The sequence below is a fragment of the Zeus faber genome, assembly GCF_960531495.2.
Source record: "Zeus faber genome assembly, chromosome: 7".
NCBI lineage: Eukaryota > Metazoa > Chordata > Actinopteri > Zeiformes > Zeidae > Zeus > Zeus faber.
This window is the reverse complement of record NC_137203.1, coordinates 22,774,026-23,027,605: the sequence shown is the minus strand read 5'-3', so window position 1 is coordinate 23,027,605 and position 253,580 is coordinate 22,774,026. Positions and strand designations below refer to the sequence as shown.

Sequence of the window (253,580 nt, the reverse complement as noted above, 5' to 3'; positions counted from 1 at the left end):
ATGAGATCCCTGCCTGCTGTGTTTGTATAAGCCCCCTAAACACCGAGCGTGATTCAGACCAAGTCTCCCACACACTCCGTGCACAGTTTTGGTTCATTGAGGATTTTATTAATTTGAATAGTCAGGCCGAGCAATGAGTGCAGTAGCGTCGATCTTAGTAAGAACACAGGCGACACGAGCGAGGCAAGGAGAGCGCCGCAAAACCTTCGACGTGGGAGTCAAAGGCCCCACGGTTTCCCCCCCAGGTTTCAAAAGAAACAACAAACTTTTTAATCACTTGGAGAAACTCTCGCGCGCACAGTAGGAGTTGTCTCTCAGAAAGTCACGGTGAAATCTGAAAAGTTCCTCCCCTGGAAAGAGGAGCCATGACGCTCTGGCCTGCAGCGTGATCTCTCCGGCTTTGCTGGGGGATCTGTTCTGATCACTTTTCCACTAGCGTCGGTTCAACCGGAACTCGAACCAAATAGAGAGTCGAGGGGGGGGGGGCGGGGGGGCGGGGCGTGGCCGGATGTCCGCCTTATTTGGAGTTTCCACTTGAGCGCCGGTTGGGCGTTCGGAGTCGGAGCAAAGCCTTTGGGGTTGACGCAGCGCCTGCAATATTTACAAGCGATTAACTCCGTCAATTATGCCCTTTGTAAACCAGCGTGGCCGCACAAGAGGGGTTTAGAACAAGGTGCTGGAGTTCACCGTTGCTCTTCCTCCGTGAAGAATAGTGCCGTTGAACTTGACACGGAACAACGATCTCGCCCGCGCGCACGCGCACACACACGCACACACACACACACACACACACACACGCACACAGATTATTCTGATTATGGATGGAGAAAAGAAAGTTGGGTGTGAACTGAAACGCTGAACCAGATGGAGACGGGCGCACGCACACGCACACAACTTGCGTGACTTAAACGCCACACCAGGCTCCCCCCCCCCCCCCTTTAACATTCCCTAGGATATGTCACGTTTTCACACATTACATTTTCATTTCAAAACGCGGTTTCCAAATCGACTTCACAAATATATATTCAACCTCTAACCTGAATGAGTGAGTCTTATTTGGTTACCCACCCCCACCCCCCCACACACACACACACACACACACCCCCCCCCCCCCCCCCCCCCCACACACACACACACACACACGCTATTGCATAATCACAAAAACAAAAAGTCCCAACTATATATACATCGAAGCGGATCATCTACGGGGACACTTGAGCCAGATGCGTGTCTCGGTAGTAAATACGCGACGTAATTAACTTCCACATTTTAATTCCTCCGCTGCTGGTTTTCCACGGGCTGTGCTGCGCGCCGTGGAGCCTATCCATATATGGTCATCTACGTCACGCACAGGTTCCGTCCCCCTATTTAACGCTGGAGGACTGGAGTCCCCCTGCCGAGCTCCAATACTCACTCAAAGACTTCACATTCCCCACAAAGCAGACCACCGCCACTCCCCACTGTCACCAGATTATTATTATTATTTTTGTTTTTATTTTATTTTTTTTAATTTATTTTTTTAACAATAGCCGTCTTTTTTTTTTTTTCCCTTTTTCAATATACGGGCGGGGAGGAGGAGAGACACCAGCCTCGGATACAGAAAAACAAAAACCCCCACACACAGCTAGGACTCCTTCATCTCATCTCTTCTTATGTGTCACCTGCGCTCCTCGGGTTTTTTTGGAGATCAGCGCGAAGCCGTCAGGACCCTATCCCGCCGGGTCGTCACTAATGCCCCACTGAGTAACTGCTATGACAGGTAAACTGGCGGACAAGCTCCCTCTTACCATGAGCAGTCTAATAAACACCATCCCCGACAGTCTCTACCCAGAAGAGGAGATCCCGACGCCGATGAATATTTTCACAAGTACGGATTCTATTAACCACTACTCGCAGATGAACACGGGTAAGAAGTTTGGGCTGTTTTCTTTTTGTTCGGAGAGTCGTGTCATTGAATAGTATATATATATATATATTTTTTTTTGAATTTCAAAAAGTCATTCAAACTCCGCTCCGCGACGCTCGGCGCTCGCTCGGCGCGTCTCCGGCAACAGTTGTCCGCGCGGGCACCTGTTTGCGCGCCGGTGGTGCGCAAACAGAAACGGAAAAACAGAAGGGAAAAATATGCCTTAAAATATATTATTTTGCTTGTATTTCTCTCATACCGTTCATTTAATTAAGTGTAAATTTTAAAAATATATATATATTATTTATCCCCCACGCATCCATAATACACAGAATACACACCGTGACGCTCAACAACTTTTAAAAATCGGTCTCTAATGGTAAATTATGATTACTTTCTATTATTATTGTGATCAGTATCACCGTGTTAAACATTTGAGGGGGGAGGGTGTGATTTAACCCGTGTGCCAAAATGACTGTACACGTTAGAAGGAGATTGTTATTTATTATAAATTGAGCAAATTGAGATGTTGGGGTTAAAATGATTAAAAAAAGAAATGCGAGACGAGCCTTCATCTGTGTTAATGAGAAAAACGCTGTAATGCTGTAAGTGTTTAATGTGCTGATGTCCGTGTGTGAGGACAGAGGGCAGAGCCTGCTCTGTACAATGACTTTCATTCACAATCACAACTACTCACATGTCAGTGAGCCGTGCACACAAGTGGCGCGTCTGTTTCGCACTTGGGTTGCTGTGAATCGCTGTGAAAAGCCAGGCCCAGATGCACCCTTCTTGGAAATGAGGGGGACCCTTACTGAAATATATGATGTTATTACTTAGAGTAGATTACAATTTAAGTGACTTCAATCGCAATTGCAATGTGTTGCTTTTTATCCAAAATCCAGCTCACCTTTGGAGGTGATGGGTCAACTCTGAATGCACTGACAGTTTGTTTGTTTGTTTGTTTGTTTGTTTGTTTTTCTAGACTAATAAAGGAGACAGCTTGTGATTCTGTGATATTCCACATTTATCTAAATTCCCTTTGCTGGACGTTTGCGCACACATTTTATTGCGCACGTTTAAAGGAATTCAAACACTTTTTGTATATTTCCATCCCATAATTTATAGTTTCCCGCAAATCAAGTAATACAAATAACACAAATATTACACTGAAGCATATCTTTTTTTATGTAATGTCTCATGTAATAAATGGTCTTCACCATTCAATACAACACACACACACACACGCGCGCACACACATACACGCACGCACACACACACACACACACACACACACACACACACACACACACACACACACACACACACACACACACACACACACAACAACACGGGTAACCTCCCTGTAGAGCGCAACATGACTGAACTGGCTGAAAGACATTTGTTATGTCTAAAGTCACTTTCATATTGTTACAAAAAAACGATGCAGCATTGACTATTGAGATTGAATTTTGAAATACCTTTTTTTATGTTTTTATATTTAAAATATGAATTAGAAACTTGTTGAATTAAGAAGCTGATGGTGCATGTGCAGAAAATATTTCCTGTGAATTTAATTCCTCACAAGGAAATTAAATTCACAGGAAATATTATGAATTAATTAATGCATTTTATTCTATTGAAATATCCCCCAATTGACTTTACCAGCAGCATCATATAACCTAAATATTATAATAATTATTTTTATGTTATTACTTATTTTTCTTTCACTGATGTATCCATAGCAAAATATTGTCACCAGCGTTAGTGTGTGTCTGCTGTCTGTGTTAAGTGGGTGTGTGTAAGGTGTGCAACTTACATTTGATTCTTTTTTTTTTCAAAGTGATTTGTCTAAATAAAGTCAAATTCTGGTATGATATTGATGGCAATGAATGTAAAAGCTCCACTTATATTTTCTTCATCCATGTTTTATGTAAGAATTGCATTTGGTCGTCTTTTTATGAGCTCGGAAAAATATAAAGGATGTTCACATATAGGGTTTATTTTGTCATGGCATCAAAAAGCTTTTCTTGTTCTGCCTCAGAAAAACGTAAAAACAAACCTAGACCAAAAACAAACAAAAATAACAACAACATTTTATGCAAATGTTATCACAGAGGCTCCAAAGTGTCACAATTTGCCATATTGATTTGGAGTTCCAATGGCAAACACTTGGCGCTTAAATTACACTGATTTTGGGCACACATTCCTGACTGCATTTTTTCTCCCCCCACCCTTGAGCGTGAAAGCCATGGCTTCTGCCTCATAATCTTCTCCGCTGTAAAGAAATCAGATCTTGCCATTGAGTTTGGCTGTCATCCCATGGGACACAATGACTGGATCAAGGGGGGGGTGTTAAGGTCTTGATTTATGAGCTTTGAGCTCTGAGACCAGTGTCTCAGAGGCAGCAGTCAGTAGCTGAACTTGCACAACGGGACTGACAGCGCTCACATTTACTTTACGAACCACACTTGGACTTCTCTTATTTTTTGTACCTTTTTTTGGGACACAATATATTAAACACAGAGATGCTGAATGTTGGACTAACCAAGGACGATCACTGAACTCAAACAGGTTCTAGTTAACTTTAGATGAATAGAGTTTATTCTTCCTTTTTTTGGATTTTTCTTCCTGGGTACTGAAACAACATCCAGCCTCAGCTGGATTCCTGCTTGTTCCTATATGATATTATTGCTTGAGTATATGTGCTAATTCTTAATTCGCTGTTTCTCTTTCCCTTCAATCCAGAAAATATTATGGATCTGGGCATGGGAAGTGAGAAAGGGACTGCAGAGATCCAGTACGGCTCCAGTTTCCAGTCAAACCGCAGTGGACAGACTGTCACCTATCTGGGGAAGTTTGCCTTTGACACCCCTCCATCGGGTGGTATCGGTGGCTCTGGCTGGTGCTCTGATAACAACATCATCAGCCTAGTCAGCGCTGGAATTCTGGGTGTTTCTCCCTCGCCAGGCACCGTCACCACACAGACATCATCATCCACGAACATGGGTGGCCAGACATCAGATATGGAGCAGGTTTATGGTCCACCACTGCCTGCTTACTCCACTTGCAGCGACCTGTACCAGGAGCAGGTGTCCTTCCACCACAGCCCTGCCACAAGTACCGCCCTAGCCTACCCAGGCAATGACTACCACTCTAACTCCAAACCCTCCATGGATGGGAGCCTTTTTTCCATGATTCCCGATTATAACCTTTTCCATCACCAGGGCGAGGTTGGGGTGATGGAGCACAAACCATTTCAGACCATGGACCCCATAAGAGTCAACCCCCCGCCCATCACGCCCCTGGAGACCATCCGGGCGTTCAAAGACAAGCAGCAGATTCATCCAGGTTTTATTGGCGGCCAGCAGCACGCTCCCCAGCACCACCCGCCGCCGCAGACTCTGACCCTCAAACCCATCCGGCCACGGAAGTACCCCAACCGGCCCAGCAAAACCCCCGTGCACGAACGACCGCACGCCTGTCCAGCAGAGAACTGTGACAGACGCTTCTCGCGTTCAGATGAGCTAACGCGTCACCTCCGCATCCACACGGGTCACAAACCCTTCCAGTGCCGAATATGCATGCGCTCCTTCAGCCGAAGTGACCACCTGACCACACACATCCGCACACACACGGGCGAGAAGCCCTTCTCTTGTGAGTTCTGTGGACGCAAGTTTGCCAGAAGTGACGAGCGTAAGAGACACGCTAAGGTTCATCTGAAACAAAAGGACAAGAAGCCAGCTGACAAGGGCAGTGGGGCGGCTGGCAGCCATAACTCTCCCCCCAGTTCTTGTGGCAGTGGGGGGGCCAATAGTGGGAACATCATGACCGTTACTACCTGTGCGTAGACTGGACACTGACCTTTCCCCCAAAAAAGACACTGCGAAAAAAAAAGGATCCTGTTCACAATGAAATAAATAGGTGAATCTCTCTCTCTTTTTTTAAATCCCCTTTTTTTTTTTCTTTTGACTTGTCCTGCCTCTATTTTGAGGTGGATGCCCTGAGTAGAAGACGGAGGGGAGAGGCAACCATCCTCTTCCCATTTAAGCAATGCCTCAGCTACTGTAACACCGTGCCAACAAACACGGGCACTGGGCACATTGTGTCTTAAAGGCCTCCACATACCTGTGTGTTTTGAGGCTGATGTACTTTAGGTAAGCTTAAGTGATATTTTCAAACTTGGAGGGTTGGCAGAATCCATCATAGCGATTTAAATAGACACAATTCTGAGCTTGGAAGATGGTGAGTTTTTTGGGGTATATGCATTAATTTTATTGGGTTGTTTTGAAGTGCAATTTGTTATATTTGTGTACTGTCATGGGTACCTTATTAGTGGCACTTGACTTGTCTTTCTGTTGTTTTGTTTGAGTGTAGTATTTTTTATATTTGAATGTTATTTTTTCAAACGAATGTGCCAAATGTATTGTGATAATACAGCCAACCTTGTTTTCGTTACTGTGCCTGACATTTGCCAAACAGTCAAGATATCAATCTAGCACACAGTTGACTTCGAGGAAGAACCAGTCAGAATTCACTGATTTAAAAAAAAAAAAAAAAAAAAAAAAATCTTCTGAGATTTAGGTCTATCTGCCAAATTTTGCTTTAGATTACATTCAAGTTGAAAGGGTCACAATGTTTTGGGAGATCTACATTTCAAGCCGATGTCCTGTCACATTGAAACAAACTCACCTGCATCTATCACTGATTTTGCAAAGCGTTGTTAATATTGTTTTTAGGTTATGTTGCCATGTTGCCTCTTTATACGGTGGCTTTACGTAGTGTTGCCAGATTTAGCTCAAATGCACCTACAGTATATCGCTACATTTATTTTTTATTTTTGCTGTTTGTTTGTTTTTGTTTTTTTCCATCTGTTGTTCTTTTTTTGTTTTTTGTTTGGCAGCTAGAGAGGGCACAGCGTATTCAGCACACATACCACCAACCTCTAAGTTACTGAGTGAGAGCTAAAAGATAAAAAAAAAAAAAATTTAAGTAGGAAGGAATTATCTGTCCCTGCATTGCAAACCAGCAAATCTATGAGAGCGGAGATACAAAAAGCAAGAAAAGCAGAGACATGTAAAGCCTTTTTGATGTTCTTTATATTACTAAGCAAGTACTCAGACACAATGTAAAAGGACTAAAACTACATAATCAGTTGCTAAAACATAAACAGCACACAGTGGGATTGGTTTTAAAAATCAAAAAGTCCATGTTTACATCGTTTTACAATATGGACAGATGGAGTTGTATAAAAGGTTGCTATTTTTGTACAGTATACAAATTTGTATGCAGGTAGCTTTCAATAGAACTTTTGTAGGCCTACTCATACTGTACAATGCACCAAAATTCAATATTAAATAGTGCATTGACGTGCATGCCTACGTGCACACTTTGTAAATACCAATGTCTGCATAAATAACAATTTTCAAATTGACTCATGCTTGTGCAAAACGTGTCTTAGAGATTTTAGTAATGTAGTTATAATACAGAATACATTGTGGTCCTATGTCATTGCAGCATTGAGACAGTGCCAAATAAGGTGTGTTATTTTCCGTAAAAACAAAATCAAAAAAACAACAACAATAATGATAATATAATTTGTACCCTCTGTTGAAATTAATGTAGTCAGTGGTTTTAAGGAAGCACTGATGTGTTCTCTGAATAAACAGAAAAGGTTTTTTTTAACATCTTGTGTATTTCCATTTGGGTTGTATTCCTTTTTTTTTTTTTTTTTTTTTTTTTACCTAAATGCATCTTCCCCAAATAATCATAGACTTCAAAACCATTAACATTTACCCAAATTTCCTCAAACTTTGAAGACGTGAATGACGCCATGGACCAATATGGAACATGTTTTATGAGATTACATTAACGGAAGTTCTTTTGAACATGCTCATTTTGTCCTTGGGCCATCTTTTGTCGTCATCCTTTGATTATTTGATCCTATTTTGTCCTGAGTTCTACATTTCTAGAAACAATGCGGATCAACCACCCGCATGGCAGTGGTTTCGCCTATTGGGGGGGATTCTGTTTTGTTCTGGCTCACTGCAGCCTGTAACGAAAAGGTAGGAAAAGCCTTTGTCTCGTTGGTAAACCATTTGAGAAAACCACAAATGTGAAAACAAGGACATTTCATGGAAACCTTATCCATTTGGTACATTTGAAACACGTGGCCCTGGATTGCGACGCCATTTCGAATATTAATTATGACTGTGTCAAAACAAGTCAAACAACATTTCAAGATGTTTCCTGCTTTCAACTTAAGAGCCCAAATGTCAAAACTGGTAGTGCAACAATTAAATCATACGTAGGTTTTAACCACAGTTATGCTGCTGCTCACTGTATTTACAGCAACATTAATTTTATTGTTGCCATCATCCACGCTTTTACTTTAGTCTAAACGATCAACCTGCCTTTTACTTTTTATTTGAGAGCAATTCATCACTCCATCTGTTGAATGGACACGAGAAAACGAAACCACACACACATCAGAACGTAAACTGTACTGTTTTGTTGAGTTTGCATGGCCGTCAACCTAAAATATGATATTGATCGCTAAATGCGAAGGCCAGAAGAGTGTTTCAGTTATAGGCCACGCCGCTGAACTACATTCTGAAACGAGCTCCCCCCTCTCCTGCATCAACCACTTTTCAGTGTTCAGCTTTCTGGCAAGTGTCCACTTAGTTTCCAATTAATTTGGCCTCAGAGTCTCTTTTTCCCGGCTTATCTACATGGCTAAATGGACAGACCTCCCTGCACTTTTGGATACTGTCGAAGGAAGAGGTCACATGTGTAGTTAGTTATCTCCAACTGTTTTACAGTTGGAGATAAACAGTTTTGGACAGAAAAATGCAAAAACCTTTTGACCCTTTTCCAGTGCCATCGCCGCGAGAAAAAAAAATCTAAAAAAACTAAACAAACAGTGTCTACGGATGCTGATGAAATTATAGCCACGACTTCAAAGGTTCTCGGTAATGAGACACTATTGGATTAAAACACCATTCACCCGTTATTCACGTCATGGTTGTCAATTTAATTATGCATTGTTTGCATTTTGTTTACACATTCATTTTAGATTTGGCCGGGGTGTTTTCTTTTTGTTTTGTTTTCTTGGGTAATAGAGTTTAATGTATACATTTTGTGGCTGTTCTCCCATAACCAGGCCTATATCCTAAGATCTGTGATAGGATATCATCCATCGGAGAACATTTTTAAACGTGTTAGAGCATTAAGAGGGTTGGACTTAAGCGAGGGAACCTGGGTTTGAAACACAGACTCACTTATTACTGGATCATTGAAAGAAATAGTCTCTGTTGTGTTTATTTGACACGTGCACCATCTCATTTTGTGTTATCTTGAGGAGGCTGCAGAGCAGGATGAGGGGGTACCCCAACACATAATCCACACTTCTCCCAGTCATGAAGCCATTGAACCCATCGTGCTGTATCTCTCACTCAGATTTTTTTTTTTTTTTACTTTTTTTTTTTAAATTGAACGATCCCTCCATACCCCTTCCCTAAAAAACAAACCACAAAAAAAAAAAAGAACACCCACACACCCTCTGCCATCACCCACGCACCTCTAAGATCCCCGCCCGTAAATATAGGTTACCTGTTGTTGAGTTAAAGCTGTGGCTGCACCGTATTATTGACAATGTAATGCGAGCGATTAACGGCGGTACGTGGATGCGGTCACGTCAAAAACCTAAACACCCAACGGCCCCAACCTAAAAACCGCCCCTTTCTGATACCAGCCTAATTACGCACGTACTATTGTTCTACTCTTTGTGCCCAAAACGAGTTAACTAAATGCTTTCTAATAGGAGCTGGCCTCACCCTTGTTCTCCGCTGCAATGCTGGACCCACGCCAAACCGAGCGGCCATCTTTGTGCCAAATTGGGTTGCAGGGTCGGATGATCAGGAACAAAATGCGCCTCGAACTCCCGAGAAGCAAGAAATAATAAATGTGGCCTCAGTCAGCACACAGCGGAAGGCCGACTTGTGCAAATGTTTGTGTTTACTCGTTTTCACCTCGTCTCCACGGAGCCGGGAGAGCGATCCGAGACATTCGGGAGCATTATTATTATTATTATTTTTTTTGAATCACGTGTAGATATGTCCGAGCTGCTCGTGCGATTTTCGTGGAACCGCGGTGGCATCAGGGATTGTGTGTTTTGGTATCGACACCACGGTGGCACTTAAGACAGGGGCTTGATATTCTTTGTTTTCCGTTGTGTTTCCTTTCATTGCGGTATATCCTCATGTTTGCATGTGCACGGATATGTTCCAAAACTGCCACAGGTTTAAATTACTTTATTGTTATGCATGAAAATAGAAGAAACATTGACCGAAATGGAATACCGAAATGATAGTAAGAGTAAGACAATTGGAGATACACACTTTCTGAGTTCTGTTGGCTTGAAAAAAAAACAAAACATGGGGTCTTGTTTGAAAATGTTGTGAATGTCTTTTGCCTATTTCCTGTTTTTATTTTTTTTCCTATACCTTATAATAAGGTCCTTTTATGAATATTGTAATAAACATAACTATATAGGCTACTTGTAATTGGGAGATGTGCTCCCCTCTTACCTGGCACTTCAGTTTGTTGTAATGCAGCTGTTTTGTTATTTCTATGTAAGTACTTGAATAAAGAAAAAATAACCAATAAGCAAACAACCATTTGAAATACATGTGATTTTATTGCACAACCCCCTAATTTGTAAGTACTTGAATAAATGAAAATATCCAATGAGCGAACAATCATTTCAAATACTGTACATATGGACTTAGTGGAGAGTTAGGAACCCCCTAAAGAATAAACTCCTTTATTTAAGAACCCCTTAAAGAACAAACTCCTTAATGTAATAACCCCTTAAAGAATAAACTCATTAATTTCAGAACCCCTTAAAGAACAAACTCCTTAATTTAAGAACCTCTTAAAGAACAAACACCTTCATTTAAGAACCCCTTAAAGAACAAAGCCCTTAATGTAAGAACCCTTTAAAGATAAACTCCTTTATTTAAGAACCCCTTAAAGAACAAACTCCTTAATGTCGGAACCCCTTAAAGAACAAACTCCTTTATTTAAGAACCCCTTAAAGAACAAACTCCTTTATTTAAGAACCCCTTAAAGAACAAACTCCTTAATGTCGGAACCCCTTAAAGAACAAACTCCTTTATTCAAGAACCCCTTAAAGAACAAACTCCTTTATTTAAGAACCCCTTAAAGAACAAACTCCTTTATTTAAGAACCCCTTAAAGAGCAAACTCCTTCATTTAAGAACCCCTTAAAGAGCAAACGCCTTTATTTAAGAACCCCTTAAAGAACAAACTCCTTTATTTAAGAACCCCTTAAAGAGGAAACTCCTTTATTTAAGAACCCCTTAAAGAACAAACTCCTTTATTTAACAACCCCTTAAAGAGCAAACTCCTCCATTTAAGAAACTCTTAAAGAACAAACTCCTTTATTTAAGAACCCCTTAAAGAACAAACTCCTCCATTTAAGAACCCCTTAAAGAGGAAACTCCTTTATTTAAGAACCCCTTAAAGAACAAACTCCTTTATTTAAGAAACTCTTAAAGAACAAACTCCTTTATTTAAGAACCCCTTAAAGAACAAACTCCTTTATTTAAGAACCCCTTAAAGAACAACTCCTCCATTTAAGAACCCCTTAAAGAACAAACTCCTTTATTTAAGAACCCCTTAAAGAACAAACTCCTTTATTTAAGAACCCCTTAAAGAACAAACTCCTTTATTTAAGAACCCCTTAAAGAACAAACTCCTCCATTTAAGAACCCCTTAAAGAACAAACTCCTTTATTTAAGAACCCCTTAAAGAACAAACTCCTTTATTTAAGAACCCCTTAAAGAACAAACTCCTTTATTTAAGAACCCCTTAAAGAGCAAACTCCTCCATTTAAGAACCCCTTAAAGAACAAACTCCTTTATTTAAGAACCCCTTAAAGAGCAAACTCCTCCATTTAAGAACCCCTTAAAGAACAAACTCCTTTATTTAAGAACCCCTTAAAGAGCAAACTCCTCCATTTAAGAACCCCTTAAAGAGGAAACTCCTTTATTTAAGAACCCCTTAAAGAGCAAACTCCTTTATTTAAGAACCCCTTAAAGAGCAAACTCCTTTATTTAAGAACCCCTTAAAGAACAAACTCCTTCATTTAAGAACCCCTTAAAGAGGAAACTCCTCAATTTAAGAACCCCTTGAAGAACAAACTCCTTTATTTAAGAACCCCTTAAAGAGCAAACTCCTTTATTTAAGAACCCCTTAAAGAACAAACTCCTCCATTTAAGAACCCCTTAAAGAGCAAACTCCTTTATTTAAGAACCCCTTAAAGAGCAAACTCCTCCATTTAAGAACCCCTTAAAGAGCAAACTCCTTTATTTAAGAACCCCTTAAAGAGCAAACTCCTCCATTTAAGAACCCCTTAAAGAGCAAACTCCTCCATTTAAGAACCCCTTACCGTCCTCTGCCTCCGCTTCCGGCTTCCTGTAGCGCTGTGCTAGCTTGTTTGGCTGGGGAAATGGCCTGAGGATCAACGGGGGAATTGAAAGAAACACCCAATGAAACTGGAATAAAACAGCGGCACAATGAGCTGGTATGTATGTCGGCTTCGCCGGTAGTTGGCTGTGCTGTTTCCAGGTGGATAGAGCGACAAACATGAGTTCCGGACCGCCGGGCTCCGTCTATTTACCGGCGCTGATCGCGTCCGCAGACGTGACACCACGAGTTAACGTCGCTTTGTAACGCCGTAGCACCGTAACTTTAGTCACATATTTATTCAAGTCGCATCGTCATATATTCGCGTTTTTTTTTTTTTGGCAGATGAGTTATAACAATACCCAGAGAAGAGGAAACGAGTTTGAGGGCAACATTAAGTTGGCTAGCTTCACTCAGCGAAACAAGCGGGTTAAACCGGCGGCCCGCGGACCAAATGTGGCCTCACATTAATGCAGACTGGACCTTTGGAATAAACGTGCGGGTTCGCGATCAACTGTGTTTACGTCCATTTCAGAGTATACCCGTCGCCGGGTTTCTCAAGCACCGCCACAACATGAAACCCCAGAGATTAGGATCTGCATCTGAATGTAGTATTTCAGTTGAAGCTGAAGATTACTCTGTGTAGTTAACTGCTGGAGTCCATGCGCTCTACACCCCTGTTTTAGGAACTGCGGGGATGTTGCCCCATTACCAAAAGTTATCAACTCAGTGGAACATGGCTCCGCATTGTGGTGTGCATGTTCGCCTGGACACATGGATGCCGTCTGTGGTTGCTGGGAAGGTTTGCTGTGATCTGTAATAGAATGACAACTTTCAAACCTGTTTTGGCTCCATGTGGTACTGTATGAGGCAGGGTATTGGGGTAGAGAGGGGTCGGGCTGGATCTGCAAGGATATAGAAATATCGCCTCCTTTTTACCCTATTTTCTCTAAATTGCATATCCATATTCCATCTATACTACGCTGCACAGACTGCCTCTGCAGATACAACTACCTGTGGGTGGAAGATGAAATCTAATGGGTGTGACCATTTGGGGCTTCACTTAAGAGTGTGTGTGTGTGTGTGTGTGTGTGTGTGTGTGTGTGTGTGTGTGTGTGTGTGTGTGTGTGTGTGTGTGTGTGTGTGTGTTCGCAATGGCATGCAAGTGCACTGAAGCTGAAAAGCGAAGCAGACGGGGCTCGTTTTTCAGTGGCTGAACGCGAGTGTATACAGCCAAAAAAAAAAAAAAAAGGTTACATGGTGAGGTTTATATAAGCTGTCTCGACAAATCCTAAAAACCTGTGATCAAGCTCAACCTAGATTACCAGGGTGATGATCAGTCGTCTACAGCTGGTTTATGTTTCCATGCCAAGCACAGAGGCCATTACCTCAAACAGCGTAAACATACCGCCTGTCGTGTCAGCGCTGCTCCGTCCTTGTAATCGGATTGGCTTGTCAATTATTGGTTGAATAATTAGGCCTATTGCTGCCGTTTCTGGTGGAATCTTCAAACTTCCCATATCATTTGTGGTTTGTTGATTTCTGCCGTCATGGGGCTGTACGGACACTAATAGTCGGAACAAACTCAGGAAATGTAAATGAAATATTGCCAGTCGTCGAGTATTTTTTTTGCGCACACCAATTTGCAGCGCCGTCTCCGGACCTGGTCTGAAAGGGACCACTCTGGAGTAATGCTTGTTAATATGTTCTTATGCCAGGCAATTTTGTTTCATAAGATGGAGGTGTGAATTATTTGGCAGGGTACAGGCAACGTGTATTAATAAAATGTCAGACTAACTACGCTTTTCTAATTCACTGGCTGCCAAGAGAGTTGTCCAAATCACGACAGTCCATAGACTTGCATGGAGTAAAAAATTGCTTTGTCTTATCTATAGTGCAACACTTTGAACACATCACAATTTATAAGCGCATCCCATGAGCTATTCTCATCAGCACAACAAATGCCGAGAACCTCCACCACCAGTCGTTCAAAAATAAATGAAAATCAATGTTTGTTTGTTTTTTTCCATCTTTTTTTTTTTTTTTTTTTTTTTGTTCTACCACCCTGCCTTTTATGAATATTCATTATTTTGGTTGGCGCAGTGCGCACACTTACGCAGTTCAACCCTAAACTGGGCCTAACTTTAATCCAGAATTTAACAATTCAACTATTATTGTGTTCATGTAAAAGGTGTGAACGCAGAGGGTATGATGTGAGGGGCATGTTATTATATTGAATATTTTTGAAAGGAGTTTAAAATGATAATATTTGCAAAGGTAGCATTGTTGCAGCTTCCATTGCTTATACATATCACCATGGTCTAGATCATCCACACTATATAGTTCTGTGAACCGTGGAGCTGACTGCCAAGAACCCTGCGGTTACAGTTTCTTTCCTCTACAACATCTGCAGAATGCGCCTGTTCTTCGCAATTGAAGCAGCACAGCTCTTGGTCCAGGCACTTGTCATCACCCATCTTGAATATTGCAACACTCTTCTGCCTCCAAAGCATATCCAGAACGCTGCAGCCTGTTTGCTATTCACCCAAACAAAACCAACCATGTCGTTCCTACAAGACAACAATTCTGCTGCGTGCAACGACAACAATTCTGCTGCGGGGGGAGAGATCCGTTGCATAAAACCGAGCACTGCTAAACTCTTTTTCGGTTACATCAACTAATGACACAACTGCATTCCACTACGTGACAAATGCGCACAGGATGAGTGGACCGAAAACGAAAATATGCGCGACCCTCGTGGTCAAGAATCAATGTTCAGCTCGCCTCCAACAAGGTGAAATGCTTCCATAACAAAATGTATTATTAAGGCACGAGTTTATGCAGTATATGCAGAGTACATTAACCAAACTATAAAACTTGTTGCTAATATAACTAAGAAGAAATTGCAGCTGTTGCAAATTGAAAATTGCAATTGTCAAATTGTGATTGCAATATTAAATCAATTAAGCATTCAGCCCCAATGTGTAGACTTAATACTTTATTTATTTGGAAATATTCATATTTTAATGATAACTGATGCAACATTAAAATGATAAATTCAACTTTGATTCAACCTTGTACAAATTACTTGTTGATTAGAAGACACTGTTTTTGCTAGAAGTAAAAAAAAATTTTCATCTGTTAAATGCAATCTTTGAAATGTTAACTTGCTTGGCAGCAAAAAAAACCCAATGTGAAGATCCACAACTTTTGCAGCCATTTAAACCATTTATCCGTTGTCAGTGAACAGTACCAACGTGGTTTGACCCGTTGATATGAACATTACCTTCCCTGGAGCAGTTAAGGTGTGCAGTATAAGTTGCCATGGTGATGTATGCTGATTAATGAGAACACAATTGTTCCAGAGGAAGCCCAGAGTAAGTTGATGCTATAGTTTAATCTCGCTAAGTGATATACTGTATCGCCCAGGGCTTGGCCTTCCCCCGCTGGTGACTGAACTGAAATGACGTGACGATGAAAAGCAATGCTATGTTGTCGTGGTTTTGGGGGTGGATTTAACTTTGAAATCACAGAACCAAGGGGATGAAGTAACCTAGGATGTAGGTCTTTACAAATTGGCTACTGTAGCCAAAACGTTGTTAAAAAAGATGGTGAGTCTTTTTAACTGGGTGAAATACAGGGGGGAGAATATTATTCTCTTGTTTTGCCGATGCGTCTCCTGAGGAAGAGTGCCTTATTGAGCGTTATTTATGATTGGCGCCTCCAACCTGAACTGTGTGCAGTTGCTCCATGAATTGTCCTTGTTTCATAGTTAAGGCAACACCACTTTTTTTCTATGCAAGAACGGTCTAACCATCTCTTGTGTTCTTCTGTGTTTTTGCATCGATAGCTTGTACAAAGGATGTAAAATGGACTGTTGATTCTTAATCTTTGGTAGATGACCTATCATCAAGGACACCAGTACTGACTGAAGACAGACACGCTGTTTCTCTCAAAGAATTCAGCAACTGAGTTCAATGTGGGCATGTAATTGGGAGATACTGGCCAAAGTATTATAAATCTTTTTAGTGTTGTCTTGTGACGTGTCTGTGCATTGACATTCTGTTGATTAACATCACCCTACCCCTCTCTGTGGTGTAGTCAGGAAGTTCCAAAGATCCTACAAGCACGATAGCGTCATTGAGTTCAGTTAAAAATCAGTGACAGTCAATAGCTGGAAAGCGACACTTCCATGAGCACGCACGGCCAATCACAAGGTCAAGAGTGGAGTGTAAGACTCGTGAAAAGAGCCCTTTATGTACTATGCTGACTGATGCATTCCAGTAAGGCATGCACAGTTGCTTCTATGACGACAGAGGTTTGACTCTGGGGTCATCATCGGAACAATTCCACTCCCCAGCTTCTTCAACTGTCCCTCTGTGCTGCATGAAATAGGCTGGTTTGGATGATGCATTATTCGTCTAATGGCATACACATTTGCAGTATTTGTAAAGGCCCATTGGTGCTTCCAGTTGATGTATAATTTGCTCGGAAGACCGTTGCTTCTTTGTTCGTGCCTACGTGCAGACTGGGCCAGAGTGACGTGTGGCCTGTCGGAGTAAACCAGTGATTGGACAACTACTTAATGGAGGCTTGCCACAGATGTGACAAAGGTTACTGTGCAACAAAAACGCTTTTTGTTACAGTTTTGCATTGTGTCAGGTAGGGGTGGGCAGATGGCCAAAAGTATTCTAATTATTATGTCATTAAACAAAGCATAGAAATATGATGGAAATATGAGCATATGTATAACAACTTCCAAAAGGAAAATGTCATGAAAATGTATTGGTAGCAAATCATGCCAATGTTATTGTTAAACATTTGGACTATACTAGCTCAGTTATTTTCTTTCTTTCTTTGCAACTACATTTCACTTATGGTAATTGGTCATCATCAATGTCAAACTCGTGGCGCGGTGCTTGCACTGCTGCCTCACAGCAAGAACGTCCTGGGTTAGATTCCTACCTGGGGCGCTGTTGTCACCCCCCGATTAGGAGCCCTTCTTTGTGGAGGTTGCTCACATAGATCTCCTTCACTATAAAAAGGACCCCAATTAAGAACATGCAGCACTTGTCCTGTCACTGACCACGACATGAATCCACCACCTGGAATTGGTCCCCGGGTGTTGAAGGCTGCCCCTGGAGGAAGCGCGCGTGCGTGTGTGTGTGTGCGGCATTAGCACCTATGAGACCCATAAAATTATGATGATAATAATGATAATAATAATGATAATTTGCTAAGCTCTCTATTCAAACAGAAAACATCAAATGCTTTGTGTTGGTGTCTGCATAAGGGAGCGCCACTATAGTGACATTTTATATTTTGAAAGGTGAAGCTATAGTTGAACCACAAACGCGTAGGGAGTAGAAGTACGACCTAGATTGTCTGCCACATTGTCTACCAAAGCAATATCAACACAGGACATGGTGCATTGATATGAAGTTATAGCCTTCACCTTCAAACACCCAACTTCATTGGCTTGATTATCAAAATGATGTAACATATTTATTTATTAATTTTATTTTAGAATCAGCATGTTATGGATAAAATTGGACGAGTAATTGATTGTAGTTTTCTTTTTGTTATGTGAAACTACCTTTTTAAGGTAGCAATTTCTGTCATTATTAGGCCTGGATTTATTCACAGTATTTGAGTTTTACTCAATGGATGTATCCCTACTGAGGGCTGCTCTATAATAAAATTCAAATTTGTATGCTTTATTATTTTGAATATCTGAATATTCCGCACAAATTTAGTCTGGGGGGGGGGCAGGTCAGAGCGATCTTTTCTTCAAACAATAAACTCTAGATGTATTAAATTTACCCAGTTTCCTGCTGCTGCTACACTGCGGAGCAGATCGTGGCAATTGCCCCGCGGCCCGGCACAGTCCTCTGCACTAGAGGACATTCCATCTGTGATGATGGGGTTTATTTCCCACTTTCATCGCCACATCTGTGGAATTACTGGACATTGTGGTCAAAGGCGCTCTCCCTTGTATAACAGTGAAACGTCGAAGGAGAGGGGAACGCGCCGGTGGACTCGTGTGTCTCTCTGCTGACGCAGACTTCGCCCACCGTTACTGGGAATATTTCTCTCTAATGTATGTTCACTGTGCAACAAACTGGATTAATTTATATTGAACTTTAATGCTCATCACGTGAATTAAATCGCTAACGCTAGCCAAGAAATTAATAATCAATTATTTATTTAATAAAAATACACAATCAAATGGCAATTTCAGCATTCAAATAGTTTCGTTTTTTTTTTTAATGTTTGAATTTCATTCCTGCAGCCCCACTACTTACAGACTTGAACATTACAACTGCCTTGTGACAGGGTGCAGAGATTTGTGCTTCAGGTTCACAGGACCAAACTTCTAAATGTTATTGCTGCTGCAGAAATAGACCTGTGTGAAGAAGCATTAGAAATGATTCTCACAGTGAACATGCCACCCGCCTGCTCTCATTCCCCGTCTCTCTCTCTCTGTCTCTCTCTCTCTCTCTCTCTCTCTCTCTCTCTCTCTCTCTCTCTCTCTCTCTCTGCCACATTGAGCTTTTTCTCTGCCTACCATACTCTCACTTAGTGTATTTGCCAAAAACAGTATTCTCAGATGGACCGAAGATCTTTGGCTCTGTTCATATTTGCCTTGTAGAAGCAGCTACAGCCACCAGCCAATCGAGTTCCGGCTTCTCCCATCCCTTGTTTTGCTGTGATGCCTTCAACAACATTGAACGGGAAACACGTTGGTACTTAGGCTTGAAGCTTTGTTAAGAATGATTCTTGTTTTGACATACTTTGTTGTGTTGATACTAGGGATGCACAGATTCTGAAATTCGGGGCTGATACCGCTGTTTAAAATAACAATTTGGCCGGTAGCCAATGCCGATACTAATGTTTGCCAAGTTCCCCTGAACGCAGCATCACTTAGTGTTCCGAGTTCCCATGAACGCATTAGCACTTCCTGCTTGGAGTGCTGCAGAGAGACATGTCTCTTCTAAAATTGATCGCTGATGATGTTGTTCACTCTGACGGATAAAAAAATATATAAAATGCTAGTAAAATGGTTTTCCAAATATAATTTGGCAGCTGTAAATATACCTGGGTAGCCCAACCAAGTTAAGTCTCTGTGGGAAACGCTGGATAAACATCAGCCACTGCCGTCGGTGAATGTCATCTTATTTGCCGATAGGCCGATGTCAGTCAACAAGGTGAATGTCGGCCGATATCGATGTACAGTGGATAAATCAGTGCATCCCTTGTTGTTTTGGGTTTTGGACAGTATCTCCCCAGAGCTCTATTGACATATCTATGCAAATAAATAAGGGCAGATCAGGTTGTTACTTATCATGAAAATCATCTCTTGGAGTGAGATGAGTCATCCAAAGATGAAGAGAAATTACCGTGGGTGAATATTCTGTGTTGGTGTTTGCTAACCGAAACTCTGACACAGGGCAGATGCGTTAGATGATGTAATTTCTCCTTTTCTTTTTTATTTTTGTCCCAATCATTTGATGACTGAAGCTTCTGTTTAAAAAAAAAAAAAAAAAAAAAAAAAAGGAAAAAGGGAGACCCGAGGCTAGGCAAATACTGCAGCGCACCGCAACTTTCACAGACTTAAACAACCACTCTTCCTCTTGTGAAAGTATATTTGTTTAAAAGATTGTTGGATTGTTTGTTTGTTTGAAGATCAGATTTTTCAGATTAACAGCACTGCTTAAATGGCCGTGTTGAGTTTTGTGATTGAGATGTCTTCAAAAGGGCCCTCTACAAAAGGGCGCCGGTTACGTCTCTCCGGTTGCACAACGAGGCCCTATCTCACACCCTCTCGTTTCCATCTCATTAGTCTACACACCTCTCTTTTGACACAGCTGCTGCCTCACCCAGCCTGTCAACAGTCACTGTCCATCATGTGCCTTAGATTTCAGGCTATTAGTGTCACATCAATGACAGCGTACCGCCACGTGCGGCGGGAAGGCAGTGTTTTCTTTCGCACGGATCCCAAAGCACTCAGATGTTTAGGCACAACTTTATTTAAGCAGATGCAAGGTTTTGTATTCAGGACAAAAGACCTGCATCGAAGGAGAAACCCCCATTTCCACAGAAAAGCTGCAAATCAAGGGTGTTTTTTTTTTTTTTTTTCCCCCTTTTCACCGTGTTCCTGTTTCGAAAGTGCAGGAAACTTTTTTTTTTTTTTTTTTTCATAAGAATTAGACGCACCAAATTCCGTAACCTATGTTAGCCATTTACCAGTTCCACTTAATTCAGTGTCACCTTTCATTGATGTTGACCTACTTTTTTTCTTCTTCATTTATTTGGATGCAAGCTTGGTCTTAGCTCGGTCACACTGTACTGAAATACTACACTGAAATATACCATTTTCTCTCGCGCTAGAAGGGTCTGTCCAGTGCCCCTGCCCTGCATTATATAGAATGTATTGGATGCGACTCTTTGCTTGCTTGTTGGTGTCGGGGGTCCACCAGGAAGCCACAAGGAGCAGAGGGGACAGTCACTTCTAATTAGTGATATCTGTCTGCAATGGGACCCAGATGTGTCCAGTGGTGACTAAATGCACAGGCCTCCAGTCGGACACTCCGGAGGAGCAGGGATTAACAGACTGTCAATCACAGTCAACTTGTTCACCAGTTCCCGGGTTACACCCAATAAAATGCCGTTAATGCCATTAAAGGCCTCTATAACACGGATGGGGACCCTCTTCCCTGTTGGGGCCAGATTGATAATTACAAATATGGTAGCGGGCCATAGACCTCTATGAATTACTAAAGAAAACAACATTACTGTCACCTATATAAGAAAGAAAGGTATACATTTTTTCCATCTTTCAATTTGGAAATCGTTGTATTAACCGCTATATAAGATCGAGGAAACACCCAGTAGGATGTGGGATGTTGACTGGAGGGTAAAAGGCCCAGAGGAGAGAGGGAGATTTGCATTAGGTATGTGCTCCTCCATATGGTGTTTATATTGTTGGTGGCGGGGGTCTGCCACCAACAAGAATGCACTATCATGTATGCGGAAGAAGTGAATGACAAATTTGATAAACCATCACCCTTGTGTGAAAATGCCTTCTGTAGGATGGCCATGGTTTTATCTGATGCCTGACAATATTTTCATGCTTTTATTTTTATTTAATTTATTTTTTATTTTTCAGGATTCCATTTAAGATTGGACAACCCAAGAAGCAGATTGTCTCCAAAACTGTAAGTGAGCTGCCTTTTTATTTTGATGTACCCAATCTAATGGTTAATCAGGTCAATTTGATAAAATCTTTAAGTAATTAAGAACTTCATTGAATTGACACAAAAAAACAACTTTATTGCAATTGTACACCTAAAAACAACTTGTTGCCTTGTCCGCAACTCGGAGACTCAGAACACAGGATGCCAATTTGTCCAGACCACGAGAGGGGGCAGCGGTGGTTACCTTGAAGTGACAACAAGTGGGAGTTTTCCTTACTGGTCTAAACCACTTCCAGTCTAATGGGTCTGTGGCCCGGTAGACGCTGTCAGACCTGACTTCCAGCTTCCTGTGCCATCCATGGCTAAAATGAGGCAGCCGGATGGAGTTCGCCCAGTCGATGACCCGCCAGTGAAAAACTGGAAGATGCCTCCTTTGTTGTTTTGACCATTTGTTTAAATCCAGAAGCCCACAGAACCACAAGACAGGGAGCCATGCTACCTCCACTACCTGTGTTTGTTTGGTTTCACAGACGGGGCTGGGGCGAGCACAGTCATTATCATTTTGGTGTATGTTGTGATTAACTGCTCATTTGAGGTTGATATTTAAATGAACACACATGTAAAATAACAAATCCATGTGAAACCAGTTGCCATGATCATTAAAACGTGTGTTCTATATTTTCAGGTTGAGAGAGACTTTGAGCGTGAATATGACAAACTTCAAAAGTAAGTAAAATATTTATTTTTAGCAATATTTATAGGAACGCTAAGAAAACAAACAGCAAAGAGTCCCGTTACCAAAAATGTACCTTAAAGCCAAAGTTGTTCATGGTATTAATATAATCTTGGCGTACCTGAGGGTCTAGACGTGTAAACATAAATAAGCCTCTTTTAATTGGAGAAACTGGATTAGCTGTGATTTCAATATGATTACTTACAATGAACTGGAAGCAAATTGTAGATTTTGTGACATTACTCAGGTTGATTCAAGCCGTGTATATAAGCACATTTTCAGGTTCAGAATTCTTGGCACAATGACGAAATAAAGCTTATTCTTGTGGAAAACGTCCAAAAAATGAAGACACCTTAAAATCATTCAAACTTTACGCATGCTGATATCTCATACGAGGTTCTGACTGTCAGCCTTGATAAGTATTAGCTGAATCAGGGTTTTGAGAGAGGTAGGAGAGCTAGGATAGAGTCAAATTAGGTCTGTTGACCTGGGGAGTTTGTTTTGCCAAGTTAATTGTGAAAATGTATAGTATTCTCCTTGACGTGAGTGAAGTTCTATCACGGGTTCCATGAAACAAAGGAAAGGTGTTTGTAATGCCGACTGCCTTGGCAGACCTTCCTGTCATGTGGCTGAGGTTGAAGATAGTCCCCGAGGGCCTTGCAGACTGAGTGGGAGCATTGTTTTACTCTCTGGTGTTTTCTGAGTAGGAGGGCCCTTTTATCAGATAGGTGTGGCACCAATAGACCTCATGGATGATTCAGAGGAGCAGGCGTGTACGGACATCTTGGTTCTCCGCCCTTGAGATCCAGTACAGCAGAGTGCCTGTCACAACCTAGCGAGCTATCTACTACAAAGACCTTGATCGCGCTGTCTGTATTTACGTTCTTTCATCATGGTGTCGTAAAAGCTATCTGCTCAGTTTTGGACGGGGGATTAGGCAAAGAGATTAAGCTGTAAGGAGATATGAATGTTTCATACACAGCAGGACATGCTCCTCATACCTGCTTAGTGTCATTCAATTGAAGCTCACTGCACACAAGGATTAAATGCTTCCTTTTTTAATAAGTAGCCTTTTCTTGTGGCTTTATTCATCTTTAAACCTAATCAAATTGAAGTAAATCACTTTGTACGAATTATGTGTTACTGTTTGGTTTTTTTTCACTCCCCAACTCTCTCAACAACATTTCTGCCCAAAACTAAGCCCATTGTCTCACTTTATTTTTCCCCCAGTGGAAAAACCTGGAGCCTTTTAGCGCGCTACATCAAACCGCCGGGCACTAGAGCATGTAGCAGCTGCTTCAGCAGGTCTCTCTATTAACACCTTTTGGAAACAGACCTGAAGCTGACCTGGTGCACAACCAGAAGCTCCCTCCTCCCCGCTTTCATTTACCGTTGGTGTAGAGTCGTCAGGCCAGGTGTAGCAGCCCTGTCTGCAAGACCAAGCATTGTCTGTATCACCCGAGCCTAATTTGATTTGCTTTTGTAAGCATTCCTGACGATTTATCGCAATGCCGAGTGGAGAAGGAGAATGTATGCATCAGGGTTCATCCGGTCACCTCTGTACGACCACGTGAAAGATGGCTCGTGCTTCATAACTCGGGAAGAGACTATAATGTTTTTGCGTCATGCATTTTGTGGCCAGAAAGGGTGTACCCGCAAGAAAAAAACACATCAGATTGCACCACTATATTCTGTGTAGCTGATACAGCCACAGTATTTATGGATTAAATGGAAACCCCTCTTTTTTTTTTTTTTTTTTTTTTTTTCTCCATCATCCCTTCAGAAGTGATGTGACAGCAGTCTCTGGGGTCTCTAAACAGCTCCTCGTTTACCTTAATTGATGTAATGAACAGCACACATTTCAGTATGTTTGGTAATTGCCATTTTTAACACCCATCACTGGGATATGGGCAGAGGGATGATTGAAGACATTAATCCTTCCGAGCGCAGATGTAGTTGACACTAACAAGTAAGCTCCTCTATGTTCTTAATTAGCTAAAGGAGGAAATAATGTGTTTTATGTGGAATGAACAAAATGTGTAATCCCAATTATTAAAAAAAAAAAAAGTTTTGTTTTTTTCCCCCTGTCCACTGCCTTTGTAGGTTTATGTATTCTATTTTTTTTCTCTTATGCACCCAGACCTATCTGTTGATGTTAACATTTCACGGCAGCATTAACCATGATTTACCAGAGCTTCAATGGATAATCATTCTTCTTTTATCCGCCAGGCTTGAGGATCAGACGAAGAAGCTTCATAAGGATATGAAGAAAAGCACCGAGGCCGACATAGGTGTGTTTCTCCAGCTACCTGTGCATTATCTCCTGGTGGATTATTGATCTCCACCGTTTCGTTACAACTGACAGCGAGCATACCGCCTGGCAAGAATATATTTTTTTTTCAAGGCTATCTTTAAAGTTTGCGGCATGGGGATTTGAGCGTGTACCATGTGCCGACGCTGCTTTTTGTAGTTATGTCATTGTTCCCGATGTTCAAAGGCAGGGCTTAATTTGTCTTCCCTACCTGTTTTCTATTGTGTATTTATCTGGCTAGAATAAATGTTTTGTTTTTGTCAAAAAAAAACAGAAGTCTTAACAGCTTAACAGTAGCGACTTTTCCTCTGTTGAAGTGGCTGCTTGGGGACGGGAGTGGAGGGGGGGGGGCTGAACAAAGTGGCTTCCTTCATCTTCATCCTTTTGTGCTGTGAAATATGGATTCCTGCCTCATCAAAGTATCGGAGCTGTCAGGTCCTCATTAGAGCTAATAGATCACATCTGTTGGACGGGTCCCGTCTCCTCCGCCTGTCGCCAAACAAAAGGGTTGAATCTGCTCAACATGTTGGCACTGCATGCTCAATGCAAAAAAAAAAAACCCATGCTTTACCACTGCAGTAGAGCTGTGCGGGGCTCTATTTAAATTCTGACGCAACTAGCTGCTGAATGGCTGCTGCTCTTCTTTTTTTTCTTTTTTTTTAAATTTCTCTTAGTCTAATACGCCTTTCCCACTGCACAAAAACCCGGTAACACCCGCTAACATCTGGCATTTGTCATTAGTGGGAAATGTTGCTTCAAGTTTCAGTCCCGGGACAAATGACCCTGCAATAGTCAGGGGTATTTATTGGCTCCAGCTCCGATCGGCAGTGACCTCAACATGACACCCCCGGGTCGACTCGCTAATTTTCGCCCCTTTACCGGCACAATGCAACGCTCGTTGAAATTCTGGATGTTGGCGCATAAATAGACAGGGACATCCATTCGTCATTCGATCATTTCATATGCGATTTAGGATCCAAAATCAGAAGTTATTGACTTTTTTTCCCCGCATTGGGGACGATGAAATGGTTGGCGTGTGGGGACTGCTCTGTGGGGACCACAGTGGAGAACCCCCACGCTCCCCGCTGGGCTCTGAGCAACTCCAGCATCGCCCCAAGCCAGTCTCCGAAAATGGAGGAGGTTCTCCGCTCCCCGCCGCCGAACGACCGATGCGCGCATAGGGTGCTGCCGGTGCGCGGGTGCGGGCATGGATTCTCCGTGCTGCTTCTACCGTAGTGTTGGGTCGTTCACAAACGAGCTGTTTTGTAGGAACGAAGGGAACAGAGTCTCGCTGGGTGATGATTTTTTTTTTGCCAAGTTTTACACTTTTATGTCATCTGTTGAAGTTGCTGTCTCCTCTACTGTTTATTTTTATTTTTTTCCAATTACACTTGAACCATGACATGCCCTTTTTCCGGCGTGTTGGTGACATTGAACTTGACACACCAGGAAAAAAAAAAAAAAAGAAAGAACTGCATACTCCTCCTGGTAATGGGAATGGCGTCAATCGCCAATTTTTTGCGCGAATGGGTATACCCACTAACTTTGGTGGGGGGGGGGAAAGTGGTATGAGTAATGAATGGAAGGAAATCTGCAGTAGTCACTGCTACTTGGCCCGTAGGATTAATGCCGTTTTTATTTTTTAAACACTAGAAATGCAGTTATTACAAGCACGCCTTTTTATTGTCATGACCATGGTATTGCCATGCCTAGTAGCATGTCAGACGTGGTCATATTGAAGTATTTGTTACCTGTCATATGGACAAAAATGCAGACACCTGGGTGTCCTGGACCACCACCTGGACATATGAGTGGTTGATTGATTGGTTGAAAATGAGTCTCGAGAGAATCCCCCCCCCCCGCCCCAAGTGTGAATGAGACAGAGTGCTAAACAGGATCCCACTGCGACCCCGGTTCCCCACATCCTCCCCTCCCAACCTGCGACTCCTCATCAGAGCCTATTTATTTTGACAGCAAAGCTATAATCTCACATGTGCTCTGCGTCTAAGACAAAGTGGCACAAGTGCAGATTAACAGTAATTGGTGCTGTCAGTGTAGAAACATTTGCACATGTTCCCCATGCTCTTGTGAATATTCATCACAGCAACTGTCGCACCGCCCCTGAGTTTCTACAATAGAGGCAGGACTGTGCCATTCAACTTCCTCTCCTCTTTATGCTGCCTTTTTCACTAAAGTTTTCCTTTGAACACCACTCACCTCCACCCTTTTCCTCAGTGTGGCGCTCCTAACTTTAGCTGTTGTCTTCTTAACTTGGTCTCATTTGTTGTCAAATGTTTCCTTCTCCATTACATTCCAAAAAAAATGTGACATGTAAAAGAAAAGATAAAGCCAGTAAGTACTAGCAAGGGAAAAAATTATATTCTATTGTTTGAATTTCCTAATAGATTTTTGAAAATGATGCTTTGTTTGGAAGTTATACATCCATTTTACACTTAAATGAAATACCACCATACTCACAAATAAATTAAAATATTTAATCTCTGTATTAAACCAAATTTGTTCCATAATCGTATTGTGAATCGTATTGACATTGCAACAATATCTGATTGAATTGTGAGACCTTGCCCAATACCATGCCACCCCCACTGCTCCATTCTTCGCCAAGGTAGAGAAACCATGTTGATCATTTAGCATTGTCATTTCCGCGTCCCTAATGTGTGTTTATATTTAATAATGCATACTGCAAACTGATTTACAGTGTACTCCTCCCTATGACATACATAATGTGTACTTTGTATATAATATATGCATCTGACTTTATATTATTATATTCAAATATGCATGTGTGTGTTTCTCAGCCATGTCTAAAGCTGCAGTGAAGATCTCTGCAGACCTGCTCAGCAACCCGCTGTGCGAGCAGGATCAGGCCTTCTTGGAGTCCATGACCGCTCTAGATACAGCGATGAGGAGGATGGACTCATTCAACCAGGAAAAGGTCAGTAACGTGTTCTCCACCTCCCTCTCGTTGTGTGTGCTCTCTCACTCTACCTTGGTTCCCTGGCTCTTCCCACAGGCGTGACATTTGCTATCTGCGAGGCAGGTTTGCCTGAGAATTCGCAAAGGGCAAAGCGCGAGGAATTTTCTGAGAAAGTTTCCATTTTCATCAATTCTGAATAACCTGCAAACCACTGCAATGCTCTTTTCTCTTTTCAGAAAACAATAACATATGTAGCATTATTTCTCTGTATGCTGGTTATCATTTGCTTGGAAGCGTGATACATTTGTGACTCACTGGTGTTTGAAATCCCTGGACGGGTTTTCAGTTCATGGGAACATGAACAAAAATATTGATTGCCGTGGCTAATCAATCATTTGAAACAACCACTTAGCTAAAAATTGAAGGCTCGGTGGATTGTTGGATTACCTTTTCAGTTGTGTGGGATACTGCAAAAAATATTTACTGGCTTTCATATTACATTCATGTTTGATGATGAAATACAAATGTGTTCATCAGAAAACAATACGGTGGATGACATTTTTTTAAAAGAACAGTCGAGAGTATCAGCAAAAGCGGTTAGCGGCCAAATAGGCAGGTATTTAAAACATACATAGTATAATACATAGTACAGGTGTGTACTATCATCCAGTATGTAAGTATAAAGTATGATCGTATATAGTATATAATAAAATATATAGGGCCTAATAAGTTTAACCCACTAGTATTTTGTGTGCTGTCAAGCGAGGGTAGCAACGTTTAATCGACTCATCGTGCACATCCCTACTAAATAGTATTCTAGTATGCCATTTCGGATGCAGGATGCTGGATTTTAAATACTAGTCTCGCTTTTGCTGATTTAGGAGAAAAGTTACCCCTGGTAACTGGTGAAATCAAGGGGTTATGGGACTTTTGTATCTTGTCTCCCAAAAAAGTTGCAGACCAGTGTGAGGTGTTGAGTGCATTTCAAAGTTGGTTGCTCAGCTGTTGATTACAAAGTTGTGAGATCTGGAGAAACGCATGTAGTGTGAAATGGACACAAATGTCTAAACAAGACAGGCAATGGCTGAATAGAGCTTAGCCCTGCATTTAAATAAATATAAACAATAATACTTTTCATGGTAAAATGTGTGATCCTGATTCCTAGTTCGTCCGAAGTTTCAATTGTATAACAAAGGACTAGAAATACATTTTGAGTGTTTTAAAATAAAAAGTCTGCAGGAGAGTAAGAGTCAATGGCAGGTGAAGTACACTTTGTTGTTTGGGATTTGTGTTGTATCCGGAAATAATAATAATGATAAAAATAATAATAATGGCAACAACAACAAAAAGTAGTCATACTGTAGGCCTCCATCAGCTTAAACTGTTAGGTCAGTCTGACTCTGAATGTAAGTATCTCACACAAATGAATGTCTTTGCATTATGGCTCATTCTTTTGAGCTGATATTATATTGTATTATATAGATATATGTTGTGGTGATTGTGTTGGCTGAGCACATGATTGTTCAAAATAAGTTTTATCATGGCATAATTTGTGATTTCAGTTATCTGAAAGAATCTGGAGAAATTATGTTGAAGTTTTGTAGATTGTTGAATTCATATTATTCATCACAACCGTATTTTATGTAGTTTTATTGCATAATATATGCTAAATGCTCAGGGTGAGGCTAAGAGTTTTCAACCAAGGGTTAGGGTTCGGGGTTAGGGTTACTTAAGCAACTTTTTTTTTTTTTTTTTTTTAACCACAGTATTCCTCTTTTACAGCTCTAACAGAACAGAATTTCAGCCTGGTTCAGCTCACATCTCATCAAATTTAAAAAGAGCCATTTTGAGTGACGAGACAGAGTAGAATGTGGGTTGGACTGAGCTTGTGGGTTTGTGACCCACGGTTGCGTCCGTTCCAAGACTCGGCTTGGTTGACTGCCCAGCAGAACACTCCTACCATTTTGACTGCTCTCAAGATTAAATAACCTCTCTCCATTCCTCGGAATGCACAGGATATCATCTTCGCACTTTCATATTCATCGTCCTAAGATCTTGAAACTCGTGTATACGGTAATCTGAACTGAAATCTTCTTCTGCATCCACTGACTACTATGGGTTTCAAAAATTTGTCAACTAGTCGACGACTATAACCACTAGTCAGCGCTGTAGATAGCAGTCGACTAGTCGTTGACAACAGATTTTGTCAATGCCACCAGATTTACAATAGTTATTGTATAATTCAAATCTTTTTTTGAAATATGTATTTACATTTGTATCTTAATTCAGCTATGTTCTCCATATTTGTTTAATTTACAAAATACAATTGTTGGGGTTCTGGTGTAGCTAGCGGATATCCGGGCCAAGACTTCCTCTTCCATGCGCCAGTCATTGTTTACAGTCCGATTGGCCACTCGAAACGCGAGAATGGAGATGGAGTTGAGATACGACATCTATGACCGGATTGTTTCAAAAGTAGTAAATGGTAAATTAACTAAGAAGCTAAATCTTCATCAGTCTGATAGACGATGGGTTTCCGAGGTTGCCTTGAACTCCTCTCTCTGCGTCTCTCTTACATAATAGGTAAAAGAAGACTAGTCGACTAATATTATGAAAAACTGGGCAACTAGTAAAAATCAGTAGTCGTGAAACCCATATTGACTACTGTATCTGATGGTGTTATTGTTGCACAATGCATGTCTCAAGCTGACATTTTAGGTCTGTAATTTGCGTGAGAATTTGAAGCTTAAGACTTGTTTTCCTCTGAGCCCCCTTCCCCCACCGGCTAAATTCATAACCTTCACCTCTGCAAAGCATGGTTGGAGAGACCTCTCTGGCCGGATGCTGCTTGAATATGCACAGTCTTACTCGCTCTCATCACTGCCTCGTCTCAGTCATTTGATACCGACCTGTTGAAATCTCAACTTGATATTGTATTTTTACATTGCGCTCGATTTTCAGGTCAGTAGCAAGAGGAGCAGCTCGTATTTGCAGCGAGTAGGAGTGGAAGCATCGGCTGGCTCACCACAGTATCATTTTCCCACTCGGTTCTGTGGCTAGGCTGCATTTGTCAGTGCTCCAGCAAGGCAGTTTGGATGTCGGTACGGTTTCTCACTCATGGAGAACAAAACAGTCAACAACTGTGTTGTTGTGGCTGCACTTATTCAACAGACTTTGATTTACAGTGCTGGTTTTTGTCAACTATGTCATACTTGATTTGAGCTCCACCATTTTCTTCTGTCCTACCTTATAAACTTCTTGACTCAAAAACACTGCCTCACAGGTTTGGGCAGGGCTGCATGGCTTGGCCTTTTGCTGAAGTGGCTAAAAGCAAACTGAGGGCAAAACAGCGATTGTGGGTACTGTTTGGTCAGACCACCATCTAGAATATCACCTTAGGTTTCCTAGGTTCTTAAAGCCCAGCTGGCCAAGCTATTCCAACTCTCCCTTCAAGCTGGCTGTGGAATCTGCCGGCACAACCACTATTCTCCGTTGCTCAAGCAAAACAGACACAAAAGCATCCACCCTTTGCTCTCCTTGGTGTTGAGACGAGATGTTGTGCCGCAGGGCCAGCGAGAGAGAGGGAGCTAGCAGATAAAACGTGCACCGATAATGAAGGCAGTAGTGGCCCAGGTCTGTGTGTTTATTTCTGGGGCTGAGTAGGGCGCACAGCCCCGCCGGCACACTGCTGCCGAAGCCGAGCCCCAGCGTAGATGGCGGCAGAGCGGTAAAGGATGCTCCGTTTGGAGGGGTATTGATTTCCTCTGCGATCTGTGTGTATTTTTGGGAGGCCTGTGTGCCGGGATGGCCTCTGCCCCGTGACTCACTGATGGAGACTGCTGCTTGAGCGCCAGCCTCGGGCTCTGTTGAGTCTCTGAGGAATAGCACTGCACCCCCCCCCCCCTCTGTGGGAAGGGGCAGAGGGCAGAGGGCACCAGCATGCTTAAGCAAATCTGCTGCTGTTGTACTCCCTGCTTACTGCATGCTCTCACCTTAGAAGAAGCACCACCGCTCAAGTGAAGGGGTGGGGAGGAGTGGTATGTGAATGTGTGTGTAAATATGTAAAACACAGCAAACGTGAATTCCCATGTACATATTAGGGGTCGAGCCCCGAAGGGACGGGAGCCCTATTGCTTTTGTTAATGAAAAACTGAAATCAGTAGTGTATGGATGTCATGGATCTGCCGCACTCACAGACAAGATAAACAAAATGTGTATTTGGGGCATTCCCGACATGCCGTCTTCCAGATCGGTCCATTATTGTGGAATAACTTAGTAAAAAAAAAAAAAAATGTTTTATCAGTGCCACAACACTCACACATGCGCAAATGGCGGCTCGCACAGGTCACATGATAGAATTACAGTCTAGTGATTGGTCAACAACCGTTCCTTACCAAGATGGCTGCACGTGCCGATGTGACTGATGCCAGACCTTTATGGATGTCATAGATCCGAGGAACCCACAGAAAATCTGAATAAGATTTTTTTCCGGGGAAGTACCAACCTGACGTAGTTTGAGTTTCATTCAGATCGGTTTATATTGTGGAAGAAGTTTGTGATCAACAACTGCAACCTCACCAAGATGGCGCCAAACACAGTGTGCATGCACAAGTTGACAGAGTACACAGATCACGTTATTGCACTTCAGTCTAGTGACGCACAGCTATAGTCGCAATTGCACTTTAACTTAAGGAATATAAGATAAGAACTCTTAACCTTACAAAGTGACAAGTATTATTTTATTCCTATTAAACTTTATGTTTAAAAAAAAATTGGTTGGGTATTTCAGACAATTGGATTAAACAAAGCACAGCGTATTACACATCATAATATATACACTTGAGGACAACTGACACGCACCAGTGTCAAGTTCTACAAAATAAAAAAACAATATCACTGTCAGAATTAATAGACATTACAGAGTTGTCAATGTAAAAATCTTCTTGAATTATAATTACTGGTTACTATAACCATAAGCAAATACATAATAGAAGGAACATGTATTTATTGTGTATGTGTTTTGAAATGTTTTCATTCTTTTTCCTCAAAGATTTGTTCCAATTACAACAAATGTGTAGCCCACTGCACACAATTTATTTCATTATATATTTTCTACAATTGAAGTCAGATAAACCACTTACCTAATTTCATTTATATATAAGTTTATAAAATACATTATTATTGTGAAGATAGTTTCTGTTGATTTACAAAATGCCATTAAAATAAGTATGTTACCCAAAATCCATTAATACTCGTGCTAAATAATTGTGCTGACAATATTGACTAAAATAATCATGGTTATCATTTTAGCCATACTCATGCAGCCCTACTTCAAAATGCTAACATCGCCTGATCATAGAATTACACTGTAACCAGGCCAGAACAAATTAACTTGTGCAGTCACAAAACACGCCGGAACCGAGAGCCAAAGCACACTTGTCCATTGAACTTTAACGAATTGCCGACTGCCCTGGACCAGTATTAGTATTACCAGTATTACTGCCTGCAGCTATATTTTGTTATTGGGTTCATTGTTTATTATTATTATTTTTTTTCGTTTTGTTTTTCTTTCCTCAAACAACAATCAACCATTTTGTACTTGGAAAGCTGCCTGCATGAAGCAGCAAGTGTCGGTGTGTGTTCTCTGAGATGATTGGGCCATTTTACAAAGCACAGCTGTGATCGTGCTTTCTTGCTTGTCTGTAATTGACCGTCCTTCCAATAGAAAGTGAACATATGATATGACAAAGCCTCTCACTGCTCCCATTCAGCTGTCAACTGTGCGTCTCGCAGTCCTTCCCCTGTTCTCTGCATCCTTCTACGCCTGAGACGTTTGCCAGTTCAACTTTGTGCTCCCCCCGTACTTGCCGATCTAAGTCATTTTGCATCTGCAATGTAAACAACACTGGAAACTTCATTAATTGTACGCCAACTTCTGTCAGTGAGACTGCCGAGGTGCCGGGGCTTGAGGCCTCGAGATGAGATTATGTTTATTTTACATCCATTTAACCCCCCAACACACACACACACACACACACACACACACACACACACACACACACACACACACACACACACACACACACCTCCCTCCCTCGCTCCCCTTGTCAGTTCTGGCAACCAGAGCGAGAATGCAGGAAAAATATAAATTGTTATTGTTAAAATGTTTGTTTGCAAAGAACTTTCATCTTGTAAGGCGGCCCACCCTCCGCAGGATTTGAAATCAGTAGGGCTTTGCTTTCATGTCCCTCCCCTGACAGTTCCATCCTTTTGTATCTCGCGCTCAATGAATATTCAGGGGTTTCTCCTCAGGGCTTGTGTACAATAAAAACAGTCAACGTCACAAAAGTTTGTATGCAAGCCCCCTCCCCTCCTCTATTTGTCTTAACTGCTCCGTTCGGAATATAAGCAAATGTTTGCTCTTGGTGCGGTGGCTTTATATAGCTGCTAATGAGTTAGAGATGCACTAACTATTTTGTTTAACCTGAATATTGATGTACTAAATGAGAGAGAACAAATATCCTATAATTACAATCTTATAACCAAATCACAAAAGGGCCTTGCGTTTTTTGAATTGTATTGCTAATTGTAATTTGCTTGCTCCATCCAAAGGTGAACCAGATCCAGAAGACAGTTATAGACCCTCTGAAAAAGTAAGTGATTATGTATCTCTCTTGAAGGCATCACAAAACCGCTTTATTGCAACACTCTACTTTGAAGCTATCACAGGAAGGCCTGTGATTAAAATATTGCAGATTGTAAAAGTGAGCTGGGAAAGGGAATGGTGCTCCTGTGGTGGCAGTGTGTCTGGAAGAAAGTTTATTTGATTCTCCTCCTTCCTCCGCCCCCATCTGAACAGCCTGTGAGTGCAATTCCATCCCTGAAGCCTCACCCTCCCCTCCTTCCTTTTTTTTTTTTTTTTTTTTTAAACACACACACACGCACGCACACCCTGGGAAAACTGAGGGAGTGGCCAGTCCATCCCACTCGTCTTCCGAAATTCTTTTTAAGGTCCTGCTTCCTCCTCGCGGCTCCTCCCCGGAGGCTCCCTTCAGGACGGGGGTGTGAATGACAGATTTAACATGTACACCGCCCAAGAGAGCGCGTGGGCATGACTGAGTTGAATTTTGCCTTCAGAAGTTGACCGAGTGCTGTATTCCCATTTTTCTGATCATCTTATCAGCATCAATGGGGCTCGGCTCTTAAGTCGAACCAAGCTGTAGACGATATGCAGAGATGCGTAGCTGGAACACGAGTGGATTTAGTTGACATGTGCTGCTCCCTTTCTTCCTCATGCGCTCTGATGGTGGAGCAGTGACAGGATGGAATGGTTCTAATTTCCCCTTCCTGGTGGGCGGCAGGCGGACGTGTGGGCAGGCTCTGAATATGGCAAAGTTCCCAGGTTCCTAGGCCACGGCCCCGGATTGGTGGAAGAGGAGAACGGGACAGTTCTTATTCTCACACACACACACACACACACACACACACTGACCGCATTGGACAAACAAATTACGGGTGGAGGGGATGCTATCTGAACAGGATGGTATTTTAAGCCATAAAGTTAGCATTCACATGATGCTCAAACAGAGCAGGGGAAGTAAGTTTATAAATGAACTTTTTAAGCCAAGCTTAACTGCCCTCTTCGCTCATCTTTTCCTTTATTCTTCCTTATAAAAACAGGCTGTATAGAGTCGTCTTTAGAAAACCTTTCCATGAAAGCCACTGTATAGTAATGCTTCCATTAAGATTCCATTAGTCTTTCACTAATGAGCATTTGTCTTTGTTTACTCTGCCTCCAAATGCTCCGTCGGCGATTCTGTCCACTCAAAGAGTGAGGAGTGTTGAAAAGGAGTTACGGTTAATGGTAATGGAGCACCCTCAATGGTGTGTGTGTGTGTGTGTGTGTGTGTGTGTGTGTGTGTTTGTATGTTCGGGCGGGGGTACGCGCCACCGTTTATACTTTTGGCACATAGCCTTTAACGCTTGCTATAGTAATGCATACAGTAAACAAATAAAGAAGGTGCAGCATCTCTTTCTCCCTCCCTCAGAAGCCCCTCACCACCCCCACTTCCAGACGTAAATTCCATCCACTCAGCGGGTCACTGAGTGACATCACTGTGTTTATGTGCACGGAGGAGCGGTGCGTGGGCCTGCAGTGTTTGTCCTATCAGGGCCTCCGAACTTAACCCCTTGCGCTCCAGTGCACTTTTGGGTGAGACAGAAGGCAGGCCTGTTAAGAGACCTCTGAACTGGCCTGAACACTGGCTGATCCAGTGAGCGCTATCTCTCTGAATCGCAGGAAGACGTAGTTCCCCCAAAGCACGTCTGTGGGCCAGGATGCGATGGACAACCTTTTGGCCCAGTAGCGGCATGACAACAAATGACTTAGCCCTCATTAATTAAAAAAAAAAAAAATGCAGAAAACGGTTTAAATCTTTTATTCATTTTGAATCTCCTTTTCAGTTTTGGACTATTCAGGCTTTGTGGCTTGTATTCACTATCAAAGCTTTCCAACCATAACTCGTGTATGGAGTGTCCGGGTTGCGTGAGTTTCGATCAACAGAGACAAAGCACAACAGAGCATGAGGCAAGTTGTGGCAGAGCAAACCCTCCTTTTACCTAGAAAAGGAGTTCTGCCAGTAGGTACATCTCACACACACACACAAGCTCATTTCATGCAACAATTATTTTATACAACTTTGATAATGGGACTTCGCCCGGTGTAATCAGCAGTGTTTGCTGTCTGAAGTCTGCGTTTTGAAGGACTCAATCTGCTCTTGGACTTGATGATAGACTGCCGCTGTTGTAATTGCGTTGTATCTGTCTCAGACAGTGCTGACTCTTGATATTATTTCAAGATTGGTTAAGTCAGTTTTTTACAGAATATAAGAAAAAAAAAATCACATTTATTTAATCAAGTCAAGTTATTTTTATTTCTTTGTTTGAATGGAAAGGCCAAGAAAATAGCAATGTACTGACTTGGTATTCAGTTTGAATGTTCTAGTGTCAGTCCTTCCTCAATTTTCAACCCTGCTGGTCTTGAGTTGGTCTAGCCACCTTAAAGACTTGGACTTGATTTCAGCTTGCATCTCAGTCCTCCCCAAGGACAAGCTCTCACCATAAGTGCTGTTTGACTACAACACTGTCTTTATTGGAGGCCATGACGCATTGGACATGAGACTTTCCACATCAACAATGCTTTTTTTTTTATACACATATCTTGGTTTTTGTGTTGTCCTTTTTCCCCCCTCACTGAGTTATGTGAATCTGATGGTCATGTGGGACAGCCAGCATCCCAGACCGAGGGTGTCTGGCCCAGACTTGGGCTTGGCTGCCAGGTCACATCGGCCCATCTGTGGATTGGCAGCGGTTCATAAATGTGCTCTTTGGGCCAGATGTTATTTCCATCCAGCCTCCTCACCACACCCCACCCAACCTGTCACATGCGCAGTGGCGTGGCCCTGACCCCCGGGCAGCCATTGCAAGGCCGGCGTAAGGCCTCGGCCAGACGATGCGCACTACAAGTACAGTCTCAGTTGGCTGACAGGGAGTTCCTCGACATCCATCTGAGGCCAGGGACGTGGAGGAAATCTCCCACGGCCGTCCAGGTTTAGACCAAGCTGTCATTATACACAGCATGTGCAATGACCCTAAACCAGGGCTTCTACCAGTCTTACTGAGTCATTATGCATACTGTGTAAGGGAACGCTGAACGTAGTGGGGGGGACGACGCTTTTCTCCTGCTGATTCTGGAGAATGCTAAACAATCTTCACCACCATAAGGAAAGTACATGGCACTGAGATGGAGATATAAGCAGGACCCAGTCCTCTAGTATTAGACTTTGTTGGAACCCCAATCCCAGGCTAAGAAAGTATCAACTGTGATACCAGAGTCTAGAGAGGTGTTGGAGAGGTGATGTGAGGTTATGTGTTAGAGAACGCACTCCGCCTTTGTGCCGTTTGTATGCTGGTTTTGCTGTGTGTTGTCATTGGCCAATTGAATCATGTTGGAGTGCACTCATGCCTCGAGGGCAGTTGCATAATCCCTTGGCACTTGAAGTATGTGTACTCTGCAGCAGGAGGCAGATAGTAGACTTGAGGATCGGGATCCACCCCTGCCACAAACTAGGCCAAAGTGGTGTTTTATAAATAGCGGGAAAGCGTGGGCCGTGGGGCTGGGCCGGGCTGGGCTGCTCTGTGATGTCACTGAAATGATACAAGACCGCTCCTTGCTCAACTTCCTCGGAAAAACAATCCCTGCTTGTCTGAGACTGATTGTTCCACGTCACTTTGCCTCCCTCACTTTCTGTGTTGGAAATGCGGGCAGACTGGTCTGGGATTTCACAACAACTACGCAGGTCCTCCTTGGTGGATTCCCCCTCACCTGCCGCAGAGAACCGGGCTGGAGTTGGCATGGAGAAGGAAGTAAATGATGATGAATCTCACACACAGCTGCGGTTAATACAGCTAAGGGAAGAAGCAGATGTAATAAACTCTCGTAGTAGCGTGCCTACACAACTGATGAAATGGCCTAAATGAGTCATTTAAACAAAATTGTAATGTTTATTGCTGTTGTTTTTACTGCTGACTCACATAGCAGACACCTTTGTGAATGACCTTATGAGCTACTCTATAACAGAGCACTGCTACTTGCCTGCGCTTGGATGTTAGATATTGAGACGATCCTCTCACGCCGTCCCAGATTGAGTGAATTTGATCACTTGGCTTGAGAATTGTCGATGAATGCTTGAGAATAGTCTTAATTCCCATGCTAGGGCTTCTTTTGGCTTTCCCCTTTAGCATGTCTTAAATTTATGAATTTGATTATTCGATAACTCATGCAAAGGTGAACCAATAACTTTCCTTAAACATTTTTTTTAAAATAATCCAACAGAATAATACAAATAAATAGAAGATATATTATACATATAATATAAATAAAAATGGTCATAACCAGAACTGGGTCATCACTTAAAGAATCATAACATTTATTTTAGGTGATATTTCTGTGGCCTAGCGCTGCCCTGCTCTGTCTACAGCACTGCCGGTTCCCAGTAAAACCAGCCATAAAAACCAGTGCAACAAGTCCCAGGATGAAGCTCGTACCCCTGTTGCTAAGTTACAGACGAGTGTTTTCCTATTTTTAGTGCTGAAGACCAGGATTCGTGTTGAAAGAATATATTTTCATTTGGAATATGATAATTGTCACCAAATGAATTGTTTCATGCCATTTTGCACTACAGTAATTAGATAATAGATTAGAAGGAGCTTAACGCACTGCTGTCCTATGGGGGTTGAGAGTGCTTCTGCAATAAGATGCCAAAGGACATGGAGTTTTTGACAGTGATTTTTATTAAGACTTGTTATGGATTTCATACCTGCACATTTTATTGATCAAGAAAAAAAAAAAAGATTTAGAATCTCATTAACCTCGATTCCTTTGAGAAAATTGTGCTTTGTGTTTTTTTTTCTTTTTTATTTCTTAGTTGAAGCGTGTGCAGGAGTGAACGCATGCAATTTATGTGTTTTGTTTATGTCTTGCACCCAGCGATTCACGTTTAATGCCCGGAGAACATTTGAGCTCCGTCCCTTCATTGTGTGTGTGTGTGTGTGTGTGTGTGTGTGTGTGTGTGTGTGTGTGTGTGTGTGTGTGTGTGTGTGTGTGTGTGTGTGTGTGTGTGTGTGTGTGTGTGTGTGTGTGTGTGTGTGTGTGTCAGGTATAGTGGCGTCTTCCCCAGCCTCAACATGGCGGTGAAGCGCCGGGAGCAGGCGCTGCAGGACTACAAGCGGCTGCAGTCCAAGGTGGAGAAGTACGAGGAGAAGGAGAAGACGGGGCCCATCATGGTGAAGCTGCACCAGGTATGTCGAAGCATGGCCCTCCATCTCGGGCTCTCTCTCCACGTGCACATCCACTCCAACGCCGGGAGCAGAGTTCAGCCACGGTTTGAATAGAGCGCACACAATGAGTGCACAAGACACAAATGCTGACTGGATATGAACAAAAATAGTTGAGCACATGCACACTGTACATGTGCGCTCCCTCACCCACGCAAGCTACGAGGCTCTCAAGTATTGCCTTTTCGAAAAGGTACCGCTTCATATCTACAGGCACGTAATTGAGAATTGTAGGTGTACACACACTCACATGCACGCACGCACGCACGCACACACTGAGGGCCACTGGGAAAAGCGCACACACATTCACAGATAGCGCGGCAGTATTGCCGGGGTTCTCACACATCCTCGCATGGCGAGCCACCCACACACATTGAGAAAAGCACCGTCAGGGGAACAAAGCCTGAAGAGGCCCCCACATCGTTGCCCTTTGAGTCTCTGTGCGCACTTAAAGGAACGATCCTGACAAAACACCCAGCACGCCATTTCAACTGGCGTGCACAAAAGGAAACCAGGCGAAGATGAGGAGAAACACGCTAATTTTGATAGCAATGGCGCTGGTTAAAAAACACTACGTTGTTCTTATTCCTTTCACCCCCCCCCCAGCTAATAAATATTCCCAGCCTTTCACACGTATTCATTGTGCATTCCATAACTCGGTGCCTACAAGTAGGCTACCCACTAATACATTCACGCACAGATCAGTGGTGTTGGAGTCCTCTCACAGCCAAGTCTGCCCACATCACCCACTCCTCCTCACTGCGGTCGTGATTACAGCATTTTCTGTTTGTTTTTTTTTTTTGTTTTGTTTTTTTGTTTTGTTTTTTCCCACTGCTTCTCCGTGGGAATTGGGCAAATCTCCTTCTCTCTTTCTTTCCTTCTTTCTTTTTTCTTCTTTTACAAACAATAAAAAGGGCAGATGCATTAAAGATGCACGAGCAGCATTCTGGATGATTATACTTGAAAGCTGGAAGTTTGTCACCCGTAATCTCACACGCTATTAATCTCTCAAACCTCCTTTTGGAGTGCAGACACCTAATTTCCAACAGGCGTTCTGTAACTCAGTGGTTATCCCTGTGCCTTACCCCCCCACAGGCCAGAGAGGAGCTCAGGCCGGTGAGGGAGGACTTTGAGGCCAAGAACAAGCAGCTGCTGGATGAGATGCCCAAGTTCTACCACAGCCGCATCGACTACTTCCAGCCCAGCTTCGAGGCTCTGATCCGGGCACAGGTCAGTGACTTCCCTGAGAGAGACACACACATCTATTTAATGTATATATATACACACACACACACACGCACATACTCCCCCCACTGTGTGTTGCCACGCCCTCTGACCATGAGTGGGGCTTGGAAAAAGGGTGAGAGGAGGAGCCGCTCTTCTCCACTCCAGGCAGCACTAATGTGATTAACCCGCGGTGGCGGCACACACCGAGAGCGCCGCAGCCCAGGACGGACTCGCCACACCGGCTCCACGCCGACCGTGCGAGCGCCCTTCTCAACCTGGAGCTCAGAGCAGCTGGGCGTCTCGACCAAGCGCCGCCCCAGACCAGACCAGCCTTGTCATTTCCTTTTGGGATGGCCGCTGGCACACTCCTAATTAGTAAATCAGATTATCCCAGACATAATGGCAATTATGAATCATGCGTTTCCCTTAAATCAGTATGTAGACGCTGCAAAGAGCGATTGACTCGAACCCGAACCTCCTTTGTCAACAGGCGCTTTCTGCAGGTCTTTAAAAAAAGTCTTAAATTCTGTTTTACAAACATTAGGCCTTAAAGTCATTAAATGGTCTTAAATCTGATTTTATAATTAATTTCAAAATTGTTCAAGTTCTTCTGCTTCATTCAACATTTCTGATGTCATAAAACCCTAATTGACTTGAGCGATCCAAGAAAATCCCATTACTTACCTGTCTAGGTCCTGTGGTAAAAATATATTTTTACTTACCCGTAAATGCTTTATTGAATTACACAGAGATGATGTGTCCAAGAATCTGTCTTACATAAAATCTAAAGTTGTCATAAAAAGCTCTGACACCCTGTTCATTTGACCCGGGGTGACTCTGTCAACTCCTATAGGACTTGCTGGGTTTAAATTAGCCGAGCGGATAATCTCCAGCATTGCTTGATCCAAGGACAGTTGTTTCTTTCCTTTGTCACAATTAAGCTGATCTGAACGGTGCGTAGCTTTTCCTTCGTCTGTGTGCGCGCACTCACACACACACACACACACACACACACACACACACACACACACACACACACACACACACACACACACACATCCACATCGGCCACACGTGGGTGGTCAGTGGACGTCGTCCCGGTGACATGTGCTCGGTTTGGATCTCCACTCCCTCTCTCCCCAGCGGCGGCAGCAGCACAATGGCTGGTTTTGTTGGAGCCTCCCGCTCGGCTGTGAGGACTCCCCTGCAGCCTCCGTCCACCTGTACGGAGGCTGATCAATCCAAGCATTGTCTCAGACACAACCCTGTTTAAATATTCTTTTTTGACGTACACACACACACACACACACACACACACCTCTCTTCAGGAGTTTTTTTTATATATTCACTATTTGTTTTCCCCCATTGTAATTACATTTCCAGATTTTTTTTATTTTCTTAAATTTTTTTCTCTTTTGTCTCCTGCGGCATCTGTCATGAAAAACCAGGTCACTGGATCAAATGTTAAAAATTTGTTACTTCTCTTGTTACATACTTTTTAATTGTTCTGACTGATTCTCCTGGCTGGAGTGCTCAGAGGTCAAATGCTCTTTTTGTTTGACTATTAAGCAGTCATGGGTTGGGGAGGGTGCTGTATAATAATGACCTGACAGAGGTCATGTAAATAAAAACTCTGGCTTCTTTTTAATGCAGTAGGTGGTCACGGCCCCGACCCGCTCCGTTTATCCACCGCGGTGACAGAATCCGTGGTAGTAATGAGGTCTCCGCGCTGAAGGGGACTGGTGTACATTATCATCACTGACATGGACGCTTCCGCTCGTCCTTTCAACAAGCTACTTTTTAAAATGAAAAATATCCGCCTTGCCCCCACAGAGAGCAGCAACCCGATACTCCCAGCCCACTCATGCGGTTTAAGTGGCAAATTTTTGCGTAAACATACAAAAGGCTCCGAGACCAGCCCCCCCTTAAATAGGAGACCTTGCGCTGCCAGCTTTGCTTTTTTTTTTTTTTTTTTTTTTTTTTTACTTTTTCATATTTCGGTAGCACAGCTGTAAATCTACCGTCAGCACAAAAGGGGGGGGGCGTTACTATTTCTAGTCCAGAACAATACTTTTTGAGCCTTTTAACAGGTTGACAACTACATCCCGGTGTCATGACTCCCGTCTTATCAAGAATATTTTTGCGGGTTGCATCAGAGCTCGTTCTGCTGCTCTGGAAGATGCGTCTAATTGTCACTGATTTCCTCCCACCACCCCGTCCCCCCCTCCACTCTTAAGAGCTGTGTGTGTGTGTGTGTGTGTGGGGTTTTTTTTTTTTCCAGGGGTTGTTTCCCAGTACTTTCATTCTCTGCCCACTCTTCTGGAGTCTTGTAATGTGATTAAAGTCTATTAATCATCAAAGCGACTCTCTGGGGAGCCTGACTCATGAACTAGGGGAGGAAGCCGGGGTGGGATGTGTCAGGGAAGCTTTCAGCGAACACCCTTCGTCTCTTGTTCAGATTTGGGGAAGAGAAAAGGCCAGGTCACTCCCCACCGAAGTGCCGGCTTTTTGGGTGGGGGGGTGGGGGTGGCTTTGTTTGATATCCGGCAGCTCCCTCTCCTTCGCTCCGAAAGGCTTCTCATTAGCGAGGTTGAAAAGGGGTGCGAGACTCGGAGCCTCAGATTGGTGTAAGTAAAACTGAGGTTAGATCGCACGTAGTTGGGTGTACGAATTTGGAGCTTTGTGGGGTTCCCCCCCCCCCCACCCCACCTTCCTACCGCTATTTACACGTTGTTCCGGGCCTCACGTCAGGTGGTGTACTTCACCGAGATGCACAACATCTTCAGCGAGCTGACGGAGCAGATCGACCAGGCCGGCCTGACCGACGAGCAGAGGGAGAGGGAGAACGAGGCCAAGCTCGCCGAGCTGCGTGCTCTGTCCATCGTCGCCGACGATTGAGGAGGGAAGGAAGGCCGGCTGAGGAAAAGGAGGAGGGGTAGGGCCAGCCTCTACGCCTCACCAACTGCAATGAACACACTCCCAGACTGCTCAGCACAGTTCAGACCACTATCTGGGCCTAAGTGACCCCCCCAACACATACATACACACACTAATCTCGCCACTCATCGCATTCTGACACTCATCCACTCAAAGCGTTTTAAAAATACTGCGTATAATAAGCCATCAGCCAAGTGCTACGTTGTAAGCCAATGTTTATTTTATTCCCATCAAACAAATAAAACTGTTCTTTTCTGGCTCATTAGCAGGATTACACTTCCTGATTTATTAACCTGTCTACGAGCATTTGTTTCCAAGTCTGTAGCGAGCTTGCTCACATCTGTTGTTGCCAGTCATGTAGATCGTCAGTAACTCAGTTCTGCGTCATAGAAATAGGATGTTTAATTTAAGGTCTAGTTTAAAAGTTTGTGCGGTGAGGGCAATCACCGATAAGCTCCGTGCCATGTACTTTTGTTTATTTTAATTTTTTTTTCTCCAGGGTCCTGAGGTTTACGGATAAACAAATTCCTGATGCATAGTAATGTCTCCACACGCGTCCTTCCGGATTGCGCAAGCGACCCTTGTGAATTCTCAGTGGCCACAAGTGTTACTGTGTCTTGAGGTCAGCAACTGAGACCCTGTGCTGGGTGAAAGGGATCGGACTCCCTGGTCTCCAAAAGCAGGAGTGTTGCACCCTCTAGTGGAGGAGAGCGTTACATGACTTCCCCACATTCATTCACAATGCGTGTTTGTTCTATTGTATGTTTTCACCGCTCCTCTCCAAAGGGAAACACATTTTACTCGCTGTTAGAACTCATTCGGGGGAAAATAAAATGTCTGCGCATTACAATTGTCATATCAGATCAACAGGCCGTTTTTTGTTTTTTTCTTCATCTGGACCAAATCGCACCATTATTCCTCAGCTTTGGTTTCACCTCAGTGTTTATATCATGGCCATGCAATGTCAGTGGACACCCTAAATGTCAAACCTTAATTATTTATTCTTTATAAAACTGTTAAGAGGATTGTATCTATTTTTTTCTTTAAAGAAAAGGTCTTCAGTGCGTGCCCTTTCTTTGTGTTTGTTGGTTTAATTGTATTCCGAGTTGAAGGGTTTTCTTCAGTTGTTGTAGTGATTGAACTGTAACACTTGAGTGGATATTTTAACATTAGTGTGTTTTGTCATTTGTAAATCGAAGCTAAAGCTGGGAAATTGTTTAGTTTGACCCAAATTTTCAGAAATGCTTTTTACATTGTCATTTTCTATGTGTGCTCAGTCTTTAAATAAATTATTTCAGAGAAAGGCATCCATTTTTGACTGATTTTCAAACTCTCTGAATCCAGCATCACAGCATTTTGTTAGATCTAGAAGGGATTGTTTCATGTAAAGAAAAAAAAAAAATCTATTTTGTGAAATGACAGTTCACAGTAACTAATCTTTTATTTGTTATTTCTGTCTTTTCAACAGGACTGTAATTGTCAAGTTAACGGCTAAACCCAACCTTTCCCACTCACACATTTAATTGTAACGAGGGCAAAGGAATGTATCCCTTTTCATCCTTTAGAGGAGGGTACGTACAAACGATTTAACTAATTTTAGGCAAATTTGATCTCTACCGTTTCAGAATAACTTACTTAAAGTTAAGTTTTCCAGAGGACGAAGGCTGTGAATTAGACGGGAGGACGGGAACGTGAACGAGAACCAAAAACCATTGAACGATCGCTTTCCCGTCTTAATCCGAGGACTAAGAGAGAGCCGACGGCACAGAGTGTTTATCGGTGAATGAACGGTAGTGGTTCTGCTCGGTTAAGACATCTTACGTATGTGCAAAAAAGGATGCATGGATGGAAGTGGAGCTCAAATGCACGTGATTGTACATTTTGAGTGAAGGCACTGATTGATCCTAAACACTTTCGCCAGATTCCTTCTGGGAATGCTAAGCCTTGCTGCTGTACATTCTGGAGATCTGCTCCTGGAAGGCCCTGCGGATGTCCGCACGGCGGCTCTTCAGCGTGGGGGTGAGGAGGCCGTTGGCGACGCTGAATATCTCCGGGTGCAAGTAAAGGTCTTTCACCTGAGAAGAGAGAGAGAGAGAGAGAGAGAGAGAGAGAGAGAGAGAGAGAGAGAGAGAGAGAAGGAAGGGGTTGGGGTAAGAATGTGCAGCTTGTGAGTCCAGATTGAGAGGAAAGCCAGGCGGGGAGTCCTCACCTGCTCAAACGACTTGAGACCGGCTTCCTTCCCCACAGCCGCCATGTCTTCCAACACTGCCTTCTTCACGTCCTGTGGAAACGACCACTCCCATTTTCAGGATAAATTCCGACTCAACTCTTACCCAATAATAACAACAATAATAACAACATACAGGATTCTGGCAGAGCTCCTCGTAGGATCCCACAAACCCCCGCTCCTTCATCCAGTCAGCAAACACCTCCGGGTCGGGCACCACGATGCCTATCAGGTGGGACTGAGGGGTGGAGTCGGGTATTTACTGTCAGCCAACTGATTAGAAACCCACGAATGGATCACGGAGTATATCACGTCCTCATCCGTACCTGTAAACTGTCCCCGTGCACAAACACCTGCAGGACTGGGACGCAGCGCGTGTAGACGTTTTCGATCTTCTCAGGCGCGATGTACTCCCCCTGGGACAGCTTGAAGATGTGCTTTTTCCTGTCGATGATGCGCAGCGTCCCGTTCTGCCAGCAGAGGGAGACACAAAAACCACTCGGATCGCCGTTCTGTTTGAGATTGCAAGTGGGCTATGTAGATATCATAGCGGGTCTGCCCCCCGGGTCTTACTGGGAGCCACTGGCCCACGTCCCCGCTGTGCAGCCAGCCATCGGCGTCCAGGGCCTCGGCCGTCCTGTCCGGGTCCTTCAGGTACCCCCGGAACACACTGGGGCCACGGATGCAGATCTGACGATGCGAGGGAAGAGAAGAAGCCGGCCGGCGTTTGGTACGCGAGCAGATGGTCTGGCGCGCCGCACGACATGCTAATTATTTTCCTCATCTCGCGAAGGTCTCACCTCTCCTTCTCCATTCTCGGCCAAGTAGCTCATCTCGGGGATGTCAACCAGCTTCACCATCGCGCAGGGCAGCGGAGCGCCAACGTGACCTGTCCCACACATATAGAAAAACATTACCTGAGCTGCTGTGGGGACTCAACCCCAATGGTCGAAAAATAAGGCGTAGGTTAAAAAAAGAGAATTCCCCAAAGTTTTTCCCTTCGCCAGCGTACCTGCGGTCCAGTCCCCCGGCATGGAGAAGGTGCAGCCCGCCGTGCACTCCGTCTGGCCGTAACCCTCAAAGATCAGGCAGCCCAGCGTGGCTCTGAGGAAGGACAGCACCGTGGGGGAGATGGGCGCCGACGCTGTCAGGATGAACCTCAAGTTGCCCCCTAAACTGGCCTGAAAACGAGAGGTTCTGCTGAAATCTCGTCTCCAACCGTACCAACGGTATCCATCCGGTTTTAGGGTGGGGTGGAGGGCGGGGACAGACCTGGATCCTGTTGAACACCAGCTTGTCCCAGAGGCTGTTGTTCCGCACGACCCCGCTGCTGAGCTCTGCCTGCTTCCTCCGCACAGCGTAGTGGAGCAAAGCCCGGCGCAGCGGGGACGTCACCGAACTCAAAATCTAGATCCGGGTCGGTAAGAGAAACAGAAGTCAGACCCCCCCCCCCGTTAAAACAAAGACTCATCACACATATGGGCTGAAGTGTGTCGCTCGTCGTGACCTTGTCGTAGATGCGGTTCAGCAGACGCGGCACGACGGGGAAGAAGGTCGGTTTGAGGGTTTTGATGTCGTCCATGAGGAGGGCGATGTCGCCTTGGTAGAACCCCACTCGGGCCCCGTGACAGAACATGGACACCTAAGGCACACAAGGAAGGATTTTAACGTGCAGCACGCACAGCACGCACAATAACTTGAAGAAGAGGCGTTAATTCTACCTGAATCATCCTCTCAAACATATGAGCAAGCGGCAGGTACGAGATCGACACGTCTTCCTTTTGGATGACAAATGAACCCTGAGAGAGAGAGAGCGAGAGAGAGAGAGAGAAAAAAGAAAGTAAACTCCAGGGAGAGGTTTAGTGTACGGTGCAGGCAATGTAGCTTAAAAAAAAAAATACATCAGTTAATAGATGCTGAAATCTTTACACAGGGGCAATTAGCTTAAGTACCTCTTGGTAACAAGGGCAATCAAACATCCAATTAATCATCCCATTAGACACAGCGGGGAGAGAGACAGTGTGAGAGAGAGAGAGGTTGAGGGGGAGACGAGCGGCAAAGGAGCAGAAACGACAGGAGCCGCGAAGCTGTTCTCAATTTGCGGCGGGGGAGGAGGCGGCGGATGTGTGTACAGACCTCCAGGATCTTAATAACAGAGGAAGTGTTGGAGGCGATGTTGCCGTGGGTGATCATGGCTCCCTTAGGTTTTCCTGGGTAAACAAACAAGAGATTATTGCGGCGCCCCGTGCTGCCACCGCCGCCCGTGTGATGGCGGCTCGCGGTCGTTAAGTGGGCGCAGACGGACGACTTGGAGAGCGACATTCGGGAGAAGATGGGGGTGTTTAGGAATGTCCCCCCCCCCCCCCCCCTCCCCTTCTCTCCGGTACCTGTGGTTCCACTGGTGAAGCAGACCACGGCCAGATCCTGGGGCTGGGGCGGCTGTTGCAGACACAGAGAGAGAGAGCGGTGACTCGAAGGCTTCCTCCATCGCTAATTTAATTGAAACACCTAACTACAGGTTTCTTACTACGTAATTTGGGGAAAGAGCGATAAAATAAATAAAAAGGCGTCTCCCAGAATTACACATCAATCGGACCTGCAGCAACACGATGGCGGCGATGAAAGCCGAAACACTCACCACGGGATCTCTCAGGTTCTGCCTTCCCAGCTCCTGAGAAGCGTTACATAAAGATTAATGTTCAATGTTCACCTTCAAAAAGGCTTCACAGAGTCCAAACGGGAGAAAATTTCGTAACCCGTCAAGTCAACCCCCCGCCCCCCGCACCCGCTCACCATAAGCTGCATCAGTTTTAAAATCTCCACGCCACATTTCTGCCCCCGCTCCGTCAGGGCCGGGGTGAAGTCGGCAAAGAGCACCAGGCAGGACAGGGCGGGCGTCACGCCTTCCTCCTTGTTCTCCAGCAGAGCCCGGGCCTTCTCCTCGCCGTCGCAGATCACCAGCGAGATTTCCGCTGTTTCAGTGCGCGACGACAAATATGTTTATAATCTTACACCAGTGAAGGCCAGGACTTATCATAACGTCACTTTTTTACACCCTCACCCAGGTTGAGTATGTGGACCATGGCCTCCAGTCCCAGTGTGTCATACAGAGGCACCACAGCCATGGAGTATGTGTAGCAGGCCAGTTCTGAAATGATCCACTACAGCCACCAGAGGGCGACAAAGCAGCAGAATTGTCGGCGTTATTACGGGGAGTCAGAATGTAGTAATAACCCTAACCTTGACCTTTTGTTGATTTCCACACGACAGCATGTTTTGTGATGAAAGAAAAGTACACTGTCCATTTCAAAATGCTCTACCATGGGGTTGAAGCTAAACTGGTGTGGAAACTGGTCCATTAATAAAAGAAACATGCTAGAACTTGAGAGGCATTCTTGCGGGGGGGGGGGGGGGGGGAGAACAATCCTCTGCTACAAAGGAAAGTCTGTGTGTACCTCTGGTCTGTTCTGTGCAAATATCCCCACAAACTGCTGTGGGTTGGGCTGGCAGCCCTTGGCGAGCAGCCCCGAGCCCAGCAGCCGAGCCTGCTCCTCCACCTGAAATGGCAGAAAAGAGTCAGAAGAAAACCCGGAAGAAAGAACAACAAGAACAAAAGGAATGACGCAGGAGCACCGTGACAAAAAGAGAGGAACTCATTCAGCCGGACCTCGTCATAGGCGATCCACTCGTAGGGCTGGCCGGGCTTCCTGAAGCCCAGACACGGGCCGCTCCCTGGGGGCGGAGAAAAAATATAAATATAGAAATTAATATGCACAGTATATAAATATATGTATGTATGTATAGTGATCCACAGGGGAATAACTATTGACTTCCCCTGTGGGTCAACATACATAATGTCAGCCACGACATTTAAACCACTTTCATGTGAAGTGAATAACCCTGATCATCTCGCCCCAATGGCTCCTGTCAAGGGGTAGGATATATTCTTCAGTTCTTATAGGTGATGTGTTGGAAGCAGGAAAAATGGGCAAATGTAAGGCTCTGACCGACTTTGACAAGGGTCAAAAACGGACGGGTAGACGACTGGGGCAGAGCATCTCCGAAACGGCAGGTCTTGTGGGGTGTTCCCCGTATGCAATGGTCATGGGCGCCCAATCGCCATTGGCTCATTGATGCACGGGGGGAGCAAAGTCTAGCCCAGCTGCGTAGCCACAGACTTATCAGAGTGCCCTTGCTGACCCCTGTACACTGCTGAAAGCGCCTGCAACGGGCACATGACCGTCAGAAATGGACAATGGAAGAAGGTGGCCTGGTTTTTAAATAAGAAAAATGTACTTATAAATAACAAATATTGTATAAAAACATAAAACATAATAAAAGAGAATGTGTAGATCATTTTTGCCTTCTCGCAGATGATACCCTACGTGACGCTATCTCCTGCGAGCTGCTTCTCCGTCAACCACACCAACAGCAGATTCTCCATCTTTTCATGGACAGCGCCCGCAGCTTAGACATTATTTTAACGCCCTTGGCTGGCGTGATACCCTTTATCGCCTCCTTCTGCTTCAGTATGGTACATATCGTAGAAGTACTACGCTCGTACTGCCTCGCCAATTCCATCAGACACACACCTCGCCCATGTTTTTCTATGATTTTGCGCTTTAAGTCAATGGACATCATCTGCTTCTTCTTCTCAGCACTTACTTTTTCGGACCCATGGTTTGAAAAAAAAAAGAATTGGCAAAATACCTGCACAAAAAGCACAAATCGCGAGCACAAAACACAAAAGAGATGCTTCCACCCTCAGGTAACTACGTGAAATGAAGGAGTGAGACGTGGCATATGGCCGCATTCCCTCGCCACACCAACCAGCGACTGTGTACCTGAAGCTCGCTCCTCGCAACTCAAATTTTTGCTCGCAAATCAATACAAAACAAAACGACAGAACGAAGGCTCCTAACTCGGAAAACTCGTATGTTAGTGCGCTCGTAACTCAAGGTACCACTGTAGTATGCAATTGAGGAAATACATTAGACAGATTTTATTGAATATATACATACAGTACATGTATGCAAGCTTGCACAATTTCCCATTTTTGGAAATTGTTGACACTGAGGTTTATTGTCAATTTTTAGGTTCATAGCATATTCCCATTCTTTCTAATTTTTGGGGGATTTATTGCACATTGCCAATTTTTTTTTCTTAGGACTTTATTATTATAGCCTATTGCTTTGAGGTGATCACCGTAATTTCCCTCCGGGGTATGAATAAAGTATCTGTGCGATATTGCCAAAATCCCGATATAGGTCATTTCATATCTCGATAATGATATACATTGCAATATAGCACATTTTCTGCATATTTAATTAAGTGTTTTTTATTAAAAAAGAAAAACACAGGTTAAAGCCTCTTTGCGACGCGGCTCGTCTTGGCTCTCAAATTCACAGGAGAGGTAAAACAAGCCACAAATACAGTATATGAAAATCTGACTTATTTGCAAAATTAAAGAGATTTGGTTGCGCAATCAAACATATATACATAGATGCCGCATTGACTGCTTCGGCCCGTCGCTGCGATACGTCAACGTCACTATAGCAATATAAGCACTATAACATTTACATTTCTCAACCGATTTCGATGAGTCGTTGGAGTGGAGTAGATGGCTCCACCATCCACCATTTCCGCTAATGGTTGCCCATTGGTTGCCGCGCTGCCGTAAATCGATCATTTTCCCGGGGATTCGTACCCGGCGGCATGGAGAATTGCATAGTGAAAGCGAGGCTTATAGGGAACCAATATAAATGCAGATGGTGTCGTTATTCCACAGCCAGCCTATACTGTGTAATCAACATTACCTTAATAATGATAAGTAAAAGCAAAAAAGTTTTCTATTCCTCCATCAATTCACTGAAACCTTGAACTAAAACGTGATCGGCAAACAAAACCAGCTTGGGTTCGAATCAGTTGTCACCCTCACCTTACGCTGTCGCGATGTAGCAGAACCAAAAACAATAGCCATTTCTATATCGTCTTACCATATATATCGTCGTATCGCAGAGCCCTACATCCACCCATCTAAATATGAAGTAAAATGTATTTCTACAGATGCACAGGGGATGAAGATGTACATAGGTGCAGTATGAATGAAGAACAAATACTGTATACAGCATGCACAAATACGCAGTGTATATATTGAGTGTCAGTGGATCGTCTCACCTGAGATCCTCAGGCCTCTTTGGAACATGTCGTAGGCCGTCCTGGTGTCCTCGTAGTAGAACTCCAGCAGAGTGTCATCCTCCAGGAGGGCTGAGCGCCTACAGCTGAGCACCTCCTGCAAAAACCCAAACTTTTCATACCTGCTCATGTTTGGAACGCATTGGAACAGTACCCACGGCGACAACCCGCACGCTCACCTGTACGGCCACGGATTGGGCCTGCAGGTCGCAGGGCGGACGCATGGGTCTGGGGCGGGTCACCAGCCAGTAGGCGGTGAGCGAGGCCAGGGCTCCAATGCCGATCAGCGAGGACGGGGAGAGAGAGAGGGAGGACAGGGAGAAGGAGGAGAGGGGGAAGGAGGGGAGGAGGCTCCACAGGTCGTCGGACTCGGACACTTTAACTCTGCCGGCGGACTGGATGGACCGTAGCCACTCGTGGAAATGCATCGCTGGGGGACAAAGAGAGACAGGACGGGGGAGAGAGAGGGGGAAGAGAGAACTCTTGAGCGTGCTTAGAAAGAGGAAGGGAACAAACGGATGAACGAACGAATGAGGAAAGAGGTGAATGAATGCTGTGGGTGAGGAGGAGGGGAGGGGGCCGATGAAACACTAAGCAATGACATTGTACTTCCACAGACGGTGGAAAGAAGGTTTGGGGGGTGGGGGGGGGGAACAAAGGTTCCCTTGTGCTGTCAAGAAAATCTGCTGTATCTGTCGTTTCACAAACCAATATCCACTAAAGCGACGCAGTGAACTGAGGTTCCAGCAAAACAAAGGAGGAGGAGGCTTCATACTGATTATTTGCAGAGGAGTCATCTGCAAACAATCACTGGTGACAGTGAAAAATATGACGTGGCATTAACTCACGTCAGTAGAACTGAATACTAAAAAGGCCGGCCTCCCTGCTCCCTGCTCTGCAAGGAGGATGACAACAGCTAGCTTTGTAAAAAATTTAATAGAACAACCAATTTGTGGTTGTACTAATACTCACCTTTTTATATGAATATACATTTTTTATATTAATATTTTTTATATATTATAGATTATTATATTTTATTAGATAGATTTATTTATATTTCAAATGAATAGGGAGACCTCCACAAGGCGCTGGTTGATGCCTGTTGACGAGTTAATTTACTTAATAATAAAGCTGGAACAACATTTTAAGAGAAGACAAAAAACCTGTTTTTCCATTTACATTACATGTCTTTTTTTTTACAGTTTTAGGACATAAGAATAATCTTCCAAGAGCCCAATAATTTTTCCAATGGAAAAAGGAAATCTGGGGGGAAAAAAAAAAGCCTTTCTAAAAAAACATTTTCTACACATTAATACCTTAAAGTGGTCAAAATGGTTCGTTCTTAAATTGGCAAACTTTGTGACGCCAAACACACAGACTGTAGCTGCTAAAAATGCAAAAGTCCAACTCGTATAACCAACTAGCACCATTAATCTGTATAAACTTTCTGCTTGGAATAGGAAGTTGTTAACTGGCGCCGTGGGGCGTCTTCCCGTGCTTGTTCTGGCGAGCCGCGCTGGGACACGGGCTTGGCAGTGTCCGTGGACAGAGAAAAAAAAAAAAGCCCGGGGCTCCATGGAGAAGGTAAAACAGAGGGAGAGGGGGTTGCCACCAGGAAGTAATCCTGATTGGTTTACAGGGAACAGGCACCAGGGTTACTCTCAGTCACGGTGGCGTACCCCACCAGCACCACTTTGTCTCCTCACTGAGAAGGGTGGGTGCTGTACAGTAGTGGGAGGCTGGGCGGGGAGATGAGGTGAGGGGGAGGGGCCGATGGCACGGCTCGGACCCCGATACGACCAACCCCCCCCACTCCCTCACCCCACCCCCCTCCATCCTAATTGGTAAGAACCACAGCGGAATGCGGAACAGAGGACAATGTGTCGAGACGTCCCCCCCCCCCCCATTGAACACTGAAAAATAAAACTATAATTATTACATCTACAGGGATGGTATTCATCTCATTTAATAAATCTCCCCCTCCTCTACCCCTCTCCTCCCTTCCCTAGCCCTCCCCGGGAAACACTCAACCTCTCACCTACTTTCTCTCCACCCGACCCCCATTCCAAACAGGAGCCGGGAATAAAGGGGTGATGTCAGTCCCTTCTCTGCCTCTTTAACCACCCTGCTCCTGCTCCGCCGCTTCCCCTTTGCCACATCCACCTCCCACGGGCCGCTTCCCCTCACGTGAGCCACGGCTGGCGGGTTGCCAGTTTTGCACCTGCTGAAATGACATCACAGGTGATGATCATGATGGTGATGGCCACGGCGGCCCTTTGCTTTAGATGAATAAACGGACGACGGGGCTTTTCAGATGAACTGAGAATCCGAATTTCCCCCTCCACCGCGTCCTATTTTGTCTCCTCCATCAACCCCGATACCATTATCCTCCCCTCCTCCCGGTCATAATGGCCACTGTCAGGGCCCATTGTACCCGCCGTCTCTTGCTCCCCCCACAAGAGATGAGACAAAGCCAGGGCCGCTAGAACATTTGGAAATAAATTGACCAAAGCAAAATTAAACGAAAACAAAAAACGAAACTTCTTCACCTCCATAAACCAGTGGAGTGGGACACAAAACACAACACAGCCTGGATGCTGCAGTGATTCGGTCCAGACCCGTCCAAGAGAGAGATATGGGGGGACTAAAATTAGGAAGAAAAAAAAAAAAAAAAAAACAGATCAAAAGGCCTTGTTTAGCCTTGAAAGTGAGGCCGACATGAAAAGGACCCCATAAAAAAAAAAAAAAAACATTTAAAACCCTGAGAATGTGCTTTCTGGGAGAAGCGGCCGCCAGTTAAGACGCCCTGGAGCAGTTTGCATGTCGGTGCAGATATTCCGCCCCCGCTGACAGGTGGAGACAACATGAGACTCCTGTCGAATTTCAGCGCAACTTTTAAGACGCCGTTTGGCCAGGACTTGCAGAATGACACATGCAGTCATGAAAACAAATGAAAAAAAATAAAAATAAAATAAAAACTAACAGCGTCCCTTTGGGGGCAACTTTGGTGGAATATGTGCCCCTGACCCAGAAACTTTAAGAGGCGAGGGGAGCGGGGGGTGGGGGCCCAGAGCCACGGCAACGAACTGTGCACACTTTAGTTTCCATGTGCCCAGAGGAGCTGAATGGCAGGAGGAGCTGATGGAGACACGTGAGGCCTCGGAGGGATGGAGGGATGGAGGGAGAGAGAGAGAGAATCAAATGCCGTAGTGTTTTCCGGGCAAACAACACACACCGGAAGAGCCGGCGAAGCCAGCGGGGGGTTGTACGGATGAAACCGAGGCGTTGCGGAATTTAAAGAACCAAGAGAATCAAAAAAACAGAAAAGGGAGTGGCGTCGTGCGTGACGGCACCTTTTCCAAAGCACCCCCCAGTTACGGTTCAAACAACGGGAGCTCGACGCTGGATCGGGGTTCGGTGCGGATCAAGCGACCGCGCTGCACACATCCATGCCCTCTCCCCTTCCCCCGCTCCGGGATGGAGCTTCTGGAAATGAGCATTCCACCGTGTGATCGTGTTGCGGGCGTCGCTCTTGGGCAGTGGGGGGAACGACCCCGGAAAACAAGTCCACCGCCACGCACATTGTGGTCATCACCCAAGATGATGTGACTCGACTCAATTCCAGAAAACCTACAGTGCAGCCCTGGCAGGCTGCAGCCCGCGGCCCCCACGCTGCAATTATAGCTGTCGTGGTTGGTGGAGAGAACAGCCTTGCAGGGAGGGAGGTGGCAAGACCATGCAGTGCAGAGAGCGTTCGTGTGTGCGTGCGTGCGGTTTGATAAAAATAAAAATAAATGTAAAAAAAAAAAAAAAAAAAAAAGCACGGAGAGAAACTTCTTATAAACTTCGACAACCAATGCAACTTTCCGTATCACGCAGGGCTGCATGGGGGAGGCGGAGGGTCTGATCTGCCACGCAAGACGCAGCCGCACAAAAAAAACCACACAAACTTTGGGAGTGGAAAACAATGTCAACTTACCGATATTAAAAAAAAAAAAAAGGGTGAATGCAGTTCAGTGGAGGTGCTGGTTGTTAAACGCCATTGGGTATTATCCTGCACACCATGCGTCTGCGGCTCCGCTCCGCACAGCCCGTCTGCCTGCCTGCCTGTCTCACTGTCTCTGACGTCACTCCCTAACTTTCACAGGGGGAGGGGCTCACTCGAAGCAGCCCCCAAACCTTTTCACACAAGGGCCCCTTGCAGGAATACCAAACCTTTTCACACATGGGCCCCTTGCAGGAATATAAACTCTATGTTGTATAACTTGTTTGTATTTGTATGAACATGCATCATAAACAGCAAGTGGAAAATATCACAACAAACACAACTACTCACAAACATTAGTTTGGTAAAGAAAATTGAGTCGAATTATATTATACTAGCTCTACTTAACTACATACTATTGAGGTATTTACATATGAACATTGTAAATAGTTATATATGAAAACGTAAAACAATAATCCGCGGTGTTATAAATCAAGGATCCTCAACCTGCGGGCGTGGAGGGGCCACTTCCCCCAGAGGTCGTCGAAGGAGTTGCAGAATAAAAAAATTAAAAAAACATATACAGTGGTACCTCGACTTACGACTGCATCTGCTTACGACTAATCCAAGATACGAGTAGCGATAGTCGGGAAAATTTGTATCGACTGGGACCGACTGCTCCAAGGTACGAGCGTGGAAATTGGCAGTTGGCGCGTCGGCGGCCAGTCAGCAGTCAGTCAGCGGGCGACCTACATCGGTGTGCGCACGTAGTTCGTGGCTTATCCATATTTTTTTTTCATATTTACTGTGTTTGTGCTGTGTATTTTGTTTGTTTTCACCCTTCATGATGAGTCCTAAGAAGTAGGATGATGGGAAAAAGAAAAAGGCACTTATTCCCATTGAAACTAAGAAGGAAATCATAGAAAAATATGAGCGTGGTGTATACAGGAAAAATTGCTTCGACATAAGACTGTTTTAACATACGACCGTTCTTATAGAACGAATTACAGTCGTAAGTCGAGGTACCTCTATATCATGATATAAAGAAAAAAATATAATATATGCAATTCCTTCAACATATAATTCTTCTTATATGTATATACTGTAAATAAATATATGAATATATTATTTGACATGAAAAACACCCTTCCCAGAGTCCACAGAGGAAAGCAAAGGCGATGAATTTAACCTATATGTCATTTGTTTATTGAAAGGACACAGTAAAATCACAGTTATCTCTTTAAAGCCCTAAGTTGCAGAGATTTAAAAGTGTTACAGCTTTGCACAACACAAAAATATGCTGCCGTGGCCATCAAGCCGTGTCATGTATACAACAAAAATGTGTCACTTTCCTTGGCCGGGACGATATTGAACATGATGTAATATTGTTTTTTTTTCAGGTTATTCTGTAGTTAATTTGCAGTCCATATGCCGACAACAGCGAGTGATGGATCAAAACTCCTCGTCCCAGTTTGTGGGATGCTCCGGTGATCCCAGCAGCTGTTCATTGTAATAGCCAGTGGTGCTGCTCTCCACGGGAGGAATGAACTGAAAATAAATAAGCACAATTCATGTGTGTGTAGTATATATTATGCAGGCATTTCAACAGGAAACGTAGCATCAATTATAGTAACTAAATATCAAAATGGAACCTTTGAACTTCATACCTTCGGAATGACAGGTGGGCTCAGCAAGCCTTTGCAAAGCCCTTCCCAGTTGAATCCTTCAAACCATCTGAGTGGAAGGAGACCATCACACCATGAGAATAAAAGAGGCCCAAGCACAACGCTGCCTGTGTTTCCCCCCAAATAACAATCGTTCATCTCACTTGTGCTTCTGGATGTCCTTGGCCCCATTTCTCTGGCTCCCCAGTCTTTCCGAGGGGTTGTTCCTTAGCGACGGGGAGGAAAATATATATTATCCCACCAGTAGACTGAGGATTGGGCACTCTCTATAATTTAGGTGAATTGTTACAAGAACAGATTTGATCAGATTAACTATAGATTTTTATTTAGACTTTTTTTTGGGTCATTGTTCATTTTGTTTTTATGATTCATAGTGAAGTTTAAGGATATTCTCGAGTAGATACCTGCATAATCGCTTTATAAGACTCGAGGCAGTTTTACTGATGGTTTTAGGGAAGTTGACCTGGCATATGCCACGGATGGTGGCGTCAAACGTCTTCACGGGGTCTGGGCCACTAAATGGGAGACTGAAACAAACAAACAAAAAAATGATTCTGATGATATACACAGTATATGGAACAGAGTGACAATATTGAGAAGACGAGAGAGAAAATCTTACCTGCCACTCAAAAGTTCAAACACAAGGACGCCCAGTGACCAGAGGTCTGCAGACAGACTGTAGCCTCTGCTCAGGAGGATTTCGGGGGCGATGTAGCCTGGTGTGCCGCAGAACGTCCAGGTTTTCTGACCTTGCTCGACCTTCTTTGTACATCCAGAACCGATCTGGAACACATTGAATTGTACTATTATTTAAAGAAATGCACAATCCGGGACTTTGCACTGTACATCATGCTCAAAGGTCAAATCTAGTACCAATTTGGCGTAGCCATGAGTGTCCATAACCACATTTTCAGGCTTGAGGTCTCTGTAGACGATGTTGTGACAGTGGAGGAAGTGCAGAGCTTCCACAACACACGCAGTGTAGAACCGGGCGGAGCCGTCGTCGAAGGAACCTCTGAAAGTGAAATAAGATAGATCGATAGATAGATAGATAGATAGATAGATAGATAGATAGAGATTAACCAAAAAATAAACAAAAAAGAAAGAAAATGTACCTAAAAAAAAAATGACGAGAAAAATAATCCTAAAACAAACAATAAACAAAAACTATTTGGCAATATACAATACATCTAAAAATATAAAATAAAAATAAACATTAAAAATGTACAAAAAAACATAAAAATAAACAACAAACAATATCAACTTTAGCAATATACAATTATTATAAATCATTGTAAACTGATTATCGTACGCCCACTGAATATCGTAGCAAGCGAGTGTCACTAGTCCAATAACCCCTAAATCTGGACAAACCATGAATTTGATGAATTATTAGAGAAATAACAAATAGTTTGTTTGGAGAGAAGAGGGGATATTATTTTTCTCTATTTCTTTTTAAGGCCAATTTTTAAATATATATATATATATATATTCTGTAAGCAAGGGGATTCAAATGCAATAACTGATAAGAGTAAATAAAAATTAAAAAGATTCTCCCACTTCCCACCAGCACAGCCATCGGGTCCCACATACAAGACACCTGAAGCATTAATAAAAGAGAAAAATAACATTTAAAATAATTATAATGAAAAAAAAGAAAAAGAAAAAAAGGAGAGAAAAAAAAATGTATTTCAAGGGTTTTGTCCATGCATTTCTACCTGTCTAGGAGCAGGCTCCAGAGATTGCCTCCGACACAAGCCTCTGTCAGCATGTAGAGACACACGGCGTCTTTAAAGGTTTGATGGAGCCTGGACGTCAACACGGATTAAGGCAACAGTTTAAAAAATATACATAAACATACAAATGCGCCACGTGATTACAATCGCTGTCGTAGTTTTGATTACCTGACGATGAACGGACAACGAGCCTCCATCAGGATCCGTCTCTCTCTGAGCACGTGTTCCTGGCGGCGGCTGTCGAGAACCAGCCTCTTCCTGAGCACCCTCATGGCGAGGGGAGACGTGACGCCGCTCCTCACCTGGACCTGGAAGAGAAGGGACATTATAGAAACATTGGATCCTAAAGGAGACGCAGAACCCGTGTCACCGCGCATAAGCTGCCGTCCGCTCACCAGGTCTACGTGACCCGTCTCCCCCGCGGCCAGATTACAAATCACCTGGAAATCGCTCAGGGTTGTTCCTGCGAGGAGAGCGGCGTCCTTCTCTAATCTGCAAAGAGGGGAAAAGAAAGGAGAGGGAGAGGGCAGGTCGCCTGGGGCTTGGGTGTTACCGAGTGAGGATAAGGAGAAGAAAAGCCATACTCCGTTCGGAAGTGGTTGCTTTTCTGCACGCTGCTGCTGTCGTCCATCAACCCAGCGACAACATATTTGAAAACCCTAGAAAGAAAAGAAAAACGATAATAAAAAACTTCTGGTGCCAGATCTCAGAAAGAATTTGCACTTACATTCAAATACTATTAGATGTGTGTATTTAACATAAACCCCTGGATTTTCCAAATTATTTTATTTTTTCTTCTTCTAATGAGTGGCATTTTTTTCAGACAGACAGACAGACAGACAGACAGACAGACAGACAGACAGACAGACAGACAAACAGACAGACAGATAGATAGATAGATAGATAGATAGATAGATAGATAGATAGATAGATAATAAAGAAATAAGAATGAGAAATATCACAAAGAAAACTGTGCTTAACTGTACACAAAGGAAATATGGCAATATACACGAATGAACAAATATATCCTAAAAAATAAAAGAAAAATATTAAAAAATAAAAAAACAATGACCCCAAAAATAAATAGAAACATTTAAAATAAGCTATAAATAAGCTAATGAAATAAACCTGACAGTGAACCAGAAATATAACTCTAAAGACACAAAAAAATGCTAATGTAAAATAAATATATAAATAATGTCAAAATAAATCTGACAAAAAAATAAAAAGAATCCTAAAAATGTAAACAGTAAACTTACTCTCTGTCGATGACCAAACATGTGACATCACTGGCCGCCATCATGTTCACAGTCCGCACGTCCTCTCTGAACAGAGACACAACAGAGTAAGTCCGTGAAGGGAGTTCCATTTGGGTCTACATTTAAGTTTTAAGTCGATAAAACGCAGTAATCTGCCAACATTTTTGCCAAGCCAAAAACTATTAATTTAAAGTTCATTATTAACATACTACAAGATAAAGGTTATTTAAAGTGATTAATAATTATTTTTTTAAATAACTTTTCAAAAGACTATATTGTTTATTTTCATGTGCGTACATAGACATGGAGGTTGCATCACAAATATTATAGAATAAAATATGTATCCTCACAATCTAGTTATTTTAAGAAGTAAATGTGTTTCCCTATCCACACAGTACATATTAATACAATATAAACACAGATGTTCTATTAGAATATGATCATTTATTTGTGTCAATTAAAAAGCTGGTATATTACATTTTTTATTACTGATAATTTGATCCTTTAATGTCTGATGGAGTCTGTCAAGCATAACCAACTCACCCCGTCACTGATAACAGATAGAGAAAAACGTTTTTTAAATGCATTCTTTATAATTAAAAAAAAAGTTAATTATTTATTCATGTTATTTAGTGCTAATTATTAGTTAATGGATTTAAAATTAATGACATTTTTTGTGTGTGTCAACTATTTAGGATGACAACCCACCGGTCACAAGTAATGCATGGGTAATGGAGAGCCTCAGGCTTTTGTGCCTGAGGTGGGAGAATGTGTTTTCTGGGAAGTTTAACATGTGTATATTAAACAATGAAATGTCAAAAAATGTATTCCTTGTTATACAAAATTCTGAAAATAGAAAGGCCAAATGGCACCCATCTCATGGAACGACTCAGTAGGTGACAGTAAGGGAAGTGTTTTTTTTATCTGAGCAAACAGTATAGATGATCCCCCTAGTACAAGAAGTTATTGGAATTGATATTAGTATCATTAGTAGAATTATTCGCTTAACTACACTTTGAATTTAGTCACAGGAGAATTCACTGTTCCCTTGATTATTAACAATTATCAGGAAATAAAGAAACGGTATCACGGAGAATAGCAAACGCAGAGTTGCACACTATTGGAACATATGCCTGACGTCTTGCAGTCCTGGTGGAGTTGAGATTTCTGCTTTTCGAACCTCCTCGGTGGTATTTCAATTATACAGCACGAGCGCCGCGTGAAAGTGAATTAGTGTGTGGTACCCCCACAGGGCCTTTTCCCCAAACCACCGGCCACTGGAGAGCTGGCCGAGGAGGAGCGGCTCTTCGCAGCCACACTTGCTCTCCATCACTTTCACCTAAAGAGAGAAATGGGGGGAAGGAAGGTAAAAAGAAATCAATATGAGCACCAGGACATAAAAAAAAAGGTTTTAAAAAGTAGCATGTGTCCCGTCCACTTTCTGAAGCTTGTTTCTTTTCATTTTTTCCCCTTAGAAATGAAAGCTGTACCTGGCCTTTACTTATGATGTAGAAGGTGTCTCCGGTGGCCCCTTGTCTGATGATGTAATCACCTTCAGAGTAGTGGGTCTGTGAAGATACACAGCAAAAGGATAAATTAAACAGGGAGCGACCCCCCAACCCCTAAAAAATAGAAGGCTATAACAAATTACATTTAAAGCCGGCTAGCCCAGAATCCTCGAGGATTAATCATCATCAGAGCACGTATTCTCGTAATTGATTGTACACAAACAGCGCTGTGCGTAAACAGTCGTGTTTGGATTTGGACATGTATAAGCCAGACTTTGGATTTTGTGCCTTCGTGGTGCATCAGATATATTGGAGACCGGAATCGATACCTCCTCCATGAGATCAGACATGTGCATGAGTACATCTCTTGGCAGCGGCTGCAGGAAGGGAACGCTGCACAAAAAGGAGACATTCCAGGTTATCCTGCCCACACACACGCGCACACTTTCACATTGTTTATGTATGGGGTCCTAAAGGGGCTATTTGAGTTCAAAATACATATAATTCCATAAAAAAAATTGTTTGATCATTTCAATGGATTATAAAAATAAATCCATTAAAATTGAAAAAATATATAATAAAAATGATATTATTATTTTATTATATAATTTAAAAAAAAATCACATATATAATTATATTAAAAAAATAAAATTTCCTTTCCCTACAATCCCTTGATCTTATCATTTTAAATGTAAATGAATGGATATTATTCTCCCATTTATCATTTACTGGCTATTTGTAATTTTCAATGGCTCATTTTTCTTGTTTTCTCGGTTCTGGCACGAGCATTTATCACACGCACACGCACATTTATCTATTTCCCATTTTCCTCACAGCTTATATGACAATAAGAAGGTTGTGGAATAGAAGTGTTCTTAGATGTATGGGGAACACTCACTGGGCATAATGCAAATGGAAACTACACGGTAGATATATGATGAAATCATCAAATAGATCTTTTTTCATTGACTCGTGCCATTTTTAGGACCCGTAAATCAACAGGAGAAATACAGTCAAACAACGAATAGAAATTACACTTTGTGGGTTTTCGTGTACGCCTAGGAATATTTAAAGGTCCCGATCTTTATCCCAACGCTAGCATTTAGATAAAGATCTGGTATTCTGCTCTGGCATTCACCTGCTCAGCAGCTCCATGGAGCGAGTGAGGCTCCTGAGACCCGTCTGCATGAGCAGGGACTGGAAGCTCTGACGCTCAATAATCCACAATCTGCTGTCCGTTAGCGCTGAAGAAGGAGAGGGAGGCAAAAGAAACAGAGAATGGGGAAAGACCAAACGGATGACGCGATGGGAGGATGGGAAGAGGAAACACCTTCCAGTGTACTCTGTGAGGAGGTGCTGGGTGAGCTTCATCCGGGGCGGCGCCATTTCGCTGTTTGCCGAGGCATATTAAAACATGAAAAGAAGCTCAGCAATAATTAACAGCTTAATAGCAACAACAGCAAGAAGCTTTAATGTATTAATCACAGTTATAAAGAAAACTTGAGTAACTTTAATCACAAGATTGGGAAGCGTCTGCTTGTGTGTGTATGCCCCTACATGTGCAGTGAGTTACAGGAGTACACCTGGATTTGGCGTTAAAAAAAGGGCAGGGTGGAGGTGACGGTTGGAGACAACCGACAGTGGAAAAGTACTGAAAAATAGAGGCTTCGACCAAGCCCCAGGTAGCGCCTAGCAGGTATAGCCTAGGCTGATGGGGTAGTTTTTATTTAGGCCTGCTTATCTCTCTTCAAGCAATTTTGACCTTGCATTCTGTCTTTTACAGATTTCGTATATATAAAAAGAGATTTATTGATAGTGAATCTGTTGACATCCAAAGTTAATGTTAATAACACCTTTATTTCATATACGTGACTTATTTACTTTGTTTTAAACCCAGTTCCAAAAAAATAAAAATAAAAAAAAATAACTCGACTGACATCACCTCTAGTAGTACTGTCCAACTGAAACTTGTCGCATGAGTTGAACATTTTTAATGCACCCCATCGAATGGTCGCGGAAATTCCGCACCTGAGCACGCCACAGCTTTTCGGAGAGGAATCCGACTCTCCATAGGAATGGATGGAATTCCTGTTTGTTCTTGTCGTTTGCGGTATTCGGTGTGAAGTACATTACATTACATTACATTTCGTCATTTTCGGAACGGAACGGAATGCTAACCAGGAGACATTTGATATACAGTATATTCCATTTCTCTGTCATAACTTATTTTGATTGGAACATATTTAATTTCAGTACAAGATTTATCTGTCTATTATGTCTCTTCCCCATTATAGCACTGGAGTCATGGTGTCAGAAATTATTAATGATTCTGCAAATGGAAAAGTGTGTCCCTTGTACAGTCAGGCTGGTTTCACCAAAGCACAATAAGCTGGGATACTGATCGAAATCGTTTGATTTTATATTGTGCATGCCGTTGTTTCTTTCCCATGTTTTGGATTTCATACACTTAGTCTGAAAATAGGATATTTCGGTATTTTCTGCGGCGCGTCATAAACTTAAATCAAGACTTGTTTTGACCAGGAGCTTTATAACAGTCGGAATGAGGCGGACATCGGGAGGGAGAAGCTTACTGACGCTTTGAAATAGTGACAATAGCGGGGGGTGGGGGATAAAGGAACAGTGTCCGTGAAAAGAACCAAGAGAAGGCTTCAGCTAAAGGGACACGGAACAAAAGACAAAAGCGTGCGTGTGACTGTTGCTGCAATCAGAGCAAATACACCCCAGAAGAGTGAGTTAGAGGAGGCTGACTCAGAGGAAGGTACACTATGTACCTTAACAGAGGACGACTATTGAAAATATATGTATACAAATGTAAAAAAAAAATGGCAGAAGACGGAATAAGAAAGGCAGCCTGGCAAGGACGAGGCGGAGGAAAGGAATTTTTCAGTCTGAACTGATCCTGTCCATTTCCGCAGCCTATTTACTTGTGAAACCAGGTCAGATGCCAGTATCGGTGTCTGGGAGCCGAGTTTTCCCACAGGATCCTGAGATCTGATGCTGGAGGGAGATGATAGCACACTTTCTATGGTTTAAGGAATAGCCCCCTTACACTCCTGGAACGAATTATGGTCCGACCGTCAAAGCAGCTTTTTAAATTCCTAACGTCCTGCAAAATTGTTATTTGAAAAACATGTTAACGAAAATTCACTTTCCATCATCGATTTAGTCAACATTGTGTGGAGGAACCGGCAGTCGGCCGCTGCTCAATAAAAAATAATGTGTTTTGGAATTCCCCACATCTCAAGAGAAGCGCGTTTGAAGATGTGGGGGTATTTTTGATTTCAAATTCCACTGATGTCTTCGGTTACAACCCGGCCTCAAATCCGGTCTCAAACAAGAATGATCAAATGAGAAAGCGTAGGGGCAGCCTTGGTATTTCAGTGTGTCGTATTAACACAAGTGGCGCCGGCGACCAACATACCCGTTACGGTGTAGCTGTGGGTGCAGTCGTACAGCAGCGCCAACTCTCCAAACACGTCTCCCGGGTCAACCGTATACAGCTTCTGGCCGTCCTTTGTCACATCCAGTTTTCCATCTGTAAAAAACGGAAACGCTTAGTGTAGTAAACCTGTACATAATCATCATGTACATTTATTAATCGGCTCTTTGGAATACTCAATTCAGATTGGTCAGTAGCGGCAATCAGCTGTCAGTTATTTCTGAATAATGATCGCCGTTTGTAAATAATGGCCGTTGTCACAGGCAACCATTTAATGATATACAAGGGCATAGTAGTTATTAAATATATATATATTTTTTAATTATTATTATTATTATTGAGTCTTGATCTTACAGTCTTACATAACTTTCGTTCTTCAATTAACCAAGATTCTTTCAACACGATTTGGAGTTCCATGCCTCTCCAAGGGTTGGGAATGGGTTTTTTTTTTCACTTCTAGAAACCTTGTCACCCAGCAACATCCCTACGCTTCAGCTTGATTCACACCTAGTCCACCATCGCATCATTTAATAACTTCACGGATCCAATTTAAAAAAAACAACTTCCGGTCGCAGTGTCGTGTCGCTTTTCCGACTCTCCAAAGGAATGAGTGGACTTCGGTTTTGTTATTGTCGTTTGTCATATTCAGTGTGAATCAGGCTTGACTCCTCCCTCCATCTCTACTTTGTTGGCCCAGAAGTAATCAAATAAAATCAACGTCTCACCATCTAAGACGTAAGCCACAGCCCCCTTGGTCCCCTCCTGAATGACACGGCAGCCCTGCTTCACGGTGCTGGAGCACATGCTGTCCAGCGCCGCTCTGATCTGCCCGGCGTCCAAGTTCCTCAAGAGGTCGCTCTTCGAAAACGACTCCTCTATGAGCCTCAGCGAACTGGGGGAGTAAAAGCGGGACACATTCCATCAGGTGATGTACGCATGATGTTAAACGCCATTCGACGATGAAGAAGAAACATGAAAACAAAACGTATCTTTATTGATTTTGAGACATGCAGGAACCAAGTAATGAGCCTTGTGTTTTTTTTGGGGGGGTTTGTTTGTTTGTTTTTTTCCTTTCAGAAATGCATGTGTGAGCTGGAGCAGCTGAACACTGACTGGATGACTGTGCTCCTGTGCTCTTACTCTGGGCTTTTGCTGCAGCTTCTGTGCACTGCCGCCGTGGGACCCGGCGGGTGCACGGGGACCGGTTCCGAAATGATGGTTTTCCTTCGGGATTTCTGCCTCTCCTCTCCCTGCGAGGAGCACCCTGGCCACAACACGGGGAGGTTTATTCTTTAAGGTCAGGTGCACGGTTATATGACCACAGCAGATAAGAGGATGCAGTGGGAAAAATAACTGGCCGTGCCTGGGTCGGGCGAGGAGGCTCCCGGGAGCGGGGCCGTGGCTCGGTGGCGATCCAACTCCCCCTGAAGTCTCCAGATGAGCTCGTCCTTGGTGTCCAGCTCCAGCTCCAGCTCGTCGATGAGCGTGTCCCTCTGACGGAGCTCCTCGATCTTAAGCTGCAGGGCGAACTGGAGGTCTCGAAGTGTACCCATTATACCTGGAATGAAAGCACACGGGACGCAGGAAACCCATTGAAAGCAATCTCTTTCAAACACAAGCCGAGGACAACCTTGAGAAACCATTCATCTTCTGCCTCTACCAGTACAATCGTGACATTGGCTTATAGAAGAGTGCAATCAGGAATTCCTCACATTTCGTTCTGGCTATTGATAACTGTTGGAGAACATCGGTATCCCCAAAAATGTATTTAAACTCGAAACTAAAGGTGGCAAGACAGCCACCCCTGGCCAGCGTCTTCACACTGTTCTTCCTAGACGCTGCGATGCACTAAAAGTGGATAACACATCAGAAACACTGTATTCCTGCTCATGTGTGTGGAAAAAAATATATATGTAATGTGGAGGGGAAAAACGATTGTCGAAACGAAATTGTAAAGATCTCTGACATTTTTTTTTTTTAAATAGAAATAAAAAGTTTCTACAGAGGAACTCGCCAAAAAAAGAATGTAAAGGTGCAGCGCGGTGTTAATACAAACAGCCCTTACCTCCACACACTCACGGCGACAGTGTGACCGTCTCCTCACCTCTTTCGTGGGGGTTGCGGGGTCCCGAGCAGCTCCTCCGCCCCGACCTGCAGACGGAGCCGCCCGGTGCAGTCTCCGCGTCCGGATGAAGCGGAGGATGGAGCAGGTTCTCCTCCCGCACGCACTGGACTCGGCGGCGCCACGTGACCGGCACCGGAGCTTTGGAGGCATTACCGACCGTGCAAAATGAATGCCATGATTCCGTGTGGTTATGAAACGAGGAGAAAGGAAATAAGGATAAATAGACAAATGAATAAATGAGCATATCAATAAATAGATAGATAAATGAACAAATAAATAAATAGGTAAGCAAACAAACAAATTAATATATTAATAAAAAAAGGCAAGGAAATAAATAAATAAATGAACAAACGAACAAATAAATAAATAAATAGATAGATAGATAAAAATAAATACATAAATGAACAAACAAACAAACAAATAGATAAGTAAGTAAACAAACAAATCAATAAATAATAACCCTTATTTGTAGCACCTACATACATGCAACTCAAAGTTACATAGAGGAATACAATCAAATAATAATACTAATACCAATACTACTTCTACTAATACTAATAATACTACTAATACTAATAATAAAGGCAAACAATTAAACGGTTTTAATTTTTTATAAAAAAGTTAATAATTTACTCAATTTCCGTTTTGAGTCAACAATTTAGACCGTTACATGAAGGATCAATTTTCATATCACATCAGCACGCGTAATAAGCCCTTTGAATGATTCCTAATTGAATTATTTTATTTAAAAAAAAACACACTCGTCATTTTATAATTACATCAAATTATGGGGATCAAATCTCCCCATCTAATAAAAAAAAAAGCAACGTTTTTTTTTTTAATAAAATAAATCGGAAAATCAACAACAATATATCAACAATATATTTCCGTTTGCTGCTATTTTCGCCGCCAATTTTCTCTGATTGGTATAATTTCGTTCACTAAAAAGAAAAGGATCAAAATCAATTCTCAAACAGTCGTCGAATAGTTGCCGCGGGAATAGTCGAATAGTCTCGTTGCGCTCCCGCTTTCTGGGGCTTTTTCCCCAGTTGCAGTTACACACTCCGACCGGCTGGTGGCGCCGGCTCATACCGGGAGAAAGGAAACTGATCGGATCCGCGCTCCAACATGGACCGTTGACGGCATCCTGGTGGGCAGGGTTTTTATCAGGCAATTAAAAAATAAAAATAAAAAAGTTACTCTTCTGGGTTTCATGTCAGGTCTGCGCGCTACCTGCTACCGACTATAATAATATATATAACACAATAATAATCAAAATGATTCTAACCGTGAAACTGCTTCAAGGAAAAGAGTGCAACGTGCAGGTAAGAGTCACCACGCTATCGCTAGCTCAGCTAACTGCTAGCCGCTAGCCCAGTTTAGTATTTGGAGGCCGGTGGCTGTTCAGCTCAGACAGCGGTGGATCTGAGTGTTTGTGAATCACCACCCCTCCCCCCCTTTTTTGACAGTAAAATGTGATTTAACAGTAAAGTCGGTCTTCGTAGATGTGACAGACTATGGCCACACACACACACACACACACACACCCCTGAACTAGCTTTAAATCCACCGTTATGGAGGCACTTGAGGTGTCTTAAGGTGACTGTCGCGTTTCTAGTAGTCACGTTCAACCGTAGATCAGAGGCTGGACTACAATGCTGATCCAGATCTTTGGAGAATTTGAATTGAATGTTTGCTCAAAGACATTTGTTTAGCGTCCAGGAGACCAGCGCGATGACGAAAAACAAAATGATCGACTCACAATCATCAATTGAGGTATCAGTAGTGAAGATCAGATGATGCCTTTGGGACCTCCAAGAGTACCAGTGTAGAAATGTTTCCCTTGTTGGTGGGGGAAAAAAACACATATCACCTAAATTAGCTGGATTCTGAAAACCGGTACAGTGTTTTAGACACAGCATCCTTTCATACAGTGGAGACCATAAACAAACTCTTCTTGCCTCATTCCCATCGCAGGCTTGCTCAACCAGGACGCTGATTCATAGACAGACGGCTTATTTAACAGGGGAAAGCTGAAAGGCCTCTTGCAAGAATTACATTTCTGATGTTTGGCGAATGACTCCTGCGGCTTTTGCTGCCGTTCCAGGTCACTGAAGACGATAAAGTCTCCACGGTGAAGGAACTTGTGTCGGAGCGTCTTAACATACCAGCGAACCAGCAGCGGCTGCTCTACAAAGGGAAAGCCCTCGCAGGTGCATTAGTGTCATGACTTCCCCGAACGTGCATTCTGTGTGTGTGTTATTTCATTTTGAGTTGCTTACTCAAACTGCTTTTCTTCTCTCAGACGAACACAGATTGAGCGATTATTCCATCGGCCCGGAGGCCAAATTGAACCTAGTAGTCCGGCCGGCCGGCGAGAGGACTGCGGCTGCTGGGATGGCGAGCAGCAGCAGCACCGGTCCGCAGGAAGGCGTGTGGCAGACTCTGTCCACTGTGCTCGCCAAACACTTCAGTCCTGCAGACGCAGCCAAAGTCCAGGAGCAGCTCATCAAGGTACTTGAGCCTGAAATCGGCAATATATTTTTGTCTGTCCTCAAATTTTATCTGTGATTTCTGGGATGGGATCCTTCAGTTGGTCTCTATGTACTTTGGAAATATGGATGAGCAGTCGGGGTGCAACTGATCACTTGAGTCACGGATCAGATCATTTTTCAGATAAGCAAAAAAAAAAAGGGGGGGGGGGGGAGACAAATTGAACTTTGCATTCCATTTATTCTGTAAAACACTTAAAGCAACAAACCTTTGCCTGTGGTCTTAAATGAAAACAACATTCAAGATGTCCAATGTTTAAATATAATCTTAAAATATACAAAATATTCAATTCTCAATTGTTTAAGTGCAATATAATACACACGCTGATACCTTCTTCCTTTAAACATGGTAGTGAATTTAAAAAAAAATACAATTAGCGCCGCCCCCAGTAACTGAATTTAAGAAGAAGAATCTTTAATTGTCACACAACACACCACACTAAAACACATGCATACACACACATGCACATGCTTTGGATGGTGGCTGGTGAAATGAGGCCTCTGCATTTGACCCATCCTGGCTTGTCCTTCCTCCGGGGGGGCAGCCGCCAGGAGCAGCATTCGTCGACGCGCCCAGGGACCTGGACACTGCCAAGTGTCCATCACTGGTCAGACAAATTTAATTCCAATAAGAAACCAGTATCATATTTAATTTGTCATGTTTATAACTTAAACTTCACGAAAATATGTTCAGAATTAAGCGAATTACGAAGTAGCAGCAACACAGCGCAATGTACCGTAAACCAATCATTGCTTCTGAGTAAAAGACAACACACATCTGTCTTGTCTATCTTCTTTTCACTGCAACTCTGCAGTGAGATTTAGGGAAATACTACTTTAAAAAGTAACAGCAGCAGTAAAACTTTATTTCACTATGATGGTTACATTTTGCAATTGATCCGCGGTTCACATGCGTGCCAAACCGTGGGGGGAGATCCGTACTGATCCTGGATCAACTACGGTCCGTTACACTGCTATTGAGCTAAAGAGATGGATGGATGGCTAGATGGATGGAGGTGGTGGTGGCGATAGTGACGCTGCCCGTTGCGGTAGCCTGCGCCGGCACTACGGTCGACTTCACACATTGTAGTATTTTTTTCCATTTTGTATCATAATGTCCGCCAAAAAAGCATCGACAGTTACCTCTTACGGCTGCGATGCACTCGTGGATATAAAAACTTCCCTAGAAGAACAACTTTGGGACTTCCGTGGAACTAGAGTGACCGACTGAAATTTGACGCGCAAAACACTCTCATCAACATCATCATCATCATCATCATCATCATCAACAAAAATGGAGCTGCTGTTCCACGAGCGGGCCCACGGAGAAAGCACTGTGGTAAACGAGGAGGCATTCGGGTCAGAATGAGGACGCAACCTTACCGCCCACCTCTGCCAGGCATGGCTGAACCAGCTGGATGAAGCCATTCGTCCAACCGAGTCCTTCTCCGTGTTCCGCGGCGGCAGATTGGGGGAGTCGGGGAAATCCAAAGGTAGAGTCGTCTGCCTTATGGTAAACAACCGCTGGTGTAACCCCAACAACACCAAGTCTCTCTCCCGCTCCTGCTCGCCGAACCTGGAACAGCTGACAATCTTATGCCATCCATTTTATCTCCCCCGGGAATTCAGCACGGTTATCATCACAGCCGTTTATATTCCACTGCAAGTGGATACCGACGCAGCACCGTCGGACCTGTATGATGTATGTGCGGATTTCAAAACAATCCCGACACGGCTGTGGTGGTGACTGGGGACTTTAACAGGGCAAACCTTAGAAAAGTTCTGCCTAATTTCTACCAACACATCACATGTACCACCAGGGGAGATAGAACTTTGGACCACTGCTTCACACCTTACAAGAACGGATACAAGCCCGTGCTCCCTGCTTTCGGGAAATCAGATCACGCCACGATTTCGCTGGTTCCCGTTTACAGGCCTCTGATCGCACGAGAATTAGTGGTGACGAGGGAAGTGAAGCGGTGGACGGACCAATCAGAGGCTGCGCTTCAGCACGCCCTCACTGACGTAGACTGGGACATGTTCCTATCAAGTTCAAGTGACGTCAGCGAGTTTACGGACGTAGCGGTGACCTTTGTGGCTACGGTAGCGGACAGCATCGTTCCCACGGTGAAAGTTTGGATATTTCCAAACCAGAAGCCGTGGGTTGATAAATCCACTCTGCTCTCTGAATGCTTGCATGGCCGCTTACAACGACGGTCTTGTATCCAGAAATATGGACAGTTACAAAGCGGCGTCATACAATCTGTGGAGCTACAGATGCAGCAACGGGACACCAGACGCTTGTGGCAGGGGCTGCGGAATATAACAGACTACAAGAGCAGCTCCTCCCCAGCCACGAGTGCAGACGCCTCCCTCTCCAATGAACTGAACTCCTTTTTTATGCGCGGTTTGAATCTGGCAACAGCACCGCTAGCTGGCTAATTGGAGTTACACCGGTGGGGATAAGCGCGCACTTTCAGTGTCTGAGCATGACGTCAGGAGGGCTCTGATGCGGGTGAACACCAGGAAAGCTGCGGGCCAAGATGGCATATCTGGATGAGAACTGAAGACCTGTGCTAACCAGCTAGCCCCTGTGTTCACTACAATATTCAACATCTCCCTGGCTGAATCAGTGGTCCCATCTTGCCTCAAGAGGTCCACCATCGTTCCTGTCCCGAAGATCGCCTCTCCTGCCTGCCTGAATGACTACCGTTCAGTGGCCCTCACCTCGGTGGTCATGAAGTGTTTCGAGAGGCTGATTAAGGATCATATCTGCGCCTCCCTCCCCCGCACCTTGGACCCGTTGCAGTTCGCGTACCAGCAGAACAGATCCACAGATGACGCGGTTTCCCATGTACTGCACACCACGCTCACACACCTGGATGGCCGGAAGGGGGCCTATGTGAGATTGCTGTTCATCAATTATAGTTCAGCTTTCAATACCATAGTTCCCACCAGACTGGCTGTCAAGCTGAAGGAGCTCAGACTGAATACTCCGCTGTGTGCCTGGATCCTGGACTTCCTCTCAGCCCGGCCCCAGGTGGTTAGGGTGGGGAAGCACATGTCCAGCTCCCTCACTCTGAACACAGGATCCCCCCCCCCCAGGGCTGCGTCCTCAGCCCCCTCCTGTACTCTCTGTACACACATGACTGTGTGGCCAGGTCCAGCTCCAACACCATCATCAAGTTTGCTGACGGCACCGTTGTCGTGGGCCTGATCACCGACGGGGATGAGAAGGCCTACCGCGAGGAGGTGGCTGACCTGTCACTCTGGTTCCAGGACAACAGCCTCCTCATGAATGTCAGCAAAACTAAGGAGCTGATTGTGGACTTAAGGCGTGGATTACAACCGAGGACGCATGCGCCCTTGGTGACTAATGGACTTCTGTCGACAGGGTGAGCAGCTTCAAGTACCTGGGAGTCCACATCACAGAGGATTTAACATGGACTTTACAAACAGACACTCTGGTGAGAAAGGGGAGGCAGCGTCTTTACCACATCAGGCAGCTGAGGAAATTCCGGGTCTTGGTGAGGATCCTCCCCCTTCTACTGTGGAGCAGTGGAGAGCATCCTGACAGGCAACATCACTGCCTGGTTTGGGAACTGTACTGCTCAGGACAGGCACGCCCTTCAGAGGGTGGTGCATTCAGCCCAACGTACCACTGGAACTACACTCCCCTCCCTGCAGGACTTATACACCAGGAGGTGTAGTAGCAGGATCATGAAGGATCCTCATCACCCCAACAACAGACTGTTCCAGCTGCTGCGGGTGGGCAAGCGCCTCCGCAGTCACACAGCGAGGACAGAGAGACTGAGACGGAGTTTCTTCCCGCAAGCCATAAGAACTGTCAATACTGACCTCATTAGGGGTCCTCACTGAGCCACACGCATAGGCTCCACTACCTTACTGTACTGTATGTAGCATACTGTACCACATACTGTGTCACTGTTCTGGGTTGTTCGGTGTTACCGTATTGCTGCGCCGTACTGTTGTATACTGTGCTGTATATCTCACAAACACTACCTTACTTTATTCACATGCCACTTTAATGTACATATCTGTATATACATAAATAGCCTATCCCATATACTGTCTATCTCATATACATAAGCCTATTCCCTTTATCTATTTTGTACCTCCACCCTGCATTACCCTTGAGTTCTTATTTTATTTTATTCTATATATTTTTATTTTATTCTATAGTATTTGACTTACTGCATTACGTTTTAGGAATCAGTTGGTCAAGTAGAAATTCTTAGGTAGCTACTGTGTTCAGTCTAGAACATATTGTATGTAATCACCGGGTGCGTTGCATTGACATTTCACTGCATATATGTATGAAAGTATGTATATCTATGTGACAAATAAACCTCTTGAATCCTTGAAATGGATAAGTGCCTTATTCATCACCAGAGGGAAACTGCGAAACAGCTCACATCAGACCAATTTACAATAAAAACAAAGCAATAAATTTTTTTAACAAATGGCAATATACAAACAATGTATACACAGTATACAACAAACAATGGACTTAAAATATCCTATGAATAAGTAAAACTCAAATTTTGAGTCAAGCGTTTTTTTTGTTTTGTTTTGACAGTGTGTATTGTAATAACAGGATAAAACGAACATAAGCTTACAAAATGCACAGGGATAACATTTCAATTATAAATAAGGAATCATAAATATATTTTTATGTGTGTGAATCGAAAATAAAACAACTAAAAACCGTGTGGAGACCAGGCACCAAGAGCGGGGTCAAGATTTTAACGGTACTACTACTACTACTCTTACCGATACTGCTTATCGATCTTGTGCTTTAACAGTACTCTTATCGGTTATTTTTAAGAGAGAAGCTAAAACACATTAAGAGCAGAGTTAACATTGCTTTATTTTCTGTGCATTACACATGAAGAGGGTGAGATCAGGGTGAGGGTCACTGAGAAACTGTCCCCATTACGCACGGTTTTGTTCCATACAAACTTGTCTTTCCATGAGCAGACGTAAAATAAATACCACCCCCCCCCCCCGCGCTCCGATTAGTAAAATATATGCATTGAACAGCTGAATCCGATTAGACTGAAAAATTTTGGGTACAGCCCTAGCATGCATAAATGTGTGAATACTGTATGTAGTCTGGGTTACGAAGCAGAACGGATATGAACAAGAAAACTATTTACTTTGCTTCAAAAATATGTATCGCTTGCAACACTGGTGAAACAGTTCTAACAAAAGAGACATGAAGCAGAACTATATTAAAATAACTGATTACTCCTTACCTCACCCCTCCTCAAGGACTATGAACGTTCACTACGACAGCTCAGTCTGGACGACATCGAGCGTCTGGCTGGGCGACTGCTTCACCCCGACAGCGAAGGAATGGACACCTCGTATATGGACTGAAACCTGGCCATGGAGGATGCTGCTTTTCGTCTTTTTTGTCAGTGGAGAATTGCTCAACGCTGGGGGATGTGTACAGTGTTTAGGCAGTCAGGCATGAAAAATGCAGTATGAAGAGACTCAAGTTTGGCTCAGAATACATGGATAAGCCTGACTGTTTATTATTTGAGCAATAGTTTTCTTATCCAGCTCTAAATGGCTTGGATGAGAAAACTTGGCAAAAAATCTTTTTTTTCTGTTATTGTGTTTTGTTTTTTTTTGTCTTTTTTTAAGTCTTGATGTAAACCTTGAGGATGAAATCAGATTTCATGACAAAGGAATCCCATTTGGTTTTCATGTGTTCCCGGCGATGGAAGTTCCAAAGGGACACTCACTTCTGTCTGAGGATATTTATTGGTTTTGTCTGCGCTGAATGATGTGTTTTCTGTGACCCATCTGTGAGGTCATGTCTGTTTTAACTGGTTATTAACTGGTGACATTGTATGATTTTGTAAATACCATGTTTATACGCAAGCATTAAAGCTAAACAAAAAAAATATTTTTTACGTTTCCTGCTTCAGGGTGATGGGGTGGTAGTGTGAGTGTGTGTGTGTGTGTGTGTGTGTGTGCATTTTTTTTTTTTTTTTTTTTTACAAAATAAGCAACCATTGAGTTGATGTAACAGTGTATAATTTGAAGTATTCCATAGATTGATTTATGCTGTTTGCTTACATTTTACATAATATTTACAATTCATAATTTGGCAACTTACAATCCGTACATTTTGTTTACAATTTACATTTTGTATCAAACCTATTGTAGATCAGTCAAAGCGAAACCTTCTCTAGGAATAAGTAGCATTGGAAGAGTAAGATCTTTTTTTTTTTTTTTTTCCTTCTGATTATAGTCTGAAACAAAAAATAGCACGGTCACGATTATGACATCTGACTTCATAACTAGTCGTATGAAAAAAAAATAGATTTAACTATTGTATTTGTAGATATAAAATAAAACGTAATAAGAGTAACAATACATGAAAACTTCCAGTGCACTTCATGTTTGTTGCAACATTTCTCATACTAATAATGTATTATTAATAATTATCGTTATAATTGTGACAGCTCTAGGAAAGATGTATAGAGAACTGCTTCATAATACAGTATAACACATTGAAATTTGAAACGATTACGTTTCCGTGGACCTGGTAACACAATGATTGACACAAACGTGAACCTATGACCGGAAGGGTAACAGCGAGATTCATATTGAACAGCCAATCATACAGCTCCAAAAGGTTGCCGGTACCGCCCACACAATAACGTCATAATTTAACTACTGGTGGTGATGGTGCTAGTCTCTAGAGGTGGATCCGTTTTGGGAAAGAATATGGTCTCTGTTTGGAACTAATTTGCGTCTATAAATTATGACGCGAATCTCTTCATAAGGAGGCTATTTTTCAATTAAAACGGGTAAGGGTGTAACGTCGCTCCGTTTAGCCGGCTAAGCTAAAGTTAGCCTGGTGCTAACAACCCGTTGGCTCCAACGTTAGCCGTCGCGAATGTTTTACGTTCCTCTCGTTTGCGCTCATACCACACAATGTCGGAGTCGTTCAGACTTAATCGGAGTAAATATTTGGTCATTCCTTTTGTTTCGCCTTAAGAGGGATGCTAGGTCCTTCCTAGACCACTTCCTTCCTGGGCGTTACCTTCTCTCATCAGGACCAGTCAGCCCAGTGGAAAGAAGCTGTCCTTCGTCCTAGCAACACATTTCCTAACACTGAATACATCCACAGGGATTATACGAACATGTCTAGTAAACTGATTGTCAATCTTCTTGATGCCGAGGACCCACCAGTTGATAAGCTTTAGTTTCTAGTCAGTTGAAATTTGAGAACATACCCAACTTCCCTTTTTCTCTTGTGTAATCAGAAGGTAGTATTTGATAATGTGTCGATTGCGTTAACAAATCCACGTCAACAACTTCTTTTTGCATTCAGATTACTTCCAGTGGAAGGATGGAGACTTTAATTCCCGTCATCAACCGGCTGCAGGAGGTCTTCCTCACAGTGGGGGCGGATGTCATACAACTCCCACAGATAGTGGTGGTTGGATCACAGGTCACTGGCATGCATCATCTTATACGGGTTATATAGTGATGGAATTTGTTATGCGAGTGAAACTAGTGATAAATCTAACCCCCAAAACACTAGATTGTGTTTAGGAATTTAGGAGTTCACGTCACACTTAACTGCAAAGTGGACTGCAACTGCAACTGGACTCATACTAAAAGGAGTGGGATCACAGAATTAATATGATTTTGCAGCTGGGGTTGGGGCAGATTACCAGTTAACAAATACAACGAAAACAGACCAAAATTTCCAAAATGTTGATTGAATTTATTTGCCTCTTTAATAAAATGTTGGCAAAAAAAAGCAAAAACTGAAGCAATTGCATGATTTCAATCTTTACATCTCAGATATATCTGATGAAGACATATGTTCTTGTACAACACTAAGACACCAAGCTCTGTTACTCATTTAAAATGAGAGCACAGATATTGTCAACAAGTGAATACCTACAGTTTTGAGTGGTGGATAGTCTTTAGAAATCCTTCAAATACTAGAGGTATGAACAGTTTTCACAGTTTGTCTATCAGGAGATGTTTAGCAAATAGCGAAAGAATAGCCTAGGAACCAGACATATCTATGAGTTCACGTTTCATTTGCTCTGCAGAGTACGTCTGGCCACCCTCCCATTCAAACAGATTTCCACCCGACCTTGACAGGGTTGGGCCAATCAGTCAGTCAATAACAATCAATAAGTAATCATTGAGAATGTAACAAATCACATTAGCCATATTTTCAAACATAGCCTGTAGTGTACAGTGCCTTTTGTAAAATGACTAGGTAATCCTCAATACCTACATGTAATGTAGTAATGTAAGTTACTACCCTGTTTGCAGCTAAACTTGAAAATGAAACCTGTGTTTTAATGTATTGACTGACTATGCAGGTGATTGTATTAGAGCAGTGTCCAAACCTCTGTACTGTCCATAATTTACAACCACAGAGCAGCGGAAAGAGCTCGGTGTTGGAGAGCCTCGTTGGACGGGATTTTTTGCCTCGAGGATCAGGAATAGTTACGAGACGACCTCTGGTGTTGCAGCTCATCAACGTGGCCTCTCTGCAGGACAGGAAGCACATGGAAAATGGTACACACAAATGTTTATTATAACAATTATGTTGAAGAGAACTGACATTCTGAATAGCGTTGTAAGCATTTCTCCAGTTTAATGCAAATGTTGGACTGTGTACTTCAAACATCTCTGAACAGCTCGAGTCTCTGGCAGCGCTTTACATGTAAAAAAAAAAAAGACCCGCTCCAATGAATTTCAAACCCTGGAATGTTGCTTATGCATGACAATGTAAATTACCACCACTAATGAGTGTTGCTAGAGGCTGTGATTATTTTTCTAACACTCGGCCTGTCCTCCTTCTCACTGCGTCTTTTCAGGAAACGGGGTAAAACAAAACGGCCAAAACAGCTATCCAGGTCTCTGTTTCTGCAGTCTATCCGCATGTGCTCCTTCCTTGTCTTCCCTTTCATTAATGTTGTGACATCTCTCAGATTGTCTTTGATTCCAATTTTTGTTAAGCATTATCCAAGTGCAACCTCAGTCTGGAGAGAAGAATTGCATTATTTGAATCTCCCGTCCTCTAATTAGAATTTCCTTTGAATATTTTAGAACTACATTTTTATCAGGTGACTTACTCTCACTCCTCTGTTTACTTAGGTATCAAAGCTGAAGAATGGGGTACATTTCTGCACTGCAAGGGCCAGGTATGCATGTGTGCAGAATGGAAAAGAATTGCTTTACTTTGTATGTACGTAGAGATATTGCCCAATAAATCATTCTTCCTTCTTTTGAAGACGTTCTCAGATTTTGCAGAAATCCAAAAGGAAATTGAATTGGAGACTGACCGCTCTTCAGGTGAAAACAAGGTAGGAAACACATTAATGATGTATGAGGTGATACAAAATGATGACTCATTTCAAGTATGGAAGATTTTATTGTATAGTTTTGTTAATTGTGTATTACGTGTATTTAAAGGTACAACGTAGTAATGTGTACATGTATAATAATTTGTTTGCTTGTTTATATTTATTTCGCTGTTCCATTGACCAGCGTTAGAAGAACCATCTGCTAAGGAGGAGCAGCCTCGTTTGGCAATGTTGGTTTTGTTTTTACAGCTTCCTTTAGGGGTCACTGTTTGTTGTTAATAATTGTGTGTTTTCCTGTCTGTAATATCTTTCAGGGAATCAGTCCCGAACCCATCTATTTGAAGATTTTCTCACCCAAAGTCCTAAATCTCACACTGGTTGACTTACCTGGTATAACTAAGGTAAGCCTGCCCACTTTTTACTTCATTTACTAATGTGTTTGACTCTTAACCCCATTACATTTTCACTTGTTTAGCCAGAAGCAGCACAGTTAAAAACAAAATCCTTGACATTATACTTAACTGGAGTCATTCCAGGTTCGTAGCAGAGCTTGTCTGCTGCTGTGTTTCACAGTAAGGTCAGCAGGTCAGACGCTTTCTGTCGTGGCTCCAGGTTCCTGTTGGGGATCAGCCCGAAGACATTGAAGCTCAAGTGCAACAGATGATCCTGTCCTTCATCTCCAATCCAAACTCCCTCATCCTGTCAGTGTCCCCCGCCAATTCTGACCTGGCCACCAGCGATGCGCTCAAACTGGCCCGGGAGGTCGACCCAGATGGTAGGCTGCTTTGTTCACGAACTGGACTCACTCTTTTGCACTGTTAAACATTTAGCAATGACATAACATGCATTACATGAAAAATAATTCTGCAATTACCATACCATAATTTCTGGACTATAAGCCGCTACTTTTTATCCACGCTTTGAACCTCGCGGCTTATCCAATGACGCAACTAATTTATGGATTTTTCCCGCTTTCACAAGCTTCATGCCGCCAAAAAAACGGAGCAAAAAACACATTATGTGACGGTGCTCAGTTTTTTGGCGGCATGAAGCTTTCATTAGACCAATAAAATTGCCGAACGGGTTAAGGGGAAAAATGTAACTGTTTAGATTAAATCAAGCGCGCTCAAACTTCCCATCATTTATGGTAGTCATTTCGTCACCCTCATCATGGCAAAGACACAAAGAAATGCAGCTTTCAAGTTGAAGGCGATCGATCTGGCTGTTGGAAAAGGAAATAGAGCTGCTGCACGGGAGCTTGGCCTTAATGAGTCGATGATAAGACGTTAGAAACAGCAGCTTGAGGAACTGACTCGGTGCAAAAAGACAACAAAAGCTTTTAGAGGGAAGAAAAGCAGATGGCCCGAACTAGAAAATGAGCTCGAAGACTGGGTCAACACAGAGAGCAGACGGCCGAGGTGTTTCAACTGTGCAGATCTGACTGAAAGCCAAAACAATCGCCACCGCAATGAAGTTTGAGGATTTTAGAGGTGGACCATCGTGGTGTCTGCCAGTGGGTCCTGACAGCGTGGAGCATTGTCAAAAAATACACTATCATCAACGGGTTTCGAAAGGCTGGACTGCTGCGTGTTGAAGAGGGCAGCATGAGCTCAGCGGGGAATTTGCCTCCGGATGAAAGTGACGAGAGGGACAATGAAAACGATCCAACATCGGATGAAGCATTTCTGAGGCTATTCAACTCCGACACAAGGAGATGACTTCAGTGGTTTCAGTGCGCAGGAGGAGGAAGATAGTGACCAATGACTTTCTTTGTAGGCTACTGTTTACCGCTATTTTTTTATTTTTGTTACAAGCCGTGTTTCGTTAAAGCCTGTGTAAACTTCATTTGTTTCAATGTATCGGTAGGCACCTGCGGCTTATAGACATGTACGGCCTATTTATGTTCAAAATAAAAAAAAAATTTAAATTCGGTGGGTGCGGCTTATATTCAGGACTTGCACTTTATAGTCCGGAAATTACGGTATTTCTTAAAATAGTGAATAGGATTTTATTTACCTCAAATGCAGAGGGTACCAGGCTTTTATTGGAAGCAGGCTTATATTAGAGGCGGGCTTTTATATCTAAAACCAAACCATATCAAAATTATTTCTTTGAATTTTCAATCAAATTTCCATCTGGGTGCCATGTTCCTCAAAATAAATACACCTAAAATAAAAACACCATATTTTTTATATCTAAGAGATTTCTTTATTTGTCATTCTTAGCACTCGCATATTTTTTGTTGTTCGGAGACACGGGAACTTGGATGCACAGGGGACTGGAGATTGCTCCCTTTCCATTACACAATTCACTCTCCTGATCCAAGGCGGAACGGAACGTCCCTTGGTTGGGTTGTCATTTCATACAAGTAGAAACTAACAAAAACAAATGGATCTAAAATAAAAACACAGGAAAACCGACACGGGAACCGGCACAGCGCGCACGGTGCACTGCTGGAGGAGAAAAGAAAAAAACTCTATTCCAATTCTCTTTTCAATAAGGAAAAGTCCTGTGTAACACTAATGTTAAATAAGCTTCTGTTTGTTGAGTTCACCACATATTTTGCCTCCCAGGCCGCAGGACGCTGCTGGTGGTCAGTAAACTCGACCTGATGGATGCTGGGACTGATGCTCTGGAGGTTCTTCTGGGTCGAGTCATTCCTGTCAGGCTGGGGATCATTGGAGTCGTAAACAGGTCTGTAGTAATAATATAATCATAGATAACTGACCTTTTATATGAACATAGTAAATCCTGAACTCTTAATAACGGGGATAAGAGCTGCGTATTAAAAATAAATGATATGTGCTATTTTACTTCGGTGGAGCTTTTGGCAGTGGTCACACCATTATTCAATGAATTGAATCATATTCATTGACATCGTCACAGTCGTCTGAAACGGTATATTATTATGTCAGCCTAGTTTGAAAGTTATAACATTAGTACATAGTTCACAGGATCAGTCAACAATAGTAGTGGTGCTTCTGTGCAGTCCTGCATTACTCTCCCCCTCCTTCTTTCTAGGAGCCAGCACGACATCAACACCCAGAAGAGCCTGGACGACTCACTGCGGGATGAGCACGCCTTCCTGCAGCGCCACTACCCGTCGCTGGCCTCACGTTGCGGCTCGCGCTACCTGGCCAAGACGCTCAGCCGGCTGCTGATGCACCACATCCGGGACTGTTTGCCCGACCTCAAGACCCGGGTGACCGTGCTGAGCGCCCAGTATCAGGCCCGTCTCAGTGGCTACGGGCAGCCTGTGGAGGACCACAGCGCCACCTTGCTGCAGATCGTCACTAAGTTCGCCAGCGATTACTGCAACACCATCGAGGGGACGGGGACACACATCCAGACCTCAGAGCTGTGAGTCCCCGCACAGGATGGGCAATGTGTTGTTTGCTGTTGCACAGCTCACATTTTACTTATGATGATTCTGTATAAATATAAATTTCAAGTATCTGTAATTAGGGATGTAACGGTATGAAATTTCACAATACGGTATGGTATCTACCAAAATACTGCAGTTAACAATATTTCTTTGTTTTCTGTATATTCAGTTAAAAAATAGTTTAAATTAAAAAACAAAAATATAGTAAAGCATCTGGCACGGCACAGCACAGGAAGGCGCTCGTTGGGGCTCTCAAATTCACAGGAGAAGCAAAATAAGCAACATATACTGTATATCATAATCTGACTTATTTGCAAAATTTTAAGGTGTAAATTAAATATATATATAGAAATAAATATTAAGAGAGAGAGACTTTTAAAAAAACCTTTAATCACAAAAGGTCATGAAAAATCAACACAGCAGCTGCACCTTGATCACAAAGTAATTAAACCCTAAAAATGTATAGATAAAAACAATAAAATTCATAAATTAAGAACAAGGGAATCATCCTGGACAGAGCAGAGTACCCCCTCCCCCCCCATTGCCCCAAACGCATTTAAAAATGTCCAATTGTCCAATCAGTTTCTAAAACTCAACCCTGCGACAAGCTGATAGCAGGCCAGTCATCATCAGGGCCCGGGTCAACTGACCCCTGACCCCTGACCCCAGACAGCGTTCTTTCTGGTCTTCCAAATGGTCAGTTTGGCCATTCCCGAGACAGTGTTTATAAGAACATGGAGAAACTTGTTTGACACTGTGTAACGTGGACCAAAGATAAAATGTTTAAAAGGAAATGACCTCCCCCAGCCCCCCAAACCAGCGCACCAACAATAAACACAGCCCCCCCGCAGCTGAGGACACAAAATAAAAAGATGCTGCAGAGTTTTCCTCCCATAGCAGAAGATACATCCCACCCCTGTGCTAGGATCGATGTCTGCCAGATACCCCTTTGTAGCTACTGCCTGTGTACAATCCTCCATTGCAGGTTACCCGTCCTTTGTCTATGGGACGCCTGTACGGGGTTCTCCAGCACCCTTTAGGGGAAGCTCCTGGGCCAAATAACTGGGTCCACCTCGACACCCGCACCCCTGCCAGAGAGTGTACGTGTGTCACTTTGGCGCAGGTGAAGTAGGCGTCTTTCTGACTGACTGCCTCGAACTCCCCGACCTTGGGAGTTCTGAAGATCAGGAGGCAGTCCTGCTCCTCTTCCCAGTCCACCGCAGCAGAGACCGTCAGTGAAGGACAGATGTACTCAGACTCATCATCCCATTGGTCAGAGGGAGGGCGCTGGCAGGGCAGCACAGACCTCACCCACCAGCCTGTGCAGCATTCTGGAGGGGCGGATTCCTGTCGTCTCCATTTGCCGCTCCACAGGAAGCTTCATTAGGAGTCCCAGCTTGACACACCCAGCTTTTATCAGTCTGGAATGTAGGCTGGGGGAGGAGAGGAGCCCAGAGTCCAAACAGTTCCCAAACAGTTGCTTCTCAAATAGCCACATGCCGGGAGGTGGCGTTAAGTCTATAGATCTTTAAGACCTGCCAAGACTGCAGCACTGACCGATAGTATTGAGTCAGGCCTGTCAAGTCCATCCCCTCAGTTGGCAACAGGTACAGATGCTTATAATAAACAAAGGTGCCCCGCCCTCCTGAGCAGCACCTTTGCCGTGTCCAGCCAACTGAGACCAATACTGTACAGGAACCTCTGTGCTGTCTAGAGTGGAAAGTCGTGACCCTGGATGATATGTTTATCAGCGCTTGTCCCCTCCCTGGACTGGTAGGTACAGGGCCGCTGCTCTGATCCAGTGCTGACCGGACCAGAAAAAGTCCACGATCGCCCCCTGGATCTCCTCGAGCAGGCCTCTGGGTGGATGTAGAACGGTCAATCTGTGCCACAAGGTCGAGGCAACCAAGTTATTAGCAACCAGTACCCTCCCCCTATATGACAACTGGGGTAGCAGCCATTTTCATTTAGACAGTCTGGCACACACCTTCTCCAGCACCCCCTCGTAGTTCTGCATCTGGTACTCCTCTGAGCCTAAAAACACTCCTAAGATCTTTATCCCGCTCCTCCCCCATCTCACACCCCCTGGTAAATTGGGAATTACCTTCCCCTCCCACTTTCCCACCTGCAAGGCCTCACTTTTCTCCCAGTTTACCTTAGTGGAGGAGGCCTTCTGGTAAAAAACATGGGTAGTTGATTAAAACCTGGATATCTTCCTGATTCTTTTCTTTCAAATATCTAAAAACAATTCAATAGCCAGGGAGTAGAGTTGTCCAGAGATGGGACAGCCCCCACTCAACCCCCCCACCCACCTTGATCATACATTAGGCTCCATTATATAGAATCCCCACATATTTAAGAAAAACCTCCCCAAAACCAAAAGCCTTTAAAGTTGAAGGTAAAAAGTCATGGTCCGTACAATCAAAGGCTTTCTCCTGATCAAGAAATAAAACACCAACATCAATTTTATTAAAATTACACAGGTCAAACAAATCTGTCAATAAAAACAAATTGTCCTTAATAGATCTGCCTGGTACACAATATGACTGGTCCTTAAAAACAAAGACATCTGAAATACCTTTCAATCTGTTGGCCAGGACTTGTGAAAAATCGTATAGTCTGTGCAAAGTAGTGTTTGTAGAACTCTGGAGGCAGACCGTCTATTCCCAGAGCCTTCCAAGACACCTTGGCCCACAGCATAGGTCACCTCCTCCATCCCGATGACAGCATCCAAGGCGTCCTGTTCCCCCTGGTCCAGCCGAGGCGCCCCTGAAGAAGCTTGGCAGCACATCCTCCGTCGCAGTCCTCCGCCCTCCGCGTGCTTCCTCAACTCGGCCGGCTTGGTGGTTACATTTCCATCAGACCTCTGAACAGTTCTCTCCAGGTTGAAGAAGGAGGAGCTGTCCCGGATGCTGAGGTAGCAGGCCCGGACCATGGCACCTTTGAACCTCTCCTGGAGGAAAGTACTCAGCTCCCGCTTCTTCTCACACAGCATCTCATCAGCAGGGGCGCTGCTACAGAGGAGGCTTCCCTCAGTGTTCTGGATTTCCTGCTCCAGTGTCCTTATTGCCTCCTTGACCCTGCTGGTGGAGTGAGTGGCGCTGCTGGCAGACGACTCAAATCTGCGCCTTCCCCACCTCCCACCACTGACACAGAGAGCTAAAATCCCCCTTATTGCTCCTCCAAGTTTCCCCAAATAATTTAAGTTTATCGTTTAGTAGTGCTGTCCTGCAGCAACCCTACATTAAAATGCAAATAAGAAATTTGTTTTGTGCTCGGTGCAATAAATAAATCCAATGTGATGAAGTGATGATCGCTAAAACTGACAGACCGACCATCTGAGATTTTAATCCAGGTGTACTGCCTGTCTGTGGTGTGTTTGGTTCGCCGTGTGTCTATCAACATGCGTTGAACTGTGATTCCAGACAGACAGGTTTGATGGAGCTCTGTGTGGCTCCTCCAAGGTCATATCCAGGCTAAAATCTAAAGTGCAATTCCAATCTCCCCCATCATAATGGATCTCCCTACTGTAATGTTTATTCTATTTTGTTAAAAAGCCTTTGTGGGCCCAGATTGGGAGCATAAATATTGATAAAACAAAATACAAACCCCCCCCCACCTCAGCCCTGACCATTTTAGCCGTGCCGCGTTCTATTTCAGAGGTAGATAAATCGCTGTCCCTGCACTTAAATTTTCCCCATGGCTGAGAGACAACTGCCCCCCCCCCCACCACCACTACTGGCCCCAATCCACCTCGTTATCAGTGTCACTGTGCGTTTCCTGTGAAAAAAATAACGTCCAACTGTTTGTGCTGAAATAATTCAGCTACCAGAGCCCTCCTATGCTGCTGCCTCCCACCATTTAACATTTAAAGACCCCACCCTCAGTCCGTGCATAGAAGACTGTGTTTGAGAGAAAAAGGAAACAGTCAGAGAAGCCAATAACACACCAGGCAATAAGACACCACTGACATGTCTGAGAACCGCAGCTTGATGTGTCTCTCATGCAGCTGTGGGGGGGCTCGCATCTGCTATATCTTCCACGAGACCTTCGGTCGGACTCTGCAGTCCATCGACCCCCTGGGAGGCCTGAGCGAACTTGACATCCTTACCGCCATCCGTAACGCCACAGTAAGCCATCTTAAAATATCTCCTTCCTTTCTTTTCCTTTTGTCAATTGTCAGACAGGAAATATCACGTGTGTGTGTGTGTGTGTGTGTGTGTTGCCCTACAGGGTCCGCGGCCGGCCCTCTTTGTACCTGAGGTTTCCTTCGAGCTGCTGGTGAAGAGGCAGATGAAGCGTCTGGAGGAGCCCAGCCTACGCTGCGTAGAGCTGGTGCACGAGGAACTGCAGAGGATCATCCAGCACTGCTCCTCCTACAGCACGCAGGTAGCACGTAAGACGTAGAAGACATCGCTGATTTCATGTATTTAGAATTCAAGAAATGCAGTTCAAATATTTATAGATTTTTCTTATTTATTTTATTCCTAGGAGCTTCTGCGTTTCCCCAAGCTGCACGACTCCATCGTGGAGGTGGTGACTGGATTACTGAGGAAGCGCCTGCCAATCACAAATGAAATGGTAAAGGACCGCTGAGCTTAACTTTGTTAAGGAACACTCAAAAAATGATTTTGGGAGTTGGGAGTCAATCCGGTTGGGAGTTAATCCGAGTGATGGGCATCAGAATCTGTACAATCCGAATCTGAAGAATGTATTGGGAATCGCCCCGAGATATTCTTCCAATAGTGTATAAATTAACTTTTTTTAATTCCCACTGGCCTTTTTCTTCTTTTTTTTGTCTAAGGTTCATAATTTAGTAGCAATTGAGCTCGCTTACATCAACACGAAGCATCCCGACTTCACCGACGCAGCGCAGGTCTCAGCGTCCGTCAACAGCCAACAGGTAGTTATTCAGACTGCTTTGTCCCCCGACAAAGCAATGATTTCAGTTTCAAAGGGGTGCGGGGAGTTTCACACCGCACCAAATAACCTCTGATCCGCTGACTTCCTCTTCCTCCCCATTAGGGCAGTGGTCTTGACGGAGGGAAGCGCTGGAAGAGTGAGAAAACGGCAGAAGAGAAGCCCCCCGGCGCTGTCTTCGGCAGCCCCAACAGGGGGCAGGCTATTAACCTCCTGGACACGGTGAGTATAGGAGTAGCAGCATCGCTCAGTAACTTGGCGGCGAGTCCGTGGAACGCTGCTGACATCTCGCCTCTGTCCCCACCGTCTCCGTCCCCCAGACGGTGCCCGGATTCCGCAAGCTGAGCAGCCGCGAACAGAGGGACTGCGAGGTCATCCAGTGCCTCATCAAGAGCTACTTCCTCATCGTGCGTAAAAGTATCCAGGACAGGTGAGGAGAGAAAGGTTGGTGCAGTCGGAAGGCGAGTGTCGTTCTGATTAGTGTTGAGAGCAGATCCGGGGTTCTATAGCAGGCTGTCGCTACCTTTTGTGGCGCATGACCCCGTTTTTAGGTCCCTAAATTCTCTGGACAACGGCAACAGTCGTAATGGAGAGAGAGAGAGAGAGAGAGAGAGAGAGAGAGAGAGAGAGAGAGAGAGAGAGAGAGAGAGAGAGAGAGAGAGAGAGAGAGAGAGAGAGAGAGAGAGGCTTTTAAGGTTCCTTTTTTTGCAGCAAGTCATGTCACAGCAGCAGAGAGAGAGGACCTGACTTTTAAAAAACCTTTAATCACAATAGGTCATGAAAAGTCAACACAGCAGTTGCGCCTAGATCACAAAGAAACCCTAAAAAAGTGGTGCGAGAGAAAGAGTTGAGTACGGTTTTGGTAGATGCAGGACATCAGAGCGTTCTGTTGTCATTGTGAAGTTCGTCATCACTGTTTGAGTAATTCAACTGAAGGCCAAGTCTGCCAGCACAAATTATTTGAATCCAAGCTTACCTCACATTCTTATCTCGCGCCCATGGGCGGGCTTTTCTTGTGCAGCGCTCCACAAAATAACTATTACACGATAAGGAATCCTGAATAGTTCCATAGACCGAATGTCCTGCTTTGGCGCGCAGCGCCTTCGAGCGTGGAAGTGGTGCCGACCTTTGAACTCTGCGTGCGTGTGTCCTGCTAGCGTGCCCAAGACAGTGATGCACTTTCTGGTGAACTTCGTGAAGGAGCGTCTGCAGAGCGAGCTGGTGGGTCAGCTCTACAAGCAGTCGCTGCTGCAGGAGCTGCTCATCGAGTCGCAGGACACGGCGCAGCAGCGCACCGAGGTCACACGCATGCTGGAGGTAAACGAAACGCAGGAGCGTCGTTTTCTTCCCCTTTTATGTTTGAATAGGTTGGGTTACAAAAAGAAACAATCTCGCGAGATATTAATGACTCACTTCCTGCGTATGCTCGATCTTTCCGTTCTTGCCGGTAAAAGCGGACACCGCCACCAATAATGGAAACCACACGTGCAGTAGAGGAGCGCATACAAAACACAAAAACATTGATTGGCTGTACTTGAAAGGTGCCAAATATATATATATATATATATATGGGATACATATCAAATATGGGATTGTTTTTAACAAAATAATCTTATGGATTACTGCTTTAAAATGGAGGTACATCGCATTGAACAGCGTGACAATATAAAGTATGACAGCTAAAACACTGGCATACTTTGCGAAACTCAAGGTCTCACCTTCTCATCAACATCTATTTCGGATCGGAACTTGTGTACCACAGTATGATGATTTTGTAATTCCATGACTGCCACTGAAATATTGTAAATGATAATACAGATCACCCAGCCGTCACTTTTTTCAATCTTGTGGACTCCTCTCCCCTTGATATTTCACCCACTCAAATGTTCTTTCTTCTCCCCATCCTTTCTCAGGCACTTCACAAAGCGAACAACATAATCTCTGAGATCCGGGAGACACATCTGTGGTAGCCCGTGGAGACAAACGGCCCCCCTGACATTGTGTGTGTGTGTGTGTGTGTGTGTGTGTGTGTGTGTGTGTGTGTGTGTGTGTGTGTGTGCGTGTGCGTGCGCGTGCGCGTGTGTGTGTCACCATGCACCGTCATGGACCGACACCCATTTAGAACTTCTATTTCCTGCCAGCTGTTGCTAGGTCCTTGTGTCACACTGTGAATACCTTGTTGTTATGGAGACCAACAACACACTCAGGCACTATAATATACGTAGGTCTGTCGTTTGAGTAGCCTGGGTTGCCGAAAAGACAGCTGCAGAGAAAAAAAAGTTATCAGCGTTATGGATCAATATTTTTTGGAATGTGATAATGTTGCGGTAAATCAGATCATAAAGCGAAGTTATTCCAGTGGGTTGTGCAAAAACCAATCAATGCCACAATTCAATTTTTTTCTCAAACAGTTACATTTGGTTGACATCAATTTCAGACTTCCTAGGAATTCATTTTGTAGCGGGTCCTAAAACTTTCTTTCTCACAGTAAGTGTTTTAGCCAGAGTTTGGCGTAAATCGCTGGTCTTGTAGCGTGACCAGGAATGGAAGTCAAATCCACCTCAATCGATAGCGATAGTGTCAGCAGTTTACCACCATAGGGAGCCGGGGAGCTTGCAGCTCACACAGAACGATCTGGAGGTTCCGTCGTAGCATTCAAAAATCAGGTTTTGTTTGTTCATGTTTACATTTCATTCCTTGTGTATACCCTGTTGCACCGAGTAGCGTTTTAAGGTAATAGGCATCCATAACTATGTAATTACCCCTGTTAAGATTATAGAGCGGTTGTACCTGTAGTTGGGAGTATTTAGTACGCAAAGATGAAACGGGTGTGACAGACAGGTCAGTAATTTGCACGCGAAAATACAGTCCATACACAATACTGTAGGCCGTTGGTTTAGTAATCATTAGGAATTGTGGTCCCTGCTGGATATCGTGCGTTTCTTTGCTACCCTCCCTGACTTCCAAGTACAAATTGTCCATACCTGACCTTCTCCGGCCGTATCTGCAGCACGCCCGAGGCACCAGGAGGAATTGTTCCCCAAAAGTGAGCCCTTCCGACAGCGGGGCACAACAGCCCCAGGACTCAAAGGGAAAGCATTGTATATAAGTCCAGCTCCTGCATGGACCAGGGTATCTCAAGTTTACATAACAGGCAACTGCAATTTTCCCCTGCGAATTCGAACCATTTACTTTTCAGCCCGGTGTTCCTCACACGGTGTAATATTACTTGATGTTTTTCAAAAGATCCGCCCTGCACTAGAAGGCAATACATTCCCCCCAGGCGCAACCATGATAAGTTGTGAATCGTGTCTGTTCGCCCAAAATAATTGGGTGTCCACGGGATTAGTTCGGCTCAGAGAGACATGCCTTAAACATGACCATTGACCAATTACAGCAATTTGTATGTGATCAGGTAACGAGCACAACATACGGTCAGTCTGTCCTTCTGAAAGCTGTATATGCATGCATGTGTGTGTAATGTATGCATGTGAGGATGTGTGAACGAATGATCAAATTGTTGTGTACATTTTGTATAATTTAAATTACTTTTGTGTCATATCTTTGTTAACTGCCTGGAAGTTCTTGCCTGCCAATATTTGTGATACATGTTTATTGATTGAGGTCTGTTGGAGAGAGAGACTCATTAAACCGTAACAAAAGACGCTATCTTTGCAGGTTTTATTCAGATGAAGGTGTTAAAAATGCATCGATTGATCAACCAGATACTGGCAACTCAGTGATACCCTCCTGCAATTCGACTCGTCTGATTTTCACTTATCAATGGGGGGGACCGAAAAACTCTGCCGGAGGAATCGGTTGCTGACAGCCCGTGATAGAAAGACAGAGCGCCCTGGAGAGAGCCAAAGACAGATTCGCTCGCACTGTCACCGGCTCCAAAGCCTCCGAAAACCCTTTTTTACCTCACTTCTTTTGTCACCGGAAGAGATCGTAAAGACAGATTCTCCTGAACTGCTTCTACTCCGTGACACACCCGATGCCTTTCAATGCATAATGTATGTAAGTGAGGGGCATCTGAGATAGGAAACAGATAAGAGGTAAAAGATAGAAATTGGTGGATGACAAGTATGTAACTAGAGCCTAAAAAATAGCCATCATAAATGCTTTGCGGTGTGATCTGTGTAGGTAATGCTGGGGAGACGTCCTGCGGTTAAACCCATTTACGGTGATAAGCAGACACGAGAGGAGCTCATATCCATCTACAACTGATCCAAGTAAATCATTAAATTAAGCGAGTTCACTCGAATTTCACCCCAATCCACTTTAGTTCTTATCAGTGACCGATCAGCCCACGCCGGATGGAATGGATTCAGTTCATTTCATATCAAAGTGCATGGAAATGAAACAGCCCGTGTTCTAATATACTCCTATTCCAGGTGATTGTTTTAAATTGCCTGCACTTGGTCTACTGTAGCCTTGTACTGTATCCTATTACCCTGTTATAACCCCCACCCCCCCCACCCCAACTGAACTTAAACAAGAACATACCAACACTGCTAGGGGGAGTGGGGGGGTTCTGCGACAGTCTCAGCACATCTTTCGTCCTGCCGGTCAACCCGAGAGAGAGAGAAAAAAAAAAAAAACAAGATTAACGGCAGAACGAACCCAGACCGGAGCTTGGCTCATTTGTGAGACTGTGTGTGGGTTCTCTTTGTGGGATCGAGGCTCGAGGCTCCATCCGGGATCCCGTCGTCGCCCCCTTCTCGTTTGGTGCGAGGCAGGGAAGAGAAGGCTGAACAAAGCCATGAGAGAGCGAGGGCGAGGGAGGGGGAGCTGACTCTCACTGACTGTCTCCTGGACAACGGGGTAGAGAGGAGGGAGGGGGAGAGGGAGAGAGCGAGCAGAAAGCCTGAGAGGAAAGGAAAACGGCACATGATTTGAACCGCTCAGATCGGAGGGCTCCCCCGCAGAGCGATCCGACGGGAGATCTGGTTGTTGTTGTGTTCAGTTGTTATCCGTTGCTCTTCTCTTCCCCCGGCAAGTTAACACGGTCATCACATAAAGCAGAGATGCATTCCACGGCAGTGGGGGAGACGGGGCTGTGGAGCGGAGGTTCACGCCGCCACCAGAGGACCGTGCGGGTCTGAAGGTTTCACCTGTGATCAGCCTCAGGACCGCAGGTGAGAGCGCACGTTGGACGGACGCGATTCACCAAAGTACGCGTTGACGGATCGTCGCAGATGTTTGACTGTTTATTTTAAGCGTCAAACTCTTGGATGCGGAGCGGGCTCATGAAATGCGCTTTGGTACGATAAGAGTCTGATTTTACTCATCTTAATTTCACCAACAAGAGTGGGTGCCAGGAAAGACAGAGTGCTCAGACCTTTCTTTTACTTTCTCCGATGCAGGTATTCATATGTGCAGTGACAAATGCACATTTAAAACAAAAGGATCCTGAGCGCATGGCTTGGAAACCATGTTGCAGCAAGCGGCGGTGTGTGTGTGCGTGCGTGCATGTGCATATTTGTGTTTGTGTGTGCATGTGTGTAAGTGTGCGCGCGGAAGTGTATGTGTGCGTGTGTATGTGTGTGTGTGTGTGTGTGTGCGTATGTATGCCTGTGTGTGTGTATGTGTGCATTTGTGCCTCTGCATGTGTGTGCGTATGTATGCGCGTGTGTGTGTGTGTGTGTGTGTGTGTGTGTGTGTGTGTGTGTGTGTGTGTGTGTGTGTGTGTGTGTGTGTGTGTGTGTGTGTGTGTGTGCGCGTATGCGTGTTAGGAATAGAGGTGTCAATCCCCGCAGACGCAGCATGTTTTCCCGGAGCACGGGAGCTGGAATTAATGCCCCTTTAAACAAGGTGTTATATGCTCTGAGAGTTTACACCACGCTCGACGTGTGGGGCATTGGACACGGTGTGTGGTGTCCATATTGGATGAGATGGAGCTGCGGGTGGGGGTGCAAGGTGTGGAGATGCTATTTCTAGCTTTTTTTTTTTTTGCTGTCAGTAATGAAGGCTACACACCACATCTTTGCAGACACACACACACACACACACACACACACACACACACACACACACACACACACAGCAACAGTAAGACCAGAGTAAGAGAGAAAGCCGTTGATAGGCAATCTGAAGGGTTCAGGCTGAGGGCATGCTGGGAATTTTTTAAGTACTCCCACCAAAGTTTCTGAAAATAGGGCTTTTTCCGAAGTGCTTCACTGAACTGAAATTGGTGTCTTAGCCATCTTTTTTTTTTTGTTTGACCGGCTCAGTGCAACACAGAGTCAAACACAGCTCTAGCCCTTGACAAGAAGGTCTTTAACCTGTTAACCCTCAGAGCCCCTTTCTTGTGTTGGGAGTTGGCGGGGTCAGCTGTTGGTGCCACATACAAGTGCCTTACACCATCAGAAAGCTGAGACCCTAAGGAATCAGATGAGATGGAGCTGGCGACTGTGTGTCAATCTTTTCTTCCAATTAAAAGGTAATAAACATATTTTTTAATCGCACCTAATAAAATAATATTTTGAGTGTATAGGGGCTTTGAACATTATACTCACACCTCATGATGGCCATTCCCATGCTCCATTATGTGTGATTAGTTGCTGCACAAGGTTGCGGGTTGGTACCATTAATTACACAGCTTTGGTACACTTTCTAGCCACTTTTGACCGATCGAGAACGGGGGAAAAGGGTCAAAATCCCCCCAAAAGACCACCTCAAGACCTCATGACCTTGAAAAACTCTTTGGAGATTTGTGCAATTTTGATGATGGGATGACGAGCACTATTTTCTGAAAATGGCTCAGAAATACTCACTTATTGTCAATGTTTCTGGACATCCGATACATTATCTGAATGGTCTAGGTGTCTAGATTCTGGGTCTAGAGTCTTCAACAGGCTGTGATTACCCTAAAGGTCACTATGGGTCATTTTATACAGTAAGGTCAAGTAAAAAGAAACGCCGTCATCCCATTGAAATGGTTACTATGAGGCTTTCATGACTGTTTAGGTACCACAGTGTGCAGAAATAGGGGAAAGAAAATTAAAAAAAAAGGTAAAAAATAACATATTTTCACTGCATGCAGAAACGTTTGGAACCCTGAAGCGAACACTTGAGACAAGACACTTGCGGTTCGAATGGGCCCAATTTCATCCAGATACCTCGATGTGAGAGGTCCCGTTTGAAAATAGTCATGCCCGTTCACTTTTGTCAAAAAAGATCGCCGACTTTGGAGCTATGTTACACCCACCTCTCAGTGAGCTAGATGACACGGCTTAGAGCTACGGATTCGCCTGGAAGTCTTTGTTCCGCGAAATACTGGAACTCAGCTTAGAAGGTGAGCTTGGGAGCTCGTCAAACCCGCCGTGGACCCGCTGGCAGGTCGGTCGAGCTGGTCTACCCTAGGAGGACTGAACAAGAACCATCCGCACTGAGATTTTCTGAGTGAATCCTAAATGAGGGCAGACATAGGTTACCAAATCCACTGCTGGGAACCATTGGCGCATACATAGGCCTGGAACGAAATGCTAGAGATTTAAAAAAAATAAATCCATAATGTCTCTGCTTCTCAATGCAAAACAGATTGCAGGAGAACTCTGCCGCGCCACGTTAATGCCGCTATGATGATTTCCATCAAACTATTCAGTACATTTTGTATCGGCACATTACAGACATTGTAAAAATGACTCATTTTTAAGAGCGACACTGGAGGGGGGAAAGCGCTACGTCCATAAATACAGCATGGCACAGTGGAATTAAAATCTCTTACACTCCCAAACCTGCACCCTGCTCTTCGAATTGCTTCTCTACTTCCAATCAGAGTTGGGGATATGGAAATGATGAACAATTGTCGCTTCAGCTCCTTAACACGCAGTGCATTCCTCGCTCAGCACAGCGCTTTCACAGTTTTGCGGCGCTCACATTAAATGTTCATTAGTTTTCTGTGTAGCTGCTGCTGCCATGGTCTCAGATTGATCAAAGACAAAACAGACAAAAGGACCTGTAGCCGGGGCACGTCGCAGAGAGATCACTAGCGGGTGTGTCACAGAAGCAATGTTTCAAGGCCTCCCGCTACACCTACGCACCTTCCATGACAACGCAGCCAGGGACTCACCGCTGTTCCGACGGCCCATTATTCCGAAACCCCAATAGGCCGAATAAAATGTCCCATTGGACCGAAAGCCTATTTGTCCCACTTCCCATTATATCGAAAACAAACGGCCATGGCTCCGAAGGCACCGGTCCGCGGCCAGGTGGTTGGGATCCTCTGCCCGACACGGAATGCAGTGAAGCGGTTAAGGTTAGGGTTAGCGAGTTAGAGGGTTTCCGAGCACTGGGCCTTCGCAGCAATGGCCGTTTGTTTTCGAGATAACAGGCTGTCGGACAAATAGGCTTTGGAACTATTGGGGTTTCGGAATAATGGGCCGCTGGAACCGTCTCACTCTCCGAGTTTTATAAACTGGTTGCTCTGTCCAGGATGATTCCCTTGTTCTTAATCTATGAATTTTAATGTTTTTATCTATACATTTTGAGGGTTTTATTCCTTTGTGATCTAGGTGCAGCTGCTGTGTTGACTTTTCATTACCTTTTGTAATTAAACCTCTCTCTCTCTCTCTCTCTCTCTCTCTCTCTCTCTCTCTCTCTCTCTCGACATTGTTCGACAAGTGTTCTGGTTCACTCTGGCTCCTTCCATTTTCAGCCTCTTACATTTGGGTGTGTCACACGCCTGCAATGGACTCGCACATTCTGACAGGTTATGGGTCACTGACGTCCGTTAAGAGATGTATTGAGGTTGGAATAACATGGGGATGAATCAATGTTGTTGTGCGCAAATTAATACACGGTTGAATTAAAGGCCTTTTCCACAGGATATCATGCACCACGGAGCGCTACTTTAATTACTTTACTTTAATTAGAGTAAAAATACACCCTTAAAAACACAATTTGCATATATTATACTCATTAATGATGAACATTTGTTTTGATTTGAGAACATAAAAACGATTTCCCTTTAGAGCTGATGCTCCATTAAGAGCAGGTTGAAACTGTGTCTTACAGAGGAAGGCTGAAATGAGAGGTGGGTGGTTGTTACATGGAATGGACATATTTATTTTTTACACACCTTAAATGAAATAGAGATCATTTGGATGCAAAAGCACAAAGAAACATTAGCGCTTTACACTGAATAAATAAACCCGCAAATGTTCGACCACAGAAGTTTCCCGCAGAAACTGAATGGAAAGATAGTTAGTCTCAAAGTTTCTAGCTTTTGGAGCAAGATATCTGTCAAACGCTTTATTTTCAGCTCATGCAGCGATCTTTCCCACACATTCAGGGATTCACCTCGTCACCTGGCTCACCTCGGAGCTCCAGGCTTCTCCAAGAAGAATAGCCCATTTGCTGCAACCCATCGCCACGCAAACTGCTGAAGCATATTGTGAAAAGAAAAAGAAAAAAAAAAAGAAAAGTAATTGTGGTTAGATGCTATTAATCTGCTGGCTGTCACGGACGAGATAAAGCCTCTGTTCCATTACTCCCAATATTATCCTCGCTCTCCTACTGCCAGTGATTACAAAAATTAAGACAATTTAATTTTCCGCGGATCAAACAAAACTAAGTAGTTAAGTTGACTGCTGATATGTGCGAAGGCACTGCCAGGCTCGCTTTGTGTGATTTTGTTTGCGCGCGCTAACATTGAGAAAAAAATTAAATCACAGCTTTTATCCTGTAGGCCTATATCCCCCAAGCCCTGTGATCAGCATCTTAAAAACAGGGCTCAGCCAACCGTTCCCAGATAAAAAAAAAAAAATCCTTCTTAATCCCCCTCCCTTCCACCCGTGACTCCTTAAAGCCCGGGCTAGAACACCTTTGTCCTTGTCTGTTTGACGGCAGACTTAAGTCTTGTTCTTGCCCATGGACATGACCTTTGCAAATGACCCGGTGCCCGATACTGACTGTTATGGCAGCCTGCACCCAGGCTGTATACCTAATTTGTGCCAGTGTTTATCCTCCCACGTAGAGCAAGGATATCACTTTTGACAAAAGATCATTAAGTACTGCATGTTGTGTGACAGGAACCGCTATGGATCTAGAGGAGGAGCCCTTGCTATTTCAGACCAATTGGAGAGGAGATGAGGAGGAGGAAGAGGAGGAGGGCCGGGAGGAAGATGAAGCAGATGCACAAACAGCAGTAAGGGCCTTCTGCCTTGGTGATATTAAAAGGTGTGGGCTGTGGAGGGCAGTGGGGTATGTTTACACAAAGCCCTGGACCAGCGGAGTGGTTCTAGGGATAGGCGTCCTACTACCTTGTGCCCTGTCTGCCTACATGTTTCTCTACTGCCCCCCACTGGACATAGACCTCTCCTACAGTGCCTTCGAGGTCCACAGTCACTTCTCCGCCGAGCGCTTTGATGCCCTCACCATTGCCGTTAAAACACAGCTGGGTTCCTGGGACAGACGTAGGCGTGACGTGGGTGAGGGCGACAGCACAGCGCTCCAGGATCTCCTGCTGGAGAGGCTGGACAGACAGGGAACCGGAACGTTCCCAAGGGCAGATGACGAGGGGCAGAATTCCACCGCTCCTGATAAAGAGAGATTACAGAGAACGGCTCATCAGAAGAGAGAGGCCACTGTGAAAAGAGATGAGACGTCAGCGAAGGAAGAGGACGGACCTGGAAATGCAACCGCGTCCCTCGTTCGGAGGCGCAGGTCTGCTGCGGGTTACTCCTACTTGCAGAGCCAGGCCCTGTGGAGGATCGAGCTGGTGTTTGTCGCTCAAGGCGCCGGCGATCGCAACATCTTTACTCCGGAGCGTCTACAGACCATCCACCGCGTGGAACATCTGCTCATGCAGCACCCTCAGTTCCACCAGTTTTGCTGGAAGCCCCTGGAGGTGCTGAGGGACCTTCCACTGGGGCCCTCCTTCTGCTCTCCCCCCAGCTCCCTCATGTCTTACCTCTTTCCCAGTGAGCGTGCAGGGAAGATCTACTACGACGGCATGGGTCCCGACCTGGCGGACATCCAAGGTGAGTCCCTGAGGGGGATTTAGTGAGAACGTTGCATCTTTCCCTGTCCTCTTCAATCTGGACAACAGAGTTGGTGAGTGTGTGCCTGACGGTGTTCATTTTCCCACCCTTTCGTCCTCCCAGGTTCTTTGAGTCTGGCTATCACCCACCCACAGTTCTACTGGTACGTGGATGAGAGTCTGTCCCCTGAGCGTCTCTCCTCATCTCTTTTACGCAGTGAGATCCACTTTGGAGCACCGCTGCCCTCCTATTATTCCCTCCAGGACCGAACAGGGGAGCAAAGAAGGCGCTTCAAAGATTTTGTGGTTCAGTATGCTAATATCCTCGCCCGGCAGTCAACCAGGTAGGGGAACAGTCAACTTTTCTAAATGCATTGGAATAGCATGTGTTTGCAACCACATTGACTTCGTTTTTTTTTTCCTGATTCACTATAGGGAATGTGAAGTTTGACAGTTGCTATGGCCTCCGGGAGAGCCATCTTTTAACTCCACGCCATCTCTTAACTAAAAAATGACGACATTCACAGTCAGTGCGAGTGATACCCCATAATATGCGGCGCCGTGTATTGTACGGCGGCTTGCTCAAGCAATGTGACATGTCAGCTTCACATTTTCTATTAGAAATGCTTTGGTGGTCCTGGCGACCGCAATTTAAGCGAGACCACAAACAATAATCACATAAGACAACAGTTTAGAAGCTAAAAAAGCGAAACTTAACACTTGCCCGGTGTTGACTATTTCCGTGCGCGTCTCTGGCAGGACTCTCTAAATGCCTATTGATTATGTCTTTTGGTTTTTTCTTAAATTCTGCCTTGTTTACATGACCGCCATATGCAATTCACGCCATTGCAGCACGCGGCGTCTGGCTTCATCTCGCCGCAACCTAAATTAATTAATGTATCGTATTATTATTATTTTATTATTATAGATGTAATAATAATAATAATAATAATAATAATAATAATAATAACAAGAAAAATAATCATAAAATATTTTACAATATAATAAAAAAACATTTTTATAAATGTATATGTAGAGATAATAATTATAATATATTTTATAATATTAATGTTTTTTATTATTATTAATATAAATATATGTAGTAGTAATATTATATGATAAACAATCTTTTTTTTTTATTCCTCGTATGTGTTCCCTCTCTACATTGATAAGACACAGTTGAGTTTGAACAAGGATTTAAATTGTAATCTCCTTGGTCTGCTTTGTTCCAGCCAGGTGAAGGTGCTGTATGGGGGAACCGAGCTGTTTGATGACGAGGTGAGACATACCTTCCACAGGGACATGCTGCTGGCTGTCATCAGTGGAGCCTGCATCACCGTGCTGGTCTGCGTCCTCACCTCCTTCTCTGGTGCAGTATCAACACATCCAGTGCATATTGCATGAAACACAGTATTCAACCAAGTATGTTAAGCATTTATAAATAGATAGATTTATTTGTTTTGTTTTGTCTTTTGTTTCTCTGCAGTGTTCCTGACATTCTTTGGGCTTGTTAGTATCGGGCTGAGTTGCCTAATGGCTCTTTTCTTGTACCATGTTGTATTTGGCGTGAGGTACCTGGGCATTCTCAATGGAGTTGCAGCCTTTGTCATCGTCGGGATTGGTAAGGCTGTGACAGTAGATTTAATCTCTCTTTAAAGGCTGGGCAAACCATTTCGCCTTTGCCGGTTTACAAAAAAAAGTGGTGCAACAACCCTCCTGCTGTGTTCCTTATCACCAGGTGTGGACGACGTGTTTGTGTTCATCAGCACCTTCAGGCAGGCATCTTATATGGCTGCACCAGCGCAGCGTATGATCTACACCATTAAAACAGCTGGCCGGGCCACTTTCCTCACGTCTTTCACCACCGCCGCCGCCTACGCTGCTAACACCTTCTCTCAAGTAATTACAGCAGATAAATCCCACAGTTAATAGAATATAGACATGTGGAATGAGACGCTCTCCTATTGTGGTTGAACATAAATGGCTGCCTCCGCAGTGAACCAATTTTGTGTGATAAGCACAAAATGGATGTTTCAAGGTCCTTCTCTCTCTGCATCTTTTAAATTAAAATTAGATACCAGCCGTGCATGACTTTGGCCTATTCATGGCCCTCATTGTGAGCTGCTGCTGGCTTTGGGTCTCCATCCTAATGCCGGCTGCCCTGTGTATCTGGAGCCGCTGTGTAGAAGCCCAAGAAACTGCCTGGCTGAAATGGTGAGATCTTTGTTCCCGTCCCTTTGTCTCATGGAGATTTGTCCACGCTGAGTGGCGCCACAGGGTACTGTGATTTATACCGCTGTCTCTCTTTCCAACACGCCTCCTCCCACCGAAGGTGGAAGTCATTTTCAGGCCTGTCGGCAAGCCACCATCCCTTGTCAGATGAGGATGATGACGTGGCACTCTTGTCAGTGGAGATGGAGCCAGGTGAGATCCTTATCTCCCCTGGGGGAGACAGGGTGAGAGAACGGCAGGAAGGGAGGAAGGAAGAAACCCAGAAAGGAACCAAATCCAGGCTATAAAATTCCGCTGTCCCAGCACTGCTGAATCCCCGTTTCTTTGTCGCACCCAGGCTCCTGTGAAGCAGACGAGGACACGGCCATTCTGTCCCTGTCGGTGGAGACACCTCTTCCCACCCCGGGGCAAGACAATGTGGGTGTGGTGAGCGCAAAACTCCAGTGGGCCCTGAAGCACTTAGTGGCCGAGCCCGTTGTGGAGAGACATAGAGCTATCATAGGTAATTCTGGGTGCATACCGCAGGAGTTCACCAGGTTTACTAACTAGGTTATCACACAGCAATATTGAAGATCCTACTATTTGGATTCATATAGCAGTCTCAAAGTTCCTGAAAGAGTTGAGGCCTCAAAATATCACGTCTCATAAAGTATTTATGGAGCCTCCGTAATTGAGCTGCCTTGACTTGCTCTCGTACCTCTCAGCTTCCTCGTCTAGTCCATCGGATCCTTCTTGTGTTGTGCTGTTAACCTCTGTCCATCCCCCTTTTGCAGCGGCCTACTTTCTGGTTCTCCTGTTTTCTGCCGGCTGCTGCTGTCTCATGAGGCCGGCCACGCACGCCCCGCTCCTGTTCCGCTCAGACACCAACCTCCAGACTCTCCTGGCACTTAGAAACAATCTGAGCGGCCAAGGCATCTCCTGCCCCATGTGCTCTGGTGAGGCCGTGTCAGCGATTGAAAGCCCCACTCCTCTCATACACACACACACACACACACACACACACACACACACACACACACACACACACACACACACACACACACACACACACACAAAACAAAAACACATTTAGCTTTAAAATTCTTGTGTCCTCTAGGTGTGTTCATGGAGAAGCCTCATTTTTTATACAGCCCGGCCCACAGCAGCTCATCAGCATTAAAGTCCGGCGCCCACCAGCGTGTCCAGGGCACTGCACACTCCATCTCTCCCCAGAGTCAAGTGAAAGACGGTTCTGTGTCCAACATAACAGGTAAGAGGATTCCACAAACAGTGGTCCCGCCATTTAAATACATGTTTTTTCCCCAGAATATTTCACAGAATGCTGTCTTGATATCTAGGGCCTTTTCTGACTGTATACATCTCGAAGTTGGATGTGGAGGCCTCTAGAAGCCTCTATCGCTTCTCTCTTAACGCCAGCGTTCCCTCTCCATGGACACCAGTGAGCGCAGGAAATGAAGACGTGTCATCGTTTCAGGTGAGGCAGCCACTGGAAATCCACCAACTTCCACCATATGACACGCTACCTCATATGTATCAAATAGTAATTGTGTACATTGTGAATTATTTAAATCCTTCTACTCACTGTATGGCTAATCTTGTTTTCTGAATAGGCCTATTGTCAACCCCAAAGCAACTACACCACCCAAATGACCGTGTGTGTTTCCCATGTGTACCGCCCTCATGCCAGCTGGATGATCACCTTGGAGGCATGCGACCCCCGCCACGGCTGGGCGTCAGAGTTCTCTTTCTACATGTCGCTGTCTCAGCAGCAGCACAGCAGGTAAGAGCCCAAGCTGTAAACGAGCAGAGCGGGGTCTGTCCCGCTGTGTTTATGGGCAAACCGGAGGGAAAAACCTCTCCCTTCGCCCCGTAGGAGACTGTACTTTGCCCAGCACCGGCTGAGGCCCCACCCAAGTCGAGTGTGTGCCAAACCGCCCGGTTGCAGATTCGGCTCCGGGCCCGATGGACCCACACGCGGCACCTTTTACACCCCTCTCCCCAGTGGTAAGTCATAAAGAGCTGCCAGGATGTCAGACAGCAGCGATCATTTTTAAGTCCCTGAATAGCTCTCACGCTGAGTATTGAACGTGACTCTGTGTTTTTTTCCGAGAGATTCCGAGTCGGGCGCCAACACAAAGCCCTCGTCCAAAACCTTTGGCTTTAACCCGTGTGGTGGCGGCGTGTGTGGCCAGCCGGCGGTGCGTCCTCTGGTTGATACTGGGGCCATGGTATTCGTGGTGTTTGGAATCCTGGGAGTGAACCGGACCCAGCGCACAGACAACCATGTCATCGGCAATATGGTGAGAGAGCCTCCTGGGCCTGTTAAAAAATCGATACGGGTAATTCATAACCAGGCTCTTCGATCACGTTCTGGTGGAATTGATGCTTTGTTCAATTTTCCCCTTAGGGCACCGTGATATTGGATCCAGACTTTGATATTTTCCAGGAGATGGGACACCTTTGCAAAATTTGTAAAGCAATAAGTGCAAATAAACAACTTGTGAAACCCGGAGGAGCTCAATGCCTCCCTTCAGGTAGAGCTCATTATCGCCATCAGTCACGTTGGATGAGATTACAAATGACATCTCTCTTAAATAGATACTTAAAAAAGGATCATTATAATTGTCCTTCAGGTAACAAGCTGTCTTCCATCCTGCCCGTGCTGCATCCCGAGTGTCACTCTCTCCCCGAGCCCAACCTCCTGCCTGGGCAGCTTTCCCATGGAGCAGTGGGAATGCACGACGGCAAGGTTCGCTGGCTGTCCATGGCCTTCGAGTCTGTGAGTCGTGAGTCTTATTTTTCAGCTTCCCACTGGTGTGCAGCACATCACGTCTCAATGCTTAATAAAACTCAATCTCTCTCTCTCTCCTTTATTCTTAAGACTACGTACAAGGGGAAATCCTCCTTTCAGACGCACTCCGACTTTGTCCAATGGGAGACCTTTGTTCGGGAGCAACTCGCCGCGCTCCCACCATCCTCCGCTTTGCACCGGGGCTTCCAGACGTGTGAGCACTGGAAGCAAATCTTCATGGAAATCATCGGTGAGTAAAGAGTTAAAAGATCACCGAAGGGGTTTGGCGATGGCGCACGACGTGTATTGGAACGTAAAGTACATGTATGTCTGTGTGCCATAGGTGTTGAGAGCGCCCTCTGGAGTCTGCTGCTGTCTCTAGCCATCTGTGTGGCAGCTGTTTCAGTGTTTACAGCTCATCCCCTGCTTCTGCTGCCAATACTCCTAACCATTCTGGGTAAGAGTCATCCAATGGACCCTTGAAGTCGTCAAGAAATCAGGGTGGAATTGGATGTACTTTGATTTCAATCGTGACGGTTAAGACTGAACAAATGGCTGATGAACTCTGACTACATACTTGAGGTTTTTGGTTTCCGTAATTAGAAAGCGTAAATTACGAGCACCCGATCCCCGACAGGAGTGGTGTGTGCGGTGGTGGCAATCATGTACTGGCTTGGCTGGGAGCTGGGAGCGGTGGAGGCCATCTCTCTGTCTATACTGGTGGGATCATCAGTGGATTACTGTCTGCACCTCGTGGAAGGGTTCCTGCTGTCTGGGGAGACTCTGCCCACTGCGCCTGGAAATGTTTTGGTATGCAAAACGGGTTTTGTTTGTTATTATATAGTATTTATCTTTTTGTTCATTGCAGCTGACATCTATTGAGTAATCATTTTGAGCAATTTGTACAATCTTCCGAAAGTGTTTACATAATACTGTGCTCCCATCTGCCAATGATTCAGTTTCTGGATTGCAAAGAAAGAGAGTTGCCCTCAAGGCCCTAAAATACAAAGGACAGAGACAGTTCAATTCATCTGCTGCTGCTGTTTTTTTTCCCCTTCAGGAGCCTCAAGCCGAGAGGCGGCGACGGACCATCGAGGCGGTAAACCATGTAGGTGTTGCCATCGTGTCCAGCGCCGTCACCACGGTAATCTCCACGGTCCCGCTCTTCTTCTGTGTCATTGTGCCTTTCGCCAAATTCGGAACAATAGTGGCCATTAACACAGCCGTCTCCATTCTGTTCACCCTGACGGTGACTGTGGCCATGTTGGCCTGCATGGCCCCCGCCAGCTTTGCCAGGCCCCCGGGAGCGGTGCTGAAGGCAAGCTTGGCCGTGGCTGCGGCCACAGCCCTGGGAGGCGCCCTGTGCTGGGCGGGGAGGCGGCTGGGAGCCGTCGCCGGGCATCCCGTCGCCATGTGAAAGCCGCTGGCATTCAGCCGCTGATGTCAAGGCACCCAATTACCTCTGGAAGCAGAACTTTGAGGCCCAACACCGAGCACTGTCTTTTCCCCCTCCGCTGGGCATCGTATCAGATCAGTAAAACGATCTTGTACTCAACAGCACAAAGATGTCACAGACTTTATTCTAGAATCGATACATTGTGAAAGCAAAGAGATTACATGTACATTTTTAAACTCATGTCACTCAGCGTGAGTGGATTGCCGTTGACCGTGCATCGCTCTAAACTGTCTTTCCAGGGGTGAGGTAACAAGGAGTCCATTGAGGTATTTTATTTCTGTCAGATATCATCTCAAGCCTAGAGGTGGAGAGGATATGCTTCGAGAGAGGATTGTCAAATGCTGGTTGAGTCACCGTTTCCCTCAGTTGAAGTTATAGGAGCTTTTAAGTCACTGACTGTTCTATGACCCGCTGTTGCGAAAAACCGGCTTAACCTTTTGCAGTATACTGCACTCCTGGGTGCACGGAGACAAATGTTAGTGATTCACACACAGGGTGATTCACATTTGTTCGCTATGACACATTACAAGTTTTATTTCTCAAGGTTTGTCTCCTGTGAAATGGGAGAAATTAAGTGGAAACTATTTTCCAGCACACAATTTATGTAGGTTATCCTATTGTTGTAATAGGTACGGCACAGTATATAAAGAAGTGTTAAAACGTTGTACATTTATATAACATTTATATCACAAACATATTTGTTAAATGAGGTGTGATTTAAATTGGCTCATCGGCGTAGATATGCTGCTCTGACGTTGGCTTTACGAGTATGTTCTTCAGTGCTGTCCAACAGGAAACCCTGAACCCTGCAATTTGTGTTTTTAAATCTACTTGAAAAGGGAACAACTCTTTAAACTGCCTTGCTCTGATCAGCAGCCCGACAGATGTCATTCTCTGCCTTTGAAAAGATATCGCCACGTCTCACACTCTCGCCCTCCGCGGCCCACTCTCATGACATTATGAGCTCCCCTCTACACGCCCACTCACGCGGGCACCGGACCGCGCCGCAGATGAGCTGAGCCGTTCGTCAAGCCCCGGCGCACAAGGACAGCTTCAGAGGGGGGACGCCTCCATTTCTCCAGAGCGTGTGTTTTGTTGTGCGAATTCTGTGTAAATGTCAAATAAAGCAGGTGCAGAGTACGGTCTAAGAGTTTTCCTTTAACACAGCAGGGCTCTGTTCACACACCCACACGCGATAATTAATGTACTATTTCCGGCCATTGATGGCGGAGCTACATTTCTAGGCGTATAAGAGGGATTAGCAGGCACTGGTGGTTCCTCTGACCATGTAGAGGAATGACCTCATTAGTCACTTCACCTATAGAGCGGAAACCCTCTAGACTAATGTCTTATAAAGCTACTCATTTAAAATTTGACATAGCTGAACATTAAGAATAAGCCTACATTTAAATTATTTTTGTTGCTTTCATACGCTCCCTTATGTAAATTAAATCGAATCGATGTATCTTATATGAAAATACTCATACGCCTCTAGTGCGAGGATCACTTGACACTCATGTAATGCATGATAAATGTAATGAATGCACATACTTAAATGGTATACTCACACTGCATATAAATCAAATATTATTCAAGCTCAAGTTCATACAGGGGCGCCCTGAAAACACATGAATAAATGGATCGAATCAAATATATAGATTAATAATGCACGCTGACTTCATTATAAACCTGAACGCTCACTCGCAAAACATGTCATAATGTAATAGAATATGATGAGACGTTTCTGAATGCCAAAGAAAGCGTTGGAAAAAGTCTGAAATAACAAGCAGTGGTGGAATAGGTTCATATAACAGTAAGAAATAAATGGAGCAAAGGAATGTGTTAGCAACATGGTATATTCAACAAAGGCCGGTAGCTATACATTAAAAGGCAATTAAAGAGCTAAATCCTAAAGTGGCTTTTCACGTTTACATTATTTATGGTGGAACCAGAACAATAAATACCCAGGCTCGTTTGTTTCGTGATAAATACTTCATTGTACCATTAAAGGCATTTTCTCTAGAGAGTAAATTGTTTTACATCATGTCTGTAAATAAACACTGAAACATAAGTCATATTTTTATTACCCCAAGTTACAGGACACACACACACACACACACACACACACACACACACACACACACACACACACACACACACACACACACACACACACACACACACACACACACACACACACACACACACACACACACACACACACACACACCTGAGGAACTAGATGGAGCAATTGAAAAAAAACAAAAGAACCCTAAAACAAAACAAAAACAAAACAATAGGGAATAAAAGAGATAAAATGCATTTAAAAATAAGTGAACTGGCATTGCATTTCACAAAAATTCATATGCGCATGATTTTGGAACAATTCACGGTAAAGTGCTAACTGGTTTGATCTGAGAAAAAGCACATGTTCCCTTTGAAAAGATCTCACACATTACTTTACACACGGAGAGGTACAGTAACAGCCAGTCGTCGGGGGAGCGGTTACCAACCAGAAGACATGGACCACATTTCATGTATTAGTCCTTTAATATGATAACTGCTTCCTTAATTTCCTTGTTAATGCTAACAATGAGAATCTTGCCACTGGCTGTCAGGACAATGCCATTACAAATGCTGGTGTTGTCGCTGTACAGTTTCCTCCTCTCTTTGTAATTACATGCAATTGACTGACATACAGTATCGTAATCTCGAGTCAAGTTCCTCTAAAATCCCCTTAATACGGAGAGGAATCCTTGAACAAAAAAAAGGAGGGGAGGGGTTTCAGGTGTGAGGAGAGGAGAGCGGATCTCTTGGAGGTGCGGAAGACCCTCCCGCGCTCTCCCTCCTCCTCGTCCTCCCCCGTCGAGGTGGTGAGCCGGCCCAACAAAAAGCAGGGATCCGTCCAGCCGACGCCTGCCTTCCTACAGGTCCTGAGAATCCATTGGTTTCCACTGTGCCTCTCGTTTCGGGAGGCGATTTGTTTTTTTGTTTTTTTTTTCATATTTAAAAAATAAACAAAGAAATAAAACCAAAAAAATCTGGAGGGGGATCAAGGTCGATAGCCTACTCCCCCCTCCTCGGCCGATATCCGTCTAAGACGGATATCCTCCCTCCCACCCAAAATCTAACCATAAAAAAGGTAAAAGCAAGGTGTACGGCAGAATGGCTTTACTCCTCACAGTCTGCGGGGGGAGCTAGAGCCCCTGGGAGCTGAGGTGCGGTTGGTGGTCTTGCGGCTGTTCTGTCGCGTCTGGGTCGTCTTGGCGGCCGAAGGTCTCCGAGCATCAGGCTGGCGTCGTCGCTGGGGGCCCCTGCGTTTGCCCCTCTGCCCCGCGCGGCCCCTCCCGGCCCCCGCTGGTCACTTGCGGGAGTGCAGCGTGTCCTGGAACTTGGTGCTGGTGTAGCGCACGTGGAATCCCTTCTTGTTGATGGTGTCGTCGGAGCGGAACTTAATGACGATGGAGTCGCCGGCCGAGTAGATCTCCTCCGGAGGCTGTTTGGAACGGACAGAGCGGCAGATTGAGGAAGTGTGCAGTCGCTGCACTTTAATTCCAAAGTAATTAATTCCTGCAGATACACACCGAGGGCGAATCAACCAGTGTGACGGGCGACGCTCTCGACTGTAAAGAGAATTTCAGCTTAAATGTATTTCATAACGGCCAGGGGCCCGGGAAGGGTCCTGGAACGAGAAGCAGCCCTTACGCTACTTAGCCCCAGGACATGTTTTCAAAACAGCGCAGGGTTTTATTTGGTTTGGGGCAGTGGCTGTCCAAATAGGAATGAAATGTAAAACATTGCTGATTGGATCCAGGTGCACGATTTGAAACAGCTTGTTTTCAGCTGAATCGAGGCGTCCACCGGACGTTTTAATTATAGCGCCGTGTGTAGTATTGTGTGAATAGCGTTTTGTTTTGTGAAATTAAAGGGAGAATAACGGTGTTTCATGGAGGGGCAGGAAATGAAGCAGTCGCTGAGAGGCCTTTACAGCAGAAAGAGTCTTTTTTTTTTTTTTTTTTTTTTAATTCATTCTGATAATAAGAAAGCCATTAGTGGGTTTGGGGGCCAGAATATTAACAAAAAAATAACACATTTGTTACATTCTTACATTTCATGCAGATGGTTATGTGCTTTGTTAAATATGGACGTTATTCAATTTTCAAGCCTTAATGTGGCCCTTGGGGGGGTAAAAAAAAGTTACCCATTCCTGCTTCATAATGAGTTTTTACCCTACTTTGTTCTTAAGTGTGCCAGATTATTCCAATCCGCCTTTAAAAAAAGAAACTTTATTGAAGGAGCTGGTCTCTCGGGCACTGGGAGCGTTTTACGTGCCCCCTGGCAACTGATTGGGAGGAAGAGGCTTTAGTGGAAGTCCCGTTCCTATTAATGAAGTGTGTAAAAGAAATGAAGCTGTTCTGTGACCTGCAGAAACCAATCTCTCTTTTCTCCGCCGGCCTCATTGTTCCAGACTCTGGCTGCCGCCTCAGCATCGCCCGATTAATTCTCTTTTACAGCCCGAAGGCTGAGACTCTGATAGCCTGTCGGCGCCCGGGGAATGTCAGCTTTTATCGAGATTCGACGACGACCAAAACCGGTCACCCCCCGGGACCCAGAGCGGCAACGTCAACTCCAACAGAGAGATTAAGGCCGTAAAAAGGAGATGTATTAAGAGACTCTGGGATAATTCTCGCTGTCGTTCTATTAAGAAACACTGGGAAAGGTTAATTGCAGACGCCTATCAGCGAAACGGACAAGCGTAGGCTAAAAAAAACCAAAAAAAAAAAAAACCCAAAAACAACACGGATAAAGCCGGTCGTGCCTTATCAGGAAATTAGCCGTTTGGTAGAGGAAAAGGTCGCACTCACCCCCGAGCCGCAGTAACGGCCGAGCCGCGGAGACTTGGTGTCGGCGCCGTCGAACAGCTCCATGTAGTCGTAACCGCAGTCGGCCTCCTCCTCGATCTCGAAGGTCTGGAAGATGAGCTCTACACCGTAGCCCTTCTCCGCCGCGATCACCCACTGGCAGTCGGACGCCCCGGGGTAGTTGTTGTCCCCGAACTGGGCGTGCGAGAACAGGTCCTTGGTTTTGACTTCAGCCTTCAGGCGACCGCCGCACTCTGGGAACAAGAAAAAAAGCGGCAAAGTGACATGACCGCAGAACGCCAGGGTCCTGGTTTTTATTTAGGGCCGTATCTGTCTGTACCTGCGGTGTGGGAGGCCTCGAAGCCCTTCTTCTGAACCGAGTTGTCCGAGAAGAAGCGTATGAACAGCTTGTTGCTGTTGGAGGTGATGGGCGGTGGCTTCTTGGTGCCGCAAAAGCGGCCAAGGCTCGGGGCTTTGCCGTCCCGGCCGTCGTAGATCTCGATGTGGTCGTACGCGCACTCCAGATGGGCCTCCATATCGATCTCATTAAAAGCCTGGAAGCGAAAGAAAAACAAAAAAAGAAAAAGAGATGAGCTTGTAGAGTGATCCTCTGGTGCGAATGATTACACTTCCAAAGCTGTTCATCTGAGCGAGTGATTTAGTCTAGCCTTCAGTCATAGATTTTGATATTAGGAATACAAATTAATCCACCCGTGTATTGACATAATTAAAATTCCCATTCTATGATCTAGTCTTTTTTTGTATTTTCTTGAATAAAATGGCATTTGACAGTTTTTTTGTGACCTGCCCTTACTTCAACATAAAAAGAAAGCTACACTGCACTGGAAGTAGATTCTCTGCTTCTCTCTGACTCTCTTGATTTTGGAACTTTTATAATTTTTTATCTCATTGCAATTAACGGACATAAAAACAAATTATGCATTAGGCAAAATTATGCATGGTTAATTTTTTTTCCCAAATTATAATTTGGCACCGAACATCAATATTGCCTTCCACAACTGTTTAAAAACCCAGCCATGCAGGGGATGATAATCATTTAAACTCACCATTAACAGAATGACAATTCCTCACATTAGAACACACATCCACATGGGTCCCCCATCCAACGAATCACAGCAAGGTACCTCAGACGGCTAAAGTGTAAACGTAGGGAGGAGGAGAGCAGGGGCAACGTACGACTTTGATGCGGTGTCCCGGCGTGGTGGACAGGGCCCAGGTGCAAGCCTTCTTGCTGGGGTATTTGTCGGGCCAGTTGGGACTGGTTATGGTGCCGCTCGCGCTGTTCACTGTGTGGTCGCATCCAGCTGCAGAGAGGCGTCGCAGAATCAATGCGGTCCTCGGGACAATGTTCAAATTCCCCCTAATGTTGTTCTTGGCCCACTACGGCCTGTGCCCGCTCAACCCCACTGGGATTTGTTAGGACAACAACCACCAGAAAACCACCCCGTCAGCTCCGGTCCCCCGCCCCCAGCGCGGTTTAAAGCAACCGGAGTTGGTCTGAGACACCATCAAATACCTTCTTTGCAATCGTGTTTGTTCTCGTGCAGCACAAAGCCGCTCCTGCACTGACAGCTGTAGCTTCCGAAGGTGTTGACGCATTCATGCTGGCAGCCTCCGTTCTCCTTGGAACACTCGTCTTTGTCTGGAAGAAGGGAACAAAGCGACGAGGGTCAGAAAAAACGAAACAAAAAGAACACTCGACATTCAGCTCAAGCGAAGGGGACGCGCCCTCAAAGGGCTTTACCTGAGAAAAACTGGGCCTTGAAGCCCTTCTTGGACACGGTGTTGTCGGACTTGAATTCGATGCGCATGTTGTTGTACTGGGAGGTGATGGCCTCGGGCTTCTCCGCGCCGCAGAACTTCCCGTGCAGCCTGGAGTCAGCCGACAGCCCGCTGCGCACCTCCACGTAGTCGTACTTGCAAACCTGGTCGGAGGGAGAGTCGCCGGATGTTACGGTACGGCTTTAGTCACGGTTCACACTTTGTCGGGCGAATCAAAGTCGGGGGGAGTTTTATCAAATAAAACAATAGAATCTGCGAGGCCGAAAAACACAGAACAAACCCACCCCGTGTCTATTGATAATAAGGCCAGCGCTCACATCATTGCCCTCGGTCTCGAAAACGTCAAAGAGCAGGGTGATGCGGTACTGCGTGGGCGCCACCAGCTGCCAGATGCAGTTCTTGTTGGGGGGGTACTCTCTGGGCCATCCGGGGCTGGTGATGGAGCCGTTTAGCTTGGTGATGAAGCCTCCGCAGGCGGCTGCGCACGGAGAGGATTGGAATTAGGAGTCATATCAATGCATGCAGCTCCTGTGCTGGAAGAATTTATATATCCTGGAAATAATCATTCAATTTATCAGTCAACACCTGCGCATACCTCATTGGGGCATGCCGACTTCATCGCCTCGGGCAATGTTTACAGAACTATTTATCGGTCTACGCCCCCTGATCCACCAACCCCATACACACACACAGACACACAAACAAATAAATTGTCTTCCTAATAATGTGTACCTAATAAATAATTTTTCAGGCCTTAATTATGCTTCACCCACACGATATTATTTCTGACTATTAGATTGTTTCCCATTTCTCTTTGTCAACTAAAAATGCCTAATGCTGACCTTACACCAGGTGACTTTTGAGACCGTTTCACTGCCACCGACAAATCTCCAGCGCGCACTCTTTAAACCTGCAGGGTTTTAGTGCGAGGTCACCACAGAGCAGTCTCAGTATAATCCATGTTAAAAATGTTCAACTAAAAACAGAGTGGCCTGCGATAGATGTTCAATGTAAAATAGAGTCCGACGTTAGTATTCCAACAGTCATCTGGTGTAAAGTGAGCACAAAGTGTACACTGGGATTAGAATGACGCAGTGACAGCCAGTCCTCCTCTAGGGGCAGACAGGCAGCAAACATGAACATATCAATTAAAAGACGAATAAAAAAAATCAATACAATGCTTGTAATATTGGGACTTCAAATCTTCAAAATGACAGTGGCTAGCAGTGACTACGGGGAGTGACTTTTCTCCCCGTACCGCACTCACCCTCACAGCTGCGCTTGTCGGCGGCTAACTCGTAGCCCGGGTCGCAGGCGCACTTGTAGCTGCCCAGCGTGTTGACACAGCGCTGCTCACAGCCTCCATTGTCGGGCTCGGAGCACTCATCCATCTCTACGAGCACAATGATACATTAGCGCCCTTCGGTTGGCCTCCCAGCTCAACAGCCTACAAGAGCAGCTCTCCAAAAAAACGGCAGGAAAATATTACAAAGCACAAGCGAGACAAGAAGTCATAACAGCAACAAGAGACAATAACAATAAACTCCCAGCAGTCAAATGCTCTGAAAAGAAGAGAGAGATAGTGATTTCAGGAACACCACTTCGCTGCCGTAGATAAATGTTTTGACATTCTTTCTCTAAAGGCCACAACCTGAAAACCGCCCTGACCTCTGAAAAAATTGGCGGCAAAGCCGGCCTTGTTGACGGAGCCATCCGACACGAACTTCATCCACAGCTGGTTGGAGCTGGTTTTGATGTCGTCGGGCTTATCGTAGCCGCAGAAGCGGCCCAGCAGCGCGCTGTTCTCAGAGTTGCCATCACGCACCTCCAGGTAGTCGTACGCGCAGCTGTCGTGTCTCTCAATCTGGGGGTGGCGGGGTGGAGAGTGTTAGAGAACTAGAGCTAGAGATTAGTGCTTTACACTCCAAAAATCCCTCAGTCACGAAAGATGGAGTGGGACTCACCTCAAAGGACTGGAAGGAAAGGCCGACGTGGTAACCCTGAGCGACGGAAATCTTCCACACGCACACTTTGTTGGGCCTGTAGTCGTCCGGGTAGTTGGGCGACTGGATCTGCCCGTTGTTCTTCTTCACCTCTCCGCCACAGATCGCTACACGTGACGGCGAAGCAAATATAGAAACAGATAAATACGCTTCCTGGATTGCACTGCGTCAGCACATCTCCCAAACAGCATGTGCTCACTGTTGTGACTTATGTAATGTGGATTATCTAAAATGACTTGACTGTCAGCTGATAAGCGCACACACACACACACACACACACACACACACACACACACACACACACACACACACACACACACACACACACACACACACACACACACACACACACACACACACACACACAGAACTGAAACTCCGCATGGAAACAATGGCGCTGTATGTGCAATCTGTCAAAATGCAATGTAGTGCAAATTCTGATTAAGGCAGCATAAATTGACACATCAGCAGTGAGAGACCCAAACCTGTGGATAATACGGATCTCAGAGAAATCAGAAATTGGCAGGCTTCCCAATATGAGCCGTGTGCTGGGCGAGGATTTGGGGAATGGTGTGTGTGTGTGTGTGTGTGTGTGTGTGTGTGTGTGTGTGTGTGTGTGTGTGTGTGTGTGTGTGTGTGTGTGTGTGTGTGTGTGTGTGTGTGTGTGTGTGTGGAGGGGGGGCCTCACCCTCGTACACAGCAGAGAAGCCTTTTCCCACCCAGTTGCTGCTGCTGCGGAACTCAATCCACAGCCTGCTGTCGGTGGAGATGATCGGCTCGGGCAGTTTATCGCCACAGAAGCGGCCTAAAATGCACACAAAAGCGCACACAGAAAAGGACAATCATAAACACGACCCGACATCGATTTGGCCGCACGAGCTGTTAATTACAGTTGTGTCAATTACAATGTTTGGATGAATAATTCGGAAAAACCCGATTGGCTAAAAGGTGCAGAGAAAAGGATGTGCAAAGTGCCAAGAAACTCTTCTCAGGAACAATAAGATTCCATTACTTCAGCATCCTGATGTGAATGTGTTCTCTATGAGAATGACCTAACCTAATGCACCAAAACTGTTAATGCAGAGCTCAGTGGATGGATTTACTCCAAAAATATGTAAACAAGGATTTCATAGCGTGAGAGCAATATATTCCAAAATTAAGAATAGCCTCAATTCAATGACACGCTCAGCAAACAAAGTAGGTTGTGGAACAGCAACGTGTAAATAGTCATTTTTCCAGGCTGCGCTGACCTTTGAGGGGAGCTTTCCTCCAGTACCCGTCTCGGATCTCCACATGGTCATACCAACACAAGTGGCTCCTGTACAGATCCATGGAGGTGAAGTTCAGAATGATCTTCAAAACCAAAAGAGCACGATTACCAACACAGCACGGGCCCAAGGCCGCGCCACAGCAGCAAATTGCAGAATATTTGGTTGTGAAATGCGCCGCGTGGACACAAGTTTCTACACATAACCCAAGGAAATAAACAGACAGTGGGTATTGCTTGGTTGGAAGATGTCTGGCAATGGTTCCATGAACTCATACATACATACCTTTTCCCCTGGTGTGACTGATATTCTCCAGATGCAGTGCATGTAGGCAGAGTATCCGTTGGGGAAGCCGGGAGAGGAGAAGTTCCCGCTGCTGTCCTGCAGACTGTCCCCGCATCCTGTCCGGACACGGACACGGACACACACACACACACACACACACACACACACACACACACACAGATCTACACGTTAAGGCTTAATCCACAGGGATGAAAATCAACAAATTGATTGATTATTGTCCCTAAAACACCTAAACCTCTGCCCAGCTGGCTGAGAACAAACCTCGCTAGAGTAAAAAACACTGATACTGGACGATGCTGATCGTAAAGTATAGGGCCACGCTGTTCTGCTCGAAGGCACATCTGCTGATAATTTTAGCCCCATCCCCCACCCCCCATCATTAAAAAAAAAAAAAAAAAAAAAAGTAATCAGGACGTTGAGACATATCTGCCGAGCCTCCTCTTAAAATAAACCTGGATCACTATAAATAAACCAGCCTTCTGGGAGTCATGCATTATGTACTTGCCGTCAGTTCAAAACCTCCCTAAGGTTAAATTGGCACGGCAATCCACGTTGCAGAAGCTCATTCCCGACAATAGAAATGGCCTCAAGGCCAGAGGATTGGCGAGGTGGCTTAAAGAGGGTTCAGACAAAGAGGGCGGGAGAGAGAGAGATGAGAGAGAGAGAGAGAGAGAGAGAGAGAGAGAGAGAGAGATGAAATGTATCCCCAGCTTGTCAGGTCTTGGAAACTATCCACAAATTATAACCTCCACGCCTCCTTTCGCCCCGCACGGCTTCGGCGGGAGTAAGGTAAACATCTCCCCCAGCTGTTGGTAGGTTCGCTGCTTCCCTTGAGGTCAGTGTGTGAACGAGTGCGAGGTCGGGCCAGATGGAAGAGCCGGGAGTCTCCGTCTAATAAAGCTTGGCAGAGGTCTGCCCGGGCTTAACTTTGAGGCAATCTGCGGGGTTGACGAGCACCTCCAGGAATGCTACATGAATGGGAGACACACATGGACCTCCCCCTCCTTCCACCCTCCAAGAGAGACTCCCTACCCTACCCCCCCAACACACACACACACACACACACACACACACACACACACACACACACGCACACGCACACGCACACGCGCACACGCACACGCACACGCACACGCACACACGCACACGCACGCACACTGTACGCCACATCATCGCTCTGCTTCTCCCTCACCAGAGGGAGGCTGCTGCACTGACGTATATTTAGAACGTCCCATCGATGACAACCCATTTATGGTTAAAATCCACCGCTTCTACAGCGAAACTAAAGCAGGATGGACCGGCTTTGGTCAGCAGCACCGGCGCATATGCGGAACGGAAACCCAGTTCTTCCTCACCCGAGCCTAAAATTAACTGTCTGACATCAAATTTATTCAACAGATGGTTTTTGTAAGTCTACATCTGTTAAATGCATCAATTCAGTTTTACCTCCTCGCCTTGTTTCGAACGCAGCGAGAAATCCCTCCGTTGCACGCTTGCCGACATTGACAAAATCGAAAGTCTCTGAATCACACTGGCTGTACAGTCTATATGAAAAATGGCAGGTTATCCTCCAATAGAATTTTTTCTTCAATTTAGTTTTTTAGTTGCCGTCTTCTCAGCGCAGCTGTTTCTCTTGCGTATATCTGGGAAAAGGAGTGATGGCAAACTTCCTGTCCCCGGGCAGTGTTTACACTCCTCCGGGCTCGGGAGCCTCGGAAACTGTAGCCAAGGAGCCGCGCCACATCACTGGTGACTGGTGGACGCACGGCTTTTTCCACACCACGTAAATGACATCTGGCGCATTTATTCCCTCTCTCATGGGAAGTATACATGCAAAGACTTGAGACGCAAACAAAAAAAATAAATATATTGCTTGATTCTTACGCGAGCACTTGTAGAGCTTCCGTGCCTGAGCGATGTCGCCCTTGCTGAGCCTGGTTCTCTGGCCAATGGGCGGGCGCACGCCGTTGACGTCGTAGCGCGGGAGGATGGTGTCCAGGAAAATACCTCTGCAATTCAAAAGGTGTCGTCAATGTCAAATATATATCTACAAATTAATTAATTGATTAATGGATGAGGTGAATAACCACCATAATAATAACGTCAACAGTAGCCGTCAAGTACCGACGCGTTATGAAAGTAGCCGGAGCCCAGCTGTCTGCTGGAGCCTCTGGTAGCCTCCTACGAGTTACACCGGATCAGCATTTTAAAACGGAGATAAAGAGTCAGCGCTTGACTGTGTCAGTGCTACACTGAAAGTTGCTGCTGCCATAAAGAAGTTGTATAGATTTTAGCGCTGGATGCTACAGAGAAATACGAAAAAGAAAAAAAAGTCTGCTAATAATGATAAAAGAGCGTGTGGAGAACGTCTGCACGGCAGTGACCTCAGTATATGAAGGTGAAATCACGCCTGTGTTGGTTTCGCACAGGTAATCAAGTCAACACAAGGCGCAAAATAACTAAACAATGAAATGATGAGCAATCAGTTTCATATGTCTTACCTACTCTACTCCAATTGACACAAACAGAAAATAAATGAGCTGCTCCATGATAGATGTGTCTTTGTGGAACTCCCTCTTTTCATCGCTGGAATAGAAGACTAGGCTAAGAATCGCATTTTAATATTTATGATGCATGAACATGCAGGCACACTAGTCTGTGATCTCCAGTTGAGCTTGGAATTTTGAGATTCGAACATTATTTATTAGAATTTGGCAGAACAAAATGTCACCGCCTAAGCCGCCGATTGATTCTACAACAAACACGGGGGACAATTGAAAACAGCTGATGCAGGAAGAACCTTCTCACACAACTTTCTCCCTCGACACTTTTTTACTACTTTATCATCTCCTTTTCCTCCCTCCCTACCTCCGTAGGCATTGGCGAGGCTCGTTCGCGCGCCGTTCCCATGGCGACGTGGCTATCAACACCAGGCATGTGCAAACAGAGTACCCAGAGCTAACAGTTTGGACTCTGCCTGGCTGTCTGTCTTTCTGTCTGTCTGTTTTCGGGAGCCAGGGGGCTGGCGGCCGGTGAGCCAGGCTACCCTAGCCGGTGTCAGAGCAGACAATGGGCACACTGGCAGGTCTTTATTTGACTTGGCTCTGCTCCACGCACCAGGCCTAAAAAAATTGTCTCTCTGGAACGGTATGGGGGGGCTGGGGGGTAAATCTCTGGGTCGAGTAACACACCCAAGACAAAAAGCATGGGGGATCAGGCTTGTTTGTCCCCGGGAGACCACTCAAAACATGAGGACAAGCCATGAAATCTTCCCAACAAGACCCCGAGCAAAGGCCCTGGCTTCCCACGGTGATTTACAGTATAACACCACACAAACACACTGCTCAATGAAGAGCGGACAATGAAAGACACTGGTACAGGTATATCAGCCAATCAGCTCCTCAGAAGGATGCTTAGCATATCAAACCCTTGGAATGACTTGTAAAAAGCTAACAGGAGCCCCCTTGTCTCCAAATACGGCGCTCCAAAAACACCGCTCAACAGTGACAACCCTTACTCTTTCATGGCTAAACAGTGTTATTGATCAGCGGGGCAAAACGTACATTCCTGGAAATAGGACGGTGACAGACTCCCAGTGTGGAAGTGCAAACAGAGCAGATTAACTACTATAAACACTCCCAAAACAGTTTGGGTATAGCTGCTGATTATACTGAACGTAACTCAATGGACATGGTAATTACATTGCTATCCTCCAAAATGACATTCTCTTCATGAATCTGTCCTAGTTGGCTCGGCCTCGCTGGGAATATAAGATCGTCATTTAATTCAGGAAAGGAGGTATTTCAGAGCATGTTGCTGGGACTCGCCTGCTAACGCTCCCTCTCGACCGTGCCAGGGTGAGTGGTCACACCCAACGCTACCATACTGCACAGTCAAAGCAAAAAGGTGTAAAAATAAATGAAACCAACACGTTTAGTTTTTATTTTGTGTAAGGCAAATTCTTGGCACCAGGCGTTGTTACGTAAGGCCGGGGAGGCAATTCGGTACATTGGCCTGTTCCCAGCCACGGCCGCCTTTCAAACAAACATTCCCTTTCTTCTTCCCAGAATCTATTTGCCACTAGTGCATGGTGGTTGATTTGGGAAGAGGCCCATACATCATGAGATAGTCGATGGTGGCCCACAAGTGACACAAGAGATATGAGCGCTCATAGGAGTGTGATGTAGTAAGGATCAATGATAGGGAGTCACCCCTCTTCCCTGCCGTCAGAACCCTCTATGCAATTGGACAAACATTGCATTGTTGGGGAAAGGAATTTGTGCGGCAGAGAAGGCGTGGGTAAACCTGCCATTTTGACTAGTGACTAATTGCAACAGGTCACATGACTGGTGTCGATATCCTGTTGTTACACGGTGACACACCTCAGCAACACATAAAGTGCCTTCAACGGGTTTGTAGCGGTGGTTCGGCGATGACTCAGAAGCCCGACCTGAGTCAACTCGCTGCGTGAGCGCTATTTTGGCTTTTGCCTTGATCCAGCTGGTGGAAGATGCGCTTCACATGAACCCTGGGCTAGAAATGAGCGGAGGGCTGGAAAAGCCCCAAACAACGAGCGCTTGCCACGAGGCTGCGTCTGGCCCGAGCCTCTGTCCGACCGCGACTCCCTCACCGCCTACGTCTGACTGACGGCAGTGTGTCTGGAGGAGCTTCCTCGCACTTCCACACAGGATAACAGAAATGAGGTCAGCTGGCGCACAAGGACACCCTGGCACACCGAGGTGTCCTTAGGAATAAAGTATAGTAGGTACGTAATGTTCTGCTCTTCATAGACGGAAGAGAGACTTCCTTCACTACGATTATGAGTAAGAGTGCTTGGGCAGAGCCTAAGGTTTTGTAGAAACATAATGACTCAAAAGGTTTCCGTTGAGATTTGTATAAAAAATTCAATAATACAATTACATTCAAAGTAATACACTTGGGAGCGAATGTGAGGGCTGCTCTGCTACACTCCAGTTGCTTGTGCTTGCTCATCATTATTTGCTTACTGAACAAAGTCTACAGCACATTCTCACGTAAACATTTGGACCAATTTCAGGGCTATTTCCAGACCCCTGGACTGTAAAGATTTGGAAGTTGTGGCAGACCTCTGCAGTCAATGGGTGAAGGGAAAACGACATTACATTTTCCATTTCTTCATTCCTTAATCCTTATAGGTGATAATTATTGCCTGACCTAATTTGCGCTCGACACAGAGCGGGCATTTTGTAGCACAGCATATAGTGTAACACCTGCCGTATGCTGGCTCGCAGGAGACACGTTGGAATTCAAACTATAAGTGCATGGGAAGGCTGAGATTTGGGATCATGTTGAGAACCATCAAAGCATTTTAAAAGGGACCGTTGGTTTATAATGAGGCGGTTCACGATGTGAGATGGCGAGTTTACAAGGAGCTTCACAGACCTATGAAAGTGGTGAGCGGTTAAGGGCGCTGTGATGCAGCGGGGCCACTGTTGCTGGGCTCGCTGAGCCGCAGGATCGATGGTCTACTTTACTGGGGCCGCACCAGCAGGAACAGACCAGTAGCTTTTTAATTAGAGCAGGCTGGAGGTAGGAGCAAACTCATCTTAAGTAAATAACTTTTAGCTAGGGCTTACAAAACAATCAGTTCACCTACGGCTTGGCCCACCAATGGAATTAACCATTGTAGTAAACCAAGTCTGCACACACACAAAGACACACAGAGCATAACATACACACAGAGTATAACATACACACAGAGCATAACATACACACAGAGCATAACACACATAAGTGTGTAGCAAATGAAGGTGGTGCAGAACAGAAAACTGACTGATTATGGCTTGTGTTTCATCCACATAGAAAAGAAACTGGAGAATAAAGGCACATGTGGATGATCAGGAAGTTGCTGGAAAAGGCAAATCGGGCAAAAGAGCTGCGTCTCGGCCAAAAAATGAAACGGAAAAGATACGTGATCCTGCTTCCTGCTCCCTAAAGACAGAAGCTAAAAGGATCCGGATACGTCAGATTTCATGACATGTCACTTCGGATGCCCAAATGTATTGCTTTATGTCTCTCTCTGATCCCATTTATGGGAGAGGAAAAGTTATCCTGTCTGAATATCAGATACCTCATTGGGCACAGCCCCGCTCTCGAAAGCATCCCGCTGGGTTGCGTTACAGTCTATAGATCCTAGCCAAAATAAACTTGCATAAAGGGGGGGAGGGAAGAGAAGACACATTTCAAAAACAGACCGATTTCAAGAAAATGCTTAAAAAGGCGAGGCGCATTCATATGATCTCAGCAGTGACATTTTGTCCAGCAGACTCACTTCTATTTCTCTGCACACAAGCAGCGAGGAAGCGAGCCAGGTGCTTAGAAACTCCTGGACCCCGAGGCAAAAAAACAGGCTAGTTGACATCCCCAGGCTGCAACTGTTGGGTTTCCATTGATTTACTAGATGAGAAGAATTCTAGGCAGCAGCAAGGCTTACACCTGGCCTAATACATATCTATGTAGCCCTAAAATACTGTGAGGAAATGGTCAAATAACACAAAAGCAACATGATGGAATATGCAATTAGAGAGGGGGGGGGTGCGGGTGTCTGAAAACACTTAAACTCTGACCAGAACAAAAGACAGAGACTTGCTTTCAAAGCTGTTGCCAACGGAGCGGAACTTGGCATTGCTCGTACCTGGAGAATGTATTCCTGGCGTAGTGCATGATACTGTCAAAGTCATAAACCTCTCCGAGAGAATCCACCTCTCCCGGTTCCATCTTCAAAAAATTATACTCTTGTCCTAAGAAAGGGGAACATATTTCTATTTTGACCGACACAACAATAACATACATTAAATATTAACTACAGACGCAAATCCTACAAACAAGAAGAGAAGCTCACTATTGATGGTATTTTAAGTTTGAATTCTTACCATACCTCACAACCACCTAAAAGTAGATGCTGTATGGCGAAGCACATTTAAGAAGCATTTCTAGGATATCCACACAACGCTGCAAATGGGGAATTTCAGCATTGCAAAAGGGTCCTACCTGGCTGGATGTTGTCCCTGATGATGCTGACGTGTTCGTCTCGGTCAGGCCGGGTGTGCTCGTGCCAGAAGCCGATCACGTGACCCAGCTCGTGCACCACGATACCAAACTTGTCACAGTTTTTCCCAATGGATATGGCTTGGGGGCCCCCTCCCCTGCGGCCCACGTAGGAACAGCACCTATGAACACACACACACACACACACACACACACACACACACACACACACACACACACACACACACACACACACACACACACACACACACACACACACACACACACACACACACACACACACAGATGTTTTCAATGACACACACACAGACACACACACACACACACACGCACGCGGTGGGGTTAACAAGGCCAAAGCAATAACATCCAGTGGATTCAGTCTTTATTCTATGCAAAAAAAATTCTGCTAACAAGCACGAGAAACCCACAGGAGGTGGCCAAATGTTTCCCAGCAAAAAATTAGCTGCTTCAGTTGTAGAACCACACCACCCAGCTACCAACCGTGCTATATTTGGGAAAGCAGAGCTCTGTATGTATGTGAAGTTTATTTTTTATTTTTTTATCCCGACAACCTAGCCAGTGTTTTCCAGGAGGGCCAGGACAGGACATATAGGAAAGACATCCACTCACACGTGCGCTGACTTAGCAGAGCTCCACCTCAGTGTGACATGAAAGGGTTAGTGTGGGAGGCTTGTGGACACACACACACACACACACACACACACACACACACACACACACACACACACACACACACACACACACACACACACACACACACACACACACACACACACACACACACACACACACACACACACACACACACACACCAACCGCTCTCTAATTACTGTGCGCCCAGCAAGATTCTCCCGAGACACGCCTTGAACTTTGCAAAGGACAGATGGGGGCCTGCTGAATATGCAGCAGAGCCACGCATTCCCACTGCTAACCGCTGCTGCTGGCATGGATAATGTCATCCCTGTTACTCCAGAGCCCGGTCACCAGGCTAAAAGTGGCCCAATCAACAAGTTGGTTGGAAAAAGTTCCGTTTTACGCTCCTCATCTAGTCTGTTGGTACATTGTTGGTACTAGCTGTACATGTGGTTTATACAGTATGAGATCTCGATCATTCTAAGCTTTTCAAATGTTTTATCTGGATGTGTCAAAACGTGTTATGTTAGGAGCATTTCAATCTATCAAATCTATTGTGAACCTGCATCGTTGGTTGATTTTTCTGGCGGTTCTCCCATGGAAGGTTGCTCCGTTGTTCATAAAAAAAAACCAGAACTGAGAGCTCAACATGCTTTTATCACATCTGACGCTAGGCGGAGGGACATTAGTATTTCACCTCTGTGACAAGAGAGCACATTCCTTTATAGAGGGAATGTGTCGCTGTCATATTGTCGCTTAGCAACAACAAGAAGCAGACAACACTGGCGTCTCATTAAGGGATTTGTCGAGCGCGACGCTCTTAAATGAGTCGTCCGGTGAGTGATCCTGACTGATCAAGTGAAGAAGGGAAGACAGGATGGATAAGCTGAGGAAATCTCTCCTCTGGGTGCCATTAAATGTTCAGCAACAGATGTAGCACAATGACGAGGAACAGGAACATTCTTGGCCCCTGAATGGGGACCGGCGGGGGAACCAGAAGAACAACTCACGCAGAATGACCGCGGACAACAAAAGACGGACAAACCGAAAAAGGCCACCAAGCAGGAGACCGGAGGAAAGCACTTGGGCAGTAAATCGTTAATTGTGAATAAAGAAAGGTCAGCGGAGGCTGACCAGCTCCAGCTGCTCCCCGGGGGGAGGCTCACACCCCAGCGACTCACCCGCATGGTCGATAGGTAAAGACAATGTAGCTCTCCTCCTGCGTCCTCTCGATGAAGGTCACACAGGTGTGCTTCTCCCAGTGCCGCATCGCCTGGCGGAATATCGCCCGCTGACTGCCTGAATGGGACGACAGGGTGGGCGAGATTACTAATGGAGCCAAATTCTGCCAACTGAGACACACACACACACACACACACACACACACACACACACACACACACACACACACACACACACACACACACACACACACACACACACACACACACACACACACACACACACACACACACACCGAAAAGAAAAGAATGCTGACAAGTCAGAAAATGGAACTGAAAAACATACATTTGTTGTAGTTTTGAGAATAGTCTTCTGGTAATGGCCGCTACTAGATATTGTGATATAACGGTATACAGCCACTTACCACTGAAGTTGCCGCTGATGACATAAGGAATGACACCCTCCGGCCAAACACGCTCAGGTCTGGACGTCGCTGCCCGTTTCCTGCGACGCACACCTTGCCTATTTCGGCTACTCTGACTGGTTGAGGATCCTGCCGTTCAAAACAAAAATAAATCAGTGCATATGAGTTTCAGTACAATGAGAAAAAACAAAGAATATATTTGAAATGATAACACTAAAAATATCTTATGGTTCAAAGTGTATTGTATTACATATGTATATTAAATATATATTGTATGGAAGCCATTTATAGTTGATTATTTGCAGTTAATCAAGAGCAACAAAAAAAAGCAAATTAAAGCAACAAGATCAAGATCATTGTCACTTACCCACACATTTTATCTGTTTATTTTCCAAGTAGCAAAGTAGGATCTGTTGGCATTTCAGGCAGCAGCCTCAACTTGTCAGATGGCAAAATGTAAACTCCATCTCAAACTCCATGTTTAAAAACGGGCATTTTCTCCACTTTCTAGTCAATTGAAGGCAGTTTTATATAACATTTTTCGCTCCTCCAGACCCCACCAACATGCATAAAAATTTGAGTGAAAGCGTATTAAGGACGTATGAAGCAACAATACCTTTAACTTCATTTAATTTATTTTATGCTATAAGTATAACTCACTGAAGTGAGGGTAACTCTGGTCCATGCTACCTGAAAATCGTTTAAATACCACTTCAAGTGGTAATCCATATATATCTTATCTTATTTAACATTTGATACTTAATTTAGCCAGCACTTTATAAGACACAGCTATTACATTTTATTGCTTTATTTACAGTACATGCAGTATATGCAAATAACAAATCAGTTGATCAGAGGACATACTTTAGAGAAAAGTAAGGGACTGTCTTAGGGGGAAGAGAGGATAAACACAGATGTTGGAAAAAAAAAAGGATGCAGTTTCAAATGGAATTGTGGGAGCTGTAATGTAATCCACCCAACACAGACAATTGTACTGATTGCCACTTTAATTTGAAGAACATTTTACATTAAAAAAATGGCTGGCATAAAATCCTCAGCTGGAGAGGATCCATAGATGATAATGACCTACATCTTACAGGCAGATTCAACCAGAATATCCATATGATATTATATTACAATGTCATGTATGACATTGATTGGGACAGATTTGTATTGGTAACCAACCAATACATTGGTAAATCCAAGCTTTATTTTTTTTACCTGTGTTTGTGTGATTCAGCGTTGTGACGGTTCTCTGGGCCATGTCTATGATCCGGTCCACCTTAAACATGCGCAGGTCCTCCTCATCCAGAGCAATGTCTCCCAGAAAGGCAGCTTCGAGAGACAAACACAGATAGCACATGTCAGACAAATTTTTATGCATCTCCACAGCGTGGTGCATCGGTTTGCACGCCCAGTCGCCTCAAGCTTTTCCTGCCTCTCAGACTGGGGAGGCTGCTGAGGCGCTTTCCTGAAGCAGATGACACACACACACACACACACACACACACACACACACACACACACACACACACACACACACACACACACACACACACACACACACACACACACACACACACACACACACACACACACACACAAAAGAGTTGTTTCACGGCAGATGTATGGTGTTTTTAATAACAGAAACGCATCATAACTCATATTATTATAACACAGCTCAGCAGATGGGTCAGATATTCCATAAAAGGTCATGCGAATTTACAAGATTTGACAGTCCTGTGAAGCGAGAGACCACGAACCGAGGAATATAAATGTAAGGTTTGGATAAATTTGTTTTAATTCAGTCCAGATGTTACTGTTACCAGTGTAATCCATACTTTTAGTTGCTACAACGTCTGAGAATGGTTAATATGACCAGTCAGATCTCATAAAGCGTGACACTGACACTGCTCCAATACTGTACATGGGGCGCTTTGAACAACTAATAGCTTTTTAATGAGGCCAAGGAGGGGGAAAAATAACCAAATAGTCGCACTTTATGAGGAATGCACTTTACAGGATTCCTCACTTCTGTAGCTGAGCAAGGAGTCCTCTCTCCGCAGATACAGGGCGCTCTGTTTTACAAGCTTTTAACACCAGCACGTTTCCAGGATTTACGGCCCCGTCTTGTAGGAGTGGGTGGGGCTGCCTGGGTGCGGGATGTTGGTACAGTGTGGCGGGGTTGGGGCAGAGTCAGACTGTGAAAGGGGTGGTATCCAAATCCCAGATGAAAACAGGAATTAGGGAGCACAGGAAGTAGGCAGATCCCCTCTGCCACCCTCAATAAGGTGAAGGCGTGTGGAGATGGAAGGGGAAACGGACGGATTTGTATGACAGCTGAGTGAGAGTGTGTGGAGAGGACTACTCTGGAGTGAGAAGGACCTTGGGGAGCTGCGATCGCAGGGTTGATGCCGGCGATTTACCTTGGCCGGGGTGAGCGCTCTGCGTGGAGCTTGAATCTGCACGGCCACTCTACTACAGAGAGGAACTGTGAACTGTACTTTAAAAGACAACTGGTTTGCCTTTAATACGTTTGTTAGTTTTGTACTTGTGGATATATTGTGGGGCAGGGGCGGGGGGGCATGTGATTTGGATTTTAATCCATAGCAAAAGCTTACATGAAAACATTCCTTTGCCGTTTGGACAAGTGAAGAGGACAATAGAAAGGAAGAAGAAGAGGAAAAACAAACAAACAAAAATAAAAACAACACAATTTGGCTTCTAGCCCGTCGATGTACCAAAGGAGAATTATTGAAACAATCTGGAGTGCGCCGTGCTGGATGCAGCGCTCCTCTCCCACCCTGCGGGTCATGGAGGGCATGTTGCAGAGCGGCTGTGTTTGAATTTATTGGCTAATGACAGCAATAAGAAAAGGTGTAGATCATTGCCTGCAAGATCAGGCACGCATGGAGGACAGGTTTAAAATTCCACAGAGGTCAAAGGGATCCTTTAATTTGCACTTGCAAAAACACTAATTCATCCAGACCAAATCCCTGTAACACAAAACAGACGACTCACAATCAGCCCTTATACTGACAGTCATTGCCAAAAACACCCCTAATCTGTGTGAGCTAGCAGATGTCTGTACAATATGGATAGGACTACACACTTTTCTTCTTTATCCTCTACTCACATTCTTGTTTGATTCTAAGAACAGCCTGTGGACTCGGGACACGTAGCAGAAAAGCAATCAATTTTTAGTTTCCGTCACGTCAGGTTAGCGATTTTGTAGAGTACCTTCAAAACACTTCCAAATCACTCCGTCCATTTCATCTTCTTGCTATAAATGGAACAACGTTTTCAAAGTGTTTCTGCTTGAACGCATCTCACCACGTCTGCACCATATTAGCAGTGCTCGGTTCTGGACGTGACAAAACAACAAGGTGCTGGCTGCCCCGCCCTACCACACCCCCCCCCCCCCCCCAACCCCTCCACTCCACCCCCCACGGGGGTCCGCAGAGGCCTGCGCTCTGCCCGTGGCCAAGTCCCCATCAGCCACAACCCTCCCGGAGACAGGCTGGGTAATCCGCAGCGTCATTGTTCCCCGACAACAGTGGAGATTGAAGTGAGCAAATGCATGGCCCGGCAGCACGAGGACTCATTTCCCCCAGGCACAGCAGTCGTCTTGGAGACGCTGTCGCAGGTTTATGGAAAGGCTCGTAAGGACTGTGAATTAATCCCCTTGTCTTCTTGCTTTAATTATCCACAGACACAGGGTCTTAGGAATCTTTGGTACACAGCTGTGGGCCAGACAATGCGGACGGGCTGAAGAGAGTGAGTGGAAAGGTGATGAACTCGTCTCTGCACAAAAAGAGCGATGTGTACTAGATTTAGGAGCAGCGAATATGGCAGATAGTGGATTGCGGATCACAGATCATAGTATTGTACATTGCTCAATCGCTTTTCCAGCGATATTCAGTAGGTAATTGACAACAGCTGACGGCCATGGTATTCATTTCTAAAAAAGTTATATCCACAGTGAACACACCGACTATCTCACGGTCACTGAGGTGACGTGGATAAAATACAGGAAACGCATGCTTCTGTGGCCAGGGATATTCCACACACAAAAAGTGCCTACTTTGATCCAAGTGTCACTGTGTAGCCTTTTGTAGCTTACATTGGCCACATGAACTGATAAAAGAAACCATTCATCCAATATTTTAGCGGTTGCATTCTGTGCATGATAAACCGCCCTTCCCCCCCAATCGCTGAGGGGAATATATTGTTTCTGATCATCTTAGGCAACATTAATCCTTTTCATCGCATACTGCCCCCAACAATCATCCTCTCCGGTCAGATTGCACATGACATCTCGATCACATTAAGCTCATTGACTCGCATTCTGGCCAAGCCGTGGTCTTTGCAATGTCATACACACAAGACGCTGTATCTCCTTAAATCTTCCCCCGTAAGTAGCAGACATCTGCCACTGAAACCCTGCGCAAACATCAATACAGAGATTATACAGAAACCACGGCTGTAGCCTATATTTAGAAGGCCCCGTCCAGCTGAAGCCTGCCGCTCGGTCCCCATTGTGTTTGCGGGAGAAGTTAGACATGCTCCCTCCAAAACAGGACATCATACCACCATGTGAGCCCGGAATGAATCACAATACCGTGGCACCGCCTTTTGCTGTCAGTGTTTGCTAACAAACGCTGCATTTGAATTCCAATGGAAGACAATTGTGTATTACGTTAAGGTGATTACCATTCAATGACAGTGTAAGTATCACATTTAAGTCTTCACTTCAGTCTGCCCATTCTGCCAAAACGCTGGCTGCACACTGTAAAAAACACAAAGCCATAGGACCATTACTATTGAAGTTATTGCCTAAGAAGGATGTAAAGGTACAGTAGAAAATGCAGGCCGGTTGCCTCTTTATCCTCTGTAAAAACAACACCAGCTGTTATTCTTCGGCAAATGCCTACCTTGACATTTCCTAACACTGCAATTTGAGCCCAAGGGGGGAGAAAAGTCCCCTTATCTGCTCATTTCAAAGGTAACTATGGTGTAATTAAAAGCAGGGCTCTTGCAGAGCCTCGAGCTAAAGCCCTAGATGCAGGAGATTATTTTCCAATAAAAGCCTGCGGTCTCATCAGCTCACGGCTGAGATCAGGACAGAGTGACTGCCGACACATTGGAGTGGCGATCTTATTTACAAAGTGAAGATGGCTTTGGGTGGAAAGGGAACACAGCAAGGGGGCCGCGTCCCTGATAACATTTCACACTACAAGCCCATTAGCAGATTGGATTTCCCAGCTCATTCATGCCACTATAACCGATAGACCCAAATGCCAGAGCACCCACTAATGACTCATCCGTTTGGAGGCTTCTTGTCCTTCTCAATGTGAGATATAAATCCAAGTCCCCTAAAAAGATCCGTAAATCAATAATCACATGGCCCATATCGCCAATGCCTAACATCTCCTATTCAGAGCCGTTTAGACAAGCTTAGAGATGCACCATAAAATAAAGAAAAAAATAAATCTTTACCCCTAACTCCTAAAATTGTATACAGTTTTAAAAATGTACTCGGGGTATATTACCATACGTATTCACTCCTGGTGGAGGGAGGACAAACACCGTTTTTCCAGATGAACAATAACGTGTCACAGCTGAATTATTCAGAGAAAACAAACTGAATAATAAAGAGCTGCCTGTTAAGCTTGTCATTATTGTAGACTTATTGGTCATTCTTTGAGCCATTTAAATGAGCTCTCCCCAAAGCATTTGTTTTTACTCAGGCTCTGTCCCCAGACCTGGCATTAATGCAATGCAAGATTAGTTATTACTTAGCTCCGACAACAAACATATTGTTCCAGCTAATGCACCGAGATCATGCCAGTAGATTGGCTCGCTAATCACCTGAACCCTGCGGAGAGAGGAGCAGCGGGGGTCTTGTGATGTAAAAAACACACAGTGTGGGCCGGGCTGTATGGGCTACATTCCATGATAAAGGAACGCATCTACTTAAGTGTCGCTGTTGAAGGCCCATTCAACAGACAGCCCCATCACAGTTTGTAAGGACCTGATGGACAGCGTTGGATGACTGTCATCCATCTTGAACTCCAGCTGTTTTCTTTTTTTTTTTTTTTTTTTCTTTAAAAGAGAAACTAAAGTACACAAACTCATACAAGGGGGTCTTTCAGTTCAGAAGTCACCTTGATCCCCATTTCAACCCAGCAGAAATGTGTCTTGCTGACGTATTTTGCCACGTCATCAGCTTATCTAACTAACTATCGAATCTAATGTTATCTAACTTTAAAGGAAGGAATCTCTCTCTGTCTGTCTGTCTGTCTGACACATGACACATGTATTAATAAACTTTCAATAAACAGCGAGCCAGCGCGGGGGGGGGGCTTCAGGGCTCTGCGACCAAATCACAATGAGTGTCTCCCTGGTGTATGACTTTAAACGACAGTTCCATCTTCCATTGTGGAACACAGGACTAAATGATTGACATTTTGTTACACTGTGCCATTAAAATGTCTTGGAAAATCGTACATTTTGAACAAGCATTTGAGCGGTATTTTCATATGCTATCAAGAAAAAGTTTGGAAAATGGCAGGTAAACATGACTGATGATTGATCTATCTGTAAGGGGATATGGAAGTATACAAAATCCGAAGGAAAAAAAAAAACCACATAAAGATACATACACACGTACACGTGAAGATAAATGTTCCGGAGAAAGTCAGCTAGAGATTCCTGCAGTGTAAAACTCTCGGCCGATCACAGATTGTCGACGAAGCCCAATGAGTAGTGTGGGAAGGAAATGATGAGAGGATCTATGGGCAGTATACTTTCCTCAGAGGCTGGAACCGCACTGTAGATAGACGGTTCGCCCCCGCACCGCCTTGCTGAATGGTTGGCACTCATCTCACCTGGGCTGGCATGGCGTGGTGCGGCTGGCCCCGCCATGCCCCTCCCTGCAGTGCTCTCACTTGGCATGTAGTGAATGACCTACAGTCTGGGTGAAGTGCCTGGGCCGGTCAGCGAGGGAGAGCCGATGAGAAAATACGGGGGGGCGGGGGGGGGGTTGCCTTCCTTTTAACCCTGCTCTCCATTCCAGCTGAAATCAGTTTGGTAAAGCCACAGCAGCCTCAAGTTACATCCTCAGAGTTTAAAAACCATAGTGGCTTTTAATAACCACGGCGGACGACCGAGACAGGCGACATTGTTGCACGACCTTCTGCGGATTAAAGCGCCAGCCTGATGAATAAATGCAGCAGTACTTGTTCACGTCGAGCTAGATGCTGCTCTTGTGAAAATATATCATTTAAACATAGCAGACAATGAGCAGGACTGCCTCTCATACATTTTTCATAGAGAAAACGAGTGAATCTAATCTCAGTGGGTTGTATAGCGTCTTTAATGACTTTACTGGGACGCTGCCAAGAACTGAGTTCTGCAAACTAAGGAATTTTCCGTCTGTGAACTTTCTCTATAGATGGCATGACTTTAGTGTAGCTGCAGCCCCCATCAATGCAGCTCTGTGTGTGGCGTCGTGATGAGTCACGCTCCAGGTCAGAGTAAATGTGTGTGTGCACAAAAACATCAATCAATTCCAAGCCCTTGAGTGAAACTGAGCGGGGAAATCAAGGAAGTCTGTTTTATGTCATAATATCTATGATTATCAAATTTTATTCACGGCTGTTTAGTAACTCAGCTGGGTTTCTGTTTCACTTTTGCACGTCTCTCAAAGCACTCTAGTGAACCAAGAAAATTAGTGATTGTGTTCACTGCAAAGGAATTGCACGGATGAGTCGACTGCATCTGACAAATCCTTTGACATCTACACATTTACATTTTTTTATTTTGTCAGCGACAGTTTCAAAAAGTGTATAAGCCATAGTAGAATTTTATTAATCAAAAATTATAAGAAGCAATAGTAGAAGAAGATAAAGAGAGGAAGACAGTGCGCAGGAAAACTATACTGGTGTCCATCTTGCCACATTTTCCTTCACTGTGTGTGTGTGTGTGTGTGTGTGTGTGTGTGTGTGTGTGTGTGTGTGTGTGTGTGTGTGTGTGTAAGGGAGGGACAGCTGAGAGATCCTGGACACTTTACACTTTTATAGTATGAAAGAAAAAAAGCAGGTGGGTGTTGGTTACGGGGGGCTGGAGATTTTGGAGGGTTGGTAGAGTGGGAGTTGTGCTTGCAACTCTCGCTCCCTCCCAGCCACCTGTCTGTAGAAATGCCCGGAGGAAACTAAAATGATTTATTTACAAATGAATACATAGTATAGGTAAAGAGTTTTGTCCATGTCCTCAAAATGTGCTGGGGGAACACTGATTGGGATCACTGCTTGTGCAGTAGATAATGTCCAGATCTGAGATGCTTCTTCAGAGAATGAACAGAATAGGAACAGCCCACTTGGATTCAAGATACAAGATGTTTATTTGTCACCAATAAACCAAGCAGCAGCCAACTTGATATGTAAACACTGGAAGGGAAACCCCAAAACCATCTTCAGATTGTTCTTACGCAAAGGTTTTTCACCCTGACAAGTAATCTCGCAACACGACAATGTATACGCATCTCTCCAAGTTGAAGCCTAACAATTTGGTCCAACCCCAGCCGTGACTAACACAATGTCAACCTTTTAAAGATCACTTCCAGGAACAGACGGCGTAAACAGAGAGGAAAAGGAAGGAAGCAGCCTCTTCATATGGCTTTCACAGGGGATTCGTTTATCTCCTGTCAGAGCAGCACAGTGTTTACACTCGGTAAAAAAAAAAAAAAAAAAGAACACACCATTTACATTTCGCAAATGCACTGTTTGGTCAAACCCCTGTCTCTGACATGGATTATCCCTTCAGTCAGGGGAAAAAAAAAAGAGGAACTCTGGATCACTTGATGAATGACAGTTTAGGACTAACACCAACGTGTCTTGGTAATAAATTGTCAGATCAGAAACTCACAGATGCCGGATCAGTAAGCACTTCCAGGACTTTAGAGGTCAGTTTGACTGAAGTCAATCTGTAACCTGAATACTTTCACCAGATGGAAAACACAATCTGTTCAAATTCCCCATAGGGATTTGGAGAGACATTGAGTTCACAGCAAAAAAAAATTAAAAAAAATAAAAACTGATTGCCATGGCAATTGAGATATGCCTGTGCCAGTGATAAAAAAGTAGCTTGGGGCTATGTTATTACAGCAACTTCACTGCGATCACCCTAATGAATTATTACACGTTATGGCCAAGTAGCCATTTATCCACAAAGCCTTTGGAGCACATAAACCAAACAAAGGAAATAACAAGCCAATAGATGTTAATGTTCAGAAAATGTAGTCTCCACTTTACAGGCTTCCCCTCCTCCACTCTGTTCTCCTGATGTTGGGAACAGTGGAGGAAAAGAAGACTGTGTGCAATGGCAAAAGCAAAAAAGAAAATCGAATTGTGATTTCAAAATGTAAATCCCAGCCCCGGCCCCCACCGGCCCCCTCCCGTCTAACCGATTGTACAGTGATGAAAACCATAAGTGCATTTCAAAAGGCGCTTTTGAGACATTTTGCGTGGAGAAAAAAAACTTTGGACGTTTTGGCAACATTTTCGCCCCCCCCACCCCCGCATTCGTATCACTGAATAAACCACCCGAGTTTTTTTTTTTTCTTGTTTTCTTTTTTTAATAACAGCAACTGAAATGTTAAAAGTGTGTGGGGTGAAAAAAACAACAACAACACCCCCAAACAACTAAAAACAAACGCTCAGAGTGTCCATCCAACCACTGTCACCTCCTCTGAAGCGTCCCAACACAGGGGGAAAAAAAAAAAAAAAGAAAGAAAGAAAAAGCAATTCGTGGCACATTATGTTTGACCTGAACCAGACAAAAAACACCGCCCCCCCCCTCCCTCCCAAACAAAAAACAAACAAACAAACAAACAAACAAACAAAAAAACAACAACCCCTCTCACCGGCTTTGCAGGGATCTTTGTAGTCGATGAGCTCCGGTGCGGCGGAGGGATCCACGTAGTAGCTCGCCTCCGCCGCCTCCAGATCCACCGCCGAGATCACGGGAAGACAGCAGAGCAGGAGCAACCATCTCGCCGCGAGATCCATGATTCTGGTGGGGAGACGCGGAGGGCGAGCGGAGGGATGAGGTGGGGAGAGAGAGAGAGAGAGAGAGAGAGAGAGAGAGAGAGAGAGAGAGAGAGAGAGAGAGAGAGAGGGAGGGAGGGAGAGAAAGTGGGAGGTATTTTTTTTTTTTTTGGAGGGGGGGGGTCTCTCTCCGGAGGGCGGGTTTAAAAAAAAAATCAGCTTTTCTTTCACCTCCTTCTTCTTCTTCTTCTTCTTCTTTTCTCTTTTTTGTTGTTTTTTTTTCCTCTCCTTCTTCTTCTCTTTCTTCTCCTTCTTCTTCTTCTCCTCCTTCTTCTTCTTCTTCTTCTTCTCCTCCTTCTTCTCCTCCTTCTTCTTCTTCTTCTTCTTCTCCTCCTTCTTCTCCTCCTTCTTCTTCTTCTTCTCCTCCTTCTTCTCCTTCTCGCCACAGCGTCTGGGTTCCGGGGGCGGCGACGCGCGCGCGCAAGGCAGGACGGGCGCGTGCAGCTCTCGACGCCACCAAAACTTTGATGCACGGGGCGCGCGCGCGCGGGCCTCACGTGGATCACGTAGGTCACGCGACACACACACACACACGCAGCCGCACGCGCACACACGCGCACGCGCAAAGAACAAATCAAACGCGTGACGTTCAAGATAAACATCAAAGTGCCGCGTGGTGAAATCCGTACCAGCGCCAAACACGCAGGGAGGGTGATACTGAAGTAATACAATCATTTAAAAAAAACAACAACAACGACAGCCAACAACATTTAACGAGCGAAAAGTGAAGCAGTGGATTGCGAAAACAAATAAACAAGTAACAACAACAACAACAACAACGACAAAAGTAATAATATCCGTGAAGTAGTAGCAACAACGAAGCCGTTTGGACTTGTGAGACGCGTTTGGACGCGCGGCGGTGATCGGAGCGACACCTGTTGCCTGAACGTGGGGTGTATTTTTAAACAGACGACGACAAGATGACTAATAAGTAAACGCTTGTTGTCGCCGGTACTTCTGGCGGACGTGTGGTGGTGGCGGCCACTATAAATCCTCACGAATGGGAGCATCCGTCCCGTGGGGGGGGTCACCGTAGATGATCGAGTGGGGACAGCGTGGGCTCATTTCATCACGATGGCGGGATGCTGCTCGACGTCCCGCCACGCAAGATGTTAAAATCGACACACTCGCACGCACGCACGCAGCGCCTGTTATGTAAGAGCCAGAAACGCTCTATCTTGACTGACCTCTGCCCACGAGTGGAAATGAAGGGTCTGCTGTGTGACTGGGCTTTATTTATGCTGCAGAACCTGTGTGACGGACCACAACGTGCTTTATTATGTTTCACACAGAGGCTCTCCGGGAAATCACATGCGTATGATAAACATTTACTCTTGAAATGATAATACGCATTAATCATCAAAACATGTCTTTTTTTTTTTTTTAAAGGGCGGGGGATGAAAAATATTATTTTATTTCTCATACAATTATGTACTTTTGTTTTTGTTAACACATATACTGTGGTTTATAAATAGATAAAAATAATAACAAGTTGGTCTTTATGGTAACAGAAACATGCATTCACAATCTCCTTGTATGTGGTCTGTGTTGTGATTGTGTTTGTATTACGTTGGTTCAAAAGGTTAAAGTAATTTTATCGACAGTGATTCAACGGTTCAATTAAAGAAAGCAACCAGTTATTTTCAAATTATAATTTTTTTTTTTACAATTAATGGAGACTAATTATGAACAAAATTAATCTGTACTTGGTATAGTGGTGAGTGTCAGTGCTTCCCTAATCTACATCTTTTAAACAAAAGTTCTACCTAAAAGCTTGCCTTAGTTCTCTGTAATATATAGCAACAGTGATAACGAAACACAAACAAATATATTAGGCTTCATAGTAATGTTGGCACAGCACATACAGAGCGAGAAACAAGGATGCATGTGTGGTCATGTGCAGCAGCCGGCTTGACCGTTACGACAGTCGCCGTTAAATATTTCAACTGAGCGTTTAAACGTTTCAGGGGCAGTAGATGAGGGAGTCGAACATCCGTTCACATGGGCGGAGTCCGGGGGAGTTGGAGCAGCAGCATACAGTATACGGAATGTTATTTGCAGTGTACAGTTGGTCATTTTAGGGTGGAGCCGCGTCTCATCAGAAGGATGTGGTCTCCATGTCATCCAGATGTTACGTCAGACGTGGGGTGGATGCCGTCAACCACGGGCCGTCATTGCTGTGAAGTGACACACAGAAACATATTGTTTCAAAGTCTGGAAAAATGAGAACTCCTGAATCAGTATTCATATGGCGCGAAAAGGATATTATGTGCAATGTGTTCACACACTTCTAAATGGCAATAAATCATTGAGTTCATGACATTTGGAAGTTATGACCCTTCAGTTATTATTCCATGACTCTATTCTATCAGTCAAATTTACACCAAAGGGGATTAATATCTTTACATTCCAATCAAACATGAGACGGGTTTACTTAATCACCAGATTAAAAAAAAAAAATTCATTTCTATGTAGATACAATGTCCCCGCTCACATGTCAGTGCGGTTGCCATGGCAGTGAGTGCCATGGTATTTAGAGGCAACAAAAATCCCCTTTGGTTGTGTCGATAAAAGATGTGGGAAGTGTGAAGGCACAACACAAAGGTCCATGCTGCAGGAACCAGGAAAAAAAACAAAACAGCGAGAGAATAAACCGTGTGGCGCCGCTCTTGTTAACCACAGCTATCCAAATGGCAAGGTATTAGAGAGAAGTCCAAAACGATGCACATGCTTTTCCTACGTGTGCACGGTACGCACCTTGGGATCGGGGGCTTGGCTTAATGAGCCCACCCTACCGGGCTGCGCTCCTCTCAGTGTCACCGTGATAGAAGTCGGGGCTTTCTGCCCTAACAACACACAAACACAAGTGCTCAAGGCTGCAGTTCCTACCCAAAGGAAAATGGACTCACTTCCTCTGTGTATTTCAGCCGTTATACAATATTTTACAGAGGGAGTTTTCACAGACGTTTTTCTCTTGATGTGTGAAAAGCAAGTTCACGGCGCCGCGTTAAGACAATGCAAATAATGGCAATTAAAAGCAAACACAACATGGGAGGGGAAGATAATACAACTCCTGTTTCACACTCAAAAAGAAAAACATGAATTTTATTCCAGTCTTTATTGCAATGAGCAAAACAGGATGGGGAGATAATACCGTAAGCTAATGTTTTTAGCTTTCGGGCATTTCTCCTTAAGTGGTACATGAAGGGTAGGCATCCATTTGTAATTATGGATATTATGCTCTTACGTTGAATGTGTTTTAATGAAAAGTTTTACAAAATGCTGTTACATGAAGACAACAAAAGGAACACAAACGTAAGATGATAGTTATTAAGACAGATTTTGGTGTAGAAGATATAGCTCCAAATTGGACATTTCTAGTTTTATTTGGTCTATCTCGCCGTTGATTTTTACACTAAAATTTCTCTCCTAACTGCAATAGTTGGATGCATACACATTTAAGCATTCCCATCAGGACAATTTCCACATAGACATTATGTGTCAAACATGAGCTTCAAACTTTAAAGAGTTTTGACATCACATCTAATCTAGATGTTTACAATATGGCTTTTTCCCCCCAAACACGAACAATGGTAGAAAAACAACAACCCCACAGTCCCTTGGGAACCTGGGCTCAGAATCGACATGGCTGCACGTTTGAATTTACAAGCACAGATGATTAGCAAGGTCCTTTTCTATTTGTTTTAAAGGAAAAACTATCTCTGCACACGTTGACATCGGGGTCCTCTTAAGCGGCGTGAGACTCCCTGGCCGCAGACCGCCTGATCTAGTGTTTCCAAAACAACGGATGAATGAACCCTGGGTGTTCATCGCGGTCGTCTAGTTTTGGCAGTCCGGGACATACCGGCGCTCTGGTTGTTGATGTGCGCCAGCCCTGGCAAGCTGCTGGCCAGTTTGGCTAACCCGCCATTGGTGAGTAGCTGGTGGATGGCCGTGGTTTTAGCCACGGCTCCCGTAGAAACCACGGGCACGGCTCTGAGCACGGTGCTGCCGCCGGTGCAGATGGAGCTCAGGACCGGACCCTGAGGCTTCCCACCGACCACCTGACCGGGGAAGGAGAGAGGAGGTACAGAGCAATTTGTTAACAAGTCCTCAAACATAGACGGGACTTATTAACTGGACGGAGAACACCGCACCTGAGTGCAGCCTGTGTTTGCGGCTGAGGTCGGCAAGCTAGAAGCTTTGGTGACGATCTCCTGAAGACTGAAACTTAGTCCTTGTAGAAGACTGCTGGCGGACGGTGCTGCACAACAACAACAACAACAACAACAACAACAAAAACACAAGCACATGATTCCACTGCAGCTACAGCAATAGGAAATACAACACTGCAATCCAGTTTTTTGTAGCTCAAAATGTAACCTTACCACATCACCTCCACAGACACACTCTCACTCACAGGGTTCAAAGGTTTGGGACTGACGGATGGCGCAAGAAAAAAATAAATCAATTGATGTTTACTTGAATACGTTGCTGCTCTCACACAATGTCCTTTTTGAATGTTTACGACTAAACCCCCCGATCATTGAGGTCAAATTCGCCCTGTGTTTTGGTGCCGATCATCAGAGAAGAGCTACAGACAGGCTACAGGCGTACAGGCAGGACAGGACAGTAGATACCTTGGGCGATAGCTGGGGCCTGAGCCTGGACAGGTGTGGCGGACCCCGACACCATGCAAGGCTGCAGGCTGCTGAAAGAGCTGGGGCCCAGGGACAGGGCGCTAGACACCTCTGCCAGACTAGCAGACCTGCAGTGACACAAATAACCACCAGTCTGCTCAGGAGCCGCCCCACCAAGTGCTGACCGGCCACCAAGCAGCTCCCACCCACTGGGCCCCACCGCGACACATTTTGGCTCAATAAGGAGGAAGGGAGGTGGTGTGGGGAGGGAAACGGCCACGGCAAGGGACAAAAGCTAAATGCTGCTCGGGCACGTGGGTATAGCTGTGTGTGAGCTGGTGGTGAACGTACCGTTGAGCCGCCAGGAGTCCCGAAAGTTCCTTGGCTCCGGCGACAGTCTGTCCCACCGTCACTGTTAGGGGTTTCCCAGATGCTCCGGCTGCAGGGGCAGAGCGGGAAGAGCAGGCGGGATGTTTATGTGAAAGGAGACATGGCGCTCTCAGTGCCCCACATTAACTTTTACCATGCACAACTTTTGGTCGCCAAGACCGACAAAATAGTTTGAACATTAATCATTTATAGGGGTGCCACGATTCTCCAAATCCACAATTCCATGTAACTTTCAATTTTAAGGTCACGATTCATTTAGATTAAAACATATGTATTTTTTTCAGCACTGACGGCTATGCCATTGTTAGACTACCGAGTCTTGATTTGTAAAGAAAAATGCTTATTTCCCAATAAGTAACTTTGACTCCAGTCACATTAAATCATTCTAAATAATGTTTTTTTTGTAGAGGAATAAGTATAATCAAAATATTTAATAGTTAAAATAAATGCTTGGGAGCTGTAAGAGCCGGCTCTTTTCAACACACTGCAAGTGCATGCCTCTTCTCTTCCGCCCATCACGTCAGTTACTTACATTTGTCTACTCAGCATCATGTTCAGTTAAACATTATTACCTTAGCTTCACAATCCAAATCCTATCCATGACATTAACTACTCTTATGGAGCGCGTCCCGGTGCCCACCGGCACAGACACTCTGTACAGCCCTCTCAAGTGGACAAATTGTAAAATATATAACATTTTATTGAATTGGAGCACACCCTTCCTTTAAATTTGTAGAACAAACAAGTTGTGAACGCCAGCTCCTGTGGCTTCGAAGTTTAAAATCGAACGCTCATTTAGATTGTGAATTGGAATTATGACACCCCCAATCCCTTCATAATTGAGTGATGAGGTATCAAGAAAGGGCAAACATCGATTAACAGAATTAACAGATTAAATACAAAAACAGACAATACCATTAATAAAAAAAAAAAAAAGTAAACTAATGCCCTAGGATATCACTCATTTCACTTTGCCAAAGTTACTGAACAGATGGCCAGGTATACCGCACTAATTTTACTAATATAGGCAAAGTGGTTGACAACAGGGATACCAGACCACACAAGGTGGTCGACACCGGCCCAAATCTGGTCGCCTTGGGCAGCTGTTATTGTTGAGCCCTGGCTGACACTGAGTGCACCCAGACCAACACACGGAGGAGCCAGCACTTACCGTCCAGTGTAGAAGGGCTAATGGCGCCCCCTGTCGACTCGCCTTGCGAAACAATGGTGACCTTGATCTTGGCTCTCTTGGAACCTTTGCTGGGCGTGGGGCTGGGGGTCTGCCGCCGCTTGCCGTGTGACCTCAGCTCGTCCCGGTCCAGCCCCTCCGTCTGATCACTGGACACTGGCACTGCAACACACACATCATATGTATGTGACAAATGATCACACACACACACACACACACACACACACACACACACACACACACACACACACACACACACACACACACACACACACACACACACACACACACACACACACACACACACACACACGTTTTGTTTTCTTGTTTAACCATGAGAGTTTGACAGTTATTGTGGTTTGAACTTATTATTTCGGAGCATGTAAACACTTTTTAAACTGTGCTTTTTAAAAAGTTTCCGCGTCTGAGCAGTGCATTCGAGTTAACCGGGCAATGGGAAGAAGGAATAGAAGTCAAAGCAGAAGGCATGGAAAGGGACAGAAGGAGAGATATAGATACTTACCAAAGACACAGGGAGGGGTGCCTGGAGGAAGGTTTTTCCTCACAAGCATGTTTTGTTTCATAAAAGCAGCAAACTGAGCTGGAACGAGTCGGAAACAAAGACGGAAAGAGAAAGTTGGAGGAAGAGGAGAGAGAGGAAAGTATTTCAGTCGCGCTCTATCCTGCCCCTTTTGGATGCTCTAGCCATCTTAAAACACAACACTATATTTACAAACTTTTCACCCATTTCAGCCCCCCAGTCCTGTACAAGTTCATAGTGCAGTTGAAACTCCAGTGGTCAGAGTGAACAACTTATTGAAACAGGTTTAGACAGCCACTTAGGTCAGTCCGTGTGAGAGCACTCTGCACGTTGTAAACACACGTGAGCGCTACCTTCGTGTTTTCAGTAAATCCCTGGAAAACCAACCTTGCGCCTGCTTGTGTGTGAGTGCCGTGCCCGAACGCTGCATGTGCGTTTTGAGGAGCTGGGTGGCGGTGATCAGACTGGACTTCTGCGCTGGAGACAGACCCAGGGTCTTTGGTTTGGGACTCGAGGTGGGACTGCTGCAGACACTGGAAAGATCCTGAAGAGCAAAAGAAAGTTTTGACCGACTGAATTAATCCCCATGGGGAACAGAGTTGGGGAACAACTAGCTTCAGAAAATATAATATATAGTGGAAATGGTAACGGAAAGAAAACATGTATTATAGTGAAATTTGATTAACACTATATGAATGATAATATTAACAACACAACAATGTAAAGAAGAAAAAAAAACAACCTCTTTTTGTAAAAGCATTGAGGGATATTTACTCTGTTGTGACAATTTGCATATTAAGAATGATGTCTGATTTGGAACAGATATTTGCATTAAACATCAGCCCCGAGCCAGGCTATGTGATACAAGATCCATATCAAACATGTCAAATAATAAAACAAAAAGTTGAAATCATATGGGGATAATTACGTTGTAAAAGTCTTATCACAACAGAAAATGCTTCAAATTTTAGAACCTAAAATTTGCAGCAAAAAGGTGGCATCAGTGCATATCATTAGAAATATAGAAAAGATCATTTAGAGGTCAAGAAGCTCATATGGTTAGTATTTAGAGGCTGACCTCTGACCCCGAGGGGGAGATGGAGACCCTCATAGCAGGGGAGGAGGGCCGCCCTCGCTCCATGTCGAAGGGAAGCTCCCGTCGAGGCTTCTTCTTCTTCTCCGTGTCCAGGTCCCTCATCTCCCCCGAGCCGTGACCATGGCCCTCCGCCCGAGTCAGCACACCGGACAGGAAGTCTGCGATTTCATCCTGCGAACGGCAAACAGAGCTTGTGTGATCTCCCACACAAATGCACTTTTATTTGATGTAGGTTGACACCAGGGGTTGGGAACCATTTCCCGTTTGGGGTAAAATGATTTACATATAGGATAGCAAACCATAACTTACTATGAAAAATTATTAAAGAAACAAACTATACATATTAATAACAGCCTGGATGCTCACCACTAAGCTCTGAACTATCTGTTTACCTTCATATCTGATGAATGGGAGCTAAAAAACATGACAGTATCATGTCGTAACACTTCACTGGACCAACCTGTATGCAGCGATCCACCATGGTTTGCGTCAGTCCCTCCGTCTTCATCTTTGTTGAGTTGATTCTGGTGAGTGTCCATTATCATTAATATTGTCGTTCAAAAATAAAAAATAAATAACTAAATAAATAAATGCTGAACCCTATACAGTGTAATTTGAGAATAAATAGAAAAACAACTCCCATTCAAGAATCTAGCGACAGACCTGAGGTTGTCATCGGCTCCTCCCAGCACCACCATGCTGTTATCAGCCCTCAGCTTCTCCCTGAACTCCTCCATGGCCTCCATGCTGCACTGCACTGCATTCTGGCCAATCACAAACAGTGTAGGCGTCCTCATGTCCAGCAGCGGGTCGTCCACATCCTGGCGGTCAGTTATATAAAAAAAAAAAAAAAAGCCACACCTTTAGGGTCCGTCGACCTTTACATTATTGACAAGGGAAACAAATACTGCCATATATCTTACCCCTCTTGGTCCACTGACGGTTAGCAGGGGGAAGCCCAGACACACCACTGCTGTCAGGTACTCCATAAGAGACACCTACCGTTGGAAAGGATGGGTTAAAAATTGCAATTTAGCACAAAAAGATTTTAGTGCCATAGGTAGCTACACCTTATTCTGCAGTGGGAAGGTAGAACAGCCTTACGTGACAAGCAATGAGTGCTCCGACATTCCAGCCGACCAGGACAATGGGTTTGTGGGGAAAGAGACTGTGAACCTATAGTTTTAAACACAAAGTGCACAGTCAGAATACTGAACAGATTTCACCAGAGCTAAACTTTTCCAAACCTAAAAAATAACAAATAATGAATAAATGAAATCATATTAACATAACAATTTACCAATTTGAAAAAAAAGAAAACAACAAAACAATTACAAAAAGCCTACCTCCATGACCTTTGCCCTGACTGTGCCCAACATGTGCTCCAGACACTGAGTGACCCCAACATTTGATCCACTGTTCACATGCGTGTTTACTGGGATGACCTTACAAAAAGATAAAGATGTCATGTCTTCTGTCCGCACGATAAGGGAAGAACATGGAAATAGAAAAAAATAATAATAATAAAAATAAAATATATATTTATTTTAATTTATTTTTCTATGAGAGCGGCACTACAAACCTTTCCCAAGCAGGAGAGCTGAGATTGCCAGAATCTCATCCGCCGTGAAGTAGCCAGGGCAGGATTGCTTGGGCCTGATGGTGCAATCAGTATGAGAGGGGAGCCGGGGAGTTTGCTCTGAAAAATAAAGGAAAACAAAAGGCATGTATTCTTAACCATTCAAGTATACAGAGTATACAGAAAGTAAGAAAAAGAAAGAAAATGTTTACCGGTTTGTTGTGAGACAGAACACCCACGGCTGGGTCCCAGGGGCGTTTTAATAACAGCAGGAGGGCCTCCGCACCAGGCGCACTAGACTTGACCGATGACGTCTGAAGCATCCTGTCGATTAGCGATGGCAGCTGGCCAGACACAAAAGAATGGAATGATGTTGCATGAATACTTAAGACCTTTCCCCACACACTGCAAAACTACCGCCTGACGAAACAGGAGCGATACGACCAAAGCAAATTTGAACAATTTTTTTATTTGGTCCTCAGTAGATACCTTGCTTTTGAGTGTCTGTAGCACATCCAGGTATGCAGCGAGCATGGTGAGACTCAGAGACTCGATCATGGTGGTATGTAACCACTGGGTCAGTTTACTGTCCCAGTTGACGCTAGCCAGCGCATGACGCACTATCCTGGCACACTTGTCCACGGCAATCCTACGCAAGATTGGCTCATTGCAAGCCTGAGGGCAGAAAGAGGGAGGGAAATAAAGGGGACCAATTATGAAAAACTCACTTTTTCAGCGCTTGTGCACATACATTTGGGTGTCCGATCGGCCTACTAACACACAGACTGTGAAAAACGACAACCCAGTCAGTTTTTTGTGAACGGTCTATTTCAGAAAATATAGCGAGCACATGTTGCAGTATTCTCAGAAACCACGGGTGGCAGTAGAGGGAAAGCACCGTGAGAAGCAGGAAGTAGAAAACGAAGAAGAGCGCTAACGAGCAAACAATTGCAGGCTGCGGCATGCGATCTGCTGGGCGTTTCTCCAAACAAAACCAATAATAAATTGTAGTTTATTTTATGACTTTTACATGAAACAAAAATGCCCGCACGCGGTGTTCGTGTCTCCCAGAAGCTGGGCGCATGGCAATGAAGGTCGGCGCAAATTAGGCCTTGTAGATCTATTGAGTTAAGATCCACCAACTGGACAGCTTATTTCTTGCCTCAAATTTGTTCAGAAACAGATTTTGGCAGACTGATAAGCGGAAATCAGTGGGTGTTTACAGAGTAAATATAACAGAACCCAGAAAAAAAAAAAACCTCAAACCCCATTGGCTCACAGAACTAGGGGCCTCGGGACAGTGGTGCTTCCCACAAAAACAGAGCATCCTGGAACAGGATGACGCATGTCAGAATGGCTAGAATGCATAATTTGAGTGGTATTTTTTTTTAGGTACATTTAAAAAAACAAAAACAAAAAAAACAAAACTATTTTTGGGACCTCAGAGATCAGATTAACTTGTTGAAAAGGAGACTAAAGGGCCCCTTTAAAAACTGTCCAAAGGCTATGCATATATTTTCGTAATTCCATATTATATTGTTAATGATTTAATCAGTGCTCCTAATCATTTTGAGCACATTGCATTTGAAATACCGTAGAATGATTCAGATTCAACAGTGAAGATGCAAAGCTGTCATCACTGGTTTCAACTGCATCTCAAGATATGCTGCACAGCTGCATGTCCATTTCTGTTGCTTGTGTTTAATTTCTCTCTGCAACTGTAGCAATCTCTAAGGTTAGCAGAATTATGGCTTGTAAATCTGCCATACAATAAAAATTATTGTGAAATAATGCGTTTGAGGTTATGTATTCCAAAATGATGTAATGGATAGTTAGTTGGTCTACAAAATAAAACTTGGGAGCTGTCCAAGTCAATTTTTTTTTTAAACTCCATTTCATGGTTTGAGTGCCATCAGGAGTTTCCGTTAGAAAAAATTGGTGCCGGTCAACGTGTCCTGGAAGATTTCAATTTCCCGGACAAATGGGAGAGATTCCGGGCAAATATTATCTGTGTTTTCTGAGCTTAAAAACAATTGTTAAGCAGGCTATATAGAGAATGACATCATCAAGGCATGAACATGTATAATATTTTTTTATTAAATATTAAAAATAAGTCCCATCAGTTAACACCATTTTAAAAATAAATAAATATTACTTGAAATCAAATAATTTCTGTTGGTGAACAATAAATAACAAGTGCAGCTGCTTTAATTAACATTGCACTAAAATAAAATTTTGATCAAATCAAAAACAAATAAATATGGCAAGTAGACCTTAATAAATAATGTTTGTGGTGTTGTCCGTCTTCGTCGGGATGTCCCGTCGAAATATTTTACACAAGGAATATTTACCGTCTGCTTTGGGTCAGAACTTAAATTTAAAAAAAAAACAAAAAAACAAAAAACAAACGCTAAACTATGAATGTATGTGTCCCAATGATACATCATGTTTCTGCTTCTCCTCAGTTCTGGATGCTGGCACCGTGTCTACTGTGTTTACAAGCACAACCTGTCCATGAGGGAGGGGGCGGGGCTTAATTCTATATCGACAAACGTGATTGGTCAGAGGTGAAGCTTTCAGATCAGCTTTAGATTGTCCAAACTGATTGGCTTCCCGTTGCAACTTGCCGGGTGCGGAAATGAACAGACCTGCGGAATTTTTATCAAAATGATCCACCCAGCACTAATTCAAATTGTGCTTGGAAGGGATTAATTTCACCAGACATTATGACCAGAGAGATTTAAATATGTCGGACTTGAACAGATTTTCCAGGTGAAAAACCAGCTATTACCTGATAACGGAAACTCTCTCGTGAAAAGGTTATCTTTTGCTGTTACCTAACCCTTACCTGTTGTAACAGTGCAAGTCTACTTTCAGCAATGCATGACCTTGGGGTTTTTTTTAGTTTGGAGTGCTAAACCAGCTCCACTCAAATTCAAAACATCCAAAAGCAAAACAATACAGTCAAAATATCAGTAAGGGCAGAACTCACGTTTTCATTGGCCAGCCGGGCTAGTCGTTCAGCCTGCAGAGCTTTAAGCACTTTATTGAACAATTTGTTCTGAGTCACCGACCATCCAGCTCTGAAACACAATAATGTGAATTATTGCACAAATAGTCAATGAGGAAAGGCTTTTGAAAAGTAGATGGTATGGAAAACATTTTTTGCTCAAAACCAGAAAACTTTCTGAAAGTAAGTATTTGAATTCAAATAAATTGTATTTGTATGGAATTGTATGGAAAGTGCTTCATACTTGTTGATGTGTTCCTCCCAGTCATCGGGAGGCGGGGGGCTATCAGCAATAGTGCGAGCAAACAGGACATGCCTCTCACATTCCTTCATAACACTGAGGGCTTTCTGGTTGTCATATAGTGGAGCAGGTGTGGGCGTGACAGTTTCAACATCAATCAGAGGATCAGACTCTCTGGAGACAAAGACAATATTACAAATCACAAACTCCAAATACACAATATATTGTTGAAACCCTGTCAATGTGGCGGTGAACTTGAGCCAGTAGCCACGTCAATAACCAAGTCTCTCATTCAGCTGCAGAGTTTTGACAAAGCTCGCTAGATGTTAACTCACGATGAGGTATCAGGTTGACGCCGGGGGTTGACAAACAGTGTCCTGGTGGGCCTCGCACTGCTGGCGTCTGGGTGGGCGTTCCACGGCTTGGCATAGCTGTGATCCAGGAACACCAGGTCCAGCTCTCGCTCGTGCGCTGACAGCTGGAACAGCAAAGATGTGCCCATTTTTCGTGTTGATGTCTGGAAATCTTTGTCCACACAGCGGTGCATCCTCTTCTGGGGCCCCAAAGGGCCCGCAGCAGCTCGTGAGGTTGCCAATTCAAACAGGGCTAGAAATGGAAAACAGTGAAGGCAAATTAATTTTTCCCTGATTATTACTGCCCGCTATCAGAATATCATATCTTGTCAGCACATCAAATATGGCATGTAAGGTTGCTAGCATACATGCACTATATTGCACGTAGTTAATAAAAAGCAGTATATAGCATGTATAGTTGGTATAAAGCAGCATATAGCATGTATTGTTAATATAAAGAAGTGTATAGCATGTATAGTTAATATCAAGTAGCACCTAGCATGTATAGTTGATATAAAGCAATATATAGCATGTTTAGTTACTACCAAGCAGCATAAAGCATGTATAGTTGGTAAAATAAAAGAAAAAACAGTATATAAAATGCACAGTTGATGTAAAGCAGTATATAACATGTATAGCTGATATAAAGCAGTATATAACATGCATAGTTAAAGTAACAGTACTGTAGCATGTAATCACAGGGTTACAGCCATCTACGCCGATGCAGGTGGTCTGTCACTGATGTACACCGAGTATTATCGTCGCATGCAAGCAGTCTGGTTGATGGAATACCCATCTCTTATCCAACGATCGCCTTAAATAATGTTTCGTGGTAAATGTATTTAATTTGTCTGGTCTAATGTAAAGCTACATTTCGCTAGCCGTTTAGCTGGCTAGCGTTAGCTAGACAAGCACGACCAAGCGACTTCTGTCAAACCTAGAAGAGCTCACCGTCTGGATTTACTCCGGCATGTTTATAAGGACGGTGTCGAAGCTCTTAAAACTCCGTCAGCGTTAACACAGATTAAAAGGGAGGGGGAACCCAAGGCAACCAAATAATTGCAAGCGAAAATAAATGCGCGAAGGCGACGAGCTTCCTTTTGTTTTGTAAATGGTTGCCGTGTCCTCCAATTCCCCCCTTCCCCATGCCGCGGAAAAGATATGACGAAACGCCGGCTGAGAGACCGCCTTTTCAACTAATCTGGCAACCCAATATGTGGCGCGTCATGAGATTCAAAACATGGACTGGATTCTATGTGAATGGGAGGAATTCTGTGTGTCATACATATACATATATATATGTGTATGTGTGTGTATGTGTGTGTGTGTATGTGTGTGTGTATATATATATATATATATATATATATATATATATATATATATATATATATATATATATGTGTGTGTGTGTGTGTGTGTGTGTGTGTGTGTGTGTGTGTGTGTGTGTATAATAAAATAAACGCGACTGTTCCAGGAGGAATTGTAAAAATGTGTTGGCTCTGTGTGACACTTCGTGTGTATGTATTATGTGTGACTTACTATAGTATTATCAGAATTACATTATGATTAGATTATGATTCACTGTAGTTTTAGTTGTGAAATAACAAACACTAGAGGATTACTTTGACGCACAATTATTTATTATTTATTACTGCTCAATTACTTTAAATGCTATTGGCTATAATATTATTACTATAATGATTCAAGATTCAAGATTCAAGAGGTTTATTCATCACATACATATACATTCTTCCATACATATATGCAGTGAAATGTCACTACGCTACACTATGATTATGATGAATATTCTAATTATTCTAATTATTATTAATAATAGATTGCAGAGGTGCCAGCACACTTAATAAAAATACAAAAGGAAAAAAGATAAATTCTACAATCTGTATTACGATTTTAAATTGCCAAGAAAATACTATAAATGAATTTCTCCATCCGCAAAATAAACAACTTTATTACTTTCACATTTTGCACATTTTACTTATCACATTTTCATGCGATAAAATATATTTTCATGTGTTTTTATCGCCTACAACCTTTCTTCACTTGAACTTGTGGATCGGTTTACGTTTGTCTTCGTTTTGTTGTCACGAAACGAACACATGGGGGGGAGGGGTTGGAGCGTACGCACGGACTGGATGATGGAGTCGTAATAATATATAAAATACATTTCCTTTGTTTTTCCTTATATTCAGCGAAGCGTTTTAATTTTCTGTTTTCTAACTGGCCGATACGATCACATGACAAAACACAGAGACACCAACGAAGAAGAAGAAGAAGAAGGGGGTGGGAGGTTTTGATTGAGTGTGACGGATTTCATTGTAGAACTGCTCTGACGTTATGCATCTCCAGCCAGTGGTTCATTTACAAGGGTGCACGTCATACAGTTTGGTCAGGTTAGAGATGGTTATAAAGCTTACAGTATGTGTGGTTTTGGTGTGGTAAGGGTCAAGGTGAAGGTGAAGCTGTGAGGTGTTTACAAAAGGGAAATGCGTCCGAATTCCAAATACTTAGGGAGTTCCACACGTGAGAAGTAATCTCCTATGTGGAAAAATGAATTGCAAAGTCGTGTCTGAATCGTGGGGAATAAAGACTTCAACCTCACCCAATACATTCAGAACCATACCACTCTTTATTTGGAATAAAATGGATGTTGTAATAACGGCCCCATCACTTCCCCACAGCAACGTAAATTTCGCACAGGGTGGAGGGGTCGCCCTTCTTGTGCACTTTAAATTCACAAGCCTCCGAATCGAACACTGACACGCAATCGTCAGGAAATGATCTGGGTGTGGAAAACCTGTAAGCAGAGACCCAACTGTTAGGACACGTAGTGGTTTACAATACACAGGCGCGGTGGCAACTGAGTGTCGGTCCACAGGGAATGAAACTGGCCTCAACTTACGCTTGGCAGCATCCACTGCAGTCACAGTCATAACATTGACTGTTTCTCCAGGTGGAGCCGATGGGATGCCATGTCCCATCTTCAGCGTCCTGGCACTCGGTCATGCCTTGTGGGTAGAAAATGACAAATACATACTTTTAATCTACAATTTATTTTAATAATCTTGTTTATTTCAATACTCTTCTCATTTGTCCAATTTCTTAGCTTGTTTTTTTTTGTTTTTTTTTAAGTTTTCCCTTTATTTGTGTCTTTGCTTGTTTGTTCATTTTTTTTGTTTTTACCTTCTTCCATGGTCTTGACGTAGCAGGCAGCATGAAGCAACGCAGGGAAGGCGCAGAGCAATATAGCTAGGATTGCGTAATTCTTTGAAAAAAGAAAAACTGATCAGTTTGTGATCTAAACTCTTCATAGGTCACAACCAAAGTACATACACTCAACAAATCACAATTATAACCATTTGCTAGAATCAAAGACTGCTGATACTTACAAGAAAGAAACATTATTACAACAATGCCCTGAGAGATCCAAAGACAAGGTATTACTTCATTGTTAACATCGTATTGGAAATACCTTTATATTTTATTATTTTGTCCTATTTTTCCATCTTTAGTTTAATTAAATGAATGTCTAGTACAAAACAATAATGTCCAAATAATGATTTACCAGCAAAAAAAACCCCAGCTTTGATATATCTTGAGGATGTAGAATATGATAACCAAAACTCACCATGGTGGCCAAGAAGCTTTCAATGCAGACACTAATATGAACTAGAATGCTGTGTGTTTTGATGGGGCATTGATGGGGGTTTAAATAGTGAATCTACAGTGGACTTTGGAGTTAAACACTCAGAGATTTCGTACAGTTTCAGAGTTACCACTGCAAACACCAAACCCCTTGAATTTCTTGAATCTCTTGGTTTGGAGACAAATGAGGATTCATGGGTATAGAGGCAATATACTTCAGCTATATACACTCTGAGAACTTAACTTTATGAGGAACGCTGTGCTAGCACTGGGTGGGGCCTCCCTTCGCTCTGAAAACAGCCTCAATTCTTCTTGGCCTGGATTCCGCAAGATGTTTTCTTTCATTCCTTCGAGGTTGTGGTCCATGTTGACGTGATTGCATCAACGCAATTCCTGCAGATTTGTCAGCTGCACATCCATGCTGCAAATCTCCCGTTCTATCACGTCCCAAACGTGTTCTATTGGATTCAGATCCGGTGACTGGGAAGGCCACTGAAGAACAATGAACTCATTTTCATGGTCATGAAAGCGGTTTGAGACGACTTTTGCTTTGTGGCCTGGTGCATTATCATGCTGGAAGTAGCCATTAGAAGATCGGTACATGGTCATCAACAATACTCAAATAGGTTGTCAAATAGGTTGTGGCATTCAAGCGATGTTTGTTTGGTATTGACAGGCCCAAAGTGCCAAGAAAAATGTCCTCATACCATTACACCACCACCACCAGCCTGGACTGTTGACACAAGGCAGGTTGGACCCATGGATTCCAAGGTTGGGTACATGATGCCAAATTCTGACCCCACCACCTGCCCGCCTCAGCAGAAATCGATATTCATCAGACCAGGCCCCATTTTTCCAGTCGCAAACTGTCCAGTTTTGGTGAACCTGTGCCCACTGCAGCCTCACCTTACTGTTCTTGGCTGACAGAAGTGAAACCTGACGGGGTCTTCTGCTTTTGTAGCCCATCCGCCTCAAGGTTCGATGTGTTGTGCGTTCTGAGATGTTTTTCTCCTCACCACAATTGTACAGATTGGTAGTCCGAGCTACCGTAGCCTGTCTGTCACCTTGAATCAGTCTGGCCGTTCTCCGTTGACCTCTCTCATCAACAATGCGTTTCCGTCCACAGAACTGCCGCTCACTGGATGTTTTTTGTTTTTCACACTATTCAGAGTAAACTCTAGACTGTAAATCCCAGGAGATCAGCAGTTACAGAAATACTCAAACCAGCCCGTCTGGCACCAACACTTATACCACGGTCAAAAACACTGAGATCACAGCTTTTCTGCATTCTGATGGTTGATGTGAACATTAACTGAAGCTGTTGACCCGCATCTGCATGAAGTTATGCATTGCACTGCTGCCACATGATTGGCTGATCAGATAATTGCATGAATAGGTACATGTACAGGAGTTCTGAATAAAGTTATGATTGAGTGAGTGTATATACTTACAAAACTTTTGTATTGATCCATATACAGTATATTTGTTTAAAAAAGTATATAAATAATTGTAATAATAGGACTTGTTTTCTCGTGGATGGATCTATAGCACTGCCTGAATGCTTCAGATTCAGGGTTACTGACAGTGATTCACTCATACAACTATCAACACTGGACAAGTTGATACTTCGTTTATTCTGAATTTCCCCCTGGGGATATATTGTTATGTTATCTTCTTGCGCCTTATCACCATTAATGCAATTGTAATTGAATGTATAGTCAGTTGATACTGAATGGGGTATCAATTTTGGATTAGATAGATACTTTATTCATGCCAGCAGCTCACAACAAAATAAGACATAAAAGAAAATAGTTAATTAGGAAAATATCCAATAAACATTAGTTAATTATACCCAATTATAAAAATCTGACAATATACACAAAACCTAATGATAAAAAGATATAACCTAAGATAAAAAATAAAATCAAATAAAAATGAAAAAGACCAGAAAATGAAAAAGGTCATATCCAGTGCAGTGGCAGGAATGCAGAACCAGAGTGACAGACAGAGAGAGCGAGAGAGACAAGTGACAGAATAAACAATTAACAAAACCAAGACAACTGGATTTTCAATTATCTCGTGCTTGCCTTTTAATTCTATTTTTCCAGTATTAATTCATCCATTGATTTTATTTTATTACTCTCAAGTTTTGGTATAATCATTTCTTAAATTTGAATTGAAATACTAAAAATGTTGGATTTTATTTTTATTTTTAACTACAACATTCGCATTGGCATGTTTCTGCTCAAACCAAATGCAACTTTGTATTTTACAAAAACATTAGACAAGAACAAAACGTTCTTATACCATTTCAATTTGCTGATAGCAGTACTTTCAAGGACAATGTGAATGCCCTTGAAAGTATTGCGATTGTGTTTGTTTATTTTTCGCCAGTTACCAACAATGCATTGAACTCAGATGAAACCTGAATCCTTTATTTGTTCAATGGGTCCAATGCAGCCTTGAATTGATTTGCCATCTTTTGTTATGTTATCCTGGCTTTACGGCAGGTGTGTAAAAAAAGATTTAGTGAAAAGATTTTTATTTTGCTATTTCAAAGCGCAGTAAATGAAATACCCAACAAGCAGGTGTTGGGTATTTTTTTTTTTTTTGTTTTTTTTTGTAAACATCAATATAATACTAGAAATGCTGACGTCCTGATGAAACCGGACAAACAAAATTGAATTCATGAACAGTTGATCCGTCAAATTCCACCCGCCATGCGCCAAGTACAATCCTTTGAGAGAAATTAACACGAGTTGCCGTATCATTTGCCAAGAAATAAAGAAAACCCTCCTCCTGGGGGGGAAACATTAACTACGACACAACGGACCAAACTTTTCGCAACGTACCGTATACGGGATATCTGTGGAAAAAATGACTGCCTGTGTATACTTACTCTGTCTAGACTTGACACACTACTCTGCTGCCACTGCCAGACCTCAGCAGTCAGGATCAATTCACTCCCAGACGCCACGACACCTTTCAGTATAAGACATGTCAAAAGTGTTCATATCATTTGAAGGTGCAGGGTGTAGAATTTAGTGGCATATAGGGGTGAGGTTGCAGATTGCAACAAACTTAATCCCCAACAATTTAAGCAAACTTAATCCCCTACCACACAAATTCTGCATGATTCCGACCTGAATTTGTTCTGTCAGACAATTTTTGAATTGTCCGGCCATAAAAGTCTTCTTGATCCTGTGTAGTGTGACATAATCGGTGACGAAAGGTCGATCAATTTTACATTATAGCTATTACCAGTTCTTGAGGTTGTAGAGGTTCTGTAAAACGCATCTTTTTGTATAGACACAAATTACAAAATTCCCAATTCTTCAATTGCAAATGTTTGACCAGTTGAACATATATCGGTCGACTTTGACTGAGAGCATTATTGGTATCACAGAAATGACTATAGACAGATTCAATCGTGTTGTAGTAAGCTACTGAACCACTGGGTGAGTCATACTCATGCAGTCCAACTTTGCTCCTTGCGTGTGAATTAACAGATGCATACCACGATCCCCGCTTGAAAACTGAACATCTATTGCCAGAAATAGATGATAAACATGCATCATCATTATTTTACAGTGATTTCTGAATTGCTCTATCAGTTGGTATAGATATATTATACAACGCAGAGTCATAGTGATCTACACCAATACAGCCAGTGAACGGCTCAGCATGCGTTATTTGGAATGTTGTATTGAATATAATTTATCTTCTTGGCAATTCTGTTATTGCAATATAATCTCTTCCTGGAACATTATCATTTATTCGACCAGACATTTCCACATCCCGATAAAGATTAGCTCCTTTTATCAAAACATGGTCTAAGTCATTTGGTGTCCATGTACAAACATTCTTGATCTTGTTTTTAAGTACTGCTGTTAAACTGATAGCTGCACACTGCTTGTTCCTGGAGTCTCCAATTTGTGTTTCAAAGGTTTTTTTCTTTTTCTTTAGTATTCTCTTTTAGAACAGTGTGACTGACGTCTAAGGCTGAGTTTTTGGACAATTGCTTCTTTATTGCCTTCGACTTTTGGATATTTTTCGGCATCTGGGACTTTGAAACTCTGAAATTATTTTATAAAACAAACACAATAATTACATGTTACTTTACAAACATAATAGATACATGTTGCTTTCAATTTGTACTTTAGTTCAGTTCTTGTGCTAACAACCTACAATTCAAGAACACAGTTAATAGATGAATTGCCTGTAATGTAATACAGACAACATATATTGGACATTAACATTCATTTGGAATTTGACTTATTATGGAAGGACTTGTCACTATTTAACGCCTTTTCCCTTTTCATTTTAAGCCCTCTATCTTTAGCTGCAGGAAGCTGCATGTATATGAGATGACTTGAAAGCAACCGTCTATTTTGGCCTCTAAACCAAAACGTCTCACTGTTATAACTCACGGTGTTGTCTGTGGAAATAGAGCTGCAGTCTCAGTGACGAACTGGTGATGTTTGGTGTCGTGTGGGACAGTGATGACGTAGCTATGGAAGCTTGACAGCTTAATGCCATGTGGGGCAACTTACATTTTCCGATTGCGTTACAGTTCCACGAAATACGAAAACCACTGATGTCTTTCTGTGATTAATTAAAATTTTCCATGCGCTGGTTTTCTGACGCGTTCCGAGTACATCAAACGCATCAGGGTGTGAGCTCGACGTGGTGACGACAAAATGTGGATGCATTTGCATTTGTGTCCCAAGTTTCCGATGGGTTACGATTCCATGAAACCAGAAGACGGCTGACCTCTTTCTGTGATTATTTACACATTACACATTTATTTATTTCAATTTTCAGGGCACTATTTTGCCGATGCTCTGCAAGAACCTGAAACACATCATGGACCTGCACATATTGTACGTTACGGCTTCCTAAAATCCCGCAAAGAAAGGGGGGACACAACAAAACAGAATGCCTTTATTTGAAAAAAGACCAAAGAGGTGACATTTCATACGAACATCCCCGCCGACACACACACACACACACACACAGTACCATTTAGTCGGTTTTTCACTAATCCCCATGTATGTGGACTGATTTGGATGAAACTTGATCCAGGAGATGTCTGCAACGTCCCGGTTCTAACGAGACCCGTGTCCGTAGCTGCAGCGGTTGTCCTGTTCCAGACACAATTAGCCCGAAAAGTGCCAAGGAGAAAAATAATGATAAAAACCCTGACAATAACAATAACCACTCTATTTGTGTTTGTCTACAACGACGCAAATGCATCTAGGAAGCAGCTTATAAAATGAAAATAGCCATCTGATGATGGGGATTTTCACTCTACTCTGCATCCAGCCTAGACATTTTCAAAACGTTACCCCACCTCACCACTAGATGGCAGCAGAGCGTGGAAATTACACTGCGTTGTCTTCGTTGGCTTTCTCTAAGAGCAATAGCAGAAGGTCAGAGACTGAGAGACTGAGAGACTGAGACTGTGAAGAGGGTTAAACATTCAATGGCACAGTTCTCTGAGGAGCTGTCAGGAAGGAATACACTGCTCCACTTCATGACCCTCAACTCCAACCCAAACAAAAAGCCAAGCGATGAGAGTGCACTGACAAAACGTCATGCATCATTTTCCTCCTCCTCTGCAGCCCCAGTGTCAGCCACAGTGCGCCGATTTGGGTTAGTGCTGTTTCTGATGTTCAAGAGAAACAAAGGAAGAACCTTGATGGGAATCTTTGGGGTTTTTTTTGCTGCTTGAAGACTTTTTTTTTTTTTTTTTTTTTTTTTTCCACTCATCATCAACATCATCATCATATCTGAATGGGATTTTATCAAAGTGGAATAATGTTTTGGAGCAGAGGGTCCTGGTTGCCAGTGGTGTTTGGGGCTGTGCTGGTAGTTCTTACTGCAGGGAATAATGGACCGAACCAGGACAGAAGACAGTCTGCGTCGTCCTCATGCTTTGGAGGGTTTGACCTCTACTTTGTTTTGGACAAGTAAGTGAGATCACTCATGCCATGGCTACCTTACACGCATAACATAGCGCAATTTATTTTGTTGCTTAATTTCCATCTACCTCCATTATCAGAGATAGGTTCAGTGAATAGTCCCCTCTCCCTGTATCACCTGTTGACAATGACCCCTTGCATGTTACCCTGGATCGGTGATTTGCAGTGATGTCAACGTGTCTTGTTTCATTGTCGCATTTGCTTGTAGATTATATGCGTTGTGAATCATTTTGTCTCCAGATTCTCCTATCAGCTGTAATCTGTGCAGACTGAAATGTGTTTCATCATTGAAATGACTTTGAACAAGTTTGGCCCAAGTGGGAATCAAAGCGCCTACCTGTAAGGCCGGTGTTATTCTCTACAAATTAAGGTGTGAGGGAGGTTCAGCCAACATCTCATTTGGATTTATGCTCCTTTCCACACTGATCTCAGGGCAGATTTCTGGTAGGCTTTTATAAGGACCAGTGCCATAAATACAATTGCCACACCATTTTCCTTTCATAGGTATTTCAACATCAATATATCCCAACCATTTTCCAACTGCGCAACTGATGGATGCGCAGGTTCTTTAAAAATGACATTTATTACATATCCAGGTTGTGGTCTTTGGGTCGATTCGGAGCAGTTACTTTAAAACGCTGCGTCGAGCACATGGCTCAGAAACCATCGAAGTTGACATTGAGCCACCGTGGCTGTCAACAGGGTTAGCAAATGTGTCATCCAACTAAACCAATTGCATCCATTTGATCTGTAAGATGAAGTCCAGGTGCTGCGATCAAGAATTTACATCCTCCTCTCCTTTTAACTACACTTTGATGAGAGCCTCTTACCAGATATTAATGGATTTTCCATTTGTCCCACATATGAATGCCAGCCCTGGAGTCAAAGCAGCAGCACAGCGCTTTCTGCTGTGGGGAACCAGGGCAGCGGCTGGTCATAGAGAGTCATGGTTACACGGAGCTGGACTTTACAGACTGAAATCAACTGCATGTTTGCACCGCGCTGTATTTGTTCTATACGGTGCTATACTTCTGTTTACTCAAAATGCTTCCTCTCGTCTTTCGTCTGGACGTGAGCCCTGACTTGAACCTGGGGTTTTTTGGGGTTTACATTTTCCTCCCTTCAGTCTGACTGCGCTCTGGCCTTTTCCAACTGTCCTCTTGTGACGTCTGAGCCCTCCCCTCCTCTCCTCTCATCCCTCGACTCTGTATCTGCACAACCCTTTCTCCATTAGGTCCAGATGTTCCCATGCCTCGGTTTATTGGCTGGGCTGTTTTCTCTGGAACTTGTGTCATGGAAACAATGGAGCAGAGGTGTTTTGAGAGATGTTGCAAGGGTGGAGGGGCACACAAATAAAAGAGTACCGCTTAATAATTTTAACCAGTGACTAAGTATTACTTAGTATAACATATAGGATCATCTACATGGTTGCAGTAGGGGCAGCTTAAAAGCCATTTTCTATTAAGATGAAAATATTCTCTCCTCTCCTCTCCAGAACCTCTTTAGTTCAGTCTTTATTTTCCGCATGGATTGTGGACATGATTCCATTATGCAAAAAATGAGGTTACACTTAGACGTCTGAAAGGTACGTCTGAATTGAGCTAATGAAGATAAACCAACGGGGAGTTATGCAGCTGCAGACATCTGTGAAAACATCCAATCCAATCCACTCCAATCAAATCCCACAATTGTCCATCTTAATGCTATGGGTGAAAAACAAACAAACAAAAAAAAACAACGCAGTTGTTGTTGCAGTTTTGCGACTGGGAACCGGACAGTATAGACCATTTTCATGGCGTCTGAGCTCAGTCTAAACACAGACGTTCATATAGAGCAGGCATATAGGCGTAATGAGGGTTAATTCATCTGACTCCACTAACACTGAGGTCACTGCCGCTATTGCATTATAAAGACATTGGGAGAAATGTGAGACGTGTGACATCATCCTTTCTCCACCAGCATAGGATTGCTGCGCCGTTAGAAAATGGCAAATATCTACTCAATCCCAACTATGCAACAGGCTGCCTCCCTCCCTCCCTCCCTGAGGACTTGGGGGAGGTGAAAGGGACAATAGTAGTTAATATATGTCAAGGAAAGTCTTGCAGACAATTTGAATACACTTTATTATCAAACCAAACAGCATACTACTGTCTTTGACGGATAACACAAGTAACACAAGTAATACACACCTGACTTTGGCCATTTTCCTCTGCAGATCCGGGAGTGTACAGAATCACTGGACTGAAATCTATCACTTTGTAGAACATCTGGCTCACAAATTCATCAGGTAAAGCACGTTTATTCCCTCTAAGTAAGCACAATCTCGGACAATGGATACTGATATGGTTTCGGGGGAATGAAATGAGCATCACTGATCACCCATCTCTCCCCTAATCTCAGCCCACAGTTGCGGATGTCTTTCATCGTCTTTTCCACCGAGGGGAAGATTCTCATGAGGCTGACAGAAGACAGGTGGGTCCACAAAGAGAAAGAGAGATTGGGTTCTCTCGAGTGTTCTATCCGTCCATCCTGAATGGCAAGTGTCTGCAAATTAGTCGCGTCAGTGGGATCACTCAAAACCTTTATTGCCGTGAGCAGAATCAAAGCTGATGCTTTTCCCACACTGTAATCAGATTGCATTGTCTCTCGTGTGGACGACTACTCCAACATGTGTTTTTCGGCACGCTGTGGGCTGCATGTGTGTCTAATCTTTCCTCAGGCACGGTTTCCAGGCAGCCGCAAAACGCTCTCACTGTTTATGGCTTTCCTGCTATCTCACTGAACAAAAGGCAGATTTCCGCTCAATCTTCTTGACAGAGCCGGAGCCAAAATCCTCAAATGTGTATTAATTCTTCAGTCTGGTGCACGCGGTTCAGCGTTTTCTTGAAATGCCGGCCAGGTGGGAACGCTCATTTTATCACCGTGCCTGACGGAGGTTTATTTTTTTAGTCATAGAGGAGTTCAACGATGATTCCAGTGAAAAAGGATTTTATTTATTTAGACATGTCAAATAATGCAGATAACGTGCGGTTCTGTGTGTTGCTCAGGGAGCGAATTCGCAAAGGCCTAGAGGAGCTCCAGAGGGTTCTTCCAGGAGGAGACACCTTCATGCATGAGGGCATCCTGAGGGTGAGGTTCTGGTTAAAACTATGAACTGGCCACTTCCTGGTCTACAGCAGGGGTTCCCAACCTCAAAAGAGACCCTCAAAAATCAAACCTGATTGACTATGAGACCCCCGATTTAGAAGACGCAATACTTTTTCAGGCATTTATTACCTGTTGGTGGTTGTATTTTGTCTGAATTGATTCTATTTTCATGGTAATGAGAGCCATGTTTTTAGTGTATAAAAATACATTATACCATATGTAGTCACAGATTTTCTAATTTCCAATCCTTTCATGTAGAATTTTGAACCAATATTTAATTATTAATAAACATATTCCTCAAATCGCCCCAGGCCTCATGACCACACTGCGATCTCTGGCGACCCCATGTGGGGGTCCAGCACCTCAGGTTGGGAATCACTAGTCTAGACTCTAGAACAGGGGTGTCAATTATTTCTGTGGATGTCAAAAAATGTTTAACATTCACAATTAATTACTTTCTAACTGTGTGAAATGTTGTGTTATCCCCTATTTTAAAGACCACTTTGATGAGAGAGCTTGCAATTGACTGATTCGAACTTTATTAGTCAGTCATGCACACACGCACGGCAAGCTGTATTGAGTCCAATTTCTTCCACGACCCAAAATGACTTTGACGCCCCTGGTTTAGCGCTGTCCACCTGGAAAGTAGAAGGAGTTGTGCTGTTTGTTTTAATCCAGCTTCTATTCTCTTACAGGCCAGCGAGCAGATTTACCATGGAAACTCTGAAGGTCTGTATTTCCCAGCCTTCATTGTTTACATCCTGGAAATCATTTTTTTCTTATATTATACAAATTGTCTGCCAGTGAGACGGTTTGGATTAGCTCATGTATCATTATTATTATTATCGCTAAGCAGCAAGTGTGCCGTCTCCCATTTTACGATTTGATAGAGGAGAATTAAAAAAAAAATGCTGTCACAACTGATTGTCGGTGATAACCCTTTGAAAATTTGTGATGGATCTCAACATGGAAAAAATTAATCACTGAAATAACTTTTTATATTGTACAAGACAAGAGGACATTCCGCCGGAAATGTGACCCGTTTACTCCGTCTCCAGGTTATCGCACCGCGAGCGTCATCATAGCACTCACGGATGGAGAGCTGCACGAGGACCTGTTTTACTACGCAGAGAGAGAGGTGAGAGAGAGAGAGAGAGAGAGAGAGTGTGTGCGTGTGTGTGACGGTGGTTTGGTGGGTTAGATTTTGACTTCTTTTTTTAAACAGGTGAAGCGCATGACCTCACTCCCCGACTGCCTTTTGATGCCTCTCTCTAGTTAGAAGGGGGTCAGGCCATCTGTCAGATTTATATATCCCATCTGCCCCCATCGCACGGAACACTCCAAGCCGCTCCCCACACATCTGCGCCCGGAATCCGCAGATCTATATTCTTCTATAAGCGTCGGGGGAGTGAGGCGCTGGCATGCGGACCTCAGACTTTTTAATCCGCTTTGGACGGCGAGGTCAAGGGGCTTCGCACGGCGCTGACGGGAAGATCAATGTCCCGGGCGGCCTCAGCGGTTTACCTTGCAGAAACAATAAATAGCGGCATGCAACAACAACAACAACAACAACACGGTGTCACTCAACATGTTTGCCACAAACTGCGGCTTGAGCGACTCCCTTCGGCTCGGTTGTAATTTAATTCAGGTGTTGAGCCTCTTTTCTCTCTCTCTCTCTCTCTCTCTCACTCTGGAATACCTGACAGGCCAACCGCTCCCGCAGCCTGGGAGCCTCTGTTTACTGCGTCGGGGTGAAGGACTTCAATGAGACGCAGGTGTGTGTGTGTGTGTCTGTTTGTTCTTGCTCCACGTCCTCCTTTTACATCTTGGACAAACATGGCGTCCGTGCGAGACCCGAGGAAATTAAGCGGAGTGGAGGTGGATTCACGGCCTTTAACGATCCCCGTTGCGTGTTGTTTCAGCTGGCCAACATCGCTGACAGCAAGGACCACGTCTTCCCCGTGAACGATGGCTTCGAGGCCCTGCAAAGTGTCATCGATTCGGTAAGCGTGTAAAGATCTCGCCCCCGTGCACCAACAACAAAGATGGTGAATGTAACTAGGTCCGTTCACCACTACCTGCCGCAACCGCGTCTTCCCCGCTTCTCATCTGCCGGCGCTGGAGCGCTGGGCCACACGGCATCAAAGTGCCTCTTGACTTGTCTTGACTTCTGCCTTTTCGTGTCTGCTGGAAAAAGGGCGGTAGAGCGGTTGTCACGCAGGGGCCATCGTTGCCCTCGCTTTGAGGGTTTTTTTTTGAGCTGGGTCGAAGGTCAGAGAACTGACCGTCATCTGGAGCAGGTTAAGGGCGTGGGCTCGGCTCCCGGCTCGGTATGAGGTAAACAGGGCAGTCCCGCAAGTCAGGTCACATCTCCCGGGTTACGGCGCACGCCTTTTTAGACGATGGGCGCACCGTTACACACAGTAACGCACGCAGAGCACAAACAAGAGTCCTGGTGGTAATTTAAGATCTGATGACTCCATACGATATCGTGAGAACACGGTAGACAAAGATGAATAATCAAGCACGTGCTGTGAACTGTAGCCGAAAACTGATCCTCAAGAAAGAAATAAAGTCTGTAACGTCGGTAATCTTGGGCAGAGAAACGGTAGGGTTCTAAGTCCGGTTCATTACTTTTTTCGCAAAAACCTAAAGTCATCCAGGAACCTCCTCCCTTCCTCCTCTCCAGATCCTGAAAAAGTCCTGCATTGAAATCCTGGCGGCGGAGCCTTCTAGTATCTGCGCAGGGGGTAAGTAGGGTAACACGAACGGCCTCCGGGCCTTTCCCATCCATCTTCCCTATAAGCCACCGCTCCTCGCTGAGTGAGACGTCTCAAGCACCCTCCATTTCGGGAGGTAGAGATGCAGGCCGCCTTGTCAGGTCGGGCGTCGTAAATAATGTCCACGCACACAGTAGCGAGATGATTTGCTCCGGATGATTTAACCCCCGACCTCATGCCAACGCCAGCTACAATAAATTTTGACACAACTCACCCGAAGCCAACTCAAGCTATCCAGCCATAACACACACATTTTTACACAAAACAATACTTCCCTCATTGTAAAAAAAGACATGTTTACATGACATTCTATTGGGGTTTTGTGGTATTGGCTCCTGAATAGAGCTCGGTAATTTGCCCATATGTCAGCACAATCAGCACAAAAGTTATTTTCCTCAAGAAACCCGATTTTTTTTTTCTTTTTTGCCGTGGTTCAAATACGGGATTCTGCGCCGAGGCGGTGTTTGACTATTTTTCTTCCCCTTTGCACTCAGAGTCCTTCCAGGTGGTGGTGCGGGGAAACGGATTCCTCCACGCCCGCAACGTGGACAAGGTGCTCTGCAGCTTCAGGATCAACGACACCCTCACCAAGAGTGAGTCGAACCTCTCTCAAATATCCCCCGAAAGCCATGCCTCCGAGTCGTAAAAATGTGGCTGGAGTTCCCAGAAGATCAAATAACCCACCGCACCGGTCCCTGTCCCATTCATTAATTGATTTTGATTTCAAACACCACCCGTTAGGTTTTTACTGGATGGAAAGAGTGCCGGAGTCTAAAACATTACGGGGGAAGCGTGCCGCACACAAGGTACAAAGGTGGGGTGCGGGAGGGGGGCGGGGGGTGGTCCTCGGGCCTTCACCGGAGTCCCTAATGGTTTGTGAACCCACTTCCGAGAATGGGCGGCATTAAAGCTGCAGGAGGTGCCGTTCTAATAACAGAGCAACAGACTCAAACGCTGAACACAAGCAAGGCTGACGCTGCGAGCCAGCGGGAGCATGGGTGGTGTTTTGGTTTTTAAAGGTTTAACAGATGAAGGGATCTCAGTACTCAGGATGTTTTTTACCAGAACCCCACCCCCCCACCCCCCTACCCCATTGTAAGTCTTTCATGAGTTTTGGGAACCATTTCATTATCCTATTGGTCTCCTACCTCCTACTTTTGGTACTTTGGCAGAAGCACCTTGGCAGAAGCACGACGACACAGTAATGAATCCTCTTTTAAGTGTCAATCGAAAGGTTCGTCAGAGAGTTTAATTGTCTGTGATAGAACAGTCACATCCACACCCAAAACGAGGGCATGGAACCGAATTTGGTTCAAATCGCAACGTCATGCCCGTCGTATTATCTTGTATATACACACTCCACCAGATATATCTGAACGCTGTCCCGCGGAGCTTGTTTACTTCACTTCGCGGGGGCAAAAGTGAAGATGAAAACAATCGGGTCACGGATCTCCTGCAGGGTTTTCTCTGTTTTCTCTGTTCTGCGAGGACACCCCAGCGCCGATTGTACACCAGTGAATGATCCCAGCCCCTACTGCAGGCCTCTCCGCGCTTGAAAGATCCAGTGAAATGGGTGGAAAAGGAAGGAGCCGTGTGTAACTACATGTGTTGAGCAGCTGAAGCCATGTTTTTTGTCTTTGCTGTCTCCAGGAAAGGCGGCAGCAGAGTTGGGTGCTCTGCGAATCTGTGGGATTATATTCTTTTTGGTGGCAGTTGGTAAACTAGATAATGAGAAGCCTTCTGAATAAGGCGGACTGGTTCTCCACAGATCTGCCTGCATGTGGGATCATCTCTGGTCGTTATTACATTTAATTTATATGCTGAGAGAGCTGTAATTTTGCTGCAAAAATGACCTTCCTGCACACCTTGGGAGCAGACCGTCCATCAGGCCTCCAATGTGTCTGCCATAGTGCTTTTTCAACCCTGCGGGGCCATTCTGAGTGCAAGGTGGTTGCCGTCAGAGATGAACCTCGGAGTCTGAATATTTGGCCCAGTTTACCCTGGCATCAAGCCCGTTAATGGCAGCATTGACGCCGCTGTGTGGTGTTTCTAGAGCGGAGCGGCCGCTGCTCTCCCGTTGATTTGCTCAGTGGTCGGGTATGCTCGGCCTCGGCCAGGATAAACACACAGCCCCGGGCGACCACTCCGCTTGAATTTGTTTTGCTAAAAGCCAGCTGGACGCAGAAAAAAAAAAAAATTGGGATAACAAAAAAAATGGATCTGACTTAAAAAACAAACAAAAAGGGTCTTTTTTATTATTCTTTTTGGGAAGATACAGATGTCTCCTCACAGCGGACCACAAAGTGCCCAATTTAGATCTATACGGGTCAAGTAGCCATGAACTATAGTGTGAGGTAATTTATAGGCAAACGTATTTATTTTAAATGCCATCATCATGTCAGCCCAACACTAATTACCCAATGAAATGTCATCTGAAGCGAATCAACAAATTAATCCCGCCCTGAGATAAACTCGGATGACATAATCCAAGAGGAGATTGGGGTCATGATTCCATAGTGTCTAATTGTTAAAGGTTCCTAACGGAGGGACTCGCTATGTAAACGGATACTGGTCCTCACTGCCGTTGCGAGACAGAAATGGAACGTTTGGCTGCTGTTTTGGCCATTTTCTGAACCTTTTACCTCCCCCTCTTCTAGTGGAGAAGCCTTTGGTTGTGGAAGATACATATCTGCTCTGCCCTGCGCCAATACTCCAAGACGAGGGAATGTGAGTTGAACTTTTAAATAGATGTCCGCTTGCATAAACCCCAAAATATCTCCCTGTCTCCATCTGCGCCATTAATCGGCATCTCAAAAGTCAAATCACCGACGTGTGATTTGCTTCGGTGTTGCATAATGGGAACACCAAAGCCATTTTCATCTTCATCTCTCCTAGGGCGGCCAATCTCTACGTCAGTATGAACGAAGGGCTCAGCTTCATCTCCAGTTCGGTCACTATCACCACTGTGGGCTGTGTGAGTCTTTTTGTTTTTTTATTGACGTAGTTTGAATGGATCATCCACCATCCCCGCTCCATTTATTCGCTCAGTGCTGTACTGTATATTGGTGAGATGTGGTAAGATTGACTGCCGGTCTGTCACAGTCAGATGGGACCATCCTGGCCATCGCTCTGCTCATCCTGATGCTGCTCCTGGTGCTTGCGCTGCTTTGGTGGTTCTGGCCGCTCTGCTGCACGGTGGTGAGTCCCAGTAACACACACACACACACACACACACGCACACGCACACGCACACGCACACGCACACGCACACGCACGGCCTCATAGGCATCGGGGAACATCGGGTCGGAGTGCAGCAATAGGGTGCTGAGATATGGCGAGGTGTCGTTTCCAGCTCTGTTTTGTCTGGCTACCGCTCCCACGGGGCATCTTGTTAACCTCAACAACATTGCCACGGCGAGAAGGTGAAGGTTTGATTCGGCCTCCCCTAGATAAATTTGGCTTCGCAAGAGGAGAGGTTAAAAACCGCCCGGCGAAGATGTGTTGAAGTAATTACAGCGTCCCGCTTGGGGTCACAGCTGGTGACCTCTCGAGTTCCTAGAGGTCTTTCCTCGAGACACTGTCTCTACCGTGTAGGACCTGGGAACAGGGAGTATATTGCGAAACACTCTCCTATTTAAGATTTTTCGCCTAATCCCAGTGTCACCATAAAACACAAGCAGCACACTCCAGTATAGTGATTCATAACGGTTTTTTTTTTTCCCCTTGTCTTTTGATAATGATCCGTCACACTGGATCCGATAGAAACGGAAAATGTCTGATGGAAGAACACGGCGTCCTCAACACTGAACATTCAAATAAAGCAGAAAGCTGTCCGTCAGTCTGCTTATTGTCACAATCTGAAACTATCACAATTAAGAGTATAGTGTCCATTGAACTTATATTTTTTAACAACGCTTGGAACAGAAACATTGCGAATAAGCCAGAGAAAGAAGTCAGATTTACAACGTGGCTCCCTTTTTCTCGAACAGTTCTTTTTTTTTTTTTGCTTTCGGTCGCCACGATACCCAGTATTATTTGGGAAAAGTGACGCTAGGTTACCATAGCAAACCGGTTTGGGCTCCGGGGCGTTTGGAGAGGCACAAGGGGAAAATCAGCAATCCAAATCAAAATTTGCTCTCGATTCACCAACTGCAACAAAAGCAAAAGGGGATTTGTCCGTGGGTGACAACGGAGGAAAATATCGGCCGTGCACGCAGTGACGTAAAGTCAACACCGCACGCGCTTGCAAGAGGCTGCCGAGTTCCTCCACAACGCTCTGTCGTGCTGAGTCAGCTTCAGGTGGAACAGAACAGAACTCACCGCACCACGAGAGAGTGGATCTGACGGAAGGGAGGGAAATAAGTTCTGAGGCCTGCATCCAATGCTTAACTTTGGGGTTTGAGTTGCTCGATGCACAAAGCATAGAGGAATAAAAAAAAAGGGAATTCTTTCGAAAATACTGTACATGAGAGTCCATTGAGAGTGTTCGGAGGCACTGCTAGCTGCCACTGAACTCTCTCCTCCTCCAAGTCAGCCACCACGGGCCTAAAAAGTTGGACGCAGACTTTCTAGGTCAGTGTGTTGCAACACGAAGATACCTTAAACGTCCCTCAGCCAAGTGTTGTTGTGTAAGCCGCGTTGTTATGTGCGTGGGACGCATCACGCCCGCTGCTTCCTCAGAATTATGCATTTTGACATTTGATTTCTTAACCCTCCTCCTAACACTCCTCACGCATCTCTTGTTTTTGTTTTCCCAGATCATCCGCGAGCCCCCGCCGCCCGTTGTGGAGGAGAGCTCGGTGAGACGCACACTTTGGATCATTAAATATCTTCCAGTCTCTCCATCTGGTCTAATCCGTTGCCTTTTTAATTTACATTACAACAGGGACCTTTTTTTTTTTTTTGTGCGTGAAATGATGCAACAAATAAAACAACTATTCCTTGTTTGGCAAATATCTAAAGAAATATTGAATCATTCATAGGAATATGCGGGTCAACCAAATGGCTAGATAAACAAATCCAGTGAATTGAATTAATTTATTAAGCATAGAGACATTTGATAAACAGACACAGAGAGCTCCTAAATTAGTCTAAATTAGTAATCAAAGTCTCTCAGGTTGAAAGCTCTCGTGGGAAACCTCATTAGACGCTCCAGTGGGTTCTGCAAAGAGTAGAAAACAGCGAGCTACGGTAGAATCCCAATCGTGCAGTTTGCTGCTTGCAATCTAACAAGCCACCATTCCCACTTCCGCAGGACGAGGAGGACTTTGATGCTCCTAAGAAGAAGTGGCCCACTGTGGACGCTTCATACTACGGGGGGAGAGGAGTCGGTGGGATCAAAAGAATGGAGGTGAGCAATGTGAACCGCCTTAAGAAGGGAGGCCGTGATGGACGGCGTCGGTCTCTCCGATTGTTTAAAAAGCGCGCTTGGCTCCTAGACCAAATGTGTCAAATGGAATCGTGTTTTACATTAGGGTTCAAGAGGACACGGCTTCCAGTGCGGACGTTTTATCGTGTTTGACTTGTTGCACCAAGAGGCTCCACAACGAGTTCTGCAGCCCCGGAAACGTTCTGGTCCATTTAGCTTTCAGGAGGGATTAGAGCTCACCTCAATTACATCTACACACTGGGCAACATCCAGCGCTGCGTTTAAAAGACGCCCGCTGCAAAATTCTCGTTTCTCGTGTCAAATATGTGTCAGTACGGTACAGAATGTATACGAGAGGTTGCAAACGTGTTCCCGAATAGTCTCAGAGCAATCGCAAAGAGAGTTCCAGAATCTCAGGTTGGGCTTAGAAATGAGGGAACATCGAAAAAGTGTCTGACCGTAGGGGGGCTGCCCCTTGTTGGAAATACAGCACCAGACAGCTCCTTTCGTGTTTTCACACAATTTTACATCATGAATCTCGAACCTGACCCGCTCAAACGCGTCTGTCCAATGACTTGCCAGGTCCGGTGGGGGGAGAAAGGCTCCACCGAGGAAGGAGCCAAGCTGGAAAAGGCCAAAAACGCCAAAGTAAAGATGCCCGAGCAGGAGTTTGTGCAGCCCCCTAGCCGGGTTCTCAACAACGGCATGCGAAAACCCCCGGGCCCACGCAAGTGGTATTCACCCATCAAGGTACCGTCGCAGCCCCGCCCGGAGGAAATACGTCTGGAGAATGTGTTTAGCTAAGCCCCCTTAATATGTTCCGCAGATGCTATTTTAAATCAGATTTGAGAAAACAATAAAAAAGTGCAAGCTTGCGGTTGTTGAATGACAACTCTTTATGGCAAAAACACGTGCTGCTGTAGGATTTGATGGACTGCAGCTCAAATCCATTCCCTAGAAAGAACGTCTTTGATATTTAAAGCTTATTTTACACAGAATTTACAAATTATTTATCATCTTATAGTCCTTATCAGCCCTATAAATGTCATGAAATACATATACATTATTACTAGGCATCAGACAAATGAACAGAGTAAGTGGCTGTGGCTATATTGCATGACTGAACTACGTTATTGAAATGTCACAGTGAGGGGAGTGCAGGATGCTTAGGTAACATCAGCGAGGCGGCCCCTGGCGCACGATCCCCACTTCCAGGGCCAGGAGGAGGTTAAAGGAATTGTTCTAAGTATTCCCGGTCACCAGGGGATCGCTAATAGAAACCAGACTGGTGGGGAAATTACCTCCTGGGAGCAGAGCTGCAGAGCCAGCAGTTTTTTTGTTTTGGTTTTTTTTTGGGGGGGGGGGGGGGGGGGGGGGGGGGGGGGGGGGATACACGACATCTTGCATTTTCTGTCATTTTCCTCCGAGCCGTGGCTGTATTCTTAGAAAATCGAGAGCCGTGATCAATTAACACCATTTCAGACGTAGAGTTTGAGATGGCTGTGTGGTACTTGAGGAGATTTGGAGTCTTTGAAATAGGGGTAACCTGACATTTTGTTATCATTATGATTTATTATGAAAAATGTTTTGTTTTCTTTCTTCTGCATTTTAATTTTAATTTAGGGTTCTTTTTTAAAATAGTTTTTTCTCAATATTTTAATAGTTTTTTTTTTATATAGAAAAAACAGCATCAGTAGTACCAATACATTGTCTGTTTTTCCAGGGCAAATTGGATGCTTTGTGGGTGCTTCTAAGGAAAGGCTACGACCGCGTATCAGTAATGAGACCCCATCCCGGGGACAAGGTAAGAACAACACGAAAACTTTAAAAGGTAAAAACTGAAATGGTTGCCTAAATAGGCTTTTTAAATTAATTTATTTTTAATACACGGTGACGCAAATCCTTGGTTTTGGCAGAAGAGAAGATTTCTTTTGTAAATAGAGAATGTTGTGAAAACGGAGCAGCTGTGAGCAATAAAGTAAGCATTAAAAGAGAGGCTGATGGGAAAACTGGCGGTGGGCTGGCATTAAGTCCCCAAAGACCAGCATACGATACATCCCGATCTAAAGGAGTCTGGAAAAGCCATTATGAGAAGACAAATGTAAAAAGTTGGGCTCTTTAGGGGGCAGGAACAACACACACGCTGACCTCCAGCGCCGACCGCCGAGGTCTAGTCTGGGGCTGGAGGATTTAGAGGCGTAATTTCCATGTAGAGCACTTCTTCAACCACAAGGAATGATGTTACAAAATAATCCCTTGCTGCTCAAGAAGGCAGGAAGGTTTTTTCTTTTGTTTTGTTTGTGCAGCCAGGTATATTTACGTATTCTAGGAATTTGTTTTGTTGAGGTTTAGCGCATGTCAGTACAGACAATGAGCATAAAAAAAAAGAAGAAAAAAAAGATGAACAGTCTTTATTCTCAAAATTTAATAAAAAAAAAAAAAAGAACAATAAAAAAATAAAAATGGTCAAATATATACAAATAGCAAAAAAACAACAATACAAAAAACAGAAATAGTCAGATACTGCATATAAATATAATTTATTATACTTAATAATGATAAAAAAAATGCACCCATGGCCACAAAAGGTTGAAAAACCTCATTTGTGGATGATATTATTCAATGGAATATGACAAATCAACTCCAAGACGATGGTACAAATTATCTAGACCTGAAGCTTCCTATTGAATCCAATGAGCTGCTGTGAATGTTTGGGGACCGACTGCTGTGAATTGTGTGTAGTCAATTATGATAGCCATCAGAAATAGTTTTACCCTTTCTTGACTGCAACAAAGCTGTCCCCTTGACGATGAGGCCAGCGGGAGGAGCAGATTGTGTCCATAAAGCTCTTCATCAGAGCAGGGGAGGAAAGAGCAGCTCTGCTGTCCGTGATGACTCGCAGTAAACAACCCAGCTCTGGTTGCAATTAGAAATGTCTAGTAAAAGCCAAGTTTTTATAACTTCTCCTAAATGAATGCAGCAGTAATAAGGAAGTAGGTCAGTGCATCCCATCTGAACGCGGCAGCACACTGGGCTCCCGTCCGCTAACAAACTAGTTCCGTTTGTTTAATTGTTTGGGTTCAGCGAGGCCATCTGGAGAAGTTGGAACTTATTCGACATTAGTTTTGAGTGTTTCTAAAGTCCATTATTCTGCCTGTCGGTTCCATCTCATTTCCTTGCGTGTGTGTAACAGAATTAACCGTCATCTAGAGATGAATGTACATGGAGATGGAGGACAGTTGGCACCAAACGTCCCATGATTTTTGGTTTCCACCCGTCTAACGTGCGTCATTTGAGTGTGATCCTTATCTTTGCGCAGGGCTTCGCCGGTGTGGCCGTCTCCTTTGAGTCCGACCCGCTCCCATATTCAATCAGACTGAGCTCATCCCGAAAGGGGAATGGCGGCAGAAATACATGAAAATAGAGCAAACACACAATATTGCGCCTAATGAAAGCCATGAATCAAAACCCCAGCATGTGAGGTCTGGCTTCACGTACCGGGGCGTGGCCTAACGGAGCGGAAACAACTGGGATGTGGCTCCGCGATCATAGACATCAAACTAAAGCCAGTGCCGCAGCAAACCGCAGCCCACGATACAAATGAAATGAGACGACTTAGGTTTGTAACAGACGCACACAAAGGAAAAGGGCGTGGTACAAAAGGAAAAAGGGTTTGAGACTCTCCACTGGAGGTGATGATGGAAGTCCCATGTCTGCCAGGGACAACAACAAATGAAGGAAACTTGAAGATTTATGAATAAAATAAAGCTAAGGAGCGTCTCATAATTATGACTTACGAAGACATCATAGTATCGTGACTTTCTATTCATATTAAAACTAGGCTAGACTTATTATGTTTATGTAGACTGTAAGTCTGTCCGTCTTTCATATACATACATTACATGCACTATATAGTATCTATCCGTCAGATATAAAAACCCATCTATAAAAAAAAAAACTAGGCTATTTGCTGCCATTAGGAGCTGGTCATTCAATGAACATAGAAAATCGCATTGAACACTATGTCAAACGTGGCTTTACAAACGAATGACCAGATGAAATTCTCAAATTGCAAGCAAGTTAGTTCAAAATTCTGACTTAGAATCTCATAATTATGACTAAGTTATCTCATAATTTTGACTTAGTAAGTCATATTTAAAACCCACTGGTTAGATTTTTATTGTTACTGCAGCGTGCTGCATTTCACAAAACCCCAAAAACTACAATTGGTCACAGAAGGCGCTTTCGCACCGTTCTTAGTTCTAAGAACCTTCGGGGGACCCGACCTTTTCTTTTGTGTCCTCACTGCGTCATCCAGGAACGAACATAATTGTTAAAACACTGTTCTTGAGTGACATCAGTGACGTAAGTGCACGTTGATTGGTGCAGACGTAAATCCGCGGTGATTGGTCGAACACATGAAAAATGAGATACTTCATTTCAGGTTAACATGACTTTATTTCTACACACGTCCCGTCGCCCTGGGCGGTGACCGGCCCAGAGTGAGAGGAGAATACAGTGGATCACCTTTACAGCACCGTACAGACCTCGTATCACAGTCCAGAAACGGTCTGATCACGCACGGCATTACGGAAACTGGGAACACTGCACCTAACGCGACTAAACTGGACCCTGTGCCTGCAGCTATATTTATTTTTCTCGATTTGTCTAGAACTCGCCGACAGGTATTTATACCTGCGGGGACGCGGACGCTACGTGAAACCTTAAAGGGGCAGTACAGTGGAAACTATTTCGACTGTGGACAATAGTCACACATCTGGTGTAGCCATCAGGGAAAAACAAAAAAAAAAAAAAGTCTCAAAGCAACCAAGCTGTGTGCGCCTTGTCAAAGCAATCAGATATTTAAAGATATACATACACCAGAATCCGCTTTATTTTCTCAGCGCCAGACTGATAAAAACAAAAAAATATCACCCGCTCAAACGAAATGGGCTGAATGAGATACAAATGCAGGCGTACAAAACTCCCTGTCACCATGTTATTGTGATCATAACGTGGAGTTAGAACGTTTCAGAAAGCATTTGTAATTGTGTCACAAAAAACACACTCAATCACTTTGGAGTTGGCGACCAAAACAGAGAAGCAGTTTTCCAGCCGTTTTAGCTGCGTAAACAGTTTTTCACTCTGCAAACTTTCTACCGTAGTATCGATCTCACGAGGGAATTAAAGCAATGATGGCTTTGATACCACTGCATAGAATGACATTTCTATGCAATGTATCACACATACATATTTGACTATTTTATTACTATTTTTTCTTGATTCTTGATTTTTTTCGGACTGGTCTGTAGTGAGTCGAACCAGACAGATCACCCGGACAGATCCCTAGTGTACTGTATGTAAATGTGCTTCGTGGAATAAATTTCTGATATTTTTGTCTTCACCATTAGTCACCTATTTCATTCAATAATAGACTAATAAAAGCAACAGAGGCATAAAAATCTTTTTTTTTTTTTCCTATTTCAGGGAAGGTGCATGAACTTCACCCGGGTCAAGTCCAACTCTCCCTCTCGCTACCCGAACTACACCCAACCTCCATCCTCCATCTACAACCCCCCCGCCCCCCAGGGCATGCTGCCCCCCACCCCCAAGGTCCAACCCTCCTCCTCCCCTGCTCTGTCCGTCTGCTCCACCTTGCTGCCCCTGCCTCCCACGCCCCCTCCCTCCTCCTCCACTCCGTCTCCGCCCGCCACGCCTCCGCCCTACACCCCGCTCCCCAATCGGGCTCTCCCTCCCACCGCGCTGGCGGCGTTCCCTGCCTCCCCGCCCTCCCCCCCTCCTCCTCCTCCACTCTCCGCCCCGTCCTCGCCCGCTGGCTCCTTGCCCCCTCCGCCGCAGGGGCCTCCCCCCGGACGGGCTCCGCCCCCTGCCCGCCCGCCACCACGCCCCACCCTGTAGACCTCCACCCAGCAATGGAGGCGAGAGAGACAGAGTTGTGCAGGATTGAAAAGGTGCAGAGCTACGGTCTCCCACCACGACTCCACCTGGAACGGGAGGTGGTCCGAGGGGTCCATGTCATGGTGAGCGGTTCTGACGCCTTTCTGCTTTTATGGCGAGGACTAGCGGCATAAGAATCTCTGTTCCAGCTATTTGTCTACGGTGACATTTTGGACACATTGAGCACAGCGGTGCAATTTGTTCAGATGCTTGAAGTTGAAAGACGTTCCACGATGGCGTGCCCAAAAACACTCACCCTTCCGTGCTCCTTCAGGCCCCATTGTCCTATCTGCAAACACAGAAGAATGGATTAAGTCTTCCGAATAAAAGCAGAGGAATGGGTTTTATTGATGCTTTATTCCGCCAGAGACTACGTGTGGAATATAATCTGTCTCGGACATTAAAAAGAGATGTGCTGTGCATATATCCACAAGTAGCGGTGGTAGGTTTAAGCAGAGGCATCCGAAAAATCACCACAGCTGCATTACTGGGGGTTCCTTACTTGCATGTAACTGCATTTAAAGTCCCTGTGTGTGACTTTACACCATCTATACAATGTTTATACATTTTATGCGCCATTTCTTTTGTCTTGGGTGTAAAGAAAAAAAAAACCCCAAAAAACCCAACATTCTTTCTTTGCACAGAACGTATCTGAGCAGCGATGCAACAGATGAAATCAAGAATGTGTGACGTTTGTGTTTCTTGTAGCATTGCCAACATTCATCACCCTTCACCCTCTCTCTCTGAGCTGCAGAGCCAAGGTTGATTAGTCATTGAGTCAGAAAAAGTAAAAAAAAAATAATAATAATAATAAAACAAAAAAACATATCTCACCCCAAAGGGAGTGCATTAAAAAAAAAATCATTAATCGAGGCAGAGGAGGCTGTGGTGTCCACGTGGTTTCACATAAATAATCCTGATGGAACCACATGTGTGTGAGACGCCGAGCGAGGGAGGAGAGAGAGAGAGACAGAGAGAGAGAGAGAGAGAGAGAGCGAGATCCCATATGGGACGTCCAAAGAGAAAATATCTGCAGTGCCCTGCAGCGTCTGGAGTGCGGAGACCTGCGTCCTTCACACGAGGACGACCACTGCTGCAGCCCGATCCACACACAGAGCGGACGTGGATCGGAAAGTTGGCTTTCCGTTCTGTTCACCGTTCAGAGACGAGGGCCTAGAGCTTAGTTAGAGATAAGATTTTTTTTTTTTTTTGGTTAGTTTGGAGTTTTATTTGCCTATCCTTATCCTTAACGCACCTGCAGCGGCTAGAAAGGACCCCCCCCCCTCGACCGTCCACCTGCACAGCCTGTTAGGATTTGAAGATGAAAGCAAACGATTCCGTAAAAGACTTGCGAAGCAATGTGCTAGAGTTCTTCTTTTAACCAGTGTCAGGTGAAGATGCTTCGGGCTTTGGATCGCACACATCTGGACTTGAAAACTCAATCTCCATTCCCCGAATCTATAGTGTACCTTGTGCATGCCATTAAAATCGTGCATTGCCCAGAGTTCTTCTCTTTGACTCAGCCCTTGTTGGGTTGATGGCGTCACCAGATCCACGCACGGTATTCTTCCAATGTCCTATAGAGCGACTGGCGACAAGCGTCCCAGTTTGCCTCAGTCGCCAGAAGTGCGCGGCTGGAATCTGGACGCCAACGTTAACGGCATCCAGATGTTCACATGAATTATGTCACATTAACGGAGCGGCGCAGGCTATCTCGGAAAATATTAGACACCATCTAATCCTCAGGAAATGTGGACGGGCTGCAGGAATCGCACGCTGGTGTTAATTGCGTAGGCAGCGGTGGAGGAGGAGGAGACGGAGCAGAGCTGAGATACATAGTGTTATTACCTCTGAATGCTATTAAACCAAAACTGAGGGAAAGGGAAAATAATGATCCCTGATTCTCCTCACTTTATCTCCTGTTTCCTGGGTAATATTGTGCAGAATATTTGACATATTTCTTACTAAGAGCGACTTTTTAATGCTGATGTTCATGGCGTTTCTGCATCTGAACCCGATGCAGTTCGGCATTATCTGTTTCCTTTCCCAATACAGTCCCAACATACCCATTCAGCACGCGTCCTGTCTGAGTTCATTGTAGAGCAGTGGGGTTTTATCTTTGTGAGTTCTGAAAATGACTAATAACCACATATTTATGATCAACTTTAAAACAAACAAACAAAAGTCAAGGCTTTAGGAGCTTTATGAAAGCCAAGTAGTTGATGGGAGGGACGGGATCTTTCTGTTGTCTACAGCAGAAGGCAATCATTGGAGCAACTCCCGAGGCGGAATAAAGGCGACAGCACCAGATGGACTGATGTCGCAGCAGCTGTCACTAGTTACTCATCACCTGCATCATCAGCAGATTGATTTGGTTGGAGACGGTTTGGGGGCGCAGCACAGTTGAGCATCTCGGAGGACCCCGCAAGAAGCTGCCATGATCTCTGTGATCGGGGACGGTGGACAGGGAGGATGGAGAATTACTTTCCACAAATTTGCCGCTGCCCTCCGCGTTTACCTGGTGTCCGCGATCAGGGCCTTCGTCGTGACCAGCTGCTGCAACGAAGCCGTCCTGCGAGCCCTGCTGGTCGTCACCCGGTGTTTGGCAGCTTTCCTCTCGGTCTCTCTCAGAGTCAACGCGGGTGTCAGGGTCGCTCTGCAGGACTTGATCTCGCACGAGGAGTCGGTGCGTTGGCACTCCCCCGCGCGGACGCCTGCGTGTTGCCAGTGTGTGGAACACTTCAGGCTGATCCGTTCTATACTTCGCGCTCTTTCTGCTCTTTTCCTGGCTGCCCTCCACTTGGCGTCGTCCTCCCTGGCGCGCGCGCAATGGTGCTTTAAAGTGTCCGTTGTCGTTATGAGGACTTTGCACGGATGCTTCAGCCCCATTTTGTCGAGTGTGTGGGCCGTCACCGGCTACTCTGCTCATACACTTATCAGCATTTGGGATCTGTGATGTTTTTGAAGTGACCACTGAACTCTGGCCTCCTTTTCGACCTGTAATATCAATCATTGTGCTGGAGGGGGAAGAAAAGGAAAAATATTTTACATGAGCACTTTTTTTTTTCTTTGGAAATTTCATTCAATGTTTTTTCATTCGTATGTTTTACGTCTAGCCTTTTTAAATGTTTTATTAAATTTGTTGTGAAATACTCATGGGCAATTTGACTACCAAGCTAATTCTGCGCACAGTGTATTGTTTTGCACAGTCTGACCAAACAACCAACTGAGGCAGTATAAGAGAAGAACTTGACACTTTATTGCATCTCACTAATAAATCGTTTTACCCTTTCCCACAGTAGTGAAATAGTTCTCAGCAGAATTAGTGCATATCTATTTTTTTACACTTATTCTGAAAACCAACCGAAACCATGACTTATTTGGGGTTTAAGGGGCACCTATGATAATATTGTCCAGTTCTAACGATCCTTCCACTGGCTCAAAATATCTACGCTATAAAAAGAAAATGAGCAAACTGTCTGAATGGAAGTTACACATCACACAATTCATCTGTATCAAAACAAATTCGGCTATAAACAAACGCTGAATATTTTGGTTTCTGTGTGCCAAAGCTGTTGTGAAGTCATTTTTGGTTTGATGGGGCATTTTTAAATGACAAATTACATTCACATTTTAAATCGAATAAGTTTACCATTCAAAAAAAAAAATGTTACAATGGTCCCAAAATATCAGTCACAGTAGTGATGGTGGCGGGGTTTGGGTTGGTCTTTGAGGACTTCTGGTTTAAGTCCAGCCCACAGACTGGAAAAAGCCTCTCCAACATATCAGCTGGTAAATATCACAAGGCAACACGGTAAAGAAAGAACCACAAGTAAATAAAACAAATGGTTTCTCACTCCGATGAACCACTCCGATCAACACAGAATGACATAACATGAAGGCTACCGTGACTTATTTATTCTAAAAACTCCAGTTTGAGATTCACGGTTGGTCTAGATAAAGCAGCCTTTGTGGAAGACGACATTTTCGTAACAAGTATTTTTTTTTTTTAGCTTTACAGTGAAGTTGTGACGATTAATCTTTTAAACATCTAAGTTACACAAGTTTCTATCTCTACGTAAATGGCGTCTCAGGTGGACAAATATAACAGCACTTGAAGCACGAAGCAGCAGCAAGGCCTGTGGCTTGGAATGATTAAAAGGACTGACTTCACTGTGCAGTAAAGATGCTTGAAATGAAAAGCTGCCAACAACAAAAACACAGTGATGCCAACATCCTCTAAAAGCATCGCACCAAAGGAAATGGGATCAGTAACATCACTAAGGTATTTCTAAACATGGACACCAAACAAAACTCCAGAACAAGTAGGGACATGTTTCCCCGACGGTCTAAATATACTGGTTTAACGAAAAGAGAGGGATTTATTCACAAGCTTTTAGCGGCGGCTGTGAATGATCCAAATTGCCTCGAATGAAGGGATGACTTTTTGTTTGTAGCCGTGGGAGGGCCAACCCAAACCCCTCCCCCACCGACAAACAGCTTCTCTAGCAATAATAATAATAATAATAATAATAATAATAATAATAATATATTGACTGAAAAAGAGATTAGTACAGCATAATTGGAATACAATTTTGACAGTTGCATTTAAAAGAGCCATGACAGGAGATACTAAAGATGTCTAATATGTCTCCTCTTGGTATCAGTCAGGCTGCTCCAGAGCCGTCTTCATGGTCATTCCACAGATCTCCTCCTGATGGACGGCGGCGCTTCACTCCACTGTCACAGACTTGGCAAGGTTCCTGGGACAGTCCACCTGCGTTACAAAGGAAGAGAGCGTCGGCTCAATGACACGTTGACAGACGGACGGCGCATTGAACATGCCTCCCACAGTTTACAAAGTATAGCCGTCGATAGGGTTGAGCCGAAAACTCGGATGAAACGAATATCCCGAATGGATAATGTACTATTTAAGAGCACGATTATCGTCCGAGTAAAATGTGTCAATATCTGTACTTAGCTGGGGTTTCAAATGGTTGTTTCATACAAGTAGAAACTAACAAAAACAGGTAGATCTGCAATTAAAACCGGAAAACCGGCACCGCACGCTGCAGCATTGTTTGCAGGAGAAAACAAACCAACAAAAAAAAATCCCCTCCCCTCCAATTCTCTTGAGTTACGTTTATGTTTTTCCACTTTCCATACAAGTAAGAAACTAAGGAAACAAAATCAATCTGATTTGCATATAGAGCAGGGAAGTGAGATGCCATCACAACTTGCACTTACATTTCTCACCTCATTTTCATTTGCATGTCTTTCTTGACTGCACTGTTTTTTGCTGCTCCAATGTCTGAATTTCCCTCCGGGGATTAATAAAGTGCTATCTTATTTTAACTCAGAAATGGACCGCTGACTGACAGAGACTGACAGCAGGATAGCCAGGAGGAGGACGGTAAGCCGTCACCAGCAAAGTGATGGAAGGGAAGTGCGATCGAAGTTACTATAAAAAATAAAATAAATAAATAAATTAAAAATGTAATTGAATAAACAGCCTCCCGCTTACTGTGTGGTTAAAGTGGAATTAAAGTAAAATAGTGTTTTGTGAATTAGAGTTATTAGAGATCTCAATATTATTATGATTGTTTTGTTGTCAACTTTTAACCCCATCCGAAAAACAGCTGACAGCAACAACGTTAATTGGCAAAAGGATAGCAGAGATAACCAAACAAAACGTGAGGAAGAGGGTGGAGACATGAGTTCAGCTCCTGGTGGGATCAAAAGTGGACGGAAATGCCAAGGTTCAAGCCTTGGCTGGAAACCCGTAGAATGTTAGTCCAACCCCCCCCCCCAAAAAAACAAAAAACTAGCTCCACCTGGCCACTCCGCATACCGTGTCCATCAATCAGTGTCTAAGAGGAACATTCATTTTGAGGAGAAGTGATCGGGACTCACGTCGTAGCCGCGCAGCACGGCCAGGTGGAAGGAGAGCAGCTGCAGGGGGATGACGCTCAGGATGCCCTGCAGACAGTCCACGCAGTGTGGCACTTTGATGGTGCGGCTGGAGTTACTGATGGTCTCGTAATCGTCCTTGTCGCAGATGACGATGGGCCGGCCCTGGGAATTCAAACACATTTCGGATCAACAATTTCAACAGAGAGCCTCGCCTCCATCCCCGCCCTGTGCCCAAGCCTGGGGGGGAAAAAATAAAAAATAAAAAAATGTGAAAACGGATCTCTGTGAGCTAAACAACACCTGACTTCTACTTTGACACCTCTGAAGGTCAAGTCCACATCTGCGACGGATTAGCAGCGGCGGTGATGTCATGTGGAACCCAACTACTCCCTTGTATTTAGAAAAATTAAATGATCGAGAGGTGTGGGACAGATGTCAGCAGACTGTGAAAATAAAGCTTAGACTCGACTGTTCATGGGTCACTCAATATTTAAGGTCTAAAGAGGTTTTTTGTTTTTTTTTCCCTTCCCCCCAAGGAAAGTAAATCAAAAGAGAGGCAATATGTTATACCTTTTGGAGATCTTCACCAATCTGTTACGACTTAGAGTCCTAAATCGACTTCTGGGAATTTGTAATGCAAGTATAGAGAAACAAAATTCTGAAAAAGTGTAAAAAAGGATTTAAGGAAATATTTCAAAGAGCATTTGTGGTTGTGGAACATGCTTAATGAAAAAGCAAAATAAAGCAAAGCAAGCAAGAAAATGTGTGTGTGATCACACTTTGAGTCCATAGGATATATGTATGAACGTATGTATATGTATGTGACAAATAAACCTCTTGAATTGAATAGTATGAATTCAAATCAAACAGCTTGAGTCTCACCTGGCGAGCCACCACCTGCTGCAGGGCATTCTGACACTTTGTGTAGGTGTGGTCACGCATGATGATCATGATGACCGGCATCAGTTTGTCCACCAGCGCCAGCGGGCCGTGCTTCAGCTCCCCGGCCAGGATGCCCTCCGAGTGCATGTAAGTGATCTCCTTGATTTTCTACAAAAGAAAAGAAGAAAAAGAATAATAATACATCTGTTGTTGCAATCTGGGGAACGACATAATATTCCCGATTAATGAAAATGACAAGTGGTCATGAGCTACCTGAGCTCCCTACTGGAGGACATTTAAAGTGTATGTTTAGTAGCTATAAATAAACTTTGACTTCAAATCAGTTCTCCTAGTTACAAAGGGATGTAGGGAAAACAATCAATGTGCAGCAACATTTACAACCAAAGGAGCTCTATTTAAAAAAGTTAAATAGTACAAGTTAAAAAGAATTCTGTCGTTATGATTCTCCTGAAGGGGATCAAACTGCGTCGTCCGCCTGCTCACCAGTGCCCCCTCCAGGCAGGTGGCATAGTGGTAGCCTCTGCCCATGATCAGCACGCTCTTCTGCTGGTACAGCTCTCCTGCCAGGCGCTGGATCTCATCATCCATACTCAGCACCTCCTTAATGAGATCTAACGCCACAGAGATACACAGGGTGGGGGACAGGATAGGATTATAGCAGGCCCGCTAAAATGCTGATGGGATAAATGGAATTTAGTGACTGGACATTGGCTGGAAGTGGTGCTGGGAACACAATGTAGGGCAGGGAGGAGGCCGGAGCTCAATCGCCAGACATTCCCCATTAGTTTAACACCAGGGATTCCCCATCATATGCTTTAGATCCAGCGGAGCAAGCCAGGGGCGCAGCCCAACAGCCAGTCCCCCTTCCTGCACTCATTCTCCCTCTGATCCCCTCTTCTTTCGTGATCCCTCAATCTCACATTGTCTTCATCATCCGAGCACAATTATCTGAACATAGGGCAGAACTAAAACCGGCTGTTGGGGCAACCGAACGAGACCATTGATGCCCCATTTCCTTTCCTCTGCTCCAGCCCTTTATAAACCCGTCTGATATGTGACAAGCTTTGTCACTGCCAACCCCCCCCTGCCCCCTCTACCTTGATGAGGCCTGGCTTACCTGGCAGAACTCTCAGGCCCTGGATGATCTCACGCCTCTTAGGCTGCATGGAAATCCTGTCATCACACATCAGCAGCGCAAACATGATCAGCGCCACAAACTGACTGGTGTAGGCCTGTGAACACACGATAGAAACACACAGTGCAGAAGGTCAATGACAGTACGCACAGCAAGTGGAGCCAAGCGCACAAACCCCAAATGCCTCGATTCCCCAGTGAACGCATCAAACGTTTGGAAGTTTATGTTATACAAGTTCATAAAATGGCAGGTCTTCCCAGATGAAGAACAGATAAGAGATCATTTCAAAGCTTCTTTAATTCTCTTTCTGAGGGTATAATTCATACTAATCTCCAAATTTGCATTATTATGTACTTAAAAAGTAATTTCACCCCATCATTTGAGCCTCACTCCACACCCTGCATAATTCTGAAAATTGTTTTTTTGAAATTGAAAAGAAAAAGAAGAAGGGCTACTTAGTGTGGTTTCACAGTAAGCTCAGTCAAGTCATTGGACCATATTTGTAAAGAAACATTAATATCTTGAGCAGGACTGGTGTGTTTCATCATAGAACAGTCATACTGTAAATTTTAGTTAATAGCTTAAAAAAATAAAATAAATAACTTTATCATGCGCAGCACCTCTTTAAAGCATGCAGGTTTTACAGCTTTGGCCAAAAAATGGCAACAAAGTTCCCTGTGTTTTCAGTAGAGTTTTGCCTGTGTTTCAAGCCTGTGTGCATTGATGTCCACTGGTAATGTCCACCAGATAGGCGTGCCCAAGTCAACAGAATGAGGTGTCCAACAGTGTGGTGTGACGCTCAGTCTTGGACTTACTAAGGCAAAACTAACACTAAAAGTGTTGCATCAAGTGAAAACAAGCTAATTTTATGAATCTAGAAATGCCATGACTCACAACACCCAACACAAAGTGAGACACCAGTCTGCCACCGTCTCCCTATGTCTGAGCACATTTGTGGGCCTTCTATGTATGGCACAGGGTAAGGGACAAAATTAAGACTTGTGAGAAGTTGGCGGAGGCTATATCTTTGCCAAAGCCAGCTACTGATCTGGTCAATGATAAGCTGGTGCTGGTAACTAAGAGGCTGGCAGTGGCACTATTATTACACTACTTTATGCAATATTTAATGTGTAAATAATATTAATTACATAAGTGACATTAAATTGAATAGTGTATATAGTATTGTAATTATAGTGTGATTTAATTAAAGAGTATAACGTCAATAACTTGGCTTCTCAATACCCACTGAGAGCCTCTCAGTTACCAGCGGCGGCTTATCAATGACCAGATCGCTTCGGCAAGAATATAGCCTCCATCGACTAGTCTTAACTTTGTCCCTTACCCTGTGCCATATTCTATGTCCTTTTGGAAGACTCAAGTTTTTAGTGGAGCCAAGTCTTTTCACGGGACCCTCCGGATTCAGAAATGCCAGCATCTTGGGCCAAGGCAACAGTTGTAAAGTCTTTAGAAATGTTTTTTTCCCCCCTGACAGTGCGCTAACCACAGCCCTTCAGCTGTTTTCGGCATATTTAATCCACATGTTAAATTGTGGTATTCTATGTTCTTGTCTTGGTCGATATCGTGCAAAATGCCAACGGTCACCAAACAATGCTGACTGTACAGAGTGGGTCTGAACGTGAAGGGTTGTCCCAGTTCCACCAAACAGCTGTGGTCCAGAATGGAATCCACCTCCCTCCAAATCCTCTGGACAGTGTCAATGAGTTCACAAATGCAATCTTTTATCTGCTAAAAAGTAAACAATAATGAGATTTGAGTTGTGATGGCATCAAAATTTCTTGTTCTGGCTTTGAGTTTCGGTACAAACTGGTTCGATGTCGACCAATACCTGCTACAATTAAATAGATATGGAGGAAGTTTCCTTTTTTTTTTTTCCCCATTCTAAATTATACAAGCTTAAAATTATAAACGACATGCACCATAAGCAATAGAAACATATTGCGAGGGAAGTCTCTGGAGTCATTTAGCACTTGAAATACGGCCTCTCCTTTGACTAAATGAGCTGGGTCGTGCAGTGCCTGGTTGCACTGGGTGTGGGTTTGTAGCTCAGCCAGCCAAGAAAGTAAACGATGGCGTCTCTGAGGCGTGCTCCGGTCTCCAGGCTCCCTGGAGCAGCACAAGATTCCTCACGCCAAGCTCAAGGGCTGGGCCAGGGAGGGACCTTCTTTCGCTCACTCTCTCCACTGCTCTGTTCCTCTCACTCTGCACAGAGCGCAGCCTGCCAACCCTTAAACTTCAAATTCAGGGGGGTAGAAAGATCCAACGATCCTGACCCTACATGAGTAGAGGAGAATGTCAGGCTTTTCCAACGCTCTGTGGGATTCAGTGTGGAGGGATGTGGGGTCAGAGGGGTTGAGTGCACATGTGAGACAAGCCTCTGCTATTGTATAAGGTCATTAAAGTAAAAAGCCCAATAGTGGCATTATACAAGGACAATGCAAAACTCTATCTTGAAGTCTGCATCTTAAAGATGAGGCCAAATACTATGTCTACCACTAATGACATCTAACCCTCTTTGTGACAAGAAATAACAGAGATAGTCTAATATGCTTGGATTTTTCTTTTGCTCACGATAGAAATGCTCAGGAAAAAGTGAAAGCAAAGGGATTCACGGCAACCACCGAGGTATCATTTTCAAAAAGTCCAAAGAGTCTCCAAAGAGTGGGGAAGCTTGGCAAAGAAATTAGGATGTGCAAAATCTATAAACAGCGGGAGGAACTATGGTGGAGATGAGAAGAAAAGGCGGTTCGGTTGGGCTCACCTTGGTGCTGGCCACGCCGATCTCAGGCCCGGCGTTGATGTGGACCCCACAGTCCGTCTCCCTGGAGATGGAGCTGCCAACTGTGTTGGTTATGCCCACTGTCAAAGCCCCCCTCTCCTTACAGTAGCGCAGGGCCATGAGGCTGTCTGCCGTCTCTCCTAGAGGCGGGGGTGGGGGCAGGTTTTGCGGTTATGACACACATTATGCAATGTAACAGATCTGACACGATGACGCCGCCGCAGATTTATTAGCCTGGTGGGGAAAGTCCTTCAGCTTTGTTCAGGCGTCAGACTGGGAACCAGCGCAACACGAAACACATGGCACACAGGAGATAGCAAGCACAATGTCAAAAAATGGGAAAAGACAAAAAGGCTATTTTGCGAGGCCTCAGAGTAAGATAAGGCATGGAATTGTCATATTCACGTATTCAAAATATAACTATAGGACTCCATGTTATTTAAGTCAATGCACCGACCATAATGAAAGAGAAATGAGAATTAATGGTATCTCGAGCTCAGCAGGGCATGGAAAGCAGGAGAACCACAAAGAAGGAGTACTTAATGGGGTCCAGACGGCGATCATTTCCCCTTACCTGATTGGCTGATAAAGAAGCAGACGTCGTCTCGGAACACGGGTGTGTTTCGGTCCAGGAAGTCGCTGGCCAGCTCCACCATGACAGGAAGCTCGGTGAGCTCCTCCAGGACCTGCCGGGTCTGGGGAAGGAGCCAAGTGCTGCTGAGCGTTGGAATATGAAGCGCACCAGCCCTGCTGGCGTAAACCCCCACACACCTGTGGCTACATACAGCTTGGACAGTTACCTCGGTCAACTTTGAAAATTGCTGATGAAATCTACTTGTTGGCTTGATGGTTACTTACCGCCACCCCGGCATGGTAGCTGGTGCCACATGCGATGAGGATAAGCCTTCGACATCTCTGGATCTCCTTGATGTGGTCCTTCAGCCCTCCCAGTGTCACTGCAGAGGAAACACAGCCTCCAGCCAATTCATTTTCCAACTAAATGTAAAGGTCAGGAGGAAACAATGACTCTTGAGAAAGAATGGTTTTACACCAGAACCAACAACTGGTAAGCGACATACACTGGTGTGTGTATTTTAAAGTACAAAATCATATACATTGCACAGAATCATTTGTGCAAAACACATTAAAAAAATGTAAGATGGTAATAATAAATGTTCTGCTGCCAAAGCTCCTGAAGTAACGTAGCACATTTCTAGAAAAGGAACAACCTGCTGGCATCCAAGCAATTACATAGACCGATCAGCCACAACATTAAAAGCACCACTAATAACTAATATTGTGTAGGTCCCCCTCATGGTGCCAAAACAGCTCTGATCCGTCGAGGCATGGACTCCACAACACCTCCGAAGGTGTCCTGTGGTATCTGGCACCAAGATACTAGCAGCAAATCCTTTAAGTCCTGTAGGTTGTGAGGTGGGGCCCCCATGGGTCGGGCTTGTTGTTCCAGCACATCCCCCGGATGCTCGATGAGATCAGACCCTGACCCCGCCCATCCACATGTCGTTGAAGAAAACATGATTCATCTGACCAGGCCACCATCTTCCATTGCTCCATTGTCCAGTTCTGACGCTCACATGCCCATTGTAGGCGCTTTCGGCAGTGGACAAGGGTCAGCATGGACACCCTGTGGCTACGCAGCCCCATACGCAGCAAGCTGTGATGCACTGTTCATAGCCAGCATTAACTTTTTCAGCAATTTGTGCTACAGTAGCTCTTCTGTGGGATTGAACCAGACAGGTTAGAATTCGCCACACACACACACACACACACACACACACACACACACACACACACACACACACACACACACACACACACACACACACACACACACACACACACACACACACACACACACACACACACACACACACACACCAGTGAGCCTTGGGCGCCCATGCCCCCGTCAGTTGTTCACCGGTTGTCCTTTCTTGGACAACTTTTGAGAGGTACTTATCACTCCAAACGAAAGGCTGTTTTGAAGATGCTCTGACCGGGTCGTCTACCCATCACAATTTGGCCCTTGTCAAAGTCGTTCAGATCCTTACGCTTGACCATTTTTCCTTCTTCTAACAAATCAACTTCAAGAACTGACTGTTTACTTGTTGTCTAATATATCCCACCCCTTGACAGGTGCCATTGGAACAAGTTGTGGCTGATTGGTGCATTTCAATTCACATATATACCCAAAAAGCTTTGAATATGTGCCAGATGACAATGGAAAAATGTGCAGCTGCAAACTGGGAGTGATTTAAACCTGCATAATCAAATCTCTCTGACCTGTGTTGTTATCAAAATTGACCCTTCCTCTCATGGTGTTGACCACAGACTCTGGCTGCTCAAAGATCTCCTTCTGCATGAAGGAGCTGTAGTTTCCTGTGAAGGTAGGAGCAGGGGCGATGAGTAAACAAAAAAAACAGAGAACCTCTCCAAATACATTTAAAAAGATAAATTGCTCCCTGGAAAATAGCGAGCTTAATAAATAGTCGGAAACGGGTACTTTTGCACGTTGAACCCTCTGAAAAAGTAAAAACCACAAACAACCGGACAATCAACAACATGTTGGAAACCCAGTTTTGGTGGTAATCCAGCTGATTCTGAAATGCAGGAAAGACAAATGTTGTCTTTTATCAGCAGCTTGGTTTTTCTTTCTGCCTTTGGCAGGTGTCATTTTATGAATTAAAAAAATAAAAATAAAAAAATAAAAAAAACACAAGTCATTGTCTTTCAACATTTATGACAGTGAAATATAGAAGTGTTTTTTCACCCGCCGCTGACAGTATTTTGGGTCTGGCGAATTGGGTTATTCAGTAGAACGGCTCCAGAAATTGAGACCGAGAGAAAAGGGGGGCTGTGGAATGACAGGACCACAAAGGAATGCAGAGTACGGTTGGCATCGCCTCCTCTGCGTCCTCTGCTGGAGAACAGGGGTAGGGACTACGAAAGATGAAGATGTATAGAAATAAGTAAATAATAGTAATAGTGCTTCATGGAGGCTAAGGATTACATAAGGTTATGCTTCATAAGATAGTGTTGGGGATGAGGACAAATGCTCTGCGGCTGGGGGCTAAAGGGTGTACCAGCTGGTCTGGTCCAGGTACTGTATCTGGTGTCTCGACACCCTGGGGGTATGAGTGAACTGGGTAGTGGGGGCGGTGGGGGGAGAGGTGTAACCACCTGGCTGTTAGAGATAAAGAACATGAAAGCAGTATAACCATCCAGTCCTTGTTAACATCTGCACTGTAATAGCAGGGTTCCATTAAATTACAGCGCCAGGTATTTACACAGCAGGTCAGGAGTTACGATCTAAATTGGGTACAATCTGAACAACAAATGGCCACCAGAGTGGCAGCGTGGGGTTCCTGGGTCTGTGTGCGGGTGGGGTTCGGTCTTTGCTCACCCTTCATGATCTGCTGCAGCTCCATTTGCAGGGTCTGGATGGCGCGGGCAGGGTGGTCTCCGGCCGTGCGCTTTATCCTGTGGATGGACAGCCGCCCGTCCATCACGGCGGCCACATCGTCGTCCTCCAGGAATATCACGCGGTTGGTGTGTTCGATCACCGCGCTGCAATGACATGGGTGGTGGTGGGCGTTAAAATCAGCCATTTCACACTTTGTGTAAGCTGCAAGCTATTGGCAGAACCCTGACCTAGCATCGGAGGCAAAGTAGTACTCCACAGCCTTCTCATCCACAGGGAACAGGCAGGTGTCCTGGTCCAACCTGGGCAGGGTAGTGCAGCCCTTCTTGTCTTTACCCGCTTGAGGAAAAAAAAAAGACACATTGATAAACTGGGGACCCTTAATGCAGGGGCAATGAGATTATTTTTTTAAATATGGAGACCAAAAGTGAAATTACAGGAGCGGTAGAGGACGGGGATGTGATCTGTGGAGAGCTTGTGATCGCTTTTCACTCCAATCAACAAAGGACCTCCCCTCCTAGATGAACAAAGACAAATGACCCAAAATAATAGAATAGTCTTGAAAGTTGTGTTTTTAAAGTTGTGTCAATGTTGGAATTCTACAATATTGACAACATGACAGCAGCGGCGGAAGTGTACCTCGTCCCAACCGCCTCTCCGGGATAATGGACGCTCTTAAAGACCAGGGCAAAAGCTCCCTCCTTAAGAGAGAGGGAAAAAAAACAAAACACATCAGATGACACCTTTAGTAACCAGCCACTTGATCGGTTTTGTGCATAAGATAAGACAACATGTTATCAATCCAGGGGGAGAAATTAAGTTAAAAGAAAGGCCATTACCAGCTGCTGAGTCACCCTCTCCACCAGAGTGGTGAAGCTGAGGTCATCGCTCTCACGGTTGTCGTACATATATTTTACCAGCTTGGCGATGGTCTCCGTATCGGTCTCTGACTCAAACTCATAGCCTTTGCTCTCCTGTGAACGTATAAGAGATAGTCATTCACCTGCATCGTGGTGGCAAATATCTTGCACTTAACTCTCAAATTAAAATGAGTGTGTAGAAAGTAAACTGCTCACCAGGAACTTCCTGAGGTCTTTGTAGTTGGTAATAATTCCATTGTGAATGACAATGAACTCTGTTTAAGGGAGCATTTGGGGATAACAAGACAAGAATTCTTTAAAATTTTGACCTCAAACAACTCATAGAAAAGTTACTAATAACAAGAGTATAGTAGATTGACATGTCAACAATCAATGTTTTATAAATGTCAACAACTCTGTCAGTGAGTGTGGGGTTTTAGCATGATGAAGCCAAACTGACCATTGTTCTTATCAGACCTCTGCGGGTGGCTATTGACTGGACTCGGTGCACCGTGGGTTGCCCAGCGGGTGTGAGCAATGCCAACGTGGACGTCGAACTCCACGTCCATGTCAATATCCTGTTGTTCTATTGGTTGTAGACAAACATGACAGAACAATGTTCATTAACCGCATAAAAGGTATATACATAAAAATCAGAGTTGTCGCGTCAGTCTTCCGAGACACTTACTGTGGATCTCCTCATCAAGAGCATTTACTTTTCCACGCTGCTTAATCAGCTGGATAGACTTGCCGTTGGTTTCCCAATCTTTTTCGTTTCCGCCATCAATTCCCACACCTCAGAAAAAAAGCAAGGACAGCATTTAATTTTGCAAAAATGGCAATTCTATGACAAGGACTGTTGCATTACATTATCGCATTTGGCAGACACGTTTGTCAGAAGTGACTTACAATAAGTACATTTGTCACAGTATCAAAACAAATGTATGTCACAGCCAGCTAAACATTCTCTAGAAAGTAGCAGTACTACTAGAGTTAGAGAGGTTTCTTTTGTAAATTAAAGTATGCTAGACAGTAAAGGGAGAAAAGATGCTCATGCTCTATTAAAGAGCGAGGGAGACCAGGAAAGAAGTTGTCCTTTAATCTGTTATCAGAAAGAATCGGTTTCCTGAAGAATTTCTGCAGTCATGTTAAATTAGTCATGATTTGACAGTTATGACGTATATGATCATTTGAAAAAAAGAGGGAGACACGTGGGAGATAGACACCGACCTCCTCCCAACACTCACACACTGTCTATAATTATCAGATTCCTTGAGGAAAAAAATAAAAAAAAGACCTGCAAACAGAGGGGGATGATGTGTGTGGAAGCCGCCCCCTCCCCGACATGTCACTTACCAGCGGAGTCATACCCCCGGTACTCCAGACGCCGCAGGCCCTTGAGCAGGATCTCAAGGATGTCACGCCGTGTCCGTGGCACGTGGTAGTTGAGATAGGCAAAGATTCCTGGGGACAGCAAGGTGGGGCGACATCTGTCAGAGCCAAGACTCAGCGATAATACGGCTCTTATTTGAACTCCACCTGTACATCTGACGGAATGACGCAATAAGCCGGTGGCTTTACAAAAGTTGTCACTGAAGCGAGGCGCGAGAAGCAAAACAAAATGCAGTGCATGAAGGATGACCTCTGCCCATTGTTTCTACGTGTATATGAAAAAATAAATTTGCCTTTGAGGTGATTATTCTAGTAAAGCCAGTCTGACAGGATGATTGACAATTTGGTTGGGGTGGTTGTACATTACTTCCCATTATCTGTTAAAATCGAATACTGAACCAGACAACAGGGAACCAGTCTTGAAACAAATATGAAACCGGATAAAACCCGGATCATCATGTACCGGGTTTTGTCCGACGCGCGAACGAATACATGAAGACACTGATTTGAATGCGCAAACTGAGTGGTTATATAAAGTCTTTCAATGACGGGTGCATCTGTTTCAGTAAATATGTATGCAACCATAAAATGCTTAATTAACCTTGATAAAATGTTTAATATTATAAATGGTATTTGTACATTAACCATTAATGAAGAAGGCTGTACATCGCATGACTCATTTATCCAAACTATGACATCAATTTGGTAACCAAACCATGTCTACCAAAATGTTACTTAACATTAAGAAGCATTTTAAGTTTAAGTACCCCAGAGCTCATTGGAAACAAAACCAAGGAATGGGACTATTTGATCTTACTCCTTTAAAAACAAAAACAAAGTAAACATAGCATTATGACATAAACATTAAGCATATATTTAGTATAACTTTATACATTAAACTTTTAAAAGTTGTGAGCAATATTCAAGCATCTGCAAGAATGCTCAACGTGTCTTTAACAGAGACTCCATTCAGGATAGTTGCAGGACCGGGTGAAGGATGGAGGGAGCGGGTGGAGAACAGCCAAGCAAAAGAGGGGGCAAACATAAGGCTCACTATTGATTCAAAAAGCTGTTTAACGAAAAGTTTAAATAATCCCGGTCTTCACTGAAAGAGATGTGAGACGATGAAGGAAGACAGGAAGGCGGTTATCAGTTTATCTTAGTGAGCACTAGAGATAGAGCAAGAGACATTTTAACCGCAACATTTATATTGGTCTTTTCATTTTAGGTTATCTTTACTAATGTGTGTGAGTGAGTGAGTGAGTCTGTGTGTGTGTGTGTGTGTGTGTATGGAGAGAGCGAGTGAGAGAGAGAGAGGAGAAATTATACTAGTTCAAGTACAACAGTGGATAGCCTAAGGTCCAGGGAAATACACTGTATCTCTCCATGTATGCATGCAGGGATGCCTTTTAGGTTATCTTCACCCATTTTGATTTATTTGTATGTGCGAAGTTTACACATTTCTGTATTTTAGTTTGTCTCCACCTTCTGTACTTAGGATTCTGCACTTTTTGTTTTCCACTAGCTTTGGCAATGAAAACATGTTTCCCATGTTAGTTGATACAGCCCTCTGAAATGAATTGAGAGGGTGATAAGGATGCTGGGAATCTCCTTCGATGTAACTCAAATAACTCATCAAGCAAGTCCCTTCCTGAGACGGTCGCAATCACACATGGCAACATCAAAACGCCTCAAAAACTATGACAGGTTCGCTGTGTTTATTAGAGCATTGTTTAAATACTACGGTAGCCAGCCCTCGCTATTTCATACTGTAGAGATGAATCAATGCCAGGAATGCTGCGCGGCTCTTACAGGGGTTTGCCTTTCGGTTGTTGAGTGATTACGCGAATCAATTCAGTTCCCAGTTGAAAACAAAATCAATGGGGTTTCAGTACTCACCACACATGTCTGCTCCGTTTCTTCCCGAAGCCGCTTCTCTTGTCACTTCCGCGTCGGATAACGCCTGTCAAAAACGTCCCGCCCCCCTTATTGACCGATTGGCTCGGCGCCAAGCGGCCTCTTCCGCGCTCGACCCCGATTGGCGCAGCCGAGCTGACACTCACGCTGCACACAGCGACGCAGGCTCTCCTGACGTGGCAACAGGATGCAGCTCCGCGGACACGGCGCACCGCGCAACACGCAGCGTCTGCTTCAAATAAACCCTGTGCACAATGGGAGGCGTGTGCTTCAACTTCATATGAAATATCAACATGCGTAATGGGGCTTATCTATAATATATATATATATATATATATATATATATATATATTTTTTTTTTTTTTAGCAGGGACATGTAACGTTTTGATGATTCAAAAAATATTGTAACCACTGTGATGTTTTCCTAGTTCAACCGTTTATTGCATAAAAAAAAATATTAAGACTGTTTCCTTGTTTAAAGCTCTTCAGGGTGTATTTCGCTTAAACGACAAGGTTACTTTAAATTAACTGTGTCATTGAGTTTCAAAGCGGAAATATGGGCTCCATGGTATGACTGATACATATTTTGATATAGAGTTGCCCCAATCTTTAGCAGTGATGAAACGCCCACACCACCAATTGTTGAAAGCAACAATTTAAAGTTCTAAATAATCTGCTACTACATTATTGCTACCCTGATACAATACTGTATTTAAGAAAGGAGGACATTTAGACAAACAACTTGATGGACACAATATAAAATCAGATAATGATAACCCACTGTTTACACATCAAAAAAAAATACAGCAATTGAAAGCAACAATTTCACCAACTATGTGTGGTGCATGATAGAGGTACAGCTATCCAAGACATTTGTATTTCAATGCATTTTATTTATATAAATACTTTCATTTAACCAAAAGCATACCTGTTATGTTATAGAATGCAGAATGTGCATTGCGAATGTGCGTATGTGGTTTTGAGATTAGTCACTGAAACGATGACGAAAGCTCTTGTCAATACAGTGCCACAGTTATCCCTCAGAAATTTTCTTGTGCATGGGATATGGTTTTTCCACTGGCATTAAACTTGAGCAATTTTCTCCTCCTCATCCTTAACCTGTAACAGCAAAAAAACAGGAGAACAAACAGGGTCAGGGTCCACCCCAGGTTTCAGTTTAAACATTTTGCACATTTTCAATATACCATGATAATGGTATTTTTAAAATGATGCCGGATGAGGAAAAAACCAAAACAACAACAATAATATCACCCTGAACGCACCATTTTATACTCAATCGGCATATTTTTTTATTTTAGTCGCAACATTTATTTTTATTAAACTCACATTCAACATCATGTTAAATTCACACACAGAAGTACCAAAAAAATAAAAATAAAACCCATGACAAGATATATCTCATTACAAATTGTTTTTTAAATTACAGTACATCCTTTGGGAAGGAAACCAACCTGCTCCACGGATTCCACTTCGGGGACATAAAACTGCAACATATTTTGAATTCCACTCTTCAGGGTGATAATGGAGCTGGGACAGCTAGTGCAGGAGCCCTGTAACTTCAGTTTGACAATACCGTCTTCAAAGCCCCGATACAGAACGTCTCCTCCATCCTCCTGGACTGTGGGTCTTTCGAAAGAGAAAAACTCAGCAACGGACAATAGATTGCAAAATGTAATGTGTGCATAACGTGCATATCGAATCGTGGCTACCTTATTCGAGTGTCAAGGAGCTCTTTGATCATAGCAACAACTTCGTCGTCATCATCTGATGGTGCTGAAATGAAAAGCTGAAATTAGCTTAGCAAAGCACTTATTATCAGTTTATGTCTTAATAAATTGATTGTTTCTTCTAGATGACATAATTTACCTGTGTCAGCACTGGGAGCACTGTCCTCATTGACCACAGGAAGTCCAGTGGTGAAGAAGTCCATAATGGCTGCAAAGACATCGGGCTTGACTACTTTCCATTCTATGCTTAAATCAGACTGAAGAGGGAAGAAAGAAAATAGGCTATATCAACAAATATACATTATGGTGTGCTATAGGTTTTTTAAGTCCACAAATACTGGCACTGACATTACCTTTGTAATAGTGATGAAGTCTGGCCCCAGGAAAACACTTTTGACACCATCAATTCTAAACAGCTGTCTGAACAAAAGAAGAAAAAAAATAAAAACAAGTGAATGTGTGTTTTTACATTTATCATGTATTTAGACAACTGAAATGTTCAGATACAGCTGAGATAAGAGAACAACAGGTAAAAAATCAAAGAAATCCTTCAGGGCTGAATGATTATTCATTTTTTTTATCATGTATTGTCTTGTAGTGTTAAATCACCATGAAATTTACAATTTACACAGTGTGGTAAACAACAGCGCTGTCTAAGCTAAGCACAAAAAGGAGATGTCATTACAATATGAGGTCTTAAGTATTTGAATTACTTTTGTTTAATTTAAAAATCCATAGACATTATTATGTGTGTGCAGACAAACGTTTTTCTTTTTATGCTACAGGTACACCTTGTACTGAGAGGTTGTTTCAAGAAGTTTACCTGGCAAGAGGTGAGCAGTAAGCGTCACGAGCAGCAGCAAAATCCATTGTTCCTGTTTCAAGAACGACACGACCTGGGAGAAACTTTAAGCTGTTGGGATTTGGGGTGTCCTGGGTCTGGATAAACATGGTTCTTGCTGAGAAAAAGACAAAAAAAAAACAAACAAACAAGACAACAACACAATATTAGTCATAATAATATGTTCCTTTCCTTCTCTGGGAAGCTCTTTACAATTACATGCATACCTACCAGGGACAACAGAAAGGGGTGTCTGGGGCCATCTGCTTGCGACTGGAGTTTTACACGACGTCCAGTGAAATCCAGCACTGTGGGGCCTTTGAACAGCAAGGCTAGGACAACACATTACAAATAAATATATTAGAGCATTGCAAGATAAAGAAAGCCATTTGCAATACTAGGTTTGGAAATATCTTATTGTTTGGCTGTCACAGTCATGAAATTATAGTCAGCAGTTAATTGTCATTCAAATAATTGCGATAAGCGGGTTTTTTTTTTACTCATATGTCACTATCATAAGATGATAACAGTGTAATAATACACATCAACCTTATGTCATGTAGGCCTGTAATGTCGTTTATTGACATTGAACAAAAAAAAAAAATTGTCCTCAATCCAGTTGGTGGAAACGCACTGAATTTACATTTTATCTAACGCAGCACTTCTAAAATGGGTTAAAAATCCCGCTTGAATTGCTGGAAACACGATTGTGGAAATTCGATTTGACAAGATGATCGCGATTAGCTCAAGTAATCGCGATCAGGAGATGATGTAATCATTGTGAAACCTCTAGCTCTCAGACTAACTGTTAAATAAGCCCTCGTTAGAATATAAATAAAGAAGAGTACTTCATCGAGCATGAAGACTGTTAGTGTAAAGCATCCTGTTTGCATAGCGGGGCGACCTCCCGGCACTAACCCATCAACCTGCGTCACTGGATTTACAGCTACAGTGAAACCTTTGTAACCAAGGTTACAAACTATGGTGTGAACGCATCGTGCATCAGGATGTCATGACAAATCTGATACAACATTCGATATCTGACACATAATTAACAACAAACAAGAAACATACAGCCTCGACACTCCGGCAGAAATACGCAACAGCCCCGCGACATGCCTGTAGGTCGCCATATTTGTTATTATTACGTCATTACCGGAAGTGGCGGGTTGTATTTTGGTCCGGCTCAACCAGCGTTGCCAGGTCCGTTGTTTTCCTGCGGTATTGGGCTACTTTTGAAGTGCTGCCGCAGGTTGAATTCGTTGCCCGCTGTTGGGTAGACCTATTTTGCATGCAAATAACATAAATTATGTGTATGAATAAAGATAAAAATTAAATAAAAAGGGGCCCCCGACCCCCCGGGTAAGACTTTGGGCTGGTTTTGTCACACACACCTGGCAACCCTCTGCTTTAACGGGTCCCCCCGGATCTTGCAGCACTGTTGTCTCACAGTTTCTACACGACGTACAGTCCAAAATTGACATTTGTATTGAGAATCACGTTGTATGATGCCGTCAGGTAAGAACTTCAGAAAGAGGAGGGACTCGTCGGACTTAGAAGAGGACGAAATAACTGAAGCAGTAAGGTAATAACCGCGAGCAACTGGCCTGGTGTTACAAACACGGTAGCGCCTATTAGCTGCGTAGACTTTATAACACTATGGCGTTAGAGAGGAAGTGTGTTTTCATCACTCTTTTCATCATTTAGATCAAAGCTGGATGAGGCGAAAGAACTTCAGAGTTTACGGAAGCGACAGACTGGAGTCAGGTATGCGAAGGAAGAGCTGATTGCGTTCATATTAACGCGTTGCCGTAAGGATTACGGAAGCCGACATGCGCTGTACTCTGGCCAAAACCATAGTTTGGTCGCTATTAAAAGTTGTTTTGTCGAGATCACCAATTAATGCTAGAGGCTGGAATCATTAATCAGCAAGACTCTAGCTGGATTCTGCTACAGCTGCAGGCGCTGTACAGCTCTGTAACACTTTTCTTTTGTTTAACTGCGGTTGTAGAACAGTTTGACAGAGCAAAGGGTCTGATTGGGAAGTACTGGCATTCGCCACAGGGTGTCCATTAACACAGGATTCCTTCTTTATTCACATGCATTATTGATAATCGCCGCCTTCACAAACATATATAACCTGACACTCATCGAGGCCTTCCCTACAGTGGTCTCAAACTATTTTTGATTTGTTGAGGTAATGAATTGGTTTTGTGATCGCGCCAAAACCATCTCTTAGTATGAGATAATTAGCTCATGATCACAAATCACAAATAACGACCACAGCCAGGGTTGGCTTCCATAAACATTAGAACTGCTAGTTAATGTACGTGTTTCGTTCTTAGTGTCGCTGCTTTGTTGGTGGGAGAGAAACTGCCACCGGGGACTGAAATTGATGTAGGTGAAATGTTTTTTAACCCCTAAATTATGCTTGAGTGTTAATCTTACCCGTAGGTAATACATTCATCAATGACCATGACAATACCATTTTTTCACAGGATGACCCATTTAAACTGAAGACAGGAGGAGTTGTGGACATGAAGAAAGTCAAAGACAGGAACAGAGACATGTAAGTTAAATAATGTTTAGACCCCTGATCAATATGTTCCGGGTACCTGTACTGATTGTTCTCCATTTAGTAATGTTAAAGTCATTAATCGTTGTATGGTTACTATGTTAAATTGTGATGATCTCTTCTGATATGCAGGACAGAAGATGAGACTGACCTCAGCCTGGGAACATCTTTCTCAGCTGAAACAAACAGAAGAGATGAAGATGCTGATATGTATGTTACTTGCTTTTTCCCTCCCAGCACCTATTTGTTCTGATAAAGTAGCTCATGTTCTGTCAATAATAATTTAATAATAGTAGTAGTTCAGGGAGCGGGGATAGTGCATATATTGACAGGTCTGGGGTTGGTGGCCAGTCTATGACTTGTTTGTAAAGTATTTTTTCAACAAACTTTTATTAACAGTTAGATCATAATTATTCAAATCGCAGTCATGGGTATCCATGACGCTCAAAAAGTTATTTTGTTGTTTTAAGTCTTAGTCTTGGCTAGTTATGAGCAAGAATGTCCTACTCAACCCCAAAATCTCAAATCTAAACATTGTGATTTTCACTTATTGTCACTCACATTCTGATTTCCTCCCTCATTGCAAAGGATGAAGTACATTGAGACAGAGTTGAAAAAAAAGAAGGGGTTGGTCGAGGCAGAGGAGCAGAAGGTGAAGGTGAAGAACGCCGAGGACCTTCTATACGAACTACCTGAAAACATCCGTGTCAACTCTGCCAAAAAGACAGAAGAGATGTTGTCCAATCAGATGTTGAGCGGGATCCCTGAGGTGGACCTTGGCATCGAGTATGTAAAAAAAGAGTTAACATTTGTTGAGATCTAAGAAGCTCCAAATTAAAATATTGAATTTGGGGTACAAAGTCTAAAATTGTCTAATTTTGTTTCTTAAAATTGTTTTTCAGTGCGAAGATTAAGAACATTATTTTCACAGAGGAAGCGAAAGCCAAACTCCTGGCTGAGCAAAGGAACAAGAAAAAAGATCAAGGCACATCATTCGTGCCCACCAACATCGCCGTAAACTACGTCCAGCACAATCGCTGTGAGTATAGTTGAACCCTCTTGATAAACACTCGTTCTAAACGCTTTGGAGCTAGTTAATAGTGTGAATTTCTTCTCTCAGTCTATCACGAGGATGCAAACGCACCACAGAGGCACCACCACCACCACCACCACCACCACCACCACCGGCACAAAGAAGAGCCCAAAGCAAGGCCTCTGCGAGTGGGTGACACAGAGAAACCAGGTCCAGAAGGTAAGAATCCCTGGAGCCATGTTTAGTCATGATAATGTACTGTCATTGGACTGCAGACCACTAATTTAGTCAGCGCCGTCTCTGCTAAATCATATAGACGGGTGATAATCTATTTGACAACCTTTAGCAATAGTTTTGTCAATCCCTCAACCATATGCAAATACAGCTCCTGTCAAACCATCATCTTTTGCTTTTGTATTTTTACAGCACCATCCCCTCCCAACTATCGCAAGCGGCCAAACAATGAGAAGGCGACTGACGACTACCATTATGAGAAGTTCAAGAAGATGAACCGGCGGTACTGACGAGCTTCGGTCTGGAGAGTTGTGCCCTGATCTTCACCCATCTATTGAAGCTGACGCATTCATATTTTTATTTTGTTTTGTTTTTTATACAAAAAGGTCAGATTATTTTTTGTTCTAATTCATGTTATGTAAATACATTGCTCCTTTTTAAGCCAGTTCCAGGACCTCTAGGTTGGAAACAATAGTCTGTATTGTGTGATGATGTGATAAAGCAGGATTACATTTAAAGAGTTGATGCTGTAATTGTATTGCAAAGACAGCAAACTGAAATGTCCCAAAAAATTAATTGGTTCGGAACGGTTATCGGGTCTGACATGGAAAGACTTGACTTTTGTCGTTTAAACAATGTCTTGGAGTGACACTTTTTTTTTTTTTTTAATCCTTAGTTGTTGCTTTAATTCTTGAATAAATAAAAGTGGAATTACATGAATGATGATGCCACTCGTAGTGTTGACTTTTGATTATTTTAATTTAAAAGTATTACAAAAACAAACTTTTACAAACCATAGTTAACACAATTTGACAAATTAAGACTAAACTTGCAAAACATAACGTAAGGTTTCCTCAAAAATTATTTCAAACTAGCTATTCAATGATCTTACTGTAAATTGGAGTAGATGTAAGATTTAATGTTTCCTGTGCACTACAGCTGAAAATGAATAAATTAGTTTACAAAAAATACAAATCGTCAATGTTGCTCTTTTTCTGTTCTATGGAGACAAAGAACACCTGAGCCCACTCGGAACAAATCTATCGGTAGCCCTATAATACAAATATCTTGCAGTGATTCGTGTACCCAAAAGTTGGATTTCCTTCGGTGCTTCACGGCTTCTCCATGGCCCCGTGTCCATTGAGGTGGTGCTGGGAGTTAGTCTCCTGTGATGGAGGTCCGTCGAGGTCCTCTCTGTCGTCCTGGGCCAAGGCAGAGCCCGAGGCCGGGGACGCCCAGCTGTCACGCCGGCGGTAGGCCTCACACAGGGGCAGGTCAGTGCCATCCCACAGACTGTAGCTTTCCAGAACAGAAACCAATAGGAAGCATAGAATCAGCGCAGCACAGGGAGTAAAGCAGACAAGTGTGTGCATGCAGACGAAGCAGGCAAAGACAAGACAACGCGACAGACAAGATTTGCAGAAGCGCCGGAAAACAGCAGCGAGTATGAAGGAAGGGCTCAGCACTCCTGATGGTGTCTAATCTAACCAGGGGAATGCTGCGACAAAGCAGAGTACATCACAGCACGGCATTGAGAGTCACTGTAGGCGCACTACAATTAGTTGAGCTACACCAACGGCAGGGGGTGAATGCAGATAACACACTGAAGCACAGGTGCAGGGCAGCCCCAAAGAACTGAAGAAGACAGATCTCTGCGTTTTCTTAAAGATAGTACAAATTAGGCAAACTACTAAGAAAGTTTAGTCTACTTTATTTCTTCATGTTTAGGATCTAGGCAGATAGCTGACAATAATGGATACACATGTGTGCAACATCACAACATGCGAATGGATACGACTTGCATAGCAACACCTTTTTTTCCCCACTGAATGGCAATGGAAGGAATCCACAATAATTTTACAGATGACAAAGTCTTAGGTACTGTCGGTAAATCAACTTGGGCAAAACTACAGTTTTCAAATTTTGCCTTCAATAAATAACAAAAAAAACAGCTATGTTCATAAATCTATCTGATTGTTAATCGATCTTTCATACAAGTCCCAACAATGTATACTTAGTTTAAGTAGATTGTTTAAATAGAAATGTTAAAATGTGTGACATTTAGAAAATACTATACAATATAACTTTGGTTCAAAAGGTTTGGTTCAAAAGGTTTTAACATCCCTTTTATTGCATAGCACATTAGCACTTTGTGTGGTAACCCTATTAAAATCAGTCTAATATGTCAAGCACAACATAAGGGCAATTGTTTGTTTTAAGTCTTTGCAATCTAGCCATCAGTTAGATTTTGTTTCCAATGTAATTACATGCCCTCCACATTAAAGAGGTTTTACATTTGCTTCACGATATTCTCTACAATTACTGAACAATGTTTGGGAAAAAAAAAAAAGGATTAAATGGACACTTTTGAATTCTAAAATTAACTGGTATAAATGCTTAATGAACCCCCAACTAATTCATTAACCTCTAACATTGTACTTTCTAACCATTCTGGAAAATTAAGGCAAACACCAGATACATTCAAAACAAAACAAAATCGTCAAGGCACTTTTCCATCGGTTACAACACAGTCATGGAGTGGTATGGTAGAACTAGTGAATGACTTTGATAATGTCTTTTGCGATAGTACCGCACATCACTCTATTTTACATCATCCACACAGTGTTGATGAAGGAAGTAAGATAACCGCTCAGACTTTCCAGCCGAGGCTCGGTGGTGAATGGTCAAGGGAAGTGGGAGCATGGCTCTAGGCATGGGACTATGGTGGGGCAAGTAGCAACCTATTTGTACCTGGAGGAGTAATATTCTTCCTCTAGCTCATAGAGGTCGATGGCGATCTCGTCGCGGAGGGATGTGAGTTTCTTGTCGCATTCTTCCTGCAGTGAGCGGAGCTGCTGGTTTTGAAGGGTAATGGCGTCATTTACGGAGGGGAAGTCGTTCAGGATCAGGAACTGCTTCAGGTCCGACACTAGCTTCATCAGGGACTCTCCGGCACGCACCTGACACCGATTAGACGAAATGATTATCAAAATTTGAGCCGTCACAACTGCTACAAAATTCGCCCGATCGCAATTATTTGAGCAGTTCGCAATCATTTTGTAAAATCCTTAGATTCCAGTCATATTTACATCCAAATTGAAACGGAGTTTTCACACCAATGTGGTTAATGAGCTCTTCTTCATAAGGTAGAGACGTGTTACCGCATGATTATAGCAGCATAAAACAAGTAAAATCGCAAAAATAATCATCAATCGCAATCATTTGTCTGACGACAACTCAGATATAACAGCCAGACAGCGCAGAGTTCTCAAGAGTTTCGCATTATTTTTGCCTGGAGATCAGACAGACACTCACAATGTTGGCTGCTCTGACGTGCATCTCATAGTGGTCCTGCTCCCCCTGGGTGGCTCTGGACACCTGCGTCTCATCTTCTATCTGAGGGGGAGATGTGTACCGATCAAACCTCCGCTTTAAGCACTCGATAGAACTAGACAAAGGAGGTGGAGAGGCGGAGACAAATGTTCACCTTGGCCGTTTTGATGATCTCTGTGAAGTTGTCCAGGATGGATCTGATGTCGTCCTTCAGCCTCTTGTTGTAGTTCTGCAGCAGGGTCTCTTTGCTCTGTGGGAGCACTCTCTGGGAGGCCATCGTAGTAAAGGAACCCCGGCCAGAGTTCACTAAAATACGATTAATTATTTATTAAAAACAATAATAAAAACTTTTCAAACTGCGTTTCACTTACAATTTTTCGGACAACGTCACTCACCTTCAACAGCATCTCCCCGCTAGCGAACAGCGGGAACCCGCGCTATTTCCGGTGTCCGGCTCACACACCGGTCCGTGTCGAAACGTTTCTCCAAACGTCATTCGTTTTTGTGTCCAGTTCAAATGTAACCGTAGGCAAAAGTTACATTATCACTTTTAAATTAAATGGCTGGTTGTTTCATTTCTATTTAATTGTCTAAAAATTAATGTATTTAATCTTACTGTAGCATTAGCGCAACTGTAGTGCACTGCTCGGACAGTTCCATGCCGGTCTGTGAGCACTGATCGGAGGCGCTGTCTGCGCAACTAAACACAAACGTGTGGGGGGAAAAAAAATACGTTTTTACCAATTTTATAGATAACATAGTGACGCCCATGGGGTTGAGTTACAGTGGGGGGGGGGGGGGGGGGGGGGGGGGAAGAAATCACAGACGTTTCAGTTCCATGTCTTCTCCAGAACTCAGAACCGTCACATAATGCTTGTCCTGAAGGGGGCAGCCATGGACAGTTCAACGTGAGGATTTGCTCCTCGTCCGGTTGGCGGCGGCGCTGGTGCCGGCCCCAGTGCCGCTCTGCAGAGGCGCAGGTCGTGCCTTCAGCCACCCTGCCCTGGCTGCCACCCGAGAAACGCCCAGCACTAGCACTGCTCTCATCACACAAGCCCGGTGAGTAAATATACAGATAGTAGCGCCTAGCTTAAAGATCTCAACATTTGTCCCACCAGTACACCCACGTTGGTATTCTGACACATGCTTTATAAATAACTTTGGTGACAACCTCCTGTCATGGTAAGGGGTTTGATTTCCGCAGAGACTTACAAAAAAAAAAAAAAAAGTATTCAGTCACTAGCGTTAGACGAAAGCGATGGTAACTGTGGCCTACGGTAGTGAAAGTGCAGCCTCAGAGCCTAAAGATACCACCCCGGCAACAGCATGCTGTGCCTCTCAGCAGCCGTGTGTCCTCTTGACCTCCCCCAACTGCCATCTGCTTATCGATCCCTCTGAGTAAGAGCAATTCATGAATCATTTCATTTGAGACGTACCCGAGGGATGACCTTTCACTTTTTGAATCTAATTTACGAGTTTAATAGAATGAGCTAACTTTGATTACTCATCTGATTCCTGACCTCATCTCATCATTCCTTATCAGTCATCTGAATTGCACCCTCGATCAATGAAGTGTCATCTTATCTTGTCTGACTACATTAACTAAATAAGCTACAAATCCATGTGATGTCCAACACCTGAAAACATATGCAATATTTAAAACATAGTACGTTAAATCCTACATATTCCGTTACATTAATATTAGTAAAGGGACTGACTAACTCATTACAATGCGTACCTAAAGATGGGATACAAATCCCTGCTCAATAGCTCATAGCTCTGACACCACTTTCCTCATATCAATGGATGCATCCCAAGGCATCAGGTCATACTAAGGAAGTGGAAAAGCCCAATTAAGCCCCGTAAAATTGGCCCTCAAAGACTTTAATACCCTTGTCTAAAACGTAATTTTGTTATTAGTTCCCAGGGTAGATGAGATGAAACAATATTAAAAAACCTGTGTGAGCTGAAAATGAATGCAAATAAATAATAAATACTGGAGCTGGCTTTTAAGATTGTATGAGTGAAACCACTCGCATTCAAATGAAAAAGCTTGTCTTTATTTCCATTTAATATATTTTACCCAAGGATTTACAACATGTTTCAAAGGAAAGCTTTGCAGCACGACTCAAGTACTTTGAGAAGTCCCTTGGTTTTTTTAGCATCTACTCTACAGCAGTCTGGTCAAAATACATTTTTCATGAACCTCATACAGCTGTGTTATCGTAACACATTCTTGAGAGAATCCTGACTGTGTCAGTGACTAGTACAGTATGTGCAGCCTTCATTTCTACAGGTTGGTTAACTGAACCGAACCGAATCTATAAAAGATTGTAAAATTTGAAAATAAAAATGTATCAAGGCTTTAGATTTTAAATGGAGGGATACAATTGATTACTTCAAGATTAATTATTTGTCGATATCCCTTTTTTAATGTGCCAAAAAAGGGACCTTCAAAGTGTCTTAATATTTTCCAAAGGACAAGGCATAAAGGCTTTCCGTACATCTATGGGGAAAAAAAGGAAATTCAACATGAGTGCTGTGAACAAGTCACCCTTTAAGATAATGCTTGTGAGATAACACCACATTACAATCACCGGAACTGCAGAATGCAGAGGACAACATTGTGATGGTGGAGGCAAGCGTTGTTAGGCAATTGAAGGACTCGACTGATGTTACTGACCAGAGTATTCACCGTCAGTGCGCATTCAAATTTTAGAGAGATGCCCATGATAAGGCTGTAGATGTAGATTAAGTGTTAAATGATAAAAAGTCAGTGCATAATGCACAGCAGAGAAAGAAACAGGGAGTGTTACGTGACTGTGCAAGTATTTGGTTCTGATTTTGAGTGCAAAAAAAGATGGAGTACTGTAAATGCAGCATTTCATTTTAAAGGCTTAAGAAACAGGCAACAACATCTGTACATTATGAGCCCATAGTAGGAGTGAAGGTGTGATGGTGTAAGACTTGAGAAACAACCCACTTTAAGCCAAAGAGTGAAAATGCTAAATATAAGGGTTACCATGACTGTATCCTAATCCAGCATGCGATTCAAAAGGTATCGGACCTGATTACAGCTCAGGAATGCAAGAGTGAATAGTGTTCTTATCGTACCATGTAAGAGAAACACAGAAAAAAAAACAAAAAAAAAAAACATTTCACAGGCTTTAAGGATGCTTTAGAATGTCAGCTTTTTACATCTTTGAAAGTGAACTCACCTCAACCGAATGGAAATCGATAAAAAAAAGAAAGACATGAGTTTCACATTGTAAAAAAAAAAAGTGCATCGGGGACACTTTTTCTTCAACATGACAAATGTCAGTGGACTGAAAATGTGAATGTCAGGAGAAGCTACAGTTTCACAGTGAAGCTCAAAGGCCAAGGAAACAAAAGTGCCAAAGCTGCAAATCATTTATCCGTAAGAAAGTTGTAACTGAGGTAAGCAGGAACACAAGTACTTGATTACCATCATCCTCTGTGTGCATACTTGAAATGTGGAAAAACTAAGGCAAATGAGACCAACTCCAAATTTCTAGTTCTACTGCAGCATTCAAGTGTAGTGTCAGCCTTGTACTAACAAAACTATAATCTAAACCTATTTGAGACGGTTAAGAATGAGATCAATGCAAACTGACAGTCCTGCCCCTGCGCTGAGGACGGACAGCATGCAGTGTGCATGTATGAATGTGCATGCTGAAGTTGCTCCATCGCTCGCTGCCCCGCCCCGTGTCTGCCTTCAGGGCTTTTCCTGCGGAGCCTTGAGGTGAAACGGTGCAGAGACGAAAGGGTCCACAACGCTCACTTCCGAGGTCCATGACTGCGGCGGTCCAATGGGGACAGAGCCTACGGCAGCCTGCCTGCTCACGTTGGACACCACCCTGTGGGCGGCCACGGGCTGCTGGGACAGAGGTCCCTCAAAGTGCCGGGAATATTTGGCCAGAGCTTGCGGGCGGAATGGCTGTGGCGCTACCTGCCCCAAGACCCCCTGTTCGGGAGTTACAGTGGGAGCGGTGGATGTATGAGCGAATGGGGTCTGGAGCTGAGGGGATGCGCTCGTGACGTTGGGCGTCTCCTTCCTTTTCCCGAAAGGAGCCTGCGAAAACACATCCACTGAAGCTTGAGCCGCAACGGGGGCTCGGAAAAACGGAGCGTTGGCAAACACATCGCCCACCTCTTCCTGTGCAATCCGAAACGGGGCTTTGGAGAAGACATCCGAGACAACGTTTGGCACCCCTGTGGAACAGGGCACCCGTTGGGAATGATTGGGAGCCGAGGCGTCCGGAGGGGGCTGCTGGAAGGTTGCGGGAGGTTGTGTCGGTAACGTGGCGGAATGCGATGATAGTTGGGAGGAAATCTTGGGCTCCTGGTCGTCGTCCTCTTCGGAGTCCAGTAGAAGAGGTCTGGAGCCGCTGCAGTCAAGGGTCGCCGTATCGATCTCCGTGGCTGCTATGCCCTGCGGCTCATTGGTGGAGGTCTCTTTCTCCTCCTCTGCTGCCTCCTCCTCTTCCTCCTCCTCCTCCTCGCTGGAGTGGACGCAGTCGGAACCTGTTGGAGAATCTTCTTCAGCTGCTTCAGTGTTTCCCTCACAGAGGACAGTGTAGCCATTACTTTCCCCCCTCAGTTCTGCAGCAGAAAGAAAGACAATATAATACTTACTACTATATAAACACACGATCACACGTACACACAAACACACACACTTCTGGGCTTCAAACCCAAATGTACAAACACACAAAACATTGATAATATTTCTTCATAGCAATGAATCAACAGTGACAAGTCAGCACAGACAAAGCTCAACAAAAACAATATATACTCTGCCCACTCTGTACTTGACAAATGACACAACACAGACAGGACTAGCCATCTCTACATCTACATGACATAACCTTGTTTCCACAAATTGCCTGGAAAAAAACAAAAACAAAACAAAAAAAAAACACAACCTCCTATGGGCAATCACCGATCCAGCATCAAAAACAAATGCCTTTCATACTGAAAGTCACACAGGGTACCAAGTGGCAGTGGGTTTGGTTTTGACTGGGGTGGATTGTGTTGAGAGAGACGGACCCCAGAGAGTGAAAGTCTGTGGAAACAAGGCGCAAAGAGCTCTTACAGGAATCACAAGGGTGGAAACAGTACAGAATGGAGTCACACAGAGGGGCAGAGACAGGCAAAGCTTACCTCATCATCGTAGATGGCGGCTGTTAACTGCTAACTCAGGGGAGACGGTTAGTGGCAGCTTTTTAAAGCAAAATACCAGTGTGTTTTCCACTTGTGCAATCATTTCCTCAAAACCTCACCGCCTTTCAATGGGATTTCATAAATTGTCTGACCAATGCTGGTTTTACAAGAGTAATCAATGTTGCAATGTTTACACATGTGTTGTATGCCATTTAAGGTTTCAGCTATTATGTTAACACTCCATATTGATCAAATATTTGTTCCTTTAGATTAATTATGTATGTGGCTGTCTGTTAAATGCATATTTAATAGTTTCAAAGGATATGGGAAATGTCTAGTCAGGGAAGGGTTATGTGATCGTAAATAACAAACGGTCACTCACAAAAGCCTTGAATTAAAAACACCGGCATTTTTCTTTAGATGTCAGGGAACACCTCAGTCCGACAGAGGAATGGTCAGTTCAGTGGGTAAAGTGAGTAGAAAGGGGATACACGGAGAACGTTTGCAATCACCGTAACTGAGCAACATTCCAAGCATGAGACAACGTGAGATGCAACAGTCAAAGTCGACATTAAATTTGCGATCCACCTGTCGATCGGCCATCAATCGAAAGCAGCCGGTTTTTGCCCCTAACATGTGATCGGCAACCGGCCCGTTTTGTTTATTTTGGCAGTTTTTTTTTAAATTAAATGTAAATTTTTTTATTCCGGCTGCTTTTTCTCCATCAGTCAAGTAAAGTTTAGTTATATAGCCTTTAATCACAATACAGTCTCAAAGGGCTTCACAAACCCACATTTCACAAACCTACGCTTGGGAGCACTGACCATGGACAAGTAGTTAAAGTAGATTCAAGCAGAACCAAAAGCGAATGTATATTTAACTACCTTTTGAAGCTACGATTTGCAAAAATTGTGAGTGAATGTTAAGTTTTTTAAGCGATACAACTTCACCAAATAGCATTAGTCTACAGAGTGCTATGGAGCACAGCACACATTGTCGTGGACCAGCACCCCTGCATCCCCCCCAAGTCATGCCACTGCACTCCATGCACACAAGCTGCTTTGGAATCATTTCCCAAAACAATGCTAGTCAGACCATTCTGTTTTTTGCTTTAAATCTTGAAATGATACAATACAATTTGAAACAAAACCAACTGCTGATGCTACATGTAGCATCGCTGTGTTGCTTCTTGTGCTTAATATGAAATTGTTGCCTCCAATTTCACATGGCTACAGATATTTTTTCGTTTAAGGCCACCTTGGCCTGTTAAAGAGAAAATAAAAATCGTATTATTTCTTTCTTAAGTGTCTGTTGCTCAAACACAAGCAGAAAAATTAAATCTGCATTCAGTATGAGAATCGACTCATTTGATTGTTAAATGGACTAGCACTAGGAATCAGCCATGAAAAATCATGATTGGTGCATCCCTACATAAAATCCTGATGACAGGATCCGGTTGAAAAAACCCAAAGTACGTCCTTGGAGAAATGTTTCCCTGTGTATCACTGGGAAATGTTAGCTTATCCCACAATGCACTGTCCAATGTCAAAAAGTTGACAAGTGTATAAGGTGTGTAAAGCTGTATAGTTAAAAAATGCTTAAGGGCACTGAAGCTGCTGTTAAATCAAATGAGTTTAAATGCAATCTAAATGTTATTAGTTTGACCAAGGGAAAGAATGGGGGAAAAAAAAAAAAAAAGAAACAAACAAATGTTTTTGCGGTCTCCCTTCTGGAGGGTTTAAAAAAGAATATACAAAACACCAAAAGAGACTGAAGTTACATTCACATTTACAAGTTTTATTCAATGTCCCTCTTTTTGAACCCTTTTTTCTCCTCAATTCATAAAAATAGAAGTACACATAGGATAATAACTCTTCATTGACATATGGACACTGGCTGCCAAATCATGTCCAACAGTTTTGATATAACCAAAGTAATTACACCTGTCACTGTTTCAACCCAACCAACACGCTGGGTACATTGGTTTCACACAGCAACACAAGTAAGACTATACGGATAAGGCTAGAACTCTACGGATTACAGCACTGTGGTGTCTAAGAGAAACTTTTGAGCATTATTGTACAATTGCATAGGTTAGCCACACTGGAACCTGCAAAATTAAACTGTACAACATCATTTTGGAGAGAAGTCCAAAAATGAAAGGTTTTAATGAAAGCTTTTTGTCCACACCTTTCTGATAAGCGATATAACCCAACAGGTCAATGTCTGTGACTAACCTTCCCAATATGTGGCCTAGCGAGGGAAAAAAAATAAATCAATAAATAAATAAAAATTCAAGCCATTGTAAAAACTTTGGTCTGAATCTCGGTGGTTGATATTCAGCCAGCTGGGCGATATGCTTCTTTAAAAGGAGACCAGAATATCTATATAAAGGTAATGCTTTCTGGGACCTTTAAATAGAGAATGGTGGTCCAAAGTGCAAGCATTCCAGGGCTTCCCAGCGATTAGGAACATGTACAACGGATCCTAGAATGCAAACATGTCTATGCTTACTTTGTACAGTTGGTTTCTAAGACTTACACAAGGCTGTTCACAGGCAGAGGGTTTACAGAGATATCAGGAATTAATTCCGTCATGAGCTCCGTGTCCAGGGATGGCTCTACAATACGGAGGACGTACATCGAAAGGTTTGCACGACTGAATCACCAGTATTATGCAAGGAATTGGGATGCATTGATTAAGGAAAATTACCCCAACCAGGTAAATTACAAGCACATATCTGCACCCAAAGACCAGGATGGCTAAAAACAAAGCAGGACTAGTACAATCCCAGACGAAAACGTAGAGTAAACAACAGGACTTTGGACAAGAAAAGGGAGCCACACCACCTTTGCACACATACAGTGTCATAAGGAATACACAGAAATAATCTTTTCTATAATATGTTCTTATGGATTTTATATATTTTATATCGATACTCACTTCATACATTCATTATGCACTATAAACAGTCACATTTAATTCATACCATGATATACGAAATGCCTTTATAGAATTCAAAGTCTACTTTTACTAGCGCCAACAAGGGGTGGAATGTGGGAATTGGAACAGTGGTTCTATGTACAAATGAGTCAGAATATCTTCTGTGAATGTAGATGAATATTACACACTGGCCAACGGACACCAAGGTATGTGCAGTGAGTAGATTGACTGTAGAAGACAAGGGGGACATGAACTGGAATGGGGGGGATTTTGTGCACGTATTGTAGGCACACAAAATGCAGACAGGCTCACATAGCGCTAGTCTAATCAAATGTCATAAAACAAGTAGAGGAAACCTATATAGCCTTCTGTCTACAGCAGTACACAGCAAAAAAAGAACTGCTCACTTATTTGACCACACAGACCCTGAGATTGGACCAACACATGGTATGGCATAGCTGGCACCACTTGGAACAGACTGATCCACCCCCGCTCCCCCTAGCCTGACTACAAATCCAAAAGCTACAATTCCATTTTCTTTTAGTTGTACTAAATTTGCCCATGGGTCAAAAGGAAAAATATGAAGGTCTATCCATTCAGCAAACAAGCAGATAAGTACATTTCAGTCATTTAGCTGTACTGTTAGAAGTCGTTGCATGCATTGTAGATGATGCTTGGGGTGATAATGTACTGCCATCACTAGGGCAAGGCAGCTTAAGTAATCGTCAAAACTCACATTGGTTTCACCGGTTGTCATGATTTCAAAATGAGGTGACAAACATACAGGCTTGAACTGAAATCTATTATTCAGGTAAGCCTAAATTAAGGAGGTGTGAAGTGATGTCACATATAATCAAATCATTTAAAAAAGAAAATCATCAAACAAACAAACAAAAAACATTTAAAAAGCTAAATTCAAGTTGCCAAGATCACCAGAATAGGATATTTGGTCATCATTGGTTTCTCTAATTTTTTTTATTTTAGACAATTTTGTCAAGTCAGAGCAAGCAGCTTAATAGTTCACTCAAGGTGTGACTTCGCTGGGTCAGGTGTTTTCCATCCCACACAAAAAGAAGGTCCAAGCTTCTATGGGAAAGTGCATCTTAACCACTTAGGAGGCTCAAAGCGTTTCACTGCATTCCACTCTTTAGTCAGACCCCTGGCACAAAAAACGAGCTTGCCAGGTATCAGCTCGTTTAAATAAAGCTTTAACCTTCAACAAGTATACGAACGCGGTGAACACAATGTAGCCGGGACAAAGCGATGCGTTTCTGCGTGTACAACTGCGGTGACTCCCAACGGCAGCGTGCTCAGCGAGGGATGTCAATGCCAGTATGAGGAAAGCGTGAAGAAGACAATGGAGCAAGCCCGGGGCTAGAGAGCGTACAATGTGCCGGGTTGATGCAGAGATGTTACCAACGTGGGACTGTCAGCAGCCAGTATGGATGTTAGAAACCAGAGATGGAGCTGAGGCAAAGGAGGCACGTACGTAGAAAGGTTCCGCTGAACCGATCTGAGCTGTAAGGTGCTGTGCTAAGTGCCTCTGCTTCCCTCATCTCTATCCCCTCTTCCCCTTCGTTATGATTGCACATCGCCCCTTTGACCTTTCCCAGACCCCCCTCCCCCTCCCTTAGAGGTCGATGAGCTGATCCACCAGTAGAAGGGATCGGGCCATGTTGGGGATGCTGGACTCTGAACTGCCACTGTTGCTGCGCGAGTGACCACCTGAAATGTGCCAGAGAGAGATAGAGAGATGGAGAAAGACAGAGAGAAATGGATATGGGAAAGGCCAAGGGAGAGTAAGAGTGTGAAAGACAAGCAAAAGAATAAGTAATATTAACGTAGAGCGTATGGTGAAACAAAGGAGGTGGGTTGATGAGGACGGGTGGAGCACAATGACAAGAGCAGAGATGTACATGGAAGAGCATGGAAGAGGGGCAGGAAAAGAAAGACAGGCAGAGAGTAAGCTGGGGTTATTTTAATACAGCTGCATCATTATAGGGAGAGTAAGAACGGCCTCTTCTTTCATCCTAATTTGGGGAGGACGACCATTTTTTTGTTTGGTTTTCCATCCGATTCCGCTTTTAAAAAAAGAACAGAATATACCCGCGAGAAAAACTAGAGAAAAAGAAAGAATTGACTACGGCACCAGTATTAAATGTGGGCATGTGGTTGGAGAAAGCTCATCCATGTGAAGTTTGATGGAATGAAAAGCCTCGATGCCGCTGCACGCCAAGAACTTTCATCTCATCATCAGCAGTGACAGAATGAGCGACTCCTGTACACGCAAGATAATTTTTTTTTACCGGAGACTGCATGGTTGGACGGGGGGGGGGGGGCTCAGCTCTGGATTCCATAAGCCTTACCTTGATTGACATTTTTGGAGATGAGCACGGGAATGGGGTCAAACTCGTCCTCAGTGCCCTTCTCCCCACCCGATATGAGGAAAGCAGAGTCTGCGGTGAAGGAAGAGGAAGTGAAGGAATGGCGGAGGGGAGAAGGTTAGCGCAGCCAGAGAAAGAGAAGCAAACATAAAAGGAGGACGTAAGGGGTTAAAAAATAGATGCCCGGCAGTTACAGCGTTTAAAAGCCATGCATTCGATGCAACTTCTGGGTTGAGGGTTTGTTGTTAAGGCTTTATTCACATCTGATTCGGTCGAAACCACCAGTGTTGTCTTGTCAGTTCCAGGTCTCCCGGGACTCGGATGGATCTGTGTTGGAACTGGCTTAAACACCCAGAACCTAAGTCTAGCGGTGGGCCGAAGGTCTTACCAGAAGCTGTCTGACTGGGGAGTTGCGATACAGAGGACAGCTCGTCCAGGCAGGAGCCAGAGCTGGAGCCAGGAGCGGCAGAGCAGGAGGTGAGGGCAGAGACAGACGGGGCTCTGGGGGTGGAGGGGTGAGATAACAGATCGCAGCCCAGCAGAGAGTCCTCACCCGCCAGAGGGTCTGACAGAGGATGACAGGAAGGAAAGAAAGTTAAGAGTGTCAGCTAAAGAAGCGGAAGAGAACCCCTTAAACTCAGATAAAACGTACTCATGTCCTAGTTAGAATGTCACAATTATTACATTATCGTCTGGTCTCAATATTTTTGCAAAATCTTTGGATTCCAAATCACATGTTCCATCCAAATTTAAGGGGAATTTTGAAACGAATGTTAGAAATATTCCAATAAATAGAACGTGAATTACTTGAGTTTTCCCATCAGACGGGTTGAGGCAAATTAACTGTCTACCAACATTTTTATGTTCCAATGTTCAATGCCAATAAATAGACTTGCATTATTACACATTTTATTTCATGCCACCATTATTCTGGCATACAACAAACAAAAAAAGAAGACTATTCTTTTCTGTTAAACTAAGATGTCATGATTTTGACTGCCCTAGTTTAGATTTCAAAGGGTGACTGAAAATGTGTGTAGTGAAGCAGAACCCCACAGCGATTTTTGGAAAAAAATAATGAAAGAATGCAAACTCATAGCCGAGCAGCAGTCACACCCTGCTGCTCGGCAGTAGTCCCGCCTACATGCTCAGCCCACTTTAGCCACCAGCAATGTCAAGTTGTTCGGCACTTCAGTAGCATCCAGATTGTTTGTTTGGAGCACAATCAGAAATGATGATCAACAGTATGAAGGGTTTCCTCTCACAGGAAAGGGTTTACTGATAACCCCGGATTTCACTCCGCTGCAAATAAGCATTCAACTATCCTCTAATTCTACTGGGTGCCGTCATAATTAGACACTCACAATGAACCAGCTAGAACGGGTTATTCTGGTATGCAGCTGTAGATTAAGGTCGAGTGATTTATACCTCTCTTATCTACAGGTAAAGCAGATTTTTCTGAAAGGTTCCCTAAACCAAACACTGACGATGGGTGACCACCAATGGAAAATGGAGGAATGAAGAATATTGATCCTGTATCCTTGCTCAGGAAACCACTGACCTGACATGCTGGTAGAGATGAGCTCTGGTTGAACCGAATGCCGCTGACTCTGGGGAGCCTCCAGACCGGGAATTAGAGAGTCCACGCACATCTCTGTCTTTGCTAAAACACACAAACAGTTAACAATGAAATAAAATGATCAAAACGAAAGACAGCAAAAGAAATGTAGGCCTTCCAGACTCCACCGACGAACACAACAGTCATCACTCATATGGAGAGGAAGGAAGAGGGGTGGAGAGGAGGCATGCTTGCAGGAGTGGAGGAGGAGGAGGAGAAGCGCACCATTGCTGGAACTCTCTACAGAGCTGATGAAGGGGTCAGCCAGAGCTAAGAGGTCAGGGAGCAGCAGAGAAGTCTCTGGGGACTTCAGTCCCTCAATCAGCTTCTCTGTGAGAGATGGAAGGAGGCCATGGAGAGATGACAAGAGAAAGATGTGAAAACCAGAGAGTCTTAGCTTGAGGAAGCAGGCAGACGGCAAAGAAACAAAAAAAAGAACTCAGGCAATAGGAGGAAATATTAGTGAGCAATGTCATTACAATAAACGAGAATACTAAAGTGTTAGTAACATCCAATAATATTAAACAGCAGCAATCAAACTGCAATATTGGGTACTCCACATGCATTATATCTTGATGTAAACGTCAAACATTAATGTAAACATTAAAAAAGGGATATTTAGTATGGAAATCCTTTGTTGACCCTTATCTGTTGGGTAAAATATTTTTTGCGGATACGACATAGTCAAACAGTAGTTTTAATTTCTGAACTAAGTCTGGCTGACCAACTACAGATTGTTTTGGATTAATTAATTCCTGAGTCAATTCCGAAAGTGGGAGCTGCTACTTTAGTGTGAGTGGTTTGGATTCAAAGGGACTTTCATCTAAAAATCAAATTTTTCTGCAAAATGAGGTAAAAACATGAATAAAACATGAAGAAAAATGTGAATAAAATACGAGAAGTGTATTTCTTACTAAAAGCAGAGGCTACACTAAACCATGCACACCATTTCTGAATTGGTCCATTCACAGGCTGCCAGTAATATAAATAAAACCACTCTTCTCTAAAAATGAATTCACACCATGCAAGGATAATAAATTGGTGCCTGCTGCAGTAACACACTCAAAAACTCCAATTAGTGTACTGAAACCTTGTGGTTTCCGAATGGACAAATCCCTGCCAGCCTTGAACCAGCGGAACTAACAAGTAATAATACTAATAAGCTGCAATGGGACAGGAATAAATATTTCCATTTTCCACAGGAGAACAGAGAGGATGAAAAAAAATGACAGCACATTTGCAGTTTCTTTACCACGCAATGCAAACCCTTATAACTAAATTTTTCGGATCAGCGCTGACAGACAACCCAAGGACATTACCTCAGCATTACACTCACGTGACAAAATCGTCACAGAAGGGCAAGAAGACTATTATAGGAGCCAAAAGCCTTATTATGGGGCTCCTTATTATCAGTAGGGTTAAGTGAGAACCAAGTCCATGCATGTGACAGCAAGGCAGCCACTCCTGTTAGCTATACTTACAGGTGAACACCTATGGGGGGAGGGGGGGGAAGACAGTAGATGTGTAGGCTCAGACTATGGCACAGCAGATGGGATGTTTTGCCCCATTTACTGCAGGAGAAAGGTCAGTCCTGATCACAACCATTTACAAATCCCAAGGCACGACATTCCAATTTTCCTTTATTCTGTTACAAAAAATGGAAACTGTACGCTGCTTTGTCCGCGTCTGCTCTCATTGCTTTTGTTTGCATGTGGTGTGTTTGACTGAGATACTGAGTGAGCGACGCAGACGGTTTAGGGGGGGCGGAGCAGATTAACCACACCCCAATTATGTAACAGCCTCAACATTTTATCCTCACCATTGAGTAACGACACAGTGGATGCAACAGACTGACTGTGACTGCAACAATGTTGGGCGACGACCTCAAAAGCTCATAGTCTCTAACAGACTAACGGCATAACTGGTGAGAGCAGAGAGATGTCGTTCTGAATTTAATTACTTAATTAATAAAGAGTGAGAACATGAGCGAAGGATGTGACGCTGAACCTTTCCCAATACTTCTCTTAGTGTTGCTAAACAGGCATGTCGACAGTACAGCAATCCAATTAACAAAGAAGGTTTTGTCCTTGATGTTACCAGGCAACAGCAAGAACACAGATCTGGAAGTGTGATGCAATCTAGCTGCAGCTCGGCCTCTTTTCATGAGGACTGACAAGGAAGTGCTGTGAGACTGCCAATATCAACAAGATAAGACATTGTGCAAAAAACCCTAGCTTTAGGAAACAGCAATTTCCAATATATCTATCTCACAAAATAAACAAAGTGACATCTTAGAGATCTCAGAGAAGAGATGTGGACCTTAAACGAAACAGTGATACCCACATATAGACTTGGGCAGGCCACCCAGGTATATTGACAGCCTCCAAAATACTTGACGACCCATTTTAGCATTTTTTAAAATTTTTTTTTTAATTTGTCCGGGAGAACAACCCCATCCAGAATTTGTTAACTAGTGGACAATCTCCCCTCGCTCCACCCCTCCTGTACCTGTATGTTAGAAGACGCAGACACGGTGGATATTTTACAAGTCATCGTTGGTAAAGGCGGCTGCTCGCGCTCTCTGGTTTAGGTGGATTAAAAAACACTCCAAGTTTGTATCAGGTCGAGGGGCAGCAGGAAGTGATGCTGTGTTCCATGGGAACTAGGAAAACTGTGATTTGTGTCGGAAGTGATGATGCGTTCCACGAGAACTCTTAAAACTGTAATTTGTGTCGGAAGTGATGATGTGTTCCACGGGAACTCTTAAAACTGTAATTTGTGTTCGTGCCCCGCCTCCCTGCCGGCTACCACTACAAGTATATTTCAGGCCTGTGGGAAACACTGAAACAATTACCTGGGGTGTCAGAGAGGGAGAGGGCGTTAAAAGGGTCCGACAGGCTCAACATTGCCGACCCTGCATCCAAACCCAGAATGTCAGCCGACCTTTCAGCTTAACATCGGACAGAACAGAAAGAGAAAAAAAGAGCAGTAGCAATGAAAGGAGGAACAGTGAGAGCAGAGAAAAAGGCCGGACTGGGACAGTGGCAAAAGCGAGGCTTTATAACAACTCCAAGGAGATCAAAGATCAAACTGAATTATTGATGATTATTGAATTATTGATATAAATAAATTGTGAAGCTGCAAAAAGCAGAACCCAGCCAAACCCAACTACAAACCCACCCAGGGAGTAAAAGAGGTAAAACAAACACCTGGGAAAGCTTGAAGACCTGGAATGAGATCTTCAGTGGAGCCTGTGGCCGTCTCTCCTGCTTTAGCTGCTGTACACAAACAAAGTGAGGTCACTAAAAGCACACATTCATCAGCTCGTGTGGCTTGTCTCAGAAGTAGCGGTCTTACGGTCAGCCAGCTTTGCAAAGTCCTTGTTCAGCAGCTCCTCTGCTGTGAGCTTGGAGAAGTTGTCATCCCCAAAGGGGTTCCAGGAGGGCTGAGCGGTGTTTCCTGGAGGAGCAGTGGGGGCACCGGCCTCACTGGGCTGATACACACTCTGCTGGGAAGAGCACGGGGAGCCGGAGGGAGTAGTACTGGCAGATCTGTAGGAACATAAAAGTGGGTTTGATACCAGACTTTGGCAATACCAGACATGCAATATCGATATTATGGGGGTGGGAATTGCCAGTATTGCGATGCAATACTGCAATATATTATTAATTCATTTCTCATATGAACAATTTTTTTTCTCTGTTTGTCTTCCGTCCACACAAAGCTTGAAACACTGATGTCCTGACGTCAACTTGCGCATTTGGGAGGAACCTATGAGCGATGGTCGACGACCAGTTTGTTTACATGTGATCAGTACTGTTCGCTTTAATTACATGTTTACAAGTTATTAAATTAGTTCACCATGTCTCTCTCAAAAGCCTCTCCAACTTTAGAAATCGTACATACAGTATTGTGTATGTATTGTACAGGTACTCCTCACTTAATGACCGGGTTCCGTTCCTAGGACCAGGTTGTTAAGCGAATTGGTCGATAAGCGAGGACACACATTATTTCACGGTAAGGGGGCGTGGCAATCGTGAACGCTAGTGTAGTGAATACTGACAGACTGCGGGAACGAGACATGTCGCTGAGACGCCGCGCATGCAGCACACACCACGCACGCAGTGGGCACGCCACTGTATTGTACGCAGCGTACAATACTGAGTGGTCGGAGAGCTGGTCATAAATCCGAATGGTCATTAAACAGGTAGGTCGTTAAGTGAGGAGTACCTGTATTGTGATTTGGACATGAGAACCTTAAATGACTTAAGATGTTATCTGCATTATGATTACACTGCTTCTTTGAGCTTGTAAACAAAGTAAACATGTTCTGTAACTGCTGGGAGGTTTCCTGCGTATGTGTATTGTAAGCATTTTTAGAGTTTCAGTGTGGACAGCCAACTTTTTTTAAAACACTAGTGTGGATTGGAAATGTTTTATAGGAAAACTGCATTTTTAAATGTATCCGCATTAGTGTGGACATGGCCTATATCTCACATATCTAAATGTTAAAAAATATTAATAATTATAATCTATTCTTGCTCTCAGAGTATCGATGCAAAATTCTGGGGAAAAATATTGCGAAACTATGCTCTATCAATCCCTTCCCAATCGATATTGTGAAGTGAGGCTAGACATCGTCGAGGAATTTATGTAATCCTAATATCGCAGGAAGTTAAAGATTTTCTTCTAGGCTACATTACAGTTAAAAAAAAGCAATGTTCTGAACCTGAACTTCATGGACTGTTCTAGCTGTGCCTGTTCAGTTATAATATCCACATTACAAATTATTGTTTCTGAAATATTTCTTGTGTGTAAATATTTTATGGAAGCATCAATAGTCATCCCCAAAATATAGTCAAATTATTCATACCCAGGTACACAATATAAAATACTGGGATATATGATTTTGTCAATATCGCCATAGCATATTTGAGCAACCAAAGGACATGATCAGAGATGTCATCTGTGCAAGTATCCACAGAACCCAGGGCCTCCTGATGTATGCAAATAAGAGTCAGCGAAAAGTCCATGGATATTTGTGGGCTGAATGGAGCCGTTATTCCTGTGCTGGACCCTCTGGGCTATAAAAAGGAGCCTTTTATTCGCCTTTGGGGTCCTCTGTCATATGAATGGACTGACTATTGCCTTGCTGGGCTCACTTGCTTCCATGAATGGACAGTTGATCTCTCAGATCCCCAAGAGGAGTCAATTCGGCTTACTTGGACTTGTTGAGACTGGCCTCTGCAGCAGCCGCTTGGAGTAGCTGGGTGGACTTGCTCACAGGTACCCCAAACACAGCACTGTGGGTGATGTCGCTGAGGATACGCCTGTGGCCACCCTTGGGGGCCATCTTTGGAGACGAAGGGGGTGTCAGCGAGCCAACTTTCTGGATTGCACATCCACCAGACTTTGGGAGAAGGCATAGGAAACATGAGAAAACGGATCAATATATGTACAACAATGGATATCGCTGCCAGAAAGTGATTGTGATCATGTTCATTGCAGAACAAGATCCCAAATATCTTAGGAAAATAAATAGTCATTAATCACAAAGTGCATGGTTCAGTAGGTTTCCAAAGATGAAAGTCCCCCAAAACCTCTGGTTAACAAAAACAGAATCTGAAATGAGTAAGGCCAGAACAAAACCATGTATAAGGAGGTTTAACGGACGGAGAGATATGATCATTTAAGAGTTAGTAGACCAATAAACCATTTTTCTTTCCTCAAATAAAAATTAATTATATTAATTTTGATTGATAGATTGATTGAATGATTTATTAAGCAGTGCTGAAGCAGATAGATTTTCTGTCCTTCTATTCCATGACAGTAAATTCTCACAAAAGCAATTACTTGGAGTTGCGGGAAAGATTTATGAAACATTATTCCTGAGAAAAGGAAGAGCAAATAGAAATCTGGATGGATGGAAATCTGGATGAGAACCATAAGAAAGGAGCAGGTAGGTAAACCCAGACCCACTGAACAGGGGGCGGTTACCATGGCCTCTGGGTCAGCCGCAAGGCCAACAGCTGCAGACTCTGGGATTGGAGTGAGATGGGGAGCTGCAGTTTCAGGGGTGGAGGCAAAGACCACTGCAGGGCTGGCTGGCAGCTGCTGCTGATACTGCAGTTGCACGGTAACAACTGGAGGAACGGGCTTAGCTTTGGACAGCTGAGGGTCAGATGCCAGACTGGCTGTCTGCTGCAGTTTGTGATAGAGGTGGTGCTGCTGTTGGAAGCTCTGCACAGGAACACCACAAAGCCAATGACTCCCCAACACCACACAGGCCGATTGCCATTTCTAGCTCTATTATGTCACGATGTGCTTCTTATTTTTGTACAGAATTTCCATAATGGGGTTATTTTCTACCACTTATTCCATTCCATTACAACACTTGTGAGTAATGTCTACAAAATAGATCAAAATCCACCATAACCTTTTAAGGCAGCCTTCCAAAATGTATGAGCTCTGGAGTTTGTAGACAAAAAGATGCATACGGATATGCACAAACACAAGTGTGGTGGCAAAGCAGTTTCATTATTTCTATTACAGAACAGCTTCCACCAAACCCACCTGCTGGTTGGCCTGTTGTTGGGGGGTTAGAAAGCCATGGGCCTGTTGCTGCTGCATGAAAAGCTGCTGGTGCTGCTGAGGTGTGGCCTGGGGCAGTAGGCTGGCACTCTGGGCTGGCTGGGGGGTGGTCTGGGCGGTAGCAGCCTGCGGGGTGGCTTGGACCGCAGTAGCTGGCGGCGGGACGCTGATCCCAACAGCTACAAGGGAAGGAATAGAACTGCATTGTAAGACAGAAAGAGCATATTACATTAAAAATCACACACACACACACACACACACACACACACACACACACACACACACACACACACACACACACACACACACACACACACACACACACACACACACAGAGTATATCTCTCTCTTTCACTATCCAGGCACAACTGTGCCAGAAGTAGAGCTGGGTCATTTGGACAAAATATCACTTGACATTTCTCTTATTCTTCATGTCTGCAGCAAGTCACTCAGTATCCAGAGACTAAGGTAGGAGCCCAAGAGCTACTACGTTAATTAATAGCAATAGGCCACTGATAAGATGACCCTAGGTGACTGCTGGAATCAAATGTCTATGAAAGGCAATTAATAGCCTTTTTAAATGCAGCCTAATAGAACCACTGGGATTACAAGGCCTTGTGGCCCGCCGGTTGCTTGAGCCGTTCAATATGCCAAGCTCAATAAAGGATGTCTGGTCCTGTAAGTATGTTGTTCTCTGGATGAGGCAGCAGGAAGCAGCTATCGCTCCTGGCAACTGACATCACACAGTCAGGCTCCTGTCACTGCTTAGTAAGGCGCTAAATGAATCAGCCCTATAAAATGGTGGTAAACAGGGGATCGTACCCATGGCCTGCGGCCCTCCCACTGCAACATTGGGTCTTTTGCGTGGGGTAAGCGCAGGCTGGATGGGCAGAATGCCCGATATGGGCTGGGGTTGGGCCTGACCCGCCTTGGGGCGCTGCCGTGGTGCGATGGAGGTTTCCATGGTGGGGATCGGATCTGTGAGTCTGATGGAGGTAAACAAGTGCAGAGTACAACTTAAGAGAGTTACACTCAGGAGATGTTATGCAGAAGGACGAGAGGCAAAGAGCTTTCATTACCTGGCTTTGGTTTGACTCTTTTTGGCCACAGCTTCGCTGGCTCGAATAGGCTCTGGGAGTTTTGCAGGAATTTGTGAATTCTAAAACAGTGGAAAGAGACTTATGAAAGAATGCCTGATTGAATGAGGTTCTTTGAACTGGTACACAAGTGGGTTAGTATGATAATGTGGAACTGTAACAACATTGATGTATTAACTCATCTAAGTATTCCATGGATGCACCCTCATTTTAATGCTGCTTTGTGGAAGAGGTTGGAAATGTGCTGAATCAGAAGGCTGGGTGCTGACGTTTGCAATGTCAATACATCACAAAGGGGCCTGAGGGATGAATAGCAGCCAACTGGCAAACACCTAAAAGCTTAGCTCCTATGCCTATTCATTTTGTTTCTAGAGTATTATTTTCTTTGCATAAAATGAGATGCAATTAAAGTAAAAGGTGCTTTTTATGCAAGGCTGCTTTAGGTCCCCTGGTGAACATAGTAATTGGTAAACAAACCAGTAATTCACGTATACATTCCTCGCAATTGCATTGCCCGAATGCTGGTACATACGTGCACATTTTGGACTGGACAGTCTCGTCCTCCCAACTTGAAAGCAAAGTGTGATACTTGGTAAATGTCCGGTCTCTGGTCGGCGTCTGGTTCCAGCATGTATCCTAAGAAAACAATACACATATGGGGCCAATTAGAAGCATACACTGAAACTCTCAATCAGGCAGAACAAAGCACACAGGTATACTAGCGAGCATGTTGCTGGGGCAGAAGATCCAGGTTACTCACTTATGAGGCAGTGCATGTCTTGTGAGTAGCGGGAGTTGTCGGGGATGGTGAAGCTGCCGTCACATATAGCAACTTGACTTTCCCCAAAGGGCAGCGTGAAGTAGCACAACTTATAAAGCAGGCAGCCCATCGCCTGCACAGACACAGAAATCTAATCTTAAATCCACAAAACCAAGTACTTACTAATTGTAAAATATTTCTGTCATCACTGGTCATCGTATGGCACAGCTGCTATAGCAGCTGTAATGATGACCTATCTTACCCAGATGTCTGCTTTAGTCGTGATAACCTTGCCTCCGTAGAGATTGACCATCTCTGGAGCACGGTACGATAGAGTGGTGTACCTGGCAAAACAAGACAAGTTCTAATCTGGGCTTTCCTTCAAATTAGTCACTACATTTTAGGTAGTAAAAAGAATGGGAGACCCTTGCTCTTGAGGCGCAGCCTCTTCAGAAACACTCACTTCTTGATTTCCTCCTCCACCACCGGCACTCCCTCAGACTGAGGGTTCTGGAATCGATTGGTGGCGCTGCCAAAGTCGCAGAGCACATAGTGTCCCCGGTCGTGCAGGAGAATGTTCTCCACCTACAAGAGGAGGAAGTGCAGATAAAATAATTTTAGGACTTCAGGAACTACAGTTGTACAGCAATGGATGGAATTATATATCATATTGGACTTTTGCAGCATTTGGTGCAAAGTTTGGGTTACATGCCTTGAGATCCCGATGGATAATGGGAGTCTTGCACTGGTGGAGACGTGCCAACGCCTCGCACGTGTCGCAGAAGATCTGCAGCACCTCTGCTTCGGAGAAACCCGTCTGAAGTCTCTGGTTCATTAGGTTCACCACCTGTCCACCTGCCCAACATGCAATGGACAAGTCCACATAGGTCAGCTGCCACCACGGACAAAGGTTACGACAAGTTAGGGGCTATTAAGATTAGTGTTCTTCATCATTCACAGCCTTATAATTTCCTTAAAGGTGCAGTGTTTAGAATGTGGTGGCATCTAGCAGTGAGGTTGCAGATCGCAACCAGCTGAATACCCCTCCCCATGGCGGTGCAACATGGCGGCTTGCGTGGAAGAGATGGTGGCCATGAAACTCGCGAAAAACGTGGAAGGCCCTCTCTAGAGAGCCTGTCCTGGGTCTAGGTAATTAGGGCCCAGTATCAGGGTGGCTGCAACCCCCATCCCCACACACTCAGGATAGGAGCCCTTGTCATGACATATGTCCATCTGCTCCTGGGCTTATTGCACCTAGCCCACTCTCTATAATAAGCTGTGGCTCCTAAACCCCATCGTCTGTGTCTCTGTGCTAGAGGTCCCTGAAAATGCCACCTGGGTAGTGTGTGGTAGGCAAAACTGTCACAGTTTGGTTTGTCCGTTCTGGGCTACTGTAGAAGAAACATGGCGGTACAACAAGGCGGCACCCGTGAAGCGTACCTGCACCCTATGTAGATAAAAACAGATCATTCTAAGGTAATCCCAACGCAACGATTCTTATTTACATGGGATTATACACTAATTAAAACATACTTATGAATATTCGATTTCCGCCAAGTCCGTTCTGTAAATTCGACACACTGCAAACTCCTCCTGGTAGCGTGCTGAAGTGTCTTTGAGCAAGACCCTGGTGTGCACCTCGGACAGCTGCCGCTATCGATGTATGAATGTGTGTGTGAATGGGTGAATGTGGGGTATGCAGTGCAAACCGCTTTGAGTCGTATGACTAGAAAAGCGCTATATAGATGAACCCCATTTACCATTTAACTCATCTAATCAAATTCGACTATAAAGGCATCAATCTCTGTCTTCCTGTCTGTCTGTATGTATGTCCTTCGATTATCTAGACAGCTGTTAATCCGATCTACTTCACGCTTGGCAGGTGTATTGCTGGGGACCCAGCAATGTGCAGTGTCGAAATTTGGTGCAATTAAGACACGCGTCACGTGTACTATTAATAAACTTTCAATAAACAGCGAACAGAAAATCGGCGGGTTTTCAGATTGTCTTTCCCTGGTATGACTTTAACTAGCAGTTTCATCTTCCACAGGACGGAATCATTGACATTTTGTTAAACTGTGCCATTAAATGTTTTAGAAAGTCTCACATTTTGAACGGGCATACACTAGTTCAAATAAATTCTGAAAAACCATTACCTGTTCACATTGAGGGATTTTAGAACAGCAGCCACTAGCACATACCTTATGAGTTCTTAATAGATGTCTGAAATTTTTAATGGCAAGCCAACACTGCCAAGTTATCAAATGTATATGTCCTCTCACTTTACCACTGAATCCAGGGTTTGGAGGATGAGACTGGTTGTCTGCTGGGTATCTAATAGAAGACCCTAAAGGAAGTTGAGGATAATGAGATTGATAGCAACAGAAATGGGCAGAATTACCTCGACAGAAGTCCATTAAGATGAAGACTTCCCACACCTCTCCTCCCCCTACTGCAGTTATGCTGGAGTCCAGGAAGCCCACTATGTTTCTGTGGCCCACCAGGTCCTTCTGTGTAAACATACGCACAAAGGCTTATCAGAACAGACAATAGCAGATACTGTGTCATTGTGGGATTCTTAAGTGTTCTTAACTTGTAGCTGACTACTTGACTAAATACATCCCTGTGTGTTATAGTTTAGCCTGTTTCTCTGTGGGGGGCTGGTAGGCCTTTGCCAAAGGACTGGAAGTAATAATGACAACTGCCCTGTAATAGTCATGCCCCCCAGGGTGTGGCTCCAGGAACTTCTGAGGTTCCCCTACAGTAAGGCCTCAAGTCAGGAAATGGAGAGGTGAGTGAGCTTAGTTGCAAAAGTACCAGCTCAACAATTTGAGCATGCCTCACTGCACAGTGAATGAATTACTGACTACCAACCGTTGCAGTGCTTTTATACTTTTTTTTGGCTAATATTGCCACTACATTTGGCTGAAGCGTATTTATTTTTCAGCATTTATTTTAACCAATTTCAAGCCCCAAGAGCCAAATGCTTGGAGAAGACATTTATGTCTTGATAGTCTGCATAGTCATTTTTATTCTTATAATATGAGTTTTCTTCCACATATTGAACTCCAGAACTGCTTCAGTAAGTGGATAAAAAGTCATAAGTCTGATTGTTTTTTGAAAGAAAGATTGCTTCGTGATGTCATTCAGGAGATTACATTTTCTCAACTCTTTTCTTCATGTCAACTCCCCTCAATACCAATCATTTCTTATATTGAAAATTAATGGCAACATCAAGTGCATGTCTGAATGGGGGAGTTTGTTCGCAATTAGTCTTGCGGATCGGCAGATTTTACTTCACAGAGCTACAACTTGGGCAACATGTCTGGATTGTGCCACTCACCATGATCTGGATCTCCAGTTTGCAGATTTGCAGGTCATGTTCATTGTTGACATACATCCTCTTAAGAGCACATCTCATCCCTTGGTGACTACGCACCAAGAAAACGATGGCAAACCCTCCTGCAAAGGAAGAAGCAAACAACCATTGGTTTGATATGACAAAAAAAGAGAAATAAAGGGAGGTCAGAGATGGAATCTATACTGAATTGTGTCATGGTGTGTCACTGCATGTTTGAAGATACGATAATACTTAAATGATCCCCGTGGAAATTCAGGTGTTACAGCAGCAGAAGAATGTTACACAAGGTATACAGTGCATAGTAATAATATATAAGATAGAAAGTGTTTAAACACATGAGCATCAGTTCATACACAGCCAAACATTAGCTCGATCTCTGGTGAGGACTGTTAAAGTGATGAGTCAAAGGCCAGTTGGTGCCATGAAAAGACAAGCTTTAAATAGCACTATGTGAGTCAGCAGTTCTAAGGAAATTATGAAATTTATGGAGAAACGAACACATGATACAAAAAGAGACACCGACTCTTTTTGTATTTTGCATTCTTATTTTCTATTATTCTGTATACCCTCAGATACCCATCTGAGATACCCATTTCTTCCCCTATACAGATTTACCAGTTGTTTGGAAGATGTAGTTGATAAGACTGGCATATTCCATACTACACAGACTACCAGACCAGCAGTATAATAAATCAGTCTCTATGTTGCCAGCTCCTGTTCTAGTTTAAATGCACACCATTGTGTGATCCCTGTTCCCAGGTGTTGGTTGTGTGGCTCTCTTCAATCCTTATTGCCCTGACTGTGCTGAATTACCTCGCCAACATCACTAAGCCAAGGGCGGCTCCACGTGACTTGGACTGCCTGGAGGTACTCAAGTGTGAGCTGTGCAATGAAAGAAATGAATGAAGCACAATAGGACGATGGGAGGCAACATCATGCTTTATATAACAGCCTATTTGAATGGTCCTGGCCTTAATAGTAATGTACACCTAACACTAATACTACATTCATTATGAATAAGATCAAGGTCCGAACTTAATTTACTTTATTTATCTTCTCATGTTTTTGGTTGTTGGAGCTAATTGCCAATGTCAACAAGCCATAACAATATGCTTCATAAAACAGACACAGTACAAGACCAAGACTGATGTTTGCTGCAGTAATCTAAGTGTTATGGACCAATGGAACCATACGCTTGACAAGGTTGGATCCTTTGAGACAAAACCAAAGTGACAAAAGTGACACTCGCATCCTGAATCTGAATGCAGCGTGAGTGCAGAGTGAATAGTTCCTTCAAAGCAGATTAACTTCCGACCCTTCATCTGTCCCGCACTGTCTATCCCAAGTTGTGTCTGAGAAAATAAAGGATTAGTAACCTTCTTAAGCATCCTCCAGCAAGTGGTCAATACCCTCACCATGCTGAAGCACCTAAGAGCAGTAAGTAGATCTACAAATAGATATTCCCTTTGAGGTAACTGGCTATCAGGATAAAGCCACTCCAGTGAATGCAGCCCAACCAGAGTGCATGCACATCAGATTACTCCTCCAGGCATTGGAATGAGAAGCGTAGCTAATGCCGTAATATAAGGTCACAAATTGTCATCAAAACAAATCTTATGTAATAGTTGTGCAAATTGTATCCCATATATAAATAACAACATAACCGCTATATTGTTAGCATTTACGTTGATTAAAAGACTCAGTCTAGACAAATGAAATATAACAGGAAATAATGACTGTCTTGAATCTTGACTGTCATCATCTGATCTGGTGCTAAAAGATTTAGGGCGCTTTCACACCTACCCCGTTTAGTCGGTTTTAATCGAACCATTGAAATCACTTGCAAAATATATATAAAAAAATATTATAAATATTATATATATAATATTATAACTTTGTAACAACAAACATTTGAGTAATTGTTCTCCCTTGGCCTGATCTTATAAGTGACAAATTCATGTCAATAACTCAGATTTCACTGATGAAATAAATCAATCAACAACTAAACAAATAGAAAAGTGAATAAACAAACATATGAATAAATAAAATGTGCAGTTTTTTTACATTACTACATACAAAAAAAGTGTAAAGCTATGTGGGCCCTGCGCTGACTTGTCCTTCACTCGTCTTCCGTGTAATAAGTACACAGAGAACATATCGTAGGCATTCATTACGGCCAGCTTGTTCTTTGAAACCCTCTTGTACGTCTCCTCGGAATTGTGTCAGGCAATAAGCCTCCATTTGTCACACACTCGAGATGTGCTCATACTATGTTTCCACTCTTATTTGGCTGGAATACCAAATCATAATAATGAAAGCTAGGATCGCAATGGCAATACGCTGCTGTTGCTCAATTGTTGTCTGTGAAATGTGATTGTCACAGAAAGTGATTTTCCCTCTGAAATATTTTGTCCAAAAGATGACATTGTCATTTGTTCACAAATTTTAGTTTGCTTAACACAGAACCGTGTGAACACTAACTGGACTTGAAAAATGCAGAAAGGTAACAACTTCCTCTTGAATCAGACCAAATCTAGCGAACATGTGAGAGGCCCTAAGGCGAGCTCATCCATTTCACCTTATAGAAACTGGACAACATGGAAGAGTGGATACTACTTACAAAGATGTAATAAACAGCTCACTAGCACCCTGCATTGGAAAGTTTAGCAGTGGCAACTGCGGAGCCATTGTAAATTACAATGCCACTGTTACAGCTCCAGAGACGGCTTATGTTACCACCTGTAATCCTACACAGCTAAAAACCTCATCTAATGGATAGAGGGGCAAAACAGCTTTTGTTACTGAAAACTAAAGACTAACTGTGACAAGACCAACTCCATATGATCTAAAAGAGGCCTGCCGGCAGTCATAAATGTGTGCATTCGAAGTGAAAAACATTTACCTTTACCTTATCACCTATGGTGGACTAATTAAATCTGTGTTCCAGGATCATGTAGGCTACATAGTAGGGATGCACAGTATGTTGGGTCCTAGACTGTGCTCAAACTTGTAAAAAATGCTCCAAAAATGTAATCTGATACTAACGGAACATAATGTTACTACATTGAGTTGTTGGGCATCCTCAATACAGAAATAAACAAGTCGCATCCAGCACATTGGGAAAACAGCCATCATTCACCATCCACAAACGGCATTACAGCTCAGTATGTGGCTGCAAATACCCTCTGCTTCAGACAAAACTTAATGAATAGATGTCATGAGTTAACACCACAAGCTGATGTTTGATAATCTGGTCAAGAAAACATCAATCCACGGAAAAGCCTTTCAGCCATAATTTCCTGGAAGTTGTACAGTTTTGGAGGAAAGCTTGAAATGTTGCAGTTATTGTTGTGACTAACCAACTTGCTCTGTTACCTCCAAGACAATGTGTAATTCACAGCAACAACTGAACGCAGGCTTGAATTAAATTAAGTTAACTTCTCATTTGTGTAGTGTACATATGACAAGGAGTGCGGGAGGTTTGATACCCCGCGCGTCATGACAAAACAGATGGTGGCCATCCATCCTCCTGATAAATTAATCACTCTTGGAACATCCATTATTTAGCAAAGGGCGCTCTGACTGACTGAGCATGGCACATATTCTGTGTGGAGGATTAAGTTCAAGAAAGTATTTTGAAGTAAAAGGGAAAAGGTTCTGGGATTTTGGTATCCAGAGTAGGTGTAATTTTGGTGTCTGAAGACAAAACACTAAAGCCATTTGAATGCCCCACAGTCAACTATTCCATCATATGAGCAGAGTATTGATTCTTCCCCTGCATTAATCCTCATATGATTATAGATCAAATGCTAATCTGGCGTTTAGAGTTATCATGGTTTTACAAGTTGAAAAACGTGTTAAGAATCCGGTAAAATGTTTGATGTGTCAATACAGTGTGACTACAGTGTGACACACCCTTCCACACCCTGGGATTAACCAGCTCTGGTATTTAATCATTTAATGTAACGTGTGTATCTATCCATCTACAGGCCCTTCTGGTGTGAAGGTCCACGGGGGCTTTGTAATGAAATACCAATCAACAAAATAAACCGATTATCAGGAATCACGGCGGACCTGTGGACAGCGGTGGAAGTGTCTCCGGTCGGCACCACTTTCGGCAACTACACCCATGACTACAACCGCATCTCCCAACACTTTGAAGCAGTAAAACCTGGGTTCCATCTGTCTAGGCCAGGGCGTTAGGGTTCACACCTTAGGTTAGGGTTAGAGTTCATCCTTAACCGAAAGAAAGACCCCCTCTCTCTAGAGGTTTGCACAGCAAGAAAGACCCCCTCTCTCTAGAGGTTTCCACAGCCACATGTGTGCCGGTTGGAGACGCTTGATTATCCATTTATTACGAAACAACGCGTGTGTTAAAGGGTTTCACCTTCTGCAATGATCTCCTCCACGGTCACCTGGTACCGGCCGATAGTGAAGCCCCGTCCGATGAAGCAGCCCCCGCTGCCGCCCGCACTGGGACCAGAACCAGGCCCGGAACCCACTAGTTCCCGGCGAGAATCGAAAAATTTCTTCATGTTGCCCCCCCCTCCCTCTGTGTTAATCTAATGTCTACACAATATCCACTTGGTGGGTCTGAGAACAACAGCGATCGATTCGTTGACGGTCCCGGTTGTTTTGGTCAGCGGGACGGCTGCGCTAGCGTCTTAAATAATTGAATGAACGCGGTTAGCTGTAGCCAGTTTCCAGTTAGACGCGAAGCTAAGCCTGAGCTTTAAATAGACCCAGACGCCGCGGTGGAAATTCTCTCTAACTCATGGTTTAGCGAGAGACGATGGAGCCGGTCCAAGAGGTGTTCATATTTGATAGAAAACAGACAATGTCCATGCGGAAGTACCACTGGGCGGACGGTCCGACCAGCTACCTTAGCTTAGCTTAGCTAACTAGCCAGAAATCACACTGCTTAGCCTTGAACTAGCCAGCTAGCGAGCCGTCTAGCACCGTGCGCTGACAGCTGTCAGTGAATTGTATACGTCCAGCATCACAGTCCCTCGGTGCTCCGTGCGGCTTGTCGCACATCTCTTCCTCCACGACCGCCGCCTGGTTCCAGGGTTTCGGGAGTGAAGCTAACCGCTCCGCCGGTTCCTTAACGAGTTAAACCGGTCAATAACGTCCAGGTCCGCCCGCTGCGACCTGCGGGCTGAGGCTAATGACTGGACAGCCGCGTCCACTGCTTCAGAGATTTCCGGAGGATTCACGACGTCCATTCAATGTGTATTTAAATGTCTTTATTTTGCTCTGTTTTTAATGCAAAATGTTTAAAACATATATAATTACATTGCTGAAATGGCGTTCAACTTTCTTCGTTTCTATATATTTTTATTTATTATATTTGCAAAAATGAAATGAAACAGCATGTGAAATAGAAATGAAATTGATAGAAAAAACATAAAATATTGATTTTCCTCTTGACTTTAAATCATAGTAATTATTTCAGATTTTCAATAGAGAGACCGAATAAAACGAAAGAAGCGTCACCATCAGCAACATCAACAACAACAACAATAATAATAATAATAATAATTATTATTATTATTATTATTAGTATTATTATAATTATAATAAACAACCACTTATATTGATAAAACAACACCTGTTACAACACCATTATTATTATTATTATTATTATAAAAATAATAATAGTTATTATTATTATCATTATTATTATTATTATTATTATTATTATTATTATTATTATTATTAATAATAATAATAATAACAATAATAATAATAACTTTTATTATAAATAAATTACAATTCTATTGGACCCAAGCAGCAATGTGTTTGGCCTTCAGAGTAGGTTATATATCTCACAACAGTTGTAGATTACATATATAACACAGGGTGAGTCACTGTTGTTCTTCTTCTTCCTCTCCTCATTATTAGTATTTATTTTTTGTTTTGTTTGTTTGTTAGGTTATTTGTTTATTTATTTATAATAATAATAATAATAATAATAATAATAATTATTATTATTATTATTATTATTATTATACTTGGTTTATTCATTTATTATTATTATTATTATTATTATTATTATTATTATTATTATTATTATTATTATTCATGATTCTCTACATGAATCTCTAAACTAGAAACACGCGCGGTGAGCAGTTCATGACCATTTCAATGACGTTGTACCGGTGTGACTTCCTCCTCTTGGGGTCAGTATTTCATCACTTGTCTCAACGCTTCTTATCTCTTCACGGTGTCAGCGCCCCCCCCCCCCTTTTTTTTTTTTTTTTAGATAATGGTGCAACCATTGAATACCTGCTTGGATCATAGAGACATATCTCCACGGAGTCCTGTGAGTTTGAATCAAGTAATTATTGTCACAAGATCACACTACTCCCCATGGATTGCCAGGTCTGTGTGTCAAAACCAGCGTAAAGGCCAATCAAAACCAGCCCTATCCGGCCGTTGGGGGGGACCCATTTTTATAAAAATAATGTATCCTTATTTATACATATTATTCATGTAATTATCATGCAAAGTCTGTCTTCCCAACCAGCAGACAACAAATTCAACCCACGGCAACATTCGAAAATAGCCCAATTCCGCAGTAAAACAGTGGACCTGGCAACACTGATCTGCCGCAAACTCTAATCTCATAAATTATTTGTCCAAGTTGGCAGACATGCCACATTCCACTCTAACTGCTCTTCTAATTGATTCCTAAGTCCTGATGGCCAGTTCAGCTCATGATCTAACTGATGGAAAGAAAATAAAAGTTGACTAAGTTGTCCGGAAAATGGCAGTTCTGGGCAAATATTAAAGTCTTCATTCCATCATTAATGTACTGTATATAAAAACGACTGTTATTTATGGGGCGCATATATTTGTTTATGCTACAACCAATGTCTAGACGTGTGCATGTTGTGAAGTTAAAATAATTGAGCCACTCAAGCCAATGAGTTATGAGGTTGTTAGTGTTCAAAAGGGACATGAGAAGGTTGTTTTAATCGTGTTCCCCTTAATGTCCGTGTGCTGTTCACTAAATCTCTGCCAGCCCTAAACAGACCTTGTTCTTTGAGTCTCCAAACAATTTTTTATAGCCTCTAGATCATAGATCATAAGTCTAAATTTAAAGATGTCAAATCCCGATGGGTGTGCAGAATTGAATTGCTTTGGCTTTTTATTACAGTCGATAGTTGGATTTTAAGCACTTCATTTATAATCTTGTACATCATACATTTTTTGCCGCATAATGGAACAGCAAGGATATTGAACTCAGGTCACGTTGAGTTGAGGAGTTACTGGAGGAGTTACTACTCCAAGGGTGGAGAGGTGTGGGTTAGGGTTAGGTTTAGGGTAAGGGTTAATTCAAAATTAAGCCCCGCCCCTTTGTCGTAGAGGGGTGTGCCTGGCACAGTTGGTTTTGTCTCAACGAGTAGATGTAATTTCATATCTGCCTCGCCTCCTACCCCCACCCACATGGGCCGCACAGCCTCAAGGCCTCAGTGCCTCGATAAGGTCACGTTTAGGTGCCTCTACCTTGAACCGATAGTTGGTGGTGCTTGAGCTATAGCTTGTTTGATTCCTCTTGGTGAGATCATATCATTTGAGCCGTTGTTTGTCACCTAACTCCCGCGAAGGCCTGCAAAGGTCAAAGGTTAAAAAGCCGTCGGGACTTATTTAAGCCTGCCCCTTTGTCGGAGAGGAACGTGCACGGCAGCGTTGGAATCAGTTTAATAATGTTATTATTAAGCTGTTTTATTATTATTATTTATTTAAAATGCCTTTTTTAACCTTTTTTACAATAAGAAGGATCTATTAACTATCTCCTGATTATATATGTATATATATATATATATATAAATAATATATTATTTATATATATTATATTATTATATATATTATATTATTACATACAAATCAAATGTTTTATGGTCATGATTCAATTCGTAATTGGTCGGCTCGGTTCCAGGCATAAAACTCTTTATATAAGGATTTTTTGAAACGTGTGAATGAATGGGAAATTCACCTCCTGAAACAGAGCCGTTCAAAAAGTGGACGGTCACTGTTGAGCTCTATAACCAGACAATGTCATATTTATAATACAAAAACAAGGCTATACATACAGCATATCATCAATAAACACTGACATTTATAGACAATTAAATTGTATCTATGAACGAAATTCACATGACCCTCCTCACCTCCCTGTGGTCGTGGTGGTGTGCTTCCATCATAAGGTATCATAAAGTTTCCATAATACACTGCATTTACCCTTTGTTGTATGTTGTTTTGACGTCTAAATAACTACTAGAGGATGCCTTGGTTTCAATTTGGTTTTGTGTAACACGACAAAAGTTGGACCGTGCTCCGGGACAAGATTCAATAGATACATTTAGGTGACTATTAGCATGTAAACACGTGATACCGGGTTGTTCTTTTTCCAGAAACATAGCTTTTTATTTTTTTACCCGACCCAGATTCATGCAGGTGCGATTGGACAGAAGTGCTTTCTGTGGTTGCATCCTCAAATATCTTTTCAGAAGGGGCACTGGGCAGACTCGGGTGGCACAGGCTTCACAGATTTTGGAGGACAGGGCTGCTGGTGGCCAGCTTTCCTCTGGGTCATCCGAGTGTCGACGGTTCTGCCAAGTTTCCGTACAACTGGCCAACATTCCGTTGCAAGTTCTTTTTCATGCAGAGGAACATGCATTGTAAAATGGAAAATAAAAACTCCCCAATCCATACAGAATTCCCAAAAGGAAAACTGTATTGACGTTGTTAGGATTGGAGTGGTGTAGTGCATGTATACATACAGTATATATCTCCAAAATGTACCCTAAATTCACTGACCCTCCTAATATCCACAAATGTTGCCAGCGTATTGTTGTTTTTCTATTCAGGTTGTGCTAAATACCTCTAATTTGAGGGGTATCATGTTCTCCCCTGCATCTTTAGAAGGACTCTGCTCAATTCTGTCTCGTTCCTGTTTTTCCATCGATCTGACCCTGCTCAAGGTTAAAAACCTCTTTACCTCCCTCTGTTGGATTTGTGTGTGTGTGTGTACTGTATGTGTGTGTGTGTGTGTGTGTGTGTGTGTGTGTGTGTGTGTACTGTATGTGTGTGTGTGTGTGTGTGTGTGTGTGTGTGTGTGTGTGTGTGTGTGTGTGTGTGTGTGCGTATCTGCCCTCATAATCTGTACGTGTGTGTATGTGTGTACAACCAAAAAAAGAAAGCTATGCAATAGATACTTTTTTTTTTCTTTTCACTTTTTGCCATTTTCCAAAGTCCAAAAACACACCATTAACTTAAAAAATTTCCAGATACAATTGTCCACAGTGTGTCCTTTGGCAAGGTAAATGTCATAAAATCAGATGAAGAATTTACCCGGTAAAGAATACAATTAGAAAATTAAATAGTTGAATTTGCTGTTCTCGAAGCAATTTTTCCCGTATACACCACGCTCATATTTTTCTATGATTTCCTTCTTAGTTTCAATGGGAATAAGTGCCTTTTTCTTTTTCCCATCATCCTACTTCTTAGGACTCATCATGAAGGGTGAAAACAAACAATATACACAACACAAACACAGTAAATATGAAAAAAATATGGATAAGCCACAAACTACGTGCGCACACGATGTAGGTCGCCCGCTGACTGACTGCTGACTGGCCGCCGACGCGCCAACTGCAAATTTCCACGCTCGTATCTTGGAGCAGTCGATACAAATTTTCGCGACTATCGCTACTCGTATCTTGGATTAGTCGTAAGTAGATGCAGTCGTAAGTCGAGGTACCACTGTACTATAATGTGTGCAGGGATTTATTTAAGAATAACACTGATATTCTTTATTTTGTTAGAGTCAAGGCTTGATTGAAGTACACATGTTTATTGGGTAGGAAATAGATAAACATTTTAATGCTGAGAAATGCTCCAGTAAAAACAGATTTTCTCAGAATTCCATTATTTGAAGGAATGAATGAACACATTTATCAGCCATATTTTTTATCAATGCACACTAAATCAATTTAATTTGGATATTCCATCGAGTGAAACAAACACACACACAGTCAAACAGTCGAATTGGAATGATGGTGTTTTACCCCACCTGGACCCACTCCCAATAGACAGTCATTTATTTTCAAGAGGGCAAATCTCATCATCGTTATAAGACCTGCGCTGTCAGATTCCTTTCTATATTGTGGTTTATTTTGGTTCTCACTAATATTTCAGAGCAAATGATTATTAAATGGTTGGAGCTAGTCTCTCTCTTGCCCTCCCTCACACACCCTCTCTGACTCTCACTCTCTCACGGAGAGCGAATGCACTAGCACATCTGGATCTCATCCCCACCTAAGCAAAGACAATCTGCACATACTTGAGCAAACAATCTTGACTTTCTTGGTGCAAGGTCCAGAAGTTCCAGCCCTAATGGCCACAGTCATTTATCGAGGGGGCTGATGATTTCCACAGGCTACCAGGACAATTCTATGGAAAAGAACCAGGCACATTTGATAGAAATGTGGCTACTTGAAAGACACAGACACTGTTTCAGTGAGGTACTGGAGTATCAATTAAAACATTTCAGAGGGTTTTTAATAGTGATGAGAACAAACAATGTCACCGGTTGTGTGACATTGCTCATTTTGCAGAACATGTCTTTTATACAGTGTTTCACATGTCCAACCTCATCCCTTTACCCGTCAACCTCCACCAAAACAACACATTCATGAAGGGGAGGAGGGACACTGCCTCTCATGGATCACAGCCCTCCATGCAGGTGCCCCTACCTGTATATGTAAACACTTTGGACTCTTGGAGCCATGTTGCCATTTTTGCTAGGCTTCGACCCGTCCTTATTTCTACACTGTGAACACCTTCTATAGATGGAAAAGAAATACAGTAAGTGAAAATCAAGTGCCAGTTTTGTGTTTGCATTCTAGCATTTGAACTCATTTCCTAAGCTCCCCGTTCTGCGTCATCACTAAACATAGCAAGACAATACAACGCCATCATCTTCTTATTTCCCCCAGAAATTCAGGTGGTAATGCAAGAGAAATGACAGTTTGGCATGCTAGGTTACTTTGAATTTCTATTTAAGTATATGTTATTTGTATATGTCATTTTTATCTGGCCCTGATGCAAAGATATTTTGCAATAAGAAATACCTCACATGTTCTCATGTTCTCAGTTCTAAGAATATCGTGTAACATGTAAAGATATTGCATATAGAAACCAGGTTACTTATTTCATTGAATAACAGGTACATTTACGGGGAAGAAATATTTCAATTGGACTTTTCACAGGGATTATAGCATTGATAAACCCCACACAGCATTGTGTTAACATTTCAAAGATGACTGATATGGTCTGATTTAAAAACTCATTTATCCTACTCATTATTGAGTGTGATTTACTAATACTCTGTCCAGGCTAAAAAAAAAATTTTTTAAAATCATCTTTAAACATTGTCTCAACCTCCAACAAGTCAATTTAACAAATCAACAATGACGCATCGCTAGGGTTAACATTAAATCAATGGTCATGTATTCACTGGACCTCAATAATGTAATTCCTGCAATTTCATCCCCATGTCCATATTCTCCTTGACTTGTCTGTTGCATTTGACACTGCTAACCACCAAATCCACCCCTCCACCCTCTCTGAGCTTGGTATATCAGGATCTGCACTCTCGTGGTAGACAGACAGGCTAATTGGAACTCTGTCCAGACCATGCACATTAAGCGCTGGCGTCCCACAGGCCTCCGTCTCAGGACCCTGGCTGTTCTCCCCCTAAATCAGATCCTGTGGCTCTGTGAAGTGTTCCCGCTAAATGTGCGAAGGTCTCCTCTCCTCGGTAGCATCTCTTATCAGCCCATGCAGTCACCCATAATCAGTATGAAGCAGGAAGACAAAGGGAAGTAGGGAAGAGGAGAAGAGTATAAACTTCCTGTGGAATGGGCCTCTTTCCTCTTGTAAACGGCGGGTTCGGCTTTGCCCCCGTCTCTTCTATTTGCACATAATCAATTATACAAACTAACATTATTGTTCCGAGTGGTAGCAGTCACAAAAACAGGATACTACATTTGCGAAAAATAAAGACAGGCAAAAACAAGTTGCGACTTTTGATTATGTAACTGCAGAACAATCACCGCAGCTGGAACTTTAGATCTCTATCAACCCTTACTCAAATAGTGACATTTTTAGTCTCACTTTTAAAAACGAATACACATGAGAATTATTTTCACCTTGAAATCTAACCATGTGGGTCGGACGCATCTCAGTTAAAGAAAGTCGCAGAGTGCACATACCTGAGTGTGAGATTCTTTGATTAAGTCTGCCGAATAATCGGCTGAAATTTTTATTTTTGTTCGGCATACTTTATACACTATGGGATAAATTAGTTGTACAGGCATTTTCATTACAATTAAATATAATCTACAATCCTACACAGTACAGCGGAAAACTGCTATAGAAATATAGAGCAATATCGCTTTGTAATCTATTTGGGAATTTAATATAATAAGTTAATAAACAACACAAATCTTCTTTTTCTTTTGAGGTGCATGCATTTCAGATTTTTTTTTGTAGGTGATTCAGCTTTTGTTTGAGTTATTATTTGATCAATGGTTATAATTTGCATGTCAGAAAAATCTATTTTCTCACATAGTTGGCTTTGTTTGATGTTGGACCAAAAACATTTTGAGTAGTTGCTGATTATCTCAGGGATAATAAATTCCCTCAAAGTTGTACAACATGACCCCGAGATCACCATCGCTCTGGGCTCTTGGTCAAAGAAAAGCCTTTATTAATGTCCACTGAAAGCCACATTCTCAAATAATAACAAAAAACCTTTTCAATCTCTGCTTTTGAGGAGGAATTTTCTACAATTAATCCATGTAATATGGTTGAGAGTAGATTCATTTAAATAATATTGCAGTGTGTGTGTGTGTGTGTGTGTGTGTGTGTGTGTGTGTGTGTGTGTGTGTGTGTGTGTGTGTGTGTGTGTGTGTGTGTGTGTGTGTGTGTGTGTGTGTGTGTGTGTGTGTGTGTGTGTGTGTGTCGGAGGGAAATTGTGAACTTCTTTCACATCTTTGTTGCCAAATGTTGTCATAAGGCATGACTGCCGACTTAATTATCTTTGGTTTAATTTTTCCCGTTTAATTTCCTTGCTTTTGCCCCGCTTCCGTTTAAAAAGATATTTTGTTTGAGTCAGATCAACAGTTCTCTGAATTTCACAGAGATAATGCCAATTTATTAATTTTTTTACAGTCTGTTCAGTAGCAAAACTCTGTAAGGTGCCCTTGGTAGCTTCACACCAAGATGGTAAGTCCTCTTGAGGAGAAGGCCACAGGAAAGCAGCTGTTTTCAAGTGCGACCTATGCGACAGATATCTCGACTACATTTATTCGCTCGCTTGGCAGAACACACTGCATTCATCAAATATATTCCGACCTCAGTGGCGCGTAATGCCACGGTAATGACTCGGCAGTTGAGACCTTGGACCTAACCTGATGCTCCCTGTGGGGTACTGGGCAGCAACAGCCACTCCAGTAAGCTGGTCACACTGGCCCCACGCCACCACACCAGATGGACGGCTTCATTTCTTCCATATGCAACCCGTCTGATTGGGGATTTACATTTATTTTTTTGCAGATTATCAACTGCGCAATGGATTCTTACATTCCAAACAGGTTCAGTTCCTACTGGAATACATTTTTTCAGTATAGTAGCCGCAGCAAGTGCAAAGTTATCAGCTAAAGTGCAAATACAAATGAATTGAAGTACGGTACTTCATGAACGTTAACTCTTATACAATGGCGCGGCAAGGCAGGTTTATTTGTACAGCACATTTCATTCACAAGGGCAATTAAAAGCTACTTTACATAAGGCATAAAATACATCACATAAAAGCAAAGAAGAATAAAAGCATATAAATAAAAATAAAAAATTATAAAGCCTACATGCTTTTTTTTTACCTTTGAGAAAATCATCATTTAGAGCATATAAAAGTTTTTTTTAACTCGGGGAAAGTGACCCATCTGGAGTATGAACTATTGAAGTGCGTACGTGCAGAATGGAGCACCCCAAAGGTGCGTAGGATCTGCCGCCGCCTGCATGTACGCTCCGCTGAGTGGGACATGTTGACAAGAATGAGGCAAGTGACCAGTCACGGAAAAAGCAGGCGGGTGTCGTGATTTCAGCCAGCCATTAAGAGGGTTGTCATACACATCAGCGATGTACTCACTGCAATCCGAGCATCTCAAACAAAGGCTCCAAAACACCCAGCGCACAGCAGCCGGGCCAGTGAAAAGCACACCGGGGTCAAAAGAACAAACTGCACAGTAGGACTGCTCTAGAGGAACACTTTCCTCGACGACTGTTTTTCAATATTCAATATATGTATTTGACCAAATATCAGAGTGATCCCTCGGCGAACTATTGACCCTACAAAAAACTTAGCTCCGCATATGACTGACCTATTTACAGTGTAATTAAAAAATAATTATGTTTATCCACCCCGTTTTTTAAAATGATACTTTTCTTAGACTTGACACAGGAGAGCTGGTGGTCTGTCTGCACATTTGTAGAGCCACTGATTAATTGTTTTCCAGATAGAAAGGACTACTGTGTCCAACTGGCGGTAACATGTGTTTTTGTAGATAGTAATGGAAAGTCTATTATCTCAACCTTTGGCCCTTGCTGTGATTCTTATAAAATTATGTTGATCTCCGTGTGAGTAAAATATTGGAAAAAACGTGCATTGGCCGAAAATAAGAGGTGGCAAGGGACAGAGCAAGATTTTGTTTCATCTCTGACCGTCCAATCATTGACAGTTGCTATTCATTTGTATGTGATGGAAGGGGCGCATTTGTTTTCATCCTAAGCGTACGGAGATGTACAAATTACACCAGATGGAAGCAATTTCCCCAATTTTTTTAAGTACGGAGTAAATCACAGTTCCAGATGGGTGGGTGAAGTGGTGACAATTTGAAATTAGCCCACTTCCTATGCATTACCGGGTCTAGCAGTAGTCCGCCTGAGAAAGGATGAACGGGATGTGCCCTAATGTCTGAGCTGGCATGCTCAAAGACCCTTGAAATAGTCTATAATGTCCTAAAAGAATTTCACTAAACCAACAAAAATACATCTTTACACGTTCAACACTTTGTATGGACTCTATGAGCTGGATGATCAGCGAACAGTCATCATGAAACAGGATGATCCTCGAGGCACATGGAGAGAATTATAGTTTCCAAGCTGTTGTACATTGATAGTGGCACCTAGAGAGTGCAATTTAGTGCCAACAGCCTCAATGCGGGTTATCACTAACCCGCTCTGAAATACTTTGAAATAGTTTTGATTACACTACCCCGACCTCAGCAGGAATGTTTAAAGGTTTCATAATCAAGCCAATTAACATGAGTACAGTGATGGGCGCTGGGTCTGAGCACAGTGGCCGTGCACCAATTTGCCCTGGCTGATACCGAGCTGAACTCACTCTCACCGTGGGTGTGATGCAACTGTGAGGAGTTCCTGGATTCCCAAGATTTTATGACATCCGCACGGCACAAAGAGCTTTTCTGGCTTTCGGAATTCCTATTTTCACATCTGTGGCTTAAGAGCAAACAAAATAATCGTTGCACGTTTCCATCTGATTCAGGGTTTGTTGAGGTTGAGAGAGAGAGAGAGAGAGAGAGGGAGAGAGAGAGAGGGAGAGAGAGAGAGAGTCCAGTGAACGTACTAAAAAAGAGGAGGAGGAGGGAAGAAGAGAGAAATTAATGGCAGTAGTCAGTGATCTGTCAGAGAGCTGAGGGCCAGAACGCTTTGGCTGCTGTGGTTAAACGATGTCTGATATTTTACATATGGAGAAATCATTTTCTACGACCATGAACTCACTCTAACAGTTACAGTCTTGTAATAAATTTAATTATTCCAAGAGCATTGATCATTATGAAATTATTAGTTTAACACTTTATTTAAAAAAAAATGTGAACGGCTGTGGCAAAAGTACTCATATCAGATACTTTAATAGAATGATATATACAAACTTCTATTGTACAAAAGTAAAAGAAAACCTCTCTTCAACATTCCACTCTATTTAAAGTACTTGAGTTAAAACACATAGTACTTGCAGGCGTAGTTGATAAAAATTAAGATATTTGCTTTTAAATGTATTGGAGTAAACAAATGAACTCCCTGACAGTGCAATTACTCAAGTAGTTGATACTTATAAATATATATATATTTTAAATTGAGAAATTAACATTTTTGAAGGTGATTCAAGGACTCCAATCCAGTGATCCATACCCACGTACCTGATCAGTGTTATCTGGTAAAATTATATCCCTGTTACATCATGCAGAGAAATGGCCCATCTAGATACATCTCTGCATTTGTGAGAACCGTCAAGGCCAATTGAGCAGCAGAACCACCACCCGAGGGACGGTCATGCGAGGCCCAGTTTCGGGGCCTGAGAACAAGCCACTGCACAACGGCACAGCTGGGCCACAAAAAAAAACCACAGAGCCGTTATAAATAAATATTTATGTTTAAGCAGGGATCTCTTATTTTCCTATTTAGAAAATATACCTTGTGTCTCTCAAGGGACCGGGCCTTTGAAGGACACTGCTCGGCAGCCATTCGTCTGAGTTCCCACAAACTGCTTTTACACAGCTTTGGGTGGCTGTGTGTGATTAATCGTGCTGGCATAACAAAGGTCAGAGCTTTCTAAGTTCACATTTTCCCCAAACACACACACACACACACACACACACACACACACACACACACACACGCAAACACACATAGGTATTCACATATACCCATGCTACACCCCCCACCCCATCCACACCCAGAGCCCTTATTTCCCATTCCTCCAGTAAAAACAGCCTGTCTTATCTCCTGGACGGCTGAGTATGCGCAATGTTGTTTGTTCAGTGGTCATAGTCTAAAACCAGCAGAAAGGCCTGTGTATGTTCCTGGCACTATCTCACTATCTAATATCTAGTATCATACAAATCTTTAAAACGGAGCTCTCTTAGATTCCCTCTCACATAGTCATGACATTTAAATGCTTCATCGCGTGGTCGTTTTTTAATTTTTTTTAAAAATTCATTTTATTCAGTTATTCAGTTATTTCATGTTTTTTTATAGCCGTGTTTTCACCCAAAGTACGCTGAACTTTTTGTCCCAGGAACTTTTTTCCAGAAACGAAAAGGTTCCTTCAGCCCGTTGTCCTTTGACCTGTGAAGATGATGCAAGTTAGTCTGTTGATGTATGAAAAAGCGACTGCGGCTGTTTTATCATGTCATTTTTGCGAGGGTTAGGGCGAGCGAGTTAAACAACAAACTGCTCCAGTCCAGTCCAGTAGGCGGCAGTAATGCAGAAGATGATACACCAACACGAAGAATTAGATGGATAAAAGAAAGACAACCGAAGTGATTGTGGAATATCACCTTAGTTGTCGTTCTTTATCCATTTTATTCTTCTGTCCTTGTATTTACTATCAAATAAAATATTCACTCTCATAAGCTTATTATCAAGTTGAAACATGAGTTGACACTCAGGGAATCAAACCTGGCTCTACTGTGTAGGAGGGCAAGAACTTACTCACTGCACTATACACACCAGTTAGAGTGCTCATACATACAGTATATATACTGTACAGGGTTGCCTTTTCTTTTTCTGTTTTTTATTATCCAAATAATATTTTTTTCTGGGTTTTTTTTGTACAAATTGAACATTTTTAGAACAAAAAACAAAAAGTCGATTTGCAGCTACAAACTTAAAAAAAATTGCGTCTTAAATAAAATGCTGCGATTAATCAGAAATGTTCAGCACTGCAAGCCCCACCACCAGAGTCCAGGAAACCTTCAAAAAGTACTACCCCACCAGAGCAGGGACTTTTTGGTTTCGGGGACTTTGTCCCCAGAACCTCATTAAGACCCTGGGCCATGCGGTGGAAAAGCACTGAGTTCCTCGAAATGTTTCTAGTTCCTGGGGAAAGTTTGTGCAGTGGAAACGCAGATTAAGTCACCCCCTGCTGCAAAACATCAATTCCACAGTTAACCGACGTACATTTCTGAAAAATAATCGAGTTTTAGATAAACCAAAAGTTAAGAAGAAACACAATTTCAAGCTCTTGACGTACAATAATCTAGGCTGGTATACTAACCATGAAATAAAACCAAACATTTCTCCACACTTGTTTGACCTCTTCACAATTGAGTGACTGCAACTTTTTGATGACAAGTTTGTGCATCACCATTTTTAGGTGAAGTGATCATCGCATACTGGTTTTGGGATGAAACCCTTCGGGGAGTCTGATGGTGTTAGGCTTGAGTTAGTCTGGGTTTTATCTAGGATGCATGACTTGAGCACTAGACATTTCCACGGTCACAGGCTGCCCCAGGGAGAGGAACCACAATGCGACTCATATTACCATGCAATCTAGTATGCTTATCTTGCTATAAATTAAAACACAATTAAGTTTCTACTTTTCAATTACGCCACAATCTTTCACGTTAACAAAGAACACGGTCCATGTCCTGTGTGTGTGTGTGTGTGTTTGTGTGAGTGTGTGTGTGTGTGTGTGTGTGTGTGTGTGTGTGTGTGTGTGTGTGTGTGTGTGTGTGTGTGTTTGAAAGGATGCATTTATGAATTTGAGTTATTTTTGTTTTCGATGGAAGTGAGGCCATTATCCGATACCAGAAACATCCATTAAATCTCATCACCTTTCCTTCATGTTGTAACATGAGCATGAATAAAAGGTTATTGAGGATTTTGGCGGTGAAGGTAAGGGTCCAAATGTGACCAGTTCTCGAAACATGTAGTGTTCTATTTGCTCTGGGACCCACGGATGAACCCACACACAGGGAATGCTCAGTTGAGAACAGATAACATACACCTGTTATGAATGAACATATGCTGGTTTATATTGTATAGTTGTTGTCATGCATGGATGCACTTTTTTGTTGATTTCATGTGATGTGACTATACTGTAAGTAAGCATGCCATATAGGCCCACTATACTTTTAACCACCTACTGGAGAATATAAAGTTGCATGGGTCATGGGAAACCCAGTAGAAACAACACAGGAAAATGTCGTACTGATCGCTGTCAGACCATGGTTCATATGGTTGGTATGGACCCAGGGTACTCTTCATCCTATCATGAGGAGCATTATTTTACCTCCCACAGCCAGCCACTCGACTCGTAGGAGCATCCGTTCCAGGTTTTAGATGGCAATAACTTATGTTACCACACAGACCAGAGGAGAGCGTTGCATCTGACCGTCTCTGGCCCAGATCTGTTCTGAGTGGCACCACGGCTCGGCGCACAGGGGGAGGGAGGAGGAGGAGGATACGGGAACTCTGCAGAGCAAAGCAAGCAAACAGCTACCCAGCAGGCATTGCACGCCAGATTTTGCTCCAAGATAAAGGAGGAATCCAATTAGAGGAGGCTTGGAAGGGGGTGATGTGAGAGGTGAGAGCGGGTTAGAGTGAGAAGGCGAAAAAAGCACCAGGGTCATATGATCGGACTTGAAAGACCTCTGGCCCAGGGCTGCCAAAAATAAATCCACATCATTAAAAGCGTACTGTTGTAAATTAAATAATTTGATTTCATGGTTATTGTTTACTGGCAAACTTCAACTTCAATAACACAACTGTGCTCACACTCAAACAAGGTGTGATGTAAGTGTGTGTGTGTAGGCTTATTAAGCCTAAGTGCCTCTTTGACAATAGGAAACCCAGAGCGCTTGATTCAATTTCATTCCCTGCACCTCTGTCCCTCGGTGGGAAGGATTCTTGCGTGGAGTCTCACAACTTGGAGACCAATAGCCAGATTATTGCCCGAGCAGCAACCCATCACCACTACTTGCCCTTATTTCTGGTTCCTGACTTGGGGAAAAAACATTTAAACAGGGCATGGACAAAATGGACTGCGGACAAATATTTGTTTTCACCCTGGCTGAGTCCACGCCACCTGGATTCACCCAGAGAGATCGCATTGCACAAAAGTGGGCCGGACATTACATACAAAAAGGTCCCAGGGAAGTTGTCTCTTTGTACAGAAAGCACTTCAACGTGTGCTGATGCATACAGTTATGTACATGCCTGTGTGCACAAGTAAGACGTTAAGTAGGACGTTAAAACGCATGGCTACACTCAGCTCTTTGGCCAATGTGTGATGTGGAATGACACATAAAGGATGTGATCGCTGCAACTTCACATCTTCATGATTGGACGAACTGAGCTGGATGCAATGTCAAACCAAAAAGAAAAGCTCCTCTAATTGGTCCACAAATGTAAAAGTGATGAGCCTAAACAGTTGATTAGAGCAAGCACCATGTTCTATCTGAGATTTTTGATTTCTCAACGACCCCATTACCACTCTGTCCGTGTTCTGTAAATAGGACTTGTCGAGTTCATTTGTCGAGCGCTCTCTGCTCTGTCTCTTGAAAGCTCTATGTGCAACCAAAACAATTACTCTCACGGTATGCAGGTAAAACAATAACAATGGTAAATGGAGGGAAACACGACTCAAGGCTCAAATCACACCAGTGGGAAATTGCACTCGATACTATTTTAGTCACTTCCGAAGCGCAAGCAGAGGCAGTTACCATCGTACTAGTAACCTGAGCGATAAGCATAAGATTAACAGAAAAATAGCCTGAAGGACAAGGAACCGCAGCCACAAGCTTCCTAGAGATGTTGCCTTGTGGGGCGGGGGGTCATATGATAAGACTGCTTCAGAGCACTGAGGGATGTTTCTGTGGGGGCCACGGGCAGATAGAATTACAACCGTGGTCTTCTTATGAGCGCTATCCGTTCTAATTGTGCACATAACGTCGCTCATCATGTCGTCTTGCTTTGGGTTTGCTGTGTGAGAGACATCAATCAGAGTTTGGTGCATATGGCCGTGGGCATCGACCCCCCCTTGTGCGGTGCGTGGGTGGGTGCGGGGTTCTTGCTGGCCCGCCCATGCGGCTCGGGCAGGGTGTCGGTCTGTCACCGTGGGGCCGTGATCCCGGCCCGCGGTCCGCGCCTTGCGCCAGTGGCCTGGGTTCTGTGCCGGCGACTGTGTCTTGTGCCGGCACCCGGGGATTGGTTGTATGTGTGCGCCCCTGGGGTGCAGGGCCTCCTCGTGCTCCCTGGGACTTGGTCATGCTCCTTGGGCTGGGCGCGGGAGTTACTCCACAGCCCTCCGGCTTCTTTGGGGGCCCGGGGGTCTTCCGTGGCCGCAGGGCGGGGTACTCCTGCAGCCGGGGGTTGTCCGCGGGGCTGTGGAGTTCGGGGGGTTTCGGGGCCCCTTGCGCTGCCTGGAGACGGCGCAACATAATACCGACCTTCTACACCAGTACCAATGGGGATAAGTCATGTACACTCACCGGTGGACATCTTACACACACACACATCCACGCACGCACGCATGCACACAAGCACACACGCACCCCTGCTAGGAGTGCACCCCAGCAACCAGGGGTGCTTTCCTCTCCTTTCCTTATTAACTGCCATAACATTGACAGGAAGAGGCCACGGGACCAGTTGTAGTTCCAGTTTTCCTGGACCTAACTGGACCTAATTCAGTTTTTCAATACATGTTGTCCAATGTTCATGTTTTTGTGTAAATGTTGTTTGTTTCTATGTTTATTTGTCTCACCGTGGTGATTCTCCCCCTCTTGGAGCGGTGATTAGTTGTTTATAGATCCAAACATGATGAATAGTTCTCCAAAGAGGGGGGTTGGTGGTGGCTCTCCATAACCAAAACTGTGCTCTTGTCATTCTACAGGGCATCCACAGGACAGAGTTATTGCAGCAGTTCTTGATGATTTAAGAATTAATAAAGAGTTGAATTGCAGGTTGAGAACTTGAACTCCTCTTGCAGACTAACTCTGTCCTGGATGCAAATGGCATACAAATACTCTGTGTTGTATGCCCAGCATGCTGACAGCACAAAAAAAAAGAGAGTTTGGTGCATATTATGAACGATCGGATTGCTACCCCCGCCCCAATAACAGTTGATCTATTGCTAATCTAAGCTGAGAAACACGGGCGGCAAGCAAGCTAGGTATACGTACCCACCAGTTTGCATTGTTATTACACTGCCGCTAATTTACTTGTAATCGGAGGGGCAATCAACGTCTCAGTGACTTGTAATCATATTAAAACTAAGATACTTCAGTTTCCCTAGAGTCTTCTAGGACTTGGACGGTAATGAGCACCCGGTAATGCTGGCTTGCAACGTGCGTCACTTGACTCACCTTGGCAATGGCACTTGTTTCAAACTGAGATGAGATGACTAAATGAAAAATAATCCAAAGTCAATTGCTCGCGGTAAAACATGCATACTCCCCAGAAGTGTAGTCTTTGAGGGAGAAAGAATACCCGCATGTGTCAAAACTGTGAAAACAACATTCACATACATGCACGCACGCACTCACGCAAGCACTCACTCACGCACGCACGCACGCACGCACGCACGCACGCACGCACGCACGCACGCACGCACGCACGCACGCACACACAGATGGTGGAGCAGTATGAATGCTGACCTGCTCATCAGGAGCAGTTGGGGTTTCAGCGTCTTGCTCAAGGACACAGAGGCTGCCGAGAGGAGCCAAGGATCGAAGCAGTAATCCTCCAATTATCAAGCGCACCCACTCTACTTCCTGAGCCACTGCCACCTACAATTACACAATTTACATGCAATCCTCATTTCGGTGTCCGCCTGTGCTATTTTTGAAGTCACAGGAACAGGTCTGAACTCGCCACCAGCCTCCATATGCCCCTAACAATGTGAGCAATGTTCCAGAGCGAAAGGAAGCCGGCTGCAGAGATGCTATCGCAGCAACTCATGTTTTCGTGCTACTTTTTGCCTCCCGCTCTGAACCCCAAGCCTCAACCCTCTTACCTACCTGTCTTCTCCTTTGTGATAATCCCACCTCCGCCCACAAGTATTTCACCTTCTGACACGCTCGTCCAATCTCCGCTTCTGTCTCCCCGGTCTAACTGAAGCGTAAACTGGCCAGTCCAGATTCTTGTGCACAGGCATACAAGCAGGTTATGTTGAATCAGGGAGTAGCGCCATGTTGTCGTTTTCTGTTCTAATCTTAGTCTGACTGGTGTGGTTGAGGTGAGCATGTCAAGGGACTTGCGTGCCGCTCAAGTATTTAGGAACAAAAGAAGGCAGATTCCTGTTGGCCTCAATGGCCCCACTTTTCTCTTGTTATCTCTAAAGTCCCCTGGGATCACCAGCAGAGCACAAGACTAGTGCAAAGCTTTCCCAGAAACCAGAGAGACCTTTATTTTTAAGATGAGGTATATCCCGAAAATAGGCATAATGCCACATCTATCTATCTAGCAGATTGCAAATTTGAATTATTCCTATTAGGTCTATCTCAAATCAGCGCCTTAAGCCACATTATCTTCACTGTATGGTAAAACAAGAGAAAGTGAGAGATTTCACTCTCAGGGGGTGCACACAACACCTAAAAATATTCTCCAGAACCTGAGTTACAAGTACAATCAGCAAGTTTGGGGCCATGTTGTTTATCTTCATCAGCATAGCGGACAAAACCGGGGCTTCTTGATGGGACATGGATAAGGCTATGGATAAGATGGATAAGAACAATTACAGCAGAACTGAGGAAGTCAATGTCCTATAAGGCATTGTCAAGGGTTAGCAAACAAAAATAAGGCAATGAATCTTTTGATAATTAAAAATGTTAAAAGAAATAAAAAAATAAAAAAAGGAAGATTCCCCCAAATTCTCAGATTATAACCCAGTTGCATTCATGGACTCTGGTGGAGTTGGAGAAGGCTAGGGGATGCTGTTCATGATATGTGAAATGGACTCCTGCGAAGCTTTTTGAGACTGCGCAGTGATAAAGGGCTATGAAAAAATGTAATGTTGTCTCTGTGAGATTAAATTAGAGATCATTAATGGTGACTTTGGTCATTATCCACATGTTGTCAGGAGTCAGTGATAGGGTCTCCCGCAGCCCCCTGCAGCCTTCGCAGGGACAGCTTATCTATGATAATGTGCTTGACAACCGAGAGACTCACAAATAGAATTATGCTCTGTGTTGAGTTGATTACTCAGTCCATACAAGTCACAAGTTGGACCATTGGAACACTACGGCAGTATGGAGAGAGACAGAGAAGAAGAGGCAGACAGGGAGGCATAGATGGGTAGCTTGTTCTTATTGATTGTCCTCCAGCAACCTCGGCATATCTGCCTTTTCCATCTTCATGGCATTTCCTTCCTGGAGGAACAGGAAGCACTAGGAACTATTTCATGGAGAAATGTTGGGTTGGTGCTCATTCATATCAAGCAGAGCATTGTCTACGACCCTTTAGTGCATATAAAAATAAACTTTAATTAGGCCACTTAATGTGGGTGGCGGTCCAGGGCTACAATACCCTGCCGTGAATTGCTGCAGCCTGTGCACTATACGTACAAATAAACGTTACTTACAAAACACTGTGAATAGCACTTCTGTACACCTGAATAAAGAGTGTTTGTGATGAGGTGATACACCCTGTTTGTTGACCACTGATTTTCTTAAATGTTAATTAATTAATATATGAATCTATTAATAAAATATATTATGGTCTTATAAACACAATAAATTAAACCCCACAATAAAACCCTGTCTAGTGATAAAACTTATATGGTGGTAATTTATGACAACTCGAAACACGCCATCTCTTGAGATTCAAATCAGTGGCAGTTCTTCGAACTGCTCCTATCTGGCCGTGCATCGTGAACAAGATGTTCATAGTTTAGAATCTGTTCAAACCTGTCTAGAATTCATAAACAATTACTATGTGTTGCTCTGTCTTATTGGTTTACAGTTAATACTAAGCCACGGTATCAACAGTCTTATATTACATTAAGTAATGTTTAATTTGTAAGACAAATAGATCCAGAAAAAATAGATAGATAGAACAATTCATATTCTGACTGAAGTAGGAATTGTATAAAATATATATCCCAGATATTAAATCTGTACATACACCATGAACCAGGGAGGAAAAAGGTTACCTTAGGTCACTAAATACAATGGGCCGTTAAATGAGCAAAATATGCCATGTATGGTCATTTGTTAGTGTTAGGTTTAGTGTTCTATGCTCAATTGGCAATGACTGAGTTCCCTTTCACAAGCACTGAGAGGCAATATCCTCAAGTGGTAAAGGTTTACCCTATAATCTGTCTGCCCTGACATAGGTATTGGCGGTGGTGGGTCTCACCGTAGTTTCAGATTACCTCGTCTAACCAGTTTAGACCATCAGCGCTATTACAGTGATAAAGGGCCATTACAGAGATTAATGTGGGCTAGGCCTAAATTGACAGCGAGTGGCCACTGTGGTGCTGACAGCAGCTCTAGTCATCCATCCTTGAGGGCCCGACGCCGAGCTGAGCGAGAGTCACCGCTGCTACGAGCTGTCGGCTCCCCTTCCTTTCTCTTTCTCTCTCTCTCTCTCGCTCTCTCTCTCTGTCTTCACTGGCGCCAGACCCAGAGGACATTGCCCTCCCGCCTTGCTCCATGTGACACTTCCACTAATGTGGAGGAACAGCAGATTCAACCGGACTCTCTTTCAGATCTGGAGCCAGTGTCAACTCCTAACTTAAATTTGTTGCTCGCCTCTAAGCATTTTTTTACCTGACAAACAGAGCTAATGGCTGTGTGGAAATCTGTATAATGTTGAATGTCCCTGTGGTAATATATGTGACATTGTTTTAGACCCTTGACCAACACGTAATTTGCATGAATACAGCCTGTAGCGGGCCAAGGGGGTGTGGTCAAGCCACCGCTGCAGTACCCTACAGTAGAGAAGGTGCGTGGGTTTTGGAGACAGGGGATCAGCTACGGCAACTCGGACGCTAAGTGCAGCAGACTGGCCACGTTACGGCGGCAGCGCACATAAGTGCAGACGTGCCGGACTCTCGCCCTGTTTGCCAGCGAGTATATGATTTTGCCTTTGGCCCATGAGCCGCCTCTTTGTTTAATCTGTAATAAATACACGCCAACCGGCGCTGTTTTGCCTTTGCCTGCCCCGCCCCCCCCACTCATTCCCTGGCCCTGGGCCAGAACACCCGTTCACACAGCCTGAATTACCTTGAAGTAAATAACCGTTTTAAGTGAATGTATCACATAGAAGATGAATGCTTTGGAAAAAGGATTGAACTGCATGCCGGGCTACATCTAGATCAGGGCCATATAGAAACACCCAAAGCTTTGCTTAACTAGTAAAACAAGATTCTCAAGATCTGTGAAAAGAAAAGGAAAACTAACATTCATTTGGTGACTCTGAATCTATGGCCTGCACTGGCGTATATGAAGAATATGGACTGTTTTACATGCACTAGTCTGGTATGTACAAGAATACCTCTTGAATTCTTCAAGAGCGCTTACTCCCAAAGAAAA

General features: G+C 43.8%; 16 protein-coding genes across 22 annotated transcripts; 7 read left to right on the top strand and 9 right to left on the bottom strand.

Moving 5' to 3' along the window:
- Positions 1 to 1,752: 1,752 nt before the first annotated feature.
- Positions 1,753 to 7,590, top strand: egr3 (early growth response 3; the record flags this gene model as incomplete). Its single annotated transcript, XM_080003376.1, has 2 exons — positions 1,753 to 1,906; positions 4,652 to 7,590. The coding sequence occupies 2 exons, from the start codon at positions 1,753 to 1,755 to the stop codon at positions 5,752 to 5,754; spliced, it is 1,257 nt and encodes a 418-aa protein (XP_079859502.1). The 3' UTR covers positions 5,755 to 7,590.
- Positions 7,591 to 12,403: 4,813 nt separating this feature from the next.
- On the top strand, positions 12,404 to 43,603 carry bin3 (bridging integrator 3). Its single transcript, XM_080003967.1, has 9 exons — positions 12,404 to 12,511; positions 21,563 to 21,611; positions 22,276 to 22,316; positions 24,553 to 24,614; positions 27,454 to 27,590; positions 34,185 to 34,225; positions 39,290 to 39,431; positions 40,563 to 40,697; positions 43,446 to 43,603. The coding sequence occupies exons 1-9, from the start codon at positions 12,504 to 12,506 to the stop codon at positions 43,590 to 43,592; spliced, it is 762 nt and encodes a 253-aa protein (XP_079860093.1). The 5' UTR covers positions 12,404 to 12,503; the 3' UTR covers positions 43,593 to 43,603.
- A 1,964-nt stretch (positions 43,604 to 45,567) lies between these two features.
- On the bottom strand, positions 45,568 to 56,160 carry acsl2 (acyl-CoA synthetase long chain family member 2). 2 transcript variants are annotated; one of them, XM_080003964.1, is made up of 20 exons: positions 56,033 to 56,160; positions 52,233 to 52,483; positions 52,036 to 52,150; positions 49,526 to 49,590; positions 49,314 to 49,415; positions 48,920 to 49,019; positions 48,652 to 48,830; positions 48,497 to 48,529; positions 48,246 to 48,297; positions 47,995 to 48,068; positions 47,580 to 47,657; positions 47,366 to 47,500; positions 47,131 to 47,265; positions 46,871 to 47,039; positions 46,659 to 46,747; positions 46,432 to 46,548; positions 46,185 to 46,328; positions 45,995 to 46,096; positions 45,841 to 45,912; positions 45,568 to 45,706 (listed from the first exon to the last, which is right to left on the bottom strand). In XM_080003964.1, exons 2-20 carry the CDS (start codon positions 52,479 to 52,481, stop codon positions 45,569 to 45,571), a joined length of 2,148 nt encoding a protein of 715 aa, XP_079860090.1. In that variant the 5' UTR covers positions 52,482 to 52,483; positions 56,033 to 56,160; the 3' UTR covers position 45,568. The 2 variants fall into 2 exon arrangements, with proteins under 2 accessions (XP_079860090.1, XP_079860091.1); XM_080003965.1 differs by having other exon boundaries at positions 56,029 to 56,138.
- Positions 56,161 to 57,699: 1,539 nt separating this feature from the next.
- On the bottom strand, positions 57,700 to 67,239 carry prkg1l (protein kinase cGMP-dependent 1, like; the record flags this gene model as incomplete). The annotated part of the gene is made up of 17 exons (XM_080004271.1): positions 57,700 to 57,772; positions 57,867 to 57,929; positions 58,128 to 58,250; positions 58,343 to 58,506; positions 58,597 to 58,738; positions 59,442 to 59,531; positions 59,628 to 59,767; positions 59,855 to 59,951; positions 60,719 to 60,784; positions 61,963 to 62,057; positions 62,209 to 62,286; positions 62,556 to 62,649; positions 63,365 to 63,470; positions 65,669 to 65,782; positions 66,412 to 66,578; positions 66,827 to 66,950; positions 67,050 to 67,239. The coding sequence occupies 17 exons, from the start codon at positions 67,237 to 67,239 to the stop codon at positions 57,700 to 57,702; spliced, it is 1,926 nt and encodes a 641-aa protein (XP_079860397.1).
- Positions 67,240 to 68,957: 1,718 nt separating this feature from the next.
- Positions 68,958 to 76,281, top strand: ubl4a (ubiquitin like 4A). Its single transcript, XM_080004676.1, has 4 exons — positions 68,958 to 69,136; positions 69,919 to 70,024; positions 70,117 to 70,325; positions 75,659 to 76,281. Exons 1-4 carry the CDS (start codon positions 69,089 to 69,091, stop codon positions 75,764 to 75,766), a joined length of 471 nt encoding a protein of 156 aa, XP_079860802.1. The 5' UTR covers positions 68,958 to 69,088; the 3' UTR covers positions 75,767 to 76,281.
- Positions 76,282 to 77,197: 916 nt separating this feature from the next.
- LOC307233357 (dynamin-1-like protein) lies at positions 77,198 to 91,681 on the top strand. The gene is made up of 17 exons (XM_080004685.1): positions 77,198 to 77,211; positions 77,739 to 77,858; positions 78,811 to 78,952; positions 79,535 to 79,581; positions 79,672 to 79,743; positions 80,058 to 80,144; positions 80,356 to 80,518; positions 82,317 to 82,437; positions 82,765 to 83,103; positions 87,138 to 87,258; positions 87,362 to 87,517; positions 87,620 to 87,709; positions 87,933 to 88,031; positions 88,154 to 88,270; positions 88,369 to 88,478; positions 89,206 to 89,365; positions 89,962 to 91,681. Exons 2-17 carry the CDS (start codon positions 77,757 to 77,759, stop codon positions 90,016 to 90,018), a joined length of 1,983 nt encoding a protein of 660 aa, XP_079860811.1. The 5' UTR covers positions 77,198 to 77,211; positions 77,739 to 77,756; the 3' UTR covers positions 90,019 to 91,681.
- Positions 91,682 to 98,093: 6,412 nt separating this feature from the next.
- Positions 98,094 to 105,475, top strand: disp3 (dispatched RND transporter family member 3; the record flags this gene model as incomplete). The annotated part of the gene is made up of 20 exons (XM_080004270.1): positions 98,094 to 99,036; positions 99,160 to 99,379; positions 100,268 to 100,404; positions 100,522 to 100,656; positions 100,774 to 100,934; positions 101,110 to 101,249; positions 101,368 to 101,459; positions 101,605 to 101,769; positions 102,041 to 102,202; positions 102,364 to 102,516; positions 102,605 to 102,741; positions 102,878 to 103,047; positions 103,141 to 103,271; positions 103,380 to 103,567; positions 103,675 to 103,801; positions 103,901 to 104,046; positions 104,149 to 104,308; positions 104,402 to 104,515; positions 104,696 to 104,868; positions 105,119 to 105,475. The coding sequence occupies 20 exons, from the start codon at positions 98,094 to 98,096 to the stop codon at positions 105,473 to 105,475; spliced, it is 4,011 nt and encodes a 1,336-aa protein (XP_079860396.1).
- A 2,105-nt stretch (positions 105,476 to 107,580) lies between these two features.
- bmp1a (bone morphogenetic protein 1a) lies at positions 107,581 to 135,333 on the bottom strand. The gene is made up of 20 exons (XM_080003985.1): positions 134,989 to 135,333; positions 126,285 to 126,398; positions 125,064 to 125,192; positions 124,639 to 124,756; positions 122,786 to 122,964; positions 122,430 to 122,535; positions 117,641 to 117,765; positions 115,736 to 115,851; positions 115,433 to 115,535; positions 114,871 to 114,987; positions 114,144 to 114,289; positions 113,848 to 114,043; positions 113,447 to 113,572; positions 112,497 to 112,657; positions 112,142 to 112,322; positions 111,914 to 112,039; positions 111,574 to 111,701; positions 110,717 to 110,930; positions 110,380 to 110,630; positions 107,581 to 109,010 (listed from the first exon to the last, which is right to left on the bottom strand). The coding sequence occupies exons 1-20, from the start codon at positions 135,131 to 135,133 to the stop codon at positions 108,876 to 108,878; spliced, it is 2,916 nt and encodes a 971-aa protein (XP_079860111.1). The 5' UTR covers positions 135,134 to 135,333; the 3' UTR covers positions 107,581 to 108,875.
- A 1,711-nt stretch (positions 135,334 to 137,044) lies between these two features.
- Positions 137,045 to 149,300, bottom strand: kansl3 (KAT8 regulatory NSL complex subunit 3). Of its 5 annotated transcripts, none has more exons than XM_080003331.1 (22): positions 149,163 to 149,300; positions 148,194 to 148,464; positions 147,862 to 148,032; positions 147,600 to 147,690; positions 145,097 to 145,282; positions 144,820 to 144,951; positions 144,611 to 144,727; positions 144,375 to 144,473; positions 144,133 to 144,204; positions 143,952 to 144,026; positions 143,692 to 143,849; positions 143,489 to 143,552; positions 143,011 to 143,199; positions 142,320 to 142,476; positions 141,915 to 141,992; positions 141,374 to 141,553; positions 140,164 to 140,251; positions 139,813 to 139,940; positions 139,330 to 139,436; positions 139,038 to 139,236; positions 137,930 to 138,018; positions 137,045 to 137,349 (listed from the first exon to the last, which is right to left on the bottom strand). In XM_080003331.1, exons 2-22 carry the CDS (start codon positions 148,403 to 148,405, stop codon positions 137,344 to 137,346), a joined length of 2,598 nt encoding a protein of 865 aa, XP_079859457.1. In that variant the 5' UTR covers positions 148,406 to 148,464; positions 149,163 to 149,300; the 3' UTR covers positions 137,045 to 137,343. The 5 variants fall into 5 exon arrangements, with proteins under 5 accessions (XP_079859457.1, XP_079859458.1, XP_079859460.1 ...); XM_080003332.1 differs by lacking the exon at positions 149,163 to 149,300 and adding an exon at positions 148,895 to 148,957; XM_080003334.1 differs by lacking the exon at positions 141,915 to 141,992.
- Positions 149,301 to 157,412: 8,112 nt separating this feature from the next.
- On the top strand, positions 157,413 to 178,291 carry antxr1a (ANTXR cell adhesion molecule 1a). Its single transcript, XM_080003708.1, has 18 exons — positions 157,413 to 157,846; positions 160,074 to 160,145; positions 160,259 to 160,330; positions 160,906 to 160,987; positions 161,701 to 161,734; positions 162,064 to 162,143; positions 162,712 to 162,780; positions 162,928 to 163,008; positions 163,695 to 163,755; positions 164,280 to 164,378; positions 166,443 to 166,512; positions 166,681 to 166,759; positions 166,888 to 166,983; positions 168,543 to 168,584; positions 169,040 to 169,135; positions 169,736 to 169,903; positions 170,877 to 170,957; positions 174,641 to 178,291. Exons 1-18 carry the CDS (start codon positions 157,671 to 157,673, stop codon positions 175,070 to 175,072), a joined length of 1,890 nt encoding a protein of 629 aa, XP_079859834.1. The 5' UTR covers positions 157,413 to 157,670; the 3' UTR covers positions 175,073 to 178,291.
- A 57-nt stretch (positions 178,292 to 178,348) lies between these two features.
- Positions 178,349 to 193,471, bottom strand: gfpt1 (glutamine--fructose-6-phosphate transaminase 1). Its single transcript, XM_080003707.1, has 19 exons — positions 193,450 to 193,471; positions 191,515 to 191,622; positions 190,847 to 190,954; positions 190,619 to 190,744; positions 190,375 to 190,433; positions 190,138 to 190,272; positions 189,938 to 189,999; positions 189,736 to 189,815; positions 189,529 to 189,637; positions 189,281 to 189,444; positions 188,161 to 188,256; positions 186,718 to 186,815; positions 186,434 to 186,554; positions 185,842 to 185,999; positions 183,045 to 183,159; positions 182,411 to 182,538; positions 181,907 to 182,074; positions 181,025 to 181,186; positions 178,349 to 179,888 (listed from the first exon to the last, which is right to left on the bottom strand). Exons 1-19 carry the CDS (start codon positions 193,454 to 193,456, stop codon positions 179,844 to 179,846), a joined length of 2,049 nt encoding a protein of 682 aa, XP_079859833.1. The 5' UTR covers positions 193,457 to 193,471; the 3' UTR covers positions 178,349 to 179,843.
- A 425-nt stretch (positions 193,472 to 193,896) lies between these two features.
- On the bottom strand, positions 193,897 to 197,193 carry nfu1 (NFU1 iron-sulfur cluster scaffold homolog). The gene is made up of 8 exons (XM_080003506.1): positions 197,131 to 197,193; positions 196,288 to 196,388; positions 196,039 to 196,174; positions 195,569 to 195,635; positions 195,355 to 195,472; positions 195,198 to 195,261; positions 194,940 to 195,114; positions 193,897 to 194,586 (listed from the first exon to the last, which is right to left on the bottom strand). Exons 1-8 carry the CDS (start codon positions 197,187 to 197,189, stop codon positions 194,551 to 194,553), a joined length of 756 nt encoding a protein of 251 aa, XP_079859632.1. The 5' UTR covers positions 197,190 to 197,193; the 3' UTR covers positions 193,897 to 194,550.
- Positions 197,194 to 197,476: 283 nt separating this feature from the next.
- cUnh9orf78 (chromosome Un C9orf78 homolog) lies at positions 197,477 to 200,629 on the top strand. Its single transcript, XM_080003347.1, has 9 exons — positions 197,477 to 197,641; positions 197,764 to 197,823; positions 198,402 to 198,453; positions 198,555 to 198,625; positions 198,764 to 198,841; positions 199,220 to 199,417; positions 199,534 to 199,670; positions 199,752 to 199,883; positions 200,091 to 200,629. The coding sequence occupies exons 1-9, from the start codon at positions 197,562 to 197,564 to the stop codon at positions 200,186 to 200,188; spliced, it is 906 nt and encodes a 301-aa protein (XP_079859473.1). The 5' UTR covers positions 197,477 to 197,561; the 3' UTR covers positions 200,189 to 200,629.
- A 246-nt stretch (positions 200,630 to 200,875) lies between these two features.
- On the bottom strand, positions 200,876 to 203,684 carry med22 (mediator complex subunit 22). 2 transcript variants are annotated; one of them, XM_080003348.1, is made up of 5 exons: positions 203,627 to 203,684; positions 203,386 to 203,537; positions 203,214 to 203,294; positions 202,650 to 202,858; positions 200,876 to 201,197 (listed from the first exon to the last, which is right to left on the bottom strand). In XM_080003348.1, exons 2-5 carry the CDS (start codon positions 203,506 to 203,508, stop codon positions 201,011 to 201,013), a joined length of 600 nt encoding a protein of 199 aa, XP_079859474.1. In that variant the 5' UTR covers positions 203,509 to 203,537; positions 203,627 to 203,684; the 3' UTR covers positions 200,876 to 201,010. The 2 variants fall into 2 exon arrangements, with proteins under 2 accessions (XP_079859474.1, XP_079859475.1); XM_080003349.1 differs by lacking the exon at positions 200,876 to 201,197 and having other exon boundaries at positions 201,912 to 202,858.
- Positions 203,685 to 205,321: 1,637 nt separating this feature from the next.
- On the bottom strand, positions 205,322 to 208,423 carry LOC307232620 (uncharacterized protein FLJ45252-like; the record flags this gene model as incomplete). Its single annotated transcript, XM_080003722.1, has 2 exons — positions 205,322 to 207,640; positions 208,416 to 208,423. The coding sequence occupies 2 exons, from the start codon at positions 208,421 to 208,423 to the stop codon at positions 206,968 to 206,970; spliced, it is 681 nt and encodes a 226-aa protein (XP_079859848.1). The 3' UTR covers positions 205,322 to 206,967.
- Positions 208,424 to 212,988: 4,565 nt separating this feature from the next.
- On the bottom strand, positions 212,989 to 231,704 carry LOC307232734 (AP2-associated protein kinase 1-like; the record flags this gene model as incomplete). The annotated part of the gene is made up of 20 exons (XM_080003871.1): positions 212,989 to 213,083; positions 213,725 to 213,814; positions 214,131 to 214,307; positions 215,304 to 215,405; positions 215,586 to 215,690; positions 218,215 to 218,310; positions 218,570 to 218,638; positions 218,718 to 218,911; positions 220,583 to 220,770; positions 221,934 to 222,130; positions 222,774 to 222,937; positions 223,031 to 223,110; positions 223,581 to 223,684; positions 223,809 to 223,941; positions 224,071 to 224,152; positions 224,272 to 224,393; positions 224,521 to 224,663; positions 226,210 to 226,318; positions 227,152 to 227,270; positions 231,557 to 231,704. The coding sequence occupies 20 exons, from the start codon at positions 231,702 to 231,704 to the stop codon at positions 212,989 to 212,991; spliced, it is 2,517 nt and encodes an 838-aa protein (XP_079859997.1).
- Positions 231,705 to 253,580: the final 21,876 nt, after the last annotated feature.

Bases quoted from the DNA above. Each gene is read 5' to 3' on its own strand.
- acsl2 (XM_080003964.1), bottom strand. From the start codon at position 52,481: ATGCATTTCCACGAGTGGCTACGGTCCATCCAGTCCGCCGGCAGAGTT. The intron at 46,549-46,658 runs GTGAGACCTTCG...TCGCATCGTCAG, and splicing joins CCGAGAATGGAGAAGGAGAG to ATCTGCATCCGTGGCCCCAG. The intron at 46,329-46,431 runs GTAAGACCCGGG...CTCTGCTGGCAG, and splicing joins ACGTGGGCCAGTGGCTCCCA to AACGGGACGCTGCGCATCAT.
- ubl4a (XM_080004676.1), top strand. From the start codon at position 69,089: ATGATTCTAACCGTGAAACTGCTTCAAGGAAAAGAGTGCAACGTGCAG. The intron at 69,137-69,918 runs GTAAGAGTCACC...CTGCCGTTCCAG, and splicing joins GAAAAGAGTGCAACGTGCAG to GTCACTGAAGACGATAAAGT. The intron at 70,326-75,658 runs GTACTTGAGCCT...CCCCTCCTCAAG, and splicing joins TCCAGGAGCAGCTCATCAAG to GACTATGAACGTTCACTACG.
- med22 (XM_080003348.1), bottom strand. From the start codon at position 203,508: ATGGCCTCCCAGAGAGTGCTCCCACAGAGCAAAGAGACCCTGCTGCAG. The intron at 202,859-203,213 runs GTGAGTGTCTGT...AATCGGTGTCAG, and splicing joins ACGTCAGAGCAGCCAACATT to GTGCGTGCCGGAGAGTCCCT. The intron at 201,198-202,649 runs GTACAAATAGGT...TGTTCTGGAAAG, and splicing joins GAAGAATATTACTCCTCCAG to CTACAGTCTGTGGGATGGCA.
- cUnh9orf78 (XM_080003347.1), top strand. From the start codon at position 197,562: ATGATGCCGTCAGGTAAGAACTTCAGAAAGAGGAGGGACTCGTCGGAC. The intron at 197,642-197,763 runs GTAATAACCGCG...TTCATCATTTAG, and splicing joins GAAATAACTGAAGCAGTAAG to ATCAAAGCTGGATGAGGCGA. The intron at 198,626-198,763 runs GTAAGTTAAATA...TCTGATATGCAG, and splicing joins AAAGACAGGAACAGAGACAT to GACAGAAGATGAGACTGACC.
- kansl3 (XM_080003331.1), bottom strand. From the start codon at position 148,405: ATGCACCGCTGTGTGGACAAAGATTTCCAGACATCAACACGAAAAATG. The intron at 144,474-144,610 runs GTTTGTAGTGCC...TCTTTTTGTAAG, and splicing joins AGCTCTCCTGCTTGGGAAAG to GTCATCCCAGTAAACACGCA. The intron at 139,437-139,812 runs GTATCTACTGTC...GTTGTTGTGCAG, and splicing joins GGCCCCAGCTATCGCCCAAG to CACCGTCCGCCAGCAGTCTT.
- antxr1a (XM_080003708.1), top strand. From the start codon at position 157,671: ATGGGATTTTATCAAAGTGGAATAATGTTTTGGAGCAGAGGGTCCTGG. The intron at 157,847-160,073 runs GTAAGTGAGATC...TTTCCTCTGCAG, and splicing joins CTCTACTTTGTTTTGGACAA to ATCCGGGAGTGTACAGAATC. The intron at 162,144-162,711 runs GTGAGAGAGAGA...AATACCTGACAG, and splicing joins TTTACTACGCAGAGAGAGAG to GCCAACCGCTCCCGCAGCCT.
- bmp1a (XM_080003985.1), bottom strand. From the start codon at position 135,133: ATGGATCTCGCGGCGAGATGGTTGCTCCTGCTCTGCTGTCTTCCCGTG. The intron at 114,988-115,432 runs GTCAGCGCAGCC...TGTGCATTTTAG, and splicing joins GAGGAAAGCTCCCCTCAAAG to GCCGCTTCTGTGGCGATAAA. The intron at 112,658-113,446 runs GTGAGTGCGGTA...CTCCGTGCGCAG, and splicing joins CGACAAGCGCAGCTGTGAGG to CCGCCTGCGGAGGCTTCATC.
- bin3 (XM_080003967.1), top strand. The intron at 24,615-27,453 runs GTGTGTTTCTCC...TGTGTTTCTCAG, and splicing joins AAGCACCGAGGCCGACATAG to CCATGTCTAAAGCTGCAGTG. The intron at 34,226-39,289 runs GTAAGTGATTAT...TGTGTGTGTCAG, and splicing joins GTTATAGACCCTCTGAAAAA to GTATAGTGGCGTCTTCCCCA.
- gfpt1 (XM_080003707.1), bottom strand. The intron at 190,434-190,618 runs GTCAGTTTGGCT...TCCCTTAAACAG, and splicing joins GAGGTCTGATAAGAACAATG to AGTTCATTGTCATTCACAAT. The intron at 179,889-181,024 runs GTGAGTCCCGAT...TTTGTAACGCAG, and splicing joins CCGTGCTGCGCGGCTACGAC to GTGGACTGTCCCAGGAACCT.
- LOC307233357 (XM_080004685.1), top strand. From the start codon at position 77,757: ATGGAGACTTTAATTCCCGTCATCAACCGGCTGCAGGAGGTCTTCCTC. The intron at 83,104-87,137 runs GTGAGTCCCCGC...TCTCTCATGCAG, and splicing joins CACATCCAGACCTCAGAGCT to CTGTGGGGGGGCTCGCATCT. The intron at 87,518-87,619 runs GTAGCACGTAAG...TTTTATTCCTAG, and splicing joins GCTCCTCCTACAGCACGCAG to GAGCTTCTGCGTTTCCCCAA.
- nfu1 (XM_080003506.1), bottom strand. From the start codon at position 197,189: ATGGCGACCTACAGGCATGTCGCGGGGCTGTTGCGTATTTCTGCCGGA. The intron at 195,473-195,568 runs GTAATGTCAGTG...TTCCCTCTTCAG, and splicing joins ACTTCATCACTATTACAAAG to TCTGATTTAAGCATAGAATG. The intron at 195,262-195,354 runs GTAAATTATGTC...TTTTCATTTCAG, and splicing joins TGCTCCCAGTGCTGACACAG to CACCATCAGATGATGACGAC.